The 288358-nt window shown below is 37.2% G+C and overlaps 3 protein-coding genes across 3 annotated transcripts; 2 read left to right on the forward strand and 1 right to left on the reverse strand.

Annotated features, from left to right (window-relative positions):
- Positions 1 to 850: 850 nt before the first annotated feature.
- On the reverse strand, positions 851 to 1453 carry LOC146004165 (uncharacterized). The gene has a single exon (XM_083142831.1). The coding sequence runs from the start codon at positions 1451 to 1453 to the stop codon at positions 851 to 853; it is 603 nt and encodes a 200-aa protein (XP_082998957.1).
- Positions 1454 to 7873: 6420 nt separating this feature from the next.
- Positions 7874 to 8821, forward strand: LOC146004166 (uncharacterized). The gene has a single exon (XM_083142832.1). The coding sequence runs from the start codon at positions 7874 to 7876 to the stop codon at positions 8819 to 8821; it is 948 nt and encodes a 315-aa protein (XP_082998958.1).
- Positions 8822 to 40302: 31481 nt separating this feature from the next.
- On the forward strand, positions 40303 to 165553 carry LOC146004167 (uncharacterized). Its single transcript, XM_083142834.1, has 5 exons — positions 40303 to 40332; positions 61979 to 62155; positions 110392 to 110916; positions 160670 to 161457; positions 165468 to 165553. Exons 2-5 carry the CDS (start codon positions 62025 to 62027, stop codon positions 165551 to 165553), a joined length of 1530 nt encoding a protein of 509 aa, XP_082998960.1. The 5' UTR covers positions 40303 to 40332; positions 61979 to 62024.
- Positions 165554 to 288358: the final 122805 nt, after the last annotated feature.

Genomic DNA, 288358 nt, shown 5'->3' on the forward strand with positions numbered 1-288358 from the left:
CTTTTTTGGTACTATGATCCAATATAATAATAATAGTAATATATATAATAATAACGTAGTACCTTCGAGTCCAGTATTATGCTGAAAGTACATTTTCATTATTTTATTTTAGTGCTTGGTGCCTTTCGAGGGGGGGGGGTGTTCGGAACCCTTCCCCCTAAATACGCCCTTGTCCAAATTCAATATGCCGCTAAGGTAGAGGTTCCAATCTCACTGACTTTACTTGTTCTTAGCCTTTTAGCATATATATATACTCTATGTGATCAAAAATATCCGGACACTCACTGGAATTAGGGCGTGAAGTTCGAAGCATCCTCCATCGGATGCACTGGCAATCAATACCATGTGGAGCCATCCTTGACCTTGATGACAGCCTCCACTCTCGCAGGCATACTGGCAATCAGGTGGCGAAAGGTATCTTGGGGAATGGCGGCCCATTCTTCGCGGAGTGCCGATATGAGAAGAGCAGTGGATGTTGGTCGGCATGGTCTGGTACCAAGTCGGCGTTCCAAAACATCCCAGAGATGTTCAATGGGATTCAAATCGGGGCTTTGCGCAGGCCTGGCCATAAGTGGGACGTTTTTCTCTTGAAACCACTGTCCCACACAGCCCACAGTGTGGACGGGCGCATCGTCATGTTGAAACACGCAATGAACATCTGTGACCTGTTCTTCGATGGTAGGCAGCATGAACATTTGTAAAATGTCAACGTAATGATGTGCCGAGGCAGTACCATTCAAATCAACGAGGGGACCAACCTCCTTCGAGGAAAAACATGCCCACACTGTCAACCCACCTCTGTTGGCACAACACAGGATGCTAAATGTTGTTCATGAGGCATTCGCCCCACTCACACACGATCATCTGATCGCCACATGGTATAAAGCAATTTGTTACTCCACATCACGGATTTCCACTGTTCTAACGACCAGTTGTGCCTCTCCTTGCACCATGCGTGACAGCGCTTCGCATTTCGTTGGGTAATGTGGGGCTTATGGGCAGCCACTCGTCTATGGTAACCGAGTCGTCGTACCTCACGTCGCAAGGTCATGCTGCTAGGATTACATCCTGCCCTGGTTTGGAATTCCTGTGTGATGGTGGCGATCGTTGATTGCCGGTTCTCTCGTACTACCCTATTCAACACTCGGCGGTCTCTGTCTGTCAACATGGGCGCTCGGCCAGAACGTTTTGCGGTTGTACACGTCCCATTATGTTTCCACTTTACTATCACATCGGTGAAAGTGGATTTCGAGATGTTTAGGAGGGTGGATATCTCGCGCACTGACTTGTTACTCCTGTGGCACCCAATCACTTCACCACGTTCGAAGTCTGTAAGTTCCTTCAACTGACCCATTCTGCTGTCTCGTGCACTATGCTGCCTGTAGTGGTCCCTTGCTTGCCTCACCTCACTGTAGATGGCTCCACAGAGTGGCTTACTATGCACAACACACATTTTGACTGGTGTCCGGATATTTTTGATCACATAGAGTATATATATATATATATATATATCACAGTTCGTTGCATGTAATTCTGGTAGCAAGATCCTTATATAAGTTCGCGTGCATTCAGAACTTCTTACAGGTTTTTAAAATTTGCTCACATGGGCCCTAGGCATTACAGTTGGAAGGAACTAGACGATCAAAAAATAGAACGCAAATCTCTCATGTATACACCGTACATATCCTCCGTGGATCTTCGGGCATCATCGGGGTACTTGCCTTGCATCGGTTGTTGTATGTTTCGATGGTCATCGATATATGCTTGTGTCAAGGTTATTAAAAGTCCAGGAATGGGTTCTATTGGGTTCCTTTGCAGGACCGGAACCTTTTTTTTTTTTAGCACAATTTAAATTCGGTCCAAGTTGCGTAATGTTTCTTTCAAAAAAGGTTCCTGGACCGTATTTAAATTGAGGCGGAGGAAAAGTTCCTGGACTGAATTGAAATATTTTACAGATAAAAAGGTTCTTTACGGTTCAGAACCTATTTACGCTTCGTGATTTTCTCTTCTGGACCGGAATTGAATTTATTTAAAATTTCTGGACCTATAACAACAGTGGTTTGTGTAAATAAAAGCCCTTGCTCGTAATGCAAAAAGACCACACTTAAGAATGTGTACAACTGTGAGGAAGAGTCGATAGTTTGCCACGTGGGACACCCAGGTGGTTCGATTCCCGAGATGGGTGATCTAAGGTCGGAATTTTTCCGGCCTTACACTGAGACGCGACAAAACACGGAAATATCCGGCAACAGTTTGTCTGCTTCTGTTGAAATCCAATGGTGTAACGCCCACTACATGGAAAAGCGCGGAACAGAAGCCGGAATTTCCGTGCCAGAAGTCTGCAGGTTATCTTAAGATCTGTCGCCCACCATGCGCGCAGACTACGTGGGTGCTCCGGGGCTCGAGCACTCACAAAAATAATCTTGTGGGTGCGCCGCACCCACAAGATTTTTAGTTTAGTTTGATAAAAACAAAATAAAATAAATATTTCTCACTTGCCATTATCAAAAAATAATAAGCAATTAAAACATTGAGATGGAAGTTAAAATTTCTAATGTCTAAAACATAATTGTTTCAAATGTGTTTGTGCAAAAGTAATCAAGCAACACATTCCCCCCTTCGTTGCCTGTCTCTGGCCAAGTCAAAGGCAGTCTCCACAATAACAATGGAAGTATATTGACATTACCAAAATTGCAAACAAATTCATAAGTGCAAATGACGTAAGAAGGAATGTGTTTTGTATTGAAAGTTAACATGTCATGATTATTATTAGTATTTGGTACATAAAGTTAGTCATTTTGTAGTTTCTGTTTACAACAAAATCCATGAATAGTTCTTTCTGCAATACAATTAAAATTATTTGCATTTATGAAGATTTTTTCATTTTAATATGTATGAATGTGGTATTTTCTTTTAGTAACGTGCTGATAATATCATTGCCTCTTGCAATCATTGTGCATGTAAGTTGTTTAAAGTATACAATACTTAATAATTACAGATCTAACCGCCATTGATATGCACCCACAGAAATTTTGGAAAGTCGGCGCCCTTGTCGCCCACTAAGAACTCGGAAGCTGGCCTGTTGAGTTTTGTTGCCGCGTTTGCGGCGTCTCAGTGGGCGTCAAGTTTTAAGCGGCTCTGCGGCTCACCCAGTCTCGAATCAGTGGGTACAGCGCATTTGGTTTAGCATGAGCTCTGGCATGCGCAAAGCGGGAAAGGTTTGTCGTCTGCAGAGGACGTCACGTGACTCATAGGAGCAGTGTTGCAATACGCGGAAGTTACAATTCTACTAGACAAAATCTGGCAAAGCTATATGCTGTTCACGCTGTCCTCCACGATCGTGAAATTCGTCAATTGCTCTACGAATATCACACTTGTCAAATTCGTCCACATCAGTTTGAAATTTCTTTCTTCCGCGTGGTTTGTTAGGCGTTACTAATCCCTTCCCAGTTACTTTGTAGCAATTATTTTCGTTTCAAAGTACTTACTGATATATCAGTAGCTGCGGAAACACGCTTTTGCACATGTTTCGCGTTCAACGCAAGACTACTGTCAGCTTCTTTCTTCATAAACTTATGAAAGTTACGATAATTTCTCTACTCTGACTATGAACCACTTTGCTTTCTCCAATATTCATTCCAGTTTTCCCCCCAGCTTCCGTTGAATAATAATAATAATAATAATAATAATAAATTCTTTATTTTCGTAGACCCATATCCATGGGTGTGGAAAACGTCATACAATACTAAATATTACAAAATGAGTAAGATTACAATAAAAAGAACAAAATGGAAACACAAAAATACAAATAAATCATATGGGTTAAACATAAACAGTTATAAGTGTCACATACTAAACTTGTAAAAGAGATAATCCAAAATATAGGAGACATACAATATCAAAAGAATTTAAATGCTTCAATTTACTAATCCAATTTAACTATTGAAATTAATTGAGATTATATAGAGGTATATCTGTTAAATACTGCTTAATTGATTTCAGTTTCTTGTGAGTGTCTGTAATTTCTTTGATGTATGTGGGAAGTTTGTTATGGTATTTTATTCCTGCAACATGAGGTGATTTGTCTGAGAGAACAAGTCTGTGTGCTTGCATGTGGAAGTTCTCATTTTGACGTGTGTTGTGCTGATGGATGGTCGAATTCTTATCTAATTTACGGTGTTTTAGTACATATTCAATTACTTTGTAAATATATAGGGAATATATGGTCATAATTTTATTTTCTCTAAATAATTCTCTACATGAGTTTCACCCTAAGCAACACAGGTCAACAATCACCTTACTCGTGGTAACACGATCTGCCTCCCCCTCCTCCCCCCGAGAGAAAGAGGAGGAGACGGAGGATGCATGCCTCTTTCGTCGAAGGGTTTAATCAATTCACCGTCAAAAAGAATCCTCTGTCATTCTTTTCCTTCAACTATCACCTTCTCAAACTGTCGGTTTTTTAATATATATATATATATATATATATATATATATATACATACAGTATATATATATATATATATATACAGTAAGTACCGAACACACCTAGCAATAAGCTCTGAAGTCAGATTATGGATATAGGTAATTGTTAAGGCAGTTAGCAACTCTGATCTCAGTAGAACTCTCGCACCGTCCCGCTGACGGCAGGCTTCTGCGGAGCTGAAGGCCAGATCTCAAGCTAAACCGAATGGCCTGTGCCTGGCCGCAACCCTGGTGGTAAAGGCGGCCGGTGCTGATCACATCACCTTCAAAATCTCTATCATATTATTGGGCGATGTGACATGGGAGTATTTTATCTCTTGTTGTTTTCTCTTTCGTGCTGCTGTTGGTGCTTTTTTGGTGAAGGTACGAGGTTTATATATGTGTGTGTGGTGTGCGTTCGTGTGTGTGTGTGTGTGTGTGTGTGTGTGTGTGTGTTTGTGTGTGTGTGTGTATATATATATATATATATATATACACAATATATACAGGGTTAGTCAAAAGTATCGGAACAGGCCAGTAATAACGAGACGCGTGGACGGAGGAAAATCACATGTTGCAAGTGGGTATTGGTGCGGAAACTGCATTCAATGGAGGTATGCCCATCATGGCAGCCATCTTGGATTCCGCCATATTGGATATCACGCAATATTTTCAAATGGAAAGGGGTATGTATGACACATCAGTTTAGGCTAGAATCGTCCCACAAACGACAAGCAGAACTCATTTTGGACCTAACGCCATTCGTAGAAGAGATAGGGTGTGCTACGTTTAACTGCAGAAAATGAAATTTGTCTGAAAGAGACGCGTGGACGGAAGACAATCACATGTTGGAAGTGGGTATTGGTGTGGAAACTGCAATGAATGGGGGTGTGGCCATCATGGCAGCGATCTTCTATTCCGTCATATTGAATAGCAAAAGGACTTCTCTGGATATGCTACAACTTGCACTTTGCAGTTTTTACGATCGGTTGGCATATTGTCAGACAGTCGACGGCAAGCAGTTTCAGCACTTGTTTGATGCATTCTGTAAGTCAATGTCATGTTTTCTTGTTCATGCTCTCTGTAATTTGCAGTGTACAGTTACCCACAGGAATACAGTAAACAATTCTTTCAGACAAATGTCATATTTTGCAGTCAAACATAGCACACCCTATCTCTTCCACGAATGGCGATAGGTCCAAAATGAGTTGGGATTGTCGTTTGTGGGACGATTCTAGCCTAAACTGATGTGTCATACATACCCCTTTCCATTTGAAAATATTGCGTGATATCCAATATGGCGGAATCCAAGATGGCTGCCATGATGGGCACACCATATATAATATAATATAAAAAAGAAGTTGCCCTTGAATACTTTCCTAACTATAGATTTAAATCTTTATCAGGTTCTGGATATTTCTAGAAGCTTGTGGAAACCGGAAATAGGTTCAATTTCGGACGCCCTGGGATCCATTGTCGACACAACAAAGGTTTTTCACAAAAATGAATGTGGTTCACATTCAGATTGATATCTTTATCTATTTGTATCAGATGAGAACTATTGTCACCAAACTAATTAATAAAATATTACACGAGTCAAATGAAAAAAAATAGTCCAATAAAAATTGTAGGGCATACTGTATTCAGATCAATGAGTTATCAACTGTTATTTACAAAACGACCTAAAGGCTGCAACACTGATCAAGTGAGCTTCAAAACGCCATTTGTGTCATTTTAAATATGGCACCTCCTCTACACACTTGCACAAGTGAAAAGGAGTGGTTTCAAGTCCTCGTCAGCCTAAAACGTACAGACATTTCTCGTCAAATGAAATTCAATATATCTGTGCATGCTTACCGCACCAGCAAGTTTACTAATGGAGGAGAAACTTCGACAATGGCCTCAGTCCGCAGCACGGCTGTAGGCAGGAAAAAGTTTCGGGGGGGGGGAGTTCATTCATAATTGTTCCCATGGGCGTCGCCAGAAATTTGAATAATAGAAATAATAACAATAATTGTACAATAATTATTAAAATTTCATAATAATAAAACAATTTTATTCCATAATAATACTAATAATTATTATTATTATATTATTGTTATATCCTTGAGGGGGGCTTACTCAATCCAGCAGATGAGTGAATATCCAGCACAAGTTTATTTTTGTTGTTTTACGTTTCATACAGTGTGTACTGAAATGCACAATTATTATACTTCGTCATTAAACTTTAGACACCTTCAAGAAAAAGCTTTAAAAGTTAGATGGAAATTTTAGTCATAAAGTTTTTGTTGTTTAACTTTAAAATTACATTTTTGGAATTTTGAAAAGTGTGGAAGCACTTATTATTTTTAAAAACTTAGCCTGGTGCATGGATTGTAACCTCAATCGCGAACGTAATGTGCTACGGAACTGGATATCCTAGGTTTGAAGTCCTATCAAGGGGGGATTTTCAACTTTATCGGACAGGAAATTTAAAAGCTGGAAAGGGAATTTTGGGATAATCATAAGGGAATCTTCAGTCTATATTAGTAGTGTAAAATACAATATTACTGGCGCGATAAAGTATGAGCCCCCCTCAGGCAGATTTGGCTACACTTAAAACTAGCTCAAGATGTGCATATGAGCTCATTGCTCAAGTGCGGTACTCTGTCTAACCCAAGATTTTTGTAAAAATGCCCTCGGGAATTTCCCGTGAAAGTATGACCCCCTTCAGATTGATTTGCCTACACTTACAAAAGCTACATCTGTGAGATTGTTGTCCATAAGCTTGTTAAAAATATGGCCCTCTTGATATTGTTTTGGCCACACTTAAAACTAGGCCAAGATGCTCATAAGAGCTTATTGCCTCTAGTGTAATACTCTGTCAAGTGTAATCTTATTAGCTACACACACCCACACACACCCACCCACACCCACACATATTTACTTCCGGTCCACTTCCGGTTTACTTCCGGTCCACTTCCGGTTTACTTCCTGTTTAAGTTCACACACACACACACACACACACACACACACATATATATATATATATATATCTAACCTGCCGATCTCTGTGGCGTAGTGGTTATCACAACGTGCTAGCACGCCAGGAGTCCTGGTTCAAATCCCGGCCTGGGCATGGATGTTTTCTGTGAGTGTGTATGTAATATAATAGAACTTAAGCGGTCACACGAACAACGCAGAAAACAATGATACGCAGTACCAGCACCTTTTTGTAGGTGAGAATAATACGAATAACATTTTATTTTAACAAAGAGGTAGAGGCGTCACAGAATGAGTGTGAGGATACCCTCTGTTAGCCCTGTAGCTAGATATTTTGGCTCCAACCCCCCACTCCCGCAATACGACACCGACGTTTTAACTAACTAAATCCCTAGCCTTCAAATTTGTTAAGCACAAAAGAGAGTCAATGCTAATTGACAGGGAAGATATTATAGCGTGGAGGCACAGATATCTTCGTGCAATTAGGCGTTTCAGAAACGAAGGCCGAAAGATCATATACACCGATGAAACTTGGGCAAACAGAGGCCATACCAAATCCAAGAGGTGGGTGGACTCCAAAGTTACGTCTGCGGCCCAAGCATGGAGTGAAGGTCTCTCGGTAGGAGCAAAAGCGCCCACGGGGAAGGGCGAGAGGGTGATATTGGTCCATGCTGGATCCGAAGATGGTTTTGTTCCGGGGGCAAAGTTGATTTTCCGGGGGAAAAGGGGGAACAAAAACAGCGATTATCATTCCGAAATGGATTCGCATGTGTTCGAACGTTATTTCACGGAAAGGCTGTTACCTAATATCCCCCCCAATTCTGTAATAGTGATGGATAATGCACCGTATCATAGTGTCAGGGCGGAGAAAATTCCCACAAAGAGCAGCACCAAAAAAGACATTCAAAATTGGTTTACTGAGAAAGGGATTTCGTGGGAAGCATACATGAACAAATTTGAATTGTGCGAAATTTTAGACAACGAGAAAATTAAATACATGAACAATTATAAATTGGACTTATTAGCTAAAGCTGCTGGTCACGAAGTTCTTCGCTTGCCCCCATACCACTGCGAGCTCAATCCCATAGAATACGTTTGGAGTTCCGTGAAGAACCACGTCGCCATGGAAAATGCTAAATTCAAATTGGACGAAGTAGTGCAGTTAATGGAAGAAGGAATAGAAAAAGTGAGCATTGAACAGTGGCGAAGAGATGTGGAGAAAGTAAAGCAAACCGAGGAAAGAATGTGGGAAGCCGATGGGCTGATTGAGCGTGTGCATGATACAGTTATCATTAATTTGGATACAGATAACGAAAGTAGTGAAGGAAGTGACAGTGACGACTTGGGAGTGTCAACATTAGCAGACGACGATTAAGAACTTCATTTTGGTGAGTACAATGTAGCTATTTATTTCTATTCTGCACATTTCATAATATATAAATAATTATGTCAACCGATACGCTCGCTAATAATACGTGCTGCCGGACACTAAATTAATGCAAGCTATAAAAATTTACAAAACTCTCCCACATCGATAATATCGCAAAGTTTTGGCTCAAATCAATAGACGTAATAACAAAAAACGAGGGAGGGTGATGCACAAGTTATGAGTCGAAGCAATAGGTTGAGTCTGCTTTAACTATTTATCGTCGTCGATACGTATATATGTTCTAACAAAGATTTTTGTTTGTCGATGTTATTATATCGCTATGGTGATAATGATGAAATAGACAATAGGAAAGCATGAAAGTACTATTCATTGTTCTGTATTCATACACATCAGGGCAGGACCGAGGTGGGTGCGAGACCCAGGGCATGCAATATACGCAGGGCCTATAACCAAAATTTTCCAGGTCTGAGAAAATCAAACATTTTTTTCTCCCTAGTATGAAGTACAGGTGTCCTACATAATCGCAATACAAAAATTATCATAATTAATACAAAATTTATATATATTTCGTATTATTACCTAAGCTGCAATAAACAGAACTTGTTGGAGGTTTAACCTAAAAATTATAGTGGACTAATTAAAGTTTCTAAATTATTGTTTCTATTCCTTTCAAATGTTCCCCTGGGGCGCAAAACTGGATGTGTTCAATAGCAAACTATTATTTTAACTATCCAAGTGACAATTTTTAATCATATTCAATAATATTCTCCAGCATGATTCTCCTTTGTTTACTTCTCATTAAATTTTTATGCTGTTGTGAATTTACAGGGTCTTGTGTATAAAAATATTTCCACTCCATGATTTCATTCGACGTATAATTAAACGAATTCTGTATATTAACTACTTTTAGCTGAAATATATGAACATGATTTTCATACAGTACTTAGTTTAGAATATGATTTCAGTAATTTTGGATATTTTTAAGTATGTCAAAACCATGCACGTGAAGTTAGGAGAAATCGGGTTAATTTGTTAAATTGCAAGCACCAGTGTCCCATAAACTCGTAATAAACAGTGAGCAAACAAATATTTTACTTGGCGCGGGCCCCCATAAAGCGCGGAGCCTCGGGTGAGTGCCCGAGTTGCCCCTCCCAAGGGGTATCTCTTAATCATGTACCTTTACAATGCACCATACGGTACATGAAGGGGTATTGAAACTCTGCATTATAATCCTTAGACTCATTCTATTTATTATTATTTTAAATTGTAATAGCGCTTGATTTTAAAATGTGTTAATTACACTCTTATAAACAACAGATTGGGAGTTACACAAGATTACCATACGTTAGCATTGGTATTTAAACAAAATAAAGACGAGACTTTGAATGTTAGCAACTTGACTCGGTACTTGACGGCGGAATATAATCTTTCAAAAACTAATAAAGACATCAATTGACACTATAAATATTTACCGGTAACCTTCAGTAACTTTTTTCGTGTTGTTTGCATGTGTGTGTGCGCGCGAGAGAGAGAGACAGAGATGTACTGAGTATAACTGATCTGTACTTAGCCAACTCTGACGAGCTGAGTTAGCGGTTAAAATTACTGTCTTAATCAAAGTTATAAATAAAGAAAAAATATAAACAAAGTACACGTGTCTTCCTTTTTTTCTTCTTTCGGGGTATTGACGGTAGAAGTGACCGCGCTGCGGCAAAGCGGTAGGCGATGACGGCAACGTCGCAACTCTGATTGGCACCGTGTTCACAACTCCCCTCCAAGAAGCAGGATGCACGACGGAACTCGAAGTGCTCGGTTCCTACGCTGACACCAACTTTAGAAATAGACTTTTAACACAAATAATACATATATCCAAGAAACAAAAATCAAAAGGGTCTGAAATATTTTAATAAAACATTGATTGAACAAAGCTTATAATTTTGAAATGTGGTAGTACTTTAGATATCAGTCACTTCCGTATGTGGGCACGCCACATAAGATTACCTGTGACAATCAACTATTACAATACATGTTTCCATGTATAATACATTACAAAGGAGAATTGAGTACATTTCATTATAATGTCGTGAAAGTAGAATAATGTTAACTGAGATATAATTAAACCAAGCACTTTTCAAATGAGTCACTTCATTTCTCAAAATTTAGTATGTGTACAAATGTTCTGTTTTCTTGCACTAAGACCCTTCCCTCCCTCCAGTTCAGTGCATTGATTGAACGTAATGGGTTGCTTGCCCATGTAGGATGAATGTTATTTGTGGTTAGGAGCTCCATACCCAAGAAGTCGAGCACTCTCATAATCTACCATAAATTCTTTTTTTCTTAAAAATAGGGGGTGTGGGGTAGGTACTCAAGTAAATACAAACACTTTCATATTTTGACAATTTTTGACATTTTCAAAGCTTTTTAGGACTACAATTCCGTACTTTGTGCATACAACTTTCAGGAGCATTGTGACATTACTTGCACTGAAAATTCACAATAAAATTATCGAAACATAATGCATGATTCAGGAGGAGCATGCGTGGGGTGGATGGGCAAAGAAAGTCAAGATATCTACTTAGTGACCATGATAACATGTTTCTGCAGCTAGAAAACTTGACACAATACAATGGTGTTACATGTGAGTGAAATTGAACAATGTGTTTCAAGATGGTGAATGAAAAACTGTTTTTCCTCATGTTGCATGTATGCTCCATACCATGCTGTCTTTACCCCAAAACTGTCTACAATGCATTTTCGGAGTATAAGGAACTAAACTCAGTCATTGTAGATAATTCGTCAGTACATATATTTGCAGTAAAGCTTTCAAAATTATATTTCATAGATTAGGAGAGGAGTGGTGCTAAAATCGCAAAACATACATTTTGCCATAAATGTGAAGCTTTTGAGTTACAAGATAACTTAGAGGATTTGAGAAAAATTTGTCGGCATGTGCAAAGATGGTACACGAAAAACCGGGTTAACATGCCTTGTGAGAGTTTTAAGATATGCCAATATCTGAGGTGAGATTTTCGTAGATTAAGAAACCCAAGTTTCAGCTACGTTAGGACTTGAAGCATTTAATAAAAACTCTGTAATATAGTGTGTGGTTTAGGAAGGGTGAGGGAAAGTCACCAATTTTGAGACTACAATATCTGTAGCAAATTTAGAGTTCTTTAGCTGAAATTCATCTTGCAAATAGATACACCCAGGCAATGATTTTATTTTGCATTTCTTGAAAGCAAGATGGCAGATGAAAAATTGATTTTCTATATTCTGAGGTAGCTCCAAATTCTGATGCCACTCTCAAATATCTGCCTAAACTAAATTTTTGGACATAAAGAATGGAGACTTAAATATTATAGGGTATATTTTAAGCTGCTTGACAAAAAATTTCTTTAACAATATAGTGCTAATGGCTGTGGTGGCTCAGTCGGTAACGCGTCTGACTACCATGCTAAAGATCCCGGGTTCGATCCCCTGCCGGTTCAAATCTGGGAACTTTTCTAACGATGGAAGCGGCCCCGGCATCCACCCAGCGTCAAATAACATGGGTACCTGGGGGAAACCCTGGGGGGTAAAGGCAGTCAGGGGCATGATGCTGATCACATCACCCCCACTCACGACCGGATCAAGAAAGTGTGGGGCGTTACCCCCACACCCCCTATACACCTTCATGGCGTGGTGCTAAGCACAGGGGAGCACTTTACCTTTTTTAACAATATAGTGCATATGTATGTTGGGATCCAAATGGGGGCACTAATATTTTGTCCATGGGAACTGTTAGTTTCCTAGCAACCAGATATTTTGGAGGATGGATATGGTATTCCATTTGGATGAAATCAGTCAAGACAATAAAATATGTCAGCCTTATCATTTTGGCATAGTTAATACACAGAGGAGATATATAAACTTCAAACATCCACAAAAATAATGGGAAACCACAACCATGAACAAACTGTATTGAAGCAGATTTAAAAGTGTGTGTAGCTACCGTATGTTGTATAGCAGGTAAAGGTATAGTTCCATGTGCATATAGCACCGTACCATGAGGGCACATTCAGTGGATATGGGGGCAGGGCCCGACATATTCTTGATCTCAGCAATTTTTTAAAGGTGATGTGATCACAACCAAACTCGGGCTACCTTTACCCCCAGGATCCATTGATTTTAGGCTGGGTGAGTTCCAGAGCTGCTTTGTGTGGGGCAAGACTGGAAAAAGTCCAACCTTAGATCACCCACCCCAAGATTCGAACCCGGGTCGTCTCATTACCTTCTCAATCTGAAAGCCTGATGGCTTGCTCCGGTCACGTGACTAAACGTCATCAACTGGAGGCGAGATAGCTGCCATGTTTGATTTGCTTCTTCGGAATCAATGTTGGACCTTTTTAGTGAATATGGAATTGTAATGCAAATTTAAGAACTGTAATCGAGTTTACATGACGTGCAAATATGCTTAAATGTGGAAGACGTATGGTGTATAAGTCTTGTGTACTCAATTGCAGAGGCAATTACAATGAAAAAGGTAAGACTAACGTTCACATTTCTTCAAGATGTTGTTAAAAATGAGAAATTTTTAGGGCAATTCCATGTGATTCAGTCACTACGAAAATATACAAGTAACAAATGTATTATACTAAAAAATAAATAATAGTAATAGTTCATGATGTAAACATTTCATGTGTCCGAAATAGGCATCAAATATACTCATAAATGTGGACAACATGTCAACATTTTTTTTAGAATTATCAAATAATTTACCCTGAATTACAAAGCAATTTGTTAGTGTAAATTTTATGCAAGCATTCGATAAATTATTCATATTATTTACACAAATTTTCAGTTTCAAAATGTGCTTAATGAAAGAAAGCTATACAATGGGTCAAAGTTGATACATGTGTACATTTATTCTTATTTTATCCCACTTTATGCTTCTTTATGCTAATCGGAGGCTAATGGAAGATATGTTGTACATTTAAATACAAAGGTGCGATGTGTAACAAGAACAACGATGAAATATTCGTGTGTAAAACTATCCAAGAATATATATATATATATTACTTATGTTTCAAATACAAATGTTTTCACACAGAAGGCATTTTGTTACCTAGCTATGTTAATATGAACTACAAATATATTAAATTTTTAAAACTGTTTCATATGAACTGCGTTTTATTTTTTGTCTTTGTGAAGCTTCAATGTTCCTAACTTTGATTATTAAATCAGTGATAATGTTTATTGTTTCATAATTTATTAACATTCTTCACTATTTTTCTAACGGAATGTATAAAACAGTGTAAGGAAATATTCCAAATGTTTATTTCCCAAGTAAACGTTAAAATGGAAATATTAATCTGCTTTTTTTCTCAATGAAACTCTTAAGTTATTGTCACAAATCTTACTAACGACAATGAAAAGATTAAATTTGTTTATTATCTTTTGTTCAATAAAGTCAATAGGATCGAAATTACAATGTGACAAATTATTTACTTTTAGTCTTTATACACAGAAATGTAACATTGCCCTTGTACCAATTTCTTTCACTTTTGCTGCAAGAATATAGAAATTAAGGTTTTGTATTGAGATTGTATAGCTACACAGAATATCTGCATTATCTGGTTGATTAATTTTGGGTAAACTTAAAGACAATTTAATTGATTAGGTAACTTGGAAAGTTTACGGTCAACCTAACATGTTTTTTATTTAATCAATTGATTTTACATACAAAAGTTCATACAAAAGCGGTTACGAGTTTTACTGTAGCTGACCAATATTCCTGATAATATTTTTCAAAGATATACAATGTTTAAATATTTCCGACAGGAAGTTTCTAACGGTTTTCAACTCTTTCTTTGTGCTATGGTAGGAATTTTTGTGGTGGCCATAGTGACTTCCTGAATGAAAATTTTGGTGTAAATATTCAATATTATACATTTTTCTTCTAACTATATTCGTCGGGAGGGTAAATGTCAAAATTTAACTTCATAAGAGAAATAAATATACCTTAATTATCTACGGTAAAATTACGTCAAGGTGTTTACAGCGTTAAGACGATCGCCTCCAGATGATGACGTCTTGACTGAGCGCTGTGGCCTGAACCTCAAGATGGTCTTGGTCGTCTGCATGACAGTCAGCCAGCCTGTCTACTTTTTTTTTTACATTTGTAATAAAAAGAATACCCCTAAGCAGTAGTATCCCCCTTCTCTCTATTTTCTCAATTTTCACACACATGAATTTTCTTTATATTATCGATTGATTAATTTGCTTTTATTTTACTTTGTTTCTTGTGGCACTTTTGTGAAGATGGGGATGAGTGATGATTTGATGAATGAACACTTATAAACATCCATGCCTAGACCAGGATTCGAACCTGGGACCCTTGCCGTCTTAGCGCAATCTGCCAACCACTCAGCCACGGGGGCCAGCTCTCTGTATTATCATTGGAACAAACATAAACATCCACATCAAAACCAGGATTTGAACCCGGGGCCCGTGGCATTGCAGCATGCTGTGCTAACAACTCCCCAACGGAGGTTTACTAAACCACCAAAGTTATCAAGTATTAGTATAGTATTGCAACCCTGGGAACTGATCATAGATATATATTAATTATTACTCCATCTAGCAAGAGTAGAATCAAACAGTTGGTCAATTTTTTCAGAATATAGCACTGTGGTTGTGAGGTCATGCTTTGGGCTCTGGCTATGGGACATGTGAAGGTTTGAGTCTCATTGGGGAAATGTAACAGCTTTTCTCCTGAGATTTATTTATTTATTTATTTTATTTTCAATAATGAACTCAACAGGCTGGCGCCCAGTTAGAGAGTTCAGAGATACAGGTTTTTATACATGCTTCAGTGACTGTTATTTGATATTGTTTTCATTACACCGTTTTTAAATTGTATATATGGCATAGAGAACAAATCAATATTTTTGTTACGCTTTTCCAAGGCATTGTAGAGAATACTCATTCTCCAGATAGGGGATTTCTTGACAATGTTTGTTCGCGCTCTATTCACAAAAAAGGTTTGATGATTGGGTCGCGTCTTATTGTTAGGAACGCGTAATTTAAATTGTGAGATCCAAAGAGGAGAGCGAAGTTTTCCATTATATATTTTCCAGAGCAGCAGCAGGTCGCGCACTGTCCTTCGATCGTCAAGCCTGTGCATTCGGAGCTCCTCTATTAGATTACTGTACGAATCAAATTTGGGATAAGTACCTTCAAGTTTATACTTCATATAACGTAACATCTTTGATTGTACTCGCTCTATTTTTGTAGTCTGTACTATACTGTCAGTGTTCCATACAACAGACCCGAATTCAAGTTTTGAACGCACTAATGAGTAATATAATACCTTAAGTGTTTGGGTGTCTCGAAAGTCTCTGCCCATTCTAATAATGAACCCGATAAGTTTGTAAGCGTTGCCTATTACTTTGTTAATATGGTGAGTGAAAGTTAGCTTAGAGTCAAAATATATTCCTAGGTCCTTTGCTGTTTCAGATTTTTTTAGATTGGTATTATTAAGTTTATATTGAAAATTTAAGATCGTTTTTTGTTTAGAGTAAGTAACAGAATAGCATTTTGCTGCATTAAGAGAAAGACCGTTGCGCAAGCACCACGCACTCAACCTATTTATGTCTTGTTGTAGACAGACACAGTCTTCAATATTTTTTATTCTTTGAAAGAATTTCAGGTCGTCTGCAAATAACAGTTTTCTAGAATTAATCAAATGCTCTGGTAAATCGTTGATTAATAGAAGAAAGAGAAGAGGTCCTATGTTCGACCCTTGAGGTACTCCGGAACGTACTAGAAATTCGCTGGATGTGTGGCCTTTATACGAGACATATTGTTTTCTATTCATTAAATATGACGCCATAAGTTTCCTGAGGGGAAGGGAAAAGTTGAAAGTGCCCAATTTACTTAGAAGTACATCATGATTTACAGTGTCAAAGGCTTTCGAAAAATCAGTGTATATTACATCCACCTGCCCCCCATCATCTAGCACCGTGCTTATATAATGCAGTTTCTCGCCAAGGTTTGTTTCTATTGAGCAGTTGGGCAGAAAGCCATGCTGGTATTCAGAAAAAGTTTCTCTGACATGGTTATATATGTGGCAATATAAGATTTGCTCAAATATTTTAGCAGGGGCAGATAAAAGAGCTATAGGACGATGGTTTTGTATGTTTCTGTTCTCCGAGGATTTCGGTACTGGACATACAGCAGTAACTTTCCACCGTTCGGGAAACTGCGTGGAAGATAATATCGCATTGTAGATAACAAAGAGTGGAATTTTTAAAATGTCTACACATCCTTTGAAGATGTAGGGTGGGATTTTGTCTGGCCCTGCCGACTTCTTTGGCTTTAATTTTTTTACAGCTGCTTCAATTTCAGACATACTGATCATCTGAATGTTGAGTGAATCTAGCGTTTTGCACTCTGTGTGCCCTGCCATGATCTCGAGGTTATACTTTGCCGTATTGTTTGCGTACACAGTTTGAAAGTATTTCGCAAATTCATCAACGACGGTATTCAGGTTTAATATGGGTTCATTGTTTGAAGAAACTGGAAACTGTTTGTTTTGCCTGTTGCGATTTATGTACGACCAGAAAAGTGACGGGTCACTTTGAATATTGCTTTCGATGTCGAACAAGTAATTATTATGGGCGGCTGATATTTCTTTTTTGATTGCTTTTCTGAGTTCTTTAAATTTGTTGGCATGATGAGCTGGGTTACCTACGTTTTGCTTCCATTTTTGGTGGTGGTGAGCCTTGGCTTTTAATTTTTTAATTATATTGGCGGTAAACCAGCATGGATATTTAGGAGGGGTTAGGCGTCTTAAGGGGATGCACGCGTCAAATGCTTCGTATATTATGTTGTAAAATATATCTGTCATTTCGTTTACGTTATCACAGAGTTTTAGTGTATCCCAGTTAACGACCGATAGTTTGTTGTATAGTTTGTTAAAGTCAGCTTTTTTGAAATTGTACGAGAGGTTGTTTGGTGGATGGTTACTCTGTGTCCTTTTTCTGTGCTTTATTTCAATTACGAGACAAGGATGATGCTTATCCTCAGGCACGAGTGGCTGAGTTTCTCGTGTCAACTGCATGCCAAAAACGTTACTTAGCACAAGATCGAGAGTTTTGCCGTTACTATTTTGAATGTTATTTACGCTGCGTAATTAAAAAAAGCACATTTGATTGTATAATTCGCGACATACAGGAGTGGCGTTAACGAGGTTATATTCGTTGCTTGTTATGCAAGGGATATTGAAATCCCCTATGAGGAGAATGTTATGTGCGGGTCTACAATGCCTTTCAAGAAAATTATAAAATAAGTTGTAAGACATGTCATTACAGCATGGAGTAAAGTAAACAATACAGATGTATAAGGTAGGCAGTCCATGAATTACAATTTTCACAAGCAATGAGTCGCCGTTAGGGTCGTCGTTAAATTTGCCTACGAGCGTCGCTGCGTATTTGTTATGAATTGCCAGAAGAGCACCCCCGCCCAGATTTTTCCCAGAGTCAGTCGGGTTCCTGTCAGATCGGAACACGTTATAGCGATCATCAAAAAGTTCCGTGCTTAGATGGTTTTCATTAAGCCAAGTCTCTGTAATTGCTACGATGCTGTAATTGTTAGATAATATGTTCTGAGAGAACACTTGCATTTTGGTACGCAACCCGCGAACATTTTGGTACACTATGCTAAATATTTTAGTCTGAGAACTTACGTGTTTATGTTTGTGGGAGTTGCCCCCGGGCTGACATTCTTCCTCCGTTGCTGTCACTGCTACCACGTCACTTGGGGGAGGGGTGGGATTTGGGAGGGGGTGGGGATTTCCAACTTGCTTCCGAGACTCGGCCTTCGTCTTCATCCCTCCATAGAAACTGCACGCACCTTCCGAAACTCATGGCCTGGGGGTTTTGGACGTCCACGTTCTATCAGATGCAGTTCCAGACGCTGGCGATTGTCCACTGTGTGAAGGGGTGGGGGGAGTCCTGCTGTTTCCGCCGAGGTCGACGACTTCCTTCTTTCCTGGAGACGATCGGGGTCCTTTGTCCGAAGTTGTTGCCAAATTTACTTCTGCGTTTCTGGAACTTGCTGGAACTGGTTTTGACGAGCCGTTGTTAGGGGATTTCAGTTCTTCCAAAGTAAATGGTTTTCCATTTATGAGTAGCTTGCTATATTGCAATTTAGCATGTTGACCGCGAGCCTTTGCTTCTATAAGGTACGGCTTGAGTTCTGAACGTACCATCCGCGTTCGGCGCGTGTAGTCTTCTTGGATATAGACTGGTGTATTCTTGGCTCTATAACTGTTCGATAAAATTTCCTCCCTCCTTTTATAAAATGCCAATTTTACAATTATTGGCCGGGTCCGTCCGTTTGGCCTGCCGAGACGATGCGCTCTGTCAATGTCGAAATCATCAGTATCGATTCCCATTTCCGTTGATAAAAACTCCCTTACCAAGTCTTCTGTTCTGGCCCATGTCTCCTCACGTTCCTCCCTTATGTTGTAGAAAACGAGGTTATTTCTTCTTGATTGACTTTCCAATCTATCTATAGCGTCCTCGTTCATTAGCACTTGTTGCTTAAGCCTGTCATTTTCTTGTCTCGTGTCATTCAGTTCCTTTGTGAGTTTGGATATTTCACCCTTCAACATTGCCGTGTCTTTGGTCACTGAGTTAAGTTTTTCGTCCATGGAGTCAAGTTTTGCCATGACGTCCTCGATGGTGCAGGGGCCAGGATTCTCTTCCAAGCCACTCAACACTAATAGCACCAGAGTAATCATGGCCACAAAAAGCAAACGCACTTCTTTAGCGGGGAGCTGCCCTGTCGCTTGCCCCGATTGGGGCCTCGACCTCCCGCTCCACGCGCCTATAGCCAGGCGCCACTGCACAACACTGTTTCCCATTCCGTTACACTTCACTGCACTCAGGAGCTGCGCGAAAACACGTCCGTTCAACTCAGACACACAGCTTCGGCCTGTGTATGAGACTGGTGACCACTCACCATCATGATTAAATTGGGGAGCTATGAATGAGTAGCATAACCGGTTATGAAATCCTACAAGAATGACTGGGGGTTCATCGTGCTGACCACACGTCACCCTGTAAGATTAGGATCAGGTGGGAGTGTGGCCAGCAGTCGGTAGGTAGGCCTGGGCCCTCAATGGTCTGTTACGGAATGGTTTATGTATGATTTCAGTTTAATCATTTCAAGCTGTAAGACCTTGATTGTCAATTCTTAACTATGTTAACAGAAAATATTAAATAGTTTTTGATTCAGTGGGCTAAAACAATACAAATTGAATGTTCCAATATAATACTGTCAGGGAAAATTGAATTTCATTTTTAAAAAATATATATATAAACATAACCTGAAATAACCCAATGATACGGGCAAAATGCCAACCCTGTTATTAACACACCCCACTCACTCATCACTTGTCAGTTTGGCTCCAGGCCTAGCGAAAACAAGTTTTACTTTCGGACCTGATCGTATCCACCCAGTGCAAACTATAAATTTTATATTCCTGATTTTTATAACCAGCCGCAAGCTGTCTAGTTTGTCATTTTAGAATGGATCCTGCAGAAGATGAGAGGATTTTGACGCTGTGGGAGAGTGTAGGAAAGAATGAACGTAATTGATGATATTCAATGTTGGGAAATGGTTTACACCTTATCCAGGGAAGAAATGAGAATATGCTGCATCCTAAAACAATGCAACGTAGGGGAACAAGGAGAGGGGAGGGGAGGGTGAACAACCTAGACAGTCAAACAAGATACATCAATTGGTCATTGCACCTACTGTAACTGGCGTAAACAATGAAATGCAATGACACATATCAATCATGCATCATACATATATGACAGGAAAGGATGCCACACTGGAATCGATACCTGGTGGAGACACGTAGTGGTTTGTATACAGTGGACATAAGAAATTAAAAAAAAAAACTAAAGTCTTCGGTGTGTTGTATGACAGGAAAAAAGTCAATTAGTGCATACACAGACAATAAAATTATATGTTTTACCCTTAATATTATTTTGTTCCCAGTAAAGAGCTTGTTCCCATATTATGTGACAAACTTGATAAAAAGTTTTGCTACAATCCAAGGCATAATTTCTGAACAAATTTTTAAAGTCTGCATGTTTGAAATGAGGAGGGGAGCACATTATGTAGCATTTGTTTGTTCGTCAATTTCATTAAGTCCACTTTATGTCCTGTTAGGCTAATCGTGAATGGACCTATAGTTAGGGGGATCCGAACCACTATGTTCCTCCACCGAGTATCGAACCCGGGATCCCTTAATTACAAGGCGCCCACGATCCCACTGCGCCATCGGGGATTGTGTTCGAAACGAATGAATCAAATTTGAGTGATATGATATGCAACCATTGGAAGACTATTGAAAGAAAAGCTATGGGAACCTGCCAGTTTTTCTACTGCAGACAGGAAACCATAAACATGGAAGAGAAGCTTATATTCTAGGAAACCTGACGCTATGTGCTCGAATACTGGCTAAATATAATCCATAGAGGCATAGCAACGTTAAACAACCTCTTATATGATACATATAGGTTTAAAAAGGTCGAAATACAAAGATTGTGTGCGATGGCGTAGTGGTAAGACCTTGTAATCAAGGGGTCTGGGGTACGATACCAGGTGATCGCACATAGTGGTTCGGATCCCACTTTAAACTGTATGCACTTCAGATTAGTCTATCTGTGCCTGTGACTCAGTCGGTAACGCGTCTGACTACCATGCTATAGGCCCCGGGTTCGATTCCCGGCCGGTTCAAGCCCGGGAACTTTTCTAACGTTGGAAGCGGCCCCAGCGCCCACCCAGCGTCGAATGACATGGGTACCTGGGGGAAACCCTGGGGGTAAAGGCGGTCAGGGGCGTGATGCTGATCACATCACCCCCACTCACGAACGAATCAAGAAAGTGTGGGGCGGCGTGATGCTGATCACATCACCCCCACTCACGAAGGAATCAAGAAAGTGTGGGGCGTTACCCCCACACCCCCTATACGCCTTCATGGCGTAGCGCCAAGCACAGGTGAGAACTTTACCTTTTTTTTTTGCATAATTTAAACTTGCGATAAAGATTATGATAAGGTATTAAAGAATTGGGTCTAACACATTTTTTTATTGTTTACCAATGACATTGTTAACTAATATTCTTAATTTCAGTTTCAAGATGAAATCGGCTACGAAATAAAAGGAGTGGGTTCATATTTCTGTTACGAAATTCCACTTTTGTAGTAGACCTGTGCCACACTAAGTTGTGACAATAAACAAATCTGAGACACTTTCAAAGTATTAAATTGCTATCTACGTATTTGGGAAAAATCTTTCAATATAATACTTTTTTTGGACGCGTCAAATCATAGTATTTAATTCCTGTTTTAGCAGCTTTAAGAAACCTGATTTTTTTTTGGGGGGGGGTTAAAAATGCCCTTTCTGCTCCCGTCAAGTTACGCCTATGACAAACAGGAATTCAAAGTAAAAGACTGTCCCGACTAAATCGGGAGACACGTCTGATAGATTTACAATTGGGAAAAACATAATTAAGCGTGTAGTTGAAAACAACCTATTTTCATATATTGCATGCAGCTCTACTTTTTCTGCAATGTGGATCAAGAACTGGGGACGTGGAGAAGCACAACACTCAACGTAACCAATAGTCACGTGACCCTCTTTGCTTTCCTGTCATGTTGACCTTCGCGTGGAACACATTTCTCGGTGTTAAGACAGGCAAAATCACCCGATCATCGAAGGGTGCAATATGTGTTGCCTACCCTCCTGCATTACTTGCTCCTATTAAAGCCTTATGGGGAAGAACTTTTTTCCATGACTGTACAATAATTTACGTCTGGATTGACTCGCTGTTCTTACCAACAAAATATTTCACAATAGTTAGGCTTATTGTCGTCCGATTTCTAAAATTCAAACGTGCTGTAGTAAACAATAGGGTGGCGGACTGGTTATTGCGTATTCTTGTCGGCCTAGCCTTTGTCTTTATTAGCCGATTACAATGGACCAAGAACTTTCTTTACTTGATGCTCATTATTCACAGGAAAAAAATACATGTTCGGTGAACATTGTTGCAGCAGAAGATACAAAACAAACTTTTTTCTCTTTTAATTCATAGTTGCCCTCATATTTTATTTTCAAAAATTCGTGATTACTTTCAAGACATTCACTCTTAAATATACGGAATGCTGTGCTGTATGGGAATAATAATTCAAATGATTATTATTATTATTGTCGCAGATAATAATAAACTTGCCATTTTTACCACATAATTTTCCATTATCTTTTAAAAACTCAAGAGGGGGTTTAACGTCGGTACCCTCCCCTTGCGTACGCCACTGATGTTAATATTTCTATGCAGGGGTCCCGGGTGCGTATTTACAAACCCTATAGTGCTGCAGAACCAGATGTATATAACGCTTTCTTATTGGCTGTGTGCACCGGAAGTGTTTATGATCCGTGTCCATTGTTCCTTGCTTCTTCATTTACAGCAAAAATATGGAAAAATAAGCCTTGTGATTATATAGTAATAAAGTTTGTAATCAGATTGTCGAAATTATGTTAAGAAATATACGTTTATATAATAAAATATAATGTTTAAAATGCTATACGTTGGATATACATAATTTTCTCAATTCTCATTGGTAGTTACAATGTTTGCACTGATGTGACTTTTAATAGAAAAATCATTCACTTCAAGAAGATTTCCGATTTCTGTCTTCTAAAACATTAATTTAAATAATTTTGCTAAAAAATGAACCTTAGTGTAAATGGGTTTCTTAATCATGTTGGGATGGATATCTGAAGTCTACACTGTTAATGTGAACCCTGCCATCTAGCGTTAACTTTAAGGAACGCTGCATCAACTTCCGGAATGGCAGCCAATCAGTAGCCAAATGTCACTGGAGGTTCTGCAGTACTATAGGGTTTGTAAATACGCGTCCCATGTTTGTAAGTGTCCATTCATCAATTTCATCATATCATCACTCATCCTCATCTTCGCAAATTTAGCCAAAAGTGGCACAAGAAGCGAAGTAAAATAAAGCAATTCAATCAATCAATCAATCATTAATATTTCTATGCGCCACAGATCTTGTATCCCCTGTACGTGCTTCCACGTGAACAGTGAACACGATATCACAGGAAGGCAAGTTCTTGGAGCTTCGACGATGACGTCACAGAATTTTCAGACCTAGAGGGTTAACAAAAGCCTTAGCGCCTTAGCCTTGCAAAAATGTGCTTTCTCAGGCAGAGAACAGGACGGAACTTACCTGCGGGGAGAAGGGACGACTTCTTGCGAAGCATAGAGGAACCCCATGGGACCAGTCGTCCTTGAGCGAGGGAAAGTTGGGGGAGAGACGAATCCATTGACCATAGTGATGTCCAGTGATTTATCCACACCCCCTAACACCCCCCCAACACCCTCCCAAATTTTGACGAACACCCCCCAAGCAGAAAAGTGGAACACCCCCCCTGTAGGGGGGTGTAAGTATGGATTTTTATATCAACAATAGAATAACAATACTCCAACATAAAGCTCTACCAGAAGTGTAGTCCAATGGACCTGGAGGGTGGAATGTTCAGTATGGTCATTTCCTGGAAACACCAGCTTCCTTGACAAGGCTTTGGAAGGAACACTGCCATCTGGAAAATGTCAAACTGACCTCTCGCCCTCCTTCCAGGGAGCACATACCGCACACAGTGTTGACAAGCGTTTGAATACCTAAATAAATATTTCTTAAATACGTTACAGGTTTGTAAATTCAACCCCTGAGTCAATGAAATTTACATTTCGTTTCATTTTCTTTTCAATTCTTTCCATGGGCGTCCGGAAGGCCCCCGCCCCCCGCAAAATGAAAGTCAACCAGAAATTATATATTTTCACATATAATACAGAGTGTTCCATTCAATTCTCCCTAATTTCAATTAATTACTGTGAACGAAGTACGATGAATTGGGAAATAACTGCAACACCAAATTAAAGGCCAGATCTTCAAGTTTTGTTTTCATGACTTGAAGTTGTCCGTTTACTCACTGCGCAGTGCCACGTTCGCATAAATAGAAATGGCGACTGTTCAACAATGCACGCAGGCAGTGGTGTGGTATGCTGAGACAAAATCTGTGATTGCAACGCAACGAAATTTCAGGCGAGTGTACGGAGGAGTTGCACTTGATACTAAATCAATTAGGCTGCGGTTTAGTAAGTTTCTAACAACCGGCAGTGTCCTAAAACAATCTGGTGGAGCTCGCCGTCGTGTGTCGGAGGAAAAGGTGGAAGAAATTCGAGCGGGGTTTCCATACCAAATTCTTTGGATGCGGCTTATCATCTGGCTTCAATTGTTGCACAATCTGCACTTTATACGGATACAACTGAAGCCGCTTGTGCAGAACTCCATGCATTGTTGTTTGAGGCACATTGACTTGCCTAGATGCCTGGCGGATGCATTTACTCGGGCTTCTCCGAAACCCCGCTCGAATGTCTTCCACCTTTTCCTCCGACACACGACGGCGAGCTCCACCAGATTGTTTTAGGACACTGCCGGTTGTTAGAAACTTACTAAACTGCAGCCTAATTGATTTAGTATCAAGTGCAACTCCTCCGTACACTCGTCTGAAATTTCGTTGCGTTGCAATCACAGATTTTATCTTGGCATACCACACTACTGCCTGCGCGCGTTGTTGAACAGTCGCCATTATGCGATCGTGGCGCTGCGTAGTGAGCAAACGGACAACTTCAAGTCATGAAAACAAAACTTGAAGATCTGGCCTTGCATTTGGTGTTATAGTCATTTCACAATTCATCGTACTTCGTTCACAGTAATTAATTGAAATTAGGGAGATTTGAACGGAACACCCGGTATTATTTCAGCATAATAATATGCGTTAATTATTGCATGAATGTGATAAATTCAAATTTAAGCAATGTTTTTTTGAGGGAACAATACTATTATTGGGGAAAATGTCCCTTGTTTGCCCCCCCCCCTGTAAAAAAATACCTTCCTTGTCTCTTGCTGGAAAAAATCCTGCTGACGACCATGATTCTTTCATGCGAAAAATGTACGATAAAAGTAAGGGAAGAAATTCAAAGATACAGGTTTGACTCTTATAGTGAATTGTGTTACTATGGTTAGCAACACTATTTTCTGTAACTTGGGCGAGATAGATGATTTTGGAGTGGTAGACAAGAGAACAGTCAAATGCCTTAGGTCAGTCTCAGTGTAGCATCTCAGTTCGTGTGTTGTCGTTCTATTTAGTGTAACATTGTCTAAAACTTTACTGCAAAATTGGGTGAAGAAGATAGAGAAATTGAAACCAGACAGAAAGAAACCGGAAGTGGCGAGTGGAAAAGCAGTGACACTATATGTAGGCATAATTTCTTCCAACGGATATTGATAAAGTACCCCCATGTTCGATACCCGGCGGAGGCACATATTGGTTCGGATCCCACTTTAAACTGTAGGTCCAGTTCCGATTAGCCTTACTGTGCATAAAGTGGACTTCAACACCAAATCAGCCAACCATTCATAAAGTACCAATATAAAATTTACTGACCGAGTATTCGATATAAAACGGCAAGTATTTCATGAACAACCTAAGTGATTCATTCACGTCTATAATTGATGTGTGTGACAAATTTTTGTGGCCCTAAGAGTTCTTACCTTTGTAAAATAAATTATATTTTCTAAGAAATTAGAAAGAGAGTTATAAAAGGGGGGGAGTCGCGTGGGGTTTGCCTGGGCGCAAAGGACAAATGGGCTGCCAAACAAGCAAAACAGATATAAATAGAAAGGTGTTAACGTCATGGTGCCCTGTGAAATTACTGGCACCCTATTAAAGTTATTGTCAGTTTGCAAAGATATAGATTTAGTAAAAATTGTCTTCCTCTTTTTATCTAATCTGTTCCCTGACATAATAACATATTATTTTTTTTTCCAACTTTTCAGAGGAAGCAAAGGAAGTATAAGGAATTAAACATAAAAAGAAATTTTATTTACATTAAGTCCCAAATTTATATCTGACCATAGGCGCGCCAGTGGGGGCACGACGGTGCATGCCACTGCCTGCTGGAAAACATCGAGAGAGAAAAAAATCGCTTGTTTCATTGTGCTCTTTGGGTTGGAAAGTGAAATAAATGCTATTCAATTTTTAAATAATTTAAAATAGCATTACCTCAAATTAGAATTGAAAATTCCTTGCCTTCCCCTTGCAGCAAACATGTCATGCGTTTATTTGCACATGTTATTTAGTTTTCTTTTAAGACAAAGAGGCACAATCTCCTAGTCTCTCTCATTCAGTATTTGAAAGATAAACTCCCAGCAGTGCCAAGCATATTTTCCAATGTTTTGTAAGAGTACAAAGACTTCAATATGAAATTCCTTGACCGATTTCATTCAAAAGCAATACCAGGTGTCTATCAATTGATTGATTGATTGAGTTGGTGTTTTAAGTCCACTTTATGCACAGTAAGACTAATCGGGACTGGACTTACAGTTTAAAGTGGGATCCGAACCACTATCAGCCTCCTCCGAGTATCGAACCCGGTACCCCTTGATTACAAAGCGATGACGATACCACTGCGCGTGTGGGAGGCCCCAGGTGTCTATCAAACGTGCATCTCAACTTCCCCCTATATTTTAAAGTCTTCATGGTCATGCTCTAGAGCAGGGATTTCCAACTGGCGGCCCGCGATGCCTTTTTTTGCTCTCCGCGAAGCCAGTTTGCAAATTACATTAATTTTATGTATTTTTATTAAAATACGTTCTATTTTTAGTGAAGGAAGAGTTTCAGAGTATGGACTTCCTTAAACAACTGGCGTTTATAACAGATATCGCAGGTCATCTGAACGAACTGAACTTGAAACTGCAGGGAAGAAACCAGCTGGTGTCAGATTTAATGGGAAACATAAATGGGTTTCGTAATAAACTGAAGATTTTCAACGTTACTTTGGAGAGTAATAACCTGTCCATTTTCCAAGCTGTCGGAGGCTAGCAGAAGATGAAGAAACACCGGACTTTTCTGAATTCAGTGTAAATATTAAAGAAATAATGGATGTATTTGACTCCAGATTTAAAGATTTTGAAGAACTTAAAAGCAGCATCCAGCTATTTAGCAATCCTCTTGGCGTTAACATCGAAAAACAAGAAACCTCTCTCGATCTTGAATTGCATGATTTGCAAGGCGATGTGTTCCTTCAAACTAGCCAAGAAAAGGGGCCGGAGTTTTTCAAATACCTTTCAAAGGAACGCTTTCCAACATTCGTAGTTTTGGGCAAAGAATGACATCGATGTTCCGCAGCACATACACGTGTGAAAGTGTTTTTTCTTCAATGAAGTTCATCAAGAACCGCTACAGAAGTCAATTGGTAGATTCTTCACTGCTTCACCTTCTGAGACTTTCAAATACAGAAATTGAAGTGGACATTCCAACTTTAATACAAGAAGCAGATCGGCCTCAATTTTCACATTGAACACTTACTATGAAGGATTCTTATTTGTATGGTGTGTTTTTCAATTCATCCATAAGTATTGGGTTTTTGTGAAATAAATTGTAATTATACAAATTTGATTTGTGATTCCATTGTATTTAATGCCTCATTTTAGAAATTTAGGTCATGCGAAAGTAAGTACTACATTCTCAGTTCAGTACTTACAATTTTTATAATTTTTAATCCGACCCACCCCCCACCCCCAAATGCGGCCCGCCAATCAACTGCTGGATATAATTTTGGCCCTTGGACCTTTTGAAGTTGGAAACCACTGCTCTAGAGTTTCATTATTTTATTTCAGTTTGTGAATCATTGTTTAAACAGAGATTTGAAAACTCCAGCAACATTTGGAACTCACTCGCAACATAGAACTATTAAAATTATATATATGCATATTTTCTAACTGTAGCTAGAACAGGAGGGGGCAGGGGGCATGTGCTGAGGTAAGGAGGACACCGAACGGGCAAAGCAAGATTGTAAAGAGTACACATTGTGGGATACTGTGAAATAAAAGTATTGTTGCTAGGTTAAATTAATAATATGCATTATAAGTTTGCAAATAAATAGTTCTAAAAATTTTCTTGCTCGCTTCGCTCTCAGTAGTCATTTATTTAAGAGTCATAATATATCTGCAGTTACTTATTACTACTACTTCAGCGCAGCACGCACCCATGCAATGCATTCTCACCGATATTCATCGATCAATTGGGAACCCCACAAAGATAATATCTGAGTTACACCTACGATAAGAACCATACAAATACAGTAAAAAAAATATTGCACAAGTGTTCCTAATCTCTTTACAACTAGCTTAAGAATTGCATGAAATGATCCCTGGTAATAATATGTTTAAATTTTGTGTTTTTTAATGTCATCTATTGTGTTTGTCTAACGATTGATTATATCACGTACTGAACTGTAGACTGAAATGTTAACATTGTCACAAAAATATATTTTCCATCTTTCTCAGCATTTGACATTTTTTTTCTTCTGAAATGTTACGTGAAGGTTAGGGAAAAGGGGGGGGGGGGGTAATCTCTGGAAACATCTATGAACAAATTGAATTAGGGCAAATGTTTTAAAACTGTCCAAAATGTGCACTTAACATTCCCAAACTTACACCCCCCCAAACATTTCCAACACCCCCCCAAGGAAAAAATCCTGGATAAACCCCTGGTGATGTCGTGCGTCAACGATTTCTTTAAAAACAACCCCCAAACTCCGTGCTGTCTTTTTCCGGCGTTATGTAGGCTTTGTCTTGGTTGGGAGGGACGCATTCAATGGTGTGCCCAGGCAGTGGCGCAGGAACGTTTTTCATTTGGGGGGGGTACAAAATTCAGCCTCCCATATATATTGTATAAACACACATGCTTCAGCACCTAGAAATACATTTCGGGGGTCCAACCAAGTGTTGCAATAATAATAATAATAATAAATAATTATAATTATTATATTTAATTAAATAAAAATATTAATTAAATATGTAAGTTAATTAATATTGTATTGTTGTTATTACATGAATAGGTAAGAGATAGTAAAATAATAGAGATATAAAAGCATATATTCATTATCTAAGTTACATGTAGTTAAGATCGCCAAGATTTGTATAAAAAAAACTGCCCTGGCAAGGAATTTAATGTCAAATAGAAAAATAATTGAATATTTATTGAATAACAAACAGGGAGTTAGATCCAATTAACGAAAAGTAAAGTTTCTGATTAATATTTTATGGATATTATCATTAGTTGTGTGCATAAATCTTTTGGAACCCTTCAAAGCCGTATGAGCCAAATTCCTTGCCTTCCCATAAGTTCAGCGGAAATAACCACCGATTATATAACAAATGCTAAACAATTATATTTTGATTATTTACTTTTATCTCTTGGTAAGTCTTTCGGGGGAGTGTCCGGACCCCTCCTAAATATGTCTTTGATACTTAGGTATAATGTGAAGGCATGGGAAATATTCTATTTTAGAACAGCACACACGAATGTCCTGTTATTTAATGCAAAATTTGCATAACTATTTTTTCTTTGTTTTTCTTAGAATTTTTTTTTTTAAACAGATTTTAAAACCAGATAACAATTCTGAAACATATAAAGCTCTGGACTTCGTTCTGGCCTTATTTGAATTTAACGGAACGGAAAATCAGAAGTTCGAAATGTGAATATTGCGAACAAAGATACATCTATTCATTTTAATGCAGGTTGAGATTAAACGGGGTGAGGAGGATCTTGAGCCACCCCAACCAGGAATAATCAGCTCCCACCCACTGAATATAGAAACCACATTATGAATATATCATACCTATAGAGTTCCACTTGAGTTCAGTCCATTCTAATTTTAAATTCCCATAGCTACGCATAAAAATATCTTTAAAGAATTTATGGCTTATGTGTACCACATCCAATGTCTTTTAGAAGCCATGTATTTGGTATTTACTCAGACATCTGTAGGGCGTTGTATTAAAAAAAGAAATAAACTGAGTTGAGATGGTTCCCGACCAACTCGTAAGAAGTCTAACTTTAAAATATTGTGAAACATTTGACAAAGTATTTATTTGTTATATAATTAGCTGTACCTAATGACACTCTTCAAGCACCGAAAGTACTATCATTACATATGCAAAACCGAAATCCTTCAGATGTCAGAGGAAGCAAGGACAATCATACGCTCAAAATGTTTTTTTTTTGTTTTTTTTTTAGTTTAAATCTTTGGTGGACAATATGAAGAACCGCCCAAGGTCTCTTTTCGTATGTAGTGGTATTAAATGCAGATACATGCGTGTTTTAGGGTGACGTCAATTTCTCGTTTATGTGAAAAGATAAACTTTAATGTAAGCAAAAGCATGTGCGCGTCAGAGTTAAAGATTTTCGCATCTACAAGGAAAATCCAAAACATTCCCACCTCTCCAGCCTCCGTGGCGGAGGGGTTAGCATAGCGCCCTTTGACGCCAGAGGTAGGGCATGTGAGTGTTCATCAATTTCATGATATCATCGCCCATCCTCATCTTTGCGATTAGCGAAAAGTGGCAGAAATGCGAAGTAAAATAAACCAAATAAATCAATCAAACATTCTCATCTCACTCAAAGACCTTGCGAATCAAATCCAAAATCTACCAATAGAACCTGCAGTGCGTTTCATTTATCTCGTGCATTCATCTGACTAATGTAATTTTCGTACAGATTGACTTTAGGGTTTAACTTAAAATGGCGTTGTGTTTGTGTGGCATTTGATACCAAAATTAGATTTTAAGCAATTAATGTCCAATTATAAGTATATCTAATACATAGGTAAAAATAATTCCCCCCCTCTGATAATATCGCAAATTGCACCTTGTTTGAATGTCTGGGAAAAATTTCATTTTACCTAGGAATGATATCGAGATGAAATGAGTAGAAAATTGTCACAGCCTCATCTCGTCTCCTGTGTGGCGAGGTCCTTCTTGTTCTTGTTTGTGTTAATTTTTGTTTCGGTTTCCACTCGGAAGTCATTAAAACTTATTCTAGATTCACTTCATGCTCAGATAGGCTAATCGGGACTCTATTTTCAAAACCTCTTAATATATAGGTTTAAGTATAGTTTCCGAACACCCTCTTTCAAAGTTATCAAAAATATGGGTGAGTTACAGCAGTACATTGTACCCCCCAAGTTGGTCTGTAGTGTCTCGTCTCGTTCGTGTAAGTATTTCGTGTTGGAAAATTCCATTTTAAATATTCAAAAGAAAATGGATCAGTCATATACCCTTCTGATGAAGATTTGTATCTTATCTTCGAAGATTTCTTTAGAAAATGTGCATTCGTCTGCAGCGTGATTTTCTGAGAGCAAATCTGATTCCATCGTTCCATTCACATTTTAAACAATTTTCATCTCCTTAAAGAGGTTCCCAAGAACTTAGGTCAATGAACTAACTAGTAGCAACCACAATGTATAGTGGAACCATAAGCAAAACAACCTGCGCACACCCGCGACTCCTGTACACCGTACTCCTGCGAGGAGGGGCGGGGGAGAGTGGACCATGCTTACTTATGGCCCGAGCTGAACGGAAGAAGGGAAAGCGGGGACTTTTCGTCCAGGGTTTTTTCCTTGTGGTCGCACCATAGTAGAATAAGTTTAGAATGGTTTGAATTTCTGTGTTAAGGAAGATAACGTTTATTTGTTATAAACAATATACACTTTTTTATTGGGCGAACTGAAAATAGGTTCTTTTAACATGGGGGGTACAAGGGGTACAACTCGATTTACGGATTTAGGGGGTACAGTACCCCCCTTCAAAAATTTAGGGGGTACAATGTACCCCTGTACCCCCCCGTTCCTGCGCCACTGTGCCCAGGGTTTTCGAAAGGTGTTTCATCTTATTTTTTTAGTAGTTCTGCACTATATTTTGACATCCACCAACACCAAGCCCCCTTCCCCATTGAGCACGCGTCTGGAGCTGGACGCATCTCCTTCGGTCGTGGCAGGTGGTCACCCACCCAGAATCGTGAGGAAATTGAACGAACGAGTAGTGTAACCTGGTCATTAAAACCTACGATAATGACTGGGGTTGGTCGTGCTGACCACACGTCACCCCTTCTACGTAGTACACCCAATTGCCAACCTCACTTTCACGTAATATACCCTGGACCGCATTTTGCTGACCTACAGCCAGTATAAATCCTGTGTTGCCCTTTTTTAACTCAAGTAAGAATATTTTAGTCCTCTGACATTATAGTATTGTTATGTTAGTTATATTTTATATATGGTAAGGGGCTGGGCTTCGTATAATGTGATAGGTGCAAAATAACCTAAGTGCTGACGCACCCAAAATTACGATTTCAATTTCAATTCACACCTCACCCCGTAACTGGTTGGATGATATCCAACTTCTGGTGGGAGTGAGGCCAGCAGTCAGTTGGTAGGTACGGCACGGGTCAGGCTCGTACCCAAGATTTTTTGGAGGGAGGGGGCAGACCCATAGGTGGAATTTAAAAATTTTCTCTGGAGAAGGACATTATGTTCATTAATGTTGTAAATATATTAATCACTATGTAAGATAAAACGAAATGTATTTTCGGTTACCAAATATGGCAATAAAAATTCCCCCGAGTCCCGAACGCTTATAATAAATTTTCTGTGTTTCCAATGACCATCTCATTCATAGCCTTGTTTTCCTGACTTCTCCAGTTATCCAGGATTTTCAGGCCAGTGCGACCCCTGTAAATGAATTTTTCTGGCAGTGTGTGCGTTGGCATAATAACGTTTCATGGTGTATTTTCGCTTTTAGAATCTAATTCTACAGTAAAAATAAATGACAGTGGCAACCAAGAAGCTATTGAATGGGATTGCATGCATGGGGGATACAAAATGCCATTTTCAGAATTGTTTCACATTCATATCCTCTACACGCTGTGAAAGTTGTCACTGTTGTACGGTCGCACCCCGTGTGTATTTATGATCAAGACAAGTACAAATAGAAATGAAGAAAAGTAGCAGTAAAATATATTCCGATTGACAGAATCTCTTTAATCATATTACACTTAATTTCTTGAGTGTTTTGGGGTGTAAGGGATGACCTTCCACGTAGTACACCCAAATGTCAACCTCACTTCCACTTTAGTACACCCTGGACTGAAGACTAACGAGGCTCTGGCGACTGGCCCCATGGCCAGTATAATGTTGTTTGTGTTGTCCTGTGTTTTGTCCTTATTTGTGCTGAGTGCTCCTTGCAGTCTGAACATTTTAATATTTTATGATTTTAATTAAGCAACGTTAGAGTTGTTATGTGAAACGGTAAGGGGCTGGACCCCGTATAGTGTGACGGGTCCAAATTGCCTTAGTGCTGACGCACCCAAAATTTTAAAATAAAAATAAAAAAAATCTTGATTGTTTTGGACAAATAACACTATCTGTTAAAAGTACTTCAGGCAATATTTTGGCAAAAGACCTAGCAACGATTCTGCTGTGAAGTGGATTCTCCTGTTTACAATTACAGGGTCCGGCAACCACTCGGCCACAGGGTCCGGCACTTGAAACCATGGGGTTTAGCCTAAGACATTCATTAAGCCTGAGACATTGACTGGCTGGACCTACATCAGTTGCAGAAAAGCCCGATGTTGGAGAAAGAAATCAAAGTCTTTTTGTCCTTCTGCTCAGTGGTGGCGAAAAGGGACCAGATCGTGCGGTGCGGGTGGAACGCTAAATGCTACCTTATATGGTTGGTTTCGTATTGCAGTCATTGAGGAATCTTGGTTTCATAATGTAAAGAATAGTGGCGTGCCCATGATTTATTACGTCAGGCCCGTATCCAGGATTTTTTAGGAGGTGGGCCAAGCCCGAAACTATGTATATTATAGGTATAGTCATGTAATACATCAATTATTAAATAATTAAATATTTATAAAGAAATTAATTTCGTACATTTATTCATGTAAATCAGTAATATTATTTCTTTAGCAACTGGTTTAAAATGTCAAGAAATCAAATGATAGGTTAAATGTTTTTAATAAGAATTAGATTTTATTTAACTATTGCTTTCTATTAATAATAATATAACAGAAAACAGCGGGGATGGGACTCGATGAGCTGACCACTCATCAGCGAATGAACAGAAGAACGCTCTGGCAGCCATAGCCCAAGCAGGACTGTTGATTGAGTTTGAGTAACTCCACTTTATACACAGGTAGGCTAATCGGGACTGGACCTACAGTTTAAAGATATATCCGAACCACTATGTTACTCCACCGGGTACAGGGCTGTTGCGTCGCGAAGTTTAGTTTAGTTTTAAAGTTACGTTTAAGCGACGTATGCAGAATACAACATAACTGAACTCTCTCAACTCGTAGGCAACATCAAGGAGAACAACTTTTCCTGTCTCGTAATAAATACAGCTATAGCAGGAAACAACTTCATAAAAATGATTACCAATTATTTCACAGTTTTGCCTTTGCAGAAAATGCTCATTCATTTAATTATCACTTCTAGTGTTTTCTATAAGTCAGTGTGTCCATTCATGAATTTCATCATGTCATCACTCATCTCCATCTTCGCAAATTAGCCAAAAGTGGCACAAAAAGCGAAGAAAAATAAAGCAAATCAAAATCAAAAATGAAATCAATTAGTAGGTAGGGGGTGGGGGAGACTGGGGTGAGTTTCCAAATTGTGTCCTTTTCCTACCAGACGAGAATGGGCAACATTGCAGATTTCTGTGAATATGCGTCAAAACACTGGGTAAAAAATTGAGTAGTAATCGTTATTTTTTTCTTTAGTTTGGAACAGGGTGTGAAATCACTGCAGATTGGTGGGGGGGGGAAGGAGCAGACAGACAAACAGACACACACACACAATATACTATATAATGTCATTAAATGTATGTCAATTATTAAGTAATCAAATTATATTATAAAATATACTGTCTTTCATTCAAAATGTAATTGCAAATTGACGAACAATGATTTGCGTAAGGGAGGAAGGACAAGAATTAAGAGATATTAAGAAGATAATAGTTTCCTGTATAAAATTCACATATAAATGCTATTACGTGTCTTATTAATATATCTATATACTTCGTGGTTGCTAACGAAAGACGATGAGAAATGGAGAAGAAGTAACAAGTCGGTCCAATTTCTGTGTTCTGGGGATTGCTGGGTTCAGTGTCCTTAGAGATAAGGCTCTTTGTTGTCAGTTCTTTTTGTATGTTCTCGATATTATTCCAGTCATGTATATTCGAATCTCAAACTAATTGGGGGAAATTTCAGGACAAGATCGTTGGTGGGGGAAATTCCCCTCCCCCCGTCCTCCCGGATTTCGAACCCTGGTTTGGAACATTTATGCTGTTCATTAGATCACATTTTTGCAATCTGTAATTTTAAGGCATTTCAAAGGTAAGTTGACAAGTATTGTCAACCGACCCTGAACATATAGTCAACTCACTCCACATACAGGTTGAATTGACAATTGACACTCTTCAAGAAAATAAAATAAATAACATAAAATAAAAAAGTAATAATTTTACACGTTTTTAGGAGCATGGTGAATTAAAAATTTATAGTGGTCGAGGAAACTACAAGTATTGCTCATAGGATTTCATTAATAGTAGGTATATCGTAATTTTTAAAAGCTGCAAAAATTTAAACATAAAAACATGGTCAACTACGTTTTGATGTTGCTCTTAAAGTAGGGTTACCGTAATATTTTGACCCAAGAACGAGACATTCCAAGGCGGTCACTTTACCCCCTCCTGAAAAATTGGTTAGGACTAATTATAAAATTATTGTCATTAATTGTCATTAACGTATCATTATAATTATAATTATTATTATAGTAGCCGCGGTAGCTCAGTCGGTATTCGCGGAGTGGTTAGCATAGCACGCTACGAAGCCGTGGGTCCCAGGTTCGAATCCCGGCTAGGACTTGCATGTTTGAGAGAAACCGAGAATTAAGGGAAAAACTGATATGTATGAATGTTGAGAAAAAGTGTGTGAATGACGAGGGAGACTACCGAATAGGGGTATTCCTTTATTATATACGCGTATAAAAAAGTCCGTATGGCGTCTGACTACCATGCTAGAGGCCCGGGGTCGATCCCCGGTGGGGGATAACCGGGACTTTTTCCACCTGTTCATGAGGCTCCGGTGATCACCCAGCGTTGTATAGAATGGAAACCTGGAGGAAATTCTGGGGGGTAAAGGCGGCCAGGGGTGTGGTGCTGATCACATCACTCCAAGCTTCGGCCGAGATCAAGAAAGTGTGGGGCCCTAATTCCACACCCCCTATACGCATTCATGGCATGGTGCAAAGCACAGGGGAGCACTTTACCTTTTTTATTATTTATTATAGTATGTATCACATAAATGATACATCATGAACAATATATATGTAAAATATGATCTCTCGTTGTCTAGAGCTATTAATTTTTATAATCCCGGTTTGACTACATAGTGTTTCTGGACTCTTCTGATCAACCTTTGATGTTAGTCCTACGCTGAAGTAGACGAGTGCCAGAAGTATTTGCAGAACTCCCTGAAAAAGTTGCATCACTTATCAATATCTAACACGAAACGCGGGATTTGTCTTTTGAATTTCTGTCAAGACACAGGAACTTGGTTTTCAAGCTAACTCCTTGACTTTTATAAAACGGGATAAATAGTGTTTTTTTTTTATCGACGGGGCAACTGGCACACGCATATGAAACGGGACTGTCCCGGTCAAAACGAGACGAATGGTCACCCTATCTTAAAGAAATAATTTTATTTCGAGCAAAGTGATACAAAAATTATGTGAATCACGTTATTCATTTCATTTTCATTTCTTGTGCGGCGGGGGCGAGTAAAGATTGATGCAGTCAATAAATGATTGTTCCGCCGGTGAAAGAGGTGGCCGCCACCAGTTTGTACTTCAGTTATGAGTTATCGTCATTTTTTTTCCTTTTGCTCAGTGCTGCTGAGGGCCTTCATCATTTGGAATTCCAGTGCAAATTACTTGGTTAGGAGAATGAAGTTTCCGCAGACGGGGAAGGGGCATTTTGCCACATTTTACAACTATGCCAGAGTGCCAACAATTTTCGAGTCATTCTTGTTTGAGACAGTAGTGTGTGCGAATGCGTAGAATCGGAATTATATGAAGAAATTAAATATCTAGGGAACGAAGGACATTTCGTAAATTTGAATCGGGATTCCGAAAGGCTAGAAGAAAAGGAAAAAAGATATATGTTTTAAAAAGTCAGAAGGGTGTCTTCAAAAAACTGTTACTACCTTTAATAACGTTTCAGACTTCGCCACGACTGATAAATTAAAATAATGGCGATGCACTTTAAACCATGGTTGATTTGATTCATTTGTTTTTTGTTTTTTTTAATTTTACTTTGCGTTTTGTGCCTCTTGGCTAATTTACGAAGATGGGTATGAGGGATAAAATTATGAAATTGATGAATGGACATTTACAAACAACCATGCCCGAGCGGGATTCGGACGCGGGACCCTTGGCGTCGCAGCGCGATGTGCTTGCTATTCATTTTCTTTTTTTAAAAAAAAGGAATGCCCCTAATCGGCAGTATCCCCCGTCATTCACACATTTTTCACAATCTTTTACACATGTCAAGTTTCACTGTATTCACATTGGTTCTCATTATTCGGACAAACACAAACATCCAAACCTGAGCGAGATTCGAACTCGGGACCCCTAGCATTGCAGCGCGATGAGATAACCACTTTTTTTTTTTTTTGAAGGAATATCCCTAAGCGGTAGTTTTCGCTGTTTTTCACTTTTATTCACTGTGTTTCATTTCTCATTTTAGCTCAATTTTCATTTCTTATTATCTGGACGGACACAAATACCCATGCCTTACCCGGGACTCAAACCCGGAACCCCTGGTGTTGTAGCGCGCTCTGCTAACCACTCGGCCACAGGGTCCGACAACCACTCGGCCACTGGGTCCGGCACTTGAAACCATGGGGTTTAGTGTTAGCGATATGGTCGAAGTCTTACTTTAAATTAATTGATTGATTTGGTGTTTTAAGTCCATTTTATGCAATGTAAGGCTAATCGGGACAGGACCTACAGTTTAAAGTGGGATCCACTATGTGCCTCCACCGGGTATCGAACCCCGAACACCTTGATTACAAGGCGACGTTACCACTGCGCCATCGGGGAGGCCTCTTTCAAGTAAATCTGAAGAATTTATTGGTATGGTTGTTATTCTGATTTAATGATACACGATATAGAAAAAACACACACTGTACTCGTTATTTCAACAAGCGAAAATGATATATTTTTTGAGAACTGAATTTGAAAATTCAGGCGCCAGTTGAAAATGTCTACATTCCCAATTTCGCCTTCAAATAAACACTCAAAGAATCTGTTAACGATTGCATAGGAAAGGCAACCTTACTTTCGAGTAAAAGATTCCGAAGAACTTTGCGGTGGCGGAAACGCAGGCATCATCCATCCCATCTCTTCACCCCACCCCTAACAGCGGTGCTTGGAAGGGAACCAGCGAAAAAGCCCTTGCCATTGGTAACAGCCTTGCTGGGATACAAGAGATCTGACAAATAAGGAAGTTTGAAACCCACGTGACTGTCACCGAAAGAGCTCTCCCCCCAATTTGTGCTGGAAACAGCAAAAGAAGACGGCCGCGCCATCTACTGGCCACCGATGGAAATGCAATTTCAAAGCGCAGCGAGGTTTAAATGTGGGGTAATCCTCTACTCCCTAACTGCTCTATGGTTTTATCCGGAGTGTTTTAATAATCTGCTCTGCAGATCATCCGACGGATTCTTGACGTCCACTCCTTCATAGTAGAAGTTAAACAAATACCTTTCTTGACTATCGTCGCACAATTGATGAAAACAAGCGCCCATTTCTTACTTCGTATGCCGGTGAATCTGTACTGGAAACAATGGGAACTGCCCGAAACCGGAAGTTCCGGGAGGACAGTGCAAGACCTCACCAATGTTTATGTTTAAATTTTTAACACGGTCCATTAGTTTTTATTCCAGAAATTTAAGGTGAAAATGACGGGTAGGATTCGAGATTTCAAAAGCGTTGTGAAATTTCGGACATTTCCCGTCCGTCGGGAAATTACGAATTTTTCCCGTCCCGAATGTCGGGATTTAAAAAAAATTCCCGTACCGACGAAAACAATTCTGTCCCGCACACCCCTTGGATCCCAAAATGTCGGGACCTGGATCGGGAAAAAAAATTCTCGTCCCGATCCCGACTTTACGGGATTCCGAGCAATCGGGAAATACCGAATGGCCATTTTAAAAAGTCGTTAATCCTCCACGATTTTTGCATTATAAATGTCTGGAAATTATCTGAAATTGTTAGTTTTTGTACCAGAAATTCAAAAACAATCTTTTAAAGTGAAAATGACGTGTAGAATTTGAGATTTCCAGCTTCGGGAAAATTTCCCGTCCAGAAAATTTCCTACTTTGTCGCTGTTCAGCAATAGTTCGACCTGGCCATACTGTGTGTTTACAACATGGATTCCGATACAGGTAACTGGCTATGCTAGCTATGCTAAATAACTCAAGAAGGATATATATTTTGTTACAGAACAGAAACACTAAGTGAGAAATGTACAGTGCCAACTTGAAGTATGAATTGAGTACTATTAACGCTAGAAAGGTATGGTTCTCGGCATGTACGTACGTTAAATGTAGTGACACGTCAGTAGGCTATAACGAAGGACAAATGATGATACTGTAATGCCCATTTGTTGTTATATTCTTTTTAGGGTACATTTTATTTGTTCATTGGTATATAGAAGAATAGTCTCAAGAATTTCGGCACAAAAAGCAGTTCAAAATATTCCAGAGGAGGTGGCTTGATGGGAGTTGTTTGCTGCTGTGGGTCATGGCCTATATATAACATTTTTGGCTGGTGTCTTTCCCTTGTTCTTGTTCGTATTCCAAACAAACCCATTATTGCCCTTCATTGTTTCTCCTTGCACTTTTAAGCCCAAGTTCCGTTTGTTTTATTGCGATTTCATCATGCTACGAATGCAATTTTTACATGGTTTGATTTCGATGTGCGTCTGTTAACACATACTGCGGAGTTTTAGCGATTACTTAAGGTTTTGTTCAATATATGCGTTCGTGGTTAGGTCAGGCAGGTTAGGTTTGGTTCCCTTAGCATTAAAATAAAGTCCCTAAATGCATTCTACTAAGGTTCTGATTTACTTCTAGATTCATTCCCACGCTTCTACGATATTTACTGTCACTTGTCGACGAAGAATATCTTGTCCATGAGAAGTGCGAAAGGTAATTTTGAATTTTTTTTTTCAACATAAATAATTTTTTTGGTACCAGTTAGATAAGCCGGAGACACATTTAACTCGTTTTTCTTTTCAAATAAAAATCATTTCTACGTACCTCATATGCATAGCAGAACATTTTTCAAATTCGGATCACTTTTTTTTCCCATGAAAAACACGTTATTTTTAACATTATAATTATTTATTTGTCGTTGCTCATTCGGCGGCCAAATCTCGACTCATGTTGTCTGTCGTCAGCTGATGTGCAGTGTTTCCAAACCTGTGAACCTATAAATGCCACATAAGCTATTCACAAAACGTTTTGAATCAAAAATTGTTCCACAAACCATTCACGGAAGATTAGGTTAGGTTCAGTTAGGTTAGGTAAATTTAGAAAAATAAATTTTAAAAAAAATCAACTTTCACTACACTTAAATGTATTGCATGTGGTATAATTTAACAATACAGGGAATTTCTCCAATTCGTTTGAATTTTCGGTTACTTACTAATTTGGGTCTCCTAATCACGAATCTGCACTTAAAATTTGGCGCTCACGTATAGAAATTCCTGAATTATGTGGAATTAACACCGGTATGGTTGTCAATACACTACTGTTGTAGCCATATTTGATGTTGACAAGTGAGGTTCGGTATTCGTTGCATACTTGTTGCTGTGTCTACAGCGTTGCCGTATTCTTACTTTCTCATTTGGGTATCATTGATCGTAGCAGAATGGAGGCGGAAAGCAGCGAAAAGATCGTGAATGTGGTTCAATTATTGAAATGGAGTACGGAAGATGATGGATGTGGGTTGATAAAGAAATTAATGGGTTTTGGTGTTCTTCCGAAAGAAGGGAGTTACAAGTGTCCAAGGGGACACATTCTGCAATTATATAAAGACAGTACGACAATTGACAAGTACAAATGGAAGTGCAGCACGAAGGTTAAGTGCAGGAAGAAGAAATCCACGCCGTGCAATTACTCTGTTTCAATACGAAAAGGAACATTTTTCGCAAGGTCGAAGTTGACCTTGTTGCAAATATGCATTTTTGTAAGGCTATGGGTTGCTAATTGTGCCTTAAATATCATATGCGAGGAGGCAGAAATATCCGAGAAAACAGGTGTTGATTGGGCATCGTTCTGCAGGGAAGTGGTAGAACATTACTTTGATAAGGAACGTGAAAAGATTGGAGGTGTGGGGAAGATTGTAGAGATAGATGAATCTAAGTTCGGAAAAAGAAAATACCATCGTGGACATCGAGTGGAAGGACAATGGGTATTTGGAGGTGTGGAAAGAGGAAGTGGGCGATGTTTTTTGGTGCCTGTGGAGAAGAGAGACGCTGAGACCTTAATATCAGTTATTAAGGAGTGGATTTTGCCCGGAACTACCATAATTTCGGACTGTTGGAAAGCGTATGACCAGCTAAAGAATGAGGGTTACGAACACCTACAGGTCAACCACAGCATCAACTTCGTTGATGAAGCCTCTGGAGCGCACACTAATACTATAGAGTCCACGTGGAGGAAAGCCAAAGTCACCTTGAATGCATTTGGAACGAAGAAAATTTTTTTCGCTGGATATCTTGCCAAATACATGTTTATGAAAAGGTGCCTTGAATTACGGGCGGATCGGACTTTGGAATTTTTTAAACTTGCTGGAATTTTGTATAATCCAATAAGCTCGGAGGAGAATGGCGATAGTGACGATGACAGTGTGGAGGGAGAAGATGTTGTGGATTGCGGCTTCGAATAGAGGTAAGTTTGGCAACGGTGCTCTTCCTAGTGTTGTACGAATAGTTATACGAATTGCATGTAATCTGTGAATTGCATGGAGCGTTCATTTGGATGTGAGAAAATGGCATCTTGAAAAGTGTGGATTACATGTTTCTTCCAGGATTTATTGACGGTAAGGATAGGTTACGTTAGTTAGAATAACTGAAATGTATGCAATTTGTTCGAAATTCGGTGTAGTTACTAATTTTGGTGTGGTAATCAAGACTGTGCAGTTCTCCTTTGAGGTATCATTTAACAATACAGGGAATTTCTCCATTTTGTTTGAAATTCGGCATACTCACTAATTTTGGCCCCCTATCACGAATCTGCAGTCAAAATTTGGCGACCACGTATAAATTTGGCGCTTATTTGGGGGCAGGTGAATCCGGCCAATTTCTAACATGCCCTTAACAGGGAGTCTATAGATATAGGCGGGGCCGCGATAGCGGTTGGGGGCGGTAAGTCGATTACCCCAGGGGCTGAGCCCGGAACCGGCGGGAAATTCGGAAATCGAGGGTGTGGAAATAAGAACTTAATTTCGATTATTTTGCTATTTCCACGTGTGAGCGCCAAATTTTGACTGCAGATTCGTGATTAGGGGGCCAAAATTAGTGAGTATGCCGAATTTCAAACAAAATGGAGAAATTCCCTGTATTGTAAAATCGCTCCTTGCATGCTACCTTTTCACAACGCAACCTTGACCCCTCATCTTGTCAAACTACCGCGTGGTTGCTACACTGTCAGGGGGTTACATAACCGAATGCATGGAACATTCAATTCACATAGTCGACGGCAATGGTGGCACGAGCTATCGTGGAACGGAGATGCATGAATGACGAAAAATACCTTACAGGCCAAATAAGTTGCACGATTCGAAGAAACAACTTCCCCGGCTTCAGAAATTCCACAAGAACTCAATTCCATAAGTACTTTCTCGTCTTTTCTCCTGTAAATTTCAAGAAATGTCTCTCCGGCTTATCTAATCGTTACCACTTTTTTCGATTCCAAACAGTGCTCATTACTTTAAGGAAGGTTCAAATTTCGTGTGACAATGATTTTCAAGATTCTACAATAATTAGTCTTTGTGCTAGGAGAAATCATAAAACAATTGAAATTGGAATTTACTTCGACTTCGGAACTTTCTTCTGCCTCGTCGAGAGCAGCCAATATTGCATCTTCACTGCCCAAAACGTTTGACATTGTTTTAGTCTTCCAATTACTTGACATAACACAGAAAACAATGCAAACTGTACTCAAACATTCAAACACCCATCAAAGGTAGCGATACGTCAGACTTGAGTGTATGAAAAAAGCCATGAAGCGATTTTACAATACCGTATCCTTCTCCAATTTCGTTCATATTTCGCATACTTACTAATTTAGGGCTCCTAATCACGAATCTGAAGTTAAAATTTGGTGCTCTTGTGTTGGATTTGCAAAAAAAAAGGTGGTCCGTGATCGCAACTGGCAATGCACGATTGCTCATTATTTATCGGAAGATTTTGCGGTTTGGATACTTTAAAAACAAAATATATATATTCTAAATTTTAACTATGTTTGCCTTACCTTATTGTGAATGGTTTGTGGGGCTATGCGGGAATGGTTTTTGTTGTGGGGCACCATTAAAAAATGTCAGTTTTGAATACTTTAAGAACAAAATATATATATTCTAAATTTTAACTATGTTCGCCTAACATAACCTTACCATGAATGGTTTGTGGGGCTATGCGGGAATGGTTTTTGTTGTGGGCACCATTAAAAAATGTCAGTTTCGTAGCACTTGAGCGACAAATTTTAACTACACAATCGTCATTAAGTGTCCTAAATTATTGACTATGCGAAATATGAATGAATACCCTAGTATTATTAATATGTACCGAACCGAAAGTGACAAACAAATAGCTTTTTTCAAAGCAAAACTTTCGAAATGACTTCATTAATATGTACCCAACCGAAAGTGACAAACAAATAGCTTTTTTCAAAGCAAAACTTTCGAAATGACTTCATTTCCTACCTTCAAAGACGCCATCTTACTCCCACCAACAACTCACAGATTACTGAACAACTGAACGCTCCCTACACCGTTACCAAACTAACCTGTAATTAAATTAGTCCACATTCCACATACTCTTCCCCTTCTGAGTTGTCACTCTCACTTCCCTCATTTTCCTCGGGCTGGTTGCAGTTTTTCAGGGGGTTATATAACATTCCGGCGAGTCTGAAAAAGTCAACTGTATGGTCCAAAACTATTTGACTGCACCTCTTCAGAAACATGTATTTGGCCAAGTATCTTGAGAAGAAAACTTTCTTCGTGCCATAAGAATTTAGATTAACTTTTGCATGCCTCCAGGTCGATTCTATAGTATTAGTGTGAGCCCCAGTCTCCACATCCACGAAGCTCACAGTGTGGTTTACCTTGAGATGTTCAAAACCTTTGTCATTCAGGTTATCGTATGCCTTCCAACAGTCTGATATTATTGTTGTACCTGGTAGAATCCAGTCCATAATTATATTCACTAAGGTGTCAGCATCCCTCTTCTCGACTGGTACTAGAAAGCACCATCCACTTCCTCTCTCAATTCCACCAAAGACCCACTGCACTTCAACACGATGACCCCATGGTACTTTCTACTGCCAAACTTCAACTTGTCAATTTCTACCACTTTGCCGACACCTCCAGTTTTCTCACGATTTTTGTAGAATTCGTACTCTACAACCTCCCAACAAAATGAAGACCTGTCAACAGCTGTTTTAGATGCAATTTCAGCCTGATCACAAATAACGTTTAATGTGCAATTGGATGCCCACAGATTGACAAAAATGCATAATTGTAACAATGATAATTTTGATTTACAGAAGAATGTTTCCTTTCTAATTGATACGGAGTAATTGCACCGCCGTGACTTTTTCTTCTTTAACACAATCTTCCCTTTACACTTCCGTGAACACTTATCTATTGATGCATCATCCTTGTTCAAATTTAATATGTGCCCACGTGGACACATATAATTCCCTTCTTTAGGCAGAACTCCAAAATACATTAGTTTCTTAATGAGTGCATGCCCTTCTTCCTCCACACTCCACTTATACAACTGTATTACATTAACAATTCTCTCTTCTGCCATTGTTCCATCCTGAATGCAATCCTTTCTTTCCTTCTTGCTTTCTATTCGAACCTCACTTGTTCATATGAGCAAATATGGTTTCCAATTGTTGTTGATGTTTCGAAAATCATTGTGGTAAATTACAATGTCATTTTACAACTTCTGCACGTCAATTTACAATTTCTACACATGACAACCAAATTTTAACTGCAAATACGTCATCAGGACTCTACCTGTATAATAAGTGAGTATTAGAGCTATTAATGAAATTATGCCTTTTTTCGTATTGTAAAGTCACAACCTTCTACATGTTATTTTGAAAGTTCCAACGAGAGCTCCAAATTTTAACTTCAGATTCATGATTGGGTGCCCTAAATTAGTGAGTATGTGAAATATGAACGGAATTTGGAGAAGGGTCCAGTATTGTAAAATCATACCAAAGCCGTTAAGGGTAGGGACACATCAAACTGGCGTATAAGCTCTAGAAAAAATATCCACGTACAACACAGGAACGCAGAGTCCACCTGCATTCGATACCGGTCAGTCGGCAACTGACACGAGAAAGCACTGCTGTCTTGGGGAGCACCTGGAAGGGAGAAGAGAGGGAGGGGATCCTACTAACCTCTACTTCCACGTAAAATTTACGTACACTACCTTTGTAGGGTTAGCGAACATATTTTTGTGTCTGAACAGTAAAGCACCAGGGTCTCTAATGCAGCATTTTAATATGAGATCTGGGTAGTCATAAATGCTTATGTTTGAAAACAAATTTATTAAATACTGTGCAAATAACATGCATTATATTGTGCTATGCATTTCACCCCAACCAGGCAGGCCTTTAAAATTAGAAGAATTTAAGTTTCTTCTTACCCAGAATGTGGAACGACCAAAGTCCGCACATCAACGTTCAACATAACTGCAACATTACAGACATGTAATAGTAGAGAAAGTGTGTTGTAACTAAACCAATAAGTTATTGTCACAGAAAGGTATCCCACTTTAGATTTTTAAAAATTGGGACATAGACTAAAAAAAAGGGCACTGTCCCATCTAAAATGCCACATGTGGTCAACTTATGGTAGGAACATAAATGCTTGTACTTAAAAAAAAATACAAATTCTCCCTTGGTAATATCGTGGCCAAGATTGTTATCTTGTAATCCAGAGATTCCATGTATAATTGCTGGTGCAGTGAGCTGAGATTGGACAATTAAATTGTTACACACCTACAAGGAAGTACACAAACGTATATATGCATTAGGGCTGAGCTAATACCGATGTGATGTATTGGTATCGGCCAATACAAGTGGTATCGGTATTGGTAGAAAGTGGTGTCGCAAAACCACTTCAACAACACTTGGGTACTGGTAGATATCACAAAAACAAGTAACTTTTCCTCATAAGCATTACCTCCAAAGTGCTTAGTTTTTGCGTTCTTAAGTGCTTAAAATCTAATGTGTATTTAAGCAACCCAACACTGCAAACGATTGCTCTGACTTAACTTCCATGGGCGCGTGGCAGGGCTGCCACTAGCGTCAATTGACAGTCTTACCTAAGCAAAGTACAAAAGAATAATGATACTTGCAATGTTGTAAGATGTATTTACAGTACTTACAAACCGACCAAGACAAAGAATTTCCAACAAACATGGACTGAAATTCAAATGTTCATTCTAAAAAGTCTCTATTGTATTCCGACTGTCATGCAATATCAATAATCGCAAAAGAGGTTTACGGCAGATGTTGATGAAATTGACAAACAAACAAATGCTACATAATGTGCTCCCCTCCTCATTTGGAACATGCAAACTTTTAATCAAGTTCATCACATAATATGGGAGCAAGCCCCATACTGGGAACAAAATAATATTAAGGGTAAAACATATAATTTTATTGTCTGTGTATGCACTAATCGACTTTTTCCTGTCATACAACACACCAAAGACTTTAGTTTTTTTAAAATTTCTTATGTTCACTGTATCCGAACCATTACATGTCTCCACCAGGTATCGATTCCAGTGTGGCATCCTTTCCTGTCATATATGTATGATGTATGATTGATATGTACCATTGCATTTCTGTGTTTACGCCAGTCACAGTAGGTGCAATGACCAATTGATGTATCTTGTTTGGCTGTCTGGGTTGTTCACCCTCCCCTTCCCTCTCCTTGTTCCCCTATGTTGCATTGTTTTAGGATGCATCATATTCTCACTTTTCTTCCCTGGATAAGCTGTAAGCCATTTCCCAACATTGAATATCATCAATTACGTTCATTCTTTCCTACACTCTCCCACAGCGTCAAAATCCTCTCATCTTCTGCAGGATCCATTCTAAAATGGCAAACAGGACAGCTTGCAGCTGGTTAAAAAGATCAGGGATATAAAATGTATAGGTCGCACTGGGTGGATACGATCAGGTCCGAAAGTAAAACTTGTTTTCGCTAGGCCTGGAGCCAAACTGACAAGTGATGAGAGAGTGGGGTGTGTGGCATTTTGCCCGTATCATTGTTTTTTTTCAGGTTATGTTTATATATATATTTTAAAAATGAAATTCAATTTTCCCTAACAGTATTATATTGGAACATTCAATTTGTATTTTTTTTAGTTCACTGAATCAAAAACTATTTAATATTTTCTGTTAACATATTTAAGAAGTGACAATCAAGGTCTTACAGCTTGTAATGATTAAACTGAAATCATACATAAACCGTTCCTCAACAGACCATTGAGGGCCCAGGCCTACCTACCGACTGCTGGCCACACTACCACCTGATCCTACTCTTACAGGGCGACGTGTGGTCAGCACGATGAACCCACAGTCATTGTTGTAGGATTTCATAACCGGGTTGTGCTACTCATTCATAGCTCCCCAATTTAATCATGATGGTGACTGTTCACCAGTCTCATACACAGGCCGAAATCTCAGGAGAAAAGCTGTTACATTTCCCCAATGAGACTCAAACCTGCACATGTCTGTCAGGCAGATCCTAAAGCATGACCTCACAGCCACAGTGCTATTTTACTAACTGTTTGATTCTACTCTTGCTGGATGGCGTAATAGTTAATATATCTATGATCAGTTCCCAGGGTTGCAATACTATACTAATACTTGATAACTTTGGTGGTTTAGTAAACCTCCGTTGGGGAGTTGTTGCAATTCTGCAATACCAGGGGCCCCGGGTTCGAATTCTGGTTTTGACGTCGATGTTTGTGTTTGTTCCAATGATAATACAGAGAGCTGGCCCCCATGGCAGAGTGGTTGGCAGATTGCGCCAAGATGGCAGGGATCCCAGGTTTGAATCCTGGTCTAGTCATGGATGTGTATAAGTGCTCATTCATCAAATCATCACTCATCCCCATCTTCACAAAAGTGCCACAAGAAGTGAAGTAAAATAAAAGCAAATCAATCAATCAATAATATAGAGAAAATTCATGTGTGTGAAAATTGAGAAAATACTGCTGTATTACTTTTATTACAAATGTAAAAAAAAGTAGACAGGCTGGCTGACTGTCATGCAGACGACCTGGGTTCGAATCTTGGCATGGGTGACCTAAGGTTGGACTTTTTCCAGTCTTGCCCTGCACAAAGCAGCTCGGAAACTCACACAGCCTAAAATCAATGGGTCCTGAGGGTAAAAGTAGCCGGAGTTTGGTTGTGATCACATCACCTTTAAAAAATCGCCGAGATCAAGAATACAGGGTCCGTTCTGAAAGTATCCGAACTTATTTATTTGCAAACAATGTATTGATGACAATTACAGCTGCTGTCAATATTCTTCAATGTAGGCACCTTCAGCCTCAATACATCGAGTATAGCGACTTTTCCACTGTTCACAGTAGTCCTGGAAGTCCTTGACTGACACTCTCTTTAATGCTGCGGTCGTGGCAGCTTGAACCTCTTCAATTGATGCAAAACGCTTCCCCTTGAGCACCCTTTTGATCTTGGGAAACAAAAAGAAGTCGGCCGGTGCCAAGTCCGGGCTGTAAGGGGGATGAGGCAGCATTACCACGTGTAAGTTGGCAAAAAACTCACCTACCAACAGCACTCTGTGAGCCGGCGAGTTGTCGTGGTGAAGCACCCACCTGTCGGTGATGTCAGATCGGACGCGCTGGACCCTCTGTCGGAGATGCTGAAGCACTGTTTTGTAGTAAGCTGCATTCACGGTGGTCCCAGCAGGTACAAACACTTTGAGCACAACCCCCTTCGTGTCGAAAAAGACAAGGAGCATTGTCTTCACCTTTGATTTTGACATCCCGGCCTTCTTTTGACGAGGGGACGTGGGGGTGTGCCATTCTGAACTTTGTCTCTTGCTTTCGGGGTAATACTCGAATAGCCAGGTTTCATCCTTGGTTATCACTCGTTCGAGAAATGTTTCGTCACCGTCCACACGTTCCACAATTCCGCGGGCAATTCGCACACGACACTGCATTTGATCGTCCGTCAAAATCTTCAGAACCATTTTTGCACAGATTTTGCGCATGTTCAAGTTTTGGGTAACAATTTCTAAAACTTGCGTTTTCGCCAGTCCCACCCCACCTCCTCTGCAATTATCTGGAAACTTAAACGCTTGTCTTTGTCTAACGGAGCTTTGACACGGGCCACATTGTTCTCCGATTTTGACGTGGACGGCCTCCCTGAGCGTTGTTCGTCCTCGACCACCTCCCATCCTTCCTTGAACGCCATGTGCCATGTGTAAACTTGCATGTGGGACATCACTTCCTTGCCGTAAGCCTCCTGTAGCATGGTTATAGTCTCCGTAAAGTTTTTTTTCAATTTAACATAAAATTTCACAGCGTAGCGCTGTTCCAAAGTGCGCTCCTTTTTCACCAAATCCACCAACTGCAAACTCTCGACACGACATTTTTTCCGTGTACACAACACGAGCGATTGCACCTCAACCACTGCTCGCAGGCAACTGAGTGATGCCTTGTTTTGAAGGTTAAGGTCCCCACTGCCACCTGGTGCAGCTTACCCGAACACTCGACCGATTCTCGCGCCATGCTGCGGACAGTTCGAATACTTTCAGAATGGACCTTGTATGTCGGGCCCTGCCCCCATATCCCCTGAATGTGCCTTTATGGTGCTGTGCTATATGCACAGGGAACTATACCTTTACCTACTATATAACATATGGTAGCTACACACACACACTTTTAAATCTGCTTCAATACAGTTTGATCACAGTTGTGTTTTCTCATTATTTTTGTGGATGTTTCAAGTTTATACAGGGTGATTACAAATGATTCATCAGGTTTTGGATGAATGTATTGCACAAAGTATTGCATAAAAAATAGTGAATGATACATTGTATGAAAAGCACATTTTCAAGTTTCTTACACATCATTACAAATGTTCTGTGTGCTCTCCTCAAACATCTATGCGGTAGTAAAGTTCCACCCATATACGTTCGAGCATGTCCCTGTCAATGCTCACCATCGCAGCAGTGATGCGATCCTGGAGTTCAGGGAATGTTGTCGGCGAAAGTGGTACGTAAAGATTGTCCTTCACGTATCGCCAAAGAAAAACATCACAAACTGTAAGGTCAGGAGACCTTGGGGGCCACCTGAAGAGTGCCAAATCATCCTGAGAGAAGCGCCCAATTTAACGGTTTAGAAGTTCCTCGTTGAGATTGCGACCCACTACTCTATGCCAATGAGGTGGAGCTCCGTTTTGTTGGAATATGAAGTTGGGGATATCAGCTATCAGTTGAGGAAACAACCAGTCTTGCAACATGTGTAGGTACATTGTACCCGTCACAGTTTTCCCAGGGAAAAAGTAGGGCCCGTACACTTTGCTACGTGAAACAGCACAGAAGACATTCACCTTTGGATAATATCTTTCAATCTCCTCTGTAACATGGAGGTTTGCCGTGCCCCATATGTGGACATTGTGACGATTCACGTGACCGTTTACGTGGAACGTTGTCTCATCACTGAACACTAGTCAGGGGGTAAATTCGTCATCTTCCATTGCTTCCTGGAAAAGTTCACAAAAGTTGCGTCTGATGGTGCTGTCACTTGCCCGTAAACGTTGCCGCAGCTGTATGCGATATGGTTTCTGATGTAATCGCTTGCGCAGAATCTTCCACAAAGTTGGCTGAGGAATGCCCAGTTCGTGACTTGCACGACGTGTAGATTTCTTTGGGCTACGAAGGAATGCCTCTCGGACACACTTCACTGTTTCAACTGCAACACCTGGTCGTCCGGAGCTTTTTCCTTTACAGAGGCAACCTGTGTCCTTGAACTGTCGATACCACCGCAGAATGCTTTGGTGGGTTGGTGGCTGTATGCTGTACTGTCTTCGAAACGCATGCTGCACGGTAGTAACGGTTTCAGTCTTCTCATATTGCAACACACAAAATGCATTCTGTTGATTAGTCGCCATTTTGCAAACTGTTATCACCCTGCCACCTGGTGCATCACAATGAAACTTGCAATGACATAAACAAAAGTTTAAAATATGCTCTTTTCATTGGATATTAGTACAAAAGGGTGGGCATTATATATTTGAATGTATAAGACGTCAAAACCCGATGAATCATTTGTAATCACCCTGTATATCTCCTCCGTGTATTAACTATGCCAAAATGATAAGGTTGACATATTTTATTGTCTTGACTGATTTCATCCAATTGGAATACCATTTCAATCCTCCAAAATATCTGGTTGCTATGAAACTAACAGTTCCCATGGACAAAACATTAGTGTCCCCATTTGGATCCCAACATACATATGCACTATATTGTTAAAGAAATTTTTTGTCAAGCAGCTTAAAACATACCGTAAAATATTTAAGTCTCCATTCTTTATATCCAAAAATTTAGTTTAGGCAGATATTTGAAAGTGGCATCAGAATTTGGAGCTACCTCAGAATATAAAAAATCAATTTTTCATCCGCCATGTTGAAATGTTTTCAACAAATGCAAAATAAAATCATTCTGTGGCTGTATCTATATGCGACATGAATTTCAGGTTAAGAACTCTAAATTTGATACAGATATCGTGGTCTCAAAATTGGTGACTTTCCCCCACCCTTCCTAAACCACACATTATATTACAGAGTTTTTATTAAAAACTTCACTGTCAAGTGATGTCCTAATGTAGCTGAGACTTGGTTTTCTTAATGTACGAAAATCCAACCTCAAATATTTGCATAACTTAAAGCTCTCGCAAGGCATGTTAAATCAGTCTGTCGTCTACCATCTTTAAACATGATGACAATTTTTTCTCAAGTAAAATATGACATCAATCCTCTAAGTTATCTTGTAACTCTAAAAATTGCAACTCAAAAGCTTGACATTTATGGGAATATGTATGTTTGCGATTTTAGCACCACTCCTCTACTAATCTATGAAATATAATTTTACAAGCTTTACTGCAAATTTGTTGACCGACGAATTATCTACAATGACTGAGTTTAGTTCCTGATACTCCAAAAATGTATTGTAGACAGTTTTGGGGAAAAAGAAAGCATGGTATATAGCGTGCCTTCAACATGAGGAAAATCAGTTTTTCATTCACCATCTTGAAACACATTGTTCAATTTCACTCACATGCAGTGGCGTGGCGTGACTTTTTCAAAAGTGTTACCGGCCATCAGACGTTATCATCTCCACCCTTTTTTGCAGTCCGCTCAATGATTTATTTAGCCACAATCACTCCTAGAAAGAACTACCACTCATGAGAGAGTTACCGCGAAAATCCAGTGAGTCAAGCCTTGAAAATCATCTCTGTTTCTTTGCAAAGAGGTGGAAAGGGGAAGAAGAACCACACATTCGGGTCAGTTTGACGTTTCTGCATTGAACAGATGACAGAATTCCCCTCCTCCAGTGGTGGAAGGGAAGTCCAGATGCACGTACTACTGTTGCCAACTTAGTTTTTTGGAGCAAGGTTTGTCCAAATCACGAATCTCATCAAGAACTTATTTTTTCGTCCTATTACTAAATGGTCTCAGTTGTAGTTAAATCCAGCTTTGGCTTTGCAGTCTGGCTCTTGTTGCTTCAGAGAAATAGTATCCCCGTTTTAGGTGATTTAGCTCTTTTCTGGAAATCCAATGTGACAACACTTGCTGATCCTGTAGGCTGCAGCGGCAACAGGGCCCCTAAACAGGCATATGAATAACCCCCTAACACACTTGCCTCCAAATCTTTCCCCGGTGCTCCCTTGCATTGGCGGGTGCCCTTTCCTCTTGTTGCCTCTTGAGAGTAGCGGAACGGCCTGTCTCTTCGCTTATGTTGGCTGCAGGAAAAATGTCCTGTGCAATATACATTCAACTGCAACGCTGTCAGTTAACTTACTTAACAATGTTGTTATTTTATTGAGAAAAATAACTTTTTAATTTCTTTAGATTTTGCTGTTACCTGCGGTAACACCGGTTACATGCACGCCACGCCTCTGTTCACATGTAATACCATTGCAGTGTGTCAAGTTTTCTAGCTGCAGAAACATGTTCTCATGGTCACTAAGTAGATAACTTGACTTTCTTTGCCCATCCACTCCACCCATGCTCCTCCTAAATCGTGCATATGTTTCGATAATTTTATTGTGAATTTACAGTGCAAGTATAGTCACAATGCTCTGGAAAGTTTTATGCACAAAGTTCGGAATTGTAGTCTAAAGAGGTTTGAAAATGTCAAAAATTGTCAAAATATGAAAGTGTTCGTATTTACTTTAGTACCTACCTACCTACATAATTCTCCTTTGTAATGTATTATACATGGAAAAATGTATTGTAAAAGTTGATCATCACAGGTAAACTTATGTGGCTTGCCCACATACGGAAGTGACTCATATCTAAAGTGCTACCACATTTCAAAATTATAAGCTTTGTTTGTTCAATGTTTTATCTAAATATTTCAGACCCTTTTGATTTTTGTTTCTTGGATATATGTTTGTATTATTTGTGTTAAAAGTCTATTTCTAGCATGATTTGAAAAAAATGTTCTGAGAAAAACCACTGTGACTTGTACCACATTAATTATTTCGAGTATTATAAGCTTCATTTTCTGGTTAATAACACTTTGCCCTTGGATAAGACAGAGCATGCAGACAGAGGGATGCATGAATATAGATTGATGACATAAATAGTACTAACCTCCCCTGGGTTAATAGGTTCATTAAATCATGTTGTGCAATTATTTTGAATGCCTATAATTGATTTTCCTGTGTGATGTTATTCATGATTCAACATGCTTGCTACTATCCATTCTTTAAGGGTATAAGTTCATTCATGGGCAACCTTGAATAGGTGTACAATCAGAAATAAGAACATTTTACAGTCACGTCTGTAATCCTTGGGGGGGATTGATCAGACTTTGGACTAACCCTGTGATTCTGCTGCCATTTTCATCAAGATGGGCTTGTTTTTACACTTGAGTTGGTGTAATACAATCCAAGGAGAGAAGGCTTACTCAATTATTTTCATTTTAATCAGATACATGTTTTTATTGAACCTCTTCAGAACCGCTGTGACCACTGGTGGCATTTAGCACATCATTTCTCGTACGATTAACATGCTACTTCTCTTGAACAAAAATGTTTGAGTTCTTTTTATTTCAAATTTAATTGTTTGTTGATTACATGTATGAAAGAGTGACATATTTGAATTTGTTTCCAATTTGTGGGGTGGAAATTTCTTCAAGAATATGCTTTATATTTGTTATTGGTTGTGACGATTTTCTTGCATTATAAAAAGCCTTATTTATTTTCATTAAAATAATGTCGTAAAAACTCATCATAATTCGGCTCTCCCTCCACCTCTAAGTAGGTTTGGGAGTATCGTTACTCAGTTGTTACATGTAATTTCCTGGCAAACTCATAGATGTCTGCCTACCAGCATCCTTGCTTCTAATCGAGGGAAGAGATGACTCACAGTGTTATGTTTGAATACCTGCTCAACAGACATTGGGTAGGAACTACAATCGCGTTATTGACTTGCACCATGCATTGCCAGTGTATACGCCGATACAATACGAACTAGATTCGCACAGCATATATACTCTTGATTTTCTACTGGGACATATATACTCTTGATTTTCTACTGGGACTTCAAGGGATGGCTGAGAATTGGTGCCCGCTACTAACTACATTGTGTGCTTGATGTATGAAAGAATTCGGTTGAGAAATTTGCAGATGTATTTTTTGATATTGTGATCTGTTGGAGATCTGATGCAACATTCCATTTTGTCCAAAGAATAAATAGAGGGACCAGATTGCTTGTGATACGTATCCAGAGAGCAGGACATTTATTTTACGTGTAGAAGGACCACGACGTGTAATTATGTCTACTTCAGAAATCTACCTTCCGTATCTTGTCAATGAGGACTGGACGTAAGGACCTTGTTACCAAACTTCAGGAGTATGCATTATTGCAAGCAAGAAGTGATTTTGGCTGTGCCCAATTATGCCGAGGTTTCACAATAACATCATGTGCCCATGATAGGAAGTGAAAAGCCCAGGGTTGGCCCGGGTGGGCCCAGCCCAGTTTTCCCCATGTGTTTTTTTTTCCAGAGAAACCCACCTCAAAAAAACCCACTCAAAATGTTTTTTTTTTTTTGTTCCAGAAAATAATGTAAATTATTGCTTTAAATAATTGTGAGGTTCTAGAATTGTCAACAGTTTGAGAAAACTTGTCAAATAAAGGCTTAGCCAAGTTTGTAATGCTCAAAATAATTAACGTGATACAAGTCACAGTGGGTTTTTTCCAGAATATTTTTCTCAAATCATGCTTGAAATAGGCTTTTAACACAAATAATACAAACATATATCCAAGAAACAAAAATCAAAAGGGTCTGAAATATTTAGATAAAACGTTGAACAAACAAAGCTTATAATTTTGAAATGTGGTAGCACTTTAGATATCAGTCACTTCCGTATTTGGGCAAGCCACATAGTTTCACCCGTGACAATCAATTTTTACAAAATTTAGTATAGTGCAAATGTTCTGCTTTCTTTCCAAAGCCTTGCACTGACACAGTGACCCCCCCTCCCTCCAGTTCAGTGCATTGATTTAATGTAATGGGTTTCTTGCCCAGGTAGGATCAATGTTATTTGTGCTTAGGAGCTCTATACCCAAGAAGTTGAGCACTCTCATAATGTACCACAATTTGATTTTATTCCCCTTGAAAATAGAGGGTGTAGGGCTCTCAAGTAAATGTAATGCATACGTATACTTGCATATTTTGACCATTTTTGACATTTTCAAATCTTTTTATAGACTGCAATTTCCAGCTTTGTGCATAAACTTTCAGGAGCATTGTGAGATTACCTGCAATGCAAATTCACAATAAAATTATCAAAAAATAATGCACAATTTAGGGCGAGAATGGGTGGGGTTGAAGGGCAAAGAAAGACAAGTCATCTAGTTAGTGACCATGATAACATGTTTCTGTTGCTAGAAACTTGATAGACTGCAAAAGTATTACATGTGAGTGAAATTAAAGGATGTGTTTCAAGATGGTGAATGAAAAACTAATTTTCCTCATGTTGCATGCACGCTCTGTACCATGCTCTCTTTTTCCCCGAAACTGTATACAATACATTTTCAGAGCATAAGGAACTAAACTGTCAGTCATTGTAGATAATTCATTGGTCCGCAATTTTGCAGTAAAACTTTTAAAATGATATTTCATAGTTTAGGAGAGGAGTGGTGCTAAAATCGCAAACATACATTTTGCCATAAATGTCAAGCTTTTGAGTTGCAATTTTTATAGTTACAAGATAACTTAAAGATTGGTGTCATATTGTATTTAAGAGAAAATTGTCATCATGTTTATATAGATGGTGGACAACAAACTGATTTAACGTGCCTTTCGAGAGTTTTAAGTTATGCCAATATTTGAGATTAGATTTTCATAGATTAAGAAACCCAAGTCTCAGCTACGTTAGGACATTACTTGAGCTTGATGTTTTTAATAAAAACTATGTAATATGGGGGGGGGGGGGGTATGAAGGGTGGGGGAATGTCACCAATTTTGAGACCAGGATATCTGCAGCAAATTTATAGTTTTTAAACTGAAATCCATGTCACAATAGATACACCCAGGAAATGATTTAATTTTGCATTTGCATTTGTTGAAACCATTTTTCAAATATCTGTGTAAAGTACATTTCTGGACATTATGAAAAGAGACTTAAATATTTTAGGGCATATGGCTTGACAGATATTTATTTTTAAATATAGTGCATATGTATGTTAGGATCCAAATTGGGAGTCACTAATTATTTTTTTTCATGGGAACTGTTAGTTCCATAGCAACCAGATATTTTGGAGAATGGATATGGTATTCCATTTGGATGAAAGCAGCGAAGACAATAAGATATATCAGCCTTAAAATTTTGGAATGGGTAATACACGGAGGAGATATTTTAACTTGAAACATCCACAAAAATAATGGGAAAACACAACTGTGATCAAAGTGTATTGAAGCATATTTAAAAGTGTGTGTGCAGCTACCGTATGTTGTATAGAAGGTAAAGGTAAAGTTCCCCATACACATAGCATTGTGCTATGAAGGCTTGAGGGGATATGACTGTAGGACATGACATATTCTTGATCTCTGCCATTTTGGAGGTGGTAATCACAACCAACCTCCAGCGGCCTTTACCGCCCACGACCCATTGATTTGAGGATGGGTCAGTTCCAGAGCTGCTTTATGGAGGGACAAAAACTGGAAAAATTCCGACCTTGGATCACCCACCCCAAGATTCAAACCCGGGTCTTCTGCATGGCAGTTGGACAGCCTGTCTTCTATTTTTTTTTTTACATTTGTAATAAAAGTAATACCCCTAAGCAGTAGTATTCCTCGTTTTCTCTCTATTTTCTCTGTATTCTCATTGGAACAAACACAAACATCCATGTCCGAACCAGGATTCGAACCTTGGACCCCTGGCATTGCAGTGTGCTATGAAAACCACTCTGCCACAGAGGTTGACTAAACCACCGAAGCTATCAAGTATTGGTACAGTATTGCAATGCGCAACCCTGCGAACTCATCATAGATATATTAACTATTACGCCATCCAGCAAGAATTGCAATACTGGGAATTATCATAGATACATTAACTATTACGCCATCCAGCAAGAGTAGAATCAAACTGTTGGTCAATTTTTTCAGAATATAGTATTTTAGATAACTTAATCATCTTTGGCTATGTGGTCATGCTTTTGGGCTCCAGCTATAGGACGTGTGTAGGTTTGAGTCTCCTTGGGGAAATGTAATTTTTCTCCTGAGATTTCAGCCTGTGTATGAACACTCACAGTCATGATTAAATTGGGGGAGCTATGAATGAGTAGCATACCCCGATCATGAAAACCTTCAACGATGACTGGGGGTTTTAATCGTTCTAACCACACGTCACCCCAGATCTCCCACCTCAGAATCAGGTGGGAGTGCAGCCGGCAGTTGGTAGGTAGGCCTGGCCCTCAATGGTCTATTATGTATGGCACAGGTTATGTATGTTTTTAGTTTATAATCATTTCAAGGTGTGAGAAGACCTTGATTGTCAATTCTTAACTATGTTAACAGAAAATATTAAAGTTTTTGATTCAGTGAACTAAAACAATACAAATTCAATGTTCCAATATATTACTATCAGGGAGAAATGTATTTCATTTTTAAAATATATATATATTTATAAACATAACCTTAAAGAAAAACAATAAAACCCAGTTTTGGTCAGGTTTTATCTGAAAAAAAAAAAAATAAAACATCCGGGTTGGGCAAAATGTCAACCCTGGAAAAGGGTTAATCACACCAAAAGTGTGAAATATTGGAATATTATTGTGCATTAGTGAATAATTGTTCCCTTGGTGCACTGAATGTGGGCAAGTGTCAACACTTCTGTTAATGCTGATAGTAAACATTTATTTATTGCGTGGGTTGCAATTTTGCATGGATCATCTCAGTTCACACATTGTATGTTGTGTACGCTTATGGATGTGATCTGTTGAAGAATTTTCCCCATGTACTATATTTTTGCTTACTTCGTTGCAGTTTCCGCAAGTGACAAATTCAACAACTGTGTTCAATATTGGGACAAAAGGGTGATCCCGCATAAGTATGGTTCATACTTCCCCATTGTGCCTTCTTTAAAATTAAAATAATTTTTAAATAGAGAAGCTGAGTTTTTGCATAACCAAATGCAATTCACATGGCAACAAGAGTCCTGACGTATGTTGTAAAATATGTTGTTCGAAAGAATATTGATATAAACAAAAAGCAAGGAGGCAATCACAAATGTATAATTTCACATATTTTTTTTTTAGATAATTTTGGAATCTTTATAAAATATGTTTTGTTATTATACTATTTAAATTTGATGAACGTTGTTAACTGTTAAAATATTTCTATGTTCCATTATATTCTAAAATTAATATGTTAATATCTCAACCATAATCTTGTTGTCTATTACCAGTATAGAAGGTGCAAATATACTAAGTCATAGTGTAAGAATATACCAGCATTTAATATTAAGAAATAGTAGATAATCTGGTAGTATTTACCTTGGTGTTTAATCTGAGAGATGTATGTGCTCCCTCGATTGCCGAATTTCTGAATTGGTAGAATGTTACAAAAGAGAATTTACTACTTCACCTTTCAACTGCTTTATGTTTTGGTGCATTTTTGTAAGTATTATTTAGGTACCCTTGATAGAGTTAGAAGTGGCTCGTTGAACTGCAGACCGGATGCTTGTAAAGTTAAATAATTTGTACACATTAGGTTGTGCATTTAACATGGCCATATTTGATGCTCCACAATTGTTCTAACCCACCTAATACTTTACATGGTTAAAAATTTTGAAAGATGAACTTTTCAATTGCATGAAATTTTTTTTTTTTATGTGGGAAATAAGAATTATTTGACATGGAGAGATAAGATGAGTTTTATTTTGAATGAAATGTTTATTGGATTCAGAGGAAGTATGATGTTGAGATTGTATCTTGATAAAGGCAGAGTTAGATGAAGTAAAAAGATAATTTTATTATGAAATTATATTTTGCATGCCCTTGCGATCCCCACTTTAAGCCTAAATGATCATTAAAATTTTAAAATGTAGTATCACTATGTTCCTACACTTGTAATTTATCTTAAGAAAACAATACATTTATCAGGAGGGAAAAGGAGTAATGGCAGCTAACTGTTCCTAAGTAGCCTAATGTAGTTAATTTCTTGAATTTGTGTACGGTACCAAAATTTATTCATTCTGTGCAAAACAATTGCATTTTCAGGGATTTAAGAAAAATTCAAGAAAGGTATGAGAAAAACAAAATTTCATGGAGAAAATGTGTGTTTTAAATTTCGACCACCTCTGATTGACACATATTTAATGCACCATGAGGAGAATTTTTTTCAAACAAGACTAAGTTCCTTCTCATATTCTATCATACATTTTTAGTACATATTATTGCATAATTCACACACACACACACACACACATACATGCATTGCCACGTGCCACCACTCTCATAACTCCAATATTTGGAGCCACGACTTTGGCAACACTGCTTCTTCTTCTGGATAGTCAGTTGCAACCATCAGTCCAGGGATGAGAGAAGTGACACCAAATTGTACACGTCACTCTAAATAAAATTGAAAGATGTCCAAATTAAAATGTCCAAAACTTTAATACTGATTCATGAGTGTTGCATACTTATTCATACAAATAAAAATAATATTGTGTTGGGTCCTATTCTCACATAGACAGTGATAAGTAAATTATCTCACAACAGAATGCCTTTACAGATGACAGCAAGAACTCAATTGCAAGGCATAGCTACACAGATTGTTATTTTACTACAATGGTGCAAATTTGCATTCACCCAAGGTCCAAATACTTTGAGAAAAGAGTAAATAATTTCGTTTTTTTTAAAATTTCTTTCTTCACTGCACGTTCAAAGAACACAGACTTGGAAACCTGGGTGTTAAAGGTCAAACCTTCTGATTAACTCAATGAGACAAATAAGGAAGTATTGTATAAATAATTGTTAAGTGCAGTTATTTCTTTGTTCTTGACAGGTATTTGTATACATTGAAGATATAACTGTAAATTGTCAGAACGAAAATGGATGATTACCAGAAACTTACAGATGACGAAATATTGAAAACATTTGAAAGTTTGAAAAAGGAGCTAATGGCAGAGCTTTCTAAATTGCCTGAATCAATTCGAAATGAAGCTGTTCATTTGAATATAAGGTGAGTTGCATGAATGCTAAATGTATTTCAAATTTCACAAGCAATTTATGTTATATACATCTTTGATCTCTTCCACATCTATATGTTATTCCACTTCTTGATTTGCCTTCTGATCATTGTAATTAGATGTTTGATGAATAGTATTCTGAGCAAATTTAGTCAGGTTGTCACTGTAGGGTAAATATTATTAATGATTATTTTGTATGTGAATACAGTGTTTATGTGCATGTTATATGGATGTCCACTTTTAGTGCTTCTAGAATCTAAATCAGATCTAGTGAGCAAGATGATTGAGTAAATCATCTAAACGCACAGCCATGAAAATAGGTGACTGGACAGAATTGAGCTGGTGCCACATGTTGGAAATGCAAAGCTCACAGGTTCCCATGCACTGTGTGGCTTCCACGGGACTGTATGGCCTAGTTTGAGCATCAGACCGACCTCTCTCTGGGGCATACAGTTGTCATCCCTGACCTTTCAAGCAAATACTGTCAGTTTGTATCACATGGATTACAAAGGCCAACTCTACAATGAGACCTTTCATTCTCTAAACCCTCCGAACACACAAGGTTGTGCTCCGTTGTGGCAACAGGGCAAACTTCTGCAACCCACCTAATTTCATGGCCATGCGATTAAGTGCCTTTCAGAGTCATGTTCCATTTGGGGTAAAAAATATATGAATTTGAGGCATGTTCATTTTACACCCATGTCCAAAATTTAAACATAATTAAAATATTAGAAAACAGATCATTACCGAAAGATGCACACTTGGAAATCTCCTGGCTGCAATGGCTTGAACCTTCTGATAACTGAAGTGACATTACTGTAAAACTGAAACAAAAGAGCTCTGATGTACATCAAAGTACAAGGCATAAATCATGGCAACTATTTTTTCTTGCAAGAATGCAGGACTGACAATAATTCCAATAGAAGAGGACACTGTATGGACATTGTAGGTCATGTGTACCAGAGTTTGTCAGGGAAGTGCCATATAAAATTAGTAAAAAATGTGTTTTACTCACAAGGCTACACAGGAAGTACAAAAACAAAAGTCATGTACGCAAATTGCCCTATGAATCCTCAAACTTTTTAAACTAGTTCCCCAGAGTGTTCACGACATGCTGCCAATGATGTGAGAGGCATCGAATACCAATACCGTTCTCGTGTGAGTCAGGACATCTCATGTTTCATGGTGATGACAATGTCATTTTGAGTCCAAAACCGTCTCCTGCGCAGGTGTTCCTTTACATTAGGTATGAGGTCGAAATCATATTGGGATGGCATGTTCTCATGCCCTCGGTGCGATAACCATACTTCACACTGCCATCTAGCTGGCCCCCATGCCAGAGTGGTTAGCACATCGCGCTACGATGCCAGGGGTGCCGGGTTCAAATCCGAGCTTGAGCCTGGATGTTTGTGAGTGTCCATCAGTTTCATCAGGTCATAACTCATCCCCATCTTCGCAAATTAGCCAAAAGTGACACAAAAAGTGAAGTAAAATAAAGCAAATGAACCAATCACACTGCCATCTAAAGACAAAATGTTCTACTACTTGTCACTCACTCTTCGGAATGCAAGATGTTACTTGTAATGTGTTATAGTTACTTTTGTTTTTGTACTGCAATGTAGCCTTGTGTCTAATACACACATGTAGAACAATACTTTTTTTATGAATTTTTTTGGCACTTCCTTTCCAACCTCTGGCAGTTATGACCTGCATTGTCCATACAGTGTCCTCATCTATTTGTGTATTTCAAATTTTTGTTCCGGTCCTGTATTCTTGCCAGAAAATGTTGCTATTACTTATTACTATGCATAAGCCACGGTGATCTAGTTGGTAGGGTGTGAGACCCGAGTTAGATTCCTGGGGTGTGGGATCTAAGGTCAGTATTTTTCAGGCCTTGACTCTGCATAAAATTTGCTCTGGTTCTCCCCCAGCCTTAAATTAATGGGTAACTGGGGAAAAGATACCCAGAGCATGGCGCTAATCACATCACCTCCAAAGTGGCCAAGATTGAGAATGTGTGGATCCCTACGTCCTCATCCACTAGATGTGCATTAATGGCATGGTGATGTGTACATGGGGAGCTTTACCTTTGCCATGGATTATAGCCAAACCCTCATGCAAAAAACATTAAGGTAAGAATTATATGCCAAAGACACGTTAAAGAAATAAATATAGTCAGCGTGAGGGTTCCATAACAACAGGTCAGTTAATAAGGAGTGTGGTAACCCTAATGGGACCACACATGCTTTGCAGCAACGTTGTACGAGGTGGCTCAAGAGTATTGCAGGCAGCTGGTCCCATTCCTCACAAAGACCTGTATGGAGGTGTGGAAGTGCCCTTGGTGACAGCTGATCAGCTGCAACTTGTTTCTCTAATGCATACCATGCATGCAAAGTAGGATTCATATCTGTTGACCTCGGTAGCCTGTCAAGAAAATCATCCACCAGGTTGGCTCAGTGCAGACATGCATTATCATTCATGAATGTGAAGTCTTGACTGGCTGCAACTCTGACTAGTCTCATATTAGTAGAGGAAATATACGGATTCACCCAAAAATAATTACAACAGAAATGTTTTTTGTGCCAGATTGTGCGGAATGGTATAGTGAATAATATATTAAAAATCCATCATCCAAATGTTTGGGGAAAATCCGCCATCTTGGAAAATAGCGACAAAAATTCAACTTAGAATTTAAGAAAGAAATTAATATCTCGAAAATGGTGCATTGTACACAAAAAGTGAAGATAACCAAAATGGAAGAACAGAAAATTTGCTAAATTATGGTTTTTGTTTGATAGAGCTACCATAAATCTTAATTGAGTTACAAAGATTCAAATATTTTCTTTAATTTTTTCAATTCAATGTGATGAACTGAAGGTTTCTGATATTTAATTAGGAACTTAGTGAAAGAACAAAGAATTTTGCCTGATTTAACAAGGATAATGAATAGGAAACTGAAGCTGACAATACCAACTGGTAATGGGTAACTAATAAATCAAACATTTTGCAGTGAGATTTCGCAGATTTTCAATTGTCATACTATGTAATTTCAATTTCTGGTAAGTGAAGTATTAAAAACCTTATGTTACTGTACTTTCTGAGGCTTTTTTAACCCAACTTTAAAAAAGAAAAAGAAAAGGCTTCGTTACTCTAAGTAGGGAATGTAGCTGCCTAACCTTACTTTGCTACATCAGAAATTTGGTCACATACATTACCTCATATTGACCAAAACGAGTTGAATCTAAAAGTTGAGATTTTTACTGTGAGTTAGGTTCATAGTAATAAGTAATAAGCAACATTTTGTGCCAAATTTCATAATTTTTGAAGAGGACCCATCTGAGATATTTAACCCTGAAAACTGTCAAAATTCAATGAACGGCCATGTTTGAGCCCATGCTGTAATAAAGGTTTCCATTGTAAGCACTGATACTTTATTTGCAGACACCCTCCAGGTAGGTCTACACATGAAAAAAAAATCAAGCCTTAGACTAACCCTTCATTAAAAAAATCAGGCTTAAAAATCCAAATTTCTAACTATTGTTGCCCAAATTTTCACCATAATTTTCGTACTTAGGATGCAATTTTTAGCAAAACATACTTGAGGCTGTACTACAGATTAAATTTTTCTAAAATTGTCATGAAACCAATTATTTTAAAATTGGTTGATTTGATATGGACTGACTCTGTTGCCATGAATAAGAATTCTGTCTGGTGTTTCAATTTGTACACTTCTCCAAATGTTACTTGACCGTCCTGAAAGATTTCTAAGTCCAGAAATCGTTAATTTGGCAACACAGCTCTGGCAAACCAGCATAGAGTAGCCAACTCTACTGCAGGTCCTTCTACTAGGCATGAAACCCTGTGGTGAAAGATTTACAGTCTTGTTTATAACATTATCTCAGAAACTATATTCGCCCAACATATTAATAGAGAACAAAACGGGAAACTCAAGTATGAGGAATACATGAAGAGAAAACTTGAGATTCGCCATGTTAAAATTTGGATCAGAGAAACTGTTGTGAGGTTTGAAACAGTGCACTCGCTCGTGGTCCACCTGGAGGAAATCACTGTCAAGTTTGAACACAAAAGGGCATAATTTCGAATAGTTTATGTAAATTGTATAACAACACCTTTGCAAAGTACTGTGCAATGAGCGAAAAGTAACAATTCTCGCAATTTCCCATGAAAATGTGTTCATCGCACAGAAAAGTGGTAGTTTGCACAGTCATCAACACATTTCAAGGCATTTGCTACAAGCAAAGTTGTAGAGTAATGGTAAAGTACACGTGTCTCGGGTATTTTTTTTTCGTAGAAATTAAGGGTTCGTAGGTTCAAATCCTGAACCGTCCATATTTTTTTTTCAAACCTTTTTTATTTTTTAAGTATGATATTCAGATATGAGGGGCAGTCAATTAAAAACCGAACACCCACCATAAAACACATTCCTCGCAAAAGTTGGCAACACTGTTGTTATGTATTGATACTGCCATCTGTAGGGTAGGAGAAATGTATAGTGAAAACGCACAGGTCCACACAGTTGCTTCGTCTTTGCTCAGGAGGTGAGCGTAGTGATAAGTGTGTCCATCCAGCATTGGAAATGGAGGCAAGCAAAGAAGAGCAGAGAGGTGTGGTTCGTTTCTTGGTGGCTGAGGGTGCTGGAACCACGCGAAATTCATCGTTGCATGTCTGCGGTGTATGGTGAACACTGCATGTCCCTGACAAGTGTGCACGAGTGGCAAAAGAGATTCCGCGAAGGATGCACATCACTGCAAGACGATCTGCGCCCGGGACAAGCCCATGGAGCCATTACGCCTGATGTGATTGCGAGGATCGATGGTCTGATCTGGGAAGACCGACGAATCACAGAGGAAGAAATTCGTGTTCAGGTTGGCATTAATCATGGCTCTGTGCATGCCATTATCAAAGATCACCTGCAGTTCCAAAAAGTTTGCACGCAGTGATTTCCACATCAACTGACGGAGGGACAAAAGATTGACAGAATGACTGCATGTCTGAGTCATTTGCAGCGGTACCACGAGGAAGAGTATGCGTTTCTGTCACGTATCGTCACAGGGGACGAAACGTGGTGCCACCATTTTCAGCCCGAGAGCAAACGGCAAAGCCAACAATGGAAACACATCGATTCTCCCCCACCAAAGAAATCCAAGGCTGTCCATACGAGTTCCGGCAAGGTCATCTTCTTTGACTGCAAGGGCCCTCTGCTTGTCGACTTCCTAGAGCGTTGAACCACAATCAATGTGCAGCGCTATGCAGACACGTTGCAGAAACTGCGATGCGCCATAAGGTCAAAATGCCCTGGAATGCTGTCGGATGGAATCATCCTTTTGCATGATAATGCCCATCCCCATACTGCCAATCTGGTGAGGGATAAGCTTCAGACATTTGCCTGGGAAATGCTTGAACATCCTCCATACAGCCCCGATCTTTCGCCTTGTGACTTCCACATTTTTGGTGACCTGAAGAAAGACATTCGTGGATGTCGGTTTCATTCAGTGCAACAGTCGGTGAGGTTGTAGATCCGTCAGCGACCTACCTCTTTCTACAAGACTGGAATTGATCATCTTGTCTCCCAGTGGGATAAATGTCTTAACACTTGTGGCAATTACTTTTGAATAAAACAAACTCCATTGTCACTTTGTAGCTGGTGTTCGGTTTTCATTTGACTGCCCCTCGTACATTGAGTATGGAGTTCAGTAATTATATAATTCAGAGATGAGATTTATTTCAAAGCACTAAATTCCCACTCAATCTAGGCATGCTTCATGTGAAAAGCCTGCCATTATTTTGAAATTAATTTACTCAACATATCCTTGATTATTTTTACCATTCTTTCTAAGTAATTATTATTATTATTATTTGAAAAGCAATAGGAAAATTCATCAATTTGGATAGAACAATATCTAAATTGTTGTTGTATTCCAACAGAATGTATTTGACAAAACCATGAATGTGCTGACTAGAGCTCGGAAGTTGGTGAAGAATTCTGAAGCTTCAGAACAACACTAAATCTGATATCAGTCCATTTCCCTTCAGCTAGAACCAGAAAACAAACAAACACACGCACACACACACATACATACACACACACGCACACATATATATATTTATATATATTTGCGTTTGTCGGCCCTTTTCTTGCTTTTAGGTCATTTTCAATATTTTTTTGATATTTTGTTACATTTCTCTTAAGTTTAAAACTTATTTTTATCGTTCCTTGTTGTTTCTTGAATTTAAATGCATTTTTGCTAGCATAACTTATAGATTTAATTTTCCTGACACGGTCCTTTTAGCATGTTTACAATTAAATGAATATATGGTCAATGGAAAAACACAACTATTATTTTCAAGTGAAATATTTAGCAATACATTAAATAATTAATTGTGGTAAATTTATTTTTCCTGCAACAAACCTAAAATGCTTTGTGTGAAGCCTACTTTAAGATTCCCTTGCTAGCCTCTGTTTTTTGTTCTAATCTGTGCTTTAAAATAAAATTAGTCACAATATTAAAAAAATATATAAACTTATGTTCGCCAAACACAAATTTATTTTCAGTTGCTGGCCGCCTACAGTATCGTGGAAGATCCATTCTCAATGGAGGTGAATGATTTATACAAATAAAGTTGCAGTGTATGTTATGTAACCTTGAAGTTCATATAAGGAAAACTAAATTATCACATAACTGCTTTTATCCTTTTTCTTCAGTAGTTATTAGTTTAGACCACACAGCGTGTTTTATCGAATTATTCAAGCTTTCATTTTCAGTGCCAAAAATATTTGAGGCCATTTTTTAAATCAATTTTAAGGTTATTCTACAGGTCATGTAATTCCGAGCCCTAGCGATGACTAAGCTGTGCTTCCTATCTCGTTTCTGCACCTGTCACGTAGTATCAAAGTGTCTGCTTCAATTTAGATAGCTGTCTGGAATTCAAGGTTTCCAAGTCTTGGTTGAAATCAACGTTATATCCATGAATCTGAAGAAATATTTCGTCAAATGCTTTTCACCTTCTGAAAAATTATCTGCTGTGGTTGGTCGATCTTAGGACCCCTGTAACGCACGTCGAACACGATACCACTGCACCACAGGTACCACTTTCTTCTTGAGCCACTAGTACTAAACATGTAGTTTAAAAAATGACAGTTAACTATTTAGGTCCGTTAATTTGAATTCATGATGAAAGTTGTGCGAATTACTCACAAATTTAATATATACGAGGTTTGGCTAGAAAAAAACCGGACTGATGCTATGAAATCTTTTATTCGGCATTTTGTACAACAGGAACTTTATCTCCTTCAAAGTACTCCCCTGCACGATCTGTACACCGCTCCATACGAATTTTCCATTGCTGGAAGCAGTGTTGCCAGTCATTTTCGGAGATCATGTTCATTACATCCGTCACTTTTCTTTGCACAGCTTCTACTGTCTCAAATCTGGTTCCTTTTAGGGCAGACTTCACTCTGGGGAATAAAAAGAAGTCACAGGGAGCAAGGTCTGGCGAATACGGCGGATGTTCTAACACTGGGATGCCATATTTAGCCAAAAGTTTCTTCACTGACAGGGCCGTATGGACAGGAGCATTGTCTTGGTGCAGAATCCATGACTTCCGTTGCCACAAATCAGGTCGTCGTCTTCTTAAAATTTGTCGAACACTTTCTTTGTCTATTCCTGTGATTTCAGCAACTGCTCTAATGGTCAATCGACGATTTTTTCGGATCACATCACTCACTTTTTGAATGTTTGTTTCCGTTTTCGACGTGCATGGTCATCCTGAACGTGGGTTGTCTTGGATCATTTCCTGTCCTCCTTTAAACCGTTTAAACCACTCAAGCACTTGTGTGCATGATAAACACTCATCCCCGTACACAGATTTTAACATGTCGTACGCTTCTGTTGCGGATTTCCCCAGTTTGTAAAGGAACTTCATATTGACACGCTGTTCCATTTTAATACTCAGCATTTTTCCGACGGAGCACAGACGCACGTTCCGCTTTGTCCAAGTGCCACAGCGAAACTGAGAGGCCTGCACCCAGGGCAATTAGTCATTCTGTAGGCAGGGTTTGGTAGTATAGAATCATGCATTGCTCAACCTTCGCGCATTTGTTGTTTGCCAATAGCAACATCAATCCGGTTTTTTTCTAGCCAAACCTCGTATAATATAATATATATATTATTTACTTGCGTTTTGCAAGTATCAAGGTAACTCCTGCGATGTTTCGGGATGCAACTGCTCCCTTCCTTAGGCTGCTCACGTTTAGGTTATGTATAAATCATAACCACGTTGAACTCTCCATAGGTACAGGATACAGGATTGGTAAAAGGTGTGTGGTTAAAAAAACAATAAAAATCTAAAACCCATTACAAGTGCACATCAGACTACCATGCTGTTTTCCTGATTAGAAACTACTCCTTGAAATGTTAAAACTTTAAACTGTGAATAGCCACGGTTCGTGTGTGCTCTATAGGAATATTGCAGTATTCAGGATTTGAACCCACGACCATTAATTTCTTGGAAAAAGATATCTTTTCCAATGCTCTACAACTTCGCTTGTAGCAAATGTCTTGAAATGTATTGATGACTGCACACACTACCACTTTTCTATCCGATGAACACATTTTCACTGGAAATTGAGATAATTCTTACTTTTGCTCATTGCACAGTATTTGCAAAGGTGTTGTTATATTTTATTTGCATAAACTATTCATAATTATGCCCTTTTGTGTTCAAATTTGACAGCGATTTCTTAATGGTGGACCACGAGCGAGTGCAGTGTTTCTAACCTCACAAAAGTTTCTCTGATAAAAATTGTAACATGCAGAATCACAAGTATTCTCTTAAATTATTTCTCATACTTGAGTTTTCCATTTTGTTCTCTATTAATATGTTGGCTGAATATAGTTTCTGAGTTCTTGTTATAAACAAGAATGTAAATCTTTCACACAGGGTTTCTTGCCTAGTAGAGGGATCTGCAGTAGAGTTGGCTACTCTCTGCTGGTTCTGAAGAGCTATGTTGCCAAGTGTACAATTTCTGGACTTAGACATCTTTCACGGCGGTCAAGTAACATTTGGAGAAGTGTACAATGTGAAAAGATAATATGTTGAAATTTGATTGTTATTCCGTGCTTATCATTTGGATATGCTTTTCATTGCCATTGGACTGACCATTACCAAGATTGCAACACTTTATTAAACATTAATTGTGGCTCTTTCACAGCTGATAGCAACATTATATATGGCTGAAATATTTCCACATAAATAAGTTTCAATCACAAGAAATTTCATATTTTTATGATTAGTTTACAAGATGCTACACACAAGTGAATTTGACTTGTATAAAAAGCACACGAGAAGGATGAGTGATGATATAATAAAATTGATGAAGGGACACTCGCTGAGAGCACCCAGAAATGAAACCCGTAACTCCTGGAGACATTGCATGTTATGTTAACCACTGCCATGGAGGTCGGCTCTTTAGTATGAGTTTTTTTCTTGAGAATTGTTGATAAACGCAAAGATATCTCTCTCTCTCTCTCTGCATTTCACAATATGGTTCAATAATAAATAAATAATAACCTGTGGTGCAACAGCCTGTGAGAACCAGGCCTACCTACCTACTACTGGCTTCCCAACTGTTGAGGTAGATCATCGAACCAGTTACAGGATGATGTGTGATCAGCATGACAAACCCACAGTCATAGGTTTTCATGACTGACTACTCATTTGTAACTCCTCAATTTCATCATGGTGGTGGGGGCCACTGGTCCCATACGCACGCTGAAATCTCAGGAGAACATTTGTTACACTCCCGCATGAGACTTGAACCTATGAGCATCCCATAACCGGAGCCCAAGACATGACACCTTAGACCGCATGACTATGATGGCGGATACATGGTTCAATGTGATTGTAATTTGTGTTGTCAGGTCGTTGCACATGAAATGTCAGATGTTGGATATTCCCAAATTCCAGCAGATTGTGCCAGTGCATCACATATCTATCCCTGCACGTGAGCATGGAATCAGTTAAGTGCTATCATGCCATGTGATTATACACAATATAAGTCAAATACACCTACTTTTTTTAAATTTTTTTTTTTAAAAAAAATAGAAAAAGTTGTGCCTCCCCGATGGCGCAGTGTAATGTCTTAGCCTTGTAATAAAGGGGTCCCAGGTTTGATACCCGGTTGAGGCACATTGTGGTCCAGATCCCACTTTAAACTGTAGGTCCAGTCCCGATTAGCCTTCCTGTGCATAAAGTGGACTTAAAACACCAAATCAATTAATCAATTTAAAAAAGTTTAAACTTTGCCAGGAAGCATCAGATTCAATTAGGAACATCAACAGGCCATTTGGACCTGACACGCTAAATGAACGTACAGAGATGATTGAAAAAATTCTGATCCAGCTATATGACCCTTGAAAGTGAATGGATACTCATTAGCAGCCATTGACGACGATGGGACTGTGAGCACTAGTGGAATCTGACCCTCGCCAAACTGTAAGGAACAATGCTGTGACTTTGAATGTATATTATTGCACAGACACTTGCAAGAACTTGGAATAGTGAAGAAGCTGGTTAAGTGGGTTCCCCATGAACATCAACAACAACTAATGAGCCTCTCCGATGCCACAGTGGTAACATTGTCGCCTTGTAATCAAGGTGTTCTAGGTTCGATACCCTGTGGAGGGACATAGTGATTTGGATCCCACTTTAAACCATAGGCCCAGGCCTGATTAGCCTTACTGTGCATAAAGTGACCTTAAAACAACAAATCAACCCATCAAAAATCCCCAAGAAGAATACACAATGCGTTGCTTGGAAGCGTGCCTTTCTCTGCTCTCCCAGAACTGAAGTATTCAGTTTTTGACAAAGTAGTGACATGTGACATAAAATGGAGATTACACAATAAACTTCGCTCTACACCGGCATATAAAACTCAGTTCGTGAGTAGGGCCGCATAATGTTAATGTGAAAACTCTCCAGGGCAAACATCTCCATTGAAGTCCAGAACTAAGTAGATCGCCCCAGGCAGCGGGAAAGGGGGTGGGGTCTAAATTATATATAGACCCCCACCCGAAGTACCATAAATTAGCAATTAGCAGGGGGATGTAAAATCCATCGTCACCCTCATTGTTCTCATCCAGCTCTACTTAGAACTGAATGATTACGCAATTACGTTTGCGTGTAAGTGTAGTGAAAATAATTTTAATTATAATCCTTATGTGTTATATTAAAATAATATCAAACTGGAATATCATATTTTTTCATAGTCAGTGATATTATTTTACATGTTTGTTTGAAGTTTATATTGGTTACAATTGTGCAAACATTTTGGAAAGAAACCATTTGTTGGATAATTATAGTTTCGTTTCCAAGAGATTTGACTCACATTTTTTTAGAAACTAGCTTATCAATATCTGAAATATGTTTATGTGAGCAGTAAACTTTTAAATGTTTGTCAGTCATTCTTGATTGCTGGGCTCTTTTATTAATCTTCATAATGGAGAACAACTTTTCACCAAGGTAAGCGCAACGAAAATTAATAAAATTTCTGCAACAAAATGGCTTATTCGAGGATACTATCGGGTGTTCCATTTACAACGCAACCCGGAGTTGGGGATAGTACAACTTTTGAACCGTAAGTGATACACATATAATCCTTATACCAAATTGAAGCCTTGTTCATGCATATATTTTTAAACCATGCGATGAGATTACATTTTCCCCCACTTGGAAAGAAACAAAGGAAAGGCCGGTCGTGTTCCATTTCTGATACATCGCATGGTTGCCAGGTGCATGTAAGTAACACTATTTTCATGAAAATTTCCAAGTTTCTTTTTTATTGTTTTCAGTAATTGCATGATATATACAGTTTTGAAACACACCTTTTGTGGCACTGACACACCAGCAGTGTTGCCAGTGCACAGTCTTAATTTCTAAAAACAAAGATTTTCCTAGTTCCCCCTTAAAGATGCCTTATCCATTCACTGCCATAGATGCCTATCTAATCCATCTAACCAAACTGAAAATTACCGACGGTATGTCTATATCTTGACACATATATTTTCGTCATGCGATGTGCAACACAACTCAAGAAGCAGTGTTGTTAATGGAGCAGATAGAAAAATTGCTGCAGTGCACCAATGCACAGCTGTTACATACAACATGAACATTGGAGAATTCAGCTCTATCTAACATTGAGTTTTAGATGTCATGCATTATACCAGGACTAGGATTAATGTGTACTAACAAGTGGCTTTTAATGTACATACATATGGACTAAAAATTCGTAAAATAGGGACTAACACGTATGTAAAATTACCCAAAATGCTGCAAAGAGGACGTCTTCATAGTTATTTCTTATTTGAGTGATTTCAAACTAAATAAACAATTTATTATTTTCCATTCCATTAATGCACTGGTGGCATTCTATAGTGGAACCGCAGGCAAAAAAAAACCTGGGAAGACCTGCAACTCTCGTGCACCATACTCCCACGTGGAGGGGAGGGGCAAGCTCTGCAGACATTTTTTGGCGAAGGTTTTTTCCTTGTGGTTGCTCTATAACTGTTCCCTCCCAATAAACCTGTCTACACTGGTACGAAATTGCAATGTCAGATAATACACGACCGACACTACCACTGCTTTGAGAACTAATAACATGTGAACATGTTAAACCGCGACAATTGGACCTCATCACTCCTCCTCAAGCAGTATTATTACCTCTCTGTGATCGGCGACAGTTGGTTGCCTTTGTTGTACATTGACAAATCATGCCGGCTTCCACAACAATAACAAGTACATATACTGCCACTAGACGATAAGCTGTGCAACCTTTTCTTTTACTATGAACTTGTCGCCCGAAGCATGGCAATTTTAACACAGAAAACAATATGCATCACATTAAGCAGCAAACATGACAGCATCCTCTATGCAATTCCTACAAGAACACGTGCTGGAGCGAAGAGTTCAAATGCTCATGGAGCCACATAATTTATTTCTTTTGAACAATTCCAAAATTATGAAATATGAACAATTTGTGAAATAAACCTGCTGAAATATGTAAAATTAAGTATATGTCATTCTTTCCAGGGAGTGTGGAATGATGTGGAGGGGCCTTCTGACATCTCAAGAGATTGTCTTTCGTTCACGATAGCCCTGATTATGCATTCAGGCAGTTGCACCTGCTGCTCTCTTGAAAAAATTATTTATTGAGATGCTAACACTTTGACTGGCTTCCTCCTTCATAGAATTTCCCGAGCTTGGCTTTGCAAGGTTTTTGATTTCAACTTCGACAGTACTGGAGGCATTCTGGAATTTAACGTTCATTAACAAACACACACGCAATACACGCACACAACGTCAAACCGGTCAAATATTTAAAATAATAATATGGCGCTTTCAATCCAGTAAAACTCACCACCACTTTGTCTTTCTCCTTCAGTGATAGAAATAGTGCTTCCTTAGTACAGTTGGCAACACTAGTTACTAGCTAGCCAATAAAAATGCAATGTGTAAAAGAAGCAACCATTGCTTTATGCTATATTGCCACATTAACGTCCCCGTCGGACAGTGTGAACTGCGAGCTGGAGCGTTATTCAATTATTTTAAAATATTGTTGGGCGAGTGTATCCAAGAATGGAATGACACATTGGCAACAATGGTGAAGGTTGGCGAGCAGGGTAGAACACATGATGCTAAGAGGGAGGGAGACGAAACTAAAATTGAGGTCTGCACCACAGCAAAGATAGCTGTGTTGGGTTCTACATCTGTGTTATGTGGCATTTTTCATGCTTTGTAAATAAATTCATTTACACTTCCCGTTACATCTGGCAACACTGCATGGACACTCATGAAATCCAATAATTGTTCCCTGGTTTAATAATATATGCATGAACAAGGCGTCAATTTGGTATAAGGAATATATGTGGACCACTTCCGGTTCAAAAGTTGTACTATCCTCAACTCCGGATTGTGTTGTAAATGGAACACCCTTTACTATGGGAGATATGAGAAAAATCTAGGAACACCCATGTGGTGATATTTCTCTTCCAATGCACATGCAGCATCAAAAGAAAAGAGAGGGAAATGGTGAACAAGAAAATTGTCCTTTGCACTCTTGAAACCTGTTTCCAAATCCAACACACAGTATTTTTTAAATTTGTTTTTTACTTTCGACAAGTAACCTTGTATTCCTGAGAAGTTGGGAAATGACAAATTGTAACTTTAGTATGTACATAAGGTCATAAGATAAATTGAGACTGTAATTTTGCAAGATGGCCTCCACTTCCTTGAAAATATTTCTTGTGTCATGGAGAGGAATTATTCAATAGTTCTGTCACATGGAGATAAGAATCACATACCCACGAACGAATACAGCTAACTGAGCAAGAATGCAACAATACCAGCAAATTTCACTTTCAATTGTTCATTGATATTCCCTGCTAAGTCATCAATTCTCTCCTCAACTATATTCATGATTTATAAAATTACACAGCATTGTTCTTCTGCCACTTTTGGCTAATGCCGAGGATGAGGATGAGTATTGGTATGATTAAAATGATGAAGGGAGGCTCACAAATAAAAAAAAATAAAAAAGAAACATGCCCAGGGCTGAATTCGAACCTGGAATCCTTGGTGTCGTAGTATGCTGTGCTAACCATTCTGCCACAGAGGTTGGCAACTGTATTTCGTGACAAAGAAATACTTCTGAATGAATTGACTTTATCAAGGTACACAATTTTGACGCTTTTCACTATTCACTTCACAACAAAAGTCAGCAATTTCCCATTTCACTTGAAGTCTACATTCCCCTTCTATAGTCCTTTTCTTATTCCCACAAGGCTTGGAAAGCAATGCGTTTGGTTCTGTGACACTCTTCCGACTTTTATTCAAGATGAACCCGTCACACATCAAGAAACAGACTCATTGGCTGCTGAAAGTATGCACCTTTCCCTCCTACAGCCAACAAGGTATTTTTGTAGTTGAGAACTAACCTTTCAATCCGCTTGCTTAGTTGTCACTACACCTACACCTTAATGAAATGCATACCTGTGTAGGGAAAATATATCAGTCTGGTAAAGTTTGGATGAGTCGAAGCTTGTTTCATGAGGAAAGCAAAAGCGGGATAACTGCAATGCAGGCCACATTATGGGATGCTGAGGGTCGCATGCAGCTCACGGATCATGAGTTTGACATGCCTACTCTACACAATGGCTGGATGCTGATGAGGCCCCAAAACACATGCCAAAACCAACCCTTCACCCGAGGAAGATAATGGTGACTGTTTGGTGGTATGCTGCTGCTAGTGGTGAAACAATGAATGCTGAGAAGTACTGAACCCAGCTAGGTGAAATACATAAAAAAAATTGTGAGTTAAGCAGCCTAGACTGATCAACAGAAATGAAGTTTTAGTACTTCACTACAATGGGAGGCCCCATGTGGGAAGATCAACAATGCAGTAACTACACTGCTTGCACTATGGGACTACTACTATGAGACTCTTTCACACCCACCATACTCACCAGATCTCTCCCCAACTAATTACCAGTTATTTAACCATTTGGACCATTATTTTGCAAGGAGAAAGTTCCCCAATGAAGCAGCTATCAAAAATACCTTTGAGGAGTTCTCTCAGTCCAGAAGATCGAATTTCTATGATAGTGGCATTAATGCACTTGTATCTCATTGAACAAAGTGTGTAGTATCAAGTAGTTCCTATGTTGATTAATAAAAGTTCATTTCCAACAAGTTACTGTTGTTTGAAGTTTGACTACCAAGTCAGACATTTCACATGCAACGACCTGATATTATATTTACACAGTATGACCACTATGTGTCATGCAAAAATGAAGTAAGTCACTAATATTCTTCAGTTTTATTGGCTTATTTGCATTGAAACATGCCAAACCTGTCAAAACTTGATTTGTATTTGATGTAGTGATTAATGCATGCATCCATGTACCATGTTTTTTTTTTTTGCTCAAAATAAATTTTCTAAATTTCTTTCCGCACCCACTTAGCACCCCTATATGATTAATCCTGGTGCTGCTGCTGCTGACATTTATTAATCTCTGTTATTTGTAATCTTTACATTTATTAACAAATGTAATTACTGTCCAAACACTCAGCTTTATTGATAGCATTATAATGTCATCCAAAAATATTTTTGTTGAACGAATATGTTCTTGAATATTCTTCACAATGATACATGTAATAAATTTCGAGGCACATTTTTAAAGTAAGTTCCATTTTGCAATTAGGCTGTTGCCGTTCCCGCCGTTGCCATTCTGCACATGCACGCTGAGGACTGTATCTATGGGTTTGCCACAGATGGCAGAATGCAACCCTTCACTCGAGTAGACAGTTGTTCAGGTGTGGTTACAATACCTCAGATGATTGAAAGTCCCGCGGAGTGTGAACTACGTGCTGTCATTTGTTTTCTAAGTGATAGAGACGTGAAAGTGGCCGAAATCCATTGGCAGATTGCAGAAGTGTATGGAGACAATGCTATGAGTGATAGCATGGTAAGAGGATGGGTGAGGGTATTTAAAGATGGCTGTACAAACATGCACGACGAGGGAGGAAGTGAGCAACCATCCGTCATTAACAATGATCTGGTGCAGCAAGTTGATGAAAAAGTGCACGAAAACAGACACTTTATGATTTCATCTTTATCTATGGAGTTTCCGAAAGTGTCACACAGTGTACTGTATGAAATTGTGACAGTACGCTTAAATTACCGGAAGTTGTGCTCACGGTGGGTACCAAAAATGCTGTCTTGAGTTACACAAAACCAATCAGTTAGCCAGTGCTTTGACTTTCCTCGAGAGGTGCCGAAGGCGATCAGTTGTTGAGCCAAATTGTCACTGGTGACGAGACATGGGTGTCTCACGTTACACTGGAATCAAAACAACAGTCCATGGAATGGAGGCATTGAACATTACCCAAGAAAGTGAAGTTCAAGCAAACAATTTCAGCCCGAAAATTCATGTGCACGGTGTTTTGGGATAGGGGGGGTTGTTGCTTGTGGATTTTTGCCTCGGGGTTGTAGCATATTTTCTCATCCTCCTAAGTACTACCAAAAGTCTGCTACATAGCTCTAGTGATGCTTCTCGACACATCTAGTTCATTTGTTTTGTCGTGAGTTATACCAAAAATATGCCGGATAGACAGGTATGTGAGGACTTCTATGTTTTTTGTTAAAAATGTGTAATCAAAATCGAGGTTAATCCCAGAACAGTGATATTTAAAATTACATGGCCACAGTTAGAACCTTTTTCTATTTGTGAAAGTACGTTAATGCAAACTTTAGTGACAGTGTTGAGCAGTGAATATTCTCTCTCCTTGGACTTAATTATGTTTTCTTGAGATATCGGCAGTGTGAGTTACTTTGCATTCTGCTCATCTTTATAGAACGCAATTTTTAGTGCAGTACTTACACGAGAACGATACGTCACAACGTAACCAGTTTAATAAGATAAAAACGAGTTACTAGCCATAGAAAGTAACATTGAGAAGCGAGGTTTACGATCTTACCCCCTTTGTTAATGGAACAGTCATTTAGTAAATTTGTAAAAGTAACAAACGTCCTACTCCCAGAAACAAAAAGGCAAGCATAACCTTGCAACGTGCCCACTTTATCCCTCGTAACCTTCCGAGAATACAGTATCATTAAATAAAGACGTAATACATGCAATAAGGTTTGTTTCAAGAAATAAATTAGGTTCTTTAATTAAATATCTTTTATGAGCCAAGCAATGTTTTTACAATGTACAGCAATTTAAGCGAGAATTATGCGCAACACCTTTTGCCAACGTTCCTGCAGCTGCACAATACCCTGGTGATTAAACTCGGCAGGCTTGGAAGAAGTCCGTGAGTGCATTCCGCAGGTCTCCCTCATTTGCGAAGGATCTCTCACGGAGGTGGTTGTCAAGGGAATGAAACAGGTGGTAATCTGTTGGTGCAAGGTCCAGTGAATATGGTGGATGGCACAATGTCTCCCAGCCAAGTTGCTGAAGGGTCTCCCAGGTCCTCTTTGCCACATGTGGCTTGGCATTGTCGTGCAGGAACAGCACACCCTTGCAATTCACCAATGCCGGCTCCTTCTGCCGCAATGAACGGTGCACCCTTTGCAACTGCTAAGAGTAGCGGTCAGCAGTGATGGGCTGACCAGGTGGAAGGAGCTCGTAATGCACCACTTGCCGACAATTCCACCATACAGAGAGCATAACCTTTTGTGGGTGCAGAGGTGGTCTTGAGGTGTGAGGAACAGGGTCACGTGGCAACAACCAATGTCTGGTACGCTTGGGAGTGTCATAGAGGACCCACTTTTCATCACCAGTGAGCAAGCGATCGAATATGGCTGTGTTCAGGTGCCAAGTGAGCAAGGACAAACAGGCTGTCACTCGTTGTTCCTTGTTGGCTGCAGACAATGTGTGGGGTACCCCCTTGCTTAACTTGCATGACTTCCCTATCCCATGCAGGTGCAGTCTGACTGTTTCAGCGGAAACATGGAACCTTTCGGCAAGTTCATCACAAGTTAGATAATGTCCTCCTCGATGGCTGCTTTCAGGTCCTCGTTCTCCAACACATGTGGTCGTCCACTGCGAGGTTCATCCGAAAGGCTCACATCTCTCGAACGGAATTTCTGGAACCAATGCCTGGCAGTGCGTTCGTTCACAGCATTCTCTCCAAATGCCTGGCCAATGCGGCAGCTGACAGGCCCACTTTAAAGTCATACAACAAACACACGCGAACAAGCTGCTTCAATACCTCCATTTCTTCTCGACACTGTACGAGCTATGACTGCTGTGTGTGCGCAACGTGCCTGTATTGCTGACAGTCGATGGTCAGACTAACTCCCGATCGCTTGGAAGGCATGTGCGTCATTTCGTTTCCTCTCTGTGAGCACGTGATTAATGGGACGTCAAAAACGGCAAGAACTTTTTTTGGTTACCTTGTAGTATAAGAGGCAGTAACATTTTTGAAATTGAAATTACGGAGTTGTACATAAATTATTCTTTGTTCACTTGTTGTGTAAAGATACCAAATTTATATGTATGCGTATGCAATTAAATGGATCTATGTTTAAAGAATTATTGATATTGCACGAAGAACTGTACGTTTGCGTATTAAAACCAAAAGACAGTTACTCCCTCTGTCCCATAATTATTGTCCGGTACACTTTTGTTTGTTGTCCCATAATATTTGTCCGATAGGCAAACTGTGACATTGGTGTATACAGAAGAAGAAAATTAAACACGGGAATGAGTCATACAACATTATTACTCAAGGATCAGTACAAATTTGCCGATCAAGTGTCCAAAAGAACATAAATAAAAAGTCACCATTTTGTCATACCGGACTATAATTATGGGACAGAGGGAGTATTTACTAATCTACTATTGAAACATAAATGAATTGTGAATGAGCAAATTGTAACTGTTATTTAACTCACGAATAAAAGTGATGTACTCATGTTAAATACGTGTCAGTAAATTTAAGTACAATTAAATGAAGACTGCTTCCTAGTACAGGGTGAAGGTAGTATTAGTTGCATGCACGAATTTAGTGCACATATTTTCAGCAAATTCTTGTGCTTATTTAATAGAACGAACGCATACACCAGTGATTCTCTTGTTAAGCAAATAACGAATGCGGTGTTTGCGTCACTTCAGAAAATATTTGTTACTTAACATTCTGTTTGACGAAGAGAACCAATTAGTGTCCCGGTGTTCTTGCCAATGCCCTCTGTGGTAATGCTCATTAAAATTATGCATGTTTCTTGGAATTGATGATGCGTCCTATTTGTTTGCCATCGCATTAGATAAATAAGGAAGAGTACAGAGATCACCTAAATTAATGTAAGTCAATATATCTACGAGTAACCGTTTTTTTGTTTGAAAGTTGACTTTGCGCTTACCCACACGTCGACATCCTTTTCGTGACTTGCCTTTATTTTTAATTTCATTGTCCTTTAAGGAAGTCCAATAATTTGAGATTGTCCAGTTAGGTTTACGAGCGCTATAACATCTTACACCCAATAACATGCTTCCTTTCCAAATTCCCTGGGTAATACCTGTGCTGCAACCTAGCTGGACGTCACAGGGTGACACCGTAAATGCTGCGACATATTGTGAGACCTTGAATAAACTACAGCGTGTAATCGAAAACAAAAGGTGTGGTATGCTCAATAAAGAGATGACATTGCTTCACGACAATGCTCGTCCACACGTGGTGCATCGAACCCAAGATCACATTGTGTCATTTGGTTGGGAACAAATTGATCATCGTCTCTATAGCCCTGACCTAGCACCCAGTGACTATCACTTGTTCCTGCACTTAAAGAAGCACCTTGCCGGTCAGTGCTTTAACGCAGATAATGACGTGAAAACAGCCATGCAGCAGTGGTTATCACATCAGGTGGCCGATTTGTGTGAAGATGGCATTCAGAAGCTGGTCGTATGATACGATAAGTGCCTTATTGTAGGTGGTAATTATTTTGAAAGGTAGATGTAGGCCCAGGCTTTCATGTAAAAATAAAATTATTACAACATGTGTCCTTGTGTTTGTGTAATATCAAAATGGAACTTACTTTAAAAATACTTCCAATATTTAAATGTGTTACAAATTGCATTGCATGTGTGGTATATGGCCAAGGAATCATACGTGAACATAGCTTGAATATAACTTGTGTGCATGAATTTCAAATTTCTTTTACTATGTCTGTTATGTTGCTTTGCAGATATACATCGAAAATACAGCGTGTCCACGCTAGAGGGATCGAGAAATAAATGCTCGCCATTTAAAACCAGATAAGGATATTGCTGTATTTTTCATATGACAGGAAAGGGAAACTCTCCGAGATTGTGCAACACTGTTTTCAGACAGCTACATGGTTGCACGTGCGCGTAAATAGCTTTTGTCTCGAAAGGAAGCCAGGCGCCATTCAGTAGTCGATCGCGCAGTGGAAAACATGTGGACACAGCAACAGAAAGTTCAGTGCGTGTTATGGCTAGCAGAAGAGAAATCTGTTACTCGGGTTCAGCGCTGCGCTCGTCGTACGTGGAATGTGGATCCACCTGGTCATAAAGCGATTCTCCAATGGGACAGAACACTCCGAGAAACAGGTTCTTTACTACCGCAAACCGGCACACATGCAAAAATGTCTGTGAATAAGGCAACAATCGAACGTGTGAGAACGGCATTTGCAAGGAGTCCAAGGAAGTCTATCCGAAGAGCTAGTTCCGAAGTTCAAATTCCTAGATCGACTATTCACAAGATCTTACACAAGCAATTCCATTTGACTGCTTACAAGATCGAGCTTCATCACCACATAAAGCCAAATGATCGTCCGCTTAGGGCACATTTTGCAGCTGAAATGCTTCTGCGAATTGAAAATGACAACTCGTATCTGGACAAGATTGTTTTCTCGGATGAAGCAACGTTTCATTTATGCGGCAAAATCAATAGGCACAACTGCCGGATATGGGGTTCAGAGATTCCCCATGTTATTCACGAACATGAGAGAGACACGCCTAAAGTGAATGTCTGGTGTGGATTGACGAGGAACTCTGTCATTGGACCATTCTTCTTCTTAGAGGCTACAGTCACAGGACATGTGTATCTGGACATGTTGCAGAAGTTCGCCATAGACCAATTTCCCCCAGGATCGATTTTCCAGCAAGATAGAGCACCAGCCCATTATCATCGACAGGTGCCTGACTTCTTGGATGAACGTTTCCCCGATATGTGGATCGGAAGAGAAGGACCCCTTGCCTGGCCACCCAGGTCACCCGATTTGCCCCTTTGGATTTTTTTTTCTGGGGATATGTTAAGGACGTTGTTTATCAAGGAGACAGACCAAGAAATTTGCAGGAACTGAGGGGCCGCATCACAAATGCAGTAGCGCTTGTGACTCCCCAAATGCTAGAGAACGCTCGGCGGGAAGTTGAATACCGTTTAGATGTGTGCAGAGCCACCAAAGGTGCACATACCGAGTTGCATTGAACATCATCTGAAACTCTGTGAGTTTTGTATCAAGTAAAAGTAAAAGTTTATGTTACCAATACATTCTGTTCACTAGAAATTATCACTTATTTCTCGATCCCTCTAGCGTGGACACCCTGTATTAATACTGAACAGATGTACATAAATGGAAACTTGGAAAATAAAAATAGTAATAAAAATTTATATTTTCCATTTTTTTCAGCAAAAAGCCTTTGTATACATGTGTGTTTGTGTGCATCCTGAATGATGACACGCTTATGACTTGTACAAAACAATAATTTGTCTTGGGATTCATTATTCTATGTTGGCTCTTAATTTCTTACTACCTAACCTCTTTTTTTATGATAACACACTTGACTATGTGCATTCATGTATGCCCCACGTTAGGAGTGCCAATTTATTAATGCCACCTCTATTTGGTGCAAGGTGCATATATCTTAATCTTATACCTCAGCTAGAATATCTTCAGGGTAGGAAACCAGACAGGATGCCTTTGAATGGAGATGGTTAAACGAATATATTATTTAAACAAAGGATACATGGAATCAGAATATTTACATGATAAGCTACGTTCTATAATTCTTGTTTACAGTCAATTTTCATCTCAATATGCTCTTTATTATTTCTTTTCTTGATTTGTATATTCTTCCTTCTGGACTTCTTCCTTAATGAATGTTCTGGATCCAGACTTCCTTCTTAATGGAGGATCTGGATCTGGACTTCCTTCTTAATGGAGGATGTGGATCTGGACTTCCTTCTCGATGCAGGGTTTAGAACTGGACTTCCTTCGTGGGCTTTCTTCTGGATTTCCTTCTATTTCCACTTTCTACGATTTAGGAATTCCTTTATCCTTTTTCCAGTTTTTTTTCCTTTAAGCTTTGGGAATTATACTACAGGGTGGCTACTCACCGGAAATTTCTTGAATTCTGGGAATTCTGCATAAATTATTGGCTCTGGGAATTATGTGTGGATTCTGCTTGAATTTATCTATGTAGACGTGAAAAATTGCAACCTTTATTAATCCAAATCCTATTGAATTTATACATATTGATAAATGCCCTGAGTCAAGATTTTCACAGTTGAGTTATTTTTATCGAGAAAAGAAAATAATGGTGTGTGTGAAAAATAAAACACAATTCTCTCGATCTGTTTACTTTCAGGGTGGCGACAGACCTGCAAAACCTTAAAAACCGGAAGAAGTCAGGGAATTTGAGGAGTCAAAAAAAGTCAGGGAACTGTCAGTGAATTTTGTCTTGCTTGATTTTTTTTTCTTTTAAAGATATTGTCATGGAACTCTGCACAGGAACAAGAAATCAGAAATCTTGTTGCTAAGTTTCGGCCTCAACTTTTAGCCCCTTTTATGCACAACATAACCACGGCGCCAGAAATCAGTGATGGCAGGGGAGAGAGAGAGAAATTTCTGGAGGAGCAGAAAAACATGTTAAGCCTCTAAATATTACGTGAAAAATGCATTGAATTATCATTTTTTCTTGTCCATATGGGAGTAGTAAGGGGACAGAACTGTCAACAGGTGGAGGGGGGTGGGAGCCAAGACTACTAGAAGGAAAGGCTGGGGTCAGACACGCCTCTTTTCGCGACTGCCACGGGTGTGACGTCATGGGCAGACAAAACCCAGCTGAGTCTTTACCCCATATGGAAAGAAACGTGGAAAGGCTGATCTGTTTTGTTCTTTTCGCTCCTTTTTTCTTGTATTTCTGGATTGTTGGGTTCAGGGTGCGAAATCCTGGAGGGGACGAGGGGGATTTCCCCCCACCAACAATCTTGGCCTCAAAAATCCCCCCACCAAAAATTTCCCGGGGAAAGAGTTTTTGTTATAACAATGAAAAGATAAGCAATTACTTTTAATTTCAAATATACTTTACTAAGAATTATATCGAAAACTCACAGAAATTAGTGTGGTTGTGTGTGTTGAATCCTTTCTGTCTCAAGCGATCATTAACAAATCTACATCAATACGCACAATAAAAGTAAAACAAGAATGCAAAACATTAATAACTATGAAATCTAATTGATTTATATTAACATAGTGCACAAACTAAAGAAAAACTGACACATAATAAAACCACTTCCACTATGTCATAATTTATTAACATCTTTAACCGGTTATTAATGGAATTAGTTAGCTGCTTTACACTATCTGATATGTATGAAAGTAACAAATTAATTTCTAATTAATAATCATAATAATTATTTTAATTGAGTAATTTATTTTTAGTTTTAATAACATTACAAATATGTACATCGTATAATTCACACATATGTTTGTGGGGAGGGGGTTGTAGGTTACGAACTTTCTCCCCCTCACCAGTTTCCAATGATTTCGCACCCTGGTGGGTTGTGAGGTGTTGCAGTTCACAATGCCTTCAGTGAGGTGTTGCGACGTGTCGTGATCTCCAATGAAAAACTAAAAACAGCGGGTGACAATATATAACTGAACACATCGCATCTAACGAGACTTGTTAGTGGATTGTGATACCAGTAGTCTCATTACACAACATCAGGCTACCATACACTTCAATTGGGTTACAATTATTATAAAAAAAATAATAATATTGTAATTTTTTAATCAAGGCTCTCACGAGTATAGTAAGATAAAAACTGCAAGCATACCCCTCCCAATTTAATATCCAGTCCCGCACCAAAATTCCTATGTCAATTTTAGGTTCACTGTTGGTATTGAAGAGTTGAATCTCGACCTCCTCCAAATAATTTAATTCTCAATCGCCATACCAAAATTCCCACAACAGTTTATGCGCAACAGTAATTAATACTCAAGACTTGGCTATCTCCCATCCTAGTGCTCAATTTCCTTACTATAGAGTTGGAAACTTTTCCAACCAAGGGTAATTCCACATCAGAATTCACGATAAAAATTTAAGGTTTAATACGAGGGTGAATCAAATATGAACGAGCCTTGTGCGGAAAAACAAAATTTATTGAAGGAAACAGATACATTGCCACATCCTATTTTTCAGCATAGTCTCCGCCCTTAGTGATACATTTTTCCCAACGTTGTGGTAGGTTCTTGATGCCGTTCCCGTAGAATGAAGCTGGGCGGGTATCCAACCAGTTGCACACAAAGGTTTCCACCTGGTCGTTGGTCGCAAATCGATCGCCCGCAAGTGCTTCTTTGAGGGGTCCGAACAGGTGAAAATCACATGGTGAAAGGTCTGGGATGTACGGTGGATGCGGAAGCGGTTCCCAGTGCATTTCGACCAGTTTCTGCCACATAACACCTGCTGTATGGGGTCTGGCGTTGTCGTGGAGGAACAAGACCTGGCGGATGGGACAGCCTCGTCGTTTGCGTCGATACTGCACCTTAACTTGATCCAGGAGGCCACAGTAGTAGGGTGCGTTGATGGTCCGACGTTCGTGTAAGAAATCCACCTGTAGGATCCCCCTCCAGTCCCAAAACACCGTGGCCAACACCTTCCCGTCAGACAACCGAACTTTGGCCTTCACAGGGTTTCCTTCGCCTTTCCTCCTCCACTCCATGCTGGCACGCTTGGATGCTGGGGTGTAATGATGCACCCATGTCTCGTCACAGGTAACGATGCGATGCAAAAATGCTTCCCCTTACACGTCAAAACGAGTGTGAAGCTGGCGAGCAATGCGAACTCAGTCATCTTTTTGAGCAACATTCAGCAGCTTGGGAACCCACCGAGCCGTGATTTTGCAGAAGCCCAAGTGCTTTGTGATGATTGATTGGACACTTCCATAGCTCACACCAAGTTCTGCTGCAATTTGCTTCACAGTGACTCGGCGATCCTGTTCGACAAGCTGACGAACACGAGTCATGTTGTCATTCGTCACACTGGTGCGAGGACGACGGGGGTGCACTTCATTTGCAACACGTTCATGGCCTTGCTGGAATTCCTTACACCACACCTTCACTCTTGCCCACGAGAGGGTACCATTCCAAAACTGGGCCTGCAGTCTCCGGTAAATTTCGGCCGGTTTGACATTTTCCTGGGTGAGGAACTTGATGATTATGCGTTGCGCAACAGATACTGGCACACTGCTCACTCATCGTGAGAGCTACTAAACGAAGCATGCGACACGCTGGCTGTTCTGTTTCCTGACTCACGACAGCCCCACCTACTGGCCGCACATGCCCAATCACACCCTGCTACCCATTCTGACGCTTAGCCAATCAAGGCTCGTTCATATTTGATTCACCCTTGTTTGTAATAGCTGGCTGGATATTGTGCACCTCAAATAGTAGATACCGTGTTGCCGAGATAACGACACTGGTATGTCTCGTCGCATGAAAATTCCATCTCTTGTCGTGTCTAGTCTCGTTAACAACACTAATAATACATAGTAACTGTTATAATTCCCTTGGAAATACACAACTTGCTATTTATATACGAGTGATGCTTAAATGACAACGTAGTTCAACTCCCGTCCTCCATTGTTCTATTATTTATTCAAATTTTCATCACAATCGCCAAGTTAAGTGGACTCAACCAGCTTTCACATACCCGCCTGTGGGCACCCCTGTTCGACATCCCACTGATTATATATATACGTATATAAAGTGAGCCTCGACTTTCTTCAGTTCTATGTCTCAAGTTTTCGTTCAGTCAAAAGTTGTTTAAAGTGTTTGTGACATAATAAACACGGAAATTCCTCACATTCTTCCCTGTGTAGTTCAAAGATTCATAAGACTCAGAATTGTAATCTGAATAAGGAAAATTAATGAAGAAATAAATATCAATAGTCGAAGCAAAGTTACCAAATTTGAAGAAGTTACTTGAAAACAGCTTCTCTCTCACTCCTAAAAGAGAGCAATAGATGAGGTTGTTTTCCTTTACATATTCAACTTATCCATAATTTTGGCTTTCTGCCTTTCTTTATTTAACAAAATTATTTTACGCATTCAACATATATTTTTCTTTCTGCCCTAACAAAATGCATTGCTAGGTGTATTAACTCCAATTTTACATGAAACCTAATGTTTCACAGAGAAATGTGACGACATATAAACTACTGATAAAATGTGTGCGTAAATGGTTGTGTAATCCAACTGTAAGGACATACGTTATGTCGGATCCTAAGTAAGTCTGTGTATTCACTCCCAATTAGCTTCTGGGCATAATTGCGGCTCTTTTTTGTTCAAAATTACTGCTTTGATTCGGCTGCGAAACCGGAGTGTAGAGCGATCTGTCCGCCCATGACGTCACGCCTGACGTCAAGGACCACGTGATCAGGTATGGCCCCAGCCTTCTGCTCTACTAGTCTTGGGTGGGAGCAGGTGGCGCCGTCCGATAGTTGTCGGACATCATAGTAAGGCATTTTGTTGGACAAACTGAAGTAACGTGGAAACAAATAGGCTCCATTGATACAAACGATTTTTGTCAAATATAGCCACCCGACAAAGTATCTCACTACAACATGCGACAGAAATTGCATGCCACTCTTATGGAATTGATTTTTGTTGGATGTCTTCTGATTGACATCCAACGAAAATCACATGCACAGACAAGAGCTTTAGACTGCAAATATGCTGCTGGAATTTTATTACTCTTCTGGCTCACTTCACCTTATTTAATGTAGAAGTGCTTATGAAGGTTTTCTTTCATCATCCTGACGTATTACTGGTTTCGCACAAGTTAACATAAGTTTACAATGACATTGCACTATTCTTAGATATCAAGAAGAATCCAACAAAACGGGATATATATTGATACTATCACAAAAAAGTGAAACATAAATCTGCATTGGTGAATGTTATAAAAATTTGGCAAGTGCATGCTCCCAACCTCAAATTTACTCCAACACTAGTATTTCATTTAAATTAACGCCACAGTCTGTCCTGTCTGTTTAAACTCCTGAGAGATGGTCATTAATCTCTCACTCAGTGAAGTTAATGTCCAATATTATGAAATAAAATACTAATAATAGATACATAAATATTTTAATATTAACTCGAATCATTCAATCATAAAAACAAATCACTTTCTTCAAGAATTGACTTTTCTCTGCCAGTTCTTCTAAATTTTCACTTTCCATCTACTGATTTATACAAGGGGTGCCCAGAAAGTAATTTCCAATTAGTACGGACCTTGATTTTTTGCAAACGTGAAAACCGTGAAAAATATTAATTGCTACAAAGTTGTGTTTATGAATGTGCAGTGATGTCCTAAAACAAACAATTCCGTGAAATCCAACATTCTTGTCTTTTCTAGGCTTAAAGAAACAAAATGTGCCATATTTGTGTACACGGAACATGCAAGTTTTCCAACATTTTATTGAAGAGTAAACTATCTTGCTTGTTATACATGGAATAATTCCGACAACCACATTAAATCATGTATTTCCCACAATTTTTTTTACTTCTATCAAATCAATTTGCATCACAGAACAAAGTGGCAGAGTTCTAACGGGAGATTGAGCGCGTATCTACCGTCACACGGGAGCCGCATCTTCAGTATTTGTCACGCGAGATGTGTTTTGAGTTACCAAACTAAGTGCGCACCATCGGCATTTATCGAGCGAGAAATAATGGAACTCAGTCATTTGGGTGTCTGACTACCATGTGAGAAACCAGTGGCGCAGGAACGTTTTTCATTTGGGGGGGTACAAAATTTCAACTTTCCATATGTTTTTTTTCTGTGGGTATGGGAATTTTGGGCATGAATTTTTTTTCCCAGTAGTCACTCATTCGTCAGCTGTTAGCAACATGTCGATTAAGTGCCCAGGGTGAAGTAGCTTTTGCACAATTAGTAGTTTTTTGGTCGCAAGTCGGAATATGTCACGAAAATCTACAAACTGCAATAACTCGAAACCCATTGATTTGCGACCCGCGGTGCATAGGGTCAAATTTGTTGCAAATGTGCTCTAGTAATACCCCTTTCCAGGGATAGGTCGATTTACCAATCACCCTGTATATATATTGTGTGTGTGTGTGTACTTCACACACATATGTATATCTGAGTAAAATGTGGGGAATGGGAAATTCCATTTCAGATGCGAATATCCAGTTTTTAATTAAAAATTTGCATTAATATTTTATATACCATTTTTTTTAAAGAAAAAAAGAATTGATGGCTGTCTTAAAAACAGATTTCAAGACCAGATAACAATTCCAAAACATATAAAGCTCTGGACCTTGTTCTGAGCTCATTTTGAATTTAACGGAATGGAGAAATCAGGATTTTGTAATGTGAAAATTGCGAACAAAGATACATCTATTCATTTTAATGCATGTTGCGATTTAAAGGGGGTGAGGAGGATTCCCTCTTCTCTAACCTGTGCAATTCCAAATCAGGTATAATCAATCATTTCCCACGCACTGAATATGAAAATCATATTATAAAATATATCATACTTATAGAATTCCACTTCAGTTCATTTTAGAGCTATATATAAAATATCATTGAACTAATTTATTGCAGATATGTACCCTGGACAGTGCCTTTTAGAAGCAATGTATTCGGTATTTTCTCAGACTTCTAAAGGGTGTTTCAAAAGTGCTTTCTGTCGAACGAAAACTGTGCCCTGTCTTTGACGTATATTGGGCCACTTCGTCCTTAACACTTATTAAACCTTTGTTGACAGCTATAGCGTTGTGTTGTCTTTTAAAAAATATACTGAGTCGAGATGATACCCGATCAACTCGTAAGAGATCTAATTTTGAAGTATTTGTAAAACATTTGACATAGTAATTATTTGTAATGTAATAAGCTGTACCTTATGATGCTCTTTGAACACTGAAAGTACTACCATTGCACATGCAAATCCAAAATCCTTCAGATCTCATAGCAAGCAAAGTTGAAAATCACACGTTCGAAATATTATGTTTCAATCTTTGGTGGACAATATGAAGAGCCGGTTTGAAAAGTTTAGATTATTTTTCGGATATTGTCACATTAAATTCAGATACAGACATGTGTTTTGTGGTGACATGTTAATTTCTTGTTTATATGAAAATGTGAACTTTAATGTAAGAGAGTGCATGTGCGCATCATCAGTCGAATGTATTCGTATCTACAAAGAAAATCCAAAACACATTCCCACCTCACTCAAAGACTTTGCAAATCCAATCCAAATTGTACCAATATCTACAGTTGAATCTGAAAATGAGTTCAGTACCCTAACAGATTAGAGAAATCATTTAGAAGTTTTAAATCTGCTTTTCATTTCAAATGACCCCCAGTGCATAGCTTTGATGCAAAAAAATTTGTAACAAATTTGATCAAGACTAAGCATTACAGTGTCCTTGACAAGCCAACTGGCAAATCATCGAACCTGCAGTGAGTCATTTATTTCGTGCATTCAACTGACTAATGTAATTTTCTTACAATTTGACTTTAGAATTTAACCATAAATAGTGTTATGTTTGTGTTGTACTCGATATGAGGTACATTCAAGTTCTAAGGTCTCCTAATTTATTTTGAAAAATATACTCACCTCAGAAAGCTGAAACTGCCATCATTTCTCAGCATAATCACTGTCTAGACGTACACATTTTCCACAATGCTGACGTCACCATAGCATGGCCTCTGCAAACTCTTTTTTAAAAGTCTGTTTTGTACCGTATACTGAATAATCGCTGATGCAAGAGGGGAACAGCTGGAAAATTTGCTACCACGGAGACTGTCCTTGAGGGTTGAAGAGAGCCAAAAATTGCTATGTGCGAGGTCAGGTGAGTATGGACGGAGCATGCGATTCACTTCAAATTTGTTTTCCATGAAGAGCATCTGAACAATGGTCGCCCGATGAGGAGGTGCGTTGTCCTGATGAAAGAACACAACTGCAGCCATTTTCGGCTCTTTCTTTCGCAATGCTGGAAGCAACTTGTTCCTCAAACCAGTTCCATAGCTTGTACCCATCATTGTGGTACCCTTAGGATAGCAATGCGTGAGTATAACGCCTTCACTGTCCCAAAACATCCCTTTTCTCAGCAATGAAGTAACTGGCGGCTAGTTTGTGGGCGAGGCTCCTTTGGTTGTTTTCATACGACGTTCGATATTCCTTGAAGTATGGAACCCACGAACGCACATTGGTCACATCCATGACACAACCACAGCATGTCTCAGTCAATTTAAGATGAATATCGATGGGTGTTACTCCATGCAGGTGAAGAAAATGGATAATAACACACTGTTCTTTCGATGTAAATGATGTTATTCCAAGTATCAAAAACATGTCAGTCTTTAGATAGCGCCACTAACTTCCTATGGGTCGTATTGTGCTGTCATCTGGCCTCATCAACCTTCAAGAATGGATGCTTCTTCTCAAACAACTCTCACGTTTATAACTGCTTCTATTAATGAAGAAAACAATAGGAGACCTTAGAACTTGAATTAGATTCTTACCAATTTATGTGCAATTTTAAGCATACCCAATGCATGGGTAAAATGAGTCCTCTCCCTTCTGATAAAATCACAAATCGCACCCTGCTTTAATGTCTAGGAAACCTCGCTGCTTCATTTCAACTGGGAATGGTATCGAGGTGAGATGAATGTGTCACCACTCAAACTTCCACAACGTACATATGTCATTAAAGCAAAAATATCCTAATAACGTTTTTTCGGCTTCACATTTTCTTCGACGCTGCAAACAGTCGAAATACAGAATTTTATCCTGACTAGATGAAATCATGCAGCAATTGTCACTAATGGATGAACTTTGCAATTACGATAAACAAAATATACGACTTATTTGAAATATGAACAAGATATATGCTTGGTATATCTGAATAAGGCACAATTTATTTTATGTAAATTCCTCAAATATGATACGAAAGTTTCGAAAGAGATCATCTCGTTATTTCAGTCTTGTCTCGAAATTTGAGACTTCTTTTGTCTCCGTACCATCTCTATCTTCAAAAGAAAGAAAAAAAAAGTTTTCCGAACGTCCCCTGACAAAGTTAATAATAAAATAAAATAATCAGTGAGTCACAGGAGTACATTGTACCCCCCCCCCCCCACCAAATTGGTCTATCATGTCGCATCTCGGAAACAAGATGAGGCAGGAATTGTGAAAGTATTTCGCTTCGGAAAATTCCAATTGAAAAATTCAAAAGGAAAGAAACTCAGTCATATACTCTTCTGATGCAGATTTATATCTTCGAATCGACCACTTCTTTACAAACGTGTACTCCCCTTACACGAAGGGGCATTTGTCTACAGCATGATTTTATGAAAGTAAACTTTAACTGATTCCATGGTTTCAGATACATTTTAAACAATTTTCATCTTAGAAAGATTTCCAACACAGGTCAATGAACTAACTAGTAGCACAATGTAGTAGATTAAGTTTAGAATGACTTGAATTCCTGTGGTAAGGAATTATAATGCATGTAAACAATATACACTTTTTGTATTGAGCGAATACAAAATACTAGGTTCTTTTAACAGTAGCACCTCGCGTCTGTCAAATTACTGAGGTAGGTACAAGGGGTATAACTCGAATCTACGATTTAGGGAGTACAGTACCCCGCTTCAAAAATTTGAGGGGGTACAATGTGCCCCTGTACCACCCCCCCATTCCTGTGCCACTGTGAGAGACATGGGGTCGATCCTCTGCGGGGGAGAACCGGGAACTTTTCCACCTGTTCAAATTGCTCTGGCGCTCACCCAGCATCATATCAAACGGATACCTGGAGGAAACTTTGGGGGGTAAAGGTAGCCAGGAGCTTGGTGCTGATCACATCACCCCCACCTTCTTCCGTGATCAAGAAAGTGTCGGGGGCCTAACTCCACACCCCCTAGATGCCTTCATGGTTTGGTGCTTAGCATAGGGGAGCACTTTACTTTTACTTCCTCAAGAATATGATCTAACATATCAAACTGTCACGAAATGTAGACCATGTGACTTACAATTTAAAATAATAGTTTAAAAGAACAATGCCAGTATTAAGTTTGGTATATTTGGCAGAAAAATGTTCTAAAACAAAAACGCGAATTTTGGGAAACATACTAACAAGTCAAAAAAAGATAATGACAATTTTTGGTGCCATAATATATCTGTATCTGTCACTTGAAATTAAAAAGGGGGTATGGAAAATAACTTTCCCAAAATAACTTTCAAGATATCAAACTCTCATGAAGAGGTGCAGGCCATGTGACTTACAATTTGAAATAGTAGTTTAGAAACACCATGAAGGTATAATTTCAGGTATTTGCCAGAAAATGCACTAAAATGAAAATGTGAATTTTGGGAATAATAACGCCGAATAGTAAAAATTAAAAAATACACCAATTTGGAAAAATAAATAACAACAAATCAAGGTCCCTACCGATTAGGCATAAATAAAACAAGAATTTCAGTAGTAATTTATTGCATTAGTAACAGTGAGTCCTAACCTAATTTTTGGCATAATCACCACCGTTGTTCTGTCATTTGTCGTAGCATGGCACTAAATTTTGTATGCCCATGGTATATGTGTCTGACAGCAAAGACTGGAACAATCTCTACCACAGTGCGGCTGTGAAATACTTGTCCTGCCAGAAACCTCTTCAGTTGAACAAAGAGATGAAAGTCTGTACATGCAAGGCCAGGGTTGTACAGGGAGTGGTCCAAGACACCTCACCTGAAGTGATGCAAAGGGTCCTCGTGTACTCAGCTGGATGGGGTTGTGCACATTTGATTGGCCTTGTGTGAATTGTCTGCACCATCGTCTGATCATACTATCACGCACGACGTCTGGTCTGCACACCTCACATGATTGCTGCATTGCAACTGTACCAGATTACAGCTACATGCCATTTCTTCCTGCACGCATGTGTTTGTTGCTCTCCGGCCACTAGTGCTGCATACAGGCACCATTGGAGCTTTTTTTAGGATGCCCCTCGTATATGAACTTTCAGAAGCTGTTATTAGCAGTGTGTTCCTGTTTTAATGTTTGGTTAGCTAAATCAGGTACCTATACAATGCAATTCTATAAATTCCATGCATTAAATTTCTAATACCTACATACCTTTTTCGTCAGCAATAATGGTATACATGCATGTTGTCAGTTTCACAGTACTTCACTTGGATATACTGTACTGAAGCAGAATGATAATGTAAGGAAATATGACACTTTATTTTGTACAATTCAATTGTTTCACTTATATGCAAAAGTTAAGTTGTTTACTTCACAGAGATGAGAGAAGTAGCTTTATGCATAAAAAAATAAGTCCGCACTCATGCTTCTTGCAAGCAGAGGGTTCCAAGCCTCAATGCAAATATCAACATATAATACCGAGAATGGATAAGGAGACTGATAAATTACAATATGTATTTCTTAATCAATCACTCTTCACTCTAATCTCATTTAGTGGTAACTTTAAAAATAATGAAGTATTTTATTTTAAACTTACTGTGTATGATAAAATTCCCTAATCCTTCCCTAACTTGTGAATTGTAATAATTTTCCAAATTCACTATTTTGCAGTTTGAATTCAAATCATAGAGAATAGAGAAATTAAGTGAATTTCATAAAAGATAATACTGGTAAGTAGTATTATTTGTGGTATTACTGGGACGAGAAAGTACGAGCCTTCGGGAATTTTCCGTGAAAGTACTACCCCCTCAGGTTGATTTGGCTACACTTATAAAAGTTGCATCTGCTAAATTGTTGTCCATAATCTTGTTAAAAATATGTCTTTTTTGACACTGTTTTGGCTACACTTAAAACTAAGCCAAAATGCTCTTATGAGCTTTTTGATTATAGTGTGCTATTTTGTCTAACTCAAGACTTTTGTAAAAAGCTCTCGGGAAATTCCCGTAAAAAGTATAACTCCTCGGGAATTTCCCGTAAAAAGTATGACTCCTCGAGAAATTCCCATAAAAACAAAATTCTCGGGAATTTCTCTTTTTTTTTTCTTCTCAAACCGGGTTTGGGTACATATATAAAAAGCTGGATCTAACTAACAGTTAGTATTGTGAGAGTAGCTGAAGAGTACAGATGTGTTGTTCCAGTGCTTCTCATACTACAGGTCTGTTTGGTTTGATATATAAAATTTTCTATTATTTATATTAAATATATTTCTGCTATATTGAATAAAAGGCTTATATTTTGTATAAAAAAGTCTGATATTTGATATATCCAGCTTGTTTGTTGTAATCTATTCATATTTAGAGTCGGGCTTATATTTGTCCCAGTTTGTTATACAAGATCAATACATGACACATGGTATTAGGTCATTGCCTTTCTATGCACACCACGACATGACCCTGCAGACATGCAATTGTGCTAGGTCTGTGCTTTTGTAGGTCAGTGCTTTTGTAGATCAATACTTATTCTATCTTTGTGCATGTAGGCTATTAGCTTTACAACCTGTCATAGTTTTATTAAGTATAGAGTTTTAATTTAAACCCCAAGAAATCTGATATAATAAACCAACAACAACAAAAAATATTACCACACTAAGTATACACACTAAGTATACAAAGCACACTGCTAAACCCAACTAATATTTTGTATTAAGTATAGAGTTTTAATTTACACCCCAAGAAATTTTATATAATAAACCAACCACAAAAATGCCAAATCAGAAATATTGTAATCAATGCAATAAGAATATATATATCTAGCTCTAATTGGGCTAGGCACCAAAGGAATTGTGATCCAGAAAAATGCAGAACACCCACAAAAATATGCCCAAAATGCCATAGAAAATATAGCATGGAATATTTTATACATAAACATATAGGTACTTGTTCTCTACAGTCATCAATATTGCTCCCACAGCCATCTACATCTTCATCTGGTCTAAAAAGGAAGCTTGAAACACCCGATAATGCTAGACCAGCAAAGCAGCCACACTATGCACCTATCCATAGCAGTTTTAATGGCCAACTTAGTGATTACCGTTTTGTATCAGAGCCAAAATGTGACATTAAGAATTTTTTGAATAGTATAAATTCTGATGTGCAGGATATTCTAAATGCACAAAATGGCTCTTATAAGCTGTCTCTCAAATTGTTTACACAATATAAGAAATCAAATGGCACAAAATTTACACAGCCCCACATAACAGAAACTGTAGCTGTATACTCAAATACAAACTTAGACAAAATACTAAGCAGGTTGATAGATCAATTACTTATCAAACACTCTGAGTTTGCTGCTAAGGAATCGGGTTGGAGCCTATGTGGATCTTCACACAAGTTTTATATTAATATTTCTGAATTCAGCCCACTACAAGGTTCTACATATCTGCCATTACCTGCCAATATTAAAAACAAAAAGCCGTGGTCAACCTAAAACATAATGATCAGAAATGCTTTTTGTGGTGTATTTTAGCTGCTTTGTTTCCAGTTTTAGACCATCCAGAGAGAATAAGTTATTATAAACAGCATGAACATGATTTTGATGATGCTATGGAGGGCTTAGAATATCCAATGTTTGTTCAGAATATTGATAAATTTGAAAAAAAAAAGGCCAGAGATATCAATGGTAGGCCATTATCTATTAATGTATTTATTTGTTCTACTGGTTGTGGCAATTGCTTGATAGAACCTCTCAGAATCAGTACACTTGATGATGATTCTGCTGTTCCAATTGATTTGCTCTTAATTGAAGGGGATGGCACATACCATTACACTCTGGTACACAGTCTTGAAGCTTTAGTCAGAAAACAACAAGGCAAATCCAATACAATATTTAAGTTGTGTAGAAGATGTTTGACTGTATTTGATGGTAGAAAAATGGTGAATGGTGTTTGTGAAGAGAATGCAGAAATTGCTAAAAGCAAGTTAGTTGAGCATCTGAAATACTGTGGCAACTATAAACCTGTTAATATGGTTATGCCTAAACCAAATTAAAATGCTAAATTCAAAAAATTTGAAGCCTTGTTATGGCACCCAGCATATATAGTCTGTGACTTTGAATCAAACCTCAAACCTCTTGCATTCTGCAGCCCAGATCCTGATGAATCTTCAAGTACATCATACCAGCTACATGAACCTTCTAGTTTTTATTATGTGGTTGTACAGGATGGTGTTGTTAGTAAAGAATATTTGTACATGGGACCAGATGCCATCAAAGAATTTGCACATAAAATAGAAAATGAGTGCCGTTGCATAGCATCTAATGTGTTGTTAAAATCAAAACCTATGATGACTTTAACAAAGGATCAAATTAAAGATTTCAACATTGCAGAAAAATGCCCGGTATGTGATTTTGAATTTTCAGATACAAATATCAAGGTGCAACACCATTCTCATACAGATGGTAAATTCTAAATGGCCCTGTGTAATAGCTGTAATATTAAGATCCAGAGACCAAAATTTGTCCCGATATTTTGTCACGGTGCATCCAATTATGATTTTCATCATCTGATCAGGTACAAGGGGTTTGACAAGCAGAATTTAAATATTTTAGCAGAAAATGATGAGAAATATATAGCTATTAGCAAGATAATCAGTGTTAATGGTGTTCCCATTCACTTAAGATTTCTTGATTCATACAGAATTCTGTCTGCTAGCCTGACTACTCTGGCCAGTCAAATATCTGATGATCAATTTAAAATCACATGTGCCATGTTTCCAAATCAGGACCTGAAATTAATTAGGCGAAAAGGTGTATACCCATATGACTATGTTACTGATTTTTCTAAATTTGATGAGTGTGCTCTGCCACCACAACAAGAGTTCTACAGTAAACTCAGGGAATCTGGAATTACTGATGAAGATTATCACCATGCCCAGTTGATGTGGGCCAACTTAAAATGCCAGACACTTGGTGATTATCATAAGGCATACTTGAAACTTGATGTGACTCTCTTAGCCGATATACTTCAGCCATTTAGAAAATCATCGATGGAAAATTATAAGTTGGATCCAATCTATTTCTACAGTGCTTCGAGCATAGCATGGTCTGCCATGTTTTTGAACACTAAAATGCAATTGGATCTCATTCAGGATCAGGACATGTATCTGTTTATGGAACAATGTATACGAGGAGGCATGGTGCAATGCTCTCAGAGATATTCCAGAGCCAACAACAAATATATTCCCGAGTATGATCCATCACAGCCATCAAACTATATACTTTATGTAGATGCCAACAGCCTGTATGGTCATGCTATGATGGATAAACTGCCATATGCAGGGCTTGAGTGGGTTGAAGATTTCAATATTGAAGATCTTCAGGACTTTGATGACAGTGACTATGGCCTGTTCTTAGAGGTTGATCTGACAATTCCAGATAATTTACACAACCAGTTTTCTGATCTGCCCCCAATTCCTGAGGTTGAGTGTTCACCTGGCTCTAAACAGAAGAAACTAATGATGACTCTAAAACCAAAACAGGGTTATGTCATATACTATAAAAACCTCCAGTTTCTGATGTGTCATGGTGTTCAAGTGACCAAGGTTGGCAAAGTCTTAAGGTTTAAGCACTCAAGATGGTTGAAGCCATATATTGATACAAATACCGAGCTTCGAACATGTGCTGTAACCCAATTTGATAAGACCTTGTTCAAATTGATGGTCAATTCGGTGTATGGTAAGACCATAGAAAATGTCAGAAAACATACTGATGTTAAATTAGTTACTGACCCCAACCGGAGCAAAAAATTGGTGGCAAAGCCTAATTTCAACTACAGAAGAATTTATGATGACAATCTGGCACTCTTCAACATGAAAAAAACAAAGATTAAGTTTGATAAGCCTATTTATGTAGGGGCTGTGATATTAGAATTGGCCAAATTACACATGCTAGAGCTCTATTATGATGTGCTGAAGCCTTTTTATAGTGATCGTGTAAAACTGATGTACATGGACACAGATAGCTTTATCCTTGATATTCAGACAGAGGATGTCTATCAAGATATATCACAGCCTGCATTGCTTAAATATTTTGATACCAGTGAACATTCAAAGATTCAACCCCACAACAAAAAGGTGCCTGGCAAGTTAAAAGATGAGACACTTGGCGATGTTATTGTAGGATTTGCTGGGTTAAGAGCCAAGATGTACAGCTTTGAAACATGTAGTGGTGCTGTTGCCAAAAAAGCCAAGGGCATTGGTAGAGTAATTGTGGACAAAGAGCTCCAATTTAAAGATTATAAAGATTGTTTCAAAGCACAGAGTTTAATTAGAACATCAGAATGCAGAATTCAGAGTGTGGATCACTTGTTGACTACAAATGTTGTAAGAAAAGTGGCTCTGGACCCACATGACGATAAGAGATGCATTTTATCATGTGGCATACATACTCTACCATGGGGTCATTGTAACTTAATAAATAGCAATCAATGTCCAATCACAGAGCATGATTTGAAATAAATAAACATGCCAATGAACTTATTTGGATTAAAAAAAGAAGCTATTATGGACCTGCCAACACCAGCATCCTCTCCTGATATACAATCTATGATACCTAAACTAAGTGGTTTGTTAATTATTCATCTGAACAGCATACTTACAGATGTTGATGATAAAACAGGTAAACCATTGTACATATTTAACAATAACTTAAACCACTACCAGTTACCTGTAGGTGGTCAATTACAATTTATTATAACCCCCGAGAGCGATGTAAAGGTTTTAGTAAGCAGAAATATTTACAGAATTAAGCACTCAGACATGGTTTCTGGCACTGTATATACTGTCTCTGCCGGTGACTGTTTATATATTGAGGTCCCGGGATACTATGACAAGCTTATACCTCTTTTTATAGAATTAAGAATCAGATATTCTATAATAAATAACCACTAAAACAAAAAAAAATGCCTAATGATATTTTTGGACATACAAGGCACGAAGATCACAGTGATGAGATTATGATGCTTGATGTCAGAGTTAAAAAATTAAGAAGTGATTTACAAGCGCTACAAACCACACTCAATGCTAGTCTTCAACTAGAGATTACCAATTTACAATCACAATGCATGGACCCTCTTCTTAAAATTGACTCAGAACTCAAATTGCTGCTTCAAAAATATACTGACTTGGCCACATTAGATAATTTTCAAAGTTTAGAGGAGGCTAACCCAAGAACAACAAATGGAAAGATGGAGAGAATATTTTTCAGACATATTGAATAGAGATGGGAAAAGAGAAGAAGAAACCTGTAATCGAACAAGAACAGAAGGAAATAGAAAAGATACCAAAATTAAATTAGGGCCCCCAACTAGAGCAGAAGTTAGGCTAGCAATAAAGCAAATGAAGAATGGCAAGGCTCCTGGAATGGATAACATAAATCCGGAACTAATTAAAGCTAATGTGGAAACTTCCATTGATCTCTTACAACCTATGTTAGAGAAAATATGGAATGAAGAAAAAGTTCCATTAGAATGGAGAGAAGGTTTAATAGTAAAGCTGCCAAAAAAGGGAGATACAACTAACTGTAAAAACTGGAGGGGAATTACTTTGCTAAGTATACCAAGCAAGATACTATCGAGAATAATCTTAAATAGAGTGAAGGATGTTGTAGAATCAAGATTGAGGAAAGAACAAGCTGGTTTCCGCAGACAACGTAGTTGTGTCGATTTAATAAATACTCTAAGAATAATTCTGGAACAAAACAATGAATGGCAAGCCACCTTATATCTTACGTTCATCGATTTTGAAAAGGCTTTTGACTCACTAAATAGAAGAGTCATGTGGCAGACACTAGCAGAATATGGCATTCCAACGAAGATATTAAACCTAATGAAAGATATGTACGAAGGTTTCAGGTGCAAAATCCTACATGAAGGGCAGCTTACAGAATACATAGATGTTACAAATGGAGTGAGACAGGGCTGCATTCTATCTCCGACAATATTTCTGCTAGTACCAGATGCAGTTATGAAGAAAACGATGGGTTGCAGGAAAAGAGGAATACAATGGGGACTCAAAGATAGACTAGAAGATCTAGATTTTGCGGACGACATCTGCTTATTATCTCAAAGACTTGGCGACATGAAGGAGAAACTAAAAAGACTACAGGAAGAAGCAAAGATAGCAGGACTCACTATTAATGTGAACAAGACTAAAGAAATGAGAGTCAATACAAGAGGAAAAGAAAAATTGAATGTTTGTCATGAGCTGGTTGAACAAGTAGAGTCATTTACATACTTAGGAAGTGTCATAACAAAAGAAGGAGGTTCAGATGAAGACATACAAAATAGAATCAAGAAAGCCAATGTGGCATTTATACAACTGTATCCCATTTGGAAAACCTGCAATGTTTCTAGAAATACAAAAATAAGGATTTTCAATACAAATGTAAAGTCAGTTTTACTGTATGCTTGTGAAACATGGAAAACCACACAAGCTAACACGAAAAGGATACAAACATTTATTAATCGCTGTCTCAGGCGTATCCTCAATATAAAATGGCCAGAAATAATATCAAATGAAGAATTATGGAGAGAAACTAAACAACAGCCAATTGCAACCCAAATAAAAAGAAGAAAATGGAGTTGGTTAGGACACACCTTAAGAAAACCAGCTGGAGCAATACAGAAAGCAGCCTTAGACTGGAACCCCCCAGGAACCCGGAAATAGGACGTCCGAAGAAGACATGGAAGAGAACAGTAGAAGAAGAAGAAGCAGCCGAGAAAGGAAACACATGGAGAGAGGTCAAGGAGTTGGCACGACACAGAGCCAAATGGAGGCGTTTCACTGAAGCCCTATGCTCCTGATGGAGCAAAAGGAATTAAGTAAGTAAGTCAAGAGGAGGCTATAGCAGCTCTTCAAGCCAAATTAATGACTCAGGCTACCAACTCTGAGCAATTGAAACAGCAACTAGAAGAGCAGATTGGTAGTGTCCAGACACAGCTCCAAACAATTGTCAAAAGCATAAAGTCACAAGAAGATTTTGATCTAGTGATTTCTACTCTAAAAGAACAGATTCAATCACTGGAGATTCCTAATCTGGACCCTCTGAACAATGCCATAGCCGAGGTTAAAGAAAAAATTGAGACACTTGAGAATTTTATGAACAACTTGCCATCCATGGACCATGGAATCCAACCAAGCAAATGCTCTTGTCTGTTTTTACCACCCAGCTTCAAGAGATTGTGCAACAATACAAGAAACTTGCTGTGGACATAAGAATCAAACCAAGCCACGATGAGATTTTTAGGACTATCAATGAGCATCTTGAATCTGTAATGAGTAGATTGCTTACAGCAGAAAAAGAAATAACTGGCCTAATCGAGAATCCTAAGTACATAGTAATCCTTGAATTGAACAGTATCCCCAACAAAGAATATGATTCACCATTTACACCAGGTGGCAAAATATATATGCTGGTCCCTGCACAATTTTATTACCAGTTTTTTGTTAGGGGCACACTCAGACCAATCAAGATCAAATATTGGCTCCAACCACAGGCTCACCACTACCCTATTTTATCAATAACCAATGCTGACAACAAACCAAAAATCACCAGTGTAGAGTTAGAGGATTTTACAGACCCCAATACATTAGAGACAGCTTATGCTGAAGATGATGGTTCTCTTAAATTTAATATCCAAATAGGAGACAAACTGTATTTAGAAAATCCTGTAGTATCAGCTGCTGAACACCCCATAGTTGCAATATTCTTGTTTACATACTATATCTAGACAAACTATTGTTGATGTACTACACAGACCAGCCAGACATAACTATAAGCGACTGCCAGTAGTCACAAAAAGCATAGATGATTTGTGGCAGTCTGACTTGGTTGAGATGGCAAGTGGACAGCTGAAAAACTTAGACAAGATCAACAAGGGCTACAAATATCTACTCACTGTCATAGACACATTTTCAAAATATGCCTGGGCTGTGCCACTCAAATCCAAGACTGGAACATGTGTTACAGAAGCCTTCAGGACAATCATCAATCAGAGTAGAAGATCACCGTGCTATCTACAAACAGATAATGGCAAAGAATTCTATAATTTGGTGTTCCAACAATTTATTAAAAGCCAGTCAATACAACATTATTCGAGTTACAGTGATCTCAAGGCCTCTATTGTAGAAAGATTCAACAGAACCCTAAAAAATCATATGTATAAACAATTTACCCTTCAAGGTAATTATAAATGGCTTACTATCCTACCAGAACTTCTAGATCAGTATAACAACTCAATCCATTCCACAATCAACATGAAGCCTTCTGAGGTAACTTCATCTGATGAGCAGCAATTGATCAACACTGTTTACTATCCTAGATATCAGCCAACAACCAGAAAAGCTAAATACAAGGTCGGTGATCAAGTAAGAATTAGTAAATATAAGCACTTATTCAAAAGATTCTTTACCAGAAACTGGAGCACTGAATTATTTACAGTGGTTCAAGTTAAACCTGGGACCCGTAACACATATATAATAAAAGACCATCGAGGAGAAATTCTCAAAGGCAGGTTCTATGAAGAAGAACTCAGCAAAACTAAACACCCTGACACATATCTTATAGAAAAAGTCATCCGCAGAAAAGGCAACAAGATACTGGTCAAATGGCTAGGTCTCCCAGAACACAGCTGGATCGAGGCAGACAAAGTGATACTATGAACACCTGGGATGTTATAAAGAGACTACCAGATCCTGAACAGCAGACTAAGAGAAATGGCAAGCTGCTGCCTGATAAAATTAGATGTCTTATTGTTGGGCCATCAGCTTGTGGTAAAACTACACTAATGGTTGATAATTTTTTATTGGCACCTAACTGGTTAGACTGGAAAAACAGGCACTTGTATGTCTTCTCTAAGAGCTTAGAACAATTAAAATATCAGCAGCTGATGAAGCTATATGATGGACTGGATATAGCCACTTTTGAATCAGATGTTAAGCCACTTGATGACTGTCTCGATAACTCTGTTGTTGTGTTTGATGACATTATACTGGATAATCAAAACAAGATTAGAAATTTCTTTACACAGGGGCTGCACAAAGAGATAGATTGCTTCTACCTGGCACAGACCAAAACAGCTGATCCGAGACAACAGCAATTTTATATGTGTGTTTCATCAAGACCATACCAACCTCAAACACATACATGATGAGTATGTAGGTGGGGACTTGAGCTACAAAGATTTTTCTAAGTTTTGCAGTAGGTGCTGGAACCAGGACAGCTATGGCTTTGTCACAATTGATATGACAAGGAAACCCAATAGTGGTAAATACAGAAATAAAATCAACAATTTTCTAGACATTGAAACATATATAAATAACCATGAAAAAAAACAATCATTGAAGATCTTAAATTAAGAGACTATCTTGTAAAAAGATTTAAGGGATGGAAATCAGAGAACCAAGGTATTTATGAACAACACAAGCGCACAGAACAGCCTATTATTGATGCTATTAGTGAAGTAGGCAAAAATATCAGAACTGTTACAGAGCAAAATCAAAATTTGATCACAGAGCTTGTACCAGTTGCTGCTAGGAACATATTAGATTATCCAATCACCCCACTTTCTAGTATTCATAAAATGGAAAATATTGAGAGTTATGAGCTACAGTCATTCCCCCCAAACCGGAGGACCTTTGCAAATTTAAATCAAGCCAACACAGAGATTGAGGTTGACCTTGATGTAGGAGATGGCTTTATACACCCCCACAGAGCAGACCTCTATATCAAGTTTGATGATGTAAAACTCGATGGCACAGATTATCCGGCTAACTCAAATATAAGACTGGTAGACAATTTTGTACCACATCTGTTCTCTGAAATCGAGATCAGAAAACATGGTGTTGTTATAAACAAAGTAGACTATCCTGGTATTACATCTACAGCTTTAGCCACACTAAAATTATCCAAAACTGAGGCTTCTTACTACAAAATAGGTGGATTTGAGGCTGGTGATAAAATATTATCCAAGAGCCACACAGTGCTGTTCCCTATGCGCCTGTTGCCAGGATTCTTCTCAGATTACAAAGACATTATGTGGAAGGGTGGTTTAAGAATTACATTTAGAAGAGCTGCTAATGATAATAATGCTTTGATGAGGTATAGTACATTAAACTCTACTGGTGCAGCTCTGCCTAATACCGTACCTGATGAAGGCAAATGTCTTATTCAGACTATGGAGCTAAGAATCCCAGTTGTTGAATATGAAGCCAGTTATGCTCTTAAATACAAAGCAGATATACTAAAAAATCCACAGGTGCCTTTACAATTTTATACATATCAATGTGTCCAGAAGCCTGCTACTGGTAGCTATTAAGAATTTGATGCTACAAACTCATTCTCCAGTATACAATATGACATGCCAGATTTTGTGGTGGTGCTGTTTCAGACTGGAAGAAACAATAACCAAGAAAAAAATTCAAGTAAATTTGATAGCTGCAACATCAAGAACATATATCTTAAAAATGGCAGAAATGAGGTGTTTCCTAGAGAAAATTATAATTTAAACATGTCCAAGGATGATTTCCTCAAATTATATGAAGCATTTACAGCATACAAAAGAGTTACAACCGGGAATACTGACATGTATTACTCACCAGATGAATTCAAAGCACAGAGACCCATGTTTGTCATCAACACCTCAAAAAGGAAACAGGTTGTGGTTAATGACAGGACAAACATTAAAATTATCTGTGAATTCCATGATACACTCCCTGATGACACCATATGTAGTGTTATTCTTATAGGTGAAAAATCATATGTTTATGATGTAAGAAATGAGAGAGTCACAGAGCAATTCTAGAAGACCTTTGCACAATACATTATTTTAGTATTAGATAAACAAGTTGGGCCTGGTATCCAATTAAAATATTCAGGTTAACATATTAATACTCTGAACTTAAACCGGAAGTGGGCCGAAAGTAAACCGGAAATGGACCGGAAATGGGCCAAAAATAGATCGGAAGTGGACTAAAAGTGGGCCGGAAGTAAACCGGAAGTAAATATGTGTGGGTGGGTGTGGGTGTGGGTTTTTGGCTTAGTTTTAAGTGTAGCCAAAACACTGTCAAAAAAGACATATTTTTAACAAGATTATGAACAACAATTTAGCAGATGCATCTTTTGTAAGTGTAGCCAAATCAATCTGAGGGGGGTCGTACTTTCACGGGAAATTCCCGAGGGCTCGTACTTTCTCAAAAACTCGTACTTTCTCATCCCAGTAATACCACAAACAATACTACTTTGGTACTTAACAAATCCATACCTGGATCTGTATGAGTTTATTATTTCCATTTGCAAAAAATCGATTTAGTTAAGTTTGTAATTGTCAGGGAATTTCATTTCTGCTTGTTTGTAGCCACCGTGACTTTATTACTGGCCTTTGTAGAGCAATCTGACAGACAGAAGATTATTGCAAGATAAGATTTCTTGAAGATGAATAGGTATATTTGAGTTTGAAATTCTTACACAATTAACAATTTTTCGCAGGTTACAATATATACCATAATATTTATGTGACTTGTAGATGTATTTCGAATCTGAGTATGTGAAATGGCAACTGTAAATTAAGAACCTCAAATTAAATGTTTTAAATATACCATTTAATGAAATTGGAATTTTTGGATACATTGCAATCACACACACACACTTCATATTGTTACTATATTTGTGTGTGCATATCAGTGGCGCAACCACAGTGGGACAGGCGGTCAAACATTGATGGCCAAGGGCACCTGCAGAGGGCACAGAGTTGCAATTGTACCCCTCGATTTCAAAATTTATGCAAATAAAAATACGTTTCATAAAATTTTCTTCCTCGCAGCTTTTGTTAGTCTCTTCAAGTTCAGAGCCATAGCTAGGGAGCGGCGTGAGTTGACCCTGGCTGCCCAACAAGCTAAGTGATAAAAGTTGTAAAAGATAGAATACCATGGCACCTCGTGAAATTATTTGCACCTTATTAAATCAATCATTGTTTTCAATTTGCAAAAAAATGGTTTAAAAATTTCCTTGTTCACTTCACTCGCAATATGATTGTTTTCTGTAATGCATTGTAAATTACCAGAGAGAGAAATAAGACATGCATGAGGAAAAGGAGCATGCACATTTGAGAGACAATTTATATAATTTTTGCTGTTGGTTTGTTATGAGGTGGATGAATTGATTATGTAATGAATATAAGTAATAGACGTATGAATACATCACATCAATACATACACAATTTAGTGTTGGCATGTATTTTCTTATTCTACATCACTCCATTTTGAATATGTGTAAAATATATGTTGTACATGAAAGTTATAGATGTTATATGTACGAAAAGAGTAATATTTGGAATGCATTTATCATGCATGTTCTGCCATTCAAAAATACAGTTTGTGTATTTGTTTTCCATTATTAATGAATGTGAAATTGAATGTTTTTTTTAATGTTTAAAATCGTTTGTTGCAACACAAATGCTTTTAACACCGACTTCTACCTCCTTTTTGTGTACTTTACAAGGATGATAACGTCTTTGACACTACTACTACTACTACTACTAATAATAATAATGGTCATAATAATGTCATTATTATTATTATTGGTATGTTTATCCTGGTACTTGCCCCCCCCCCCCAGGCAAAAGTTTGTGGCTGCCCCTCTGGTGCATGTGTGTGGGTGTTGAGAGGCGGTAATATGGAAGGTTGAAATAGAAAACATCTCCTTGTGGCCTTGAATTTTTTGAAAATTTGCCTTGAAAACTGCAAATTATACTTGAATTTTATCATGGTCCTAGAGTAGCCACCCTGTACTAATCTCCTCCCTTGCGGCTGCAATTGGAATGTGCCAACACTAAATATGTGCAACAATGTGTATACTTGGTGCCAAACGACTGACATGCGCATCCAGGTAGTTGCCACGGTTGAAACGCGAAACCAAAAGTGCTGTGGGACGTTGACTGGAACTCGCCACCACTGGTGTAAACAAAATTTCCACTATGTGGATGGTAAATCAATCAGACAGATTCAAGATCTGTTCAAAGACACAAATTTGTATCGGTGCTTTGGCTTTTTTAGTTTTCTGATTGTTACATATGATCACTGATTTGATTTATCGAATATATACATTAATTTATTCCATTTATATTTATTCTTTACCTTCTTATAATAGATTCTATTGTTTTTCATCTTTCCAATTTGCTTTGTTCTTATTTATATAGTTATTCATGTATATTGTGTTAATTTTTAATTTTGCACACCTGGTTCTGCCATCTCTATTCCGCTTTGGCAAACTATTTACATTATTTGGTCCTATTGGGTACGTAAAAATTTTCATTACAACCGCTTCTCAGAAATTTTGAGAAAAAGTTTGTTGTATTTGTTTTATTGATATAATCACTCTTTTGACTGTTTATCTTTTCTTGTCTGATGATTTCAGTGAAAATATATCATCTGGAAGTACAACATTGGAGTGTGAAAGGGAATCCAATTTTAACACTTCACAAGAAAAATGTATTAAAGATAGCAAATCTGTACCAGTAATCCCATATTCCAGTGCTCACTTCAAATCAGAAGATACAAGCTGTGAGAAAACTTTGGTGCTTGAACATGCCATACGTGAAGTTGATGACATTTGTGAGAATGATTTGGATAATTTTGGTCCTGTGATATCACCAGATACAAAACCTGATTCAATGACAAATATAAATATACCAGAGCAGTCAGTTGTCTCCAAATCAGAAGTCCAGGAAGAGGAAAATGCATTCAATTGGGAAGAAAATAAATTTAATGTAGGAGAAGAAAGCAAAATTTCATTTGCGAAAAGAGAATATGTTAAGATGGAGGAAGATGTGACATATAATGACGAAGAAATCTCAACTATTAAAACAGAAGAAAGGAACATAATAAATCTGACAGATGTGGATTTGAACTACCCAGTAAAGGATGAAGATACTAATTCCAGGTAACCGAAAATATCTACATTATAATTTTCTTTACTACTGTCAATTAGATTTTTCCAATGTTAGTCAAAGAGCGTATTGCAAAATTCTTTCACAGATTTAAGTCAAAATGGCACATAAAACGTAGAAGAGAGCAACTTGTGGTTGTTTTAATCGAAATTGGTAACTGCAATTTTGTACTATCTCTTCACTTCAACATAGACTCTTTTGGTTGCCCACTAGGTATCTAGTTGACATTGAATTTCTCTTAATTGTTTTTCATGGCCTGTCTTAAGCTTCACTTCAGTTCTTCACTGTTAGACTACTGTCAGCCTAGGATGCCACAGCTGCTCTGGTGACATTTCTCCTGACATCTGTTGGGTCTGCCAATGGGATGTCATGAAAGAGTGCACAGACTAAAATTTACAGCTTATTGCAAAGTATGCTTGAATGCAGTGGCACAACCACAGTGGTGTCAGGAGGTCATTGCATGTTTAATCTTAGGTGGAAATAAATTACAAGGGAACAGGCAAGCGGGGGGGGGGGGGGGGAGGCAAACATTCAAGTAAGAAGTAGGACTAACAATATCTAAGACTAACCTGACAATATAGGATATTCAAAATGAAAATAATGTTAGGGAAAACTGATGCCAAATATCGACTGTCGTCTTCAAATCGTGTGACTGTCTCATTTCATAGGACTATGTGCTTCATGAATTGCACCAGTCATTGAACGACTCATGCAGGAACAAGCTTTGAAATCTATGTAAGCATTTTATCTTTCTCTTCATCATTTTTAATTACATATGATATCCACTATTTCATAATCTACAATTTCTTCGAGGGGCATACTATAATGATTTACACTTTATTTTTTTTTTCAGGTCCCATGATCCACCACTCGAGAAGTGAGGACTGGCATTTGAAGCTACGAGTCTAGTCTACCGATTGCAGGCAGCAGTGCCCAAAAGGGATTCCTGGTGTTCACACAGCAGCACATTCTGTACACGATTATCAGCGGACTATTGGACAACATGGAAAGCGACTATAATGGTCAGCTTTGGACAAGTTGGCTTCTATGGAGAGAGGGTGTGACCACAGCAGAGATTTACAGACAATTTGTGGCAGTGTGTGGTGAACATGCACCTTCACGGAAAACCATTTACAATTGTGTGGATGGCTGGAAAACAGGATGCACGTCAACAGAAAAAGGGACAAGTGTATCTGCTCACATTCACATGCTGCTGCCGTTGCACCGATGTCAGGGATTTGGGAACCCATCTGGTGCACACTTTCCCCATATTAAGGTGATCATGCACGATTCGCTGCAGGCTGTTTCTGGACAGGCCCGTGGTCACCTCCATTTCAGAAAACGTGATGCACCTGTTCTCAAGAATGACTTGCTCAACCTGTGTCATGTTTGTTGGTGTTGTCACAGTCACTTTCCTTCCAGAACTTGTCCCTTTTTCTGTTGACGGGCATCCTGTTTTCCAGCCTTCCATCCAATTGTAAACGGTTTTCCATGAAGGTGCATGTTCACCACACACTGCCACAAATCATCTGTAAATCTCTGCTGTGGTCACACCCTCTCTCCATAGAAACCAACTTGTCCAACGCTGGCCATTATGGTCGCTTTCCATGTTGTCCAATATCCGCTGACAATGATGTATGGAATGTGCTGCTGTGTGAACACCGGGAATACTTTTTGGACACTGCTGCTTGCAATTTGTAGACTAGACTTGTAGCTTCATGTGCCAGTCCTCACTTCTTGAATGGTGGACCATGGGACCTGAAAAAAATAAAGTGTAAATCATTTTAGTACGCCCCTCATACATCTGTGGTTGAAAAGCCATGGACGCTTTCGGGTTGTAATGGCGTAATATACTTTCAATGGAATCGTTACAAAAATGCCATGGTTGATTAGGGCTTGATGCAGACATAGGTTGTATTATGGGTGGGATGAGGAGGATGAATTTAGGTGTTGGCCTCAATCTGTGGATTTTTCCTTTCCAGAGGCCTCCCTGAAGACCTATCCAACTTCACTCTCATCCCTGACACTCCAGTGTCTGTGCATTCTGTCTTCTCCACACCATTGACAAACCTAACAACACTGAGAGACCCATTGTGTACAACTACATTTCATGCACTGAACTAATATCTGCCTTTGTAGACTCCCACCTCTCTAATCTCTTCTCCAAGCCATGGCCTTCTTTTCTCCATGAAACCAACCACTACCTTGACATCATCCATAACCTACCACCCAATAAATCCTTGCCACCATTGACATAACTCTCTCTCTACACAAACATTCCCCATGCCCATGCCCTCGATTCCACTGAATCATTTCTTAATAGCTGACACAAACCACATAATCCCAGCACCCACTTCCTGATTCAACTAGCCAACCTTGTACTCGCCTACAACAGCTTCCACTTGATACCAGCAATACCTGTAAATACATTGCACAGCCATGGGCTCCAAATGCCACCCTCCTGTTCCAACTTCTTCATGGGCAGGTTGGAACATGAGTTCCTAGACTCCCAATCAAAGAAGCTACTTCTCTGGCTAAGATTCATTGATGACATCCTCCTCCTCTGGATACATGGCGAACCCTCTCACAACCTTCCTAAATCATCTCAACAACTGGACCACCTCCAGATTCACCTGATTCACTCCATAGATGAAATTCCTAGAAGTGTTGGTCCACATTGTGGGTAATCACCTAGAAACCTGCATACACATCAAACCTACCAACCACCTCCAATATCTCCAATACTCCATCTCTCACCCCTTCCACACCAAAAGAAAAAGCCATCCCATTCTCCCTAGTCCTCAGAGGCCAAGGCCTCAATTCATCCCCCTCATCCTGATAAAACCTCATCTATTTCTTCTGTAAAAATGTGACTAGGCAGCAAAATATCGACTTCTGATTTCTGTTTTTGGTAAGTGTTTACTATCTCCTAATACATATATATATCTTGTCATGGAAACATACAACAAAGACTGTGGTTTGACATGGTGACCACAGACCACCCCATATCTAACTGGTTGGATGATCTCCCACCATGGGTGAGTGAGTGAGTTGGATTAGGTGGAAGTGAGGCCAGTAGAAACGTACATACAGAATGTCCCAAAATAGTGTTTACACTCTTTGAAATATAATAATGGGAACACTAATAACACCAAGTATGAACTTTTTTTCTAGTCACATATCTTAAAGTTACAGATATTCATTTGCAGCAGTAAGTTGTCTGCAATGCTGTAGAACAGATCAACAAAGAGCAAATATGGTTTCTGCAGGAAGGGAAGCACAGGAAGAGTCAATTGTATGTTTCATGTCATCCAATGACCATGGCTTTGTGGGGTACACATTATTATTCAGTTTCGCAGAGATAGAAATCTAACAGTGTTAAATTGCGAAATCTGTGTTGTAGATACTTCTTAAATTGCTCAAAAGAAAATTTGCTCACCTATGCCACTTCGGGTATACAAATGCCTACCGCCTTGTGGGCTGTGATGGAACTAATATCAACAGAATACCTACACATGTTCACACACACGCACAGTGGTATGGGGGCATTTTGAAAAGGTTTGCCTCCTACGCAATAACGTCAATAATATGCAAGCTACTTACCTGAACTATATGTCTTCTTAAAGTTTGGAATGTTTTCTACAAGGATGTCACTACTTTTCTACGTAGTCACCATCATTGTCCACACACAAATGCCAACATTGGACAAGTTGTTGCATCCTGTCAATGAAGAAATCAGGCATCTTCTCCCAGCAACAGGGATGCACATCTGCATGCACCTCGGCATCACAGGTGTAACAGTGTCCCTTCAGGTGCTCTTTCAGCCTCCGAAAAAGTCACGAGGTGTGAGATCTGGGCTGTACGGCTTGTGGGGTAAAATCTCATGGAATTTGAGATGTTGCAATGCATCCTGTGTTTGGAGTGTGTGTGGGTGTGCATTGTCATATTGAGGAATTGCATCCTTGCCAGGCATAACTTGCAGTAATCGTGCACGGAGTTTTTCCAAAGTCTTCATGTACTAATCGCAGTTTACAGTTGTTCCATGCTCCAAAAAGTCTGTGTGGACTATGCCTTCAATTGGTGAGTGGCATGAATCAGTTCGTCCACCGAAGTTTTGCTGGGGAAGCACGAGAACTTTTGACAAATATTTCTTTTCTCTTGAAATTTATACTTACTAATAATAAAAATATATCAATATGTTGATCTTCAGAAGAAACTATGCATGATTTACTTAATAACAAGATGCTGTTTTGTACGACCCTGACAAAATCCGAACATATAAGTAGAGTACAGTTCTGGCTACAGTACATTACTCACACTCAGAATGGTTTCTAGAATCCTGTGCATGCCTTCAAAAGGAAGTGCTGCTTTCAAAGAAAAAGATTGAAGATGAAAACATTGGTGATTGTTTACCTACACTGAGCATGGTGGTAGAAGGAACAGGACTACAATCAAGTGGAGCACTTCTCGAAAAGTACTTTCCACAGCTCACACTGCACAACTGAATGAGACATTCATTCAATGCAGACCCTCTATCAATGTTTTCCGAAGCAGAAGAGGAGAAGCTTACTGATCTTTCCTCAGACAACATAGTGAAGTATATGTTTGTTTCTATCTGCGACAATGTCTTAATTTTGGATCCATCAGTAATGAATAAGTATCCTGAGTTAAACAATAATAAGGCCTTACACATTATGCTTCCTTCTGCGACTTTATATCTTCGTGAAACTGGACTTTTGACCATGACGGTGATCAAGTCCAAATAAAAATCAAGAGTAAATATCCAGACTGAGATGATCCTTGTAATTTCCAAATATATACCCAAATTAGTTATAATGTGTGCCACCAAGCAAGCACATACAACTCACTGACTCAGCTAAACCTTGCAATATGCCTGATATCCTGGTTTTCTTACTCTGTATTTATCTCTCAGCTTATGAAATTAAATAAAATTGCATCATCTGTATTTACCATTATGTTTTCATTACTTGTACATTAACACATGAACAGATTTTGTGTTGTTTTTTTATGGTCACATAACATGCATTTATCTATTATTGCTGATGGTAGGTGCATGGTGAATGGAGATTTTGGCATCTGAGGGGAGCTGGGACAGCAAAAACTTTGAAAACCCCTGGTGAATATTATTAAAATAAATGTTCGAAATTATCTAATATTCTCTGAGGCATATATCGTTATTCAATATTCTTCACAGTACTTCATATTATAACTCTGTAGGAAAGTAGCATATGCTGGTTTTAACGAATGGGTAAACTACTACAAATTTTCACCTGCACAGGTAAATATAATATGGAGGTATGTGCTATGAAATAAAACACCAAATTTTTTTTTATTTACTTATTCCGATCCTCTTCTACCGATTGGTGTCGAGGTTTTTCAGAGAGCTCGCCATCTGTCACGATCTTCTGCCAACTTCCTTCCTTCACTCCACGAGACGTTCCTCCTGCACAGGATATCCTTCATTCCCTCATTCCATTTCCTACATGTATTCCAATCCTCCCATTCTTGCTTCCAATACCTGTTTAGGTATTCGATGTTCAGGCATTCTGCTGAGGTGTCCAAACCATCTGAGTTGTGCTTGCTCAACATCCTGATATATTGGTTTTGTGTTTAATGTTATTCTGATTGTTTGATTTCTGATTTTGTCCCTTCTGGTCTTTTGCACTGTTCTCCTCAAATATTTCATTTCTACTGTTTGTAAGTTTTGTTTTTGTTTTTCATTAATTATCCAGGATTCACTTCCATATATCAATGTTGGTACATAAGTTGATTTGTACACAATCATTTTTGTTTTTTGGCTTATTTCCTTTTTCCATAAAAATCCTTTGTTTATGGCATAATATAATCTGTTTGTATTCTTTATTCGAGTGTTTAATTCTTCATCTGTTTTTCCATTACTATTGATTGTAACCCCTAGATACTTAAAACTTTGTACTTGTTTTATCTCTGAATCCTCAAGGCTTATTATGCAGGGTTTTTCTATTCTCCCTATCCTTAACACAGTTGTTTTATCTTTGTTTATTTTCATATATTTCTTTGACATATTACCATTTATTATTTCTAAATTTCTTTGTAGGTTTGCTTGTGAATTTGCAAACAATACAATATCATCTGCATATAAAAGTTCAGATACCGTTACAGTTTTCAGTTTCCAATTTCCTACTTTGAATTTTCTCATCTTTGGTTTTATTTCTTTCAGAACATCATCCATCAGAATGATAAACAAGTATGGAGATAAAATATCACCTTGTCTTACTCCTGTTGTTGTTATGAATTCCTCTGATGTGTTATTGCCAGTTCTGACATAATATCTATTTGTTTTGTAGAAACTTTGTATTGCTTCTACTAATTTCTTGTTTACATTGTTTTTCTTTAGGGTGTTCCATAGCTCTTGTCATGGCACCCTATCGGAAGCCTTTTCCAAATCTATAAAGCATAGGTATAATTCTATATTGTATTCTGTAACTTTCTCTATTATTTGTCTTATTGTAAATATGTGATCTTGGACACCTCTGCCTGGTCTGAATCCACTTTGTGTCTCCTCTAATTTATCCTCTATTTCTTGTCTTAGTCTAGTTTCCAAAATTCTTGAATAGACTTTGCCAGGCACACTGAGTAGTGAAATACCTCTGTGATTTCCGAATTCACTGTTATCTCCTTTCTTATATATTGGTATTAGTATTGATATTTCCTAATCCTTCACTATCTTCTTTTCCATCCATGCCACCTTTATTATTCTGAGGAACAGATCTTCTCCTTCCTTTCCCATATACTTGATCATTTCTGGTGCAATGCATGACCAGCTGTCTTTCCTAGTTTCTTTAACTCTTCCCGTGTAATTACTTCTTGTACTACATCTAGGACATCTGGTTCTTCATGCCTTCTCTCCTCCTCTTCATTTGGTACATTTCTTCTTTCTTTTTCACTTAATAATTTTGGGAAGTAGTTTTTCCATCTTTTCATTATTTCTTCAGAATTTGTTATTATTTTCTTATTTTCATCATATATAAACTTTAAAGGGCAATCTTTTTGTTTCCTCATGTTCTTCAAAACCTTGTAAAAAAGTTTTTGATTTTCTTTTCGATTTTGCTCCATATTTCTTCCAAATTGCTCCCACATTTCTTTCTTTGCCTCTTGAACCACTTTCTTCACTTTATCTCTCTGCTTTCTATATTCTTCAAATGCCTCCAGAGTACCCACTAACAGGTATTTCTTCCATTTTTCTTTCTTTTCTTTTACCTCTGTTTCTATTTCTGGATTCCACCAATTTGTTATCTTCTTCTTGTTGCTTCCTACTCTAGATGTTCCACACACTTGTTCAGCTGCAGATATTATTGCCCCTTTCCATTTACTCCAGGGTTTTTCTAAGTCCTCTTCTCTTTCTTCTACTTGCTCATTCGCTAGTTCTTCTTTCACTTTCTTTCTAAATTCTTCTTGAACATTTTTCTCTTTCAACTTGTATACCTTTATCTTCTCTCTTATGTTGTAATTTATCGTTTTCTTCCTTTTATTCATCCTTGATGTCTTACTTTTAACCCCTATGGTCATATCTAATATGAGAAGTATATGATCAGTGTTTACTTGTGGCCATCTTTTAACTCTTGCATCTCTTATGAACTTTTTCATCTCTCTCCGCACAATGATGTAATCTATTATAGATTTTTCATTTCTACTTGGTTCTTCTCTAGTGTATTTGTGTATGTCTTTATGTATATACATAGTGTTGGTGATAATCAGATCATTTATTATGAAGAGTTCCAATAGTCTCTCTCCATTGTTATTTATCACTTCTTCTCAATACTTTCCTGTTACTTTTCCCCATCGATCAGTTTTATTTCCCACTCTGGCATTCATATCTCCTAGGATAATAACTTTATCTATGTTTTCAATATTCAATAGTTCTTTGTAGTATTTCATAAAACTGATCTTTGTTGTTTGAAGTTTCATTCTCGTAAGGGACATATAGAGTTAATTCTTTCTGCTCTAATATATCTACTGTCATTATTCTCTCATTTATAAATTTCCATCCCTTGATATTTTCCTTTCTATCTTTATGTATCATACATGCCACTCCTGATCTTGCTCTTTCTTGTTTTGGTACTCCACTGTAGAATAGAAGAAAGTTTTCATCAAGTTCTTCAATTCCATTACCTTTCTTCTTTGTTTCTGTAACTGCAAGGTATTTCACTTTTGTTTCCTTTATCTCTCTTACTAATTCACATTCTTTCCCATTTAGACCTCTTACATTCCATGTTCCAACATTCACTGAGCCATATCCTCACCAATTCGTCGTCATCGTGATCTGTCGGACTTGCTCTCTTGTCTTCTTTTAATCATTGTAGGTTCATATGTGCAGGGGATTGGCCTACAGCATTTTAGCCCAGTGGAGGGGCTGCCTCCTTTCTGCCTCTGGGCTTGCAGTGAGCATAGCTTAGCTATTCTGCTCTATGTTTTACGGGTAGAGTTAATGTCTCTCACTCCAACCCCCAACCTGGGGGACCAGGATTTTCTTTCTGTGTTTATTCCCTTAGCCGTTAAAGTTCTTTTCTCCACAAGGCAGTGGTTTCCCTCTTCTCCCAAGAGGGTGGGTTGCCTCTTCCATCATCTCTGCCGTTCCAAAAGTCTCCTTCTCCACCACAGATATCATTGAGGTCTTCACCGTAACCCTGGCAAGAGGCCCTTACAAGGTGCTACCATCCGGAGCCAGATGGACCAAGGTTTTTTATAGAGGTATTACTCCTCTAGGTTCCTCCGCCTCCTCAGCCGTTGAGATGACCATCCATCTTTTTCCGCCTTTGTAGCCGTTGACCGTTAGGTTGCTTCTTAGTGTGGCTCTTTACCCGCTAACCTGCCCGGCATGGGAGACCCTGCCAGTAGCTATGCTACTGCCGGTATAGCCTAGGGGATCATCAGAGCATGCAAGCCCCACCACCAACTACAAGGTCCTGCAACCACTAGGTGGGGACCATAAGTTTAAGTTTTAAATTTCATGAAGCTTGTATCAGACTGACTCCATTTTAAATCCCCCCAGGTAATGATTGGGCCTTTTCCATGGGTCAGTGGTAGCATCGTCGCCTTGTAATCAAGGTGTCCCAGGTTTGATACCCGGTAGAGGCACATAGTGGTTCAGATCCCACTTTAAACTGTAGGTCTAGTTCCGATTAGCCTTTCTGTGCATAAAGCGGACTTCAAACAAGAACCCCAGGCAATGACACCCACCATTCAGATTTTAATGAAACTTGGTGTATTCATTAATACTACCAAGGTATGAACCCATGAACAATTTTTCTAATGTAGCCCTCATAATTCCTGAGAAACAGGGGCTAAAGTTCCTAATCTTGAATGGATCAGTCAGTGCTGAGGCCATGGTGGGAGTCTGCAGTGCTTAACAGAAATAGTTGTATCTCGAAGTTAAAGTGACATACCACTCTGAAACTTTTTTCTAAAGTTCATAAATATATGTATATTCCATTTAAAAAGTTGTCACAAAGGTTCCTCCACTGACAATCGAGAAAAGACTATTGTATTGTTTATAATGTTGATTTTTTGTATGTCAACATCTGAGATTACTAAATTTGCATTATCATTATAAGGCAAAGCAGTTATCATGCCATTTTTTTTTCAAATTGAAGTTAAGGTAAAGTATATTCTGAAAGGCTATGGAATAAAATTAGTGGAATTTGCTCTGCTTATTAATCAATATTCTTTGAAACTAGGTTTATGTACATTCATACGGTCATTCTGTTCAAATCATCACCAAAAAGAAAAAAAAAACAAGTTTTCAACCTGACCATTTCAGATTTTCATGAAATTTGGTAAGATGGTAGAAGACATGAAGTAACTTTTGTAGAAGAAACTAAATGAATATAACATCTTATGAGGATAACTGTGAATTGAAAGTCTTAATTATTCTTGAACCAAACAATAATATTTTATGTATTGTAAGGTTGATTGATTTGCTTTATTTTACTTCGCCTTTTATGCCAAATGATGAAGGAGACAGCAAACACTTACCACACGAAAATAAATAGTTTGATATTTTGCGGGGTTACCGCATTTTCAGTTGAGAAGGAAGAGGTGCACAGATTCACTTCATGTATATATATGCATATATATGTGCATCAGGCTCCGACCACTAGTGCCAGGTATGGATGCCATGTGAATTCACTTTCTGGATCTCCCTCACATGGAAAAACTTTCAGAAGTTCTTACCAATAGTGTGCAGTTAGAATGCAGTCGATTCCTCTTACACAATCTTAATTTTTTATATCGTTTTCGCCAGCAATAATGGTAACTATGTGTTGTCACTTTCACAATACTTGTATATACTGTGAATGTTTGTATGGAAGGAGAAGTTCTACTGATAATGTAAGGAAATAGGACACTTTGTTTTGTACAATTCCATTGTTTACTTTCAAAATGAAGTGTCCCGAGAAGCATGTTTATGTGTTTTTATCACCCAGCAGAATGCTGTGTGTTGCCATTTGAGCATCAAACAAGCTGCAAATTCACCTTGCCAAAGTCTCACTCATGTGTGAAAGGTTTAGCTTGTTTGCTTGTAATCTAAAACAGAAGTCATAATAATAATCTTTATTTGTTCATTGACCCCTGTTTGCATGGGTATGGATATCATCAGATACATGTAAATGTAGATAAGATATAGTATAAGAGATATTACAGTATAAAAACATCAACAATGTTTAAATAACACACATATGTGATACACAAATTTACATAAATTGAACGTTTACAATATTAAAAACAATGATAAACAGGTATGCCCATAATAAAAATATATAATGTATGCATGATTTTTTTTTCTTAAGTTGGATACATTATTCCTCACCCACAGTGCCCTGCCCACTCGACGAGATGCATTGTCTGTCCAGTGCAGAACAGTGACAGTGTTGCTTCTCTATTCGATCTTTGTATTCTCTTTTGCCTGCCACTACACACACATTTGCAACAATTCTTCCCATACAACAAAAGGAAAAGCAATCAGGCAACTGTTAAATGGCTCTTTTCTAGATTTTGTATTAAAACTTTCCACGGTCAAGATATGTTAACTTGGTTCTGTTTCATATTCCCACAATTTGGCTTCGTGCAGTAGGTTTGAAAGTGAAAGTGAAAGCGAGTGGACGTGTTTTCGTTTGTCTCCAGTGGCCAGTCAAGTGGAGCGAGTTGGGGATCTCAGTGATGCAGTGGCGGCAGGCAATCGGCCTCTTCCGAGCTGCTTGGTGATCAGGCTCCCAAGGCAAAGTAGGAAGTGATTTTCGGAGAAATACGTGCTATGTCCCATATGGATTGGTGGTGTTAACGCTATTGCTTATAGGCGGAATTGAGCAGAATCCAGGCCCACGTAACAACGTTAATGTCCAGAGCGAACTTTTCGAACTGAAGCAAGTTATGCTCCAGGTAAAAAGCTCGAATGAAGCTATTATGTGCAAAGTGAAGCAACTATCTGTCACTGTGAGCAGACTGGTAGGAAGAATGGAAAGAATCGAGGCCGAAACAGACCAACTCAAGTTAGATGTAAGTGAAGTGCAGTCTTATGTTCGATCTCTGGAGGATCATATAGATGACCTTGAGAACAGGTCACGGCGGCAGAACCTTGTTTTTCATGGTGTTCCGGAAAAAGCACGCGAAACGTGGGATGAATCAGGAAACTCGGTGCGAGACTTAATAACAAACAGACTCCATCTCTCCTTACCGTCCGACTCCATCCAAAGAGCCCATCGTACAGGGAGCTCGCACTCAGGAAAACCCAGGCCCATCGTGTGTAAGTTTCTGCAGGATACAACCAAGGAGGAAGTTCTAAAACATAGCAACAAACTCAAAGGCACCAACATTTATATCAAACAGGACTACTCCTTTGCTGTTCGCCAACAGAGGCAGTGACTGAAGCCAGGCAACAAGGATGCAAAGCCCAACTCACGTACAAGTACCTCAATGTAAACGGTAAAAAGTATTCCATATGGGACCTGGAAGACAACCAAAGCGATTATGTAGGAGTTCCTGAGACACAAAATTCTTCGACCACTTCATTTTCCAAGAAGCAGGCTCTCCCCTCCCCCCTCAACATTGGAAATCTGACAATATCGGAAGAAGCGAGAGCGACAGCGTCCACACTTCCGTCTGCAAACCAGTGCGAGCAACAGGCTCCCCCCTCCACTAATCACCCACCTGTGACAAGAAAGGAAGAGGACAATGGCCATCTTCGACAAATAGGTCAAGATTCCACCCCTCCTCTAGTTCAACGGTACCCCAGGCGCCAAGGCAACAACCTACAGAGAATTTGAAGGGAGGAACGCGGACTCGGGAAATGTAAACAAGCAAGTGCACGTGCCAGTTTGGACCAGGTAGGATGTTTTGACGTAGTGTATCAAAATGTTAGGGGGCTGCGCACTAAAATGCAGTTATTTCTTAATAATATATTGTGTAACGACTATAATGCCGTGGCTATTACTGAAACATGGCTCACCGACAAACATGCCAATGCTGAAATATTTGACGATCGATACAATGTGTTTAGAAGCGATAGAAGTGCTTGTAACTCAGGGAAAAATTTGGGTGGGGGCGTGCTCTTGGCTGTTCAGAAGCAATACACGGCAATGCTTATATGTAAGTATGATGAAAATCCTGATATTGATTCTCTGATCGTGAAAATTAAAATTCAGGGACTGCCATCGCTATACGTCTGTGTAGTTTATATCACACCATGCTGCAATAGTAATTCGTACGATTTATTCTATGCTTTTATTGAAAGACATTGTGGACCCACGCATAACATTCTCCTTATAGGTGATTTTAACATTCCATGCATAACAAACAATAACTACAATCTTATTGAGTCAACTACCATTTGTCGCGACCTGTATAATTTTATGTGTTTCCATCAATTGCATAGTATAAACGATATTCAAAATAGCAACAACAAAACCCTAGATCTCGTACTTACAAACGTTCCCAACCTGCAACTGACACGAGAGCCGGACCCCCTGGTACCTGAGGACAAACACCACCCGTGTCTCATTTTAGAAGCGAAACATGTAAAGCAAACACGCTGTAAACACTCACAGGGCAATTTATCTTACAACTTTAAAAATACTGATTTTCAGAAACTGTACCATAAATTATCTGCTGTTAACTGGAAGATCTTAAAGCTTTCCAATGATGTTAATAGAATGGTAGACATATTTTATGATGTAATGTACGAATCTCTCGATGAATGCGTCCCTTTAAGACACCTTAAAGCACCTAAATATCCTAACTGTTTTACGACTAGTATAATTAAGAAAATTAAATCAAAGGCGTACCACCACGAAAAGTGGAAACAAAGTGTAGGCAACCCAACTTACCATGCTAATAAATTTAGAGAAATTAGATCACTAGTAAAAAAAGAAATATCAGTTGCATATGATAACTATGTATTAAATGTTGAAAAGAATATGCAGGATGACCCTTCTCTCTTTTGGACGTACAGATGGGGGACAAAATAATACGAACACCTGTGAAAAAGTATGCCACATTTCACACCCGCAGTACAGCAGCAGCACCTGGCACTGAAGTCTGCCACCTAGTGGCCGTGAAGGGGAAGGTATTAGTCTGTCAACAGCAGTCATTGGTGGTTCATTCGTCTATCGTACGCTCTCAAGAGACGCTGCAATGTCAGACCTGACAGAGTTCCAAAGAGGCAAGATTGTTGGTGCAAGTTCAACTGAGTCACGGTGACGGAAACCGCAAACCTTGTGGTGTTTGCAAGGAGCACAGTATCAGCCATTAAAACAGCGTACACAACACAAGGTAAGATGGCGTCTTCAAAGCACAACAGTGGACGAAAGACGAAGCTTGCTGCTCAGGCTAGGAGGGTGTTGAAGCGCATAGTGTCCCGAAAGCACAAGCCATCGTTATCCGAGATAACATCTGAAATGAACAGGCATCTCCAGGACCCCATTTCAACCAAAATTGTCAAAAGGGAACTCCATGCTGCAAACATTAATGGCAGAGTGGCAATTTGTAAGCCGTTGGCGACATCACGTAATGCTGTCAAGCGACACCAATGGTGCAGAGCTCACAGAAGTTGGTCCCCACAGCAGTGGCAACAAGTCATCTGGTCTGATGAATCCACATTCACGTTATTTCAAACCACCGGGCGCGTTTATGTGTGGAGAAAGCCCCGAGATGCGTTTCATTCTGACTGCCTCTTGCCGACTGTGAAGCTTGGAGGTGGGTCCATTATGGTATGGGGTACGATATCTTGGCACGGTGTAGAACCACTTGTTTTTCTGTATGGAAAGATCAACGCCAATCACTATCGGAGCATTCTGGGGGATCATCTCCATCCTTTTGTCCAGACTTTATTTCCTGGGGAGCGGCCGCTTTTTCAAGACGACAACGCTCCTATCCACACTGCTGGGTCTGTCCAAACATGGTTCGAAGAACATGACGATGAAGTAGGACATCTTGAATGGCCATACAGTCTCCTGACTTGAACATTATAGAAGATTTGTGGGGATATTTGGAGTCCAAACTGCATGCTCGAAGACTGCCTCCAGCCACACTTCGAAATTGGAGACTGCTCTGGAGGAAGAAAGGCTCCATATTCCCTTAAACATTGTGCATGACCTCTATGCGTCCATATCCGAATTTCAACATGGATTCCTACCTCACAGCTTGATTGAAACAAATCTTGGAGAGAAATTGCATTATACAAGTACAGTATTAGACGAAGGGGGGCAAGTAGATGTGATATATACTGATTTCTCAAAAGCTTTCGACACAGTAGACCATGACGTACTACTGAGTAAACTAGGTAGCTTTAATTTGTCACACTCCTAAAGAAAACTCATGGCATCGTACCTAATGAACAGGCGACAGTATGTCACCTACAAAGGCTCCTCATCCGATGAATTTTTGGTGAGCTCGGGGGTCCCTCAGGGATCCAATATAGGGCCTCTTCTATTTTTGTTGTTAATTAATGATTTACCCGAACATCTGATCGATTCTCGCAAACTCTTGTTTGCTGACGATTTAAAGTTCTACAAAAGAATAACAAGTGCAGACGATTGTGCCTCCTTACAATGCGACATAAATAGGTTGAGTGCGTGGTGTTCGTATAACAAACTTTCCCTAAATCTTAAAAAATGCTTCTCTGTTACATACACCAAGCAAAAGACGCCTATAGAATATCAGTATAAAATAAATAATGTTAACCTTAAGAAAGCGGAAAAGGCAAGAGATCTAGGAATACTTTTTGATTCTAAATTAATGTTCACCTATCATCTGGACAAAGTAATAAGCGAAGCGTACAAGCTTGTTGGATTTATTATTCGCACGGGCAGGGGTTTCAGAAGTACACAAACACTAAAGATATTATATTATTCTCTAGTGCGTACAAAACTCGAATTTGGCTCTGTCATATGGAACACAGAAGTTCAAAAACATACAGCAAATTTAGAACGTGTACAGTCAAAATTATTGCGATACATGAAATTCAAATTGGAAGGCAAATACCCCAGGTTCGAATCGTATACCAACTTAATAGAGCAATATGGACAGACTTGACCACAGAAAGACAGCCCGAGACCTTATGCTACTTTGGAAAATTTTTAACGGCAAACTTCGATCTCCTCTGTGGCTTTCACAATTCAAAATACGCATTCCAAGCATAAAAACGCAACCCAAGCATGGAACCTTCTATGTGAGCAAAGCGCGAACAAATATCATGAAAAGGTCACCTATTTGGAGAATGAGTGCGGTCTACAATGCTATGGAGAAAGAGAATAAAAGCGTTGATTTATTCACAATGACATATTCCAAATTCAAGAAAACAGTTATGAATACATTGGCTAGAAAAATAGATGGAAATATGTTATGAAACTCTACAATATTGTTATTCTATGTATTGTATAAGAAATTGTACTATTCTATTACAATGTGAACTCTGTAAATTGGTGTAAACCTGTTGAGTTCAATATAATAAATAAATAAATAAATTTATGTGATAGTATTTATAAACACTAAGCTCTATGAGATTACTAAATTTTTGTATCTCATCATTTAGTATGAAAATAATAGATTTATAAACATACAGTTAATATAAAGTCAAAATTTTGTTTTCACAAAAGGCAATTCTACATGTGGATCTGGATGGTATTTTGCATATAAGTCTAACAGGCCTTTTCTGTAGTGTAAATGCACTTTTTGTATGTACGTGAGCTGCTCCTCCCCAAGCTGTAATACAGTACCACAGAGAAGATAATTTTATACCCAGAGAAATCCCGCTTACGGCAGTCACCCTTCACCACGCTTGACTGAGCACCGCTAGTTTTCTGAGCACTCTTGGTAGTTCTGATACTCCTCGTTAGGGAGAGCGCACAGCGCCTTACCTTCAGTTTCTCTCCAGGAGGTCCGCAAGTCCCCACCAGAAGATGGCGTTGAAAAATTTTAAGTGTTTTCTTCAAATTAACGCGAGCTAAGATCACCACGGCAGATGGCTAATGTAAAGAAAATTAAAATAAAATAACAAAAAATACAAGACAAATGGGAACTCGAGTTTAACTAGAATGTCTAACTTATTTTATGGTTTAATAGGGTTTCGCCGATGGTGCAGTTGTTGCATCGTAACCTTGTAATCAAGGGGTCCCGGATTCGATACCCGGTGGACGCACATAGTGGTTCGGATCCAACTTTAAACTCTAGGTCCAGTCCCGATTAGCCTTACTCTTCATAAAGTGGACTTGAAACACCAAATAAATCAAGCATGATTTATATATAGGCTAGTTGTTGGTTCCATTCACAGGCATCGTTTGTTGTCTAACTCACAGGAAATAATATCTCAGATAATTTTAGTTAATAATTTTCCTCGACAGATGAGAATAATTTAGCCATTTCGTCAGACTCGAATCAGGATTAGAAGAAAATTCCCGTATCGCTACCGTTATCAATCGGATGAATTATGATGCAGTGACATATAGTAATTTTCTGTGTCCACCCCATTCTGCGCAAGTAAAATATTGTGAAACCCTTAGAGAGATAAAGAAATATATCGAGAATCCCATATTGTACATGTTACTTTTACTGAAGTACACAAATGATATTCATTCATTCTTGAGAAGAGTGTATTTGGAAACACAAATGCATTAAGATCCCGGTAGATTGACTGCCCCTATGGTGAAAAGACGACCAGTTGGGTGTAGTTCGGCATAAGGTGAATGTCGTTCGGGTCTTATTTTAAACTGTAGGTCCAGTCCCGATTAGCCTTCATTTGCAGAAAGTGGACTTCAAATGTAACTAAACTAAAGCAAGTACTCATTGAGCAAGCAGGCTTGAATTGTTATTAATATTGTTGTAATCAGGACGAAGATTGTAAAGATGAAATAAATTAATGAACAAATTATTTGAAATGCACAAAGTGAAAAGTAATATTGCCATACAAACAAGACCAATTGTTTTTTTTTTTCGAAAAAATTGTGGATGATATATTGGATACTACTTTGAAACTAATTACATTCGTATTTTGTGATAAATCAAATTAGGAATATTAATTTCTATAGAATAAAAACTGATATAGTTCTGATGAAACTGCAAACGCGAAGGAGAAACTCTTTGAGAGACTCTCAAAAAGAGTATATATACACCCAGGCACGGATTCAAACACGGGACCTTTGACGTTGTAGAGCGCTGTGGTAACCACTTAACCACCTGCCACGGAGGTAGGCAGGGAGCGCTGTGACTATGTAGGGATGGATAATTAAAAATTGGGGCTAGGATCTGCTCTTACCTATTCCTCTTTTCAAAAGAATATGAAGAAGACAGGAAGAAAACTTACGGCAATGTGAAAGCCGAAAATTTATAAATTTACTAGGAGCTAATTCAGGCACGTATTCATAAATTAATTTCGGGGGTCAGAACCAAGTGTCTCAGAAATAATAATAATAATAATGATGATAATAATAATAATATAAACTTATATTAATTATACCTATGTATTATAATTATATTAAATTAAAATATTATTAATAAATATTTAATTACTATTGTATTGCTATTGATACATTAACAGATAAAAACAGTATAAGAATAAATATAATAAAAGCATGTATTCATTATCTGGCGTATAGTTAAGATCGCTAACATTTGTATGAAAAAATCTGTCCTGGCAAGGAAATCAACACAACCTTTGGCACTTTCACGTCTATTTTCTACCTTACAAAAAAAAGTTACAACAGTTGGAACCAATATGTGACGTCATTGCTGTTAATTTATTTTCTATTCCCTTACGATTCGATTACATTGACAGAGTCCTGTCCTTAACTTGACCGGCCACTTTCCAGCCACACACAGTTTAGAGATACTGAAGATTAGGTCCTTCACGCATCAGCGGGCAGGAAGCATTTGAAAAGCTACCTCTCTCCCTTTCGGTGGTGATCCTGCTTCCACGTTCCAGGGAGTCCATAATTGTCACTGCCGGAGGACGACTACTGTATTCCAAAATGCCCCAGCTGCTGTATAGAGGAAGGACCTCTTCTGCCAGAGAAACGATTGTTGTGGACGTACAAGAAACTGAAATGGACTTGTCAAAAACTCAGAACTCCATGTATTGCCTCAGCCAAAGGGGCCCACGCAACTTTCCGAAATGCAGAATTAACTTACTTGCTCGCAGATGACCATCGATTGGAAAATATGCTACCCAGTGTGTCGTAACCGTAGTGTAGTGTGTCAATTGTCTACAGGACTTTAGGTAAAAATGGCAAAGGAAAAAATTGCAACGGTAAAAATGGCAAGAGTAGAAATGGCGAGAATAAAAATGGCAAATACAATATGTTATGATTTTACATGAGAAATTATATGTCTTGCATTTCACAGTTTGAAATTAAAAGTTAATATATTTTTTGTGTCTTTATCACTAATATGTCTTTGAATTGATACATTTTGTTTGATGTTTCCCAAAATAATTATAATTCCGTTCATTCTTTATTCTTGCAAAAGTTACTGACGCTATAGAATCACATGTTAATATAAAGGTAACCTTTGTAAATAATTTAAAGCATGATGCAGCATAGCATCTTGACTGAAAACACGTTTACGCCTTGGGCGCACCTGATGACCAATCACATGTGTTTCTTACGCAGGACTTGATTGATTGATTGATTGATTGATTTAGTTTATTTTACTTCGCGTTTTGTGCCTCTTGGCTAATTTGCGAAGATGGGGATGAGTGATGAATTGATGAAATGGATGAAAATGGACATTCACAAACAACCATACCCGACCGGGATTCGAACCCGGGACCCTTGGCGTCGCAGCGCGATGTGCTAACCACTCGGCCACAGGGTCGGGCTTACGCAGGACTTGAAGCCAGCTCTTATCTACCCCCTCGCACTAATTTGTGTCAATGATTCCTCTCAGAGAGACGAACTTGTTACGCGGTGGAGGCACATAGTGGTTCGGATTCCACTTTAAACTGTAGGTTCAGTCCCGATTAGCCTTACTGTGCATAAAGTGGACTTAAAACACCAAATCAATCAATCAACCAATTTGTTAAGATTCTGTGATCTACAGTGTTCGATGTGAAAATTCGTAGCTGCGAATTTGCGTGTTCGAGTTTGGGATCAACTTGAAGACATTGCAGTAAGTGGAGGATGATGCTTATGCAAATTATCCTACCTGTGGGGATACTTTATGATTTTTTTCTGATCTTGGGTATTGCATCTCCCTTCGTCCCCCCTCCTACATGCACACTTCGAGCATTGATGATCTACGTATTAAAAAAAAAGGTTCTTGTTCCATGAGAAAGTATTTAAGAAATATATGTTCAGTGGTATATCGAAAAGAAATGGCATCGTTTAAATTATGAATAATGATATTGAGGTCCACCATTGCCATTGTCGGTGTGGAAACACCTTTTTGGAGCCACAGTACTTCCAATCGAAATTTCATTGAGTGAAAAATTTTCCGTGAATAGATTCCCATCGCCACTTTATTATCTATCTCTCAAAATTGGAGTCCGCTGTTATTTCTTCGCAGCAGAATGCAATTGACCTTATGATGTTAGGTCACCACTGACAATCTAGAGGTCCAGTTCAACACCCAAAAGTGCAATGATAACGTTGATTGAATATATTACTCAAATTTAGTATTTGGAGGCTAATGTGAGCAACTCTTACGTCGAATCTTGGCCTGGCGCAGCGAGGGGAATGGCTTTGGAGTTGAAGCTGTATCCACTTCCAAATCCCAAAGAGGAGTGTTTACTATCATTTAAACAATTCCCCCAAAACGATTTTTTAATTGAATTGTTGTTTTAAGTTTTTAAGTCCACTCTATGCACAGATAGGAACTGGACCTACAGTTTAAAGAGGAATCCGAACCACTATGTGCCTCCACCGGCTTTTGAACCTGAGACGCCTTGGTTACAAGACAAGGACTTTACCATTACTCCATCGGGGAAACCCAGCATTTTTTAATAATATCTGTGCAATTACATCTAACCTGATTTCTTTAAATTAAAAAGGATCACGAACAAATTATTTGACTGCGATTCCTCTTCTCCAAACAAGAATCCTGGCGTCAAGTAAGAGAAAAAAAATCCAATTTCTTCTTCCGTTATTCTCAGAGATTTAGACCATGCTGAATTAGTTTCAAGAAGCTACTAATCTGATATATTCGTATAAGTCGATAATACAAATTGGGAAAGGAGAATATTTGGGTAAAAGTGAATTCCTTGTACAGCTGTGGGCCGGGGAGGAGTGGTGATTAGCTGACTGTCTCAGTCTGGCATCACCTCAATATGTTTATATATACATTTGCTAAGAGGGTCCCAGAGAACTGCACTACGCCACTGTGTTCAGCCAACTTCACGCGGCAAAACATGGCTCGCGTGCTCTCAAAACACAGAGCTGCTTGGTTCGGTATTTTTGTAGCTAGTGTCCTTTTGAGAAAAGAAATAAAAACATAGAATCTGGTCCCGGAAATGGTTTTTGGAACGTGGATTATACAGCTATACGAGGTTGCTTAATGAATTAAGGCTGACTGATACAGAAAATTACAGGAACTATCTCCGCATGGACGAGGCTTGTTACGTCGAATTGTTGGAACAAGTGAGACCTCTACTTCAGAAAAAAAAAAAAAACACATTCAGAAAATGTATTAGCGTGCACGAGAAACTCAGTGTCACTTTACGTTTACTTGCGACGGGGAGAAGTTTCGATGATTTAAAATACTTCTGAAATATATATTTTTGTTATTAGCTACTATTATTATTACAATTGTATTAATAGGGTTCCAATAAAGCCATACAATATCTCGTTAATACAAATAATGGGCCTCCCCGATGGCGCATTGGTAGAGCGTTGTCGCCTTAATCAATCAATACAAATAATGGGTTGATGCGATATTATAAAGCTCTAGACCTCGTTCTGGGTTTATTTCGAAAGTGATGGAACTAAAAATCAGAAGTCTTGTCATGTGGAAGTAGCGAATGAACGTGTATCTATTTATTTTAATGCAGGGTAGGATTTGAAGGGATGGGGGTAATAGATATCTATTACCCCCTCTGCACTTGCCACTTTGTCATTTGATATTTTATTCTTCTGAAAATTTTCGGGGGGCTGTAGCTCCTAAAGCCCCCTTCTCCGTACGCCAGTATATAACATAATAAGTATATTGCAAAATAATGTAGTAATTTAAGATATTATTGTTAATTTTCATGTCATTATGTAGGTACTGTGTACAATGCCCCCCCCCCCCATTTTTCTCCAATGTTGCCCCTGCACTATGCTAAGTCTTATCTACAAAGGGAAATATACTGTCTTTGCCCCCATAGTTTTGGGACCGAATCGTCGCCTTTGACTCTGTATGTTTTGGCTGAAAAGCAGTTGCTTTTGGCGGTTGACAATTCTGCAAGTCGTCTATCCGCAAAATCCGCCGACCGCTATTTTCCCCCGAGGGCGGCAAGCTGGTCAAGGGACTTCAGTCCACCACAGGGCAGCAGATTGTTTTGTATCTTGAGTCTAGCCAGTCGGAAGAGGGGAGGGGGGTTTCTCACGACTTTCGCGAAGGAGGAAATCCTTCTTTGTTTTGTTTTGGGAGGGTTGATTCATGCAAGAAAACCAGTTTTCTTCACACGCGGGCAGGATTTTCACTATATGTACAGTATGTTAAAGCCTGGGGCGCACAATATCTTGTAGCTACCTTCAAGTACTGAATTTATAAGTTTGTCATTTAGTGTCAATTTCTGCTCATTTTGGCTAATTGTGGCGGTGAGGATGTGTGGAGGTGAGTTCAGCTAGATGAACCAAAGAAAAACAATTCCCAGATCGGAACTCGAACCCGGGAACATTGGTGAGGAGATCGAAAGTCAACAACTGAATAGCTTGGCCAGCAATCTTGTTCCCTAATTTACAATCTCCGTTGCAACTTTTAAGTTATGTTTGACGATTAGTTACATTTTTTGTATTATCTCTAGGGCTCGGGACTTTATGTTATAACATATTTTTCAATTATTCACATATCTGATGAAAATCAGCCGAAATAGACAAACTTGACAAAGCATATTTTGACATATTTCACCAATTTCGTGTTTTTACAACATATTTCTTCAATTTTGTTGTAATTATTTTTTTCGTAGCTTTAGCACAACGAAGAATACTCTATCGGGTATTGGAGAGTACTGTTGTGTATATTTTTGGCTTTACTGGGAATATATCTACATTTTTCTGACATATTTTCCAATTTATATGACATAATTACATACATATTTTACAGTTTTATAGGACATAAAGTCCCGGGCTCTAATTATCACCATATATTTTATATCATTAATATGTGACTTACTTCTTTTCGTCTGAGGACTAATCATCACATCAGTGGCGTACACAGTGGCATACCCAGGATTTTCAAAAGGGAGGTGTTACGTACATTTTCTCTGGTAGTCAGCTCTCATTTTGACATCTTTTCACATTTGACGTTCTTTATTTTAGGAATAATGGGCCAAAGGGGGTTTATAAGTTTATAACCCCCACCAACTCTCCCCCTTGGGAACGCCACTGGATGTACAGGATGTCTCCTTAATAAAAGAAGGAAAGGGAGGTAAGGGCTCAACAATGTTCTCTCCGATATCATGAAATTTTGTGTGAAATCAGTATTCATAAATAGCGTTGCTTATACGGATTAAAATTCAACAGATGTGTATCAACATTGACAAAATTCGAACTGGGAACTCTTTGACACGAGCCATGAATTAAGAAAACACTATTGATTGTTTGTTTTTTTTGTTTTTTTTTACTGTCACTGTCGATGAGCTTTGAATGAATGAATAAACGAGTTTAAATTTTTGGGTGCGTCAGCAATTAGGTTATTTGACAACCGTCACACTATTCGGGGTCCAGCGACTTACCATAACTAAAGACATAATTGTAATGTCGACTGGTTGAACAACAAAATCTTTCTACTGGATTCATAACTGTAGACAATTGACGCACTACACTACGTTTACGACGAACTGGGTAGCGTATTTTCCTATCGATGGTCATATGCACCAGATATAATTTTGGCCTGGATAAACGCGATCATATCCTTTCCATCTTAAACAAACATAATATTTTAACAATGGTCAACAGGAGGCTACTGCACTGTCTATCATTTATTCATATGCTGCAAACTGAATGTAAACCTGCGTACTTATTTATAAAATTATGTAATCACAACACAATTCGCAGACACGAGACACGTCGTCACAACGAACTTGACATTCCTCACCATTCGACTACGCTATGTACCTCATCCTTTTCTATATCTGCCCCGAAAGCATGGAATGCACTACTAAGAAATATTAAATCCATAAGACTCAATAAGAGTTTCAAAATTAAATTTAGAGAAATTCTTCTACAGGAACGGCAGCAGAACAGTAGCACATACTAGAAGTGAACTGGCACTCAACAAACGACAAAACACTCATATTCTATAAATATTGCAATTTTAAATACAGGAAAAGCTAAGCATTGTGCAGCAATGAATTTCTTGCGGCTATCTTCAAATTATTATTATTATTATTATTATTATTATTATCATCATCATCATCATCATTATTTACTTAAAGGCAACCTTATGTTAACATTCACATTTATATTTTTATTTTATTTTATTTTGTTATTTCACTTTATATTATCTTATGTATGACTAATATTACTGTAATGAGTAGAGCCTGGATTTGTAAGCGAAAGCATATTATTTTCCAGACTTCTAATGGTAAGGAGAAAGGTTATACTTCGTATTACATACCTTGATGAGCTATTTAACTAAAGTTGAAAGTGCTTATAAATGGTTATTTCTTCAAGAAACGGTTATGCTTGCTTATTTTATGATTTTGGTTTAAAATAGCATATTTTACCCAAATCTGTCATATTTCAATCCTATTTCAATCACACGACGGCATTGGGATTAGGGATGGCCAAACGGATCCCGGTCCGAAAGTTACGGATCCGGATCCGGGTCCGAAAGATTCGGATCTGAATCCGGATCCGAGAGTATCGTATCTCAATCCAATTATAATATTACCACACCTTAAAAGGTATTATGATCTTCGATTACAAAAAAATTTTTCGTTAGTCCCACAAGAATTTTTTTCAAGTGTTGTTCCAAAAATACTTTGCTACGCATCGGCTAACACACTCGTGCACACATGTCAGAGGTGATTTTGTAATTGCTATTGAAACGAATATGTATTCATTCGAATGTATTGGAAATGAAAACACACATAAATGTGAGACATGCCATTCCAGGATGAAACCTTTAACACATATAACAAGATAGAAATGTTATACAAAAATTATACAATTGTTCTACAGTTACAGTTTTACAAATTAAAATAAAACATTACAATATATGCAGTGTTAAATAATTACAAAGTGCAAGACTAACAAGGGAGGTTATCTAAGTGTCCCGCTCCGATTTCCATGAAACTTGGCAGTATAGTGAGGCCCAATGGAAGAAATACGTGTTTTTTTGTTTCAGCTAAAAAAACGGTTTTAGGGGGCAAAACCCCCTCAAATGTCAAGATGAGGACAAATTGAAGTGGGGATCTGATCCCTGTGTCCCCCCTCCGATTCTCATGAAATTTGACAGGTGTATAGAGAGGCCCTATGCCCCCTGTTTCTTCCTATGCCATATTTACGTGGTTTCGGTGTCAGATCCCCACTTCAGTTTCTCCTCATGTTGACTTTTGAGGGGGGGGGGGGTGCTATACACCTGCCAAGTTTCATGGAAATCGGAGGGGGAGACTTAGACCACCCTTGTAAGTGTATTAATTAATTACAAATCGCGCACGTGCGCACACACACACTATATATGAATGGCTTATTGAAGGAAGGGACCTGAGTCACATTTTTGAGGTATCGGAGTTAATTTTTTCATCTCCACTGTGTCTAGCAGCATACTGCAGGGGGGTGATTTGAGGGTTGCAAAATTAACTATTCATTATGTTGAATATTTGAGCCAACAACGGCACATTTCTTTCTTACACTATTAATATTATACGATTTTTCATTGTTTTTCTCAGAATTGTGCAAAAGTGACTCAGGTCCCTTTCTGCAATAAGCCATTCATATATATATATATATATATGTATATTAGCAGGTAACAATATGTTATAAGCACATTCTTACTTTCCAAAGAAGCGCATGTGGGATGGCAAAACGGATCCGGATCCAAAAGTACCGGATCCGGATCCGAAATTTCTGGATCCGGATCTTTAGGATCCGGAACCAACAGGATCCGGATTTCGGATCTGTCAGGATCCGGATCTGGCCATCCCTAATTGGGATGACGAGATCAATGCTTCTAAATAGGAGCACGAGAGAAACGGCATCCTAGAAAAAAAACAGTGCATCCATAATCATTTTTCCAAATTACCTGATATTATAACACAGTTGAAAGCTCGGAATAATCAATTGCAACATTCGCTTTCTGTCATTGATGAAATTTCAGTAACGTTATCTTCACGGTGTCGCTAAAATTGTGTCCGACAAGCTCAGTCAGGTATTACTGAAAAATACCGGTTACAAAACACTTGTGTCAAATTTATAAAAAGATTTCTGGTGAAGAAACAGGCAGTGAAGAGGAATTCACCGAAGAAGAACTGTGGTGTTTTTCACATGCGCCTGTGATGTCATGCTACGTGGAAAGAACATTTTCACTGCACAAATCATTCTTCACCGACAGACGCAGGAGCTTCACACAAGAAAATCTCAGGATGACCTTCCTTACATACTGTAACAGCTTTGAATAAGTTTGAGTTGAGTTGCTGTTTTAAGTCCACTTTATGCACAGTAAGGCTAATCGGGACTGGATTAAAGTGGAATCCGAACCACTTGTGCCTCCACCGGGTATCGAACCCGGGACCCCTTGATTATAAGGCAAGCTTTGAATAAGGTAGATCTAATAAACAAATATTCTTTCAAGATTTTCCTGTATTTGTTTATGCTTATTTTGGTGCATATTTTTTTCATTTTTTGTGCTTATTAACTTGCTTACTTTACTGTTTGAGTGTGCTTATAAATCCGGGCTCTAGTAATGAGTATATTCGTAATTGTAGGTAATGTGAAATTCTTTATTTCTCTTTAGCTCAAGCTCTCTCTCAAGCTTTTCATCTGTATTCATATATTATCATATTATACTATATACTTATATTTTATTATGTAGCTCATGACAAGGGTTAGGTGGTAGAGCAGCCTACGGCTGAACCTCGCCCGCTAAATAAAAAAATAATAATAATTATTATTATTATTATCTGCGAGCAAGTAAGTTAATTCTGCATTTCGGAAAGTTGCGTGGGCCCCTTTGGCTGAGGCAATACATGGAGTTCTGAGTTTTTGACAAGTCCATTTCAGTTTCTTGTACGTCCACAACAATCGTTTCTCTGGCAGAAGAGGTCCTTCCTCTATACAGCAGCTGGGGCATTTTGGAATACAGTAGTCGTCCTCCGGCAGTGACAATTATGGACTCCCTGGAACGTGGAAGCAGGATCACCACCGAAAGGGAGAGAGGTAGCTTTTCAAATGCTTCCTGCCCGCTGATGCGTGAAGGACCTAATCTTCAGTATCTCTAAACTGTGTGTGGCTGGAAAGTGGCCGGTCAAGTTAAGGACAGGACTCTGTCAATGTAATCGAATCGTAAGGGAATAGAAAATAAATTAACAGCAATGACGTCACATATTGGTTCCAACTGTTGTAACTTTTTTTTGTAAGGTAGAAAATAGACGTGAAAGTGCCAAAGGTTGTGTTGATTTCCTTGCCAGGACAGATTTTTTCATACAAATGTTAGCGATCTTAACTATACGCCAGATAATGAATACATGCTTTTATTATATTTATTCTTATACTGTTTTTATCTGTTAATGTATCAATAGCAATACAATAGTAATTAAATATTTATTAATAATATTTTAATTTAATATAATTATAATACATAGGTATAATTAATATAAGTTTATATTATTATTATTATCATCATTATTATTATTATTTCTGAGACACTTGGTTCTGACCCCCGAAATTAATTTATGAATACGTGCCTGAATTAGCTCCTAGTAAATTTATAAATTTTCGGCTTTCACATTGCCGTAAGTTTTCTTCCTGTCTTCTTCATATTCTTTTGAAAAGAGGAATAGGTAAGAGCAGATCCTAGCCCCAATTTTTAATTATCCATCCCTACATAGTCACAGCGCTCCCTGCCTACCTCCGTGGCAGGTGGTTAAGTGGTTACCACAGCGCTCTACAACGTCAAAGGTCCCGTGTTTGAATCCGTGCCTGGGTGTATATATACTCTTTTTGAGAGTCTCTCAAAGAGTTTCTCCTTCGCGTTTGCAGTTTCATCAGAACTATATCAGTTTTTATTCTATAGAAATTAATATTCCTAATTTGATTTATCACAAAATACGAATGTAATTAGTTTCAAAGTAGTATCCAATATATCATCCACAATTTTTTCGAAAAAAAAAAACAATTGGTCTTGTTTGTATGGCAATATTACTTTTCACTTTGTGCATTTCAAATAATTTGTTCATTAATTTATTTCATCTTTACAATCTTCGTCCTGATTACAACAATATTAATAACAATTCAAGCCTGCTTGCTCAATGAGTACTTGCTTTAGTTTAGTTACATTTGAAGTCCACTTTCTGCAAATGAAGGCTAATCGGGACTGGACCTACAGTTTAAAATAAGACCCGAACGACAGTCACCTTATGCCGAACTACACCCAACTGGTCGTCTTTTCACCATAGGGGCAGTCAATCTACCGGGATCTTAATGCATTTGTGTTTCCAAATACACTCTTCTCAAGAATGAATTAATATCATTTGTGTACATCAGTAAAAATGAAGATGCAAACCACTTTTCTGGGACACGTTTTCAAAGGTGACCTCAAACCAGGCCCGATCCCAGATTTTTTGAGGAGGTAAGCTCTCATTAATTAATTAATGAATTTTTATATATTTATATTTATAAACAAATTAATTTGATACATTTATATAAACTAGCAAATTAATTTCTTTAACGAATGGTTCAAAATGTCCAGAAATTAGAAGATAGGTGAAGTGTTTTTAATAAGTGTTAGATATATTTAGTTATTGCTTTTTATTAAAAATGATAATTAAATGTTCATACTTTTATTGTGTTATGTTTTTATAATGGTGTAAATCTATTAATGGTCTCCCGAAAGGAAATTTTGCCTTATGAGAGTTGTAGTTAGAAATTTCAGGGCCCAAGTCGAGAATGATTTTCGAACACCCCTATACCTAGGCGTAGCTGGCATACTTAGACATTGTAGAAATTTTATGTATTTACTCTTCTCCGCTGAATCCGATGAAAAGAAAACTTAGCATTCAAGAAATGTGGCTAATAAAAGGTGCATTCCACACCATCTTCATTGAAGCAGTGTATGTTAGTGTTCACATCTGCAAAATCGATTACAAATTATAGATAACTAGGTGGAGGGACAAGTTATGAGAAATTTTAAGAAGCCATTTGTTTCCTATTAAATTAACATGTGAGTGTTATGTTTTATTCCAGACTAAAGGAGGTGAGAAATGGAGGGGAAATGACAGATCGGTCTAATTTCTATGTTCCAGAGGCCTAGGGTGAGAATGGCAACCACCTTCGCAGCTACGGCTCCATTTCTTACTAGTCCAATTTGATATAATTTTAAAATCTTGTCTATGACTCTAGAAGTACGTTTTTACCCCATGCTAAAGAGAGAGAGAGAGAGAGAGAGAGAGAGAGAAAACAAAAGATGTGTGCAACATTCACACACAGGCAGACATCATTCTTTGTTTTTCCTTCTCTGTATGTGTTTATGATGTTATTCTTTCTTAGTAAAGTATGTTTGAAGTCCAAACTAATTGCTTATCTTTGTTGTTATAACACAAACTCGTACCCTCGGAAAATTTTAATGGGGGAAAAATTTTAATAGAACAAGATCGTTGGTGGGAAGGTGAGAGATTCCCCTTTCGCCGTGGGAATTCGTACCCTGAATATAACCACTAACACTATGGAATTATCCTTATAATGAAGAACATGTCTGAAAGTGAATTAACCACAAAAAGAGGGCATTTTCTCATAAAGACTGCAGTTCGAAAAAAGTCAAAACAGGGAGTAAATATGGTGAACTGTCCTGACCAAATTCGTATTCGAACATTTAGTAGCTTCGCATAAATGGTTATAAAACTAAAATTACTAAATATAGTAGACTGCAGTCTTCTGGAGTCTGTTTCTCTCTACAGACAACCCATTCATTTATACAAGAAGAAAATCTAAATTCTTGCAAAATCTTAAAAATTATCCATGTTATTTTTGTAGGTTTGCATCAAAATAATTCATGGCTCTAGGCGGGGGCATGGCCCTCTTGCCTCCCCCCTGGGTACGGGCATGCCACAAACCGTTGTCCTTGGCGGAATTCCTACAGTACTTGGCAATTGGGTCCATACAGGCACAGGCAACCTTTCTTTGTAAGCCCTTCACCCTTCAGTCGAGGGTCACATCAGGGGAGATATTTCTGACAACTTTCACTTTTCCCTTCATCAAGGAGCAGGAAATCCTTCTTGTATTCTGTTTTGCAAAGGTCAATGGGCTTCCTTCCCCTACAAAACAGATTTATATTATACGTACATGAAGGGCTAGGGATAACCACAATATATTGTAACCCCCTTCATATACGTACTGCATTTATATTTTTGTCACTTACCGCCACTTTTCTGATGCTTTTGGCTAATTGTAACGGTATGGATGAGTGAAGATGGGTTCAAATTGATGAACGAAAAAAGAACAATTCCAGGTCGGGTCTCGAACAGAGGAACGTTAGCAAGGAAATTAAATGTCAACCACTGAATGGCTCAGCCATCGATCGAGTCACCCCTATTTAAAATTTCCTTTTCAACTTTCAGGCTAAGTTAAGTCTGGCGGGTAGTTGTTATTATCATCATATTATCGTTATCTCATACATTTGTGACCTACCCACAGCACAAATAATCGGACTGATCAAAGGTAGCCGAAGTGGCACTAGCAACTTGCCAATTAAAAGGAAAGAAAACTCTTGTACAGTCATGGATACTTCTACGTTGTAACAATTCCATGAAAAGTTAATGGGACGTTCACAATCCAGAAGTGTCTGTACCTTTATACACCGTTTGTTGTAAACTTGTTGAGTGTAAGTTGTCTACAGTTAGGAGTATTTAGTTGTTGAGCCAGTCTGTCTCGTATTGCCACACGATAAACAAACCATATTCAAATAAGAGCCGAGATAAATAGCCAACATTGTGTACATCTGTTATGCGTTTCACGTGATTCTCAACTTTTACCTGTACTGTTTTAAGGTAGCTGATTATTCTTTTAAGTGTTAAATACTTGAAAGGGGCCCCAAAACTCAAGTAGGAGATGAAGCCCAATATTAAGTTGTACGCCACCCTTCTGTCTTACAGGTTGGTTGATTTGGTGTTTTAAGTTCAGTTTATGCACAACAAGGCTAATCGGGACTGGACCTACAGTTTAAAGTAGGATCCGAATCACTATGTACCTCCACCAGCTATCGAACGGGGGACCTCTTGATTACAAGGCGATGACGCTACCACTGCGCCATCGGGGAGGACCCTTCTGTCTTACAGGGTGCCATATATGAGTTAAATGTTGCTATTTTATGAATGTTTTTGAAGTTCATTTTTCTTCCGTATTGAAGCTTTCTCAGTGAGTTTTCAGTGTTATGCTAATCTTTTAAAAATAATCTTTGCTTCATGCAAAATTCTTAGAAATGTATGTTCAGTGATATATCTGAAAAAAATATCATCGTTAAAATTATTAAGAGTATCGAGGTGCACCAACATAATTTCGCGCTCGTGGGATAACTTTCGAGGGTCAAGTCTTTCCAATGGGTCCGGTAAAAATGGCAAGGAAAAAATGGCAACGGAAAAAAAATGGCCAAGTAAAAATGGCAAAGGTAAAAATGGCAAAAGTAAAAATGGCAAAAGTAAAAATGGCAAACGGAAAAAATGGCCAAAGTGAAAATGGCAATTTTTCTTCTTTGGCAGTTGTCCTCTCTCACGAAATGCAATCTACACGTTCAATCACACTGAATATAGTCTTAATTTCTTCTTCTTCCTTTATTTTTCTCCTTCTTTGTTTAATTTTTGCCTGAAATACAACAAATGTCAAACAAGGATGCATTTTTTAATGTGGCCTGTTGTATTGAAAATCAACAAAATAATGTCATCATAAATAATCACAGAGCACTAGGTTTATTACTACAATGTTACGGCCAGACCCTGTGGCCGAGTGGTTAGCACATCGCGCTGCGATGCCAAGGGTCCCGGGTTCGAATCCCGGTCGGGCTTGGTTGTTTGTGAATTTCCATTCATCAATTTCATCATTTCATCACTCATCCCCATCTTCGCAAATTAGCCAAGAGGCACAAAACGCAAAGTAAAATAAACTCAATCAAATCAAATCATCTACAATGTTACGGCCATTTGTACGCCATTGTTGTAATCGCCTGTTGTTATCTAGGGCCAGGCTACGAGTATAGTGTAACATTCTGGAGCCAAAACAATATCTTTGATCATGTTAGCAAATGACAAGTGAAACCCATACAGGGGTATCGCGGCCTGAAGCAATTGCTAAGGTGAGACACACAAGTGGGTATCACGGCTTCATGAATGACGATACTTGAGACCCACTTTTGGGTCCCATGGCAGTCAACGTGTTGTGAAGTATGGCCTTAGAAGCTCATTATTTCGGGTGTTATATGTATATTCTATTGAACTTCGTAGCGCAATATTTTTTCTCGCATATAATGACATTTCATATGAAGGGAGGGTTAATATTTTGAATTTCTTAAACCTTCACAGCATCATATTCAGACGAATGATTATGGTCATAGGAACACACAGGATTTTGTTTCAATAATTTTGTTTTTAGAATTCCTCGACAGTTGAAATTTTTCCTCCACCTTATAACATTCTTCAGATCAGACTCTTGTAGAAAGAAGAGCTTATCTCCAGCTTTCCAAGATTTAACAATTTTCTTTTGAAAAAAGTAAACAAGTTCGTCCCTCTTAGTGCGAGGGGGTTAGATAAGGGCTGACTTGAAGTCCTACTAGTAACAAACATGTGTGACTGGTCAGCAGGTGCGCGCAAAGCATAAACTTGTTTTCAGTCAAGATGAAAACCCATTCAATGCTGCACTCCCCTTAAGTTACATCAATCACACATGTTTCAAATTATTTACAAAAGTTAACTTTTATTAGTATGTGATTCTATAGCTGCAGTAACTCCTACCAAAAGAAATAAAGAAATAAACGGCATTATTTTTGGAAACATCAAATAAAATGTTTCCATTCAAAGACAAATTAATGTTAAAAGACATTAAATTACATTAAATTTTAATTTCAAACTGTGAAATGCAAGGCACAAAATTTCTCAATTTTCACGTAAAATCGTAATAGGTATATTTTTATTGTTGCCATTTTTTCCTTTGCCATTTTTACCTAAATTCCTTTCCAATAGACTTCCTTGTTGGGTGACATGTGAGCAGCGAATCGAGTCCCGTCGCCGCTCTATTTCCTTCTGTAGATTTTAATTGACGTTGTGATGCCGAGTAAAAGAAAATATTCCGAATGTCCTCATACAGTTATTTCGATAAGTATTTTAATTTTTGTCAAGTGTCTGCGTGTGTGTTGGGGTAGGGGTCTAACTATTGTGCGTCCGTTTGTTCTCTCTACTATCAACAATGATATGTACAATATGGGATTCTCGATATATTTCTTTATTTCTCTAAGGGTTTCACAATATTTTACTTGCGCGGAATGGGGTGGACACAGAAAATTACTATATGTCACTGCATCATAATTCATCCGATTGATAACGGTAGCGATACGGGAATTTTCTTCTAATCCTGATTCGAGTCTGACGAAATGGCTAAATTATTCTCATCTGTCGAGGAAAATTATTAACTAAAATTATCTGAGATATTATTTCCTGTGAGTTAGACAGCAAACGATGCCTGTGAATGGAACCAACAACTAGCCTATATATAAATCATGCTTGATTTATTTGGTGTTTCAAGTCCACTTTATGAAGAGTAAGGCTAATCGGGACTGGACCTAGAGTTTAAAGTTGGATCCGAACCACTATGTGCGTCCACCGGGTATCGAATCCGGGACCCCTTGATTACAAGGTTACGATGCAACAACTGCACCATCGGCGAAACCCTATTAAACCATAAAATAAGTTAGACATTCTAGTTAAACTCGAGTTCCCATTTGTCTTGTATTTTTTGTTATTTTATTTTAATTTTCTTTACATTAGCCATCTGCCGTGGTGATCTTAGCTCGCGTTAATTTGAAGAAAACACTTAAAATTTTTCAACGCCATCTTCTGGTGGGGACTTGCGGACCTCCTGGAGAGAAACTGAAGGTAAGGCGCTGTGCGCTCTCCCTAACGAGGAGTATCAGAACTACCAAGAGTGCTCAGAAAACTAGCGGTGCTCAGTCAAGCGTGGTGAAGGGTGACTGCCGTAAGCGGGATTTCTCTGGGTATAAAATTATCTTCTCTGTGACAGTACTCTAAGTGAGGATAGATAAGACCAGTGCTCGATAAATTTTCTTCAAAGCTAGGCGCCAGCTCTGAAAATCAGGTGCCAATCAATCAAAAGTTGCGCAATCCAAACTTTGAAAATGTATATCATGAAAATCGTAAGAGATATTTACACCAGGTTTTCTGCACTAAACTAATCCTGTAGGCTATCACTGGGTTCATAAATTTATATTAGCATTTATCTAAATAAAAGCAATTACATTATTTTAAAAAACATTGTTCATTTGCTGAAAACATCTGAGAACTTATTTCCAACAATAAATACCAACTCGTAAAATATTTGTGGGATCATTTGTTGTTGTTTGACTGGTTGTAAAACAGTTGCTTTGCAAGGTACAGCAGAAGCAGAGCATTTTTATTGGAAAACCTCTTGCACATGAGTGTAAGAATGAGTAGTAAAATACTTTTCAGCAATGCACTTGCACTGGTCCAATGAATACACCATTCTGAATCAATTAAAAAAACAGGCACGATAGCGGCGAAAGTGAGTGAAGAGAATTGAATGTAACGAGGGGCAGCCTAGGATTCTCTCAGGAGTCCTATTTCGGCACAACATCTTGATTTACGATTTTTCACGTAAATGTATACCCAATACTTAGACACATGTTGCATGCGTCTGTTGGCAATATTTGGACCTTCTAGTGTTGCCATATACAGAGATATGTCCCAAAAATGGCACTTTTCACTCAATCCATAAAATCGCCAGTCAAAAATTCATCAAATGTTGCACATGACCAATATTGGTCGCAAATGACAGACTGATATGGCATCAGTCATCAAATGTCTAATTGTAACCCTTCGATAATTTCTTACATATTTTTCTTACTCAGAAGTGCATTTCTGGAAAAAATTGAATACTGCTTTCCGTGTTATTAATTTATATAATTTTCTGTACTGAGTGAACTGATAATTTTAAGCATTGAAAAATATCTCAATGGAAGAGGCTTTATAATGGAGAAAACCCGGTGTAAATATCTCTTACGGTTTTCATGATATACATTTCCAAAGTTTGGTTGTGCAACTTTTGAAACACACTAAATCACACATCGCTAAATTATTTGATAAAGCAGGAAATGGGGTGTTGAGGGACAAAGGGTAAGAAATTGTTACAGACTGGAATGTTCACAACGTTGATAAAAAAAAAAATCATTTGCAAACTTGCGCTGTACTCCAATTTGAACTTAGAAAATCATCAAAATTTCGTACATATTACAGCAAAAGATCACAGTCGCCAGGCTGAAATTTGTAGTCGCAATGGCGACCAGGATTTTTCGAGCCCTGGATAAGACCATAATATGGATTCATGATGATTTCCTTGATATGATACTGCGAAAGAATTTTCAACAGGTATGGGTTTTTGGTGAGTTTATCAGAGGTATAGTCAGTATGACATGCCCAATTTAGTTTATCATCGATGATCAATCCTAGAAATTTTACCTGGGTAACATACTCTATTTCATTTTCATCTAAGTAGACCGTCAAGTTATCTATCAAAGTTCTTCTTGTTGCCAGGGTTAAAAATAATGAAATTTGTTTTTTGATGGTTCACATTTAGGCTATTAGCATTTAAGTACTGGGTTATTTGATTATCGAGACGCAACTTTGGATTTCTAATTGTTCTTATGTTTTTGCCCTACATATTATGTTAGTGTCATCTGCATAGGTGATAGTTTGAGTCATGTTGTTCTTCGGTATGTCATTGATGAAAGGATGAATAATAATGGACCAAGTATAGATCCTTGAGGGATACCTACCTTTGACGATTTAAAACTGAAATAAAAGGTTTGATAGATGTATTATTTATGTGCTCAATTTGATTGGATTGTATTCGTTCAGAAAGAAATGACCTAATTAGGTTAAATGTGCCACCTCAAATGTCTAGACTATGCAGTTTATGCGTAAGTGTGTTGTGGTTGAGAGAGTCAAATGCTTTAGACAGATCTAGAAAAACTGTGCTTGGAATTTCATTGTCTTCCAAGGCTTCAGTAATTATTTTTATAACTTGTACAGTTGCTGAATTTGTTGATTTGTCTTTTTGAAAAACATGTTGATATTGATTTTTAATACTAAATTTAGAGCAAAAATCATGAATTTTATTGCAGATTATTTTTTCTAGTACTTTCGAGAATGGTGATGTAATGCTATTGGTCTGTAATTTAAGGGGTCTGGTTTAGGCTTTTTTTTTGTATGTTGATTTTATGACACACTTTTTTAAGATGTTTGGGAATATGCCATTCCATTTGATGAATTTATAGCAAATTGCAGAGGCAGAAGTAGAGAGTGTATACACTCTTTTATTAGTTGGTTAGACCAACCATCAGTGTCACATGATTTCTTGTTATTTAGGGAATTTATAGTTTTTTCTAGGTCGATAATACTTATTTCATCTAGAATGATAGAGTTTTGAATGCTAATTGTGTATAGGCCCAAAATTTTTAGATTATTCCATTTGCAATCTAGTGTTTGAGTTATCATTCAGAAGAGTGTTATTGAATATTGTTGCTACAGTTTGTGGGTCTTTTACATCGGTACCATTTATAGCTAGTGAGATATTTTCTTTAGCTTTTTTGTTATCTTTCCCTCTTCGCTTGTTCAGTATATCCCATATGATTTTAGACTTATTGCTATTAATTTTCATTTTTTGTGATAAATGGTGAGATTTTTTCAGATTTCATTAATTAGCACATCACAATCATTAATTAGCAAATTAGCCAAAAGTGGCACAAAATGCAAAGTAAAGTAAATCAAATATATATATATATATATTCTTTTTTCTTACTTTTATACATATCTTTATAATTTTTCTCTTTGGTAGCTATGAATTTGTTGTGGATGCTCTTCAGTTCATTTTTTTCTGCATGATTTTGTTTGTAACCCAAACTTTGCTTTTTTTTATTTAAACATATATATATTTCTTTTTAATGGGACATACAATATTAGGTAGTATATGAGTGTATTTATAAGATATTCCCAAATTTTTTCCATAGCGTCTGATTGATACACTTTTGTCCAATCTTCTTTTTTTAGAAGATAAGATAGATACTTGATATTTTCTTCATTTATATTTCTACATTCTATTGCCTATATTTTTGTTATATTATGGTTTATGGGCAACTTTACTTACATGAGTTGTGCTGTGTGGTCTGATATTAAGTTGTGAATCACCTCTGTTTTTATCACGTGAAAAGTTAAGTTGATGCTAATATGATCTATAAGAGTTTCAGTAGTGAGTGTTATCCTGGTGGGTTTTTTTACAATTTGATTAAGACCATGAAATTTAAGAAGATCGATATGCTCTTTACTTTTTGTATTCTTTTGAAGGAGATCAATATTTATGTCACCTAGAATGATGATTGAAATTCGGCAATATTAGCCTTTGTAATACAACATCTAATTTTGAGAGAAAATCATTGATATTACAACTTGGGGATCTATATAAGGTTATTATTTTGTAAATGTGATTATTTATGTTGATTTCAATTCCAGCTGCTTCGAATACCATTTCAATGCATAATGGTTTAAGCCACTTGATCTGTTTAGTCCTTGAAAGGCTCGCTTTTTATATATGGCAATGCCTCTACTTTTATGTTCCACCCTGGTAAATTTTGACACCAAGCTATATCCCTCTAGGGTATAAAATTAAGATTCACCAAATTCAGTTATTGTCAGTATGTCAGGTTGAATTTCGTGTAAACATACTTTGTTGGTGGCAGATTGTACATTATTGGGCATAATTGTCAGAAAAGTTATTAGTCATTTGATTTTGCATATTTTTATGTCTGTGGTTAGAGCCTGAATTTATTTTCTTAAAATTTGTTTCCTTAGTTTCGAGTGTGATAGGTACAGAGGTTTGAGAGATTTTCGTGTATATGTTCGAATTTGTTTTGACTATCTACATTATTTGCAATTTGAATTTGGGTGTTTTAGTACTGTCTATAGATGATGAGTAACTGTTCGATGTGGATTTGATTTTTACATTTTTCATGGCTTAGATTTATGCCGATCATTGCTGTAGTATCACTGACCTTGGTAATTTTATCAGAAGTATTTACCATAAACAATCCCCACTAAATCTACTCGGAAATCGTGCATTTCGTGTAGACGATCACTGCTTGTATACCCCTTTCCCATTTTTACTCATTTTGTTTTTATCAGCTTCATTATGTTCCCTGGCATTCCTCTCTTGCCCTTATCATTTGATCCGATAGGATGTAGGTCAGATTTCCAAGTAAGTGCAATGGGTTCACAGCATTTATCATTTTTCTGGTTTACAGTTTCTATTATTCTATCACTTAAGTATTCCTTACCCTTTTTGCTAAGATGAAGTCCATGTCTGGTATACATGTCTCTGGCAATAGTGTGGACTTCAAGAACTGTTACATTTGCAAACCTTTTACACAATTTTGTTATTCTACTATTTACAGTTTGTACTTCTTTGTTCACACAGGAATTCTCCATCACATCATACCTGTGTGGGATAGTGGCTACAACAACATTGGTAGCAATAAGTTTTTTTAGGTTGTTTTGTAGTGGAACCTTCATTTTTTGATACATCATTCTATGACGAGTTGTCATAAGGCATTTTGGTTATTTGAGTTTCGTGCGTGCATACGGGAATAAAATAACTCATCTCACGTCCAAAGACTATGCACTCTTATAGTGTGGAGAATTCACGAGAGGTGGAAGGTCAATGCAGAAATAAAACATTGTTGCTTCCGTGGTTACGCGAAGAGTCGCTAGATGGGTCTAGCCAGTGTACATATTTAAATGGTAAATGCACAACTTAGGCCTCAACTAATTGTCAGTTGCCTAACAAAGTAAAATCCATTGTTGCTTAAGCCCCATGGCAGTTAACTTGGTTTTGGAATTATCGTACTTGTCATTCCTTTGTCTGAAATCCAATTTGCTTGCGGTTGGCTTATGCACAGGGACATTTTGAAGTGCCGGCCGCTGCACGCATGGGCAATTTGCAGTTATGGCGGTAAATTATAAAATTTACAGCATTTTGATCTAAGTGTCTTTGTATAGCTAAAAGTAAAAAGTTTATTTCAATATGTATTACAAAAGGATTCTTAACACATACACATGCATGTTAACGTGAGGTTACTTAAACATGTAAATTGTTGAGTTGTCAAGGAAAATCGTGCTGTGCACAAAAGGATGGGGAACGAGTAGTGGTAGAAGAGGAAGAAAGTGGAGGAGAATGGATTCCCCGCGTGATGGACTCAGAAAAAACGGCATCGCAATGAGGAAATGGTGACAAAAATCTGCGGATTTCTGCGTGCAGGCTTAGCTGCACGATGATGTTACATTGCCTTAGGGCTAGGAACGTTTAGTGACTGATTGAACAAGCACGGATCATTGGTGATGACAGCTGGACTTTTATTGCTGATGAAAAATTAAGGTAGGATGGGGAACTGATATTTGCCTCGTCACAGCACAATGGAGGTAAGCTGCATTTCTACTTGTTGCGTTGCATGAGCTCATGTAAAGACATTGGTTGGTAGATCTACCCATTTGTCATCGCATCTCATAGCATGTTAGCGTGTGATCCGTGTAATACTTGAGAAAAGGAATAAATCATTGTTTGTACCGCATGGTCGAGCGCGATGGTGGTGGACGCCATTGATGTTTGAAAATTGAATTTTTAATATCTCGAGTGTAACACGAGTGAGATTCGATTATTAAGTTGTAATTTGGGTGCAATAAATATCAGACGGTAATATCACCACAAATTTGTACTGCATGATGTACATTTTATGTTCTTAAATTCTTGAAGGTCACATGACCATATTTGATTGCTCATGAGCAGCTGATTCACAGCTGTGTTAACAAAATCAACGAGATACAGTTATCCTCAAGTCTAAGCATTGCTCTCGGCTCACAGAGAATTATGTAATGTTGTCTTTGTGAATTACACGTAATTAAGTTGCCAAAAGAAGGAATAAGAGGAAAATAAGATTTAATATTCATCTAGTTTATAGCGTGAATTCTGACAATGTAAAAGTTGGTTTGCCTGCAGTATATTACGCGTGTGGTAGTATGGTGATTATTGTATAAATATATCTTCTAGCCCAATAATGAGATACAATTCTCGGAACTAAGATATTATATGTTTCAGTTAAGGATGAAAAGTTCTTTTGCACATTCTCTTAAATCAGCTGACTGGCAATACAAGCAATGAAACATATGTGTAAAATGTCAACTCAATAAATTGTCTTATTGTTTCTTTGTGTATATATTTCCATTCTTTAACATTTTCTCTCTTATGTATTCTGGTTAATCGCGACAGTGCATAAATGTTTAATTCTTTCCGTTCAGAAGGGGGAATTCCGTATGTGTCTGTCAATTGGTTTAGTGTTGCTATATGCCTAGAAATAAAGATTTCACTGCTGTGGTGACAGTTTGGGTTAATATACAATTAATTCGGATTTATTCCTGGATAATCGGTCATATGATGTTTAACTTAACATGAAAAAACATCACATTATGCAAATAGTCATAATATATGCAATAACATGTAAGTGAATATGTGATTGGAGTAAGGTTGCAAGTGAAAATAAGCAGCATAGGAAGTTTGACGTCATTTATTGTATTATATTCACATCATTGTAGCAATACATTTTAGAACATTTAAGTTAATTGTGAAGAAGTAAAAAAAATATTTTTACTTGAACAGGAATATTCATAGGTTGGCGTGATATATTTGCATAAATATTTGAATATTGATAGTGGGTGTGGTTGTCTGTAAATTGGGTATTTTCAACCTGCCATCCTAAGATATAGAATTTTCATTCCATAGTAATCTGCAGGCGTTACTGGCGTTATCAGGCAGGTCGTCCTGGAAAAAGGAAAGAAAGGTGGGTATAACGGATATAGCGGTACACAATTTAGTGTTAGCTTGTTGCATATGTATTTTCTTATTTTATGTCGCTCCATGTTGCATATATGTGTAATAAATATGTTGTACATGAAAGTTACACGTGTTGCCATGCTTGTTAGTTGTGTTCCAGTACCGTCTTTTTTGGTATGACTTTTATGTGATTTAAAGTTTACTAGGACGTATATTTTACATTAATCAACTATGAGCACCTAGGGAACTCAGGTAAATATTTTGAAGTGCAAAAGACAAACATTAACAAGGAATTTAGATAAAATCGTGTACACACCTACGTCGATAATAAGATGGCGTCCACCTTTAATAATCTGAGTTCAAAAACACAACTTAATCCTTACAGTTTATGTTCAAAGTGTAAAAAATCTTACCACAGTAACCAAATACTATGTGCTAGTTGCGAAATACAAATAAACAACACAGAGAAGAAGCAAACTAGACTCAAATCGAGAAACATCAGCACCAGTAAAGAAAAAATCGAGCCAAGTGGGGAAAACATTCAAAACACTATTTTGCCAAAAGAAAATGACGAAAATGGACAACAGTGTATCACTCTCACAAGAGATACCCTACTAAGTGAAAATAGTAACATTTGGTGTGGTAAACAATCTTTGTGCCAGTCTACAGACAGAGTACAAAAATGCGCCGACCAATTAGCAACATCTTCTAACAAGAAAATTGAAGAAAACTTCAAGGAAACAAGATCGGAAAATGCAGATGAAAAACTGAGGGGGAAAAATATGGATCTTGAATGTGAAGTGTTATCATTGAAGGAAATTATTTAACTGTTGCATAGTGATGTTTCCAATGCAAAGAAGGAAAATGAGCTACTGAAGAAAAAAGTGCAAGTACTAGAGGCGGATAATGGAAAAACCAAGACTTGGAGTGAAGTTGTGAGCAGTGGAAGTAAACAATGTCATAGAAACGAAGAACAAAACGTCAATTTGTGGTGCAATTTACAAAATATGTTCAGTGTACTTCAAGATCAAGAAAACGAAAAAGGAAACATTTACTTGGGGTGTGAACTACAGAATAAGTCCAGTGTACGTCAAAACCAAGATCAGGATAAAAACTGCATCTCTGGAATTTTCAAAGAAAAATGCAATCTCAAGCAACAACCAAACATGATCAATGGACTGGGAGAAGGAAAGAAAATGAAAGCAAATAAGAAAACAAGGAATGCAAAACAGAAAGTACTGATATTAAGTGACAGTCGTGGAAGAAATTGCTCAAATCATTTATCTGAGTATCTGCCGAACTGTGAGGCAAGTGGCATTGTAAAACCCAAGTGCACAACTAAAAGATGTTTTAGATGATTGTAAGAAACTATGTTCAGACTTTACTAAGGAGGTAATATTGTGATAATTGGTGGTACAAATGACATAGCGTACAATGAATCAGAGGTGTATTTGCAGGAACTAAAAACAAAACTTGCCATCCTAAAGAACACAAATCTGCATGTAATCCAAATTCCTGTAAGACATGACCTCCCAGAATGGTCAATAGTAAATAAGGAGATTAAGATGACAAACAGACAAAGTGAAAACCTCATCAATGAAATAGACTATGCAAAGGTAATAAAAGCAAATAACAGCAGAGAACATTTCACCATGCATGGCTTGCATTATAATGTAAACGGAAAAAGAAATTTGTGTCAGTCCATAGCTATAAGTATTGCAAGTAATCAGGGAAACTCATAATGTCTGAGTCAGTACAGAAACTGACTCAGTCATCATTACCATTTACACAAAGCAGGTTATCTATACCACAATGCAATAGGAATTGTATTATGTTACTTCACCTAAACATAAGACCTCTTAGAAATAAGTTAGAAGAGTTAGAAATAATAATTGGGGAAATAAAACACAGCATTTTAAGTATTAATGAACATTGGCTAGGGGATGGAGAATTACAAATGTATGAGCCACCAGGTTTTAGGCTTATGACTGGTTACTGCAGATCGAGCATGAATCATGGAGGGGTATCATTATATATCAATAAAAATTTAGATATTAGTTTCTCAGTTTTAGATGTCAGTCAGTTTTGTGTAGAATGGTGTTTTGAAGTTGTTGCGGTACTATTACCATATTTAAGCATAATTGTCATCTCCATCTATCAAGCACCTGAAAGCAGTATAGATTTTTTATTGAACACTTAGAAAACCTTATCTCACACCTTGATAAAGAATTTAGTAAACACAAAATAATAATTCTTGGAGATATCAATATTGATATCCGACATGCCAGTCCTAAGCAATTATACCTTCTGAATATGTTAAGATCACTCGACTATTATTGTGCAAATGATAAACCAACAAGACTAGACTCATGTTTAGACAACATTTTAACAAATTTAGATAAATCTAGTTATGAAATTGGAATATTTAATACATTCATAAACCATATGAGGTTTTCACACCATTGTCAGGCGTGTTTCCCAACTCGGTAGTGAGGAAGTGCAGTGAAAGCGAAAGTATAAGAAATTCAGTGTAGGTTCTATTTCTCGACCTTGACGTGAGTGTGGTGTATTGATCGAACCTGTGCAAAAAATTGTGGCAAACAAATCTCAAAAGTAAATAAAAACAGGATGCCGAATTGTGACAGCTGTAAATCATTACGCCTCGAGTGTGAGAGTCTGAAACTGGAACTAGCGTCAAAGGAAAAAATTATCGATGTTCTGAAATCGGACTTTCGAGATGTAGAAGAAGAAAGAAGGATTGCCCAAAATCTGTGCGAGACAAATAAGCAAGATAGTTGGAGTGAAGTAGTGAAACATGGGAGAGTTCTATTCAATCGGCACTATCCATCCACTAATGCCCCAAAAGTAAAGTGCTTGGATAATTCATTCGAGCATACCAACCCTTTTGCAGCACTGACCAATAAACCTGGTGAAATCGAAAGTGCACGCAATCAGTGTAGGGAGCTTAAATACCAAGAAAGAAGAAAGACGCATACAACAGACCCAATCAATGCACTTCGAGACGGGAAAGTTCAAAGTACTACAAAACTGAAAATCAAAGGAAAGAGACCCAAACCAGTGATCTTTGCCGACAGCCATGGGCGCTACCTGGTCACCAATATGAAAGATTTTCTACCAGCAATGAATATATATGGTTCAGTGAAACCTGGGGCAAAGTCAAAACATGTACTAGCAGCAGCAAGGAAGAACTGTTCGAGGTTCAGCTCAAATGACTATGTTATTATAGTCACTGGCTCCAATGATATTGCGACAAACCAGGGCAGCGATGCAATAATGGCAGTACGTGACTCACTAGGTTCACTGACTCATACAAATGTAATTGTAACTACTATACCCCACAGATATGATCTCATCCCTCAGTCGTGTGTAAACATCGAAATACAAAAAATAAATAAACAGATGAAGAACACTTGTAAACACTTCAAAAATGTAACCATAATCGTCCTTGACACCATGAGCAGAGAATATCATACAAGACATGGACAGCACTTGAACCACAAAGGAAAACAGTATGTATGTCAAATGATCCATGGTATTATTAACAGAAAATCACAGGAAAATCAAATCATCCCACTCTGCTGGAAAAAGTGTACTGACACAAGGAAGTGGATAAGTGGAGCAGCGCTAGTTGAATCCGACAAGGGAAAAACACAGAACACTTTGACTGAGACAAACAACAAGAGCAACAAGGAAAATGATAGGGTGGGTGTAGAAGCTAGCGCCATTGCTATGAAAACTGTGAGTGATATTGGTTTCATGGAAGAGAAAGGGCGGAAATCAAGTGAAGAAAGTGAGGAGAATGTCATAAACCAAAGGGAAATTGAGGAAGAAACACATTCTTCCATGGTAGAAGTACAATCTGAAAACAGGGATTGTGCTACAATCAGTCACGACACCGAAGATAGCAGTGAAAAGTGTAGTGAAAAAGTGAATGCTCCAAATGTACGGTCATCTCAACGGAAGAAGTGTACACCCAGTAAACTGAAAAACGATGTTTTATGGTAAGTGATAAGCATACTTATGAAAACCAAATCCCCAATAAAAACAGCCTGCGAAACCAAGAAGGAACGATTACAGTTCTCCATAACAATGTACAGAGCATTTCCAACAAAATTGACCAACTGGAAATAATGCTAAGTGAGTGCACACCAGATATATTTGTAGTTACTGAACATGGTCTCAGGTCTGAAAATTATAAATTATGCACAATTACAGGTTACAATCTACATGCAGTCTACCACAGGTCAATTAAAAAAAGTGGTGGCACTGCGATCTTCATAAAAAATAGTGTATAAATATCAAAAAAGTGTTAAACCTTTGACAAATACCGTATGGAAAATATACTAGAAGTTAGTGGTGTAGAGCTTAATATAGGATTAGATACATTTAATATTATAGTAGTATACAGATCACCAAACAGTGACATAAATCTTTTTGTAAATGCTTTGGACAACATGCTAAACCATTTGACAAAAGAACGTAACAAACCATTAATAGATGGAGATATAAACATAGATCTTCTAAAACAAGACACAAACTGTGCTCAATACTTGGATGCCTTGAAGTCAAACATCCTAACTCAAATAATTCAAGAACCAACTTGAATAACAGAAAGTACAGAAACCCTGATTGACCATGTCAATCACATACAAACATATAATCAAATCACATTAAAGCTTAAGTCCTACATACGTTTATCTCTGACCACACGTCCCAAAAAATTACAATACAAGGGAAAAGGTTAGAATACTCAAAAAGTTACACAATAGAATGTAGTTATACATGTGAGCAAAATATAGATTATGTTAAATACCTCTTACATCAGGAAAATTGGATAGACCTTTACCAACTAACTGACACGAATGATATCTGGGAATTGCTAATAAGCCACTTAACATATTATTTAAATGTAGCTTGTCCCAAAACAACAAAAAGAATATACCCTAATAATAAGAAAGTGCCACTAACAGAAGAAATTATACTTTTGAAAAGTAATATGAAAATAGAATATGAAAAATTTAGAATTACAAAAGACACTAAGCACCAGAAAAAGTACAAAAATGTAAAAAAAACTATTCAAGAAAGCCATAAAGAATCAAAAATCAAATATTTTCAGTAAACAAATAAAAAAGTTGTTAATAAACAAAAAGCCATTTGGAAAATAGTAAACAGTCACCGTGTATCAAACACAAACAATGATAAAGCAAACATAAAAGTCATCAAGGATGACACTGAAGTAATTGGCCCGAATATCATATGTAACTTATTCAACGAATATTTTATAAACTTAACCAACACAAACAGAGAGAATGAAAATAATGACAAAACACTAGAGATCCCAATCGAGAAATATCGGCCAAACAGTATATATATCCCAGAAGTAAGTGCTAATGAGTTAAAAAAGTTATACAAGGTTTAAAAAACGAAAAATCACACAGACCTGATGAATGGTCAGCTGAACTTATTAAATCCTGCTCAGAATCTATTTTAGAACCCCTGCTGTATGCAGTCAACAATTCAATAACATTTGGTACATTCCCCAAAGTTCTAAAACACAGCACAGTGATACCCATATTCAAAAAAGGAGCTGCAGCAGACATTGAGAACTACAGACCTATCTCCCTAACATCTGCTTTTTCAAAGATATTGGAAAAAATTTTATCAAATTATATTATAAAGTTTTGTAACAAATATAACATAATAAACAGAAACCAGCATGGATTCCAGAAAGGGAAATCAATAAACACAGCTCTAGCACAGTTAATCGATTATGTAACCGAAACATTAGAGAAACACGAAGCTGCAAACACTATATATCTAGATCTTTCCAAGGCATTCGATAGAGTAAAACATGACCTGCTTATGGTCAAACTAAGCAATATAGGAATAACAGGGATAGCTTATGAACTTATACAATCTTATCTACAGGACAGAATGCAAATTACTCAAATAAGCTACAACATGCATGGTATAGTCACTAACTTTAAATCACAAAGTAGGAAAGTGTTAATGGGGGTACCCCAAGGATCAATCCTGGGGCCCCTGCTCTTTATTTTGTACATAAACAATGTACCAGAATACCCAAACACAAAAATTGTCACCTATGCAGATGACACAACTGTTCTTGCCAGAGGTATCGACCCTAGGAAGCTTGAAATAAACACTTTTATCACCATAAACCAACTGGCACAATACTTAACTTCACATGGATTAATAATAAACAACAATAAAACAAAATTTATGATATTCAATACAATCCGAAACATGGATTTTGAGTCACAAACACTATGCATAGACAATGTGCTAATAGAAACTGTATCTTCGGTAAAGTTTTTGGGAATAACACTAGATCAAAAATTAACGTGGGAAGAACAAATTAACAACATCTGCAGTAAATTATCATCTAATCTATACCTGCTAAAACAAATGGCTGAATATAATTTAACAGAAATTAACAAATGCATATATTATGAACTAATTTACCCCTATGTTGAATATGGCATAATAGCTTGGGGTGGATCATTTTATAATAATACTGTCAGAATACTGAGACTTCAAAAGAGAGCACTTAGAATAATGTACAAACTAGGCTGTAGGGAATCTTGCAAAGAGTTATTCAGGGAAAAACAAATAATGACAATATACTCCCTATACATCTATAAGGCTATAACGTTTGTTCTAAAAACTGGAAGCATGACTAAAAATAACCAATTACACAACCACAATACAAGGGGGAAAGATAATTATTACCAGAACCAACACAGACTCAATATCTCAAAACAATCACCAATGAATGCCGGAAAAATATTCTACAACCAGCTGCCTCATGACATAAAACTGATATCTCCAAAAGATAAACAAATACAAACAATAAAAAAAAATATTTGACAGATAGAGCTCTCTACAGTATCGGAGAATTCATGGAACAAGACAATACAAGGCCAATGTACTAAAAAATATGTATTTTAATTGTATTCTTATTTCAATCATGCAACAATGATAATGTGTTTTTTATTTTTATTGTAGTGTAATGAAGTGTATTTTTTCATTTTTACTTTGGTGTAGTGATGTAATGTACTACACAATGTTTCTTCTTTTTTGTTATGATGTGCTTAACTAATTATTATTTCATTATGTATCTTGACGTTTTCCATGCCCTTTTAAACAAGGGTCAATGGAAGAAAAATAAAATTCAAATTCAAATTTGGCGATTCAAGAGTTCAGTACACTACCCGACAACAGTATCACACAATTAAGATTCAAGAGGTGAAAGTACTGTTCGGTAAGAGGTGATGCACTGTTTCACCTTTGTAAATGTGCATTTTTTTGCTTTGAAGAAGAGCATGTCAGTTTTAAAATTCCTCTGTAAAATACTAATAATTTCGGCAGAGTAACACTACTAGTTGTTTCACTTAGCCTTCACGTTTCACTCTCTTTTACTTTATAATGTTCCCCTAGTCTGCATCCGGTCTAAAAAACGTAACAAAATGGGAGAACTTTTTAACGAATCACTACCATCTTCTTCTTGTCTGCTGTTGACCCACTTATACACTTGTATATAAGATACAAGCATTGATGCATCGAAAATTTAGTTTACCGTATGGTTCATGGCAGAGGGTTCCAATAACAGAAACTTAGAAATGTCAAAGTGTCAGTTGAAATATTAATATTATAACGATAACAAGAAAGACAAACAATAAATAAATAAATAAATAAAAAAAATAGGAAATTGCATTTTTTCATTAATGGTGCTGATTAAAAATAACGAATTCATTGTAATCTCATTTAGACATATCTTTTAAGAATCAAATATTTCATGGGTGAGGCACGGGGACTACATTTTTGATATTACACTAACTAGTCTTCTGATAGTTAAACAACATTTTTTTACAGTTTCTGTTCTGTGAAATATGAAACTTGTACTGTTGATTAAACAAAACTACCCTTAAAACACTTTCCCAGATTTGTTGCTAGAAGTGAACAATTTATTGTCACAGGTGGGAAAGATGAAACACTGCCTCTTCACTTATTAAGAAATTATTTTAATTTCTCTGAATTGTCAAATTATGAAAAATAAAGTATTTGAGACAGAGAGAGAGAATATAAATGGCCTTTGATTATTGTAGTGGAGTTGAGAAGAAACATATCAATAAAGGAGAAATGTATTGCTTTTTTTTGTCACAGGTGGGATACAGAACAAAACAGTAGTAATTTTTAAAAGTTTAAATGGTATAATTGTACGGAAAATAACTTCTACCTTTTAACTTAATTATGGATAATACTTGAATTTTTACGAAATGACAATTTTAGATTATTCACTCACAAGATAGCATAAATTTAGAACATTGCATTTAAATACTGAGGTTCAGGGTCTCTTTGACATGCAATGTCCCTTTATTTTAAACTCCCTGTATATGAAAAATCCCAGTAAAATTTCCTCCCTATCTTGTGAATTGTAATAATTTCTCAGTTTGAATATAAATGATAGAAAAGTCAGAGAATGACCCAGAGTATGTGCAGCTGCTGTAGAACGGTACAATAAATAGAAAATTGCCATGGAGTAGTAATACATAGAAAGAACATGTGGTTGTAGGTGGTTTCATATGCCAGTTGGTAGATACTGTTACACATGTTTGTGCAAGCTTAAATTTAAGAGTGTAGCCTATGTTAGATGATAATTTCTTGTAATTCAACCTATTGAAATTTTTTGTTTCAGGAACAAAGAAAGAAATTTAATATTACCTGCTTTCATCAGAAATTGTGGGAAGCCATCAGGAATCACGTGTGCTGGTGAAATTATTGGTGGAGGTAAATATCACACCATTGAAACCATGTCAATATGTTGTAATATCAAATCTGAAATCAAGGATAGAATTTATCCTTTCAATTGTACTCATTGTGGAACATCATTTACAGAGAAAGTAAATTTAATGTGCCATATGAAAACACACAATGAATTACTTTTGTTGAAAAGAAACCAATGCAAGAAAACGGTTATCCAAAACATAAAATTAAAAAAAAAAAGCCACAAAGGAATTCGTCCACATGAATGCCCTGAATGCAAGAAGAGATTTACTCGAAGTGGAAACTTGAAGACCCATTTGAGAATTCACGAAGGAATTCGCCCATATGAATGCCCTCAGTGCAAAAAGAGATTTACTGAAAATGGAAGCTTGAAAGTCCATTTGAGAATTCACGAAGGAATTCGCCCATATGAATGCCCTCAATGCAAAAAGAGATTTACTGAAAGTGGAAGCTTGAGAGTCCATTTGAGAATTCACAAAGGAATTCGCCCATATGAATGCCCTCAGTGCAAAAATAAATTTACTCATAAGTCAACCTTTAAAGTCCATTTGAGAATTCACAAAGGAATTCGCCCATATGAATGCCCTCAATGCAAGAAGAGATTTACTACAAGTGGAAACTTGAAGACCCATTTGAGAATTCACGAAGGAATTCTCCCATATGAATGCCCTCAGTGCAAAAAGAGATTTACTCATAGTGGCAGCTTGAAAGTCCATTTGAGAATTCACGAAGGAATTCGCCCATATGAATGCCCTCAATGCAAAAAGAGATTTACTGAAAGTGGAAGCTTGAAAGTCCATTTGAGAATTCACGAAGGAATTCGCCCATATGAATGCCCTCAATGTAAAAAGAGCTTTATTCAAAGTGGAAGCTTGAAATCCCATTTGAGAATTCACAAAGTAATTTGCCCATATGAATGCCCTCAATGCAAAAAGAGATTTAATCAAACTGAAAAGTTAAAAGTCCATTTGAAAACTCACTAGCGAATTCGTCCATAATGCCCTTAGTACCAAAAGAAAAACATGCTTGAAGTGCTAAGTTTTGAATTAATTTGGTAAATCACGAAAGAATTGGTGATACAAATCCCCTACAACGGAAAAACTTATCTTTGAAAATGCAATCTGGAAAATTGATTTGATGGAACTTTTCCTTGTGCAAGCAGTCTTAATACATTTACGAGTGTTTGCTGATAGCTTCTAGCTCTATTTAGAAGAAACTAGATTTGGCGAAAGATGTTGATGTTTTTATTTAACATGTTCTTTGTGAAGTCTATCACACTTGTTTGACTTTTGTCGGAACTTTAGAAAACCTTCTAAATAGATATATGGTTGTTACTGAAAACTTGCCCTTACAACCTGTATGACCTCAACAGTTGTGACAAAACAACTCCTCTTCTGGTGTTTTTTTAGATTTGGATAGATATAGTCTTATGAAGGTGCTAAGCATATGGAATATAGCAGATGATTCGGAACTTTTGAATGAACCCAGGTGAGCCAAATTATGACGGTGGCTCTGTGTACTGATGCGAAGACCTGGAAGAGGATGACCACTGATGTGCTGTAGACTATAAGTTTACGTCTACATGCATTGTCTATGTGTAATCTACATGAATATTACATTAGCTTATAGTAGTTTACATAGTCTAATGTAGAGAATAGATTTAATTTAAACAACACGGAAGAATGAAATTCCTTGTGCTGTATAAATGAGAAAGTATTTATCCCCCTTTAAACAAGTCTATTATCTGTGCATGTAACCAACTTATGACCATCTAATGTAATCAAATGTATCGAATTTTCAGTAACGATAAAAAGAGGGAATACCGGGAAAAACTAATGACAAGTCAGGTAAACACTGATATTACTGGTTACACAGACGAAAGGAAGGAAATGCTAAAAAATAGATTTTTCACCGTGTTACTACATAGAAAAATTCATTTGTCTTCAACCCTTAGACGACCGAGCATGTTTTCCCAGAAAACCCACGAACGACCGAGGCGTTTTCAGCGGTAATTTTAAATTTCCGCATGCTTTTATAATATATAAAATTTTATATCTCTGGAACTAAGAGCACTGGAGTTACGAATTATACCTCGTTTTGTTCAGTACAGATGTGGCTATAAGCCTATGACATAAAAACAAAATTTTCCGTTATCTGGTAGAAAAAGAAAAAAAAGAAAACTTGTTTTTGTTTTTTTACGAAATTTGAAAATCAGCTGGCCTCCACGCGATGATGCCACGATGTAAATGTGCATAATTATTATTTTAGTGCATTCGTTCCCTTGGTAAAAGTGCCATTACAAATCCCAGAACTGAGAAAATAACGATAATAAAATGAAATAAGAAATGGAACAAGATTTCCGAAGGGCTGCCCCCCAAATATAACCCAAATGAAATTAAACCTTACTGGTTGTTTATCACGTACCTCAAGACTCATGCAGAACAAAAAACAATGTATATCCGAAGAAAAAAAAGTCACAGTATGTCCCAAATGTCAGATACTACATGCAAAAGCATCTTGTCACCTATAGGTGACAGGCCGTCATTTAAGGGTTAAAGCAGATCTTTCCAAGCTTGTGTGAAATGATGGAGCTAGAAGTAAGAAATAAGTCCATTTTTCTGACATCGCATTTTCTTTTTCTTTTAAGTGTGTGTCAAGTATATTCTGCAATTCAGAAAATAGTGAATTGGTTGATTTGTGACTTATCAACACGATAAAGTTACTGGCGCTATGTTGTGAAGGTAAACTGCAAATTAAGTGATTGAGTTCATTTACCAGGTGAATCACAAACTTTTATCTATTACTGTATTTGGATGATTACTATGTGCAATAAAATTGTATTTGAACCTAAATAATATTTTTTGTTGTTGGAAATCCTTGACCCTAGAATATTGATATTTGTAATTCTTTTTGTATGCACGTTTGTCACATTGTCATTTCACGTCTGCTCTATCTCCTTCTAGGATAAGTTTAGGTTGTGCTACTGCAGAGTACAGGTACATATACTTATGTAGTTTTTCCCCAAATAGCATAGATCTTTTTATTTGTCATTGGCCTTTTTTAATGTTTAGTACTTATAGAAAATTTTCTCTTTAGTAACACTATTTATTACATTTATAACAACATAATTATTGTTACAAATATTGCAAGCTGCTCTCAGAAGGGAACCAATAGAAATATTTTTCACAATGTTAAGTTATTTTTTTTGTGATTAGATACTTCTTATTTCTAGTTTATGCTAGATCATTTGTATATGTCTATGAAATGCTTATTTGTGTCAAATTTGTTTTCTGATCAGTATAATACAGTTTTCAAATGCTCTGCATGTGTGTGCATAGAGACACAAATTACATGTAATACATACATTACCAGATTTCTTGATTTCAACTCAGATTTTGGTAACATTACTGAAGAGAGTTTCTAAAAAGTGGATTTCTTTTTCTGATAAAAAGCCTGCTTTTGTGGGAAAAAATGGGAATTTTTGCCATTTGCATCTCATATATTTTTCTAGCAGTTTCAGTTGTGTGGCTAAATAATTTTACAGCATGTAACAGCCAAGAACCTACAAATTTGTTTTGCCATAGAGATGTGTGTGTATCTAGACCTACCCAATGGCATAGTGTCTTTTAATCTATCTATCTATCTGCAGTGTTTGATCCCTGGTGCAGATGTAGTGGTTCAATCTATCTGCAGTGTTTGATTCCTGGTGCAGACTCCATTTCAGACTTTTTTGTCCAGTCTCGATTAGGCTATCTCAGCATAAAGTGGGCTCTAAACAAACTTTTCTAATAAAAATCCAGATTTTTGAAGGAGGATAGATCTCCTTTTTTGCAATTTGTAGGTAATCTCTTTCAGTCGCTCCCTGTCTCAGTTTTACCATTCCACATAGGTAAAGCAGCGACAGCGAAAAATCAGGAAAAGCCAAGTGAGTACATTATCCCAGTTGTATATCATAGTATGCCAGAGACTCGGTTTGGAGTCCTGGTCGAGCCTGTGTTTTTCGCTGAAAATTCTGCATATGTAGATACATTTAAGCACCATACAGAATTATGAAAATGACAGAAAAACCAACCCTGGAAAAAAAAGAAGAAGAAAAAGTCAACCTTTTTTTGTAAATGCTGCTTGTATTAATTATGTGTCAAAAGTTGTATTCTAAATTCTGAAAAGAGTGTCACTTTACAGTAGAGAGACAAATGAAAGCTGTGGAACAAGAAAATTGCTTCAAGCTGATGTATTTTCATTGATTGCAAGCAGTTTGGAGAAAAGTCTGAATAAAGCCCATCCAAAAAGTTTTTTTCCTTAAAAAGTCAATTTTTTTTTGTGATAACTTTGCAATCTAGTTCTGAATATTTACTGATTTTGGCAAGTTGTTGGGAAGTATTTCAGAATACTGAAATAAGAATAAGTAAAAATGACTAATTAGCACAGTTAGAATTTCACCAAAGTATTAATTTACTGGAGAAATTATGACATGATAAGTAGCTTATGCAAGCTTGCACACCTCCCAGTGGGCAGGCATTTTTTTCTTTCAAGTTGTCTTGCATAGATTCCTGCTGGATTTTCATGTGAAGCTTGGAGTGTTTTTTATGCTTCGGAGTAGATAGCATATGAAGAGCTGTTGGAAGCATTGAGGGACATTTTAATGTTAAATAGTCGTCAACTGAATAATGAAAGCATTTAGGGACATGAAGCCCCTTTTCACTTTACAGCATGTGACATAGTAGAAGCAACAATCCACATCAAAGATGACAGTAAACAAATTGCTGCTCACAAAGAAATGTATATTGAAGCATAAGGACACGCAGTACTTAGACATACAGTATGTAACATTCTTATTCATACACACTGATTTTCAAAGAAAATGCTTTAATATCTGAAAGGAAATACACTCTTTTGAAATTGTTTCTTTACAATTCAATAACTAATATCATTAGGAACATAAAATCTTACCCAAATTCTGTATAACCAATGACAATAATAAATTAAATGAAACTGAAAGAGAAACATGCCATTTTTTGTACAACTTTTCTATTCGTACACTTAATAATATAAAAGAAAAAGTATATTCCAAGCAAATTGACTGACAGTTCTAATACTTTCGTCTTGAGACTCACTTTTACTAAGCGTGTGAACCTCGAAAGGTTCGGGGATCGAACCTGGAGCCCTTTAGAAGAAAGTAATATTCTATTGGGGGTTAGCGGTAGGTCGTAAGCTCTCGTTTGGCTGCATCTGCTAACTGCAGGAGGTACCTGAATAAACTTAAATTTACAGAACCCTTTATAGAATGGCAACTCTCTACATTTGGGTTACAATGACCTTAAGTCTGCATTGGCAAAGGATGGCATTATAAAAGTATATTACCTGTCTCTCTTTAGAAGCGTGGACAGAAGGATTTCTAAAGTAGAGTCCAGCGCAGATATTTCTGCCGTGCGATGTGCGAAACAACTAAAGAAGCAGTGTTGCTAATGGAGCAGATAGAAAAATCGCTGCAGTGCGCCGATCCACAGCTGTTACGTACAACAATAAAATTAGAGAATTCAGGTTTATCTAACGTTGACTTTTAAACGTCATGCATTATACCAGGACTAGGATTAATATGTACTAACAAGTGGCTTTGTATGTAGCTACATACATATGGACTAAAAATTCGCAAAATATGAACTAACACATAAGTAAAATTACCAAAAATGCTGCAAAGAAGACTTCTTCATACGATTCCTTATTTGAGTGATTTCAAACAAAATAAAAAAATATATATATTATTTTTCATTGCATTAATGCACTGGTGGCGTTCTAACTTTTCACTCCCAAAACCCGTATACACTGGTATGGAACTGCAACGGCAGATAATAACATGCCAACGTGTTAAACTGCTACAATTGCACCATAACACTCCTCCTCAAGCAGTATTATTATTTCCTCTCTGAGATCGGCGACAGTCGGTTGCCTTTGTTGTACATTTACAAAGGATGCCGGTTTCCACAACAATAACAAGTACATATACTGCCACTAGACGATAAGCTGCGCGGCTTTTTGTTTTGTTATGAACCAGGGCCGGCGCTAGTCATTTTGCCTCCCTGGGAGGTGGCGGCAGATGCCGCTCTATTTCGACCCCCCCCCGGTCATTACGCAGCAACGGAAAATTGAAAATCAATATATTCCTAACTAAAACATCAAAATATAAAATAAATAATGAGACTTCTTATGCTATTTCAATACTATTCAGCGCAAAAGAATATCTCGCTCGATCACAGTTTTCAATAGGCTTATTTTTTCTTCTCTTCAAATTTTGCCGCTCTGGGCGATGGCACGGTTCGCCCTCCCCTTCCGCCGGCCCTGCTATGAACTTGGTCACCCATCAAAGCATGGCAATTTTAACACAGAAAACAATATGTATCGCATTAAGCAGCAAAAATGACAGCCTCCTCTATGTAATTTCTACAAGAACACGTGCCGGAGCCAGAGTTGAAATGATGTTGGAGCCACATAATTTATTTATTTTGAATAATTCCAAAATTATGAAATATGAACAATTTGTTGCTGCTGTTCGCTGCTCTCTTGCCAAAATGCTTTATTGGGATGCTAACACCATGACTGGCTTCCTCCTTCATGAACTCGTGCACGTTGCTTAGAATTTCCCGAGCTTGGCTATGCAAGGTTTTTGATTTCAACTTCGACAGAACTGGAGGCATTATGGAATTTAACGTTCATTAGCAAACACACACTTTTACATACACACACGCAATACACGCACACAACGTCAACCGGTCAAATTCTTAGTATAAAATAAAAATATGGTGCTTCCAATGCAACAAAACTCACTGCCACTTTACCTGCCTTTCCCCTTCCATGACAGAAATAGTGCTTCATTATTACAGTTGGCAACACTAGTTACTAGCTAGCCAATGAACATGCACTGCATAAAAGAAGCAACCACTACGCTGTGCTATATTGCCACATTACCGTATCTGCCGAACGGTGGGAACCGCGAGCTGGAGCGCTATTCAATTGTTTTCAATGATGTTTGCACGAGTGTGTCCAGGAATGGAATGACAATATAGCAACAATAGCGAAGGTTTTCGAGCAGGGTAGAACACGTGATACTAAGAGAGAGGGAGACGAAACGAAAATTCGTTTCTACGCAACGGCAAATTTATGTGTGATGCACTCTAACTCTCACTCACTTGCTGAAGTTCGCCTCTTAAATTGTCACTCAGCTTCGCTGCACTCCACTTCCAAACAAGTTTCTAAAAGTCTGCATCCAGCCTGAATCTCCTTCCAAGTCCAACTCACTCTCCTCTCTCCAAAACTCAAAACTCCTTTTCTTACTCCCGAACCACTCTCCTGTTCTCCTCAAAACCCCAAGACCAACTCCCCTGTCTCTCCCGAGCCAGATGCAACTTCCATTCACCCTGATCAAAACTCCTCCCCTTTTTCTCTCTCATCACATTTTCCTCTGCAAATATTGGCGAATGCTTTTCGCTGAGTTGGCGCTGAAGTTAACACTTTCCTATACTTCCTGCCAGGCTGCCTAGCTACACGTAACTCGAAAATGAAAATGAGGGATACGTAACGGTATCCAGCTGGGCGAAAAAAATTCCTTTGAATTTTTAAAACATTTAGATAAGTTGCAGGTACAGTGCCGGTTATGCCAATGCAGTCCCTTGTCTATTTATTTAGTGAAGAAAAATAATAATACATTCACAGCAGTGAAAATAAACACTACAGACTAACTCTAAAACTAAAGGGGAGGAAAAAAAATGCAGTCAAAATTAGATTTGGTTGACAGGTGTCAAGTCGTAATCTAATTTGGACTATCGAAGATCAAGACAAAAGCTCTGTGGGAGCAAACTAAAATTAAAAGCCGAGATGGCAATAAAAAATGAGAAGTCCAATGCCATATTTCGTTCGTCTCTTGCATGAATGAAATGAACGCGTGCGTACTACAATATTTATGCTGAGCACGCATACATTGGCTTCCAAGAAATGTTTATCAACACGAGCTAAGCGGTAACGTCAACTCGGGTCAGAGAACCATGAAAAAGATGTTCATACATCAAACACACACCACTGAACTCACTTGTCAGCTGAACTGACGTCAGAATGGCCAAAGCCATAAGTTGTGGCTCCACCCACTAAGCATGTGGGTGGGCTAACACCAAAACATTAGGAATATGGGAGCAACAGCTGACGACACAATAAATTGCAAGGCAATTTGCACTAATATAAGATGATCCTGGTGAATATATATTGTATCGAACCACACGCAAGTTTCTCCGTCCATTGTTGATTGATTGATTGATTTAGTTTATTTTACTTCGCGTTTTGTGCCTCTTGGCTAATTTGCGAAGATGAGGATGAGTGATGATGTTTAACTTAACATGAAAAAACATCACATTATGCAAATAGGTCATAATATATGCAATAACATGTAAGTGAATATGTGGTTGGAGTAAGGTTGCAAGTGAAAATAAGCAGCATAGGAAGTTTGACGTCATTTATTGTATTATATTCACATCATTGTAGCAATACATTTTAGAACATTTAAGTTAATTGTGAAGAAGTAAAAAAAATATTTTTACTTGAACAGGAATATTCATAGGTTGGCGTGATATATTTGCATAAATATTTGAATATTGATAGTGGGTGTGGTTGTCTGTAAATTGGGTATTTTCAACCTGCCATCCTAAGATATAGAATTTTCATTCCATAGTAATCTGCAGGCGTTACTGGCGTTATCAGGCAGGTCGTCCTGGAAAAAGGAAAGAAAGGTGGGTATAACGGATATAGCGGTACACAATTTAGTGTTAGCTTGTTGCATATGTATTTTCTTATTTTATGTCGCTCCATGTTGCATATATGTGTAATAAATATGTTGTACATGAAAGTTACACGTGTTGCCATGCTTGTTAGTTGTGTTCCAGTACCGTCTTTTTTGGTATGACTTTTATGTGATTTAAAGTTTACTAGGACGTATATTTTACATTAATCAACTATGAGCACCTAGGGAACTCAGGTAAATATTTTGAAGTGCAAAAGACAAACATTAACAAGGAATTTAGATAAAATCGTGTACACACCTACGTCGATAATAAGATGGCGTCCACCTTTAATAATCTGAGTTCAAAAACACAACTTAATCCTTACAGTTTATGTTCAAAGTGTAGAAAATCTTACCACAGTAACCAAATACTATGTGCTAGTTGCGAAATACGAATAAACAACACAGAGAAGAAGCAAACTAGACTCAAATCGAGAAACATCAGCACCAGTAAAGAAAAAATCGAGCCAAGTGGGGAAAACATTCAAAACACTATTTTGCCAAAAGAAAATGACGAAAATGGACAACAGTGTATCACTCTCACAAGAGATACCCTACTAAGTGAAAATAGTAACATTTGGTGTGGTAAACAATCTTTGTGCCAGTCTACAGACAGAGTACAAAAATGCGCCGACCAATTAGCAACATCTTCTAACAAGAAAATTGAAGAAAACTTCAAGGAAACAAGATCGGAAAATGCAGATGAAAAACTGAGGGGGAAAAATATGGATCTTGAATGTGAAGTGTTATCATTGAAGGAAATTATTTAACTGTTGCATAGTGATGTTTCCAATGCAAAGAAGGAAAATGAGCTACTGAAGAAAAAAGTGCAAGTACTAGAGGCGGATAATGGAAAAACCAAGACTTGGAGTGAAGTTGTGAGCAGTGGAAGTAAACAATGTCATAGAAACGAAGAACAAAACGTCAATTTGTGGTGCAATTTACAAAATATGTTCAGTGTACTTCAAGATCAAGAAAACGAAAAAGGAAACATTTACTTGGGGTGTGAACTACAGAATAAGTCCAGTGTACGTCAAAACCAAGATCAGGATAAAAACTGCATCTCTGGAATTTTCAAAGAAAAATGCAATCTCAAGCAACAACCAAACATGATCAATGGACTGGGAGAAGGAAAAAAAATGAAAGCAAATAAGAAAACAAGGAATGCAAAACAGAAAGTACTGATATTAAGTGACAGTCGTGGAAGAAATTGCTCAAATCATTTATCTGAGTATCTGCCGAACTGTGAGGCAAGTGGCATTGTAAAACCCAAGTGCACAACTAAAAGATGTTTTAGATGATTGTAAGAAACTATGTTCAGACTTTACTAAGGAGGTAATATTGTGATAATTGGTGGTACAAATGACATAGCGTACAATGAATCAGAGGTGTATTTGCAGGAACTAAAAACAAAACTTGCCATCCTAAAGAACACAAATCTGCATGTAATCCAAATTCCTGTAAGACATGACCTCCCAGAATGGTCAATAGTAAATAAGGAGATTAAGATGACAAACAGACAAAGTGAAAACCTCATCAATGAAATAGACTATGCAAAGGTAATAAAAGCAAATAACAGCAGAGAACATTTCACCATGCATGGCTTGCATTATAATGTAAACGGAAAAAGAAATTTGTGTCAGTCCATAGCTATAAGTATTGCAAGTAATCAGGGAAACTCATAATGTCTGAGTCAGTACAGAAACTGACTCAGTCATCATTACCATTTACACAAAGCAGGTTATCTATACCACAATGCAATAGGAATTGTATTATGTTACTTCACCTAAACATAAGACCTCTTAGAAATAAGTTAGAAGAGTTAGAAATAATAATTGGGGAAATAAAACACAGCATTTTAAGTATTAATGAACATTGGCTAGGGGACGATTATGTATGAGCCACCAGGTTTTAGGCTTATGACTGGTTACTGCAGATCGAGCATGAATCATGGAGGGGTATCATTATATATCAATAAAAATTTAGATATTAGTTTCTCAGTTTTAGATGTCAGTCAGTTTTGTGTAGAATGGTGTTTTGAAGTTGTTGCGGTACTATTACCATATTTAAGCATAATTGTCATCTCCATCTATCAAGCACCTGAAAGCAGTATAGATTTTTTATTGAACACTTAGAAAACCTTATCTCACACCTTGATAAAGAATTTAGTAAACACAAAATAATAATTCTTGGAGATATCAATATTGATATCCGACATGCCAGTCCTAAGCAATTATACCTTCTGAATATGTTAAGATCACTCGACTATTATTGTGCAAATGATAAACCAACAAGACTAGACTCATGTTTAGACAACATTTTAACAAATTTAGATAAATCTAGTTATGAAATTGGAATATTTAATACATTCATAAACCATATGAGGTTTTCACACCATTGTCAGGCGTGTTTCCCAACTCGGTAGTGAGGAAGTGCAGTGAAAGCGAAAGTATAAGAAATTCAGTGTAGGTTCTATTTCTCGACCTTGACGTGAGTGTGGTGTATTGATCGAACCTGTGCAAAAAATTGTGGCAAACAAATCTCAAAAGTAAATAAAAACAGGATGCCGAATTGTGACAGCTGTAAATCATTACGCCTCGAGTGTGAGAGTCTGAAACTGGAACTAGCGTCAAAGGAAAAAATTATCGATGTTCTGAAATCGGACTTTCGAGATGTAGAAGAAGAAAGAAGGATTGCCCAAAATCTGTGCGAGACAAATAAGCAAGATAGTTGGAGTGAAGTAGTGAAACATGGGAGAGTTCTATTCAATCGGCACTATCCATCCACTAATGCCCCAAAAGTAAAGTGCTTGGATAATTCATTCGAGCATACCAACCCTTTTGCAGCACTGACCAATAAACCTGGTGAAATCGAAAGTGCACGCAATCAGTGTAGGGAGCTTAAATACCAAGAAAGAAGAAAGACGCATACAACAGACCCAATCAATGCACTTCGAGACGGGAAAGTTCAAAGTACTACAAAACTGAAAATCAAAGGAAAGAGACCCAAACCAGTGATCTTTGCCGACAGCCATGGGCGCTACCTGGTCACCAATATGAAAGATTTTCTACCAGCAATGAATATATATGGTTCAGTGAAACCTGGGGCAAAGTCAAAACATGTACTAGCAGCAGCAAGGAAGAACTGTTCGAGGTTCAGCTCAAATGACTATGTTATTATAGTCACTGGCTCCAATGATATTGCGACAAACCAGGGCAGCGATGCAATAATGGCAGTACGTGACTCACTAGGTTCACTGACTCATACAAATGTAATTGTAACTACTATACCCCACAGATATGATCTCATCCCTCAGTCGTGTGTAAACATCGAAATACAAAAAATAAATAAACAGATGAAGAACACTTGTAAACACTTCAAAAATGTAACCATAATCGTCCTTGACACCATGAGCAGAGAATATCATACAAGACATGGACAGCACTTGAACCACAAAGGAAAACAGTATGTATGTCAAATGATCCATGGTATTATTAACAGAAAATCACAGGAAAATCAAATCATCCCACTCTGCTGGAAAAAGTGTACTGACACAAGGAAGTGGATAAGTGGAGCAGCGCTAGTTGAATCCGACAAGGGAAAAACACAGAACACTTTGACTGAGACAAACAACAAGAGCAACAAGGAAAATGATAGGGTGGGTGTAGAAGCTAGCGCCATTGCTATGAAAACTGTGAGTGATATTGGTTTCATGGAAGAGAAAGGGCGGAAATCAAGTGAAGAAAGTGAGGAGAATGTCATAAACCAAAGGGAAATTGAGGAAGAAACACATTCTTCCATGGTAGAAGTACAATCTGAAAACAGGGATTGTGCTACAATCAGTCACGACACCGAAGATAGCAGTGAAAAGTGTAGTGAAAAAGTGAATGCTCCAAATGTACGGTCATCTCAACGGAAGAAGTGTACACCCAGTAAACTGAAAAACGATGTTTTATGGTAAGTGATAAGCATACTTATGAAAACCAAATCCCCAATAAAAACAGCCTGCGAAACCAAGAAGGAACGATTACAGTTCTCCATAACAATGTACAGAGCATTTCCAACAAAATTGACCAACTGGAAATAATGCTAAGTGAGTGCACACCAGATATATTTGTAGTTACTGAACATGGTCTCAGGTCTGAAAATTATAAATTATGCACAATTACAGGTTACAATCTACATGCAGTCTACCACAGGTCAATTAAAAAAAGTGGTGGCACTGCGATCTTCATAAAAAATAGTGTATAAATATCAAAAAAGTGTTAAACCTTTGACAAATACCGTATGGAAAATATACTAGAAGTTAGTGGTGTAGAGCTTAATATAGGATTAGATACATTTAATATTATAGTAGTATACAGATCACCAAACAGTGACATAAATCTTTTTGTAAATGCTTTGGACAACATGCTAAACCATTTGACAAAAGAACGTAACAAACCATTAATAGATGGAGATATAAACATAGATCTTCTAAAACAAGACACAAACTGTGCTCAATACTTGGATGCCTTGAAGTCAAACATCCTAACTCAAATAATTCAAGAACCAACTCGAATAACAGAAAGTACAGAAACCCTGATTGACCATGTCAATCACATACAAACATATAATCAAATCACATTAAAGCTTAAGTCCTACATACGTTTATCTCTGACCACACGTCCCAAAAAATTACAATACAAGGGAAAAGGTTAGAATACTCAAAAAGTTACACAATAGAATGTAGTTATACATGTGAGCAAAATATAGATTATGTTAAATACCTCTTACATCAGGAAAATTGGATAGACCTTTACCAACTAACTGACACGAATGATATCTGGGAATTGCTAATAAGCCACTTAACATATTATTTAAATGTAGCTTGTCCCAAAACAACAAAAAGAATATACCCTAATAATAAGAAAGTGCCACTAACAGAAGAAATTATACTTTTGAAAAGTAATATGAAAATAGAATATGAAAAATTTAGAATTACAAAAGACACTAAGCACCAGAAAAAGTACAAAAATGTAAAAAAAACTATTCAAGAAAGCCATAAAGAATCAAAAATCAAATATTTTCAGTAAACAAATAAAAAAGTTGTTAATAAACAAAAAGCCATTTGGAAAATAGTAAACAGTCACCGTGTATCAAACACAAACAATGATAAAGCAAACATAAAAGTCATCAAGGATGACACTGAAGTAATTGGCCCGAATATCATATGTAACTTATTCAACGAATATTTTATAAACTTAACCAACACAAACAGAGAGAATGAAAATAATGACAAAACACTAGAGATCCCAATCGAGAAATATCGGCCAAACAGTATATATATCCCAGAAGTAAGTGCTAATGAGTTAAAAAAGTTATACAAGGTTTAAAAAACGAAAAATCACACAGACCTGATGAATGGTCAGCTGAACTTATTAAATCCTGCTCAGAATCTATTTTAGAACCCCTGCTGTATGCAGTCAACAATTCAATAACATTTGGTACATTCCCCAAAGTTCTAAAACACAGCACAGTGATACCCATATTCAAAAAAGGAGCTGCAGCAGACATTGAGAACTACAGACCTATCTCCCTAACATCTGCTTTTTCAAAGATATTGGAAAAAATTTTATCAAATTATATTATAAAGTTTTGTAACAAATATAACATAATAAACAGAAACCAGCATGGATTCCAGAAAGGGAAATCAATAAACACAGCTCTAGCACAGTTAATCGATTATGTAACCGAAACATTAGAGAAACACGAAGCTGCAAACACTATATATCTAGATCTTTCCAAGGCATTCGATAGAGTAAAACATGACCTGCTTATGGTCAAACTAAGCAATATAGGAATAACAGGGATAGCTTATGAACTTATACAATCTTATCTACAGGACAGAATGCAAATTACTCAAATAAGCTACAACATGCATGGTATAGTCACTAACTTTAAATCACAAAGTAGGAAAGTGTTAATGGGGGTACCCCAAGGATCAATCCTGGGGCCCCTGCTCTTTATTTTGTACATAAACAATGTACCAGAATACCCAAACACAAAAATTGTCACCTATGCAGATGACACAACTGTTCTTGCCAGAGGTATCGACCCTAGGAAGCTTGAAATAAACACTTTTATCACCATAAACCAACTGGCACAATACTTAACTTCACATGGATTAATAATAAACAACAATAAAACAAAATTTATGATATTCAATACAATCCGAAACATGGATTTTGAGTCACAAACACTATGCATAGACAATGTGCTAATAGAAACTGTATCTTCGGTAAAGTTTTTGGGAATAACACTAGATCAAAAATTAACGTGGGAAGAACAAATTAACAACATCTGCAGTAAATTATCATCTAATCTATACCTGCTAAAACAAATGGCTGAATATAATTTAACAGAAATTAACAAATGCATATATTATGAACTAATTTACCCCTATGTTGAATATGGCATAATAGCTTGGGGTGGATCATTTTATAATAATACTGTCAGAATACTGAGACTTCAAAAGAGAGCACTTAGAATAATGTACAAACTAGGCTGTAGGGAATCTTGCAAAGAGTTATTCAGGGAAAAACAAATAATGACAATATACTCCCTATACATCTATAAGGCTATAACGTTTGTTCTAAAAACTGGAAGCATGACTAAAAATAACCAATTACACAACCACAATACAAGGGGGAAAGATAATTATTACCAGAACCAACACAGACTCAATATCTCAAAACAATCACCAATGAATGCCGGAAAAATATTCTACAACCAGCTGCCTCATGACATAAAACTGATATCTCCAAAAGATAAACAAATACAAACAATAAAAAAAAATATTTGACAGATAGAGCTCTCTACAGTATCGGAGAATTCATGGAACAAGACAATACAAGGCCAATGTACTAAAAAATATGTATTTTAATTGTATTCTTATTTCAATCATGCAACAATGATAATGTGTTTTTTATTTTTATTGTAGTGTAATGAAGTGTATTTTTTCATTTTTACTTTGGTGTAGTGATGTAATGTACTACACAATGTTTCTTCTTTTTTGTTATGATGTGCTTAACTAATTATTATTTCATTATGTATCTTGACGTTTTCCATGCCCTTTTAAACAAGGGTCAATGGAAGAAAAATAAAATTCAAATTCAAATTTGGCGATTCAAGAGTTCAGTACACTACCCGACAACAGTATCACACAATTAAGATTCAAGAGGTGAAAGTACTGTTCGGTAAGAGGTGATGCACTGTTTCACCTTTGTAAATGTGCATTTTTTTGCTTTGAAGAAGAGCATGTCAGTTTTAAAATTCCTCTGTAAAATACTAATAATTTCGGCAGAGTAACACTACTAGTTGTTTCACTTAGCCTTCACGTTTCACTCTCTTTTACTTTATAATGTTCCCCTAGTCTGCATCCGGTCTAAAAAACGTAACAAAATGGGAGAACTTTTTAACGAATCACTACCATCTTCTTCTTGTCTGCTGTTGACCCACTTATACACTTGTATATAAGATACAAGCATTGATGCATCGAAAATTTAGTTTACCGTATGGTTCATGGCAGAGGGTTCCAATAACAGAAACTTAGAAATGTCAAAGTGTCAGTTGAAATATTAATATTATAACGATAACAAGAAAGACAAACAATAAATAAATAAATAAATAAAAAAAATAGGAAATTGCATTTTTTCATTAATGGTGCTGATTAAAAATAACGAATTCATTGTAATCTCATTTAGACATATCTTTTAAGAATCAAATATTTCATGGGTGAGGCACGGGGACTACATTTTTGATATTACACTAACTAGTCTTCTGATAGTTAAACAACATTTTTTTACAGTTTCTGTTCTGTGAAATATGAAACTTGTACTGTTGATTAAACAAAACTACCCTTAAAACACTTTCCCAGATTTGTTGCTAGAAGTGAACAATTTATTGTCACAGGTGGGAAAGATGAAACACTGCCTCTTCACTTATTAAGAAATTATTTTAATTTCTCTGAATTGTCAAATTATGAAAAATAAAGTATTTGAGACAGAGAGAGAGAATATAAATGGCCTTTGATTATTGTAGTGGAGTTGAGAAGAAACATATCAATAAAGGAGAAATGTATTGCTTTTTTTTGTCACAGGTGGGATACAGAACAAAACAGTAGTAATTTTTAAAAGTTTAAATGGTATAATTGTACGGAAAATAACTTCTACCTTTTAACTTAATTATGGATAATACTTGAATTTTTACGAAATGACAATTTTAGATTATTCACTCACAAGATAGCATAAATTTAGAACATTGCATTTAAATACTGAGGTTCAGGGTCTCTTTGACATGCAATGTCCCTTTATTTTAAACTCCCTGTATATGAAAAATCCCAGTAAAATTTCCTCCCTATCTTGTGAATTGTAATAATTTCTCAGTTTGAATATAAATGATAGAAAAGTCAGAGAATGACCCAGAGTATGTGCAGCTGCTGTAGAACGGTACAATAAATAGAAAATTGCCATGGAGTAGTAATACATAGAAAGAACATGTGGTTGTAGGTGGTTTCATATGCCAGTTGGTAGATACTGTTACACATGTTTGTGCAAGCTTAAATTTAAGAGTGTAGCCTATGTTAGATGATAATTTCTTGTAATTCAACCTATTGAAATTTTTTGTTTCAGGAACAAAGAAAGAAATTTAATATTACCTGCTTTCATCAGAAATTGTGGGAAGCCATCAGGAATCACGTGTGCTGGTGAAATTATTGGTGGAGGTAAATATCACACCATTGAAACCATGTCAATATGTTGTAATATCAAATCTGAAATCAAGGATAGAATTTATCCTTTCAATTGTACTCATTGTGGAACATCATTTACAGAGAAAGTAAATTTAATGTGCCATATGAAAACACACAATGAATTACTTTTGTTGAAAAGAAACCAATGCAAGAAAACGGTTATCCAAAACATAAAATTAAAAAAAAAAAGCCACAAAGGAATTCGTCCACATGAATGCCCTGAATGCAAGAAGAGATTTACTCGAAGTGGAAACTTGAAGACCCATTTGAGAATTCACGAAGGAATTCGCCCATATGAATGCCCTCAGTGCAAAAAGAGATTTACTGAAAATGGAAGCTTGAAAGTCCATTTGAGAATTCACGAAGGAATTCGCCCATATGAATGCCCTCAATGCAAAAAGAGATTTACTGAAAGTGGAAGCTTGAGAGTCCATTTGAGAATTCACAAAGGAATTCGCCCATATGAATGCCCTCAGTGCAAAAATAAATTTACTCATAAGTCAACCTTTAAAGTCCATTTGAGAATTCACAAAGGAATTCGCCCATATGAATGCCCTCAATGCAAGAAGAGATTTACTACAAGTGGAAACTTGAAGACCCATTTGAGAATTCACGAAGGAATTCTCCCATATGAATGCCCTCAGTGCAAAAAGAGATTTACTCATAGTGGCAGCTTGAAAGTCCATTTGAGAATTCACGAAGGAATTCGCCCATATGAATGCCCTCAATGCAAAAAGAGATTTACTGAAAGTGGAAGCTTGAAAGTCCATTTGAGAATTCACGAAGGAATTCGCCCATATGAATGCCCTCAATGTAAAAAGAGCTTTATTCAAAGTGGAAGCTTGAAATCCCATTTGAGAATTCACAAAGTAATTTGCCCATATGAATGCCCTCAATGCAAAAAGAGATTTAATCAAACTGAAAAGTTAAAAGTCCATTTGAAAACTCACTAGCGAATTCGTCCATAATGCCCTTAGTACCAAAAGAAAAACATGCTTGAAGTGCTAAGTTTTGAATTAATTTGGTAAATCACGAAAGAATTGGTGATACAAATCCCCTACAACGGAAAAACTTATCTTTGAAAATGCAATCTGGAAAATTGATTTGATGGAACTTTTCCTTGTGCAAGCAGTCTTAATACATTTACGAGTGTTTGCTGATAGCTTCTAGCTCTATTTAGAAGAAACTAGATTTGGCGAAAGATGTTGATGTTTTTATTTAACATGTTCTTTGTGAAGTCTATCACACTTGTTTGACTTTTGTCGGAACTTTAGAAAACCTTCTAAATAGATATATGGTTGTTACTGAAAACTTGCCCTTACAACCTGTATGACCTCAACAGTTGTGACAAAACAACTCCTCTTCTGGTGTTTTTTTAGATTTGGATAGATATAGTCTTATGAAGGTGCTAAGCATATGGAATATAGCAGATGATTCGGAACTTTTGAATGAACCCAGGTGAGCCAAATTATGACGGTGGCTCTGTGTACTGATGCGAAGACCTGGAAGAGGATGACCACTGATGTGCTGTAGACTATAAGTTTACGTCTACATGCATTGTCTATGTGTAATCTACATGAATATTACATTAGCTTATAGTAGTTTACATAGTCTAATGTAGAGAATAGATTTAATTTAAACAACACGGAAGAATGAAATTCCTTGTGCTGTATAAATGAGAAAGTATTTATCCCCCTTTAAACAAGTCTATTATCTGTGCATGTAACCAACTTATGACCATCTAATGTAATCAAATGTATCGAATTTTCAGTAACGATAAAAAGAGGGAATACCGGGAAAAACTAATGACAAGTCAGGTAAACACTGATATTACTGGTTACACAGACGAAAGGAAGGAAATGCTAAAAAATAGATTTTTCACCGTGTTACTACATAGAAAAATTCATTTGTCTTCAACCCTTAGACGACCGAGCATGTTTTCCCAGAAAACCCACGAACGACCGAGGCGTTTTCAGCGGTAATTTTAAATTTCCGCATGCTTTTATAATATATAAAATTTTATATCTCTGGAACTAAGAGCACTGGAGTTACGAATTATACCTCGTTTTGTTCAGTACAGATGTGGCTATAAGCCTATGACATAAAAACAAAATTTTCCGTTATCTGGTAGAAAAAGAAAAAAAAGAAAACTTGTTTTTGTTTTTTTACGAAATTTGAAAATCAGCTGGCCTCCACGCGATGATGCCACGATGTAAATGTGCATAATTATTATTTTAGTGCATTCGTTCCCTTGGTAAAAGTGCCATTACAAATCCCAGAACTGAGAAAATAACGATAATAAAATGAAATAAGAAATGGAACAAGATTTCCGAAGGGCTGCCCCCCAAATATAACCCAAATGAAATTAAACCTTACTGGTTGTTTATCACGTACCTCAAGACTCATGCAGAACAAAAAACAATGTATATCCGAAGAAAAAAAAGTCACAGTATGTCCCAAATGTCAGATACTACATGCAAAAGCATCTTGTCACCTATAGGTGACAGGCCGTCATTTAAGGGTTAAAGCAGATCTTTCCAAGCTTGTGTGAAATGATGGAGCTAGAAGTAAGAAATAAGTCCATTTTTCTGACATCGCATTTTCTTTTTCTTTTAAGTGTGTGTCAAGTATATTCTGCAATTCAGAAAATAGTGAATTGGTTGATTTGTGACTTATCAACACGATAAAGTTACTGGCGCTATGTTGTGAAGGTAAACTGCAAATTAAGTGATTGAGTTCATTTACCAGGTGAATCACAAACTTTTATCTATTACTGTATTTGGATGATTACTATGTGCAATAAAATTGTATTTGAACCTAAATAATATTTTTTGTTGTTGGAAATCCTTGACCCTAGAATATTGATATTTGTAATTCTTTTTGTATGCACGTTTGTCACATTGTCATTTCACGTCTGCTCTATCTCCTTCTAGGATAAGTTTAGGTTGTGCTACTGCAGAGTACAGGTACATATACTTATGTAGTTTTTCCCCAAATAGCATAGATCTTTTTATTTGTCATTGGCCTTTTTTAATGTTTAGTACTTATAGAAAATTTTCTCTTTAGTAACACTATTTATTACATTTATAACAACATAATTATTGTTACAAATATTGCAAGCTGCTCTCAGAAGGGAACCAATAGAAATATTTTTCACAATGTTAAGTTATTTTTTTTGTGATTAGATACTTCTTATTTCTAGTTTATGCTAGATCATTTGTATATGTCTATGAAATGCTTATTTGTGTCAAATTTGTTTTCTGATCAGTGTAATACAGTTTTCAAATGCTCTGCATGTGTGTGCATAGAGACACAAATTACATGTAATACATACATTACCAGATTTCTTGATTTCAACTCAGATTTTGGTAACATTACTGAAGAGAGTTTCTAAAAAGTGGATTTCTTTTTCTGATAAAAAGCCTGCTTTTGTGGGAAAAAATGGGAATTTTTGCCATTTGCATCTCATATATTTTTCTAGCAGTTTCAGTTGTGTGGCTAAATAATTTTACAGCATGTAACAGCCAAGAACCTACAAATTTGTTTTGCCATAGAGATGTGTGTGTATCTAGACCTACCCAATGGCATAGTGTCTTTTAATCTATCTATCTATCTGCAGTGTTTGATCCCTGGTGCAGATGTAGTGGTTCAATCTATCTGCAGTGTTTGATTCCTGGTGCAGACTCCATTTCAGACTTTTTTGTCCAGTCTCGATTAGGCTATCTCAGCATAAAGTGGGCTCTAAACAAACTTTTCTAATAAAAATCCAGATTTTTGAAGGAGGATAGATCTCCTTTTTTGCAATTTGTAGGTAATCTCTTTCAGTCGCTCCCTGTCTCAGTTTTACCATTCCACATAGGTAAAGCAGCGACAGCGAAAAATCAGGAAAAGCCAAGTGAGTACATTATCCCAGTTGTATATCATAGTATGCCAGAGACTCGGTTTGGAGTCCTGGTCGAGCCTGTGTTTTTCGCTGAAAATTCTGCATATGTAGATACATTTAAGCACCATACAGAATTATGAAAATGACAGAAAAACCAACCCTGGAAAAAAAAGAAGAAGAAAAAGTCAACCTTTTTTTGTAAATGCTGCTTGTATTAATTATGTGTCAAAAGTTGTATTCTAAATTCTGAAAAGAGTGTCACTTTACAGTAGAGAGACAAATGAAAGCTGTGGAACAAGAAAATTGCTTCAAGCTGATGTATTTTCATTGATTGCAAGCAGTTTGGAGAAAAGTCTGAATAAAGCCCATCCAAAAAGTTTTTTTCCTTAAAAAGTCAATTTTTTTTTGTGATAACTTTGCAATCTAGTTCTGAATATTTACTGATTTTGGCAAGTTGTTGGGAAGTATTTCAGAATACTGAAATAAGAATAAGTAAAAATGACTAATTAGCACAGTTAGAATTTCACCAAAGTATTAATTTACTGGAGAAATTATGACATGATAAGTAGCTTATGCAAGCTTGCACACCTCCCAGTGGGCAGGCATTTTTTTCTTTCAAGTTGTCTTGCATAGATTCCTGCTGGATTTTCATGTGAAGCTTGGAGTGTTTTTTATGCTTCGGAGTAGATAGCATATGAAGAGCTGTTGGAAGCATTGAGGGACATTTTAATGTTAAATAGTCGTCAACTGAATAATGAAAGCATTTAGGGACATGAAGCCCCTTTTCACTTTACAGCATGTGACATAGTAGAAGCAACAATCCACATCAAAGATGACAGTAAACAAATTGCTGCTCACAAAGAAATGTATATTGAAGCATAAGGACACGCAGTACTTAGACATACAGTATGTAACATTCTTATTCATACACACTGATTTTCAAAGAAAATGCTTTAATATCTGAAAGGAAATACACTCTTTTGAAATTGTTTCTTTACAATTCAATAACTAATATCATTAGGAACATAAAATCTTACCCAAATTCTGTATAACCAATGACAATAATAAATTAAATGAAACTGAAAGAGAAACATGCCATTTTTTGTACAACTTTTCTATTCGTACACTTAATAATATAAAAGAAAAAGTATATTCCAAGCAAATTGACTGACAGTTCTAATACTTTCGTCTTGAGACTCACTTTTACTAAGCGTGTGAACCTCGAAAGGTTCGGGGATCGAACCTGGAGCCCTTTAGAAGAAAGTAATATTCTATTGGGGGTTAGCGGTAGGTCGTAAGCTCTCGTTTGGCTGCATCTGCTAACTGCAGGAGGTACCTGAATAAACTTAAATTTACAGAACCCTTTATAGAATGGCAACTCTCTACATTTGGGTTACAATGACCTTAAGTCTGCATTGGCAAAGGATGGCATTATAAAAGTATATTACCTGTCTCTCTTTAGAAGCGTGGACAGAAGGATTTCTAAAGTAGAGTCCAGCGCAGATATTTCTGCCGTGCGATGTGCGAAACAACTAAAGAAGCAGTGTTGCTAATGGAGCAGATAGAAAAATCGCTGCAGTGCGCCGATCCACAGCTGTTACGTACAACAATAAAATTAGAGAATTCAGGTTTATCTAACGTTGACTTTTAAACGTCATGCATTATACCAGGACTAGGATTAATATGTACTAACAAGTGGCTTTGTATGTAGCTACATACATATGGACTAAAAATTCGCAAAATATGAACTAACACATAAGTAAAATTACCAAAAATGCTGCAAAGAAGACTTCTTCATACGATTCCTTATTTGAGTGATTTCAAACAAAATAAAAAAATATATATATTATTTTTCATTGCATTAATGCACTGGTGGCGTTCTAACTTTTCACTCCCAAAACCCGTATACACTGGTATGGAACTGCAACGGCAGATAATAACATGCCAACGTGTTAAACTGCTACAATTGCACCATAACACTCCTCCTCAAGCAGTATTATTATTTCCTCTCTGAGATCGGCGACAGTCGGTTGCCTTTGTTGTACATTTACAAAGGATGCCGGTTTCCACAACAATAACAAGTACATATACTGCCACTAGACGATAAGCTGCGCGGCTTTTTGTTTTGTTATGAACCAGGGCCGGCGCTAGTCATTTTGCCTCCCTGGGAGGTGGCGGCAGATGCCGCTCTATTTCGACCCCCCCCCGGTCATTACGCAGCAACGGAAAATTGAAAATCAATATATTCCTAACTAAAACATCAAAATATAAAATAAATAATGAGACTTCTTATGCTATTTCAATACTATTCAGCGCAAAAGAATATCTCGCTCGATCACAGTTTTCAATAGGCTTATTTTTTCTTCTCTTCAAATTTTGCCGCTCTGGGCGATGGCACGGTTCGCCCTCCCCTTCCGCCGGCCCTGCTATGAACTTGGTCACCCATCAAAGCATGGCAATTTTAACACAGAAAACAATATGTATCGCATTAAGCAGCAAAAATGACAGCCTCCTCTATGTAATTTCTACAAGAACACGTGCCGGAGCCAGAGTTGAAATGATGTTGGAGCCACATAATTTATTTATTTTGAATAATTCCAAAATTATGAAATATGAACAATTTGTTGCTGCTGTTCGCTGCTCTCTTGCCAAAATGCTTTATTGGGATGCTAACACCATGACTGGCTTCCTCCTTCATGAACTCGTGCACGTTGCTTAGAATTTCCCGAGCTTGGCTATGCAAGGTTTTTGATTTCAACTTCGACAGAACTGGAGGCATTATGGAATTTAACGTTCATTAGCAAACACACACTTTTACATACACACACGCAATACACGCACACAACGTCAACCGGTCAAATTCTTAGTATAAAATAAAAATATGGTGCTTCCAATGCAACAAAACTCACTGCCACTTTACCTGCCTTTCCCCTTCCATGACAGAAATAGTGCTTCATTATTACAGTTGGCAACACTAGTTACTAGCTAGCCAATGAACATGCACTGCATAAAAGAAGCAACCACTACGCTGTGCTATATTGCCACATTACCGTATCTGCCGAACGGTGGGAACCGCGAGCTGGAGCGCTATTCAATTGTTTTCAATGATGTTTGCACGAGTGTGTCCAGGAATGGAATGACAATATAGCAACAATAGCGAAGGTTTTCGAGCAGGGTAGAACACGTGATACTAAGAGAGAGGGAGACGAAACGAAAATTCGTTTCTACGCAACGGCAAATTTATGTGTGATGCACTCTAACTCTCACTCACTTGCTGAAGTTCGCCTCTTAAATTGTCACTCAGCTTCGCTGCACTCCACTTCCAAACAAGTTTCTAAAAGTCTGCATCCAGCCTGAATCTCCTTCCAAGTCCAACTCACTCTCCTCTCTCCAAAACTCAAAACTCCTTTTCTTACTCCCGAACCACTCTCCTGTTCTCCTCAAAACCCCAAGACCAACTCCCCTGTCTCTCCCGAGCCAGATGCAACTTCCATTCACCCTGATCAAAACTCCTCCCCTTTTTCTCTCTCATCACATTTTCCTCTGCAAATATTGGCGAATGCTTTTCGCTGAGTTGGCGCTGAAGTTAACACTTTCCTATACTTCCTGCCAGGCTGCCTAGCTACACGTAACTCGAAAATGAAAATGAGGGATACGTAACGGTATCCAGCTGGGCGAAAAAAATTCCTTTGAATTTTTAAAACATTTAGATAAGTTGCAGGTACAGTGCCGGTTATGCCAATGCAGTCCCTTGTCTATTTATTTAGTGAAGAAAAATAATAATACATTCACAGCAGTGAAAATAAACACTACAGACTAACTCTAAAACTAAAGGGGAGGAAAAAAAATGCAGTCAAAATTAGATTTGGTTGACAGGTGTCAAGTCGTAATCTAATTTGGACTATCGAAGATCAAGACAAAAGCTCTGTGGGAGCAAACTAAAATTAAAAGCCGAGATGGCAATAAAAAATGAGAAGTCCAATGCCATATTTCGTTCGTCTCTTGCATGAATGAAATGAACGCGTGCGTACTACAATATTTATGCTGAGCACGCATACATTGGCTTCCAAGAAATGTTTATCAACACGAGCTAAGCGGTAACGTCAACTCGGGTCAGAGAACCATGAAAAAGATGTTCATACATCAAACACACACCACTGAACTCACTTGTCAGCTGAACTGACGTCAGAATGGCCAAAGCCATAAGTTGTGGCTCCACCCACTAAGCATGTGGGTGGGCTAACACCAAAACATTAGGAATATGGGAGCAACAGCTGACGACACAATAAATTGCAAGGCAATTTGCACTAATATAAGATGATCCTGGTGAATATATATTGTATCGAACCACACGCAAGTTTCTCCGTCCATTGTTGATTGATTGATTGATTTAGTTTATTTTACTTCGCGTTTTGTGCCTCTTGGCTAATTTGCGAAGATGAGGATGAGTGATGATGTTTAACTTAACATGAAAAAACATCACATTATGCAAATAGGTCATAATATATGCAATAACATGTAAGTGAATATGTGGTTGGAGTAAGGTTGCAAGTGAAAATAAGCAGCATAGGAAGTTTGACGTCATTTATTGTATTATATTCACATCATTGTAGCAATACATTTTAGAACATTTAAGTTAATTGTGAAGAAGTAAAAAAAATATTTTTACTTGAACAGGAATATTCATAGGTTGGCGTGATATATTTGCATAAATATTTGAATATTGATAGTGGGTGTGGTTGTCTGTAAATTGGGTATTTTCAACCTGCCATCCTAAGATATAGAATTTTCATTCCATAGTAATCTGCAGGCGTTACTGGCGTTATCAGGCAGGTCGTCCTGGAAAAAGGAAAGAAAGGTGGGTATAACGGATATAGCGGTACACAATTTAGTGTTAGCTTGTTGCATATGTATTTTCTTATTTTATGTCGCTCCATGTTGCATATATGTGTAATAAATATGTTGTACATGAAAGTTACACGTGTTGCCATGCTTGTTAGTTGTGTTCCAGTACCGTCTTTTTTGGTATGACTTTTATGTGATTTAAAGTTTACTAGGACGTATATTTTACATTAATCAACTATGAGCACCTAGGGAACTCAGGTAAATATTTTGAAGTGCAAAAGACAAACATTAACAAGGAATTTAGATAAAATCGTGTACACACCTACGTCGATAATAAGATGGCGTCCACCTTTAATAATCTGAGTTCAAAAACACAACTTAATCCTTACAGTTTATGTTCAAAGTGTAGAAAATCTTACCACAGTAACCAAATACTATGTGCTAGTTGCGAAATACGAATAAACAACACAGAGAAGAAGCAAACTAGACTCAAATCGAGAAACATCAGCACCAGTAAAGAAAAAATCGAGCCAAGTGGGGAAAACATTCAAAACACTATTTTGCCAAAAGAAAATGACGAAAATGGACAACAGTGTATCACTCTCACAAGAGATACCCTACTAAGTGAAAATAGTAACATTTGGTGTGGTAAACAATCTTTGTGCCAGTCTACAGACAGAGTACAAAAATGCGCCGACCAATTAGCAACATCTTCTAACAAGAAAATTGAAGAAAACTTCAAGGAAACAAGATCGGAAAATGCAGATGAAAAACTGAGGGGGAAAAATATGGATCTTGAATGTGAAGTGTTATCATTGAAGGAAATTATTTAACTGTTGCATAGTGATGTTTCCAATGCAAAGAAGGAAAATGAGCTACTGAAGAAAAAAGTGCAAGTACTAGAGGCGGATAATGGAAAAACCAAGACTTGGAGTGAAGTTGTGAGCAGTGGAAGTAAACAATGTCATAGAAACGAAGAACAAAACGTCAATTTGTGGTGCAATTTACAAAATATGTTCAGTGTACTTCAAGATCAAGAAAACGAAAAAGGAAACATTTACTTGGGGTGTGAACTACAGAATAAGTCCAGTGTACGTCAAAACCAAGATCAGGATAAAAACTGCATCTCTGGAATTTTCAAAGAAAAATGCAATCTCAAGCAACAACCAAACATGATCAATGGACTGGGAGAAGGAAAAAAAATGAAAGCAAATAAGAAAACAAGGAATGCAAAACAGAAAGTACTGATATTAAGTGACAGTCGTGGAAGAAATTGCTCAAATCATTTATCTGAGTATCTGCCGAACTGTGAGGCAAGTGGCATTGTAAAACCCAAGTGCACAACTAAAAGATGTTTTAGATGATTGTAAGAAACTATGTTCAGACTTTACTAAGGAGGTAATATTGTGATAATTGGTGGTACAAATGACATAGCGTACAATGAATCAGAGGTGTATTTGCAGGAACTAAAAACAAAACTTGCCATCCTAAAGAACACAAATCTGCATGTAATCCAAATTCCTGTAAGACATGACCTCCCAGAATGGTCAATAGTAAATAAGGAGATTAAGATGACAAACAGACAAAGTGAAAACCTCATCAATGAAATAGACTATGCAAAGGTAATAAAAGCAAATAACAGCAGAGAACATTTCACCATGCATGGCTTGCATTATAATGTAAACGGAAAAAGAAATTTGTGTCAGTCCATAGCTATAAGTATTGCAAGTAATCAGGGAAACTCATAATGTCTGAGTCAGTACAGAAACTGACTCAGTCATCATTACCATTTACACAAAGCAGGTTATCTATACCACAATGCAATAGGAATTGTATTATGTTACTTCACCTAAACATAAGACCTCTTAGAAATAAGTTAGAAGAGTTAGAAATAATAATTGGGGAAATAAAACACAGCATTTTAAGTATTAATGAACATTGGCTAGGGGATGGAGAATTACAAATGTATGAGCCACCAGGTTTTAGGCTTATGACTGGTTACTGCAGATCGAGCATGAATCATGGAGGGGTATCATTATATATCAATAAAAATTTAGATATTAGTTTCTCAGTTTTAGATGTCAGTCAGTTTTGTGTAGAATGGTGTTTTGAAGTTGTTGCGGTACTATTACCATATTTAAGCATAATTGTCATCTCCATCTATCAAGCACCTGAAAGCAGTATAGATTTTTTATTGAACACTTAGAAAACCTTATCTCACACCTTGATAAAGAATTTAGTAAACACAAAATAATAATTCTTGGAGATATCAATATTGATATCCGACATGCCAGTCCTAAGCAATTATACCTTCTGAATATGTTAAGATCACTCGACTATTATTGTGCAAATGATAAACCAACAAGACTAGACTCATGTTTAGACAACATTTTAACAAATTTAGATAAATCTAGTTATGAAATTGGAATATTTAATACATTCATAAACCATATGAGGTTTTCACACCATTGTCAGGCGTGTTTCCCAACTCGGTAGTGAGGAAGTGCAGTGAAAGCGAAAGTATAAGAAATTCAGTGTAGGTTCTATTTCTCGACCTTGACGTGAGTGTGGTGTATTGATCGAACCTGTGCAAAAAATTGTGGCAAACAAATCTCAAAAGTAAATAAAAACAGGATGCCGAATTGTGACAGCTGTAAATCATTACGCCTCGAGTGTGAGAGTCTGAAACTGGAACTAGCGTCAAAGGAAAAAATTATCGATGTTCTGAAATCGGACTTTCGAGATGTAGAAGAAGAAAGAAGGATTGCCCAAAATCTGTGCGAGACAAATAAGCAAGATAGTTGGAGTGAAGTAGTGAAACATGGGAGAGTTCTATTCAATCGGCACTATCCATCCACTAATGCCCCAAAAGTAAAGTGCTTGGATAATTCATTCGAGCATACCAACCCTTTTGCAGCACTGACCAATAAACCTGGTGAAATCGAAAGTGCACGCAATCAGTGTAGGGAGCTTAAATACCAAGAAAGAAGAAAGACGCATACAACAGACCCAATCAATGCACTTCGAGACGGGAAAGTTCAAAGTACTACAAAACTGAAAATCAAAGGAAAGAGACCCAAACCAGTGATCTTTGCCGACAGCCATGGGCGCTACCTGGTCACCAATATGAAAGATTTTCTACCAGCAATGAATATATATGGTTCAGTGAAACCTGGGGCAAAGTCAAAACATGTACTAGCAGCAGCAAGGAAGAACTGTTCGAGGTTCAGCTCAAATGACTATGTTATTATAGTCACTGGCTCCAATGATATTGCGACAAACCAGGGCAGCGATGCAATAATGGCAGTACGTGACTCACTAGGTTCACTGACTCATACAAATGTAATTGTAACTACTATACCCCACAGATATGATCTCATCCCTCAGTCGTGTGTAAACATCGAAATACAAAAAATAAATAAACAGATGAAGAACACTTGTAAACACTTCAAAAATGTAACCATAATCGTCCTTGACACCATGAGCAGAGAATATCATACAAGACATGGACAGCACTTGAACCACAAAGGAAAACAGTATGTATGTCAAATGATCCATGGTATTATTAACAGAAAATCACAGGAAAATCAAATCATCCCACTCTGCTGGAAAAAGTGTACTGACACAAGGAAGTGGATAAGTGGAGCAGCGCTAGTTGAATCCGACAAGGGAAAAACACAGAACACTTTGACTGAGACAAACAACAAGAGCAACAAGGAAAATGATAGGGTGGGTGTAGAAGCTAGCGCCATTGCTATGAAAACTGTGAGTGATATTGGTTTCATGGAAGAGAAAGGGCGGAAATCAAGTGAAGAAAGTGAGGAGAATGTCATAAACCAAAGGGAAATTGAGGAAGAAACACATTCTTCCATGGTAGAAGTACAATCTGAAAACAGGGATTGTGCTACAATCAGTCACGACACCGAAGATAGCAGTGAAAAGTGTAGTGAAAAAGTGAATGCTCCAAATGTACGGTCATCTCAACGGAAGAAGTGTACACCCAGTAAACTGAAAAACGATGTTTTATGGTAAGTGATAAGCATACTTATGAAAACCAAATCCCCAATAAAAACAGCCTGCGAAACCAAGAAGGAACGATTACAGTTCTCCATAACAATGTACAGAGCATTTCCAACAAAATTGACCAACTGGAAATAATGCTAAGTGAGTGCACACCAGATATATTTGTAGTTACTGAACATGGTCTCAGGTCTGAAAATTATAAATTATGCACAATTACAGGTTACAATCTACATGCAGTCTACCACAGGTCAATTAAAAAAAGTGGTGGCACTGCGATCTTCATAAAAAATAGTGTATAAATATCAAAAAAGTGTTAAACCTTTGACAAATACCGTATGGAAAATATACTAGAAGTTAGTGGTGTAGAGCTTAATATAGGATTAGATACATTTAATATTATAGTAGTATACAGATCACCAAACAGTGACATAAATCTTTTTGTAAATGCTTTGGACAACATGCTAAACCATTTGACAAAAGAACGTAACAAACCATTAATAGATGGAGATATAAACATAGATCTTCTAAAACAAGACACAAACTGTGCTCAATACTTGGATGCCTTGAAGTCAAACATCCTAACTCAAATAATTCAAGAACCAACTCGAATAACAGAAAGTACAGAAACCCTGATTGACCATGTCAATCACATACAAACATATAATCAAATCACATTAAAGCTTAAGTCCTACATACGTTTATCTCTGACCACACGTCCCAAAAAATTACAATACAAGGGAAAAGGTTAGAATACTCAAAAAGTTACACAATAGAATGTAGTTATACATGTGAGCAAAATATAGATTATGTTAAATACCTCTTACATCAGGAAAATTGGATAGACCTTTACCAACTAACTGACACGAATGATATCTGGGAATTGCTAATAAGCCACTTAACATATTATTTAAATGTAGCTTGTCCCAAAACAACAAAAAGAATATACCCTAATAATAAGAAAGTGCCACTAACAGAAGAAATTATACTTTTGAAAAGTAATATGAAAATAGAATATGAAAAATTTAGAATTACAAAAGACACTAAGCACCAGAAAAAGTACAAAAATGTAAAAAAAACTATTCAAGAAAGCCATAAAGAATCAAAAATCAAATATTTTCAGTAAACAAATAAAAAAGTTGTTAATAAACAAAAAGCCATTTGGAAAATAGTAAACAGTCACCGTGTATCAAACACAAACAATGATAAAGCAAACATAAAAGTCATCAAGGATGACACTGAAGTAATTGGCCCGAATATCATATGTAACTTATTCAACGAATATTTTATAAACTTAACCAACACAAACAGAGAGAATGAAAATAATGACAAAACACTAGAGATCCCAATCGAGAAATATCGGCCAAACAGTATATATATCCCAGAAGTAAGTGCTAATGAGTTAAAAAAGTTATACAAGGTTTAAAAAACGAAAAATCACACAGACCTGATGAATGGTCAGCTGAACTTATTAAATCCTGCTCAGAATCTATTTTAGAACCCCTGCTGTATGCAGTCAACAATTCAATAACATTTGGTACATTCCCCAAAGTTCTAAAACACAGCACAGTGATACCCATATTCAAAAAAGGAGCTGCAGCAGACATTGAGAACTACAGACCTATCTCCCTAACATCTGCTTTTTCAAAGATATTGGAAAAAATTTTATCAAATTATATTATAAAGTTTTGTAACAAATATAACATAATAAACAGAAACCAGCATGGATTCCAGAAAGGGAAATCAATAAACACAGCTCTAGCACAGTTAATCGATTATGTAACCGAAACATTAGAGAAACACGAAGCTGCAAACACTATATATCTAGATCTTTCCAAGGCATTCGATAGAGTAAAACATGACCTGCTTATGGTCAAACTAAGCAATATAGGAATAACAGGGATAGCTTATGAACTTATACAATCTTATCTACAGGACAGAATGCAAATTACTCAAATAAGCTACAACATGCATGGTATAGTCACTAACTTTAAATCACAAAGTAGGAAAGTGTTAATGGGGGTACCCCAAGGATCAATCCTGGGGCCCCTGCTCTTTATTTTGTACATAAACAATGTACCAGAATACCCAAACACAAAAATTGTCACCTATGCAGATGACACAACTGTTCTTGCCAGAGGTATCGACCCTAGGAAGCTTGAAATAAACACTTTTATCACCATAAACCAACTGGCACAATACTTAACTTCACATGGATTAATAATAAACAACAATAAAACAAAATTTATGATATTCAATACAATCCGAAACATGGATTTTGAGTCACAAACACTATGCATAGACAATGTGCTAATAGAAACTGTATCTTCGGTAAAGTTTTTGGGAATAACACTAGATCAAAAATTAACGTGGGAAGAACAAATTAACAACATCTGCAGTAAATTATCATCTAATCTATACCTGCTAAAACAAATGGCTGAATATAATTTAACAGAAATTAACAAATGCATATATTATGAACTAATTTACCCCTATGTTGAATATGGCATAATAGCTTGGGGTGGATCATTTTATAATAATACTGTCAGAATACTGAGACTTCAAAAGAGAGCACTTAGAATAATGTACAAACTAGGCTGTAGGGAATCTTGCAAAGAGTTATTCAGGGAAAAACAAATAATGACAATATACTCCCTATACATCTATAAGGCTATAACGTTTGTTCTAAAAACTGGAAGCATGACTAAAAATAACCAATTACACAACCACAATACAAGGGGGAAAGATAATTATTACCAGAACCAACACAGACTCAATATCTCAAAACAATCACCAATGAATGCCGGAAAAATATTCTACAACCAGCTGCCTCATGACATAAAACTGATATCTCCAAAAGATAAACAAATACAAACAATAAAAAAAAATATTTGACAGATAGAGCTCTCTACAGTATCGGAGAATTCATGGAACAAGACAATACAAGGCCAATGTACTAAAAAATATGTATTTTAATTGTATTCTTATTTCAATCATGCAACAATGATAATGTGTTTTTTATTTTTATTGTAGTGTAATGAAGTGTATTTTTTCATTTTTACTTTGGTGTAGTGATGTAATGTACTACACAATGTTTCTTCTTTTTTGTTATGATGTGCTTAACTAATTATTATTTCATTATGTATCTTGACGTTTTCCATGCCCTTTTAAACAAGGGTCAATGGAAGAAAAATAAAATTCAAATTCAAATTTGGCGATTCAAGAGTTCAGTACACTACCCGACAACAGTATCACACAATTAAGATTCAAGAGGTGAAAGTACTGTTCGGTAAGAGGTGATGCACTGTTTCACCTTTGTAAATGTGCATTTTTTTGCTTTGAAGAAGAGCATGTCAGTTTTAAAATTCCTCTGTAAAATACTAATAATTTCGGCAGAGTAACACTACTAGTTGTTTCACTTAGCCTTCACGTTTCACTCTCTTTTACTTTATAATGTTCCCCTAGTCTGCATCCGGTCTAAAAAACGTAACAAAATGGGAGAACTTTTTAACGAATCACTACCATCTTCTTCTTGTCTGCTGTTGACCCACTTATACACTTGTATATAAGATACAAGCATTGATGCATCGAAAATTTAGTTTACAGTATGGTTCATGGCAGAGGGTTCCAATAACAGAAACTTAGAAATGTCAAAGTGTCAGTTGAAATATTAATATTATAACGATAACAAGAAAGACAAACAATAAATAAATAAATAAATAAAAAAAATAGGAAATTGCATTTTTTCATTAATGGTGCTGATTAAAAATAACGAATTCATTGTAATCTCATTTAGACATATCTTTTAAGAATCAAATATTTCATGGGTGAGGCACGGGGACTACATTTTTGATATTACACTAACTAGTCTTCTGATAGTTAAACAACATTTTTTTACAGTTTCTGTTCTGTGAAATATGAAACTTGTACTGTTGATTAAACAAAACTACCCTTAAAACACTTTCCCAGATTTGTTGCTAGAAGTGAACAATTTATTGTCACAGGTGGGAAAGATGAAACACTGCCTCTTCACTTATTAAGAAATTATTTTAATTTCTCTGAATTGTCAAATTATGAAAAATAAAGTATTTGAGACAGAGAGAGAGAATATAAATGGCCTTTGATTATTGTAGTGGAGTTGAGAAGAAACATATCAATAAAGGAGAAATGTATTGCTTTTTTTTGTCACAGGTGGGATACAGAACAAAACAGTAGTAATTTTTAAAAGTTTAAATGGTATAATTGTACGGAAAATAACTTCTACCTTTTAACTTAATTATGGATAATACTTGAATTTTTACGAAATGACAATTTTAGATTATTCACTCACAAGATAGCATAAATTTAGAACATTGCATTTAAATACTGAGGTTCAGGGTCTCTTTGACATGCAATGTCCCTTTATTTTAAACTCCCTGTATATGAAAAATCCCAGTAAAATTTCCTCCCTATCTTGTGAATTGTAATAATTTCTCAGTTTGAATATAAATGATAGAAAAGTCAGAGAATGACCCAGAGTATGTGCAGCTGCTGTAGAACGGTACAATAAATAGAAAATTGCCATGGAGTAGTAATACATAGAAAGAACATGTGGTTGTAGGTGGTTTCATATGCCAGTTGGTAGATACTGTTACACATGTTTGTGCAAGCTTAAATTTAAGAGTGTAGCCTATGTTAGATGATAATTTCTTGTAATTCAACCTATTGAAATTTTTTGTTTCAGGAACAAAGAAAGAAATTTAATATTACCTGCTTTCATCAGAAATTGTGGGAAGCCATCAGGAATCACGTGTGCTGGTGAAATTATTGGTGGAGGTAAATATCACACCATTGAAACCATGTCAATATGTTGTAATATCAAATCTGAAATCAAGGATAGAATTTATCCTTTCAATTGTACTCATTGTGGAACATCATTTACAGAGAAAGTAAATTTAATGTGCCATATGAAAACACACAATGAATTACTTTTGTTGAAAAGAAACCAATGCAAGAAAACGGTTATCCAAAACATAAAATTAAAAAAAAAAGCCACAAAGGAATTCGTCCACATGAATGCCCTGAATGCAAGAAGAGATTTACTCGAAGTGGAAACTTGAAGACCCATTTGAGAATTCACGAAGGAATTCGCCCATATGAATGCCCTCAGTGCAAAAAGAGATTTACTGAAAATGGAAGCTTGAAAGTCCATTTGAGAATTCACGAAGGAATTCGCCCATATGAATGCCCTCAATGCAAAAAGAGATTTACTGAAAGTGGAAGCTTGAGAGTCCATTTGAGAATTCACAAAGGAATTCGCCCATATGAATGCCCTCAGTGCAAAAATAAATTTACTCATAAGTCAACCTTTAAAGTCCATTTGAGAATTCACAAAGGAATTCGCCCATATGAATGCCCTCAATGCAAGAAGAGATTTACTACAAGTGGAAACTTGAAGACCCATTTGAGAATTCACGAAGGAATTCGCCCATATGAATGCCCTCAGTGCAAAAAGAGATTTACTCATAGTGGCAGCTTGAAAGTCCATTTGAGAATTCACGAAGGAATTCGCCCATATGAATGCCCTCAATGCAAAAAGAGATTTACTGAAAGTGGAAGCTTGAAAGTCCATTTGAGAATTCACGAAGGAATTCGCCCATATGAATGCCCTCAATGTAAAAAGAGCTTTATTCAAAGTGGAAGCTTGAAATCCCATTTGAGAATTCACAAAGTAATTTGCCCATATGAATGCCCTCAATGCAAAAAGAGATTTAATCAAACTGAAAAGTTAAAAGTCCATTTGAAAACTCACTAGCGAATTCGTCCATAATGCCCTTAGTACCAAAAGAAAAACATGCTTGAAGTGCTAAGTTTTGAATTAATTTGGTAAATCACGAAAGAATTGGTGATACAAATCCCCTACAACGGAAAAACTTATCTTTGAAAATGCAATCTGGAAAATTGATTTGATGGAACTTTTCCTTGTGCAAGCAGTCTTAATACATTTACGAGTGTTTGCTGATAGCTTCTAGCTCTATTTAGAAGAAACTAGATTTGGCGAAAGATGTTGATGTTTTTATTTAACATGTTCTTTGTGAAGTCTATCACACTTGTTTGACTTTTGTCGGAACTTTAGAAAACCTTCTAAATAGATATATGGTTGTTACTGAAAACTTGCCCTTACAACCTGTATGACCTCAACAGTTGTGACAAAACAACTCCTCTTCTGGTGTTTTTTTAGATTTGGATAGATATAGTCTTATGAAGGTGCTAAGCATATGGAATATAGCAGATGATTCGGAACTTTTGAATGAACCCAGGTGAGCCAAATTATGACGGTGGCTCTGTGTACTGATGCGAAGACCTGGAAGAGGATGACCACTGATGTGCTGTAGACTATAAGTTTACGTCTACATGCATTGTCTATGTGTAATCTACATGAATATTACATTAGCTTATAGTAGTTTACATAGTCTAATGTAGAGAATAGATTTAATTTAAACAACACGGAAGAATGAAATTCCTTGTGCTGTATAAATGAGAAAGTATTTATCCCCCTTTAAACAAGTCTATTATCTGTGCATGTAACCAACTTATGACCATCTAATGTAATCAAATGTATCGAATTTTCAGTAACGATAAAAAGAGGGAATACCGGGAAAAACTAATGACAAGTCAGGTAAACACTGATATTACTGGTTACACAGACGAAAGGAAGGAAATGCTAAAAAATAGATTTTTCACCGTGTTACTACATAGAAAAATTCATTTGTCTTCAACCCTTAGACGACCGAGCATGTTTTCTCAGAAAACCCACGAACGACCGAGGCGTTTTCAGCGGTAATTTTAAATTTCCGCATGCTTTTATAATATATAAAATTTTATATCTCTGGAACTAAGAGCACTGGAGTTACGAATTATACCTCGTTTTGTTCAGTACAGATGTGGCTATAAGCCTATGACATAAAAACAAAATTTTCCGTTATCTGGTAGAAAAAGAAAAAAAAGAAAACTTGTTTTTGTTTTTTTACGAAATTTGAAAATCAGCTGGCCTCCACGCGATGATGCCACGATGTAAATGTGCATAATTATTATTTTAGTGCGTTCGTTCCCTTGGTAAAAGTGCCATTACAAATCCCAGAACTGAGAAAATAACGATAATAAAATGAAATAAGAAATGGAACAAGATTTCCGAAGGGCTGCCCCCCAAATATAACCCAAATGAAATTAAACCTTACTGGTTGTTTATCACGTACCTCAAGACTCATGCAGAACAAAAAACAATGTATATCCGAAGAAAAAAAAGTCACAGTATGTCCCAAATGTCAGATACTACATGCAAAAGCATCTTGTCACCTATAGGTGACAGGCCGTCATTTAAAGGTTAAAGCAGATCTTTCCAAGCTTGTGTGAAATGATGGAGCTAGAAGTAAGAAATAAGTCCATTTTTCTGACATCGCATTTTCTTTTTCTTTTAAGTGTGTGTCAAGTATATTCTGCAATTCAGAAAATAGTGAATTGGTTGATTTGTGACTTATCAACACGATAAAGTTACTGGCGCTATGTTGTGAAGGTAAACTGCAAATTAAGTGATTGAGTTCATTTACCAGGTGAATCACAAACTTTTATCTATTACTGTATTTGGATGATTACTATGTGCAATAAAATTGTATTTGAACCTAAATAATATTTTTTGTTGTTGGAAATCCTTGACCCTAGAATATTGATATTTGTAATTCTTTTTGTATGCACGATTGTCACATTGTCATTTCACGTCTGCTCTATCTCCTTCTAGGATAAGTTTAGGTTGTGCTACTGCAGAGTACAGGTACATATACTTATGTAGTTTTTCCCCAAATAGCATAGATCTTTTTATTTGTCATTGGCCTTTTTTAATGTTTAGTACTTATAGAAAATTTTCTCTTTAGTAACACTATTTATTACATTTATAACAACATAATTATTGTTACAAATATTGCAAGCTGCTCTCAGAAGGGAACCAAAAGAAATATTTTTCACAATGTTAAGTTATTTTTTTTGTGATTAGATACTTCTTATTTCTAGTTTATGCTAGATCATTTGTATATGTCTATGAAATGCTTATTTGTGTCAAATTTGTTTTCTGATCAGTGTAATACAGTTTTCAAATGCTCTGCATGTGTGTGCATAGAGACACAAATTACATGTAATACATACATTACCAGATTTCTTGATTTCAACTCAGATTTTGGTAACATTACTGAAGAGAGTTTCTAAAAAGTGGATTTCTTTTTCTGATAAAAAGCCTGCTTTTGTGGGAAAAAATGGGAATTTTTGCCATTTGCATCTCATATATTTTTCTAGCAGTTTCAGTTGTGTGGCTAAATAATTTTACAGCATGTAACAGCCAAGAACCTACAAATTTGTTTTGCCATAGAGATGTGTGTGTATCTAGACCTACCCAATGGCATAGTGTCTTTTAATCTATCTATCTATCTGCAGTGTTTGATCCCTGGTGCAGATGTAGTGGTTCAATCTATCTGCAGTGTTTGATTCCTGGTGCAGACTCCATTTCAGACTTTTTTGTCCAGTCTCGATTAGGCTATCTCAGCATAAAGTGGGCTCTAAACAAACTTTTCTAATAAAAATCCAGATTTTTGAAGGAGGATAGATCTCCTTTTTTGCAATTTGTAGGTAATCTCTTTCAGTCGCTCCCTGTCTCAGTTTTACCATTCCACATAGGTAAAGCAGCGACAGCGAAAAATCAGGAAAAGCCAAGTGAGTACATTATCCCAGTTGTATATCATAGTATGCCAGAGACTCGGTTTGGAGTCCTGGTCGAGCCTGTGTTTTTCGCTGAAAATTCTGCATATGTAGATACATTTAAGCACCATACAGAATTATGAAAATGACAGAAAAACCAACCCTGGAAAAAAAAGAAGAAGAAAAAGTCAACCTTTTTTTGTAAATGCTGCTTGTATTAATTATGTGTCAAAAGTTGTATTCTAAATTCTGAAAAGAGTGTCACTTTACAGTAGAGAGACAAATGAAAGCTGTGGAACAAGAAAATTGCTTCAAGCTGATGTATTTTCATTGATTGCAAGCAGTTTGGAGAAAAGTCTGAATAAAGCCCATCCAAAAAGTTTTTTTCCTTAAAAAGTCAATTTTTTTTTGTGATAACTTTGCAATCTAGTTCTGAATATTTACTGATTTTGGCAAGTTGTTGGGAAGTATTTCAGAATACTGAAATAAGAATAAGTAAAAATGACTAATTAGCACAGTTAGAATTTCACCAAAGTATTAATTTACTGGAGAAATTATGACATGATAAGTAGCTTATGCAAGCTTGCACACCTCCCAGTGGGCAGGCATTTTTTTCTTTCAAGTTGTCTTGCATAGATTCCTGCTGGATTTTCATGTGAAGCTTGGAGTGTTTTTTATGCTTCGGAGTAGATAGCATATGAAGAGCTGTTGGAAGCATTGAGGGACATTTTAATGTTAAATAGTCGTCAACTGAATAATGAAAGCATTTAGGGACATGAAGCCCCTTTTCACTTTACAGCATGTGACATAGTAGAAGCAACAATCCACATCAAAGATGACAGTAAACAAATTGCTGCTCACAAAGAAATGTATATTGAAGCATAAGGACACGCAGTACTTAGACATACAGTATGTAACATTCTTATTCATACACACTGATTTTCAAAGAAAATGCTTTAATATCTGAAAGGAAATACACTCTTTTGAAATTGTTTCTTTACAATTCAATAACTAATATCATTAGGAACATAAAATCTTACCCAAATTCTGTATAACCAATGACAATAATAAATTAAATGAAACTGAAAGAGAAACATGCCATTTTTTGTACAACTTTTCTATTCGTACACTTAATAATATAAAAGAAAAAGTATATTCCAAGCAAATTGACTGACAGTTCTAATACTTTCGTCTTGAGACTCACTTTTACTAAGCGTGTGAACCTCGAAAGGTTCGGGGATCGAACCTGGAGCCCTTTAGAAGAAAGTAATATTCTATTGGGGGTTAGCGGTAGGTCGTAAGCTCTCGTTTGGCTGCATCTGCTAACTGCAGGAGGTACCTGAATAAACTTAAATTTACAGAACCCTTTATAGAATGGCAACTCTCTACATTTGGGTTACAATGACCTTAAGTCTGCATTGGCAAAGGATGGCATTATAAAAGTATATTACCTGTCTCTCTTTAGAAGCGTGGACAGAAGGATTTCTAAAGTAGAGTCCAGCGCAGATATTTCTGCCGTGCGATGTGCGAAACAACTAAAGAAGCAGTGTTGCTAATGGAGCAGATAGAAAAATCGCTGCAGTGCGCCGATCCACAGCTGTTACGTACAACAATAAAATTAGAGAATTCAGGTTTATCTAACGTTGACTTTTAAACGTCATGCATTATACCAGGACTAGGATTAATATGTACTAACAAGTGGCTTTGTATGTAGCTACATACATATGGACTAAAAATTCGCAAAATATGAACTAACACATAAGTAAAATTACCAAAAATGCTGCAAAGAAGACTTCTTCATACGATTCCTTATTTGAGTGATTTCAAACAAAATAAAAAAATATATATATTATTTTTCATTGCATTAATGCACTGGTGGCGTTCTAACTTTTCACTCCCAAAACCCGTATACACTGGTATGGAACTGCAACGGCAGATAATAACATGCCAACGTGTTAAACTGCTACAATTGCACCATAACACTCCTCCTCAAGCAGTATTATTATTTCCTCTCTGAGATCGGCGACAGTCGGTTGCCTTTGTTGTACATTTACAAAGGATGCCGGTTTCCACAACAATAACAAGTACATATACTGCCACTAGACGATAAGCTGCGCGGCTTTTTGTTTTGTTATGAACCAGGGCCGGCGCTAGTCATTTTGCCTCCCTGGGAGGTGGCGGCAGATGCCGCTCTATTTCGACCCCCCCCCCCGGTCATTACGCAGCAACGGAAAATTGAAAATCAATATATTCCTAACTAAAACATCAAAATATAAAATAAATAATGAGACTTCTTATGCTATTTCAATACTATTCAGCGCAAAAGAATATCTCGCTCGATCACAGTTTTCAATAGGCTTATTTTTTTCTTCTCTTCAAATTTTGCCGCTCTGGGCGATGGCACGGTTCGCCCTCCCCTTCCGCCGGCCCTGCTATGAACTTGGTCACCCATCAAAGCATGGCAATTTTAACACAGAAAACAATATGTATCGCATTAAGCAGCAAAAATGACAGCCTCCTCTATGTAATTTCTACAAGAACACGTGCCGGAGCCAGAGTTGAAATGATGTTGGAGCCACATAATTTATTTATTTTGAATAATTCCAAAATTATGAAATATGAACAATTTGTTGCTGCTGTTCGCTGCTCTCTTGCCAAAATGCTTTATTGGGATGCTAACACCATGACTGGCTTCCTCCTTCATGAACTCGTGCACGTTGCTTAGAATTTCCCGAGCTTGGCTATGCAAGGTTTTTGATTTCAACTTCGACAGAACTGGAGGCATTATGGAATTTAACGTTCATTAGCAAACACACACTTTTACATACACACACGCAATACACGCACACAACGTCAACCGGTCAAATTCTTAGTATAAAATAAAAATATGGTGCTTCCAATGCAACAAAACTCACTGCCACTTTACCTGCCTTTCCCCTTCCATGACAGAAATAGTGCTTCATTATTACAGTTGGCAACACTAGTTACTAGCTAGCCAATGAACATGCACTGCATAAAAGAAGCAACCACTACGCTGTGCTATATTGCCACATTACCGTATCTGCCGAACGGTGGGAACCGCGAGCTGGAGCGCTATTCAATTGTTTTCAATGATGTTTGCACGAGTGTGTCCAGGAATGGAATGACAATATAGCAACAATAGCGAAGGTTTTCGAGCAGGGTAGAACACGTGATACTAAGAGAGAGGGAGACGAAACGAAAATTCGTTTCTACGCAACGGCAAATTTATGTGTGATGCACTCTAACTCTCACTCACTTGCTGAAGTTCGCCTCTTAAATTGTCACTCAGCTTCGCTGCACTCCACTTCCAAACAAGTTTCTAAAAGTCTGCATCCAGCCTGAATCTCCTTCCAAGTCCAACTCACTCTCCTCTCTCCAAAACTCAAAACTCCTTTTCTTACTCCCGAACCACTCTCCTGTTCTCCTCAAAACCCCAAGACCAACTCCCCTGTCTCTCCCGAGCCAGATGCAACTTCCATTCACCCTGATCAAAACTCCTCCCCTTTTTCTCTCTCATCACATTTTCCTCTGCAAATATTGGCGAATGCTTTTCGCTGAGTTGGCGCTGAAGTTAACACTTTCCTATACTTCCTGCCAGGCTGCCTAGCTACACGTAACTCGAAAATGAAAATGAGGGATACGTAACGGTATCCAGCTGGGCGAAAAAAATTCCTTTGAATTTTTAAAACATTTAGATAAGTTGCAGGTACAGTGCCGGTTATGCCAATGCAGTCCCTTGTCTATTTATTTAGTGAAGAAAAATAATAATACATTCACAGCAGTGAAAATAAACACTACAGACTAACTCTAAAACTAAAGGGGAGGAAAAAAAATGCAGTCAAAATTAGATTTGGTTGACAGGTGTCAAGTCGTAATCTAATTTGGACTATCGAAGATCAAGACAAAAGCTCTGTGGGAGCAAACTAAAATTAAAAGCCGAGATGGCAATAAAAAATGAGAAGTCCAATGCCATATTTCGTTCGTCTCTTGCATGAATGAAATGAACGCGTGCGTACTACAATATTTATGCTGAGCACGCATACATTGGCTTCCAAGAAATGTTTATCAACACGAGCTAAGCGGTAACGTCAGCTCGGGTCAGAGAACCATGAAAAAGATGTTCATACATCAAACACACACCACTGAACTCACTTGTCAGCTGAACTGACGTCAGAATGGCCAAAGCCATAAGTTGTGGCTCCACCCACTAAGCATGTGGGTGGGCTAACACCAAAACATTAGGAATATGGGAGCAACAGCTGACGACACAATAAATTGCAAGGCAATTTGCACTAATATAAGATGATCCTGGTGAATATATATTGTATCGAACCACACGCAAGTTTCGCCGTCCATTGTTGATTGATTGATTGATTTAGTTTATTTTACTTCGCGTTTTGTGCCTCTTGGCTAATTTGCGAAGATGAGGATGAGTGATGATGTTTAACTTAACATGAAAAAACATCACATTATGCAAATAGGTCATAATATATGCAATAACATGTAAGTGAATATGTGGTTGGAGTAAGGTTGCAAGTGAAAATAAGCAGCATAGGAAGTTTGACGTCATTTATTGTATTATATTCACATCATTGTAGCAATACATTTTAGAACATTTAAGTTAATTGTGAAGAAGTAAAAAAAATATTTTTACTTGAACAGGAATATTCATAGGTTGGCGTGATATATTTGCATAAATATTTGAATATTGATAGTGGGTGTGGTTGTCTGTAAATTGGGTATTTTCAACCTGCCATCCTAAGATATAGAATTTTCATTCCATAGTAATCTGCAGGCGTTACTGGCGTTATCAGGCAGGTCGTCCTGGAAAAAGGAAAGAAAGGTGGGTATAACGGATATAGCGGTACACAATTTAGTGTTAGCTTGTTGCATATGTATTTTCTTATTTTATGTCGCTCCATGTTGCATATATGTGTAATAAATATGTTGTACATGAAAGTTACACGTGTTGCCATGCTTGTTAGTTGTGTTCCAGTACCGTCTTTTTTGGTATGACTTTTATGTGATTTAAAGTTTACTAGGACGTATATTTTACATTAATCAACTATGAGCACCTAGGGAACTCAGGTAAATATTTTGAAGTGCAAAAGACAAACATTAACAAGGAATTTAGATAAAATCGTGTACACACCTACGTCGATAATAAGATGGCGTCCACCTTTAATAATCTGAGTTCAAAAACACAACTTAATCCTTACAGTTTATGTTCAAAGTGTAGAAAATCTTACCACAGTAACCAAATACTATGTGCTAGTTGCGAAATACGAATAAACAACACAGAGAAGAAGCAAACTAGACTCAAATCGAGAAACATCAGCACCAGTAAAGAAAAAATCGAGCCAAGTGGGGAAAACATTCAAAACACTATTTTGCCAAAAGAAAATGACGAAAATGGACAACAGTGTATCACTCTCACAAGAGATACCCTACTAAGTGAAAATAGTAACATTTGGTGTGGTAAACAATCTTTGTGCCAGTCTACAGACAGAGTACAAAAATGCGCCGACCAATTAGCAACATCTTCTAACAAGAAAATTGAAGAAAACTTCAAGGAAACAAGATCGGAAAATGCAGATGAAAAACTGAGGGGGAAAAATATGGATCTTGAATGTGAAGTGTTATCATTGAAGGAAATTATTTAACTGTTGCATAGTGATGTTTCCAATGCAAAGAAGGAAAATGAGCTACTGAAGAAAAAAGTGCAAGTACTAGAGGCGGATAATGGAAAAACCAAGACTTGGAGTGAAGTTGTGAGCAGTGGAAGTAAACAATGTCATAGAAACGAAGAACAAAACGTCAATTTGTGGTGCAATTTACAAAATATGTTCAGTGTACTTCAAGATCAAGAAAACGAAAAAGGAAACATTTACTTGGGGTGTGAACTACAGAATAAGTCCAGTGTACGTCAAAACCAAGATCAGGATAAAAACTGCATCTCTGGAATTTTCAAAGAAAAATGCAATCTCAAGCAACAACCAAACATGATCAATGGACTGGGAGAAGGAAAGAAAATGAAAGCAAATAAGAAAACAAGGAATGCAAAACAGAAAGTACTGATATTAAGTGACAGTCGTGGAAGAAATTGCTCAAATCATTTATCTGAGTATCTGCCGAACTGTGAGGCAAGTGGCATTGTAAAACCCAAGTGCACAACTAAAAGATGTTTTAGATGATTGTAAGAAACTATGTTCAGACTTTACTAAGGAGGTAATATTGTGATAATTGGTGGTACAAATGACATAGCGTACAATGAATCAGAGGTGTATTTGCAGGAACTAAAAACAAAACTTGCCATCCTAAAGAACACAAATCTGCATGTAATCCAAATTCCTGTAAGACATGACCTCCCAGAATGGTCAATAGTAAATAAGGAGATTAAGATGACAAACAGACAAAGTGAAAACCTCATCAATGAAATAGACTATGCAAAGGTAATAAAAGCAAATAACAGCAGAGAACATTTCACCATGCATGGCTTGCATTATAATGTAAACGGAAAAAGAAATTTGTGTCAGTCCATAGCTATAAGTATTGCAAGTAATCAGGGAAACTCATAATGTCTGAGTCAGTACAGAAACTGACTCAGTCATCATTACCATTTACACAAAGCAGGTTATCTATACCACAATGCAATAGGAATTGTATTATGTTACTTCACCTAAACATAAGACCTCTTAGAAATAAGTTAGAAGAGTTAGAAATAATAATTGGGGAAATAAAACACAGCATTTTAAGTATTAATGAACATTGGCTAGGGGACGATTATGTATGAGCCACCAGGTTTTAGGCTTATGACTGGTTACTGCAGATCGAGCATGAATCATGGAGGGGTATCATTATATATCAATAAAAATTTAGATATTAGTTTCTCAGTTTTAGATGTCAGTCAGTTTTGTGTAGAATGGTGTTTTGAAGTTGTTGCGGTACTATTACCATATTTAAGCATAATTGTCATCTCCATCTATCAAGCACCTGAAAGCAGTATAGATTTTTTATTGAACACTTAGAAAACCTTATCTCACACCTTGATAAAGAATTTAGTAAACACAAAATAATAATTCTTGGAGATATCAATATTGATATCCGACATGCCAGTCCTAAGCAATTATACCTTCTGAATATGTTAAGATCACTCGACTATTATTGTGCAAATGATAAACCAACAAGACTAGACTCATGTTTAGACAACATTTTAACAAATTTAGATAAATCTAGTTATGAAATTGGAATATTTAATACATTCATAAACCATATGAGGTTTTCACACCATTGTCAGGCGTGTTTCCCAACTCGGTAGTGAGGAAGTGCAGTGAAAGCGAAAGTATAAGAAATTCAGTGTAGGTTCTATTTCTCGACCTTGACGTGAGTGTGGTGTATTGATCGAACCTGTGCAAAAAATTGTGGCAAACAAATCTCAAAAGTAAATAAAAACAGGATGCCGAATTGTGACAGCTGTAAATCATTACGCCTCGAGTGTGAGAGTCTGAAACTGGAACTAGCGTCAAAGGAAAAAATTATCGATGTTCTGAAATCGGACTTTCGAGATGTAGAAGAAGAAAGAAGGATTGCCCAAAATCTGTGCGAGACAAATAAGCAAGATAGTTGGAGTGAAGTAGTGAAACATGGGAGAGTTCTATTCAATCGGCACTATCCATCCACTAATGCCCCAAAAGTAAAGTGCTTGGATAATTCATTCGAGCATACCAACCCTTTTGCAGCACTGACCAATAAACCTGGTGAAATCGAAAGTGCACGCAATCAGTGTAGGGAGCTTAAATACCAAGAAAGAAGAAAGACGCATACAACAGACCCAATCAATGCACTTCGAGACGGGAAAGTTCAAAGTACTACAAAACTGAAAATCAAAGGAAAGAGACCCAAACCAGTGATCTTTGCCGACAGCCATGGGCGCTACCTGGTCACCAATATGAAAGATTTTCTACCAGCAATGAATATATATGGTTCAGTGAAACCTGGGGCAAAGTCAAAACATGTACTAGCAGCAGCAAGGAAGAACTGTTCGAGGTTCAGCTCAAATGACTATGTTATTATAGTCACTGGCTCCAATGATATTGCGACAAACCAGGGCAGCGATGCAATAATGGCAGTACGTGACTCACTAGGTTCACTGACTCATACAAATGTAATTGTAACTACTATACCCCACAGATATGATCTCATCCCTCAGTCGTGTGTAAACATCGAAATACAAAAAATAAATAAACAGATGAAGAACACTTGTAAACACTTCAAAAATGTAACCATAATCGTCCTTGACACTATGAGCAGAGAATATCATACAAGACATGGACAGCACTTGAACCACAAAGGAAAACAGTATGTATGTCAAATGATCCATGGTATTATTAACAGAAAATCACAGGAAAATCAAATCATCCCACTCTGCTGGAAAAAGTGTACTGACACAAGGAAGTGGATAAGTGGAGCAGCGCTAGTTGAATCCGACAAGGGAAAAACACAGAACACTTTGACTGAGACAAACAACAAGAGCAACAAGGAAAATGATAGGGTGGGTGTAGAAGCTAGCGCCATTGCTATGAAAACTGTGAGTGATATTGGTTTCATGGAAGAGAAAGGGCGGAAATCAAGTGAAGAAAGTGAGGAGAATGTCATAAACCAAAGGGAAATTGAGGAAGAAACACATTCTTCCATGGTAGAAGTACAATCTGAAAACAGGGATTGTGCTACAATCAGTCACGACACCGAAGATAGCAGTGAAAAGTGTAGTGAAAAAGTGAATGCTCCAAATGTACGGTCATCTCAACGGAAGAAGTGTACACCCAGTAAACTGAAAAACGATGTTTTATGGTAAGTGATAAGCATACTTATGAAAACCAAATCCCCAATAAAAACAGCCTGCGAAACCAAGAAGGAACGATTACAGTTCTCCATAACAATGTACAGAGCATTTCCAACAAAATTGACCAACTGGAAATAATGCTAAGTGAGTGCACACCAGATATATTTGTAGTTACTGAACATGGTCTCAGGTCTGAAAATTATAAATTATGCACAATTACAGGTTACAATCTACATGCAGTCTACCACAGGTCAATTAAAAAAAGTGGTGGCACTGCGATCTTCATAAAAAATAGTGTATAAATATCAAAAAAGTGTTAAACCTTTGACAAATACCGTATGGAAAATATACTAGAAGTTAGTGGTGTAGAGCTTAATATAGGATTAGATACATTTAATATTATAGTAGTATACAGATCACCAAACAGTGACATAAATCTTTTTGTAAATGCTTTGGACAACATGCTAAACCATTTGACAAAAGAACGTAACAAACCATTAATAGATGGAGATATAAACATAGATCTTCTAAAACAAGACACAAACTGTGCTCAATACTTGGATGCCTTGAAGTCAAACATCCTAACTCAAATAATTCAAGAACCAACTCGAATAACAGAAAGTACAGAAACCCTGATTGACCATGTCAATCACATACAAACATATAATCAAATCACATTAAAGCTTAAGTCCTACATACGTTTATCTCTGACCACACGTCCCAAAAAATTACAATACAAGGGAAAAGGTTAGAATACTCAAAAAGTTACACAATAGAATGTAGTTATACATGTGAGCAAAATATAGATTATGTTAAATACCTCTTACATCAGGAAAATTGGATAGACCTTTACCAACTAACTGACACGAATGATATCTGGGAATTGCTAATAAGCCACTTAACATATTATTTAAATGTAGCTTGTCCCAAAACAACAAAAAGAATATACCCTAATAATAAGAAAGTGCCACTAACAGAAGAAATTATACTTTTGAAAAGTAATATGAAAATAGAATATGAAAAATTTAGAATTACAAAAGACACTAAGCACCAGAAAAAGTACAAAAATGTAAAAAAAACTATTCAAGAAAGCCATAAAGAATCAAAAATCAAATATTTTCAGTAAACAAATAAAAAGTTGTTAATAAACAAAAAGCCATTTGGAAAATAGTAAACAGTCACCGTGTATCAAACACAAACAATGATAAAGCAAACATAAAAGTCATCAAGGATGACACTGAAGTAATTGGCCCGAATATCATATGTAACTTATTCAACGAATATTTTATAAACTTAACCAACACAAACAGAGAGAATGAAAATAATGACAAAACACTAGAGATCCCAATCGAGAAATATCGGCCAAACAGTATATATATCCCAGAAGTAAGTGCTAATGAGTTAAAAAAGTTATACAAGGTTTAAAAAACGAAAAATCACACAGACCTGATGAATGGTCAGCTGAACTTATTAAATCCTGCTCAGAATCTATTTTAGAACCCCTGCTGTATGCAGTCAACAATTCAGTAACATTTGGTACATTCCCCAAAGTTCTAAAACACAGCACAGTGATACCCATATTCAAAAAAGGAGCTGCAGCAGACATTGAGAACTACAGACCTATCTCCCTAACATCTGCTTTTTCAAAGATATTGGAAAAAATTTTATCAAATTATATTATAAAGTTTTGTAACAAATATAACATAATAAACAGAAACCAGCATGGATTCCAGAAAGGGAAATCAATAAACACAGCTCTAGCACAGTTAATCGATTATGTAACCGAAACATTAGAGAAACACGAAGCTGCAAACACTATATATCTAGATCTTTCCAAGGCATTCGATAGAGTAAAACATGACCTGCTTATGGTCAAACTAAGCAATATAGGAATAACAGGGATAGCTTATGAACTTATACAATCTTATCTACAGGACAGAATGCAAATTACTCAAATAAGCTACAACATGCATGGTATAGTCACTAACTTTAAATCACAAAGTAGGAAAGTGTTAATGGGGGTACCCCAAGGATCAATCCTGGGGCCCCTGCTCTTTATTTTGTACATAAACAATGTACCAGAATACCCAAACACAAAAATTGTCACCTATGCAGATGACACAACTGTTCTTGCCAGAGGTATCGACCCTAGGAAGCTTGAAATAAACACTTTTATCACCATAAACCAACTGGCACAATACTTAACTTCACATGGATTAATAATAAACAACAATAAAACAAAATTTATGATATTCAATACAATCCGAAACATGGATTTTGAGTCACAAACACTATGCATAGACAATGTGCTAATAGAAACTGTATCTTCGGTAAAGTTTTTGGGAATAACACTAGATCAAAAATTAACGTGGGAAGAACAAATTAACAACATCTGCAGTAAATTATCATCTAATCTATACCTGCTAAAACAAATGGCTGAATATAATTTAACAGAAATTAACAAATGCATATATTATGAACTAATTTACCCCTATGTTGAATATGGCATAATAGCTTGGGGTGGATCATTTTATAATAATACTGTCAGAATACTGAGACTTCAAAAGAGAGCACTTAGAATAATGTACAAACTAGGCTGTAGGGAATCTTGCAAAGAGTTATTCAGGGAAAAACAAATAATGACAATATACTCCCTATACATCTATAAGGCTATAACGTTTGTTCTAAAAACTGGAAGCATGACTAAAAATAACCAATTACACAACCACAATACAAGGGGGAAAGATAATTATTACCAGAACCAACACAGACTCAATATCTCAAAACAATCACCAATGAATGCCGGAAAAATATTCTACAACCAGCTGCCTCATGACATAAAACTGATATCTCCAAAAGATAAACAAATACAAACAATAAAAAAAAATATTTGACAGATAGAGCTCTCTACAGTATCGGAGAATTCATGGAACAAGACAATACAAGGCCAATGTACTAAAAAATATGTATTTTAATTGTATTCTTATTTCAATCATGCAACAATGATAATGTGTTTTTTATTTTTATTGTAGTGTAATGAAGTGTATTTTTTCATTTTTACTTTGGTGTAGTGATGTAATGTACTACACAATGTTTCTTCTTTTTTGTTATGATGTGCTTAACTAATTATTATTTCATTATGTATCTTGACGTTTTCCATGCCCTTTTAAACAAGGGTCAATGGAAGAAAAATAAAATTCAAATTCAAATTTGGCGATTCAAGAGTTCAGTACACTACCCGACAACAGTATCACACAATTAAGATTCAAGAGGTGAAAGTACTGTTCGGTAAGAGGTGATGCACTGTTTCACCTTTGTAAATGTGCATTTTTTTGCTTTGAAGAAGAGCATGTCAGTTTTAAAATTCCTCTGTAAAATACTAATAATTTCGGCAGAGTAACACTACTAGTTGTTTCACTTAGCCTTCACGTTTCACTCTCTTTTACTTTATAATGTTCCCCTAGTCTGCATCCGGTCTAAAAAACGTAACAAAATGGGAGAACTTTTTAACGAATCACTACCATCTTCTTCTTGTCTGCTGTTGACCCACTTATACACTTGTATATAAGATACAAGCATTGATGCATCGAAAATTTAGTTTACCGTATGGTTCATGGCAGAGGGTTCCAATAACAGAAACTTAGAAATGTCAAAGTGTCAGTTGAAATATTAATATTATAACGATAACAAGAAAGACAAACAATAAATAAATAAATAAATAAAAAAAATAGGAAATTGCATTTTTTCATTAATGGTGCTGATTAAAAATAACGAATTCATTGTAATCTCATTTAGACATATCTTTTAAGAATCAAATATTTCATGGGTGAGGCACGGGGACTACATTTTTGATATTACACTAACTAGTCTTCTGATAGTTAAACAACATTTTTTTACAGTTTCTGTTCTGTGAAATATGAAACTTGTACTGTTGATTAAACAAAACTACCCTTAAAACACTTTCCCAGATTTGTTGCTAGAAGTGAACAATTTATTGTCACAGGTGGGAAAGATGAAACACTGCCTCTTCACTTATTAAGAAATTATTTTAATTTCTCTGAATTGTCAAATTATGAAAAATAAAGTATTTGAGACAGAGAGAGAGAATATAAATGGCCTTTGATTATTGTAGTGGAGTTGAGAAGAAACATATCAATAAAGGAGAAATGTATTGCTTTTTTTTGTCACAGGTGGGATACAGAACAAAACAGTAGTAATTTTTAAAAGTTTAAATGGTATAATTGTACGGAAAATAACTTCTACCTTTTAACTTAATTATGGATAATACTTGAATTTTTACGAAATGACAATTTTAGATTATTCACTCACAAGATAGCATAAATTTAGAACATTGCATTTAAATACTGAGGTTCAGGGTCTCTTTGACATGCAATGTCCCTTTATTTTAAACTCCCTGTATATGAAAAATCCCAGTAAAATTTCCTCCCTATCTTGTGAATTGTAATAATTTCTCAGTTTGAATATAAATGATAGAAAAGTCAGAGAATGACCCAGAGTATGTGCAGCTGCTGTAGAACGGTACAATAAATAGAAAATTGCCATGGAGTAGTAATACATAGAAAGAACATGTGGTTGTAGGTGGTTTCATATGCCAGTTGGTAGATACTGTTACACATGTTTGTGCAAGCTTAAATTTAAGAGTGTAGCCTATGTTAGATGATAATTTCTTGTAATTCAACCTATTGAAATTTTTTGTTTCAGGAACAAAGAAAGAAATTTAATATTACCTGCTTTCATCAGAAATTGTGGGAAGCCATCAGGAATCACGTGTGCTGGTGAAATTATTGGTGGAGGTAAATATCACACCATTGAAACCATGTCAATATGTTGTAATATCAAATCTGAAATCAAGGATAGAATTTATCCTTTCAATTGTACTCATTGTGGAACATCATTTACAGAGAAAGTAAATTTAATGTGCCATATGAAAACACACAATGAATTTCTTTTGTTGAAAAGAAACCAATGCAAGAAAACGGTTATCCAAAACATAAAATTAAAAAAAAAAAGCCACAAAGGAATTCGTCCACATGAATGCCCTGAATGCAAGAAGAGATTTACTCGAAGTGGAAACTTGAAGACCCATTTGAGAATTCACGAAGGAATTCGCCCATATGAATGCCCTCAGTGCAAAAAGAGATTTACTGAAAATGGAAGCTTGAAAGTCCATTTGAGAATTCACGAAGGAATTCGCCCATATGAATGCCCTCAATGCAAAAAGAGATTTACTGAAAGTGGAAGCTTGAGAGTCCATTTGAGAATTCACAAAGGAATTCGCCCATATGAATGCCCTCAGTGCAAAAATAAATTTACTCATAAGTCAACCTTTAAAGTCCATTTGAGAATTCACAAAGGAATTCGCCCATATGAATGCCCTCAATGCAAGAAGAGATTTACTACAAGTGGAAACTTGAAGACCCATTTGAGAATTCACGAAGGAATTCGCCCATATGAATGCCCTCAGTGCAAAAGAGATTTACTCATAGTGGCAGCTTGAAAGTCCATTTGAGAATTCACGAAGGAATTCGCCCATATGAATGCCCTCAATGCAAAAAGAGATTTACTGAAAGTGGAAGCTTGAAAGTCCATTTGAGAATTCACGAAGGAATTCGCCCATATGAATGCCCTCAATGTAAAAAGAGCTTTATTCAAAGTGGAAGCTTGAAATCCCATTTGAGAATTCACAAAGTAATTTGCCCATATGAATGCCCTCAATGCAAAAAGAGATTTAATCAAACTGAAAAGTTAAAAGTCCATTTGAAAACTCACTAGCGAATTCGTCCATAATGCCCTTAGTACCAAAAGAAAAACATGCTTGAAGTGCTAAGTTTTGAATTAATTTGGTAAATCACGAAAGAATTGGTGATACAAATCCCCTACAACGGAAAAACTTATCTTTGAAAATGCAATCTGGAAAATTGATTTGATGGAACTTTTCCTTGTGCAAGCAGTCTTAATACATTTACGAGTGTTTGCTGATAGCTTCTAGCTCTATTTAGAAGAAACTAGATTTGGCGAAAGATGTTGATGTTTTTATTTAACATGTTCTTTGTGAAGTCTATCACACTTGTTTGACTTTTGTCGGAACTTTAGAAAACCTTCTAAATAGATATATGGTTGTTACTGAAAACTTGCCCTTACAACCTGTATGACCTCAACAGTTGTGACAAAACAACTCCTCTTCTGGTGTTTTTTTAGATTTGGATAGATATAGTCTTATGAAGGTGCTAAGCATATGGAATATAGCAGATGATTCGGAACTTTTGAATGAACCCAGGTGAGCCAAATTATGACGGTGGCTCTGTGTACTGATGCGAAGACCTGGAAGAGGATGACCACTGATGTGCTGTAGACTATAAGTTTACGTCTACATGCATTGTCTATGTGTAATCTACATGAATATTACATTAGCTTATAGTAGTTTACATAGTCTAATGTAGAGAATAGATTTAATTTAAACAACACGGAAGAATGAAATTCCTTGTGCTGTATAAATGAGAAAGTATTTATCCCCCTTTAAACAAGTCTATTATCTGTGCATGTAACCAACTTATGACCATCTAATGTAATCAAATGTATCGAATTTTCAGTAACGATAAAAAGAGGGAATACCGGGAAAAACTAATGACAAGTCAGGTAAACACTGATATTACTGGTTACACAGACGAAAGGAAGGAAATGCTAAAAAATAGATTTTTCACCGTGTTACTACATAGAAAAATTCATTTGTCTTCAACCCTTAGACGACCGAGCATGTTTTCTCAGAAAACCCACGAACGACCGAGGCGTTTTCAGCGGTAATTTTAAATTTCCGCATGCTTTTATAATATATAAAATTTTATATCTCTGGAACTAAGAGCACTGGAGTTACGAATTATACCTCGTTTTGTTCAGTACAGATGTGGCTATAAGCCTATGACATAAAAACAAAATTTTCCGTTATCTGGTAGAAAAAGAAAAAAAAGAAAACTTGTTTTTGTTTTTTTACGAAATTTGAAAATCAGCTGGCCTCCACGCGATGATGCCACGATGTAAATGTGCATAATTATTATTTTAGTGCATTCGTTCCCTTGGTAAAAGTGCCATTACAAATCCCAGAACTGAGAAAATAACGATAATAAAATGAAATAAGAAATGGAACAAGATTTCCGAAGGGCTGCCCCCCAAATATAACCCAAATGAAATTAAACCTTACTGGTTGTTTATCACGTACCTCAAGACTCATGCAGAACAAAAAACAATGTATATCCGAAGAAAAAAAAGTCACAGTATGTCCCAAATGTCAGATACTACATGCAAAAGCATCTTGTCACCTATAGGTGACAGGCCGTCATTTAAAGGTTAAAGCAGATCTTTCCAAGCTTGTGTGAAATGATGGAGCTAGAAGTAAGAAATAAGTCCATTTTTCTGACATCGCATTTTCTTTTTCTTTTAAGTGTGTGTCAAGTATATTCTGCAATTCAGAAAATAGTGAATTGGTTGATTTGTGACTTATCAACACGATAAAGTTACTGGCGCTATGTTGTGAAGGTAAACTGCAAATTAAGTGATTGAGTTCATTTACCAGGTGAATCACAAACTTTTATCTATTACTGTATTTGGATGATTACTATGTGCAATAAAATTGTATTTGAACCTAAATAATATTTTTTGTTGTTGGAAATCCTTGACCCTAGAATATTGATATTTGTAATTCTTTTTGTATGCACGATTGTCACATTGTCATTTCACGTCTGCTCTATCTCCTTCTAGGATAAGTTTAGGTTGTGCTACTGCAGAGTACAGGTACATATACTTATGTAGTTTTTCCCCAAATAGCATAGATCTTTTTATTTGTCATTGGCCTTTTTTAATGTTTAGTACTTATAGAAAATTTTCTCTTTAGTAACACTATTTATTACATTTATAACAACATAATTATTGTTACAAATATTGCAAGCTGCTCTCAGAAGGGAACCAAAAGAAATATTTTTCACAATGTTAAGTTATTTTTTTTGTGATTAGATACTTCTTATTTCTAGTTTATGCTAGATCATTTGTATATGTCTATGAAATGCTTATTTGTGTCAAATTTGTTTTCTGATCAGTGTAATACAGTTTTCAAATGCTCTGCATGTGTGTGCATAGAGACACAAATTACATGTAATACATACATTACCAGATTTCTTGATTTCAACTCAGATTTTGGTAACATTACTGAAGAGAGTTTCTAAAAAGTGGATTTCTTTTTCTGATAAAAAGCCTGCTTTTGTGGGAAAAAATGGGAATTTTTGCCATTTGCATCTCATATATTTTTCTAGCAGTTTCAGTTGTGTGGCTAAATAATTTTACAGCATGTAACAGCCAAGAACCTACAAATTTGTTTTGCCATAGAGATGTGTGTGTATCTAGACCTACCCAATGGCATAGTGTCTTTTAATCTATCTATCTATCTGCAGTGTTTGATCCCTGGTGCAGATGTAGTGGTTCAATCTATCTGCAGTGTTTGATTCCTGGTGCAGACTCCATTTCAGACTTTTTTGTCCAGTCTCGATTAGGCTATCTCAGCATAAAGTGGGCTCTAAACAAACTTTTCTAATAAAAATCCAGATTTTTGAAGGAGGATAGATCTCCTTTTTTGCAATTTGTAGGTAATCTCTTTCAGTCGCTCCCTGTCTCAGTTTTACCATTCCACATAGGTAAAGCAGCGACAGCGAAAAATCAGGAAAAGCCAAGTGAGTACATTATCCCAGTTGTATATCATAGTATGCCAGAGACTCGGTTTGGAGTCCTGGTCGAGCCTGTGTTTTTCGCTGAAAATTCTGCATATGTAGATACATTTAAGCACCATACAGAATTATGAAAATGACAGAAAAACCAACCCTGGAAAAAAAAGAAGAAGAAAAAGTCAACCTTTTTTTGTAAATGCTGCTTGTATTAATTATGTGTCAAAAGTTGTATTCTAAATTCTGAAAAGAGTGTCACTTTACAGTAGAGAGACAAATGAAAGCTGTGGAACAAGAAAATTGCTTCAAGCTGATGTATTTTCATTGATTGCAAGCAGTTTGGAGAAAAGTCTGAATAAAGCCCATCCAAAAAGTTTTTTTCCTTAAAAAGTCAATTTTTTTTTGTGATAACTTTGCAATCTAGTTCTGAATATTTACTGATTTTGGCAAGTTGTTGGGAAGTATTTCAGAATACTGAAATAAGAATAAGTAAAAATGACTAATTAGCACAGTTAGAATTTCACCAAAGTATTAATTTACTGGAGAAATTATGACATGATAAGTAGCTTATGCAAGCTTGCACACCTCCCAGTGGGCAGGCATTTTTTTCTTTCAAGTTGTCTTGCATAGATTCCTGCTGGATTTTCATGTGAAGCTTGGAGTGTTTTTTATGCTTCGGAGTAGATAGCATATGAAGAGCTGTTGGAAGCATTGAGGGACATTTTAATGTTAAATAGTCGTCAACTGAATAATGAAAGCATTTAGGGACATGAAGCCCCTTTTCACTTTACAGCATGTGACATAGTAGAAGCAACAATCCACATCAAAGATGACAGTAAACAAATTGCTGCTCACAAAGAAATGTATATTGAAGCATAAGGACACGCAGTACTTAGACATACAGTATGTAACATTCTTATTCATACACACTGATTTTCAAAGAAAATGCTTTAATATCTGAAAGGAAATACACTCTTTTGAAATTGTTTCTTTACAATTCAATAACTAATATCATTAGGAACATAAAATCTTACCCAAATTCTGTATAACCAATGACAATAATAAATTAAATGAAACTGAAAGAGAAACATGCCATTTTTTGTACAACTTTTCTATTCGTACACTTAATAATATAAAAGAAAAAGTATATTCCAAGCAAATTGACTGACAGTTCTAATACTTTCGTCTTGAGACTCACTTTTACTAAGCGTGTGAACCTCGAAAGGTTCGGGGATCGAACCTGGAGCCCTTTAGAAGAAAGTAATATTCTATTGGGGGTTAGCGGTAGGTCGTAAGCTCTCGTTTGGCTGCATCTGCTAACTGCAGGAGGTACCTGAATAAACTTAAATTTACAGAACCCTTTATAGAATGGCAACTCTCTACATTTGGGTTACAATGACCTTAAGTCTGCATTGGCAAAGGATGGCATTATAAAAGTATATTACCTGTCTCTCTTTAGAAGCGTGGACAGAAGGATTTCTAAAGTAGAGTCCAGCGCAGATATTTCTGCCGTGCGATGTGCGAAACAACTAAAGAAGCAGTGTTGCTAATGGAGCAGATAGAAAAATCGCTGCAGTGCGCCGATCCACAGCTGTTACGTACAACAATAAAATTAGAGAATTCAGGTTTATCTAACGTTGACTTTTAAACGTCATGCATTATACCAGGACTAGGATTAATATGTACTAACAAGTGGCTTTGTATGTAGCTACATACATATGGACTAAAAATTCGCAAAATATGAACTAACACATAAGTAAAATTACCAAAAATGCTGCAAAGAAGACTTCTTCATACGATTCCTTATTTGAGTGATTTCAAACAAAATAAAAAAATATATATATTATTTTTCATTGCATTAATGCACTGGTGGCGTTCTAACTTTTCACTCCCAAAACCCGTATACACTGGTATGGAACTGCAACGGCAGATAATAACATGCCAACGTGTTAAACTGCTACAATTGCACCATAACACTCCTCCTCAAGCAGTATTATTATTTCCTCTCTGAGATCGGCGACAGTCGGTTGCCTTTGTTGTACATTTACAAAGGATGCCGGTTTCCACAACAATAACAAGTACATATACTGCCACTAGACGATAAGCTGCGCGGCTTTTTGTTTTGTTATGAACCAGGGCCGGCGCTAGTCATTTTGCCTCCCTGGGAGGTGGCGGCAGATGCCGCTCTATTTCGACCCCCCCCCCCGGTCATTACGCAGCAACGGAAAATTGAAAATCAATATATTCCTAACTAAAACATCAAAATATAAAATAAATAATGAGACTTCTTATGCTATTTCAATACTATTCAGCGCAAAAGAATATCTCGCTCGATCACAGTTTTCAATAGGCTTATTTTTTTCTTCTCTTCAAATTTTGCCGCTCTGGGCGATGGCACGGTTCGCCCTCCCCTTCCGCCGGCCCTGCTATGAACTTGGTCACCCATCAAAGCATGGCAATTTTAACACAGAAAACAATATGTATCGCATTAAGCAGCAAAAATGACAGCCTCCTCTATGTAATTTCTACAAGAACACGTGCCGGAGCCAGAGTTGAAATGATGTTGGAGCCACATAATTTATTTATTTTGAATAATTCCAAAATTATGAAATATGAACAATTTGTTGCTGCTGTTCGCTGCTCTCTTGCCAAAATGCTTTATTGGGATGCTAACACCATGACTGGCTTCCTCCTTCATGAACTCGTGCACGTTGCTTAGAATTTCCCGAGCTTGGCTATGCAAGGTTTTTGATTTCAACTTCGACAGAACTGGAGGCATTATGGAATTTAACGTTCATTAGCAAACACACACTTTTACATACACACACGCAATACACGCACACAACGTCAACCGGTCAAATTCTTAGTATAAAATAAAAATATGGTGCTTCCAATGCAACAAAACTCACTGCCACTTTACCTGCCTTTCCCCTTCCATGACAGAAATAGTGCTTCATTATTACAGTTGGCAACACTAGTTACTAGCTAGCCAATGAACATGCACTGCATAAAAGAAGCAACCACTACGCTGTGCTATATTGCCACATTACCGTATCTGCCGAACGGTGGGAACCGCGAGCTGGAGCGCTATTCAATTGTTTTCAATGATGTTTGCACGAGTGTGTCCAGGAATGGAATGACAATATAGCAACAATAGCGAAGGTTTTCGAGCAGGGTAGAACACGTGATACTAAGAGAGAGGGAGACGAAACGAAAATTCGTTTCTACGCAACGGCAAATTTATGTGTGATGCACTCTAACTCTCACTCACTTGCTGAAGTTCGCCTCTTAAATTGTCACTCAGCTTCGCTGCACTCCACTTCCAAACAAGTTTCTAAAAGTCTGCATCCAGCCTGAATCTCCTTCCAAGTCCAACTCACTCTCCTCTCTCCAAAACTCAAAACTCCTTTTCTTACTCCCGAACCACTCTCCTGTTCTCCTCAAAACCCCAAGACCAACTCCCCTGTCTCTCCCGAGCCAGATGCAACTTCCATTCACCCTGATCAAAACTCCTCCCCTTTTTCTCTCTCATCACATTTTCCTCTGCAAATATTGGCGAATGCTTTTCGCTGAGTTGGCGCTGAAGTTAACACTTTCCTATACTTCCTGCCAGGCTGCCTAGCTACACGTAACTCGAAAATGAAAATGAGGGATACGTAACGGTATCCAGCTGGGCGAAAAAAATTCCTTTGAATTTTTAAAACATTTAGATAAGTTGCAGGTACAGTGCCGGTTATGCCAATGCAGTCCCTTGTCTATTTATTTAGTGAAGAAAAATAATAATACATTCACAGCAGTGAAAATAAACACTACAGACTAACTCTAAAACTAAAGGGGAGGAAAAAAAATGCAGTCAAAATTAGATTTGGTTGACAGGTGTCAAGTCGTAATCTAATTTGGACTATCGAAGATCAAGACAAAAGCTCTGTGGGAGCAAACTAAAATTAAAAGCCGAGATGGCAATAAAAAATGAGAAGTCCAATGCCATATTTCGTTCGTCTCTTGCATGAATGAAATGAACGCGTGCGTACTACAATATTTATGCTGAGCACGCATACATTGGCTTCCAAGAAATGTTTATCAACACGAGCTAAGCGGTAACGTCAGCTCGGGTCAGAGAACCATGAAAAAGATGTTCATACATCAAACACACACCACTGAACTCACTTGTCAGCTGAACTGACGTCAGAATGGCCAAAGCCATAAGTTGTGGCTCCACCCACTAAGCATGTGGGTGGGCTAACACCAAAACATTAGGAATATGGGAGCAACAGCTGACGACACAATAAATTGCAAGGCAATTTGCACTAATATAAGATGATCCTGGTGAATATATATTGTATCGAACCACACGCAAGTTTCGCCGTCCATTGTTGATTGATTGATTGATTTAGTTTATTTTACTTCGCGTTTTGTGCCTCTTGGCTAATTTGCGAAGATGAGGATGAGTGATGATGTTTAACTTAACATGAAAAAACATCACATTATGCAAATAGGTCATAATATATGCAATAACATGTAAGTGAATATGTGGTTGGAGTAAGGTTGCAAGTGAAAATAAGCAGCATAGGAAGTTTGACGTCATTTATTGTATTATATTCACATCATTGTAGCAATACATTTTAGAACATTTAAGTTAATTGTGAAGAAGTAAAAAAAATATTTTTACTTGAACAGGAATATTCATAGGTTGGCGTGATATATTTGCATAAATATTTGAATATTGATAGTGGGTGTGGTTGTCTGTAAATTGGGTATTTTCAACCTGCCATCCTAAGATATAGAATTTTCATTCCATAGTAATCTGCAGGCGTTACTGGCGTTATCAGGCAGGTCGTCCTGGAAAAAGGAAAGAAAGGTGGGTATAACGGATATAGCGGTACACAATTTAGTGTTAGCTTGTTGCATATGTATTTTCTTATTTTATGTCGCTCCATGTTGCATATATGTGTAATAAATATGTTGTACATGAAAGTTACACGTGTTGCCATGCTTGTTAGTTGTGTTCCAGTACCGTCTTTTTTGGTATGACTTTTATGTGATTTAAAGTTTACTAGGACGTATATTTTACATTAATCAACTATGAGCACCTAGGGAACTCAGGTAAATATTTTGAAGTGCAAAAGACAAACATTAACAAGGAATTTAGATAAAATCGTGTACACACCTACGTCGATAATAAGATGGCGTCCACCTTTAATAATCTGAGTTCAAAAACACAACTTAATCCTTACAGTTTATGTTCAAAGTGTAGAAAATCTTACCACAGTAACCAAATACTATGTGCTAGTTGCGAAATACGAATAAACAACACAGAGAAGAAGCAAACTAGACTCAAATCGAGAAACATCAGCACCAGTAAAGAAAAAATCGAGCCAAGTGGGGAAAACATTCAAAACACTATTTTGCCAAAAGAAAATGACGAAAATGGACAACAGTGTATCACTCTCACAAGAGATACCCTACTAAGTGAAAATAGTAACATTTGGTGTGGTAAACAATCTTTGTGCCAGTCTACAGACAGAGTACAAAAATGCGCCGACCAATTAGCAACATCTTCTAACAAGAAAATTGAAGAAAACTTCAAGGAAACAAGATCGGAAAATGCAGATGAAAAACTGAGGGGGAAAAATATGGATCTTGAATGTGAAGTGTTATCATTGAAGGAAATTATTTAACTGTTGCATAGTGATGTTTCCAATGCAAAGAAGGAAAATGAGCTACTGAAGAAAAAAGTGCAAGTACTAGAGGCGGATAATGGAAAAACCAAGACTTGGAGTGAAGTTGTGAGCAGTGGAAGTAAACAATGTCATAGAAACGAAGAACAAAACGTCAATTTGTGGTGCAATTTACAAAATATGTTCAGTGTACTTCAAGATCAAGAAAACGAAAAAGGAAACATTTACTTGGGGTGTGAACTACAGAATAAGTCCAGTGTACGTCAAAACCAAGATCAGGATAAAAACTGCATCTCTGGAATTTTCAAAGAAAAATGCAATCTCAAGCAACAACCAAACATGATCAATGGACTGGGAGAAGGAAAGAAAATGAAAGCAAATAAGAAAACAAGGAATGCAAAACAGAAAGTACTGATATTAAGTGACAGTCGTGGAAGAAATTGCTCAAATCATTTATCTGAGTATCTGCCGAACTGTGAGGCAAGTGGCATTGTAAAACCCAAGTGCACAACTAAAAGATGTTTTAGATGATTGTAAGAAACTATGTTCAGACTTTACTAAGGAGGTAATATTGTGATAATTGGTGGTACAAATGACATAGCGTACAATGAATCAGAGGTGTATTTGCAGGAACTAAAAACAAAACTTGCCATCCTAAAGAACACAAATCTGCATGTAATCCAAATTCCTGTAAGACATGACCTCCCAGAATGGTCAATAGTAAATAAGGAGATTAAGATGACAAACAGACAAAGTGAAAACCTCATCAATGAAATAGACTATGCAAAGGTAATAAAAGCAAATAACAGCAGAGAACATTTCACCATGCATGGCTTGCATTATAATGTAAACGGAAAAAGAAATTTGTGTCAGTCCATAGCTATAAGTATTGCAAGTAATCAGGGAAACTCATAATGTCTGAGTCAGTACAGAAACTGACTCAGTCATCATTACCATTTACACAAAGCAGGTTATCTATACCACAATGCAATAGGAATTGTATTATGTTACTTCACCTAAACATAAGACCTCTTAGAAATAAGTTAGAAGAGTTAGAAATAATAATTGGGGAAATAAAACACAGCATTTTAAGTATTAATGAACATTGGCTAGGGGACGATTATGTATGAGCCACCAGGTTTTAGGCTTATGACTGGTTACTGCAGATCGAGCATGAATCATGGAGGGGTATCATTATATATCAATAAAAATTTAGATATTAGTTTCTCAGTTTTAGATGTCAGTCAGTTTTGTGTAGAATGGTGTTTTGAAGTTGTTGCGGTACTATTACCATATTTAAGCATAATTGTCATCTCCATCTATCAAGCACCTGAAAGCAGTATAGATTTTTTATTGAACACTTAGAAAACCTTATCTCACACCTTGATAAAGAATTTAGTAAACACAAAATAATAATTCTTGGAGATATCAATATTGATATCCGACATGCCAGTCCTAAGCAATTATACCTTCTGAATATGTTAAGATCACTCGACTATTATTGTGCAAATGATAAACCAACAAGACTAGACTCATGTTTAGACAACATTTTAACAAATTTAGATAAATCTAGTTATGAAATTGGAATATTTAATACATTCATAAACCATATGAGGTTTTCACACCATTGTCAGGCGTGTTTCCCAACTCGGTAGTGAGGAAGTGCAGTGAAAGCGAAAGTATAAGAAATTCAGTGTAGGTTCTATTTCTCGACCTTGACGTGAGTGTGGTGTATTGATCGAACCTGTGCAAAAAATTGTGGCAAACAAATCTCAAAAGTAAATAAAAACAGGATGCCGAATTGTGACAGCTGTAAATCATTACGCCTCGAGTGTGAGAGTCTGAAACTGGAACTAGCGTCAAAGGAAAAAATTATCGATGTTCTGAAATCGGACTTTCGAGATGTAGAAGAAGAAAGAAGGATTGCCCAAAATCTGTGCGAGACAAATAAGCAAGATAGTTGGAGTGAAGTAGTGAAACATGGGAGAGTTCTATTCAATCGGCACTATCCATCCACTAATGCCCCAAAAGTAAAGTGCTTGGATAATTCATTCGAGCATACCAACCCTTTTGCAGCACTGACCAATAAACCTGGTGAAATCGAAAGTGCACGCAATCAGTGTAGGGAGCTTAAATACCAAGAAAGAAGAAAGACGCATACAACAGACCCAATCAATGCACTTCGAGACGGGAAAGTTCAAAGTACTACAAAACTGAAAATCAAAGGAAAGAGACCCAAACCAGTGATCTTTGCCGACAGCCATGGGCGCTACCTGGTCACCAATATGAAAGATTTTCTACCAGCAATGAATATATATGGTTCAGTGAAACCTGGGGCAAAGTCAAAACATGTACTAGCAGCAGCAAGGAAGAACTGTTCGAGGTTCAGCTCAAATGACTATGTTATTATAGTCACTGGCTCCAATGATATTGCGACAAACCAGGGCAGCGATGCAATAATGGCAGTACGTGACTCACTAGGTTCACTGACTCATACAAATGTAATTGTAACTACTATACCCCACAGATATGATCTCATCCCTCAGTCGTGTGTAAACATCGAAATACAAAAAATAAATAAACAGATGAAGAACACTTGTAAACACTTCAAAAATGTAACCATAATCGTCCTTGACACTATGAGCAGAGAATATCATACAAGACATGGACAGCACTTGAACCACAAAGGAAAACAGTATGTATGTCAAATGATCCATGGTATTATTAACAGAAAATCACAGGAAAATCAAATCATCCCACTCTGCTGGAAAAAGTGTACTGACACAAGGAAGTGGATAAGTGGAGCAGCGCTAGTTGAATCCGACAAGGGAAAAACACAGAACACTTTGACTGAGACAAACAACAAGAGCAACAAGGAAAATGATAGGGTGGGTGTAGAAGCTAGCGCCATTGCTATGAAAACTGTGAGTGATATTGGTTTCATGGAAGAGAAAGGGCGGAAATCAAGTGAAGAAAGTGAGGAGAATGTCATAAACCAAAGGGAAATTGAGGAAGAAACACATTCTTCCATGGTAGAAGTACAATCTGAAAACAGGGATTGTGCTACAATCAGTCACGACACCGAAGATAGCAGTGAAAAGTGTAGTGAAAAAGTGAATGCTCCAAATGTACGGTCATCTCAACGGAAGAAGTGTACACCCAGTAAACTGAAAAACGATGTTTTATGGTAAGTGATAAGCATACTTATGAAAACCAAATCCCCAATAAAAACAGCCTGCGAAACCAAGAAGGAACGATTACAGTTCTCCATAACAATGTACAGAGCATTTCCAACAAAATTGACCAACTGGAAATAATGCTAAGTGAGTGCACACCAGATATATTTGTAGTTACTGAACATGGTCTCAGGTCTGAAAATTATAAATTATGCACAATTACAGGTTACAATCTACATGCAGTCTACCACAGGTCAATTAAAAAAAGTGGTGGCACTGCGATCTTCATAAAAAATAGTGTATAAATATCAAAAAAGTGTTAAACCTTTGACAAATACCGTATGGAAAATATACTAGAAGTTAGTGGTGTAGAGCTTAATATAGGATTAGATACATTTAATATTATAGTAGTATACAGATCACCAAACAGTGACATAAATCTTTTTGTAAATGCTTTGGACAACATGCTAAACCATTTGACAAAAGAACGTAACAAACCATTAATAGATGGAGATATAAACATAGATCTTCTAAAACAAGACACAAACTGTGCTCAATACTTGGATGCCTTGAAGTCAAACATCCTAACTCAAATAATTCAAGAACCAACTCGAATAACAGAAAGTACAGAAACCCTGATTGACCATGTCAATCACATACAAACATATAATCAAATCACATTAAAGCTTAAGTCCTACATACGTTTATCTCTGACCACACGTCCCAAAAAATTACAATACAAGGGAAAAGGTTAGAATACTCAAAAAGTTACACAATAGAATGTAGTTATACATGTGAGCAAAATATAGATTATGTTAAATACCTCTTACATCAGGAAAATTGGATAGACCTTTACCAACTAACTGACACGAATGATATCTGGGAATTGCTAATAAGCCACTTAACATATTATTTAAATGTAGCTTGTCCCAAAACAACAAAAAGAATATACCCTAATAATAAGAAAGTGCCACTAACAGAAGAAATTATACTTTTGAAAAGTAATATGAAAATAGAATATGAAAAATTTAGAATTACAAAAGACACTAAGCACCAGAAAAAGTACAAAAATGTAAAAAAAACTATTCAAGAAAGCCATAAAGAATCAAAAATCAAATATTTTCAGTAAACAAATAAAAAGTTGTTAATAAACAAAAAGCCATTTGGAAAATAGTAAACAGTCACCGTGTATCAAACACAAACAATGATAAAGCAAACATAAAAGTCATCAAGGATGACACTGAAGTAATTGGCCCGAATATCATATGTAACTTATTCAACGAATATTTTATAAACTTAACCAACACAAACAGAGAGAATGAAAATAATGACAAAACACTAGAGATCCCAATCGAGAAATATCGGCCAAACAGTATATATATCCCAGAAGTAAGTGCTAATGAGTTAAAAAAGTTATACAAGGTTTAAAAAACGAAAAATCACACAGACCTGATGAATGGTCAGCTGAACTTATTAAATCCTGCTCAGAATCTATTTTAGAACCCCTGCTGTATGCAGTCAACAATTCAGTAACATTTGGTACATTCCCCAAAGTTCTAAAACACAGCACAGTGATACCCATATTCAAAAAAGGAGCTGCAGCAGACATTGAGAACTACAGACCTATCTCCCTAACATCTGCTTTTTCAAAGATATTGGAAAAAATTTTATCAAATTATATTATAAAGTTTTGTAACAAATATAACATAATAAACAGAAACCAGCATGGATTCCAGAAAGGGAAATCAATAAACACAGCTCTAGCACAGTTAATCGATTATGTAACCGAAACATTAGAGAAACACGAAGCTGCAAACACTATATATCTAGATCTTTCCAAGGCATTCGATAGAGTAAAACATGACCTGCTTATGGTCAAACTAAGCAATATAGGAATAACAGGGATAGCTTATGAACTTATACAATCTTATCTACAGGACAGAATGCAAATTACTCAAATAAGCTACAACATGCATGGTATAGTCACTAACTTTAAATCACAAAGTAGGAAAGTGTTAATGGGGGTACCCCAAGGATCAATCCTGGGGCCCCTGCTCTTTATTTTGTACATAAACAATGTACCAGAATACCCAAACACAAAAATTGTCACCTATGCAGATGACACAACTGTTCTTGCCAGAGGTATCGACCCTAGGAAGCTTGAAATAAACACTTTTATCACCATAAACCAACTGGCACAATACTTAACTTCACATGGATTAATAATAAACAACAATAAAACAAAATTTATGATATTCAATACAATCCGAAACATGGATTTTGAGTCACAAACACTATGCATAGACAATGTGCTAATAGAAACTGTATCTTCGGTAAAGTTTTTGGGAATAACACTAGATCAAAAATTAACGTGGGAAGAACAAATTAACAACATCTGCAGTAAATTATCATCTAATCTATACCTGCTAAAACAAATGGCTGAATATAATTTAACAGAAATTAACAAATGCATATATTATGAACTAATTTACCCCTATGTTGAATATGGCATAATAGCTTGGGGTGGATCATTTTATAATAATACTGTCAGAATACTGAGACTTCAAAAGAGAGCACTTAGAATAATGTACAAACTAGGCTGTAGGGAATCTTGCAAAGAGTTATTCAGGGAAAAACAAATAATGACAATATACTCCCTATACATCTATAAGGCTATAACGTTTGTTCTAAAAACTGGAAGCATGACTAAAAATAACCAATTACACAACCACAATACAAGGGGGAAAGATAATTATTACCAGAACCAACACAGACTCAATATCTCAAAACAATCACCAATGAATGCCAGAAAAATATTCTACAACCAGCTGCCTCATGACATAAAACTGATATCTCCAAAAGATAAACAAATACAAACAATAAAAAAAAATATTTGACAGATAGAGCTCTCTACAGTATCGGAGAATTCATGGAACAAGACAATACAAGGCCAATGTACTAAAAAATATGTATTTTAATTGTATTCTTATTTCAATCATGCAACAATGATAATGTGTTTTTTATTTTTATTGTAGTGTAATGAAGTGTATTTTTTCATTTTTACTTTGGTGTAGTGATGTAATGTACTACACAATGTTTCTTCTTTTTTGTTATGATGTGCTTAACTAATTATTATTTCATTATGTATCTTGACGTTTTCCATGCCCTTTTAAACAAGGGTCAATGGAAGAAAAATAAAATTCAAATTCAAATTTGGCGATTCAAGAGTTCAGTACACTACCCGACAACAGTATCACACAATTAAGATTCAAGAGGTGAAAGTACTGTTCGGTAAGAGGTGATGCACTGTTTCACCTTTGTAAATGTGCATTTTTTTGCTTTGAAGAAGAGCATGTCAGTTTTAAAATTCCTCTGTAAAATACTAATAATTTCGGCAGAGTAACACTACTAGTTGTTTCACTTAGCCTTCACGTTTCACTCTCTTTTACTTTATAATGTTCCCCTAGTCTGCATCCGGTCTAAAAAACGTAACAAAATGGGAGAACTTTTTAACGAATCACTACCATCTTCTTCTTGTCTGCTGTTGACCCACTTATACACTTGTATATAAGATACAAGCATTGATGCATCGAAAATTTAGTTTACCGTATGGTTCATGGCAGAGGGTTCCAATAACAGAAACTTAGAAATGTCAAAGTGTCAGTTGAAATATTAATATTATAACGATAACAAGAAAGACAAACAATAAATAAATAAATAAATAAAAAAAATAGGAAATTGCATTTTTTCATTAATGGTGCTGATTAAAAATAACGAATTCATTGTAATCTCATTTAGACATATCTTTTAAGAATCAAATATTTCATGGGTGAGGCACGGGGACTACATTTTTGATATTACACTAACTAGTCTTCTGATAGTTAAACAACATTTTTTTACAGTTTCTGTTCTGTGAAATATGAAACTTGTACTGTTGATTAAACAAAACTACCCTTAAAACACTTTCCCAGATTTGTTGCTAGAAGTGAACAATTTATTGTCACAGGTGGGAAAGATGAAACACTGCCTCTTCACTTATTAAGAAATTATTTTAATTTCTCTGAATTGTCAAATTATGAAAAATAAAGTATTTGAGACAGAGAGAGAGAATATAAATGGCCTTTGATTATTGTAGTGGAGTTGAGAAGAAACATATCAATAAAGGAGAAATGTATTGCTTTTTTTTGTCACAGGTGGGATACAGAACAAAACAGTAGTAATTTTTAAAAGTTTAAATGGTATAATTGTACGGAAAATAACTTCTACCTTTTAACTTAATTATGGATAATACTTGAATTTTTACGAAATGACAATTTTAGATTATTCACTCACAAGATAGCATAAATTTAGAACATTGCATTTAAATACTGAGGTTCAGGGTCTCTTTGACATGCAATGTCCCTTTATTTTAAACTCCCTGTATATGAAAAATCCCAGTAAAATTTCCTCCCTATCTTGTGAATTGTAATAATTTCTCAGTTTGAATATAAATGATAGAAAAGTCAGAGAATGACCCAGAGTATGTGCAGCTGCTGTAGAACGGTACAATAAATAGAAAATTGCCATGGAGTAGTAATACATAGAAAGAACATGTGGTTGTAGGTGGTTTCATATGCCAGTTGGTAGATACTGTTACACATGTTTGTGCAAGCTTAAATTTAAGAGTGTAGCCTATGTTAGATGATAATTTCTTGTAATTCAACCTATTGAAATTTTTTGTTTCAGGAACAAAGAAAGAAATTTAATATTACCTGCTTTCATCAGAAATTGTGGGAAGCCATCAGGAATCACGTGTGCTGGTGAAATTATTGGTGGAGGTAAATATCACACCATTGAAACCATGTCAATATGTTGTAATATCAAATCTGAAATCAAGGATAGAATTTATCCTTTCAATTGTACTCATTGTGGAACATCATTTACAGAGAAAGTAAATTTAATGTGCCATATGAAAACACACAATGAATTTCTTTTGTTGAAAAGAAACCAATGCAAGAAAACGGTTATCCAAAACATAAAATTAAAAAAAAAAAGCCACAAAGGAATTCGTCCACATGAATGCCCTGAATGCAAGAAGAGATTTACTCGAAGTGGAAACTTGAAGACCCATTTGAGAATTCACGAAGGAATTCGCCCATATGAATGCCCTCAGTGCAAAAAGAGATTTACTGAAAATGGAAGCTTGAAAGTCCATTTGAGAATTCACGAAGGAATTCGCCCATATGAATGCCCTCAATGCAAAAAGAGATTTACTGAAAGTGGAAGCTTGAGAGTCCATTTGAGAATTCACAAAGGAATTCGCCCATATGAATGCCCTCAGTGCAAAAATAAATTTACTCATAAGTCAACCTTTAAAGTCCATTTGAGAATTCACAAAGGAATTCGCCCATATGAATGCCCTCAATGCAAGAAGAGATTTACTACAAGTGGAAACTTGAAGACCCATTTGAGAATTCACGAAGGAATTCGCCCATATGAATGCCCTCAGTGCAAAAGAGATTTACTCATAGTGGCAGCTTGAAAGTCCATTTGAGAATTCACGAAGGAATTCGCCCATATGAATGCCCTCAATGCAAAAAGAGATTTACTGAAAGTGGAAGCTTGAAAGTCCATTTGAGAATTCACGAAGGAATTCGCCCATATGAATGCCCTCAATGTAAAAAGAGCTTTATTCAAAGTGGAAGCTTGAAATCCCATTTGAGAATTCACAAAGTAATTTGCCCATATGAATGCCCTCAATGCAAAAAGAGATTTAATCAAACTGAAAAGTTAAAAGTCCATTTGAAAACTCACTAGCGAATTCGTCCATAATGCCCTTAGTACCAAAAGAAAAACATGCTTGAAGTGCTAAGTTTTGAATTAATTTGGTAAATCACGAAAGAATTGGTGATACAAATCCCCTACAACGGAAAAACTTATCTTTGAAAATGCAATCTGGAAAATTGATTTGATGGAACTTTTCCTTGTGCAAGCAGTCTTAATACATTTACGAGTGTTTGCTGATAGCTTCTAGCTCTATTTAGAAGAAACTAGATTTGGCGAAAGATGTTGATGTTTTTATTTAACATGTTCTTTGTGAAGTCTATCACACTTGTTTGACTTTTGTCGGAACTTTAGAAAACCTTCTAAATAGATATATGGTTGTTACTGAAAACTTGCCCTTACAACCTGTATGACCTCAACAGTTGTGACAAAACAACTCCTCTTCTGGTGTTTTTTTAGATTTGGATAGATATAGTCTTATGAAGGTGCTAAGCATATGGAATATAGCAGATGATTCGGAACTTTTGAATGAACCCAGGTGAGCCAAATTATGACGGTGGCTCTGTGTACTGATGCGAAGACCTGGAAGAGGATGACCACTGATGTGCTGTAGACTATAAGTTTACGTCTACATGCATTGTCTATGTGTAATCTACATGAATATTACATTAGCTTATAGTAGTTTACATAGTCTAATGTAGAGAATAGATTTAATTTAAACAACACGGAAGAATGAAATTCCTTGTGCTGTATAAATGAGAAAGTATTTATCCCCCTTTAAACAAGTCTATTATCTGTGCATGTAACCAACTTATACCATCTAATGTAATCAAATGTATCGAATTTTCAGTAACGATAAAAAGAGGGAATACCGGGAAAAACTAATGACAAGTCAGGTAAACACTGATATTACTGGTTACACAGACGAAAGGAAGGAAATGCTAAAAAATAGATTTTTCACCGTGTTACTACATAGAAAAATTCATTTGTCTTCAACCCTTAGACGACCGAGCATGTTTTCTCAGAAAACCCACGAACGACCGAGGCGTTTTCAGCGGTAATTTTAAATTTCCGCATGCTTTTATAATATATAAAATTTTATATCTCTGGAACTAAGAGCACTGGAGTTACGAATTATACCTCGTTTTGTTCAGTACAGATGTGGCTATAAGCCTATGACATAAAAACAAAATTTTCCGTTATCTGGTAGAAAAAGAAAAAAAAGAAAACTTGTTTTTGTTTTTTTACGAAATTTGAAAATCAGCTGGCCTCCACGCGATGATGCCACGATGTAAATGTGCATAATTATTATTTTAGTGCATTCGTTCCCTTGGTAAAAGTGCCATTACAAATCCCAGAACTGAGAAAATAACGATAATAAAATGAAATAAGAAATGGAACAAGATTTCCGAAGGGCTGCCCCCCAAATATAACCCAAATGAAATTAAACCTTACTGGTTGTTTATCACGTACCTCAAGACTCATGCAGAACAAAAAACAATGTATATCCGAAGAAAAAAAAGTCACAGTATGTCCCAAATGTCAGATACTACATGCAAAAGCATCTTGTCACCTATAGGTGACAGGCCGTCATTTAAAGGTTAAAGCAGATCTTTCCAAGCTTGTGTGAAATGATGGAGCTAGAAGTAAGAAATAAGTCCATTTTTCTGACATCGCATTTTCTTTTTCTTTTAAGTGTGTGTCAAGTATATTCTGCAATTCAGAAAATAGTGAATTGGTTGATTTGTGACTTATCAACACGATAAAGTTACTGGCGCTATGTTGTGAAGGTAAACTGCAAATTAAGTGATTGAGTTCATTTACCAGGTGAATCACAAACTTTTATCTATTACTGTATTTGGATGATTACTATGTGCAATAAAATTGTATTTGAACCTAAATAATATTTTTTGTTGTTGGAAATCCTTGACCCTAGAATATTGATATTTGTAATTCTTTTTGTATGCACGATTGTCACATTGTCATTTCACGTCTGCTCTATCTCCTTCTAGGATAAGTTTAGGTTGTGCTACTGCAGAGTACAGGTACATATACTTATGTAGTTTTTCCCCAAATAGCATAGATCTTTTTATTTGTCATTGGCCTTTTTTAATGTTTAGTACTTATAGAAAATTTTCTCTTTAGTAACACTATTTATTACATTTATAACAACATAATTATTGTTACAAATATTGCAAGCTGCTCTCAGAAGGGAACCAAAAGAAATATTTTTCACAATGTTAAGTTATTTTTTTTGTGATTAGATACTTCTTATTTCTAGTTTATGCTAGATCATTTGTATATGTCTATGAAATGCTTATTTGTGTCAAATTTGTTTTCTGATCAGTGTAATACAGTTTTCAAATGCTCTGCATGTGTGTGCATAGAGACACAAATTACATGTAATACATACATTACCAGATTTCTTGATTTCAACTCAGATTTTGGTAACATTACTGAAGAGAGTTTCTAAAAAGTGGATTTCTTTTTCTGATAAAAAGCCTGCTTTTGTGGGAAAAAATGGGAATTTTTGCCATTTGCATCTCATATATTTTTCTAGCAGTTTCAGTTGTGTGGCTAAATAATTTTACAGCATGTAACAGCCAAGAACCTACAAATTTGTTTTGCCATAGAGATGTGTGTGTATCTAGACCTACCCAATGGCATAGTGTCTTTTAATCTATCTATCTATCTGCAGTGTTTGATCCCTGGTGCAGATGTAGTGGTTCAATCTATCTGCAGTGTTTGATTCCTGGTGCAGACTCCATTTCAGACTTTTTTGTCCAGTCTCGATTAGGCTATCTCAGCATAAAGTGGGCTCTAAACAAACTTTTCTAATAAAAATCCAGATTTTTGAAGGAGGATAGATCTCCTTTTTTGCAATTTGTAGGTAATCTCTTTCAGTCGCTCCCTGTCTCAGTTTTACCATTCCACATAGGTAAAGCAGCGACAGCGAAAAATCAGGAAAAGCCAAGTGAGTACATTATCCCAGTTGTATATCATAGTATGCCAGAGACTCGGTTTGGAGTCCTGGTCGAGCCTGTGTTTTTCGCTGAAAATTCTGCATATGTAGATACATTTAAGCACCATACAGAATTATGAAAATGACAGAAAAACCAACCCTGGAAAAAAAAGAAGAAGAAAAAGTCAACCTTTTTTTGTAAATGCTGCTTGTATTAATTATGTGTCAAAAGTTGTATTCTAAATTCTGAAAAGAGTGTCACTTTACAGTAGAGAGACAAATGAAAGCTGTGGAACAAGAAAATTGCTTCAAGCTGATGTATTTTCATTGATTGCAAGCAGTTTGGAGAAAAGTCTGAATAAAGCCCATCCAAAAAGTTTTTTTCCTTAAAAAGTCAATTTTTTTTTGTGATAACTTTGCAATCTAGTTCTGAATATTTACTGATTTTGGCAAGTTGTTGGGAAGTATTTCAGAATACTGAAATAAGAATAAGTAAAAATGACTAATTAGCACAGTTAGAATTTCACCAAAGTATTAATTTACTGGAGAAATTATGACATGATAAGTAGCTTATGCAAGCTTGCACACCTCCCAGTGGGCAGGCATTTTTTTCTTTCAAGTTGTCTTGCATAGATTCCTGCTGGATTTTCATGTGAAGCTTGGAGTGTTTTTTATGCTTCGGAGTAGATAGCATATGAAGAGCTGTTGGAAGCATTGAGGGACATTTTAATGTTAAATAGTCGTCAACTGAATAATGAAAGCATTTAGGGACATGAAGCCCCTTTTCACTTTACAGCATGTGACATAGTAGAAGCAACAATCCACATCAAAGATGACAGTAAACAAATTGCTGCTCACAAAGAAATGTATATTGAAGCATAAGGACACGCAGTACTTAGACATACAGTATGTAACATTCTTATTCATACACACTGATTTTCAAAGAAAATGCTTTAATATCTGAAAGGAAATACACTCTTTTGAAATTGTTTCTTTACAATTCAATAACTAATATCATTAGGAACATAAAATCTTACCCAAATTCTGTATAACCAATGACAATAATAAATTAAATGAAACTGAAAGAGAAACATGCCATTTTTTGTACAACTTTTCTATTCGTACACTTAATAATATAAAAGAAAAAGTATATTCCAAGCAAATTGACTGACAGTTCTAATACTTTCGTCTTGAGACTCACTTTTACTAAGCGTGTGAACCTCGAAAGGTTCGGGGATCGAACCTGGAGCCCTTTAGAAGAAAGTAATATTCTATTGGGGGTTAGCGGTAGGTCGTAAGCTCTCGTTTGGCTGCATCTGCTAACTGCAGGAGGTACCTGAATAAACTTAAATTTACAGAACCCTTTATAGAATGGCAACTCTCTACATTTGGGTTACAATGACCTTAAGTCTGCATTGGCAAAGGATGGCATTATAAAAGTATATTACCTGTCTCTCTTTAGAAGCGTGGACAGAAGGATTTCTAAAGTAGAGTCCAGCGCAGATATTTCTGCCGTGCGATGTGCGAAACAACTAAAGAAGCAGTGTTGCTAATGGAGCAGATAGAAAAATCGCTGCAGTGCGCCGATCCACAGCTGTTACGTACAACAATAAAATTAGAGAATTCAGGTTTATCTAACGTTGACTTTTAAACGTCATGCATTATACCAGGACTAGGATTAATATGTACTAACAAGTGGCTTTGTATGTAGCTACATAAATATGGACTAAAAATTCGCAAAATATGAACTAACACATAAGTAAAATTACCAAAAATGCTGCAAAGAAGACTTCTTCATACGATTCCTTATTTGAGTGATTTCAAACAAAATAAAAAAATATATATATTATTTTTCATTGCATTAATGCACTGGTGGCGTTCTAACTTTTCACTCCCAAAACCCGTATACACTGGTATGGAACTGCAACGGCAGATAATAACATGCCAACGTGTTAAACTGCTACAATTGCACCATAACACTCCTCCTCAAGCAGTATTATTATTTCCTCTCTGAGATCGGCGACAGTCGGTTGCCTTTGTTGTACATTTACAAAGGATGCCGGTTTCCACAACAATAACAAGTACATATACTGCCACTAGACGATAAGCTGCGCGGCTTTTTGTTTTGTTATGAACCAGGGCCGGCGCTAGTCATTTTGCCTCCCTGGGAGGTGGCGGCAGATGCCGCTCTATTTCGACCCCCCCCCGGTCATTACGCAGCAACGGAAAATTGAAAATCAATATATTCCTAACTAAAACATCAAAATATAAAATAAATAATGAGACTTCTTATGCTATTTCAATACTATTCAGCGCAAAAGAATATCTCGCTCGATCACAGTTTTCAATAGGCTTATTTTTTTCTTCTCTTCAAATTTTGCCGCTCTGGGCGATGGCACGGTTCGCCCTCCCCTTCCGCCGGCCCTGCTATGAACTTGGTCACCCATCAAAGCATGGCAATTTTAACACAGAAAACAATATGTATCGCATTAAGCAGCAAAAATGACAGCCTCCTCTATGTAATTTCTACAAGAACACGTGCCGGAGCCAGAGTTGAAATGATGTTGGAGCCACATAATTTATTTATTTTGAATAATTCCAAAATTATGAAATATGAACAATTTGTTGCTGCTGTTCGCTGCTCTCTTGCCAAAATGCTTTATTGGGATGCTAACACCATGACTGGCTTCCTCCTTCATGAACTCGTGCACGTTGCTTAGAATTTCCCGAGCTTGGCTATGCAAGGTTTTTGATTTCAACTTCGACAGAACTGGAGGCATTATGGAATTTAACGTTCATTAGCAAACACACACTTTTACATACACACACGCAATACACGCACACAACGTCAACCGGTCAAATTCTTAGTATAAAATAAAAATATGGTGCTTCCAATGCAACAAAACTCACTGCCACTTTACCTGCCTTTCCCCTTCCATGACAGAAATAGTGCTTCATTATTACAGTTGGCAACACTAGTTACTAGCTAGCCAATGAACATGCACTGCATAAAAGAAGCAACCACTACGCTGTGCTATATTGCCACATTACCGTATCTGCCGAACGGTGGGAACCGCGAGCTGGAGCGCTATTCAATTGTTTTCAATGATGTTTGCACGAGTGTGTCCAGGAATGGAATGACAATATAGCAACAATAGCGAAGGTTTTCGAGCAGGGTAGAACACGTGATACTAAGAGAGAGGGAGACGAAACGAAAATTCATTTCTACGCAACGGCAAATTTATGTGTGATGCACTCTAACTCTCACTCACTTGCTGAAGTTCGCCTCTTAAATTGTCACTCAGCTTCGCTGCACTCCACTTCCAAACAAGTTTCTAAAAGTCTGCATCCAGCCTGAATCTCCTTCCAAGTCCAACTCACTCTCCTCTCTCCAAAACTCAAAACTCCTTTTCTTACTCCCGAACCACTCTCCTGTTCTCCTCAAAACCCCAAGACCAACTCCCCTGTCTCTCCCGAGCCAGATGCAACTTCCATTCACCCTGATCAAAACTCCTCCCCTTTTTCTCTCTCATCACATTTTCCTCTGCAAATATTGGCGAATGCTTTTCGCTGAGTTGGCGCTGAAGTTAACACTTTCCTATACTTCCTGCCAGGCTACCTAGCTACACGTAACTCGAAAATGAAAATGAGGGATACGTAACGGTATCCAGCTGGGCGAAAAAAATTCCTTTGAATTTTTAAAACATTTAGATAAGTTGCAGGTACAGTGCCGGTTATGCCAATGCAGTCCCTTGTCTATTTATTTAGTGAAGAAAAATAATAATACATTCACAGCAGTGAAAATAAACACTACAGACTAACTCTAAAACTAAAGGGGAGGAAAAAAAATGCAGTCAAAATTAGATTTGGTTGACAGGTGTCAAGTCGTAATCTAATTTGGACTATCGAAGATCAAGACAAAAGCTCTGTGGGAGCAAACTAAAATTAAAAGCCGAGATGGCAATAAAAAATGAGAAGTCCAATGCCATATTTCGTTCGTCTCTTGCATGAATGAAATGAACGCGTGCGTACTACAATATTTATGCTGAGCACGCATACATTGGCTTCCAAGAAATGTTTATCAACACGAGCTAAGCGGTAACGTCAGCTCGGGTCAGAGAACCATGAAAAAGATGTTCATACATCAAACACACACCACTGAACTCACTTGTCAGCTGAACTGACGTCAGAATGGCCAAAGCCATAAGTTGTGGCTCCACCCACTAAGCATGTGGGTGGGCTAACACCAAAACATTAGGAATATGGGAGCAACAGCTGACGACACAATAAATTGCAAGGCAATTTGCACTAATATAAGATGATCCTGGTGAATATATATTGTATCGAACCACACGCAAGTTTCTCCGTCCATTGTTGATTGATTGATTGATTTAGTTTATTTTACTTCGCGTTTTGTGCCTCTTGGCTAATTTGCGAAGATGAGGATGAGTGATGAAATGATGAAATGGATGAAAATGGACATTCACAAACAACCATACCCGACCAGGATTCGAACCCGGGACCCTTGGCGTCGCAGCGCGATGTGCTAACCACTTGGCCACAGGGTCGGGCTCTCCGTCCATTGAATCTCTCTGAGAGAATAATATATGTATAGATAGATATAAGTACCATCTTCCAATAAAAGTGAGAGAAAAAAGATTGTTAAAAATATATCAGATTATAGTGAATAATGCTATACTGCATTACGTATTAAGATACCAAATTGTCTTAATACGTAATGCAGTATAGCATTATTCACTATAATTTGATATATTTTTAACAATCTTTTTTCTCTCATTTTTATTGGAAGATAAATACCAAATTGTCCAACACCGTCCATTAAATATGAGTAGATATTTGAATACACACGTGATAAGTAAAAAACCCAACTTAGTCCACTACAAATATATAATAAGCGGAATATTAAAATCAAATGTCCATTATATGTGTATATATCTTGGTTAGTAAAACAATAAAATCCTACAGTCCTTGCTGTAGGGCGTAAAAGTTCCTATGTAAGGTCCGGAATGTTCTGAAAACACGCGAAAGCACTTGCGTGTAGTATCCACTGCATTCCATGGAGTCCGTGCAAAAGTGTTTGCAACTGCGAAAACCGGAACGAGGGTGTCACAATTTACATCCCAATCATCACTTGAGAATATCGATCCTTTTGTAGCTTAAGGAACGAGAAGTGTTCATGATTGTACCACTGGATGTAAAATTCTGGGTGAGGGTCGTTTGATGAGGGGGGGGGGGATAAATCTTGAAGATCGGCGGGTGAACAGAAGGAAGAAACAGTTGGATTAATTTGTGCTGCTAACTGTACTGTAGAATTAATCATCCAGGGGAGAATGCTGTTCACCGGACTAGGGAACCTAGTCTCGTAAAGTCTGCCATGCTGTAGAAGTAACAGCTAAAGTAGGTGTGCTTGGCGGGTTGCATATGCCTGCACTCGAAGATGGTAACACACTTGTGGTGGGGACCGTACAAGAAAGTAAAGCTGGTCTTGCTGCGTACGGGCGTCTGAATGGTAAACAAATCGAAGGATACTGAAGATGGGGTAAAAGGTGTCATGTTTTCTTCTGGCCACTTGAAACTTGTAGGCTGGGACACATGACGGGAAAAGTGTTCATCCACTGCATCACTTTGAGCTGGAATGTAGTGCTGACTGGAATTCCAGTGGAAAGAAATAAAGTACTTTTTGGGAAAAGGGGGCGTGTATCTGCTGCATCTGGAGGGCTGGAGCGTAAAAATGGGAGAAAACTGTAGGTGTGCTCTGGTGGGTGGCACAAATCCCATCGGCCAACGGTCGCAGTGCAGTCCTGAGTTCGAGGAGGTAATGCGAAGTACTCGGCGGGTTTATGTGTGCCGGGTGAAAACTGAAATTGTTGACTCCACGAACTGAGAGGCGATGGTAAATGGAGTTGCTCTCTGAAGGCCAACGGCATGTAGAATTCCAATGTTGAAGGCGTCTCAGGAAGTCTCTGCTATGCGATGTAGATGTCATGGAGATACGAGACATTATTAGGTGAGGATAGGAATGAGGTGGCGAATTAAAAAAAAGGAACGGGGAAAGGTTTCCAAATACAGTCTTTAAAATCACAATAACCCAGAGTATGCCATTCAAATAAAAGTACAAAATCACTAAATATGGGGCCTAATGTCAAATAAAATATAATAACTAAAAATAAAAGCAATAAAGAATGTAAATCAATTTTAAATAACTGTAAGCTAAAAATGTGAAGGTTTACGATGTGAGACATTATTTTACCATAACGGGAGTGTAAACGTGGTGAAAATATTGATTGAAGGCTAAAAAAAAATTGCAATGATTGTCCGTAAATCTACAGAGGTTTGGGAAAGCAAAATAGATATACGAATCGGAACAAAATTTGGAATATAGCCGTGATTGTTAGAAATGTGGTTGTCGGAAGGGTAAATGCAGTGACGTAATAAGTGAAAGTTAAATTCTTATGTACTAGTTGAAGAACGACACTTCTTGTAATAATGATATAAGGCATAGCAGGTAAGTGCAAAATTCCAGACGACCAGAAGGAATATGGCGATTGAGTATTTTGAGAAAACTATCTCATGTAACGGGATTTCTGTGGCCAAATATTGATTTAATTTCAGTAAGGCTAAGTTCATATCTGTCCAATCCGGAAGGATGATGTCAGAAAAATTGAGAGACAAATTAAAAGGTAGATTAACATCTGTCATTTTGACTGTCGTGTCTAGCGATTGGCGAGTGTGAATAATTTCATCAGTAAGGCTAAGTTCATATCTGTCCAATCCGGAAGGATGATGTCAGAAAAATTGAGAGACAAATTAAAAGGTAGATTAACATCTGTCATTTTGACTGTCGTGTCTAGCGATTGGCGAGTGTGAATAATTTCATCAGCAAAAATAAGTTGATCGAAGTCATTGTAATGCAAAAACACAGAATTTCCTTCAAATACAGACACCGTGGTTTGACTATTGACATTGCCATGAAGAATTTGAGACAGTTTAAATTGTCCTTTACCAGAGATCAGAACACCATTCCGTGTTCGAATTCGTTGTAGCTCGGGGCCAGTATGAGATTTTATTTCCATTGCGCAGGAAGTTGTAGAGTTATGGTAAACCAAATTCTGAAGACAAATAACATTTTCCTGGATTGACAATTCGGCGTGTCTACATATATATAAAAATGAAATGAACTGACAACTACTGTCCACAATTTCCACTACACGAGGAGAGCCGTTATGCTGGATTGTATAAGTCAGTTCGGGTACTTTAACTCGTGACCATTTGTCCTGTCGAAGGGTGCCAAGATTGATTGCTCTGAACACTGGAGAAATTGAATTTAATGACAGATAAGGAGTTTCCATTAATAAATGGAAGGAACGTGAAGTCATATCGTAATTAATAAGATATACGTTGGACAACTTGTAGAACAAACCAACGTCTGTCGTATACAGTGTGTTTTTGAAATCAGGATGTAAATTTATAAAAGTGCGCAGCCAATGTGGAGATATCATATGATATGATAGTTTATTCGTTGCTATTTCGGCTATGAGAAAATCTACACGCTCAAAAATTCCAGCTGTTTGGAGAAGGGACAAAATATGACGCTCCGCTGTGTACAAATCGCAGAACCTGGCCATTAAATTTTTCTGCAAATCCAAAATTGAACGTTTAAGGATCAATAAAATGTTGTTAACTATACCAAAGGTACGCAGTTCATCTTGTTTCATACGTGTGAGTTCTGCAGAGATCTCATGTTGATTTTCGGCGAGTGTTTGTACCGAGGACTGAAGGTGATGTATAGAGAAAGTATTATAAATTGACATACCCGCGCTAAAATAGGTTCAGTAAATTTAGGATTAAGGAACGTTTATTCCTAGGCTGAGCGTCAGATGAAATGTTTGGAGTTAAACTATAATGGGGTCTCGTGTCGCCGACTACAAAACGGCAAGGAAAATAATTGGAAATTTCAAGTAAATAAGTGTCAATTTTTGCGTGGACTTGAGCGGCAATTTGAGACCCATGAGGGCAGTCGGCGGGGTCATTGATGTCAATGTTCACATCTAGATGCACATTAAGCGTGGTATATATGTTGCGATGAGTATGGATCAGTAGACTTTGTTTTTCATAGTGCAAGCCAAGTGATTGAATAAAAATCGAATCGCGGTCTTCTGACGTCATTAAGGGCAAGGTTGGGGGAATGGTGAGGGATAGAAGGAATATAATCCAACCGAAGTAAGGCATCCTCGCTTCGTGTCTGAAACAAAGGAGAATGAGACTCATCAGTAAATTTGCAAAATTGATGCGGTTACTAGGTGTAAATTGCATTTGATATGACCAAGAGATGTAGACGTGGAAAAAATGAAACAAACAAAAAAATCAATCAAAAATTTCAATCAAGGCTAATTAAGCCAAAACGGGCTGTTGTGGGGAATCCACAACGGTCCGGACGGCACGCCCCTGACTGTAGAGTCACTGGGACACGGGTAGCGACCGTCACGGTCAACCACCGGTATCGATTCGCGTACCGTCGCAATATGCGTTGCAATTAGCCAAAGGTAATAAAACACACGACGGTTTAAGAAATTGATTAAATTTACAGTTACGTCGTCTCTTAATAATGTCATTTGAATTTGTAAATGTAATATGAACCTAAATCTGCCCGTGGACTTTTGAGTATAATTCTACGAATGTAAAAATAAGATATTGAAATATCTCTGCCAAGTCACTTTCATTTACGCACGAAGGCATTGGAACAGGCCAGCCATCATTATGAGTACTGAAACAGTTCGTTGGAAATGATGATGAATTTTAATCGCCAACTAGTAAGTAAAATTTCGACCGCAGCTTCGATGCGAGTGATGGCTTGAAGTGCAAGAAAATGTGGCGTCAGGATAATTCTCGTAAAAATTCTGGGGTGGGGAAATTCTAGAAGGGAAGCATGCTGGAACATGGTTCGATCTTTCCCGGCTGCGAGAGCAATAGAGTCGCCGCTAGGCAACAGATTATGCGAAGTCACGAAAAGGTAACAAGAGATGTATTGTTCTGCTCAGAGTCAGTTCCTTGGAAAAGGAGCGGAGTTAGCCATTGTGCATTGTCATATTGCAATCCTGTCATTGTATCAATTTTCACCTTTCGGCCGGAACTGTCAAAGGTTACTGGGTGTATGGGAACGCTGAATCGCAGCCGTCGGAGTTTGCTGGAATTAACTAACGCTGGTAAAGCGGAATGGAGGAAATTAACTTGCAAGAAATGTGAGTTATTGCGTTCGTGTGGTTCTCCACTCTGTACTAGGAGGGGGGGGGGGTTAAGAGAGAGAGAAAATTGTAAGAAAAAGAGAAACGTGACGACGCTTGCAGAAATGTGTACTCAACCGTGCACCAAGAACTCGCGTGCAAATCCGGGGTGTAGACATAATGTAAACTATAAATTTATCACAATGAAAAAAATTATAAACAATTTATGTTGGCGCGTAAATCAATTATAAATCATCATACATATCGTGATGGACAAAAGCAATGGGCTGATCCTGAGCTAGGATATTAACTGAAATTGGTATTAAATAAGGCTCAGTAACACCTTCATCCATTACGTCAGGAAACTGTCTTTCAGGAGCACAGGTGGGAGGAGCAAGGTGCTGTCTACACTCAATCTCAACAAATGGTATAGGAGAAGGGTTTAGTGGTACTATCCCCTGGGTGTTTGTTTCTAGTTCCATGCAAACATTATCATAAACATGATTCATTTCTGAGTTAACTTCGCTAGCTATGTCATGTAGTACCACAATGTCTTGTACTTGAAGCTTGTTCGTTGCAGGCTTAGAGCGATAAAAACGAGAACAGAGTAAAATAATTGCTAAAAGAAAACATATAACAAAGGTCGCAATGACTAAACTGGTACAGATTACGTATGGGAATTGGAACGCTTCTGAAAATATCTCTGTAAATGATAACGCCTGAACTGATGGGAAATTAATATATAATACTATAAGTACTCCCAAACTATTTATAGTAGGATGGTTGCAATCCATTCTTGACCACTTAGTACATTAAATTATCGTTAGTTAGGCGTGCTATGAGCTCTATATATATATTTTCAAAAGATACCGTAGCTATGCGTTTCCTATTCGGTTATTAAATATAAGTAATCCTATTCTGTTTTGAACTATAAAATTTATTATTAGAGGCGGGTAAAAGGAAAAAAAAGTTGGGAAGATGTAAATCCGATGATCTGGAAATAAAAAAAATCGACGCTATAAATATGTGAATGTGTTGTTCAGCCATGAAAATTCTCTAACACTAAAATTACAGTGGAACATCTTATGTTCACATTTCATTATTTATATGTGCTTAGCACATTTATTTGAAAAATATAACTAAAGTCTTCTGGAGACCTACATCTTATGCCATTTCTTCGATAACGAAAGGTACTTTCATCAGTTAATTGGTATCCCTGGGTAACTGGAGAAAGGATAATGAAAAGGCGCATTAAAATATATTTCGTACGTATCACTACTATTATAGTATTGTGTAGTTACTAAATAAACTCCTGGTGTCTATGCGCATTACAGAAAATATATAGGTGTTGTTGAAAGTCAATGTTGCTTTCATCTGACGAAGTAATTTAGTGTGCATGACTGAATATTTCACTAAGTGACAACCGTTTGGTTAGTAACAATTGATAATTCACACATAAAATTTATTAACAAATGAATAAGTATAGAAAAGTTACTCGTATTTTATCTTTAAGCGAAAAGGATGTTGTAAAACCTGTATGACTAGATAACGCGCGTACATTCATTGTTTTTAATCCTCGATTTGCTCCCCTTCTTCCGTTATGGGCAGATCTTCGTCGCCATCTCCATCTGAAGGTGGACAGCAATCTCATCGATGACGGTTTTACCCCGCCTGTTCGTGAATTCTACATTGTATGTGTTGGGGTTTATTTTTTCTAAAATTGTAGCAGGCCCGCGGAAAATATTACTGATACATCGCGCCCCGCCAATGCGGTTTGTGGGATCAAATATCAACACCTGGTCCTCTTGATTGAAGTTCACAGACTTATGCCGTTTGTCGTAGTATTTCTTCGTCTCCTTGAATCGTTTCTGTAGGCATTCGGCAGCTGATAAACGTGCTTTTTCCAGGATGCGTATCTTCGTCTCGTTGGACGCGTGGTCACACGGTGTTGCGTGGAGAGCCGCTTCCGCCGGAGTCCGGGGTTCAAAGCCGTGAAGTAGGAAAAATGGTGAACTCTTCAAATTCTCATTCCTGCTAATATTACAGGAAAAAATAGCGGGTTGCAGGTAATCGCTCCAGTTACAGTGTGAGCTCGAGACAAATCTCTTGAGAATCTGTTGCAAAGTGCCATGTGATTTTTCAATAATCCCGATTCTATTGTGGAATTGAGCGGGCGTAAACTTAAGCTGGATCCCCATTCTAGAGTTCAATTCCTGGAATACTTTGGAGGTAAATCCTGTTCCCCTGTCCGTAGTGATCTCTAGCGGACAGCCAAATTTAAGTATTACTTCCTCGTAAATAAAATCAGCAGCGGTCGCAGCTGAAACGTCGGATACTGCCTTGCCAATGAGAAAACGAGTCGCAAAATCCGAGCACGCTAAAATATACTTGTGGCGTAACATGCCACTCGCAGGATAGGGGCCGCTAAAATCGACCGAAATTCTCTAAAAAGGTTTTTGTGGGGGGAAGGTTAAAAGCTCGCCATTTGGGAATCCGACAGGCCTCTTATGTTGCTGACAAACAATACATTCCCTGATAATTTTCTGTATGAGATTCTTCATGAAAGGGAAATAAAATCTAGAAAGAGCATTATGATACGTCTTGTTATATTTTCTTGTTAGGCACAGTGCCAATCATTATTAACTTCAGTAGTAAACATGGTATCCCCCAGCTATCAAAATGTTCCCAAAGCATCCTTCAACAGTCCCATTGTCACCATGTCAAGCCATAAGAGCATCTCCCACAGGGTGTTTATCACAATAACATCCAAAATTCTTGACTTTTTCATGACTTTACATTTTCTTGACCCCCCTTTTTTTCTTAACATTTATTTAATTGTCCTCTAATTAGGTGTAGTAAAGAAAATATATATTTTTATTCAATGAAAAACCCCTACCGCAAAGCCAGTTGAGATGAAAATTGAAGCTCTACTTTAAAAAGAGATTTAGACTTGTTTTAATTATTAATACATGTAAAACGTAATGCTTCAGACTTCATCCTGGATGGGGAATGGCCACATTACTTTAATAGTTTTACAAAACTTCACGCATACAAAAATGTAATTCTTGAGAAACAGAGTGAACAAATCTTTACCACAACTCAATACAATTTATCAAATCCCAGTACAATGTACATTCACTATACTGTAAAAAAATAGCAACAATTCTTGACCACAAGCATAATTTTGTAACTTTTTCTTGACTTTCTTACCCTACCTGTTAATTGCTTGACTTCTTTGACATTCCTAACTGATACTAACAAAAAAAAAAAATTCTCCCTGAAAGAAAGGAAGAGGAAAAGAAAGGAAGGTATTTTCCTTGATGTCCCGCTTTCCCTGTTGGCCTGTTTCTCTAGACACCCTGCCCCAGATAAAATTTTCAACCTCAGGTGCTACTTTAATGCAAATATTACACCAAACTGCTAGTTACGCCTGCAGGCTTCGTTGCCAACAATTTTTCTGGCCTTCACTACATGCATATTTATCATATTGGCAGGGCCTCCTGATGGTGTAGTGGTAACCATCTTGTAATCAAGGGGTCCCAGGTTTGATACCCAGTGGAGGTACATACTGGTTCAAATTTCACATGAAACAGTAGATTCAGTCGCGATTAGCCTTACTGTGAATAAAGTGGGCTTAAACTCAAACTCTTAGTGGGTATTGTCGATGTTAGATACAAGCCTTTTGATCATATAAGCAAATATCTGGAAGTAGTTTGGCCCCAAGCAATATCATTAGCTCAGGTGCTTGACAGTCAACATGTTAAAGGATCCCACATTCAATTTGCAATGAAGATACATTACCCAGTGGTTCAGATCCAAAGAGGCGTGAAAACAAAAATTTGGAAACCTTGTATTATTCTGTAATACTGTTTACCATCAAATCGAACATGGCTTCATCACGAATATTTGTTTTAATTGTTTTTAATAATATTCATTTTAACTTACTGGGTCCATACACATGGTTTAAATTCATGTCGCAATAAAACTAATACATTGTGCGAGAGATTTGCATCTTTCAAGACTTATTCGTTTCTCAGACAGTGTATCCACATAAAGTTATTGTGTTAAAATGATAACATAGGTTCCCTTGAGTTTGTTCTGAAGAATAATCCACATTTTTGAGAGATCTTAGGGAGAATTCACACCATTTCGTCATTTCGAAGTGACACCAAACTGACAAGTGATGGGAGACACTTGTAGCTTGATGATTTCACCAATCAAATGTGGCCTGCAATGGTGCTATGGCTTGGAAATCTCCCTCAGTCCCATCTTAATGGACTTAATCACAGTACACCCAATCTGATTAATTTATCATTGCACAACAACTATTCCCCACAGTACCAGACAGTGTTTGCTTCATCTCTACTTGTGGATATTTGCCTTCTGTTATTGAAGGCTTTGTAATTTTTCAAGTGTACGCGAATGTCTATAATCATATACAGGGGCATATCCAGAAATAGAATCTTAGGGGGGGTCCAGCCAGGGGTGCCCATTCCCAATGGCATGCCCCCCAAATCAAGTATCTATTATTAATAATAATAAAATTTACTACATACGAAGTGAATCATGTTTTGCTTAAAATCATGTTTCACACACTAACAAATAGTGTTTCATAGAACGAAGAAGAAAAAACAGTTTCTCAGATAAAATTAGTATTAGTTTCTCTGTATTTAAATAGTGTTTCTTACTGCCTGGTAGTAATGCAATATATTGTTTTTAGGAATTCACCACTGCATGTATTATTCTGACGGAAAAAAAAACTTTACTTACCGTACCAAAACAGTTTCTCACGGTGGAGTTCGACATGGCTGAAGATAGGGCTACATTTACAGTATGACTGGCACAGTGTGCACACATGCCTTTTGGGTATTGTTGATTTATTCACGATTGAACACATCTGCCACTCACATCATAACCTTGACCTGTGATTTTTTTCATGTCAAGACCAAGTTTGTGATATTGTTCAAAAAGAACTGATGTCAGATTTTCAGCTGACATATCACCACCCAGTGTGGAACTTGTAAACGTTTAGTGGATATTATGCTCAGAATCCACAAACCATGCACACAGAAAGAATTCTTCTATACCTGCTACATCGTGTCTCATCGGGAAGTATTATGAATCAACCATAGTATTTTCCAAATTTGAAGGGGGATGGAGTTCCAGGCCCCCTGGATACACCCCTGATCACATACACACATGTATGCATGAAACAATATTAACTAATAATAAGCATGGTCATTTGAAATGTTGTGTGTTCATTTATAAGAAAGTGATTAGGGTGGAGGCACCGGGGCATGAGTTTACAATACAGGACCACTCTCCAATTTCTATAAAATTTCGCCTACTTACTAATTTCGGTGTCCTCATGACGTAACTGTAGTTCATATTTGGCAGTCACTTGTTAAAATTGTACATTTACGTCTAGAAATTGTAAAATAACCTTGCGATTTACCACGGTGATTGTCCCTACACAGCAATTCGGAACCATCTTTCTTTCGCAATTCATTAATGGTGTTCCTTTATGCACAACAATCTTGCTGACGTAAGACAAGGAAAGCCTACGAGGTTAGGTTAGCTACGAGAACTATACCTTGTCTTGCCTGTTGATTTCTTCATGTTGGGAAAATGGCGTCTTCCGTGGAGCTATTGTTCTTATGGTAGGGTTACGTTACGTTAGGAAAACATAGTTTATTTAGTTTTTGCCTCGATTTCCATACTTGACCGCCAATTATTACATGCAGATTCGTGTTTAGGAGTTCACAATTAGTGAGTAGGCGACATTTCATAGAAATTGGAGAGTGGTCCGGTATTGTAAACTTGTTGCGGCAACGATTATGGTCACCTTAAGACATTTTTGTACTATGTAATTTTGTATCATAAAAAAATAGATATTGATTTTGGAAGATTTGAAATGTATAGTTTGAAGTTTTGTGAATCTTGTCATATGGTCAAATTTATTCTATACATAATTCCCAAAAGATGAAAACATTTAAAATTTTTGATGACATGTTTCCCCACTTTTGGTCACTCTGTATCTAGTCATGGGCATCACTTTCTCCATCTCTAGATTTTAGAAATTTCTTTCATAGGGGAGCTACTTTATCTTTGCCTTCACTGCCCCTGTTGCAGCCTCCCATTTAGACAGAAATCTGTGAATTTGATCTTGATGTCATAATCCACATGCCTTCCACAGCTGCGTCAAAGGTCAACAGATCACAGGTTTTGGGAAGGAATGTGACGTTTTTTCCTGCGCGATTTGTAATAAAGAAGTATTACGTCATATTTCGCGTAGAAAAGACCTCACATTTCTCCTTCGTAGTACGCCTTGCGTCTCGCTTGTTTGTTGGTTGCGCCAGTCGCCGCTAGTTGTCTCCACCTATCTTTGCCCAGTGCTGCATTTACGAACGTGTAAGCTGAATCAGTTCCGATCCGGCCGACCTTCACGTAACAGTCAGTGTTTCCTCGCAGGAAACGAGCGAGAGAGATAGAAGCATGACGTGCGATTAGTGTGTGGAACGTTGTCTCGCGGGACGAGACTTGCATTTTTGATTCTAATCGCACTCAATAGTTTTGGACTATCTCTCCGTACTTCGTACTACCAATCAAAGTGACTCGTTCTCACAATTTCGCATTTGAAGTTAAGTAGCGGAAGGACTACATTTTTGAGAGGAATTTAATTTGCATGTACCGAATCCAGTTTGACGTGAAAACAGACTGTTCGGCGTATTCTACATGATACACGTTGTCACTACTTCTATGGAGCTGTCTACGGAACCGTGATTGAGGGAAAAGCGGAGTTTCGTCATGCCAATGTGAAGGAAGAGACGACCGGACGAAAAGGAAGCCAAATCCCATTCGATGCTCAGGTGGCAGAGTTTGATTGGTCAGATGGAACAGTTTTGAATGGACTATTGAGGTATGTACTGTGTCAAATCCCTCTTTTGCGACATATCAAATAAAGTGAAGTGCGTCGGGTTCAAATACTTTCAATCTACAGTTCGAATAATTGGAAGAAAGAGAACGTAAGCGTCGAATTATTTGAAGTATGCAAAAATGGAATTAATCACGTAATTGTTTGGGCAAGCGCGTCGATGTCACTGTTCCTCGTGTACAAAAAAGTAAAAGGAGAATTTCTAACTTCTTAATATTAATTAAGCAAGGCGTACATTTGGGCAATTTATTATTGCGTCTCAGTAGGGGTGATGGAATACAATGAGAGATAACGTTTGTTTATTACAAAAATGTTAAAATAAAGGAAGAAAAGAGCATCAAAGTAAAAGGGGGATAAATTGTTGTTAGAAGGAAAAGGAGTTTTTTACTATAACTTGTTGTTGAGAATTTAACTGGTTAAAGATATTTGATATTACATGGTTCCGCGGTTGAGTTGAATTTATTCTTGCTTGTTGTCGTAAATGTAACGACCTAATGTATGAAACCTGTGGAGTAAATCGAGGGGAGAAGTAATTGTTGGATCTATTTTTGATATAATCTTGTGAGATTTAAAAGACGGCCCTCTCGTCAATAATTGTTTGATGTATATGTTTTCATGTTGGGACGTTAATCAGTCTTCGCTGCGAGATTAACGCAATAAATTTTGACTTAAGGTCGCAAAAGAACTTTATTCTCTTGTTCATCTTTTTTTTTTTGGAACCTTGCTTGCTAACAAAAGAACGAAAGATTTACCAGCGATAAATGAAAAGACGAATTGATTGGTTAATGTTGCATGCATTTTTTGTGGTGTTCCGTGTACACTCCCGTACATGAATATACACATATCTAAATTGAATGGTCTGTATAGTGTGAAATTTTCCACGATACTCTGTGACTATATTTATTGCATACCATTTGTTTTTTTTGCTTAGCCTTTTTTGGGAGGGTCCCGTATCTTCGGACGCGTGTCACCCCTTTTTTTCCCATTTGGTTCTCAATAGAGACTGAGGTGGCAGTGATAAACGCTTGCCATTAACCTCAACATTTTTGTGACTTTTGTAACTGGTTTGTTGTTATTCGTTTCTACGAACGTACGTTAATTGATCCCGGACCTTTTGCACGTTTTCCTAAATAACTTTCACTATCTTTCTTACGTACGCAACAACCAAGTTACAAAGTTCCTGGTAGCAGAGCATGGTTTTATTAATTCATATACTAGAAATATCACAAAATTTTTTTCCCTTCACACTACTATTTTTGGTAGTATTGGTGATACCAACTTTCCGTTTATACCTTTTTCTTGTGCACTAAATTCCCTCGTGGCCATACATTGTTCGTGCTTAATAATTTTTTTTTTGTTAACCTTGGAGCCCCCCCTTTTTTTTCCCGACGATAGATTTACCCCCCCTTTTTTTGAGACATTCTTTTGAAATTTTTTTTTTTACAGATTCATACATAAGAACTTTTGTTTATTGATTTCCAATATTTTACAGTATATCTTGATGTTGCATTATTGCACTTACCTTGTATTTTGGATATTGTTAGTCCCCTTTTTGTTTTGGCTATATTTTTTGACACCTTTTGGATTTCCTCATCGAGGAACAAATATAATGTCGCTTCCCTTTCAAGGCCATTTGCCTCGGGTTGGGTCGACCGCTTTTCCCTTCCCCCCGGTTAATATACAACCTTCACCTTTTTTACAGACCCCAAACTGGACACTCTGCTTCTCATTGCCGACGTCGTCCCCCCTCCACCCGTCACTATTCTCATGACCCAGTTCCTCACATTTAAGAAATGCACGGAATACTACAACTTTGGATTTTGTATTTTGGTCCTGTGTATTTGACTTAGAATCTTATGAATATTGAAGATATATATATTTTACGCAATTTTGATATATACATGATCTCTTTGTTAATATTTTTTTCATGTTGTAAATTAGCTTATGTGTGGTATATTGTGTTTTTGAAACAAATGTTTCTTGTCAGATGTCAATCATGATTTCATTGGTAAATAATTTTCTTATTGCATATTACTTACTGCAATTTTTGGTGTATATGTAGAATGACTGTTTTAATCACAAATTGTAATTGGTGCTCCCATTTCTCATTGTATTCCCCTCTGTTTAGGTTTCCTCTCCTCTTTCCTATTCTTTTTTTTTCTTCTCTTCTATTCTTCTATTCTAATTCGCTCTTTTTTCTGTTTATTTTTCATGTTTATTGAGGAAACATAAATATCGAGTGTGCCAGTTTGGAATCATTATTTGACGCAAAAATGGAAAACAACCACCTTATTACTCTCTTGGAGTGCTAACCTGATTGTAAAACGTCTCCTCTGTTTTTAAAGAAATTCTCCACATTATAGTGTTTATTTGCACTCTCCTTTTCTACGTACAGGTGTTATTTAACAGGTATCTTATATTGAGTGTATTGTGAAAATTGAATGTTTACTTTGATGTAATGCCTTTTTTTTAATGGCACTTATACTCATATCTCAGGTTAACGAGTATTCTTATTTGTAATGTTAACTTTTCATCCAATATGGTCATTTCATTAATACGATTGCAATCGACTTTTCATGCTCACCTTTTTCGCAATCATTTTTTATAGAGTATTTATTCATCTTATTATCTATTGTGTTTAAATTGATTACCAACATTGTGCATATTTTTGATATTATTCAATCTAGTCTCAATCTAATCAATTTGTGTGGGATATATATATATTTTTTAGGTACTTGTTTGCATATATTCTCACATGGTATGTGTGTTCTCTATTTATTATGTGTCTTTATGGTTCTTTAAAAACACACGCATTTGGGTATTTTTTCTTCGATTAAGGGGAATTTGCTTACATATATATTAGATGCTCCCGAAATGGTATATCTGTGTCTGGTTAGTTCATATGACTTTCTTGCCAAATTATTATGGTTGTTATTATTATATATATTTGTTCTTTTTGTATTTGTTAGTCGGGGGAGTTTGTGACGTTTTTTCCTGCGCGATTTGTAATAAAGAAGTATTACGTCATATTTCGCGTAGAAAAGACCTCACATTTCTCCTTCGTAGTACGCCTTGCGTCTCGCTTGTTTGTTGGTTGCGCCAGTCGCCGCTAGGTGTCTCCACCTATCTTTGCCCAGTGCTGCATTTACGAACGTGTAAGCTGAATCAGTTCCGATCCGGCCGACCTTCACGTAACAGTCAGTGTTTCCTCGCAGGAAACGAGCGAGAGAGATAGAAGCATGACGTGCGATTAGTGTGTGGAACGTTGTCTCGCGGGACGAGACTTGCATTTTTGATTCTAATCGCACTCAATAGTTTTGGACTATCTCTCCGTACTTCGTACTACCAATCAAAGTGACTCGTTCTCACAATTTCGCATTTGAAGTTAAGTAGCGGAAGGACTACATTTTTGAGAGGAATTTAATTTGCATGTACCGAATCCAGTTTGACGTGAAAACAGACTGTTCGGCGTATTCTACATGATACACGTTGTCACTACTTCTATGGAGCTGTCTACGGAACCGTGATTGAGGGAAAAGCGGAGTTTCGTCATGCCAATGTGAAGGAAGAGACGACCGGACGAAAAGGAAGCCAAATCCCATTCGATGCTCAGGTGGCAGAGTTTGATTGGTCAGATGGAACAGTTTTGAATGGACTATTGAGGTATGTACTGTGTCAAATCCCTCTTTTGCGACATATCAAATAAAGTGAAGTGCGTCGGGTTCAAATACTTTCAATCTACAGTTCGAATAATTGGAAGAAAGAGAACGTAAGCGTCGAATTATTTGAAGTATGCAAAAATGGAATTAATCACGTAATTGTTTGGGCAAGCGCGTCGATGTCACTGTTCCTCGTGTACAAAAAAGTAAAAGGAGAATTTCTAACTTCTTAATATTAATTAAGCAAGGCGTACATTTGGGCAATTTATTATTGCGTCTCAGTAGGGGTGATGGAATACAATGAGAGATAACGTTTGTTTATTACAAAAATGTTAAAATAAAGGAAGAAAAGAGCATCAAAGTAAAAGGGGGATAAATTGTTGTTAGAAGGAAAAGGAGTTTTTTACTATAACTTGTTGTTGAGAATTTAACTGGTTAAAGATATTTGATATTACATGGTTCCGCGGTTGAGTTGAATTTATTCTTGCTTGTTGTCGTAAATGTAACGACCTAATGTATGAAACCTGTGGAGTAAATCGAGGGGAGAAGTAATTGTTGGATCTATTTTTGATATAATCTTGTGAGATTTAAAAGACGGCCCTCTCGTCAATAATTGTTTGATGTATATGTTTTCATGTTGGGACGTTAATCAGTCTTCGCTGCGAGATTAACGCAATAAATTTTGACTTATGGTCGCAAAAGAACTTTATTCTCTTGTTCATCTTTTTTTTTTTTGGAACCTTGCTTGCTAACAAAAGAACGAAAGATTTACCAGCGATAAATGAAAAGACGAATTGATTGGTTAATGTTGCATGCATTTTTTGTGGTGTTCCGTGTACACTCCCGTACATGAATATACACATATCTAAATTGAATGGTCTGTATAGTGTGAAATTTTCCACGATACTCTGTGACTATATTTATTGCATACCATTTGTTTTTTTTGCTTAGCCTTTTTTGGGAGGGTCCCGTATCTTCGGACGCGTGTCACCCCTTTTTTTCCCATTTGGTTCTCAATAGAGACTGAGGTGGCAGTGATAAACGCTTGCCATTAACCTCAACATTTTTGTGACTTTTGTAACTGGTTTGTTGTTATTCGTTTCTACGAACGTACGTTAATTGATCCCGGACCTTTTGCACGTTTTCCTAAATAACTTTCACTATCTTTCTTACGTACGCAACAACCAAGTTACAAAGTTCCTGGTAGCAGAGCATGGTTTTATTAATTCATATACTAGAAATATCACAAAATTTTTTTCCCTTCACACTACTATTTTTGGTAGTATTGGTGATACCAACTTTCCGTTTATACCTTTTTCTTGTGCACTAAATTCCCTCGTGGCCATACATTGTTCGTGCTTAATAATTTTTTTTTTGTTAACCTTGGAGCCCCCCTTTTTTTCCCCGACGATAGATTTACCCCCCCTTTTTTTGAGACATTCTTTTGAAATTTTTTTTTTTACAGATTCATACATAAGAACTTTTGTTTATTGATTTCCAATATTTTACAGTATATCTTGATGTTGCATTATTGCACTTACCTTGTATTTTGGATATTGTTAGTCCCCTTTTTGTTTTGGCTATATTTTTTGACACCTTTTGGATTTCCTCATCGAGGAACAAATATAATGTCGCTTCCCTTTCAAGGCCATTTGCCTCGGGTTGGGTCGACCGCTTTTCCCTTCCCCCCGGTTAATATACAACCTTCACCTTTTTTACAGACCCCAAACTGGACACTCTGCTTCTCATTGCCGACGTCGTCCCCCCTCCACCCGTCACTATTCTCATGACCCAGTTCCTCACATTTAAGAAATGCACGGAATACTACAACTTTGGATTTTGTATTTTGGTCCTGTGTATTTGACTTAGAATCTTATGAATATTGAAGATATATATATTTTACGCAATTTTGATATATACATGATCTCTTTGTTAATATTTTTTTCATGTTGTAAATTAGCTTATGTGTGGTATATTGTGTTTTTGAAACAAATGTTTCTTGTCAGATGTCAATCATGATTTCATTGGTAAATAATTTTCTTATTGCATATTACTTACTGCAATTTTTGGTGTATATGTAGAATGACTGTTTTAATCACAAATTGTAATTGGTGCTCCCATTTCTCATTGTATTCCCCTCTGTTTAGGTTTCCTCTCCTCTTTCCTATTCTTTTTTTTTCTTCTCTTCTATTCTTCTATTCTAATTCGCTCTTTTTTCTGTTTATTTTTCATGTTTATTGAGGAAACATAAATATCGAGTGTGCCAGTTTGGAATCATTATTTGACGCAAAAATGGAAAACAACCACCTTATTACTCTCTTGGAGTGCTAACCTGATTGTAAAACGTCTCCTCTGTTTTTAGAGAAATTCTCCACATTATAGTGTTTATTTGCACTCTCCTTTTCTACGTACAGGTGTTATTTAACAGGTATCTTATATTGAGTGTATTGTGAAAATTGAATGTTTACTTTGATGTAATGCCTTTTTTTTAATGGCACTTATACTCATATCTCAGGTTAACGAGTATTCTTATTTGTAATGTTAACTTTTCATCCAATATGGTCATTTCATTAATACGATTGCAATCGACTTTTCATGCTCACCTTTTTCGCAATCATTTTTTATAGAGTATTTATTCATCTTATTATCTATTGTGTTTAAATTGATTACCAACATTGTGCATATTTTTGATATTATTCAATCTAGTCTCAATCTAATCAATTTGTGTGGGATATATATATATTTTTTAGGTACTTGTTTGCATATATTCTCACATGGTATGTGTGTTCTCTATTTATTATGTGTCTTTATGGTTCTTTAAAAACACACGCATTTGGGTATTTTTTCTTCGATTAAGGGGAATTTGCTTACATATATATTAGATGCTCCCGAAATGGTATATCTGTGTCTGGTTAGTTCATATGACTTTCTTGCCAAATTATTATGGTTGTTATTATTATATATATTTGTTCTTTTTGTATTTGTTAGTCGGGGGAGTTTGTGACGTTTTTTCCTGCGCGATTTGTAATAAAGAAGTATTACGTCATATTTCGCGTAGAAAAGACCTCACATTTCTCCTTCGTAGTACGCCTTGCGTCTCGCTTGTTTGTTGGTTGCGCCAGTCGCCGCTAGGTGTCTCCACCTATCTTTGCCCAGTGCTGCATTTACGAACGTGTAAGCTGAATCAGTTCCGATCCGGCCGACCTTCACGTAACAGTCAGTGTTTCCTCGCAGGAAACGAGCGAGAGAGATAGAAGCATGACGTGCGATTAGTGTGTGGAACGTTGTCTCGCGGGACGAGACTTGCATTTTTGATTCTAATCGCACTCAATAGTTTTGGACTATCTCTCCGTACTTCGTACTACCAATCAAAGTGACTCGTTCTCACAATTTCGCATTTGAAGTTAAGTAGCGGAAGGACTACATTTTTGAGAGGAATTTAATTTGCATGTACCGAATCCAGTTTGACGTGAAAACAGACTGTTCGGCGTATTCTACATGATACACGTTGTCACTACTTCTATGGAGCTGTCTACGGAACCGTGATTGAGGGAAAAGCGGAGTTTCGTCATGCCAATGTGAAGGAAGAGACGACCGGACGAAAAGGAAGCCAAATCCCATTCGATGCTCAGGTGGCAGAGTTTGATTGGTCAGATGGAACAGTTTTGAATGGACTATTGAGGTATGTACTGTGTCAAATCCCTCTTTTGCGACATATCAAATAAAGTGAAGTGCGTCGGGTTCAAATACTTTCAATCTACAGTTCGAATAATTGGAAGAAAGAGAACGTAAGCGTCGAATTATTTGAAGTATGCAAAAATGGAATTAATCACGTAATTGTTTGGGCAAGCGCGTCGATGTCACTGTTCCTCGTGTACAAAAAAGTAAAAGGAGAATTTCTAACTTCTTAATATTAATTAAGCAAGGCGTACATTTGGGCAATTTATTATTGCGTCTCAGTAGGGGTGATGGAATACAATGAGAGATAACGTTTGTTTATTACAAAAATGTTAAAATAAAGGAAGAAAAGAGCATCAAAGTAAAAGGGGGATAAATTGTTATTAGAAGGAAAAGGAGTTTTTTACTATAACTTGTTGTTGAGAATTTAACTGGTTAAAGATATTTGATATTACATGGTTCCGCGGTTGAGTTGAATTTATTCTTGCTTGTTGTCGTAAATGTAACGACCTAATGTATGAAACCTGTGGAGTAAATCGAGGGGAGAAGTAATTGTTGGATCTATTTTTGATATAATCTTGTGAGATTTAAAAGACGGCCCTCTCGTCAATAATTGTTTGATGTATATGTTTTCATGTTGGGACGTTAATCAGTCTTCGCTGCGAGATTAACGCAATAAATTTTGACTTAAGGTCGCAAAAGAACTTTATTCTCTTGTTCATCTTTTTTTTTTTTGGAACCTTGCTTGCTAACAAAAGAACGAAAGATTTACCAGCGATAAATGAAAAGACGAATTGATTGGTTAATGTTGCATGCATTTTTTGTGGTGTTCCGTGTACACTCCCGTACATGAATATACACATATCTAAATTGAATGGTCTGTATAGTGTGAAATTTTCCACGATACTCTGTGACTATATTTATTGCATACCATTTGTTTTTTTTGCTTAGCCTTTTTTGGGAGGGTCCCGTATCTTCGGACGCGTGTCACCCCTTTTTTTCCCATTTGGTTCTCAATAGAGACTGAGGTGGCAGTGATAAACGCTTGCCATTAACCTCAACATTTTTGTGACTTTTGTAACTGGTTTGTTGTTATTCGTTTCTACGAACGTACGTTAATTGATCCCGGACCTTTTGCACGTTTTCCTAAATAACTTTCACTATCTTTCTTACGTACGCAACAACCAAGTTACAGGAAGGGCTGGAATACATGGTAGGCACTATGATTAAATATTGTACATTCATTTTGTATGATGTATATATCTGTATCATCAAAATTATTTTAGTAGTCAAGTGTGTAGTAGAGGATGATGTCAGTAGCAGTCAATTAACACCTCAAGAAATGTTTTAGAAGATACATAGAAAAACTAGTTTTACAACACACACATTTAATACTGTTAAATTTTGTTAATTTTAAATACATCTAAATTTTGACTGATTTTCATATTTTTTATATTTTTTTTCCTTGCTGTAGAGGATATTGCAAAGATGAGATGAAATAGAACGGTCTCACTGCAGTACATGGGCTGCTTTTTTCCTCTAAATAGACTAACAAAATTTATATCCCCTGAAAGTATGTACCTTCTACATCCATTTGCCGGTGGTACTTTTCCGATTACTATTATATTATTGCGCATAAAAAAAGTTTTTCCTGCTACTAAAAGCAATGCATTTCTCCATTTGTTCGCGTCCATATTGTTTACACACAGTTGCTGTCATTTGTTTCGGGGTCTTCCTCTCTGGACAAGTGTTTTGCTACCTTGTGTTCCAACGTCAGAAGAGAAATGCCTGCCAGGTTAGGTTAAGTTCCATGAGCATAAATACAATGAAAAATTATTCTTTGGGCTAAGAGAACTAACCCTAACTACCTAACAATGTAGGCACTTTTTGCTTTCACTAGATTTGTGCAAAAATGTGCGCCACCATGTCACTTTTTTCTACCAAGAGCGCCCAACCTGGATATGAATTTCTCGTTTCTTTCAAAGAAAATTTCGTAAATGTCTTATATTGGAGAGACATTTCTTCATTTTTACAGAAGAAACTACTTACGGAAATGAGTTTCTGTACCATTTGGAAAGTTCGTGGAGGTATTTTCTCACCGTAGAATGCTGCACAAAAAGAAACAAGCACTTTTGATATAATAAACTTGCATTTTGTGCAAGGCGATAACATTATGCTGTTGTTTCCATTACGTACCTGCAGATGGGGCGAGTGTCGAAAGTCACGTGGTCTCGCCAGTGTTTCCAAAGCTGACCTTTTTTATGAGAATTTTTTAAACTATGCTTACCTAACCTAACCGGAAATGGTCCGTGGGGCTATCGTGAATGGTTTTTGGGACTATCCGTCAATGGTTCGTGGGGCTATCATGAATGATTTTTGGGGTATCCGGCAATGGTTTGTGGGGCTATCCGTCAATGGTTTGGATGACATAATGAACACGAAAGTAGGCATTTTTCGGTTAAGAAGGTTGAAACACTGCATACCCACTCCAAATCGAAAAAACACAAGCACGACGCGCAATGATCCACATCTGTGCATGGCATATTGTATGTTCCGCACCGTAAGAAAGGAACCAAAAGAATTACTCGTAATGTGAAAAATCAATGTTATTTTTGTGTAAAAAACATAATGGCACCTTCAACTATGTTCCGCAATACATAATTGGTAAGTACGAACCATCCGAAACACAAAATATCCGATTTTATTGTGTCTCCGATATAACAGACATTTACCGAAAATTTTTATTCCGCACCTTCAAACTTACTTTTCCCGATTACTAACTACAAAACATTACTAAAAAATTATGAACCGCATTCCTGCTAAGCAGCCCATATTCTGCAGTCTTACCCTAACAACACACACATTTAAGTACTTTCTCCTGTAAATTTGAAGAAATTCGTTTCCCTTATACTATAATGTTACCGATTTCCGCAAGTACTTTCTCCTGTAAATTTGAAGAAATTCGTTTCCCTTATACTATAATGTTACTGAGATTTTTCACTCATTACCTTATCCGCGATTAACCTGACCCGCAGAATGGGCACACCGCATCTATAATAAAAGGAAAGATACTAAATGTGGACTTTACACAAAAACTCAACTGGACATTTAAATTTTGACTGATGTTGTTCTTTTTTATATACGTATTTTTTCCTTGCTGTAGAGGATATTGCAACGAGAGATGAAATAGAACTGTCCTTGCCTTGGCTAGGGTTCGAAGCCCAGACTTTCGGCAAAAAGATCGTGAGTTTCATGAAATAACTTCCCTTCCAAAGAATCGAATTCACCAATTTTTTCTTACGTGAATAACTTCCTCCAAATTTCCAAGCACTTTATACTGGTGTCATTTCAAGCTGCAGCAATCCACTGACATATAATATTACCTTAATTTGTTGTACATTTATGAGCTCATTTGGCATGTGCATTCAATGGCTCTTTATATTTATTTGTAGGTTTTTGCACAAATGTCGCAGAGAAAAATTTCCAGAAGCAAATGCGACACGAAGTTTGTATTTGCGTTTGCTTGTGTACCCCTAATCCGCCCTAATCTGTGCTTGTGCCTTTCAGTAGCAATGTTGCTAACTAATTACTCTCATTTTTGTTTAACGAAAACGGCATATTCGCACACGTCCGTAGCTTCTTTCTAAATCTATTCCTTTTTCTGGGTTGGCTACTCTGATTTTGTGAGGCCCCGGAAGCGAAATTTCTTTTTCCACATATCCCAGGACCCGCACCGGAAGTGATAATGAAATCCAGATTCCGGGGCCTCACAAAATCAGAGTAGCCAACCCAGAAAAATAAATATATTTAGAAAGAAGGTACGGACGTATGCGAATATGCCGTTTTCTTTAAACAAAAATTAGAGTTGTTAGTTAGCAACATTGCGACTGAAAGGCACAAGCACGGATTAGGGGCACAAGCAAACGCAAATACAAACTTCGTGGCAAAGATGTCGCATTTGCTTCTGGAAATTTTTCTCTGCGACATTTGTGCAAAAACCTACAAATAAATATAAAGAGCCATTGAATGCACATGCCAAATGAGCTCATAAATGTACAACAAATTATAATATTAAATGTCAGTGGATTGCTACCAGTATAAAGTGCTTGGAAATTTGGAGAAAGTTATTCACGTAAGAAAAATTTGGTGAATTCGATTCTTTGGATGGGAGGTTATTTCATGAAACTCACGATCTTGTTGCCGAAAGTCTGGGCTTCGAACCCTAGCCAAGGCAAGGGCAGTTCTATTTCATCTCTCGTTGCAATATCCTCTACAGCAAGGAAAAAATACGTACATAAAAAAGAAGAAAATCAGTCAAAATTTAAATGTCCAGTTGAGTTGAGTTTTATGTAAAGTCCACATTTAGTATCTTTCCTTTTATTATAGATGCGGTGTGCCCATTCTGCGGGTAAGGTTAATCGCGACAATAAAGTGGATAAGTAATGAGTGAAAAATCTCGGTAACATTATAGTATAAGGGAAACGAATTTCTTCAAATTTACAGGAGAAAGTACTTGCGGAAATCGGTAACATTATAGTATAAGGGAAACGAATTTCTTCAAATTTACAGGAGAAAGTACTTAAATGTGTGTGTTGTTAGGGTAAGACTGCAGAATATGGGCTGCTTAGGAGGAATGCGATTCATAATTTTTTGGTAATGTTTTGTAGTTAGTAATCGGGAAAAGTAAGTTTGGTACTACTTTACTATACCTGAGACACCTGGGAATCATTTCTTTCGCACTTTTTTACATTGCTAACGTACCATTCTGCATTCCGGAACACTTATTTAGGTGAAATAATTGAATTTGTTAGGAAAGTAATGTATATTTCTTACATTTACGAGTACTTACTGTTCTTGTTTATTTCCACACACAACATGACGATAGCTTACCGTTGATCGTTCCTTGAGCCAGAAAAACCATTGACGTTAGCCCAAAAATTCACGATAACCCCACAAACCATCACGGGGACGAGGTATGCCTACTAGGTTAGGTTAGGCCTGTTAGGTTTGGTTCCATTAGCACTCCTTTCGTTCAATTTAGCATATACGGACAATACGAGAGCGTATTGTGCTCTCATGCAGGAAGCAAATGGCGGCAGCAAGCAATAGCGTGTCGGAAATAGATTTTCGTACAAAACCACATGCATTCGCATTAAAATGAATCAAAATTACATTCCTGAACATCATCAATGCTACAGAAAATTATTTGCGTAAGTACTTTCTCCTGTAAATTTGAAGAAATCTGTCTCAGGTATAGTAAAGTGTTACCGTAAGTTTGAAGGTACGGAATAAAAATTTTCGGTAAATGTCTGTTATATCGGAGACACATTAAAATCGGATATTTTGTGTTTCGGATGGTTCGTATTTACCAATTATGTATTGTGGAACATAGTTGAAGGTGCCATTATGCTTTTTACACAAAAATAACATTGATTTTTCACATTACGAGTAATTCTTTTGGTTCCTTTCTTCCGGTGCGGAACATACAATATGCCACGCACAGCTGTGGATCATTGCGTGTCGTGCTTGTGGTTTTTCGATTTGGAGTGGGTATGCAGTGTTTCAACCTTCTTAACCGAAAAATGCCTACTTTCGTGTTCATTATGTCATCCAAACCATTGACGGATAGCCCCACAAACCATTGCCGGATACCCCAAAAATCATTCATGATAGCCCCACGAACCATTGACGGATAGTCCCAAAAACCATTCACGATAGCCCCACGGACCATTTCCGGCAAGGTTAGGTTAGCTAAGCATAGTTAAAAAAAATTCTCATAAAAAAAGGCACCTTTGGAAACACTGGCGAGACCACGTGACTTTCAACACTCGCACCATCTGCAGGTACGTAATGGAAACAACAGCATCATGTTATCGCCTTGCACAAAATGCAAGTTTATTATATCAAAAGTGCTTGTTTCTTGTTGTGCAGCATTCTACGGTGAGAATACCTCCACGAACTTTCCAAATAGTACAGAAACTCATTTCCGTAAGTAGTTTCTTCTGTAAAAATGAAGAAATGTCTCTCCAATATAAGACATTTACGAAATTTTCTTTGAAAGAAACGAGAAATTCGTATCCAGGTTGGGCGCTCTTGGTAGAAAAAAGTGACATGGTGGCGCACATTTTTGCACAAATCTAGTGAAAGCAAAAAGTGCCTACGTTGTTAGGTAGTTAGGTTTAGTTCTCTTAGCCCAAAGAATAATTTTTCATTGTATTTATGCTAATGGAACCTGACCTAACCTTGCAGGCATTTCTCTTCTGACGTTGGAACACAAGGTAGCAAAACTCTTGTGCGGAGAGGAAGACCCCGAAACAAATGACAGCAACTGTGTGTAAACAATATGGACGCGAACAAATGGAGAAATGCATTGCTTTTAGTAACAGGAAAAACTTTTTTTATGCGCAATAATATAATAGTAATCGGAAAAGTACCACCGGAAAATGGATGTAGAAGGTATGTACTTTCAGGCGATATAAATTTTGTTAGTCTATTTAGAGGAAAAAAGCAGCCCATGTACTGCAGTGAGACCGTTCTATTTCATCTCATCGTTGCAATATCCTCTACAGCAAGGAAAAAAATTATAAAAAAGATGAAAATCAGTCAAAATTTAAATGTATTTAAAATTAACAAAATTTAACAGTATTAAATGTGTGTGTTGTAAAACTAGTTTTTCTATGTATCTTCTAAAACATTTCTTGAGGTGTTAATTGACTGCTACTGTCATCATCCTCTACTACACACTTGACTACTAAAATAATTTTGATGATACAGATATATACATCATACAAAATGAATGCACAATATTCAATCATAGTGCCTAGCATGTATTCCAGCCGTTCCTTCCCAAAACCTGTGAGCTGTTGACCTTTGACGCAGATGTGGAAGGCATGTGGATTATGACGTCAAGGTCAAATACACAGATTTCTGTCTCGGGAGGCTGCAACAGGGGCAGTGAAGGCACAGATAAAGTAGCTCCCCTATGAAAGACATTTCTAAAATCTAGAGATGGAGAAAGTGATGCCCATAACTAGATACAGAGTGGCCAAAAGTGGGAAAACATGTCATCAAAAATTTAAAATGTTTTCATCTTTTGGGAATTATGTATAGAATAAATCTGACCATATGACAAGATTCACAAAACTTCAAAATATACATTTCAAATCTTCCAAAATCAATATCAATTTTTTTATGATTTAAATTACATCTACAGTACAAAAATGTCTTAAGGTGACCATAACCGTTGCCGGAATGAGTTTACAATACCGGACCACTCTCGAATTACTATGAAATGTCGCCTACTCACTAATTGTGAACTCCTAAACACGAATCTGCATGTAATAATTGGCGGTCAAGCATGGAAATCGAGGAAAAAACTAAATAAACTATGTTTTCTTAACGTAACGTAACCCTACCATAAGAACAATACCTCCACGGAAGATGCCATTTTCCCAACATGAAGAAATCAACATGCAAGACAAGGTATAGTTCTCGTAGCTAACCTAACCTCGTAGGCATTCCTCGTCTTACATCAGCAAGATTGTTGTGCATAAAGGAACACCATTAATGAATTGCGAAAGAAAGATGGTTCCGAATTGCTGTGTAGGGACAATCACCGTGGTATATCGCAAGGTTATATTACAATTTCTAGACGTAAATGTACAATTTTAACAAGTGACTGCCAAATATGAACTACAGTTACGTCATGAGGACACCGAAATTAGTAAGTAGGCGAAATTTTATAGAAATTGGAGAGTAGTCCATTATTGTAAACTCATGCCCCGGTGCCTCCACCCTAATCACTTTCTTATAAATGAACACACAACATTTCAAATGATCATGCTTATTATTAGTTAATATTGTTTCATGCATACATGGTGTGTATGTGATCAGGGGTGTATCCAGGGGGGCTGGAACTCCATCCCTCCAAATTTGGAAAATACTATGGTTGATTCATAATACTTCCCGATGAGACACGATGAAGCAGGTATAGCATGGTTTGTGGATTCTGAGAATAATATCCACTAAAAGTTTACAAGTTCCACACTGGGTGGTGATATGTCAGCTGAAAATCTGACATCAGTTCTTTTTGAACAATGTCACAAACTTGGTCTTGACATGAAAAAAATCACAGGTCAAGGTTATGATGTGAGTGGCAGATGTAATGGTGTGCAATCGTGAATAAATGAACAATACCCAAAAGGCATGTGTGCACACTGTGCCAGTCATACTGTAAATGTAGCCCTATCTTAAGCCATGTCGAACTCCACCGTGAGAAACTGTTTTGGTACTGTAAGTAAAGTTTTTTTTTTTCGTCAGAATAATACATGCAGTGGTGAATTCCTAAAAACAATATATTGCATTACTACCAGGCAGTAAGAAACACTATTTAAATACGGAGAAACTAATACTCATTTTATCCGTGAAACTGTTTTTTCTTCATTCTATTAAACACTGTTTGTTAGTGTGTGAAACATGATTTTAAGCAAAACATGATTCACTTCGTATGTAGTAAATTTTATTATTATTAATAATAGATACGCTGTCATCATTAAATACTTATGTAGGGGGGGGGCATGCCATTGGGAATGGGCACCCCTGGCTGGACCCCCCCTAAGATTATATTTCTGGATATGCCCCTGTATATGATTATAGACATTCGCGTACACTTGAAAAATTACAAAGCCTTCAATAACACTGATGAACAAATTCAAACTTTTTTTTGCTCCTTTGAACGAAAATAGGTGATTATTTATAATTCGACCCCGCTGAATCCAAATCTGAAAGTAGAAATGCTGTATCACCTATCGTTTTCCCTGGATTTTCATTTTTTGTTTTTAATAAAAATGTAATTCCCTTTGTAATAATACATCGAAGTTTGAAATTATTTTTGTTTGTTTGATCATGAAATAAGATTTAACTATTGAAGTGAATAACTAGGAAATATAAAAAAATTAAAAAATATATATAGAACCGATTTTGACTGTTCAATGAAGAAATTTCATGCAAAAAAAAGGAAAAAAAAACACATTTTTACTCGCATTTTCAAAATTTCTTTCTTGAACTCTGCCGTTTGTAACTGCCACCAGAAACCTCTTCCTTGAGGTTCCAACTATAGTCTGCTAACATGTACTGTGCCGATTTTCCTGCATACCGTTTCTCCATGACAGAAATATCCTGGTGAAATCTTCCGCCGCATTCGTCACTCACCGCGCCCAAGTTAAGGGGGAAAAAGTCCAAATGCGAATGTAAAAAGTTGAATTTTCAAGGACATATTGCACCCCATGCGCTGATAACACTTCAACAAGTTCTTAACAAGTTCCTTGTAGTTGTCAGTTTTCACATTTCCAAGAAAATTACAGCATACTTGTCTGAAGGCTAACCATGCGCATTTCTCTTTTTCTGTTAGCAATTCCACAAAGTTGTCATCATGAATGATCTCACGGATTTGCGGCCCAATAAATATGCCTTCTTTTAACTTACTATCACTGAGTTTAGGAAATGTTTTTCTCAAGTACCCAAAACCCTCACCGTGTTTATCCAAAGCCTTAACAAAAATTTTCATCAGCCCTGACTTTGTATGCAACGGTGGTAACAAAATCTTGTCTTTCTCAAGTAGAGGGTGATTCCTAACACTTGTCTCTCCAGGAATTAAGTTTTTTCGTATGGGCCAATCCACAATGTTGTAATGTTTATCTTCTGCCTGGCTGTCCCATTCGCAAAGAAAGCAACAAAATTTTGTAAACCCAGATTGCATGCCTAACAGTATACCAATCATTTTGAGGTCTCCGCATAGCTGCCAACCATATTTTTCATAATTTATCACTTTTAATATTGTATCCATACTTTCATATGTTTCCTTCGTGGTGGAAAAATAGGCAAGGGGTACTGATGGGTATATATTCCCATTATGCAACAATACTACTTTTAAACTATTCTTAGATGAATCTAAAAATAGTCTCCACTCGTTTGGGTTGCGACTCCTTCCAAGTTTTTGCGGAAGACCTTCTACATCATTGCAGTAAGTTAACTGATTACTAACAGAAAAAAATGTGTCCGTGATTGTTCGCATTTCCGATATGACACCTTAACACCATCTTGTAATAAATTCCACCCTCTGAGACGAGAACCTAATAATTCCGCTTGAATTTTAGAAAGGTTGAGGTCTCTGACTAGATCATTTAGTTGGGATTGGGAAATAAAGTGAGGTATATTTGGATCAGGAAAATTTGGATCGGTGTTTGAATATGAGGATCCAGGTTCGTCATCTGGAGAAGCACTGCTTGGTTCTGTTTCATCCACTGTCCATTCTTTAGGAGGCTTAGGAATTGGTATAAAATCATGACTCGTAGGTTTCTTGGCTGAAGGAACATCAGGATAAAATATAGATTAAAAATTATAAATTTGATTTAGAACTATATCCACTGTTTGTTAAACAGAAGTAACAATCCGTAGTATGATCTTTCTGTTCTGTCCATATTACAGGGTTTCCGAAGGGCATTGATTTGTGAGTGCAATTAAGCCAACCACGTAAAGTTCTCGAACAATTACAACAAATTTTACCTGGTGCCCAGCTTTTTCCCTCCTCTACTTTACTTCCAAAATACAACTCATATGCTTTTTTCACTATAGGAGTGATAGTATTTCTCTGTGACTTCGGAGTAAATTCCCCGCAAACATAACAAAACCAGTTCTGGTTATTCACACATTTGCTTGACATGGCAAACTCATTGATTGACTTACAATATAGACTCGACTAACCCACAAAAGAACAAATTTTAACAGAGAAACAGGAAATTTCTCTACTGCCAGATGTTTCCTCCACTATATATTAAGTGCCAGTCATAAACACAAGGTCGCTGAAAAGTTCTTATCCATTTGCTAGGAACCAAACGTTAAGCCGGAAGCGGAGCAGGGTGCAGAGACCTGAAACCATAAAACTATAAAATGTGGGTGTTCTGCAAAAAATTTAGGTGATACAGGAAAACGGATGCGATATTCGTTATCAGCACATCTGAATACATAAAGATCACTTAGTTTTATTTAAAGGAGTATTTCATTGTTTATCAGTGTAACAGAAGGCAAATATCCACAAGTAGAGATGAAGCAAACACTGTCTGGTACTGTGGGGAATAGTTGTTGTGCAATGATAAATTAATCAGATTAGGTGTACTGTGATTAAGTGCATTAAGATGAGACTGAGGGAGATTTCCAAGCCATAGTACCATTGCAGGCCACATTTGATTGGTGAAATCATCAAGCTACAAGTGTCTCCCATCACTTGTCAGTTTGGTGTCACTTCGAAATGACGAAATGGTGTGAATTCTCACTAAGATCTCTCAAAAATGTGGATTATTCTTCAGAACAAACTCAAGGGAACCTATGTTATCATTTTAACACAATAACTTTATGTGGATACACTGTCTGAGAAACGAATAAGTCTTGAAGGATGCAAATCTCTCGCACAATGTATTAGTTTTATTGCGACATGAATTTAAACCATGTGTATGGACCCAGTAAGTTAAAATGCATATTAGTAAAAACAATTAAAACAAATATTCGTGATGAAGCCATGTTCGATTTGATGGTAAACAGTATTACAGAATAATACAAGGTTTCCAAATTTTTGTTTTCAGGCCTCTTTGGATCTGAACCACTGGGTAATGTATCTTCATTGCAAATTGAATGTGGGATCCTTTAACATGTTGACTGTCAAGCACCTGAGCTAATGATATTGCTTTGGGCCAAACTACTTCCAGATATTTGCTTATATGATCAAAAGGCTTGTATCTAACATCGACAATACCCACTAAGAGTTTGAGTTTAAGCCCACTTTATTCACAGTAAGGCTAATCGCGACTGAATCTACTGTTTAATGTGAAATTTGAACCAGTATGTACCTCCACTGGGTATCAAACCTGGGACCCCTTGATTACAAGATGGTTACCACTACACCATCAGGGAGGCCCTGCCAATATGATAAATATGCATGTAGTGAAGGCCAGAAAAAATTGTTGGCAACAAAGCCTGCAGGCGTAACTATACGGCGTACGCTTTTAAAAGGAACATGAGTTCAGCCAATACGCAGCCAGTGCTGTCGCACTGTTGCCAAACCAACTGCTAGCGGAAAGGAAAGACAGATATTCAGCTTTTTATGGGTATAATGCGTGCACGTGATATTTGAGTACAATGAAATATATAGTGAAGAATTCTACACAGGATTATATCATATCACTGCAGCATATAAGAGAAACTCGTACCTGAAAGAAGTTTGAAGGTACGTATTTATTGTAGGGGAACTGCAAGGTCATCATCATCGCTCTCGTTTCTGTTTTCTGGCACGTTTCCCAGGAGATTTGAATAGGGTTTCTGTGGCAGATACTTTACCCTGTTTTATAATGCGCAACACAGTATGCACACATACACCACACGCTTTAGCTGGAAGTTCTCGACTGAGAAAACACTGTTTCAGCTCGCATGTCTTGCGAACGCCAATTCCTTGAAGTAAGAATAAGCTTTAAAACTAAGGTTTTCTGTCTTGTGAACGTAATATTTTACCCTTGGTGCCTGTACTACTGGTACGTACTAGGTTTCGAGAGCGACATTATTAATTTGATTTGATTTGCTTTATTTTACTTTGCTTTTCTGTCACTTTTGGCTAATTGCGAAGATGGGAATGAGTGATGATGTAATGAAATTGATGAAGGGACGTTCATAAACATCCATGTCCAGGCCAGGATTCGAACCTGGGACTCCTGGCATCTTAGAGTGATATGCTAACCACTCCACAATGGCACCGGCACGACATTATTAAGCATAAGGGCTGTATTGCACATCGCGCTACGACGCTAGGGGTTCCGGGTTTGAATCCAGACCTGGGCATGGATATTTGTGAGTATCCATTCATCATATCATCACTCATCCCCATCTTCGTAAATTAGCCAAAAGTGGCAGAGAAAGCAAAGTAAAATAAATCAATCAATAAGAGCTGTATTGAATTCTCTCACAACTGTTCTTCATGCCGTACGAGTGAAATTATCTTACATCGCCCTTGTTATGAAAACGCTGAACTCAAAACTGACCCAGACTCGCAATGTTTGTGAACACACAAGACAATGAAAGGTCATTGTGCATATTCAGTCGAATTTGACACCCATAGCTTTACCAAGACACAACAACTCATCGGGGTCAACACGGTGGCAAAGAAAAAGAAACAGACGGAACACGGAAGGAAAACGAAAGGGTCATTGTGTGTGTGTGTGTGTAGGGACGTGTTGTTTCTCGTGTTTCTTCGAGAAACGATAACTCCGTCTGTAGGCGTCGGAAATTCATGGTACTTGGACGGTCATGTTCAAAATGTCGTGCCCCATCTTATGATGAACCTTAAAGTGGCGAGTTTTATGAAAACTTCTTGCACGCAAGAAAAATACAGAACACGGCGTTTAACTCACGCACCGCACTTTCCTAACTGTACAACGTTGCACTCCTGCCATTGGCTGGTCGCCACGCACACCCTCTGCGTGGCTCCGCCCGATATCGCTTCTAAAACCGTGCGTCGTATAGCAGTTTGATGTAATATTTGTATTAAACTAGCACCTGAGGTTGAAAATTTTATCTGGGGCAGGGTGTCTAGAGAAACAGGCCAACATGGAAATCGGGACATCAAGAAAAATACCTTCCTTCTTCCTTTTCCTCCTCCTTTCTTTCAGGGAGAATTTTTTTTGTTGTTAGTATCAGTTAGGAATGTCAAGGAAGTCAAGCAATTAACAGGTAGGCGAAGAAAGGCAAGAAAAAGTTACAAAATTATGCTTGTGGTCAAGAATTGTTGCTATTTTTTTACAGTATAGTGAATGTACATTGTACTGGAATTTGATAAATTGTATTGAGTTGTGGTAAAGATTTGTTCACTCCGTTTCTCAAGAATTACATTCTTGTATGCATGAAGTTTCGTAAAACTATTAAAGTAATGTGGCCATTCCTCATCCAGGATGAAGTCTGAAGCATTACGTTTTACATGTATTAATAATTAAAGCAAGTCTAAATCTCTTTTTAAAGTAGAGCTTCAATTTTCATCTTAACTGGCCTTGCGGTTTTTCATTGAATAAAACTATATATTTTCTTTACTACACCTAATTAGAGGACAATTAAATAAATGTCAAGAAGAAAAGGGGGGTCAAGAAAAAGTCAAGAATTTTGGATGTTATTGTGATAAACACCCTGTGGGAGATGCTCTTATGGTTTGACATGGTAACAATGGGACTGTTGAAGGATGCTTTGGGAAAATTTTGCTAGCTGGGGGATACCATGTTTACTACTGAAGTTAATAATGATTGGCATTGTGCCTAACAAAAAAAATATACACATTGTTTTCCAAACCTAGTGGATTCACAGACAATGGAGGAAGCTCAATACAAAGAAATCAAGGACACAAACTGAATAATCAATCACATCATTTGTTCATTCCACAAAACTTCTGGTCAAGCAATAGAGGCTCGGTCAAGAATGATGGTGTCGATACTAGTAATAAAATAAATTCTTCCAATCAGCTAGTTTACTTCTGCATAGCAAATAGAAACCTGTCTAAATAGAAACCAGACATCACCCATCAGTACTCATCCCATTCCTGCTGCAGCCTCCGACGAGGTATGGTTCGGTTTGTTTTGGATTAGTGTTCTGTTTTTACTGCCAGATTATGAACTCACTACACTCATCCTTTTGCCAAATACAGCATTTAAAGAAATCAATATATATTTTATTTGCTTTTACTAATGAAAAGTTTGAGATAGACACTGTCTCCCATATCTATTGACACTCCACTACTGCAAGTATTTATTATCTGATGTGATGGTTCTTCTATTACCATGAGATTTTAATGCACTGATTACATTTCTTACAACTGCAAGCATGTACAATTCTTGTAGAATTTTTGAAGTGGAAACAGGAACTGAATAGAACCAACTATTTCAACAGATCAGGACAAAAAACATTTCAGGATGGATGCATAAAACAGTGGTATGTTCGTCAACTAGCAATCGAACGTGTAAACTGTCCAGCAAGAATTGAAGCCACAGTAAATGAAGAAACTGGGCACATAACTGTATTTTATTATCATACTCATGTTGTTCATGCACAGCAACCACAAACCCTTCGTAAGCATGGATATTTGAACTGAATTTCAACGAAATTTTAGTGTTTCCCCTTCCTTATATGAAAAATAGGAATTATGGTTGTGCATAAATAAGTCTAAGGATTGGGTTTAGAAAGTTGAGAAGATATTGTGACAGAAGTCTACTTACAGTGCATGAGTCATCTAAAGAAAGGTGGTAGTTGTCGTCCTGAGAAGAATGTCTTGACACAAAATTTTAGATTGAGTATACCAACAAAATACTCGTACCAGGTGTTGTTAAACAGCTTCTTTTCACAGAATTTTAGTATAATACCTTTGAAACATTAAAATAGCAACAAATATTTTGCCTCCTGTAACGTTCTTTAATGAGATTGGACTATTTTTTTGCAGGGTCAATCTGAAGAGTGAGAGTGTGTGTGTGTGTGTGTCACACACACACACACATATGTGTATATATATTGTAGTGTGACATCGGGTTAATTATGGGATCGAGTCACGCCGGGATGTAGCTCAATTAAATAAACAAGATTTCAATTTGGGTCACGCTCGACCACCTCTACCCTGAATGGTGTGGACTAAGGATGTTGGGAGCCTTAGTCGGTTGAATGATCCTCACCACTTGCGTGATGATTTGGCCCTCTGCTATTGGCGTCGGCGACAGTTGGGCAGAGATGGGTGCACTGGAGACTGCTGGCCTAGATGTTGACAACGATATGAGGCGGCAGGAGTTTTGGTGGCTTATCGCTGGACCGCTACTTCTCCGGACTTGGGCTGGCTCTCTGTAGTTCAGACTGCTGCAATCGTACCGCATGCTTGTTGCGACCTCGTGATGATGTGATCTTGTCAATCAGCGTCGATTGTGTCTATTTACCATCTCCAGGTTTATTTTTATACTTCAGAATTCCTTTGAGATGTGGTGGAATTTGCACCTCAAGATATTCACCTGGGGTATCCCTTGATGCTGGTGGAAAGTTATAGTGGAGGTGCAATCACTGCTGGTAAGGGCCGTTGCCTTGCTGACTGTGCAGAGCCGAGTGGAGATTTCTTATTACTAGACTCTGCACCCGGTAGAAATTGGGGTCAATGAGCTTCAGAGCTATGCTTTAACAAATGGAGATTTCAATTTTTATGCTCCCAATTCCTTCATATCTCTCTCTCTCTCTCTCTCACACAGAGAGAGATATATATATATATATGTATACACGTATGTATAAATGAAACAAGATGAAGAATTCCAAATAAAAAATATGTGATATTATACCCAATTCATAACATTAAGAACTGTTCCAAAGAGAAAACATTATTGGCATGTGTTACTTTCTTCTCATTACACATTGAGTGTTTGGGAAGGTGTTGAAAACAGAATGTTATAATACGGTGGCTTAATTGAACCTAATGACATGGAGAAAAATCTGACATGATGGGAAGAAATTTGTCATATCCGCCATCAGCATTCAAAATACTTCCAGAATCACCTATTGGTTTGTAAACAACCGGAATTTCCCATGTTTAAATTTAGTTTTATGCATTCTGTAATAAGTGTAATGAAATGGTGAATGTGAGAATTTTAATTGTGAAATTTTGAAAAATCCTGACATGATGGGAAAAAATTTGATGTCATTTCTGTGATCTGCACTCAAAATACTATTATACTTTCAGAATCGCCTACTGATTTGAAATCATCCAAATTTTTCCCCCAAAATGGAGGGCTGTGATATTATATCATTGCAACAGTTTAAAATAAGAAAGTCTAGTTACTGAGTTATGACAACTCATCACATCACATTAAATAACTCCTAAATTGTTCTCATGTAGCATTATAGCACTTTAAAATGTCTTGTGACATTTTATGTGAATTTCTTTCTAGACCCACAGGATGCAAAAAAGAAGAAGAAGTGTTTGAAAGTTTGCAAGCCTTTTTAAAGTGTTGCAGTTACACCGAAAAATTGGTGGATTATTATGAGCGTCCCTACTTCAATTTGATGTAATCAAGATTCTTGTTGTTTGGGTTAACCTGGAGAGGGAGGAAAATGGCATACAAATATATACAAACACGGAAAAATAATAATGCTAATATGACCAGCTCTGTTTATGCCCCTGCTGCCCATTCTTTTCTGTCATGTGCAACAAAAACAAGCTGCTGCAGTGTAGGTATCAGTCAGCAGTCCCACAAAAGACTTAGACAGAAGGGTAGGAATCCACAACCCTCCCTCCACACAGTGACATTCATCTCTTCCCAAGAACTCCGGAATCGGCCCAGCATGATGATAATGGTGGTTTTGAAAATGTCCACATTCTTACCCAAGAGTTTGCAAGCAAGAATTGGCAATGGATGATTTGTTTCATTTTTCCACATAGCATTGACCACTAGGCAGTTACATGCCTTCGATGTCACATTTGGGTGCAGCACATCAGTTCTGCCTTGGTTCTTGTCATCTGCTTTCCAGAAGGTTACACCATTTCTCGAAAATCTACGTGGAACTTCCTGTGTTGGACCCCCAAGTCACAAAGGTGAATGAACCTTTGAAAAGGACATATCTTGACTGAAGAGTTGTTTCTCTTGGCTGCTGGTCTAGTCACTCAAAATCATTGGCAACCTTGGAGAAAATTCAAAAGATACTTATCGATACCAACATGGCTCCCTCCTACTGTTTTTATGAATTCTTGTTCAGATTTCTGGCCTCCCCGATGACATTGTCACCTTGTAATCAAGGGGTCCCAGGTTCGATACCCGGTGGAGGCACATAGTGGTTCGGATCCACTTTAAACTGCAGGTCCAGTCCCAATTAGCCTTAATATGCATAAAGTGGACATAAAACACCAACTCAATCAAATTGTTCAGATTTCTGAACAGCAATCGCAACAATTTTTTTCACAAGAATAGAGTGGTTTAAGGAGTAAAAAAATCTGGATATTTGAATTTGAACTTAAAATTTTGGTTGCGTCAGCACCTAGGCTATTTTGCACCTGTCACGTTATACGGGGTCCAGCCCTTACCATAACTAAAATAGCATAATTGCAATGTTGTTTTACTAAACTATTAAAATATTCTGACTTGTGAAAAGCTATATGAGAAAATACCATGTAATTCAAGTGGTGACATTTTATGATAAATACTACTCCCTCTGTCCCATAATTATAGTCCGGTATGCCAAAATGGTAGTACAGGAATGACAGCCGAAGAGGCAGATGGAAAGCACAATTTGTACTGATCCTTGAGTAGTAAAGTTGTATGACTCATTCCCTTGTTTCATGTTCTTCTTCTGCCAACACCAATGTCACAGTTTGAATATCGGGCAATTATTATGAGACAACAAACAAAGTTGTACCAGACAATAATTATGGGACAGAGGGAGTAATATTTTTTTGTGACTCGCAAACTGTAAGTTATAGCAAATACTGCCATGTCGAACAAAGTAAGGAAAGAACATTTGACTGCCATAACTAGGAGTGTCCAAGGATAAAAATTTGTGATGAGAACATGTGTAAAATTCAAGATTTTCACCATTTTCACAAATTTTGCAAGTTTCCCATCCCGAAACTGGTCCAGAAATGGCAAATTTTATCAGTTCCGTATGATAGGATTTCCCTCCCCAATCATGTTTTGGGAAACTTACAAAATTTGTGAACTGTAGGAGCTGGAGTCATTGGCTGTGAGTATGCGACTATTTTCGCAACAATTGGCACACATGTCTATTTGATTAACGATAAAGAGAAAATCCTCCCCCATCTTGACGAAGAGATCTCACGGTGAAAATCTTGAATTCTACACACTATCCCCTCCCTCTTAAGTGATTGTTTTTGCACTTCTGGAATAAAAAAAAACATTAATTTCAAAAAGTTTAGACACTTTTAGCAGAAAAAATACCAAGAAATAACCATTTCCCAACACAATCCTTTAAAATTTCTTGATTTCTCGGGATCTCGAAAAGTCGAAAACATTTCCCCAAGTTGGCAATTCACATGCTGTCATTTTGAATTACTTTTCTTTTATACAGTAACCTTTGATGCATAAAAACATTGATCATTGGTGCCACGATGGAGAGCAGATTAAGTGCTATCTGCTTGATATCAATGCATCACGAAAAATTTCAAAATGATAAAGAATTGTTCATCATCAAAGTGATACATATTTATGGAAAGGAAACAAGGCGAATCCAAATTCTATTTAAATAGTGGACTCAAGTCAGAATTTGTCAACAGCGACAAGGTATTTTCACTCAATTTCAATTTTATAATTTGTAAAATAATAATAACAAGAAAAGGTAACAACTTCTGTAACTGAGGGTCAAGATATGAAATCTTACTTTGAGTCTCCCTGAGAAAAAATCCTGCGGGCACCTTTGTACCACATTACAATTGTTAAGTTTGGATTTAACTCCATCCCTTATCACGAACCTCTATTTTACTTCTTTTGTATTGACCTGTGTTATCTCTCATGGCTCAATACTGTTGTCTTCATTACATTTAGTCATTGCATCATTCACCATAACATGTTTTTTCTTGTTCTTTGTTGTCTGACAAAAAATGTTTGCAAAGAACCACTATTGAAGTTTCTGGGTGCCTTTGGATAATTCTATTGCTGTGTTGTTCCTAAATAGTATTCATTATTTGTTTAGTTGACCTCTGTGGCAGCGGGTGACCACAGTGTGCTAAGATGGCGGGTGTCCCAGGTTTTGAATCCCAGGCTGGACATGGGTGTTCTTTATGACTGTCTCTTCACCATATCATCACTCATTCTCATCATCATGAATAGACAAAAGTGACAGAAAAGTGATACTAAACAAAAATACATTTGTTTTTTTGTATAAACATTTATTTTTTTGTTTAAGTGATCTTGCAGGATGGCAACTTTAGGACCATGATAATATTCAAGTATAATTCCCAGTTTTAAAGGCAAATTTTCCAAAAATTCAAGGGTACATGCAGATAGATGTTCTCTCTCTCTTTCAATCCTACATATTAGTACCGTCTCTCTCCACCCACACACAGATATAGTAACAATATAAAGGGTCTGAGTCATTCCAATGGATCCAAAAATTCTAATTCAATTAAATGGTGTACATACTTCAAAAAATATTTAATTTATGGTGAAGAGTTTACATTTGCCATTTAACATACTAAGACTCGAAATGCATCTACATAATAAACCTGAGGTTTTTTTCTGCAGCTTTTTTTACAAAAGTGTGTCAAATCAATGAAAATACAGGAGTTGGCAGTATTTTTCCTGTTTCATTGTTTTCGTTTAGCTTCCTACTGTAAAGTGGACACTCATTTCATAATATAAAATACAATTTACAATATGAAATTCGTAGCTAGACATAAACATTGTTGAAACTGTTCCTACCGAGTGTTCATATTTTGGTTGGCTTATTAAATAAATCTATGTAGTATAAATATATTCATGTAATTAGAGTAGTTTTGTATGTTTGTTTTTTTAAATATAACCTAATAGTATGATCAGTAAGATACTATTTATGATGTTTGAATTTGTTATACGAACATGTACATGAAGCAAAAAAGAAAATACTGCTCTACCTTTAGAAAGTCTAGTATCAAATCTCTTTACATTAAATTTTGTGTTCAGTAAAATATGTATATTTGTATTCTGGCTTTCCAGTACATCATGTATAATTTGGATAAATGGCTGCTAACCCTGGTCGCAGAGCAACTAGTGGTGCATTTTCGCTGCTTGTTGCAAAATTCTCAACATTTGTGAGACCTCAGCCCAGTAAATTTATTTCTTACAAGTCGATGCCCTGATCCCAACAATTTCACATAAATACATTTCTGATCTTTAAAGTTTATATGGAAATTAATATGCACCCTTAATTAATATTTATATATCAACTCTGGCATAATCATGGTCCAGAGGCCCATTCATGATTATAAAAGGAAACTTCTATCAAAAAGCAGGCCTTTTTACAACAATAGTACTAGCAATTTGTTCTCTGTGATTTACAGGCTAAAATAAATCTTAATGTCTGATGAAGTATCTAACAATCTTGTTAAGTTTAGAGAATATTCAGACCAAAGCAACACATGACAGTGGGGGGCCATGACAACTGACATGGGCCCCTTCAGTCTGTAAGCAAGCATCCACCATGCATGCACAAGCAAGACCGAGGTGAAATGATGTGCGCCATTGAAGGAGCTTTCAGACTGAAGTCACAGATGACGAGCGACACAGTCTCATTCAGTATAAAGCAAAACATTCACCGTGCATGTAAGAACAACAGACCAAAGCAGCACGATGCATGCCATTGAGAAAACAGTGTAGTCCGAGCAACATGCAAGTGACATGTTTAGGTTGTTCTCACACTTTGTTTTAAAAGGTTGAATGGTTTACTGAGAGTCTGAATTCAGTATACTTATACAATTTTTAATGCTGATTACAAAAACGACAATATTTTTTTAGATTGGTCAAGGGGTTCAGAAATTAACACACTTTCTAAAATCTCCGTGTACGCCACTTGCGGATCCACTTTGAATGACACACATTATGTTATAAATGATAGTATCTTTCCTCAGGTTTGCCGTAGAAACTTCAAGTTTCTTTTCTTTTGTTAAAAATGGTGTAAGCTTTCATTTAAATAAGGTTTCAGATGAATGTATTAATAACCATGTATTTTTATGTATAGTTTCATGTAATTTTTAGAAGAATAAATTACTTACTTCAATAGCGAATTTCGTGCAATACCCACCCCCTTCAATTTCCCACCAATTTTATATGTGGGTAGCTCGGAGTATGTACTAATGTCTGATGGAAGAATTGGGATGGGCGGTTCAGACAGGGTGATAAAAAAAACCTGAGGGAAAATACCATCATTTATAACCTATTGTGTGTCATTCAAGGTGGAGCAGCAAGTGGCATACACAGAGATTTTAAAGAGCACGCCAAGTTACAGACTTGGTCACATGACAAGTGGAGTAGTTGTTCATTTGTTTGAAATTGCAGAGGTAGAAAGCCAGCAAGTTGTTTGTTGCAGTTCTTCAAATGTGTGGAAATGCAACGTGTTCTCGGTTATATCTACTGATCGTATTTGGCACTGCAGTTGAAGTGCAGTTTGAAAGATTTACACTTCCAGTCAACACCTTCAAGACCACACTGCAAGATCATTTTTGAAGTATACTCGATTCAAGTATGGTCTTGCATCTTTTGGACATGGCCTGATGCTCTCCTTGAATATTCCATAATGTATTAATGTTAAATTTCAAGGGTACATATTAATTAATGTATAAAGTTGAAAAAAATAGGATGATATTTGCGAGAAAAATTGTTGGATCGGAGCATCAACTTTGAAAATACGAATTTACTGGGCTGTGGGCTTACAAATGTAGAGAACCACTGTTGTTCAGAGCATCCATTTTCTTATTCACCTTCGACGCTTCATCATTTACAAATGATTTTCCTATGAGATCATGGCACATGGCAATGAAGGAGATTTTGAATCAACATTTTTAAAACTTTGATTACATCACCTATCCCAATACATGTTTATAAACCTTTACTGTACACTAATGCCTTGCAATAACAAGTTAGTATTATGTCACTCATTAAGGAGAAGTCTGATTATATAGTGTGTCTAACTTGGCTTGGATATCACCCTTTTTGTGCTACATTTTCCAGTGATTCTTCCATTTCTAGTAGATTCAGTCACATGTGATAGATATTGAAATAATCTAATGTGTGTCTATTCAGCCGACATCGGTGTTACTATTAATACAATGTTCCTGGGTGGATTACAGTTGTAACTTTATGTACACAAAATATGCCTGTTATGCATGCAAGACCTTTTAACACATATTTTGATTTGGTATTTGCTAAACAAGCTGTGACTGATCAATAGTTCCAAAGTTATTGAACCTTGCAGTTAACTACAATACTTATTGGTCAAATATGGGTCACAATTTTTGTTGTGCACCACATTCTTCCACAGGCTATAGCTTTAGAACTATTTCTCAGAGAAACCTAATATTCGTATAGAACCTTTCCATACATAACTGGACCATCATCCAAATCCAAGACTTTCTGAAATTGGTCTGACAAGGAATGACCCATATAATTTCTTTACTGATATTTAAAAGTAGTTGCGGTAGCTCAGTCATTAAGGCATCTGAGTACCATGCGAGAGACTCAGGTTCGATCACCGGCAGGGGAGAACCAGGAATTTTTCCACCTGTTCAAGCAGCTCCGATGCCCACCCAGCATCGTATAAAGTGGGTACCTAGAGAAAACTTGGGGTAGGGAGGGGTTAGGGCAGCCAGGGGCATGGTGCTGATCACATCACCCCCACCTTCAGCCGTGATCAAGAAATTGTGGGAACCTAACCTCACACCCCCTATATGCCATCATGGCATGGTGCATAACACAGGGGAGCACTTTACTGATATTTAAAAACTGTTTAAGCTATGTATATGATGCATCATATCTGGTTGAAAATATATGAAACTTTTTGAATTTGTTATTGCCTAGCCTTTTTATATAAATAAAGTTTACTATAAGTTGTCTTACTTCTGTGTACATGGACATCTCCAGGATCTTTTCCAGGAGGGTGGGCAGGAATATTTTTACCCCTCAAAAAACACTATTTCAGTCTAAAATTATCATGTTTCTTCAATGAATTTATAATAAATAACATGAATTACCGTGACTGAAATGAAATTATGTGTGAAATATGTAGTTTTTAGGTGGACAGTCATTTTCCTTGGCTCCTTTCGGATGTCCATATCTGTGTATGTAAATTACAGTGGCACATTCTCCAATTACCACGTTTACAGCTAGTAAACCAACTTTTTTCATATTGTATTTCATTTAAAGTATGGTTTAGTGCTCATTATATATTCTGCAAGCCATGAAAACAAGCTTCTAAACCAGAATTTAAGTAAATTATATAAAAAAACTTAAAACCTGGTCTCCATCATACCCTTCTGATGACCAGGTTTCCTCCCAAATTGTAGGTAAGGGAGACAAAAAGAAAGTACGAGAGTGGTTATTTAAAAACATGAGGCCTTCAGGATGCTTGGCAGAGGCAGTGTTGTTATGTGAAGGGAAATTTATCTTTTTACAGGGAAACCTATGTCCAATTGTAGGTAAAGAGGGAATTTTATGAAAAATTTTAAAAAGTAGAAAATTTGAAGTTGTTGGATTTCCATTTTCTTTTATTTACTTGCATGCCTTCATTAGGGTTTTTCTTCTATTACATATATTACATAGGCCTATATCTGGTACACCAGATCAAATTTTCAGAAACCTGTGCGTTACTGTATAAAAAGCAGGGTACCAGTTAGATATAGTGAAAACACATTTAACTCGTTTATTACCTTATATGCATAGCGGAATATTTTCAACTTGGGATTATGTTTTTTTCACTGAAAAATGTGTAATTTTTCACATTACAAGTATTTATTGGTCGTTGCTAATTCACTTTCGTTACACACAATATGGCGGGCAAATCTTGACTCACGTTGTCTATAGTCAGCTGATATGCAGTGTTTCCAAACTTATGAACCGAAAAATGCAGCACAAACTATTCACAAAAGGTTTTTAAGCGAAAATTGATCCACAAACCATTCACGGAAGGTTAGGTTAGGTTAGGTTCAGTTAGGTTAGGCAAACAGAAAATTAAATTGGGGGAAAAAACCGCTCACACGTCATCTTGTAAAACTACCGTGTGGTTGCTACACTAACACTTATTAACCGAAAAATGATGGTTTTTAGGCTAACATTGATCCACAAACCATTCACAGAAGGTTAGGTTAGGTTCAGTTAGGTTAGGCAAAAATAGAAAATTAAATTGGAAAAAAAAAACTCGCTCATATGTCATCTTGTAAAACGACTGCATGGTTGCTACACTGACAGGGGGTTACATATTCGAATGCACGCAACATTTGATTCACGTAGTCAACGGTAATGGTGGCACGAGCTATCGTGCAACGGAGATACATTAATGTCGAAAATGACATTATTTAACGGCCGAATAAGTTGCACGAATCGAAAGAACACTATTGCCAGCTTCCAAAGTCCACAGGAACTCAATTCCGTAAGTACTTTCCCATCATTTCTCCTGTAAATTTGAAGAAAACTGATTTCACTATATCTAACTGTTACCAAAAGCAGGATTTATACTAGCATTAACATGAACTCAATTCCTAAAGTATATATTTTGGTCCTTTTCATCATGAACGTAATGGCATTTTAACTTTGTGTTCTGTAATTTATCATCATATTCTACACAGGGTCATTCCATGTGAAAATGCTAAAAGAACTAAACCTGACCCACCTATCTACGAAAGTATGAGTGCAAAATGTGCCATTTTCAACACCTTTAAATTGCAGTATTTTGGCAATCATGGCACCTGTAGAAGGGTATTGAACAAAATCTTCAAACATTTTGATACACGAATGGCTGGTGTCAAGCACATAGGGCCGTTTACCCACCATACCCCTCCAGAATTACATTGAAATTTATATTAATCGACAGATTTTGATGTTTTGCGTAATATAAAATTAGTTGCAGTGTGCGGAAAACACAAATAACTGAGATATTCGATCATAAAGTATGACCAGCAAAAGCAAAAACCTGCCATTTTGGATTTTTTTATTAAAACCCTTTGTATGCACACTCAAATAGCAAAAGAACAAGTTGATAATAACTATTGGTACCTAACCTAACTATGTAAAATTATACTTGCTGTTGTAGAATGTCGTTTTGGGTGCTAGATTCAATTGCGCGAAGCTTTCAGGCTCTTATTGGTAAAGAAACACTTTATTTCACAGTAGGACATTTTCGCGAGCTAAAATCATCTGAAAACGTTCACAAACAAAATATTCATATACCATGCAAAACCTTCCACATTCTATAGGGGGTGTACACAGAGTCAAGGGTACCAAACTCCACAGTATGTGTTAACAGACGTAAATCGAAATCGAACCATATAAAAATTACGTACGTAGCATGATGAAATCGCAATAAAACAAAAGGAACTTGGGCCCCAAAATCACTATAAATTGGGGATTTAAGAAAAAATGTCGGGGTTGTGCTGATAAATCACTGCCTCGCAGTACATACTCATATCAACATGTTGCATATTGCTGGAATCTTGCACTAAACGATCATTACGCCAATGCTAAGGTTTCTCTTACAGACATTTCTTTCGTCACAGCTCCTCGTGCAGTTTTAAATATCATAATTTTATACTCCAGTTATTGCATTATTGATTCAACTGTCTACTCACTTTCGGGAGTTTGTAAAAGGATTTCACCTGAAAATGATATCAATCCGACAAATTATTCACACTCTTCTTTATAATTAACATATATTCAATTAATATCTAGAATAGGACAACAACAAACAACACGCCTTCGGTAACTGATCTTCATTTGTTTACATGACGATTGCGCGAGGCCCCTTAATCAGGATTTCATCATCACTTCCGGTGCTAGTCCTGTCCTATGTGGACATAGGACAGGACTAGCACCGGAAGTGATGATGAAATCCTGATTAAGGGGCCTCACGCAATCGTCATGTAAACAAATGAAGATCAGATACCGAAGCGTGTTGTTTGTTGTTGTCCTATTCTGTATATCAATTGAATATATGTTAATTATAAAGAAGAGTGTGAATAATTTGTCGATTGATATCATTTTCAGGTGAAATCCTTTTACAAACTCCCGAAAGTTAGTAGACAGTTGAATCAATAATGATAATAATGCAATAACTGGAGTATAAAATTATATTGAAAACTGCAAGATACAAACTCCCGAAAGTGAGTAGACAAGACAGTTGAATCAATAATGCAGTAACTAGAGTATAAAATTATGATACTGAAAACTGCAAGAGGAGCTGTGAGGAAAGAAATGTCTGTAAGAGAAACCTTAGCATTCGCGTAATGATCGTTTAGTGCAAGATTCCAGCAATATGCAACATGTTGATATGGGTATGTACTGCGAGGCAGTGATTTATCAGCACAAATGCCCAATTTACATTCACTTTGGCTGTAAATTTACTCCTACACCCCTCTAAATGCAATGTTAGACCTAGCCGGATTAATATTTCCGAATAAACCTCTTCTGTGAGGGGTTGTAATTAATGCACTGTGTTTTTTTACGTTAAATAGTTAATGATATTTTAGTGCAAGCTTCTTGAAACATGTTGATATGAGTGTGTTATGTGAGATAGTGATATATCCGTACAACCCCCACATTTTTTCATAAATGCCCAATTTATAGTGATTTTGGGGCCCAAGTTCCTTTTGTTTTATTGCGATTTCATCATGCTACGTACGTAATTTTTACATGGTTCGATTCCGATTTACGTCTGTTAACACACACTGTGGAGTTTGGTACCCATGACCCTGTGTACACCCCCTATAGAATGTGAAAGGTTTTGCATGGTATATGAATATTTTGTTGTTTGTGAACGTTTTCAGTTGATTTTAGCTCGCGAAAATGTGCTATAATGTACCAATAACAGCCTGAAAGCTTCGTGCAATTGAATCTAGCACCCAAAACGACATTCTACAACAGCAAGTATAATTTTACATAGTTAAGTTAGGTTTGGTACCAATAGTTATTATCGACTTGTTCTTTTGCTATTTGAGTTGGCATACAAAGGGTTTCAATAATAAAAAATTGGCGGAAGCACTCCAAAATGGCAGGTTTTTGCTTTTGCTGGTCATACTTTATGATCGAATATCTCAGTTATTTGTGTTTTCGCACGCTGCAACTAATATTATATTACGCAAAACATCAAAAACTGTTGATTAATATAAATTTCAATGTAATTCTGGAGGGGTATGGTGGGTAAACGGCCCCATGTGCTTGACACCAGTCATTCGTGTATCAAAATGTTTGAAGATTTTGTTCAATATCCTTCTACAGGTGCCATGATTGCCAAAATACTGCAATTTAAAGGTGTTGAAAAAATTGCACATTTTGCACTCATACTTTCGTAGTTAGGTGGGTCAGGTTTAGTTCTTTTACCATTTTCACATGGAATAACCCTGTTTAGAATTTGATGATAAATTACAGAACACAAAGTTAATATGCCATTATGTCCATGATGAAAAGGACCAAAATATATACTTTAGGAAATGAGTTCATGTTAATGCTAGTATAAATTCTGCGTTTGGTAACAGTTATATATAGTGAAAACAGAATTCTTCAAATTTACAGGAGAAATGATGGGAAAGTACTTGTGGAATTGAGTTCCTGTGGACTTTTGGAAGCTGCGAATAGTGTTCTTTCAATTCGTGCAACTTATTCGGCCGGTAAATAATGTCATTTTCGACATTAATGTATCTCTGTTGCACGATAGCTCGTGCCACCATTACCGTCGACTACGTGAATCAAATGTTCCGTGCATTCGAATATGTAACCCCCTGTCAGTGTAGCAACCACGCAGTCGTTTTGTAAGATGACAAATGAGCGAGTTTTTTTTTACCAATTTAATTTTCTATTTTTGCCTAACCTAACCTTCTGTGAATGGTTTGTGGATCAATGTTAGCCTAAAAACCATCATTTTTCGGTTAATAAGTGTTAGTGTAGCAACCACACGGTAGTTTTACAAGATGATGTGTGAGCAGTTTTTTCCCCCAATTTAATTTTCTATGTTTGCCTAACCTAACTGAACCTAACCTAACCTTCCTTGAATGGTTTGTGGATCAATTTTCGCTTAAAAACCTTTTGTGAATAGTTTGTGCAGCATTTTTCGGTTCATAAGTTTGGAAACACTGCATATCAGCTGACGATAGACAACGTGAGTCAAGATTTGCCCGCCATATTGTGTGTCACGAAAGCGAATTAGCAACGACCAATAAATACTTGTAATGTGAAAAATTACTCTTTTTTCAGTGAAAAAAACATAATCCCAAGTTGAAAAATGTTCCGCTATGCATATAAGGTAAGTACAAATGTAAATAATTCGGAAATAAAAGAGTTAAATGTGTTTTCACTATATCTAACTGGTACCCTGCTTTTTATACAGTAACGCACAGGTTTCTGAAAATTTGATCTGGTGTACCAGATATAGGCCTATGTAATAGATGTAATATATGTAATAGAAGAAAACACTAATTAAGGCATGCTAGTAAATAAAAGAAAATGGAAATCCAACAACTTCAAATTTTCTGTTTTTTTTTTAATTTTTCATAAAATTACCTCTTTACCTACAATTGGACATAGGTTTCCCTGTACCAAGATAAATTTCCCTTCACATAACAACACTGCCTCTGCCAAGCACCCTGAAGCCTCATGTTTTTAAATAACCACTCATCCTACTTTCTTTTCGTCTCCCGTACCTACAATCTGGGAGGAAACCTGGTCATCAGAAGGGTGTGATGGAGACCAGTTTTCAAGTTTTTTTAAATAATTTACTTAAATTCTGGTTTAGAAGCTTGTTTTCGTAGCTTGCAGAATATATAATGAGCAATAAACCATACTTTAAATGAAATACAATATGAAAAAAGTTGTAATGTATGTAAACGTGGTAATTGGAGAATGTGCCACTGTAATTTACATACACAGATATGGACATCCGAAAGGAGCCAAGGAAAATGACTGTCCACCTAAAAACTACATATTTCACACATAATTTCATTTCAGTCACCGTAATTCATGTTATTTATTATAAATTCATTGAAGAAACATGATAATTTCAGACTGAAATAGTGTTTTTTGAGGGGTAAAAATATTCCTGCCCACCCCCCTC

The sequence above is a fragment of the Lepisma saccharinum genome, chromosome 21 (assembly GCF_977018435.1).
Source record: "Lepisma saccharinum chromosome 21, izLepSacc3.1, whole genome shotgun sequence".
Classification (NCBI taxonomy): domain Eukaryota; kingdom Metazoa; phylum Arthropoda; class Insecta; order Zygentoma; family Lepismatidae; genus Lepisma; species Lepisma saccharinum.

What these genes read in the sequence shown, in the direction of transcription:
- LOC146004165 (XM_083142831.1), bottom strand. Translation starts at nt 1,453, where the DNA reads ATGTGTGTTGTGCATAGTAAGCCACTCTGTGGAGCCATCTACAGTGAG.
- LOC146004166 (XM_083142832.1), top strand. Translation starts at nt 7,874, where the DNA reads ATGCTAATTGACAGGGAAGATATTATAGCGTGGAGGCACAGATATCTT.
- LOC146004167 (XM_083142834.1), top strand. Translation starts at nt 62,025, where the DNA reads ATGGATGATTACCAGAAACTTACAGATGACGAAATATTGAAAACATTT. An exon ending in GCTGTTCATTTGAATATAAG is followed by an intron (nt 62,156 to 110,391) that starts GTGAGTTGCATG and finishes TGATGATTTCAG; the next exon opens with TGAAAATATATCATCTGGAA. An exon ending in GATGAAGATACTAATTCCAG is followed by an intron (nt 110,917 to 160,669) that starts GTAACCGAAAAT and finishes TTTTTGTTTCAG; the next exon opens with GAACAAAGAAAGAAATTTAA.